Source organism: Melospiza melodia, chromosome Z, assembly GCF_035770615.1.
Source record: "Melospiza melodia melodia isolate bMelMel2 chromosome Z, bMelMel2.pri, whole genome shotgun sequence".
Lineage (NCBI taxonomy): Eukaryota > Metazoa > Chordata > Aves > Passeriformes > Passerellidae > Melospiza > Melospiza melodia.
Window position 1 is genome coordinate 58,685,244 of NC_086226.1, and position 252,962 is coordinate 58,938,205.

Here is a 252,962-nt window from a genome sequence, read left to right on the forward strand (position 1 = left end):
GCTGTTTTTTCTGTTAGTTGGAAATACTGAAACAATTTTATTGTAAGACATGTTTACCCATTGAAATATGACATTAAATATTTGGAAGAAAACTAAACTTGCAATTTCTTCTGCTCCACTTGTAGTGCCTGAGCCAACTCTTAGAAGTCAACACACTACAAAAGTTCACAGAAAAGACAGATCTGAGATAATACCCAAATCTGAACAGGACACTGAGCTTTTGTGAGGATCAGACAGTGATATGTATTAAAATCTACAAACACTAAATCAACCCTTACAATTTTAATTATTTTAATTATTTCTTTAATTTTAATTATTTCTTTCTTTCAGCCAGACACTGAAACTAGACAATTAGCAGCAGTGTAACAGAACTGTATATCCTAAAAACCAGACAATCTAAAGCTTTGCCATGTCTGTTTGGCTGCCTGCACCTTCTGCAGACCTTTTTATTTAACAGGTCTTTTCCAACCTAAATGATCCTGTTTCTATGGTTTTTTCCTCTTTCTCTCTGTCCCAAACTTCTATCCTCTGCATCAGGCATCTCAGTCTAGCTGGAGCCTCACCTAGAGAGGGTCTCTGTGCTAAGAAATACATCCCAGTCACGTTTTCTTTTTTGTCCACAAACTGTGGCATGATGTACAAAATGTACTGCATTGTGCATAATGTAATTAGAGGCCCATAACACGGTTCCATGATCCATTCATACTGATGGAAATGCTGCTTCTTCTGGGCATATAGGCATCACCTTTTTGGTTCATTCATGAATGAACCATCAATACATTAATGAAATGTATTTAATAATTCAATAGTTTTCTACATTGCAACAAGGTGTCTGTTTTTTAAGTTTTGATAGGTTTTTTGAACATTTTATTTTTATTTTGTTCATATCTTATTTTCCTAGGAGTGGTTTGCAAAGTTGATTTTTAAAACCCCCTGTATATAAAATCTGACTTTACAAATTTCCTATTGATTCCAAGAGGAGTCAAATTTCATTCTCAATTTCCAAATCCAAATGGAAGCCAGAATTTCAACTGTGTCTGACTTTTTGTACAAGATTTCCTAGGTTTTTTGCCACTCATAAAGTATGTTTACTTTTATGAAAATGCAAATTATGGCTTTATGTATATTTTGCTTTTAAAAAACATGAAATAATTATTAATTACTTATACAGTATATATATATGAATATGTTCCTTACCACCACAAGAAAATGATGCTCTAGTATCTCCTGAATTGTTAGGATGGCTAAATACTGGCAAGAAGAGCAGCACTGAAAAGGATATGTAAAAAAAGCATAGTGCACTTTGTTGCAACTCTTGGCATCAGGAAGTGCTAACTAGACCTCGTCTGAGCAGACAGCAGTCTATTAACAAAATGCAGACTTTCCCAAACACATTGGTTTCCCCTCCCCTAATTAAAAGGTTATCATCAAAACTGTAAGAACCAAACACCAACAGAGAGTATAAGTTACCATCTTTGTCTTAGGTCACACATCAGACCAAAATTCTGGCAGCATGTCTCGAGATCTAGGGACAGCAGTGCTGCTCAGACTCCATCACCTTTGCCATATTGCCACAAAGTGCGCACTGTGTGTAGCACCTGGCAGAAGAATAACTGAGAAACAGCAGAAAAAGCTGTTGGAGAGTTTGGGGGTTACTTTCAGCTAGATCAGTTCTAGACTCCAAATCACTTCAGCGATGGACAGTGAAGAGGGGGAGGAAATGAACAGCACAGGGCAGCACAAGTGTCTAATACCCACTCGGATCCACTTCACCCCGAAACAGAACCCATTAACTTGTGTCACCAAACAATACAGATGCTCTTGGCAAACATGGAGCTACTCACAGAGCTGCTATTGAACAGCTTCAGTACTAAAAAATTCTGGCAGTTCTGCAGTAGTGGATAACAGCACCAGTGGAGGGTTATTCACAGAAGCACTCACAGCACTCATTCCCAGTGAATTAAAAACAAGGACTACTTCTGCATATCATAGATGATATGAACCACCATACCTGTTGTATGCCCATGCTACTTGTTATCTGAACTGAAGTAATGGTTCACTTCTTTCTGGGCACAGTCAAATGAAAGAGGCATCTGCAGACAAGTCTATATGTGCAGGTATGCCCACATGCCTGCATGTGTTAAGGATGCATTCTTTTCTTAATCGGGTTGCTTTTCTTCTTTGCATTTGAGTTGGCCTACCTTAGATACAACAATACATATGGAAAGCAGGATGGCAAATCTGTGAAAGACATGATAATGAGGCAGGGCTGGATGGAGGGATTTACATTTGTTTACATGTTCACTTAAATGTATTGAAGTTTACAAATTACATTGCTAGTAATGTAAGGAAAGGCACTAAGTGAAATGTGAAGCCTGAGAAATTCTGTTTTAAGCTCCATGAACTGAAGCAGAGCAGTAGGGAGGCAAGCATCCTGAACTCTAAAAGGGTCTTCAAGATTTAAAAAATGTTTAGAATGGCAGAGAAATGGAGATAAACATGTGTTTAGCACCCTACTGTCATACACAGCAGCCTGTATATTTCTTTGTTGTAGCAAAAGTATATTTTTGTTGTAGCAAAAGTAACTTCCTCTAGGTACCCTCAGAAAATGTGTTTTGTTTGCTCAAGCAGGGCAAGCCCCTGACAAGCTTCAGTACAAATAAGGCTGAGGCGGCATGAAAACTGTTGGTATTCCATGGATCAGCAGTTCTCCAAAGATCTTTGGGCACATGCACTAAGACCAGATTCCAGTAACAGCAAATACATGTAGCAAGGACATACAGCAGAAAGGCTGGAGCAAAAACATGGTAAGTGCTTGCACAGACAAGCAGAAACCAAAGCCACTGGCCAAGCAAAAGGCAATTGATGGGTATCCAGGTCAGAGGAGATATTGGAATGGGGAAAAATAGTCAGCTATGAGGGTCTGTGGAGAAATCTTACATCAACAGCCCAATCTCAGAACTGCCCAGTGCTCACTTTGAATTGGGTTTCAATGAAACCCTGGTGCCAGGATGAAGAGGTAGATGAGAAATGCCACTGGCAGAGACAAACACAGCTCACAGCTCCAGAACAGAGAGAGGAAAAAGGGATGCTGAAGCCACCAGGCAGCCTGAGGTATGCAGTAACAGTAAGTAAAGCAGAAGGAAAAATCCTACCAAGTGCATAGAGAACAGCCTTACTACCCAGTGGCAACAGTAGTGCTGTTGTTGCCAGTTAGCTCAAGCTTAAGCAGCAGCACATCTGAGACTGACTGCACTCTGCCATTACAGTCAACTTTAGCATGGCATAGATGTTGATTGTCTGCTGTTATTATTCACTTTGACTAGGATACGGAAGAGTAAGGATCCATACTGTTATGAAATCATCATGTGCCACAGAAGCAACATGTTACACATCTATTCTAACAGTTGTTACTGACCACAATGAACTGCAATTATCCTTAAACTAAGACTTTATTTTGAAAACTAGCATCACTTTATCTGTCTAGGACTACCAAGACATTGTCATAGCAATGCTTTGTCCTACTAAAACTGCTCCTCTAACCAAGTGCAAGAAACTTTACCAGTAAAAACACAGCTTTGCACCCAACAGTGTGCAAATACTAAGCCTGCTTTTGAACAGCACCTTACCAACATATGCTTGATTGGAATATCTAAACCAGAAGAAATCTGTTGTTTAGCTAAAAGCATGAGGACTTCATGAAGCAAAAAAAATCTTTAACTGCAATTAAATTGAAAACTCAACAATTAAGGCAAAAGTAAGTCTGCTACATAAAATTTTGTACGAGAATACATATGTATTCTGTAATGGAATACACATACAGACCACCATGATGAGAGTCAAGTGACCGAACAGGAGGATATTGGGAGGTTTCAATATAGTGATGCAAAAATGGTAATGTTCCTGGACTGATATTCTTTCTTACCTTGCCAACACCATTTTAATTTTGTGTTTACCTTTTTTTGGCCAAAACAATAGTTGGGTTTTTTAAGGAAAAGCAAAATAATATTCTGCTAAAAAACCACTTCCTATATACACAAAAAAAGCATAATATCTATTTAATTGCTCTATACTACATCTTCCTAACCTTTCTATTATGCAGATGGAAATGTGCACACACAACCATTCCACACGAGCTTTCAGTCACACAAAACTAACACCTGCCCTCTGCTGTCCAAGATGCAAACAAAGCTGGAAGGAACTCTTCCTTTCTACAGAGCACATTAATTCTCTCTAGAGCAATAGCATCTCCAGGTAGCTACACAACCTCCCAGTGCATCACACTCACAAATGGAATAAGTAGAATGAAAAACTTTAAAAAGTTTCTGCAAGGTCACATGTGCTGGTTTTGGCTGGGGTAGAGTAAATTTTCACCACAATGCCTAGTATGGGGCTGTGTTTTGGAGTTGTGCTGAACACAGGATTGATAATGGAGAGATGTTTTTGTTACTGCTGAGCAGGGCTCACACAGAGCCAAAGTCTTTTCTGCTTTTCCTATGGCCATGCTGCTGAGGAGACTGGGGAGGGGCTGGGAGGAGACACAGCCAGGACAGGTGACCAAAGGGATATTCCAGACCATGTGGCATCATGCTCAGGATATAAAGTGGAACAGAAGGGAAAAGGGGGGGATGCTTGGAGTGATGGTGTCTGTCTTCCCAAGTAACCATTAAATTTAATGGGGCCCTGCTCTTCTGGAAATGGCTGAACGCCTGCCTGCCCACGGGAAGCATTGAATTAATTGCTTGTTTTGCTTTGCATTTGTGCACAGTTTTTGCCTTCCCTATTTAAGAGTCTTTATCACAATCCACAAGTTTCCTACCTTTTGCCTTACCAGTTCTCCCTGATCCCACTTCTGGGGGAGCAAGCAAGCAGTGCTTGGTAGCTGCTGGGGCTAAACCACAACACCATGTTACACCAGCAAGAAGAGAGTGTGGTATCTCACCAAAAAGTAAGACCACAGTTTAAAAGGGCAGAAATGTCCTGCCTGTCTCATCTGTTCAGAAGCACAGAGTAATGACCAGCAACCCAACTGTTCAGAAACACAGAGTAATGACCAGCAACACAATTTCTATTGCTGCTTCAGCTTTTTGTGCTCATGAAAGAAAGCAGTCTATAAAATTTCATCAGTTGATAAACCGTCTTCACTCACCTTTGGGGTGGCCCTTTGCAGCAGAAATTATCTCTCCATTACTTAAGGAAAAGAAGCGATATATACTGCCAGGAAAGGTGATGCACATGAAATATCAGCAGTGTGGGGAGGATCATATGGGTGGTCTTTCTGTAATTATGCCTAAAAAAACATCTTGTAGTCAGAAAACTGCAAATAGATCAAAAGGATGACTGAAAAACCCCTCAGGTAAATTCCTGCAGCATAGATAACCAATAATAAAGAGGCTGTTTCAGGTTTTCCTTTTTATCATTAAATTTTTACTTCAAGATTAAAAAAACCTGAAACTTCTCAGTACCGTAGATGCCCACAATCCTATTGATACATAAGCACTGGGTTAAACCAGCAAAATATTCATCTGGCATCACTAGAGATGTAACTGAACTTCACCAAATGAAAATACTTTTTAACAGCTGTTAAGTGTTTTTTGGGAAAGACATTGATTTTCTAAACTATCATTAATTTGATCATTTTGAATAGAACTTTGGCCAAAGAATATTAAAATTAGTTCCTACCATAAAAAACATCTACCATAAAAGCCTCCTTTACGTATACACCATGACTAAGAGATTAATGACCCTTTAGCCTCTTTTCCATTCCTTGGTTACCTCTGCAGCTGCTCAGTATCCTCTATCTAGATACCATTGTTAGATTGACAGCCAATGAAACCACTGACCAAATTCAGCCAAAAACTACAAAGAAGGGGAGGTTTGGAAGATGGTTAATAACAATGCACTCATGGGATAAGCAGGAAGAGGAAAAGGTAAAATTATACTGATGTCTCCAGAGAGGAAGGTGTCATAGTATTATCCTGTATTTCTTAAAGTCTAATGTTTTTTAATAAACATGCTTTACATATTATCTGAGGTATTACCAGTATCACAAAACTTCACAGATAAATGTCAAGACACTGGCAGTATAAGCCACATGGTTAGGAGGAACTGTTTTGCTGTCATTTAACTGGAGGAAAAAGATTTTGTATATGCCACAGAGCAGTATTTACATTTGTGATTAAGAATCACAAACTCAATAATGGTTTTCTAATAAAAGTTTGAAATTTTACACATTTTCCTTTCTCTGAAATCCTAAGATTGTTCATAATGCCCTTAATCTACCTCACAAAGTATTTGAAGCTGCTTGTCACCCATATCTTCATGCAGTCTGGGATAAACCTATTACAAGTTCTTAAAAGAGGCACTTGAGAGTACCTTGGCACATCACTATACTTCAGCACACGTGCTTTTATTATGGTTATCTCATCTAGTAACTCTCAAGCTAACACTCAAAAATTTTAAATCTGAGTTTGCCAAGTTCCACATACAAAAGCAATTAGAACGAATTCAGTTAATCCTTCAGACATTCATCTCACCATGATCATGATTATTGTTCCTAGACAGAATACATATCACATGATTTCTCACTAGTTAGGCAAACCTCAACCACTGGTCCAGATGTTCAGCTGCACATTCAATTCAATAGAACTAAATATGATACTGTGCAATTTGCAGTTTACCAACTGGCTTGAAGTAAGCTTAACAGTTAACAATTCCTAGAACAAAAGGTAAAAAGGAGCTGCTGTTAGTGTCTCCTCTCTTCTTTTGTTTAACATGAGGAACATGTCTTCTGAGAGTGAACTCTTCATTAAACTAGTCAGTTACTTTCAAGGAAAATAGCTGGTGTTTATTAAAACTTCAGAGAGGCTGTCACAACTCTGGGCGGATTGCTGCTGTAATCAGTCACCCAGTTGCTTACTGTTTGTAGCAAAAGAAAACCACTGCACATTACACATTTGAGTCTGTTCCTAGCATGGGGAGATAAGGTCAGTATTAGGTATAGTTCTTCTGGGTAATTCTTAAGGCTGAAATCAATCATTAGTAGCTACCAGTGCTCGGAATACTCCTACATTATGCAGTCTGATGATGCAGACAGATTTGCTCCCACCTGCTGTGATTCATGCAGTTCAGTCAGATAATACAGTAGCATTATTCAACAAGCTGCAGCAAGGTGGTCTAATATTGGCCTTTCTGGAATTGCCTTCTAAAATACAGCCATATCATATTTTTAGCATTAAAAAAGTCACAGGAAAAATAATCTTACTGTTTCTTTGTTGATCTTCTTGCACTCAAAGCAAGGAGACAAGTATGTTTATAAATTTAGGTTTTTATATATATATATATATATATATATATATATATATACATACACACACACATGCACACATATGCTTTTCTCCATTTCTCTGTCCCTAGCTAGTATAAAGAAGTTACAGTCTATTTCTTAAAAGGCTGCTTCTCCTTTTAGTGTACATAGCTACACTGACTCCTACTATGCCTGTAGTTTTGCTTTAATTTTGAACATATTTGGTAAAGATTAAGTAGCAAATGCTGCAGGTATCTTATGTAATTCATTTTTTCCTCATCATTATGCAATACTGCATGAAGGGAAACCATGCACATATTTTGGCTTATTAATTAATGTTGCTTTCCCCAATTCTCTCCTGAAAATATACTTCCATTGCAGAATGCCTGTGTCAGTATTTAGAGCATATCACACACTTCAGAATACCTCTTGAAATTAGCAAGAATATTAAACCAACTTTAATTTAATTAAAGACAATGTTAGATTAAAAAATATGCCGCAGTTAGGGATGCCATTTTTTTTCCCTCTTAATTTGGAGTCACATCACTTCAAAATCAACATTTGATTCCATGAGACATTCAAGTGTACTTGACATAGAGATTGGTTCTGGTGTTTGTATGGTTAATCTGCTGAGTCGTGACTACTTGTAACTGTCAAATTCTCTCCAAGGATAAATAATTAAAGCTTCTGGAAGAATAAGCACACAGGAAGCAGTGGAGATTGGATATACGTAGGTGTTGAGGGCATTAATTTTTATCCAATCGCTGAATAAAAAGCACATTATTCATGCAACCTTGTTCATTCACTGCTACGTGACCTGCACCACAATAGAAGACTGCAGCATCCAGTGCTGAATTCAAGGCATTCAAGGCAATGAGGAAAGGACTCCAACAGTACCAGCACAGAAGAGCAAAATGCTACACTGTAGGTGTAGCATGCAGCCTTTGGTTAATGCTTTAGCTCTTATGACTAATGCTAGAGTGACACAAAAATACTTTTTCTCATAGAATATTTTTCTTTGAGTGCAGTAAAAGTAGCAAATACTAGCCTTAAGGTAGAAAGACCTTTTCACTTTCTTTTCAGCATGTATCTCCCACATGTTGATGACAACTACCAGATTAAAAATCCAAACTCATAGTAGCCAACAAACAAAAGAATTCATTAATTGGTGAAGCAAAACAAATGCAATGCCTTGTAGTATCTGTGGTACAAAACTTTTGACACCAAGTATCTCAATAAAGTGAGTACTGAAAGGTGTAAAATCTACAAAGCAATTTTAGCTGTGAAGCTCCAAAAAGCCTGTTATAAGTTCCTGAAGGTTTTTAAAGCACAAGAACAACTCCCTGTTCCAAAATAGATTCCTCCACCTTCGCATTGCTATTCCTGTACCATGTTAACTCACTACAAATTCTATCTTTGGCTTGATGCCTCATATGCCTGTTAACTAACTACTTTCACATGTAATTGTTTATTTCCTTGAATATTTGTATACCACATACAAAGGTGAAACTCAAACAAGATTCTAGTGAAAAAAAAACCAACCCATAAATGCTAAAAATTCGAGTATCTATAAACATTCATTAAGGTCCATGGTTACTGGAAAGCAAGGCACCTGCTAAAAGTGTTCATATCATCTCCCACAACTACCTACTCACTCTGGCATTTTTAAATACCAGATCAGTTACATCATTCTTGGTAGCAGATGCAACAGCTTCAAATCTTATATCCAAGCATAGGCACAAAAGATTTTAACTCTAATTTATAATGAAAAATAATGGTCTTTCAGAAAGGCTTGAAAGCTGCAGAATTCTCTAATGACAGATTTGGGGGTTTGAAATGTTATCAGAAGAACATTTTATTTTTACACAAAAACAGAACTCTCCACAAATTTCAACCATACAGGAATGAGGGAAATTAATTAGTTTCTTATCACAAACCAAAAAAGAAACTGAAAAATAACCAAAAGGGATTTAAAAACTAAAACCCCTATAATTTAAATATATAAATAATGTAATTTTTAAAAATATATATATTATATAGATAAAATTCTTCAGAAAGAAATCTGCAGAGAAAAATGGATGCATGTGAGAAAAAGAATTAAGGCCCTCCCAGTACGAAAAGAGAAAATTGTATCTAGGCAGTTATGAAGAAGAAGAAAATGAAAACAGAAATTTGTACATATATATTAATGGTTGTAATAGGACAAATTTAATTCAGAAATAATCAGTAAATTTGAAAATAGCTAAGTCCTCAAGAAAACACATAAAGCATTTTGTTGAAAAACATGAAGTGTTTTATCCTACTGCCAGACTTAGAGAGGTTGGATAAGCTCTCAGAGTTGAGAAAAGTCTTTTCAAAAGCACTGCTATCAGACACACTCAGGAAACAGCATGGAAGTTTGGATAGCAGGTCACTCCTCCTCTCCTCCACCTTCATTAAAGCTAAGGAGAGCACTGCAGAGCACATGAAGTAGGAAATTGAAAATGGCAAAGATTGTTTTTTGTGCTCTTCATTGGTCACCCTCTTCACTGAAACTCCAGTACAAAAATATATTGCTACAGGACAGGACAGGACAACATGAGATGTAATTAATCAAAAGAGCATAAAATTGTCCTGTGTCCCAATGATGTAGTACTAATGGTTACCATTGTTGTAAAACATTTGCCTTACATTTTGAAGGAAATTAATCAACATTGCAATAAATCATATTATATAATTAAACACTATTAATGCTAGGAACCAAGATTACTGAGCTCCTAGGTAACGTCACATTTGTATGATGTTAAGGACTGTGTGACATTACTCAGGAGAAAATAGCTTTCCTAATGTCAATAAAGAATGTAATATAATCTCCCTCTGCCGTTTCAAAATTGAAAAATGATTAACTGAATAGAAGAGTAACACAGGACTAATTCTCCATTTATCATGGCCAGGTCATAAAATGCTGGTCATATCCATGATAGGTTCATTTCAGGGCTTAGCTCAGGAAAGGTTAGTTACTTGGGAAAAGGGCATTGCTGATACTGCTGTGAGACAGATTTTTTACTGCATATTTTATGGAAAAGAGAATATTCTCTCAACGTTCATGGCATAGATTAAAAAAAAGAAATATAAATATTTCCATTTTTAAAAAATGGTTAAGATCATATGGCTTTTATAATTCACTATTGTCATTTGTAGTATTTGTGAAAATTCAGTTCCTAGATATCTAGAGGTAGACCAACATAAGCTTTTTCTCGGCAACAAATAAAGGTGATGAATGAAATCTATGAATGTTTGCTTGTAAAGTTCAGACATGCCAATGAGAATTCAATGTGTTTAAAACAGCCACAGAAAGCTATCTCAAGTATTATTATGGAATCTCAGCAGAAATGCAACGTGTCCATAAACAGTACAACTGTTTTTATCCCGCCCATATATAGCACATGTTTCTGACACGTTAATATGCAGATTGCAGGTGGGAGTTTCCAGGTTCAAAGCTAATTTTTCCACTGAGTGGCATGTTCCCAAAATTCATTTTCAACCCACCTAATTTTAGACACTTAGTAGAGGGGCTAAAGTTAGAAACCAAGTCATCCTAAACTCTCTCTACAGGCTATGGAAAGATAGTGATAAAGGGCTGGTAAGATTTTACTGCAGCTGAATTACATCTAGTGAATGCCTGTTCAGTATTCAGACTGAAGCTATCTGCTTAGCAGATCAAATGTTTGAATATTGTTCAGAACAAACAAATCCCATCTAATCATTAAATAAGCTGTACACTTTCTCCCCTTACTCAATCTCCTCAATAGCTACTTCTGTGCACAGCAACTTGCTGGCCTTTTGATCATCATTCTTTCTCTGTTTATTATCTTTCTAAACAGATAATTCCTCCTCCTTTCTCCTCTTGTTTCCTTAGGTAGCAAATAAGTAAAAACTACTCTAAAAGAGTAGCACAACAGTGTTGGGTTATTTTTATAACTATAGGTGAATGAGCAACTTGTCCACCTAATGGCTTAGATTACTTTATTACCCGTAAAATTACCCGTAGCTCCCAAATACTTTGATCAGTGTTCAATAATTTTCTATTCTCACAGCCAAAACCTCTGCTGGAAGTCTGGGAAGGTATCATTATTTATCAATTTTACTCCAAAAAGCAAAATCTAGGCCAAAGAACGTGTTGACAGTCACAGTTAAACAATTTTACAGGATGAAACAGTAAGTATTGGAAAATGGTAATAGGAAAAGTAAGGGCATTTATTGCCTTTTGCATTTCAACAACTTAAAAATATGAACATAGGAAACCATACAGTCAGTGTACATAATGTAACGATACATTTTCCAAGCCAAATATAGTTAACTAAATCAAGGCAGAAACATGGGCTGCAACTGCAAAAATAGAACACAGGAAATGTGGGGGAAAAAAACTCAACAAACTCAAACCGACTTGAATTTTAAATGTCTTTATATATAATTATCTTCTGATTACTAAGTTTCAATACATACTTATTAAAACATTTGTTTCAGAAAAATTTTTAAAAGCCCAAAAGGACATATATCCTGAGATTTAAAAAAATTACTCCTACAGTTTCAGTTCTACTTGCCATCATAGCCACTCAGAAACCTATTGGTAGAGCCTTCCTTGTTACCAATTTTGATATTCTAGGAAGCCCATACATAAGATACTCCAGGTACCTGCCTTGCATATTAAAGTATTTGTCATACATGCAACACACTGCTTTTATTTGGGGAAAAAAAATAATGAAACTTCTCCTTCTTTATTGCATCCTATGAGAATCTGAGAGGGACCTCCACAATCAGTTATTCAGCAGACCTTGCTTTTAACCTGTCCAGGGGCCCACCACATTTACCAGAACTAACTGTGGATGTATACAGATACCATAATCACTATTACAAATACTGCAGAAGAGGTACTATATTTTCTTACTTATATTGTGAGAAGAAAGCAAAGCTTTTGGACATGAAGTAATACATAAATGAATAAACTGATTTATAAAAATACATTTAATACAATTATAAAATGTAATATTTCAGTTGTCTTAGGAAACTTGAACTTTCACTATTCCCTAGGACAGGATATGCTTTGTAGAATTATCTAAGACAAAGATGAGAACCAAGTAAATGCATGCTTCTCTAATTTACAATGTTTTTAAGGAGTAAGTTAAGTTCAGTGAAGCCCATTAATTAATAATATGGAAATAGAGCAAGATTACAGGACTTTTTCTCACCTGCTTTTAAATTCAGTAAAGCAAAATGTCTAGATTCATTTAAAACCAAACTGAAATCCTATTGCCATTATCTTCCTTCTAATTCTATCATCCTCATTTTCTTATTTCAGCGACATATGCCATGCACAATAATAACAGTGTAAAAGACACAGCATGAAAACAGAAAGAAAAAAAGGAAACACCCACACACACAAAACCGAAAAAAAACCATACAAAAAAAAAAAAACCAAACAAAAAACACCATAGAAACTTTGCCCTCAAAGAAAATCCCATGCAGCTTAAACCTCTTGAAAGGATACCTGGAATGTACAATGAGGAAGTAAATGCACATTTTGACCTATAGGCTAAAAAACAAACATATTCTTATTCAGCCTTATGATGTGTACATACTCTTTAGCATACCATTGAGAGAAATTCACTGACATCTAAGAATGGAAGGAATTTATGCATATAACCTGTCTCAAATCATGAATCTTCTTTCCACACTAGGAAAAGTATGCTAGTATTTCATACAGGCACCAAAGCTGGGACTTAATACTCTACTCAATACTGTGTATAACAGGAGAACACAGAGTATCTGCAGGAACAGAATTAAAGCTGTGTTTTTCCTGATATTAAAAGGCAGAGGAAAATTTCATTCAAAAAGCCTTTTCTCTCCCTGGCAATTATTTGCACTGGGAAAGTACTAGACAGTTGCCTTTCCAACTAATAGGTCCTGAGAATATGGTTGCATGTGTGATTGCACTGGAGCACTCCTGATTGAATGACTAAAGAGAACTTGACCTCCTCCCCACTCATATTTTCAAGCTGCAGAAAGAGGCATCCTCCAATTATAAACAGGGCAGATTGAGATGCAACAATTGAATGGTAAGGAACAATCAGCCATAGATCTCACTCAGAGTGCCACAAATATGACATTCAACCATCTCAAAGAAACTGTGTTCATGCTTACCAGATGCTAACACATCCATTTCATTTAGTTTTGCCTTCTGCACAGTGAAAAATATTGTAATTTTGTAGTAATTACTGTCAAACTCACAGCTCTAATTATATTCTGCCATTTTAAAGTGCTTGCATATGCATTTAATGCTTCCAAAGATGTCACCCTAAATACTGACATTTTCTGTTCATTCACAGAAGATATACAGCACTAATAGCCAATGCAACAGCACTTCCATGTAAAACAAATCACCAAGGAAAGTAGGGTTCAGGCAAACATTTTTGCATTTTAAAATCTGAGGTACACTTACGTATTTATATTTGCATTGTTGCAAAATACCCAGCTTCTTCCTATGAATCTGCTTCATGCGGAAGGAAGAACTCTGACGGCACCAAAATGCATGTTGAGGAACTGCTGAGTTTATGTTAAGCTTCAGGCTCTTCCCTTCCATATTTTGGTCACCATAAAAGTGAGGCAAACACAAGGGCAAAAATAATTTGATCCTCTTACTGTCTAAATTCTCTTGTGCTTTGAATTGCCATAGTAGAGTAGGTTTAACATTTGGTTGCTGGATTGTACAATCCGTACTGCAATTTATATTCTCTTTAAAAACTTAATCTTGAACAACAGTTGGAGCAAAACACATCCTTATCCTGTAACAAGTTGAAACTGGAATATACAAAACATTCCCTACTGATAAAACCATATGTCTTCAACTAACATGTTGTATTTATAAAAGCTCAATGACACGATTGACTGTATTTTAAAAAAGCAACATATTTAAACATATTTAAAGCCTTACCACCTTACTTATCTCCTGGAAGCTTCACAAAACTCACATCTTGTAAGGTACTCGGAAGGAGGGCAAAGTACTATATTTTGGCAGTCACAAGAAATATGTGCTTCCGAAAATATGGGTGAACTATGGATTTTTAAACAACTCTTTTAGTCTTCAACTGATTTGTGAGGAGCCTTGCTACCACTTAATACCATTTGGGAAAACCTTTTCGCTCTTGCATCCCACCACATCTTCAGGAAGGAGCTGACTGCATTGGCAAACTAGTTCTATGACAATGTTAAAATTGCCACATTCCTACATTCAGTCCAGCGTCTCCATTTTAGTTGTAGCGTTTGAGAAAGTACAATATTGAACACCCTGAAGGTTAATTTTTTCCACTTTTCCAGATACTGGATTGAAGGCTTAAATAAGGGGATATAGCTTCAAGTTAATTAAAGGCTGTCATTTGTTGTTGCTAATTTGTAGTAATTGGCTTTGGTTATGTACTGATTAGATAAATGAGAGCACATGTTTAACTAACAGATGATACATTACAGGACTGTTTCCTTTAATTTATCGTCAATCATATGGAGCATTTTTTATAACAGGTTTATTTTAGCATTATGCCATTCCAAAATTCTTCTCTCAAGTCTTTTTTCTCCCCTTGTGGCTCCATATGCTGATTGAAAAAATGCTAAAAGGTACCATGGTAACGCTTGCTATGCTTTAAGACATATTGAAGAAAGTTTTCAGACTCCTCAAGCATAACTAAGACATTAAAAAATGCACAATAATGTCAGAAAAATACTCCAGAGATACTGTGCTAGTAACCAGAGATACTATTTTCAGATTTCATACACTTGTTAATTATATATATATTTTACATTAAGAAATTATAATACACAGAGAGTGGGAAAAGTGTCCCTTCTGAAAAGAAATTTGGTATTTCACAGATGAAACATATTTTGTAGTTTAAAATACAATTCAAGTGCTCTCAAAGTATGAATGGGCAATCCTGAAGTCTAAGCTTCACTATATAGTATCCAACTGACATCAATGATCAATGTCATCAAAAAACAAATGATACACATACAGATTAATTTTGAGGGACAACAGCACCTAGTGTTTTTGTCTTTATGAAAGTCCACCTCTGTCATCAAAAACCTGGATGACCAGCTACACTATTTAGATTCCTGTTGTACCCTTTAAAATCAAACTAACACTTATCTTCACTGGGGGCTCCCTTGCAGCAGCACAGGTTAGTAGCTGATATCAAGCAGCAGAAAACAGCATGATCAAGCCAGAGCACTAATCCCACAGGCAGCCTTTCATCTCACAAGAAAAAGCACACATCTAAATCCATACTGTGCTTGCACACTTCTGTGAGATGGAGCCCACGGAGAAAGAACTCCATCTCCTGCGTTCAGACAGGATAATGAGTCTGACTTCACACATTATTTAATCTTCTTTCAATTGCAAACCCACCCCACACATAATAGTAATATATAACAGTAATAACACAACATTTTTCCCATGGGGCTAATTTCAGATTTGTTTTATGCATATGTAAAAAATGGTAGACCTCACAACACAAGGTCTCTGAAATCCACTTCTTGCTAAATTAAATGAAATGTCTCCTATCTATCACAACCCAAACTCCAAACACAACACTATCTACCCAAAGCAGAGTAATTTTTGTAAGTACACTGTGTAACACTGGGCCAAAATAATAAAGTGACTTCATCTTAAGCAACAATTAGTTTACTCAGTGTCCTGAAACACACCCCCCCCTTATTCACATTTTTATTTCTTGCATCTTCCCAAAACAGATTTTTAAGTCCAAAACCAGAGTACATTCTCAAAGCTGTATACATTTTATGGCTTCTTTAAAGAGTACTGTTCCAGAATTATAGCCTTACCCTACTGCAGTTGAAAACCAAGAGCAGTTACAAAACCTAACCCAGTTCTTTCTGCGTACAGCTGCATGATTTGATAGTGAACTTATACTCTACTGGAAGGCTACATATACCAAAGACTTAGCAATAATTTTAATATATCGATTTACGAGGTAATTTATTTACCTTATGTGAGGTAGATAAATAAGATAATTTATGAAGAGCGCGAAAGTGGAAGCTCTGACCAGATTTTTATGAGTATGGCAACTGTTGCAAATCACAGTTCAGTAAAAATGTGCCTGCCATTTCCACACCCACTGTCATTTCCAAGAAGAAGAAATTTATGACACATTTTGGCCAGTCCTTGGTCTGCGCCATACCGGAATGGAGAGCCCAGGATGCATTCTGGCAGGCACATCCCACGGGCATAGATGTACACAGAGCTCCACAGTGCAGATTCAGTTGAAAATGTGAATCAGGCTTACACATCCCCACCCCTCCGCCTGTCAAACGCTTGCGCTGCAGTGGTTATGTTACTAAGTACCTCATTCCAGAAGGCACATAAAGAGACAAATTAACAGTGGTTTTTTGTGTCTTCACAAAGAATCAAGCTATTGTTTCCCATAGCCTTTAATGTTTCATCTAAAATTAAAATCAACATGCCCAACAGCAACTAAAGGCGTTCTTTTCTTTGTTTTTTTGGTTTTTTTGTTTGTTTGTTTTGGTTTGGTTTTTTTTTTAATACAGAATTCATGAAATGTGAACTACCAGCAGCATTTTGAGAATCAGTGCATCATATAACCCCTGTCCTGAGCCTGAAGCAAGAGTCATGAGGGTCCTAGCTCTGTGCGGTACAGATGGTAGAATGAGTGGGACCAGTGGGTCGAAAGTGGCATTGCTGTGCCAGAAATGCAGGTGATTCCAGCATCACAAAAGGGAGGTTGAGTTTGAAAATAGGCTGGGGGAGAAGGGAAACTGAAATGCCTCTAGTTCCCTCTGTAAGCTGGTAGAAAGTTCTTGCAGGGTTTGAATTTCTAGTAAAACACAAGAAAAAGAGATATTACAGACATGACAGTTCTAAGATACAGCTGAAAAAGGTTAGGGAAAAGCACCTGAAAAAGGCCAGGGAAAAGCAAGGAGCAGCAGCTCCCTATGGGAAGGAGTGCTGGGAGTGCAGTGTGGTGACACAGACAGCAGGTTTAGGGTCCTGGGCCAGGCACAAGCATGCCTGCGACGCCGAGGGAGCTGCAGCTCAGGCCAGACCACGCTTAAAGCAGCTCCTGCAGGCTGGGCTTGACCCATTCTCCCCATGGTGCTCCCTGGGATGGGGGCCTCTTCCCAGCACTGTCACCAGTGGGAAGGGGTCACCAGCAGCTGCACTGACTCAGCCACCACAGCCAAGTCCACCCTAAGGGAGGCACATACCCATGACTCACCACAATAAAGACGCCAGAAAACACCACTGTATACAGGAATGGTTTCCAAATCTGCACTCAGTCCCTACTTTGAACCTCTGATTACAAGATAATGCCTGAAAACAAAAGTTTTAAAAAATTATTTTCAAAAAAACAGTAGCCCTAAGGCCTAATATTTTGAGCCTGCATGCCTCTCTTAAAGTGATGACAGGTTCCTGGGAGGAACACCAAGGTGCAGGAGCTGCACTACCAGACTAAGCCAGCAGAAGCTTGCAGTTTGGGGTGCCCTAGCATGAGGGAAGGCACACAACATGCATCTAATATTCAACAATGAAATGAGATGTAAAAATAATTGAAAAATATTATGAAATAAAGCCTGTGCTGACATTCTATTGTTCCCTTACATCTTAGTCCAAATTCTGCTGATGGCTAAAGACTATTCACTGATTTCAAGCAAGTTCATATGAATAGTTAAGAGGTGGGAAGTGAAAATCCCATTTTTAGCACATCTGCAAGATGGCAAAACAGGATATCCATGACAACACCACTAATATTCCACTAAAAACACGAAAAGGCATTAAGTTTTAATATCTGTAAAGCAAGATGAATCAGTTTGCCTGTTTCTTCTGTGAATTGGCTGATTTTTTTCCTTTTTTTTAAAGGTAAGCCTGCAAATGCATGGATGTAATGACTAATATTCAAGTACAGCCGAGGAAAACTTCAGTCAAGGATAGTCTTAGGAAAACTAATAGTTTAGAGCAGAGGCAATCCATTCATTACATAAAGGGATATGTCTGTAAAAACAGGAAAATGTTTCAAACTAAGCATATTTCCAATATATGCCATGCTTAGAGGTGAAGTTATCTGAAAAAGGCTTGTTCCGTATCAAATTTTTAAGATGGCCCCATGTACACATGTCCTGAATGAATGCAGAAGTGAATTTGACAAATGTTTTTACTCTGAGAAGAAGGAAAGACAGGTTCAGACAAAATGTATTTCCAGGCAGGATCTTCTTCCCATCTATGTTATAACTGGTAAATTATTTTCTGTACAGCTACTGCATGATAATGTATAATGGAAGAGTTTAATTGATGGATGTTTTTCTTTACATGAATAATTAAAAGAATGATGGAAGGTGGAAGGAAGATGTGTTAAGAACTAAGAAACCAAAAATACCTAATATTTACTTAACTGTGAATTATAAAAGAGGTTTACCTGCCAGAACAAAATCAAAATTTTGTGTATCCCCTGCAATAGATTACTTTTTAGTATCTAAAATAAAGGAAGAGGGGAGTCATGAGGAATACTCAAATTGGACACATATAAGCAGGGAAAAATAAAATAAATACAGAATTAGTTTGCAAAATGCAGGATCCAAAATCACGGGAAAGAATTCAAACAGCTACTCAGTTCAAGGCAAATATTTTGAAATAGGTTGCAAATGATCACTGGAAAACAACAAATTAGACACACTGAGTGAAAATCTGGTATAATATATTCCCACAGGAACAGAAAGAATAAGATAACCACAAATTACTAGCAAAATCACTTCAGGAGCAGTGCATTTCATAGAGCACATGTATATCCCACAGAAAAGTGGTGAGTACTGCTGTGAACTTAAGGAAGCTGTTCATAATACATATAAATCATTTAGCTCCATTCATTTTGTCAGTGATAGAAAAACACAGTGCATATCCAAGAAGAATACTTAAAACCCAAAGAGACAAAGGAAAGATTCAGGCTGGGAAAAATACAAAAATATTATTGAATGTAAGCAGAACTAATAGTTCCCAAAGTTTCTGAAAACTAAGTTCTGTTTAACTCAAATTAAATAAAGGCTTGATTAAAAATGTCAGGAGAAACTGACACCAATTAAATGTGTTGCATTTGATCCCAGTTCTACCAATGGTCCAAAAAGACCACTGCCCTAGGCCTGACTCATCACTGAAGCTTAGGTGCCACACATAATGGAGAAGCAAAGGGAAAATCTGTCATGCGTGTAGGTGGCTCCTCAAAATGGGGAAACCCTGCTGTTTGACAGGAAGAAATGTTACATTTTTTATGGTAAGAGAGTGGGAACTCTGGTCCTTTATGTTCATTTTCAGGCATCTAGATCCTCCTGCCTTACAAACCTTTGTAAATGTTCCCACAGTGTGACCCAGGTAACAAGCACAAGAATTATTATTCTTTGAGATGAAAATGTAGATGTTCCCTGTCTATTATCTTCAAAAATTCTGTTATCATCCAGTCTTCTTCAAACAAGAGCACACCTATAACACTGCCTTAACCAAAACTCACAAGTACTGTCTTTGAAAGAAAAACTTGTCATTTACCATAAGATCAGTGAGCCCTCCAGTGGCTATTTTAAACCTTAAATTGTAACAATAACCACAAGAAAAAATATTTGTATGTATATGGTTTACTCAGATTACACTTGATTTCATTTGTATTTTGTCATCTTTTACCACTTCAACTAAACAACACTTAAGGCAACCTTTATAATACTTGCAAACAGCTGTATTTTCAGTTCACATACACTCTCTTTTACTCCTGTGTATCTACAAAATTTTTAAGTGATATATTTTAAACATTTGAGTAATGTCACAGAAGTCAATGAGGAATATTTATGTAAGGGAGGTGGGGAAATATCAATACAAAATCAAAATCCCAGCCTAAAATCCTGTAGGATATATACCCTATCTCTTGGAACTACAAACATCTGGGACAATGAATAAACATTCACAGGCTTTTTCAATGTAAAACCTAGCATGTGGCAGATTTAACATAAATAAAAAAATACCTCTTCTCAGAAAGGAACCTGTTTTTCAGCCATGGAACCCCTTGCAACAAGATACTGTGGAGAGAACACATTTGGCCCAAAGACGACCTAAACATTCATGAAGCAAGAATCCATATGGGCAAAGAAATCCCTCAAGAATCTAGACTAAACTAGGAATGCATCATCACAATACTCTTCCAACTCTTATACTGTGCCATTACAGAAGGTAACCGCTTGAGAAAGCTGCAAAGGTAAGTTTGGCTGAAAGTATCTTTTTTCAGGTCTAGCACTGACATATTCCAGTTTAAATAAAACCTTACTTAAAGTATTTAAACACTGTATGAAAAATATCCAGTAACTGAAGAACTCTCCACTACAGATTCTTTACCCCCTAGATCCACTCCAAGACACTGTCATGGTGCCCTCCATGCAACCTCCATGAAAAATCTGAGCAGGACTGCGCCTCATCCTCATTTGACAGAATCTTCTTCTGCTTGATTCTCCAGTTATTATACAGTATCATCCTGAATGTGTTTTATGAGCATTGGTTGCTATGGAAATCATCTGCTAAATTCTGCATTATTGATTTTGTTTAACAGGGGAATTGAATCATAGAACCATTAAGGCTGGAAAAGACCTTCAAGATCATTGAGTCTGACCTTTGACAGAAGCTGATGTTGTCAACTAAACCACAGAACTAAGCACCATATCCAGTTGTTTCTCAAACAGCTCCAGGGTTGGTGACTTCACGACCTCCCTGAATTATGATTTTTAAAATTTAAGATTTTAGCTGAGGATTAGAACCAATTCATACTGAAGTTATATACACCAATGACAAGTTAATGATTATTAGATGCTTAAGTTAAAGCTAATTGTTATATTATGAGCCTATTTACAGAAGGAAGCGGAGCAAGTAGACCATTACAGGAACATATTGAAACCAGTAGAACAATGCCCACCACCTGGACTCTGTGTTAATCCATCACAAAGCAAAGGGCCTTTGATTGTGCCAGAGGGTTACAGAGACCTGACAAAGACATTCCTGACTTCATCCCCAGTCCCACTGGGTGGGACTGAATCTGGGACCAAATCCGAGACCACCAACCCAATTCAAGAGAACTGCACATGCATGAAGGACTAATAACCTCATTCTAATACAAAGCGGGGATGGGAGGTGCTGGGGTTATGCATATGTGTTATTTTGGGAAATAAATAGTAGGCCTGGTCCCGCCTTTTGGTAACAAGCCCACCCCTCCCCCGCCCATGCCGCCTGCTGGCACAATAAACATACCACTTTCTAACTTTAACTAGTTAGAGAGTCTTTGTCCGTGATTTTTGGTGTTAAGAATTCACTCCTGGGCAGAGCATTCCAATGGCTCAATAGCCCTTTTCATGAAGAAATTCTTACTGATGTCCAACATGAACCTCCCTGGGCACACCTGGAGCCTATGTGCTCTTGTCCTGTCACTGGTTGCCTGGAAGGAGAGGCTGACCCTGAGCTAGCTACACCCTCCTGTCAGGCAGTTCCAGAGAAGGATAAGGCCTTCCCTGAACCTCCAGGTTAAACACCCGCAGTTCCCTCAGCTGCTCCTCACTTGTGCTTCAGTCCCTTTATCAGCTCCACTGTCCTTCCCTGAACATGCTCTAGCACCTCAATATCCTTCTTGCAGTGAGGGGCCCAGAAATGAACACACAATTCAAGGTGCAGCCTCACCAGTGCTGAGTACAGGGGACAATCACCACCCTGGTCCTGCTGGTCACACTATTGCTGATACAGGCCAGGATGCCATTGGCCTTCTTGACAGCCTGGGCACAGCTGGCTCATATTCAGTCACTGTCAACCAGTACCCGCAGGTCCTTTTCCAGCGAGCTGCTTTGCACTCTGATCCCAGCCAGTAGCACTGCCTGGAGTGTGACACAAGGACCCATCACTTCACCTCACTGAACCTCATGGAATTGGCCTCTGCCTATCAATCGAGCCTGTCCAGATCTCTCTGCAGAGCCTTCCTACCCTCCAGAAGATCAACTTACCTTCCCACCTTGGTGTCATCAAAAACTTACAGAGGGTGCATTCAATCTCCCCATCCAGATCATTGATAAAGATGTTAAATAGGAGATGCACCAATACTGAGACCTGGAAAACCCTACTAAGTGACAGGCCACCAGCTGGGTGTTACTCCATTCACCACCACTCTCTGGGTTCAGCCTTTGCTTTAACTCAGCAAACAGAGCCCTTGTCCAAGCTGTGGGCTGCCAGGTTCTCCTGGAGAATGTTCTGGGAGACAGTATCAAAGGCTTTGCTGAAGCCCGGTAGACAACATCCACAGCCTTTCCCTCATCCACTGGGCAGGTGACCTGGTCATAAAAGGAGATGAGGTTGGTCAAACAGTACTTACCTCTCCTAAACCTACACTGACTGGGTGGGCCCAATTCCCTAGCTGTCCTCTATGTGCTGTGTGATGGCACTCAAGATAATCTGTTTCATAACCTTCCCTGGCCTGTATTCCCTGGATCCTGCTTCCAACCCTTCCTGCAGATGGCATCACACTGACCAGCCTCCAGGTGTCTGGGGCCTCCCTGGTTAACCAGGACAGAAGGTGAACGATGGTGAGTGGCTGGGCAAGCTCCTCCTCCCTTCCCTCAGTGCTTGGAGAATCCCATCCAGCCCCATTCACTGTGAGTGTCCAAGGGGCACAGCAGGCCATTGACTGCTTCCTCCTGGACTGCAGGGGTCTGTTCTGCTCCCCATCCCTGTCTGCCAGGGCTAAGCAGGTTCTTATCACTACTTCCACAACAAGATCCATAAAAGCAGAGTGAGAGAATTAAATCTCAATGAAACGACACAGATCAACAATAGCCTCCAACCTCTGCAATGATCTGAATGGACCACAGATATTCTGTATTTCTATATTTATCCTGCAAGCTGGGCACTTCTATGACTTGGGAATAATTTATTCAATAATCTATTCAAGAAGACCTTCAAAATGCAATTCTTGAACCAGCATAGGAACTGCATGGAGCATGCATCAAAATTGGCTCTATTTTTCAAGGGAGTTTATCCTCTCTTAGAGGACAACCCTCAGCAATTCAACTGGATTATTTTCAACATTTACATTGTTTTATTCACAGTCAACAAGAGAAGGATAAGGCCTCCCCTGAACCTCCAGGCTAAACACCCCCAGCTCCCTCAGCTGCTCCTCACAGGACTTGTGCTTCAGTCCCTTCATCAGCTCCACTGTCCTTCCCTGAACATGCTCCAGCACCTCAATATCCTTCTTGCTCAGAGCTGAACACACAATTCAAGGTGTGGCCTCACCAGTGCTGAGTACCAAAGTCAAACCATATTATCATCAAACCATAGCATCATTCTTTAGTCTCTCCACAATTTTGTGCAGATCAAAACAAAAATAATCCATCTTCTGCGTCTACTAAGGGAATGTTAATTAGCACACAACTAAACACTTATGATAAAGTCCTTCAAATTAAGTAAGGCAGTAAATCCAAATTTAACTATCTAAATTGAGATAAATTCTGAAGATCAAACCTTCAGAGACAAATATCATTAAAACTACACATATAAGCAGCCTGAGAGTGCTTTGGGGACAACTAGTGTTGCTGAATACTAGGCAAACACTATATAAAGCCATCAAATAAAATAAAAAAAATAGAAAGTTACCTTACTGAGTATAAGAATTAAGTGAGACTTGTTTTCTATGGACTCATGGTTTGTGGCTCTGCAGTCTCAGAAGGCATGTACACCAAATGCAAAAAGGTATTTACCCCGGAAGCATTTATGCAAAGCTTTTTGTCCCGTCTCTACTAGATTCTCTGTCTAGTAAGGGGCAGTTTTAATTGTAACATCATGACCCACCAGAGTTCTTCCGCTCAATTTGCCTGCCTGTTGTCATGAAACCTGCAATAATTTATCAGCATTTGTCTTAAGTTTGAGCCAATAGGTTCAAAAGACAGTTGAGGATCAAAACTAATGAGAATTACAACTGTGTACACCTTGCTTCCATAAGAAACATTGAAAATATAAAACCATACATAACAGTTCATCTATATGTGCTATGAATGTGATTCACATTCAAATTACTCAAAAGTTATTAACTGTGTATATGATTATGACTCATGAAGAGAGTACAAAAGGTTCCTTCACTCTGATCTTGCTATTCTATTCAGAAAAATACTTTCAAGCATCTGACATTAGTGCTTTATAAGGACATGTTTGAAAACTGAAGCACAGTAAAAGTACATAAAACTTTTCTTTTTTAAAATATCTCACAGAACTAAACAGGAAAAGCTGCAGAGACTTTTAATTAGAGACGGCTATGCAATTTTTTCATCTCCCCCTTCTGACAAAAAGTACAGAAAATATTTCCATATACCATAACTTACATCCTGAACTTTCCATATGCAATAGTTAAGGTGTCCTTCATTGCAACACTACCCACCTATCTCTGTGGATGGCCTTAGTAACAAGCAAACAGGTCACACAGAGGATTTAAACCTGTTCCTCTCTAGATACACAAAATCACCCCCCACAAAAAAGTTCATAGTCCATCTTTAGCTCTGAAGAGCCTCTATGCTACAGTCATGCTGTTCACATACAGAGTGCAGAATAATAGTGCTCCATTTTATACGTACTTGTGCTACAGCTACAGGAGGGAGGGATGCTCAAGAATATTCTCTTTGTGTTCTGCCACTTTATCTTGTGTTTCAACAGCAATGTAATCACAGCTGCTGCCTAATCAGACAGGTCTCTGAGCAGGAGCTTACATTCCAGTCGCACAGCTCGCTCATGTTTCTCCTAACAAACCTATACTCCAAGGCTACGTGGGATACTTTTTAATCTGTGCTATGGCAAACTTCTTTCATAAATGCTTTAGTACACGCCTTCAACATGCTGAGGCAAAAGTATATGATAAAGCTTCTGAGCAGCTTTTTGCTTTAATAAATATGGGTATTTGTGGTCTCACTCACTTCTGACCTGGTTCAGAATCTTTGGAGTGAGGATTCAAGTCACCACTTGATAATCTTAATTCCAGAAACTAACTTCTTCAAATATGAAAACATATAACAATTAAAATTAAAAGGTCATTCTAAAGCACAGGAGAGAAAAAAATTACTTTTGTTGTACACTCTGTATTTGCAAAAGTTGCAGAGGGAAAGCATAACTGACACAAACATAGAACGTAGGCCTCAAAGAAAGAGACAGGATGAGTTTGACCTAAAACATTACTGCAGAAAGCATTTTTTTTTCCAGAAATGTTCTAAGACATTAAAATTATGTACTGGTAAGAAACGTTTCCTTAGGTGTAGACAAAGCTGCCTTGACAAAGTTCAAGCATTTTTGTTCTCTCCAAACTGTAGAGAACAGTTTATTTCCTTCTTTGCAATGTGACTGACACAGCCTTTGTGAGTAACAGTATCGTGAAGACAGTGATGAAGCGCCTGTTTCACGCAGTACCACACAGCGTGGCTGAGGCCGGACCTCTGGAGGTCATGGGGTCTGACATCCCTGCTCAAGCAGAGTCACTTACAGCCCATTGTTCAGAATCATGTCCAGATGGCTCTGGAAGGTCTCCAAAGCTGGAGACTCCAGCAGCTCTGTGCCAGTGTCCCATCCGGACCTCTGGAGGTCATGGGGTCTGACATCCCTGCTCAAGCAGAGTCACTTACAGCCCATTGTTCAGAATCATGTCCAGATGGCTCTGGAAGGTCTCCAAAGCTGGAGACTCCAGCAGCTCTGTGCCAGTGTCCCATCTGCCTCACAGTAAAAAAGGCTCCCTGACGTTCATAAGGAATATCCCATGTTTCAGTTTGTGCACACTACCTCTGGGCCTGCCAGTGGGCACCACCTGGTTCTGGTCTTCTTTGCTTCCTGCCTTCAGGTTTTCACACCCAGGTTTTCATCTTTGTAGCCCTTCACTGAACTCTCTCCAGCAGCTCCACCTTTCTCTTGCAGTCAGGAGCACAAAGCTGGGCACCAGCAGAGGCCTCACTTGTGCTCTATGGAGGGGCAGGATGACCACCCTCAACCTGCTGGCAACACTTGGCCTTACTGCAGCCCAGGGCACTGCCAGCTATCCTTACTGGAAGGACACAGTGCTGGGTCACATTCAGATCAGGGCTCATCAGAATTCCCTGGTTCCTTTTCTGAAAAACACATCTCCAGCTGGGGAGTTCCCACCGTGTACTGGTGCCTAATGCCTATGGTTGTTCCTCCACAGGTGCAGGACTTTGCTCTTCACCTTGTTCCACCTGTTCCCCTCAACTTCATGAAGGTCCTCTCAGCCTATTTCTGCAGTTCCTTGACTGGGCAGCATGACCCTGTGGTTTCTCAGTTACCCGTCCCAGCTAGGTGTCACCTGCAAACTTGTCAGGAGTACACTCTGCCCTACCATGCAGTCATTAATGAAGATGTTACAAACTGGGCTCAGGCCCAGTTTTGACCCCTGGGACACTTCCTGGTCTCCAAACAGACTTGTGTCATGTGTCACCATCCTCTGGGCCTGGCCATTCACCTGAGGTCACTGTCTGCACACCCAGTCCACACATTAACTGCTTCTCTTTCAAGGTAGAGCCTGGAGCCAAAAGTTGCTGAAGTTCTGCAAAAACTGGTCTCTCCCTCACTCTCTATCAGGTTGGTCAAGAGCATGATGTTCCCTTTCACTTCTGAACGAACTCAAAGGAGAAAGGCTTACACACAGCCTTATATAAAGACCAATTTTCTCTCACGTTCAGTATTCATGAGATAAGCAGAAAGCTTATAAAAGAAGACACAGAGAGGAAATGTCCTTCATCCACCATCATGGTGGTTTGATCTTTCTTCCTCATCATTACACAGTGATATTCCTAACAGAAATCATTGTGTACATTCTGCCTCAAGTATTTAAAAATAACAGTTGTGCTGCCTGAAATTACACTAAAAAACTGCTGTCTATTTTGAATAACCTAATCAAAACTTCAGAAAACTTGCAGGTGGTTTGTACTTTTACAATTATACTGAAATATAAATTCCTTTGTTATGTAGATTTCACACATTCAGCTATACCAGTTCAAAAACAGAGACTTCATTTTTCCTGTAAATGACCTGTGCCTAAAAAGCTCTAATATGCAGTCAAATTAAGAGAAAAATATTACTGCTAGATTATGAGAAGCACTTCTTTTAATGGTTGCACGGTGTGATACTGGCTTAAACTTTTTTTTGTTTAAGGCAAGCTGGAGTGCCAGTAGAAACAATGCTACTAAAAAAATCATACCTATTACCCACGCATGTGTATCAGCAGTCATGCATCACATGGATTTGCTTGGTTTTTTTCCTACATCAGAACTGTTTTCAGACAGATGCATTACATAACCACGGGCAGTACCCACGTTTCTGGCAGCACCAAGGAAGCAAAAACTTCTTTAAAGACTTAGCTCCTTTTTTCTGCAGAGGCCCAGCAAGGAGAGGAGAGGAGAGAGGAGTACACCACGGGCAGGGGGCATGGAGAGTGGGAGGAATTTAGACATTAATAAACTCTTTACTGCAAGGGCGTGAAGCTCTGAAGAGACTGCCCAGGCCAGCCGTGGGTGCCCCATCCCGGGGGTGTTCACAGCCAGGTATTCAACCTGAGCAACCTGACCTGGAGAAAGGTGTCCCTATGTATCCACGGTTTGTGCCTGGAACGACGTGATCCTTCAGGCCCCTTCCAACCACTCCATGGTTCCATGATTCTATGAAAGCGACCGCGGGATCGCTCTTTCTGGCTGATCTCTCCCACCGTGCTTATCTCATCCCACAGGGCAGAAGCAGCACGGCTTATCTGGGGAGCCACAGCACCTCCCAGCAAACCCTGGCAGCCTGCTATGTGCGCATTCCCAGGGAAGCATTCCATGGTTTGTTTCTCTGGTTAAGGATGCTTGTAACATCCTTAATGCTGAAATTGCTGTAACTGAAATGCTGCCCGCAGTTCTGGGCACACCTGCACCCCGCGTTTTATCTGGGTCACGCTGACCAAATAGGACTGACGGTGCAGCCATTCCCGACAGCTGCGCCCCAGGACACCACGGGCTTACAGCAGCTACCCGGCAGCGAGGGGACAGCACGATTTTAAAGTGAACACGACGCTCAGTTAAAAGGACGAAGCCATGACTTTTTCACTACTCTGAAATAAGCAGGCTCTCTGTACACCGGGACCGAGCCCAGCCGAGCCCGGCCAAGTCGGGAAGGGAAGGGCAAGGCAAGACTGAGCCGGGCCGGGCCGAGTGCAGCAGCGCAAAGCAATACCGCAGAGCGGCGGGTCGAGCTGCGCATGTGCGACGTGGGCGCAGCGGCCCCACCCCGGCCGCCCCGCCGTAGGCTGAAAGGGCCTGCGCCTGCCCCGGCCGTCGCTGGCCAATCATCAGCCGCGTCTGCCCCGGCCGCCGCTGGCCAATCATCAACCGCGCCCCTTCCCCCGCTAGCCCCGCCTCCCCGCTTCGGGCCCGCGCCGCCGTCTGCCCGACGGCTACCGCCTGTTACGTAACGCTCCCCCGCCCGCCGCAACCGCCGGGGATTGGTTGGGAGCGGTGAGCGCGCGAGTCACGCGGCGGCGGGCTCGGGTAGGGCGCGCCAGCGCGACACGCGATTGGCCGGCTCCGGCGAGAGCCAATGGGAGTCGAGCCGTTGGATTCAAACGGTGCGGGGCGCGGAAGGGGGCAGTTAGTGCGCGAGGCGTCCGTGAGGGAGTACTCTGAGGCCGCTGCTCGTCCCGCTGCTCCAGCCTGCGCTGCCGCCCGCCATGGCCCACAAGCAGATCTACTATTCCGATAAGTACTCTGATGAGGAGTACGAGTACCGGTAAGAAGCTGTAGGAGGGTGCCTAAGGGCCAGCTGGAGCGGTTAGGAGGAGCTGGTCCGTAGGCGGGCAGCTCGGGCAGGCGCCTCGGTTGAGGTGTGCGGGCTGCTCTCAGTGAATGAGGCGGCTCCGCCGGCAGAATAGAGCCAGAGAGGGCGCAAGGCCAGCGGGAAGGGGCTGTGCCGAACCCCTCCGTGGGGGCTTTCCGGGTGGCTTTGGACTGGTGGGACGAAGAGGACGAGTGACCGAATGCTGTTACCGGTTGGCGCAGGCCGCTCGGTGAGCGGCCCCCACAAGCCCTGGCCACAGGGTAAGGGCGGAGGGGCGATACCCGCTGCGCCAACTCCAGGGAAGAGGTTGTGGCAGAGCCTGGGATGGGGCAGCCTCGTCCCCTGCCGACGGGGAACTGTTGAAGTTTAACTCTTCTAGACTTGAAATCGGTATTACAAATACTTTAGAAGTCCAAAGTTCTTATTTTTCAAGTAGCTGATATATCAGCCTGTTGCCAGGAGCGCCTGTTTCTCTGAGTATATAGTCATTGGAGTCTGAAGGGGTCTAAATCTCATCTATAAGATAGTTTGGCTCCCAATTTGCAGTTGCTTTACAGATGTAACGTTTAATAGTCGTAAGTGATTTTAAACTGGGTTCTGGGACGGCTTTCATAATCAAATTCATGCCAAAATTCAATACTCTTGTTTTTTTTATAGGCCAAGTGAGTGTAACGTGGTAACTGTCAGTGCAGGTATCTTCCAATTTTCTAGTGTATAGTATTTTGTGTATGCGTTTAATAATTAAACCTCTACAGACATGTGATGCTGCCACGAGAACTTTCAAAACAAGTGCCAAAATCTCATCTGATGTCTGAAGAAGAGTGGAGACGACTTGGTGTTCAGCAGAGTCTTGGCTGGGTTCACTATATGATCCATGAGCCAGGTGAGCACATCTGAACAGAATTAGGCAAAGGAAAAAATCAAATATCAGACTGGAGATGTTCCTGCCTCTGCCCATAGAAACAGGCTTTTTGTGAGCTCTTAAATAACATGAGTATGCAGTGACTAAACCAAATTTAATAGAGCAGCATATCTTTAAGTCATAAAGCTGACTTTATGGCACCTATTTTTTTGTACAACAACTTAATAGATGCTCATGTAGACAAGGTCCTGTATTAATCCTCTGAAAATTCTAGAGGATAGTTTTAACTCTAGTTGCAGAGCCTCCTGAAAAATCAGTATTTCAGTTAATGGGGTGTGAAGGCCTAAGACCCTTACTAACTAGGATGTTGGTATTACGGGATCAGCCATTCCAGGCTTGTGCCATTGACTAGCTTGACTAATAAGTAACAGGTTGATTGATAAATTGCAGCAGCATGAAGTTCCAAGTTTCTGAAGAATCAGGTGATAAAATGAGCATAGCCTTCCAGTGTTTCCCTTATTTGGGTACCTTTGATATTTTAGACTTTTTTGGAGGCATTTAAAATTAAGAAGACTGATTATAAGGTGAGCAGGCTGTATTAGCCAAGGTGGATTTTGTTGGTGTTTGATATGTACCCAACAGACAGTATCAGCAGTTTGTCAAAGTTACAGTAACAGTGTTTATCAAAGTAGCCCAATGTGAGGAGACATTATAAAATACTCTGGATTTTCCTAGCATTTCCCTCCTGTAAGGCTCTTAAACTTAGGATATTGCCAGCATTGGGTATAAAAATAAAAATTTGACTGTTGTAAAAGTACTGCGTACTTGGTCTGTTAATATTACACGTGGGGCTATACTTAGACTTTCTAATTATTTATTTGAAACTAAGTCTCAACTATTGTTCAAGATTACAGAAATCGCTTTAATCAAGATTTGTACAAACTCACTTTGTTCAATTTTCTTTCTGCAGAACCACATATTCTGCTCTTCAGAAGACCGCTTCCAAAGGATGAGCAGAAATAAGCCATGGCCTTTTGAATCTTCTGGAACTATGTATATGAGTGTATATATGTTGGTAGTATTCAGTGAATACTTTAAATTTACAAAACATACATCCGAACCTGTGCATGAGCTGTATTATTCACAGCAACAAAGCTCAGTCAAATGCAATTCCAAGCAGGCTGCTATGATGTTCAAAGAGTGATGAGTTTATCTTTTAATGTTAATGTAAGTGCCTCTCTGACTTAAATTTTGTTTGTGCTGCATGTTCTAATTAGCTCATCACTTTGTTAGTGTTCTGTAACTTTTGCACTCAAATTTTCTGCTGTAGTCTAGTATGTTCAAATCCAGTAGTTCAACTGTTTAGTAGTCAGTAGGCTTAAGAAATAAACTTTTTAAATGCTTTATGAAACCTCAGTGTCTGGAGTTGTGATTTAATGTTTTTAAGACTGCCTGCTTCAAAAAACAAATCTCATTTGATGAACCTGGTATTACTACGTATAAACCTAGGGTTGAGTAGTACTCAGTATTTTGAAGAGCTTCTAAGGCTCCTTTGTTCAGCTTTGCCAATGCAAATTTTTTTTTACTCTGGGGTTGTAACCTGCTCTTCCTGTCTTGCATCCACATTACCACTGAGCCTTTGCGGGAGGTGGTTCTGTATACTGAGTAACTCTCAAGAGAAACGGGTTCATTTCACACGCTAATTGTGTTGTGGTTGTGCACAATTTGGAAGGCCAACAGAAGCTGTAAGGGTGTGGGAGGGCCAGCACACAGGGTGAAGTGTGTGCTCTGCCTCTGTAATGTGAGCTCTAGTGGAGCAGACGAAGTAATCTGGAAAGTTTGGTGAGGAAAAGAACCAGAGATGTCTGCCTCAAGCGCTGGTCTGGACCAGGCTGGTTAGAGCAGGTCTGTCCAAGTCTGAACCAAGCGCCTTCACTAATCATCTGCTTAAGTCGTGTTTTTCCCTAGAATGTCTCCACCGAGGCCTGGGTGCCTGTCGCGGGTGCGTGCGTGCCCGTGCTCCGTGCCGCCCTTTCTCCTGTGGCACAGCGGGGCCGTGCCTGCCGCAGGGCGCCTCGGCCGAGCCCCGGGCGCTGCCGGCGCCGCTCCCGCACGGGGCCCGCTGGGCGGCGCCGGCAGCGGCCGCGCGCACGGCAGCGGGGGCGGGGCCGTGGCGTCATCGCGGCGCGCCCTGCGCTGGGCCGGGCGGCGGGAGCGGGGCCGCGCCCCCCGCGCCATGTCGGCCGAGAGGCGGCCGCGCTCGGGCCGCGGCGGCGAGGTAAGGGCGGCGGCGGCACCTGCAGTCCCCTGCCCCTTCCCTGGCTTTTCCCAGCACGGAGTCGCTCTCCAGGAGCCGCCTGCGGGCGGGTCGTTTCGGGCCGCACCTCCGTGCCGCTGCCCGCCCCGGGGGCCGCTCGCCAACCTGGGCCGAGCGCTCCGGCTGCCCATATGCTTCTCCGGGCAGGGTGACTCCCACCGCTCCTTGGATCAGGCTTTGGTTCAGCACTGGGCAAAGGGTCCTTCTGGAAGGTCAAATCCGGGGGGCAGGGGTCGCTCAGGTTGGAGCACAACGAGTCGTTTCCCACCGTTTGGTATGGGCAGCTCCAGACATTAACTTCCAGCGAGCTCAAGTGTGGAAACCTTTTCTCACTGAGGGTCTGTTGCAAAGACAGGTGTGCACCCCAGACACTGTAAGGCTGGGTGACCAGGTTCTAGCCTGTAGTGGCAGTGCTACGCACATGGACCTATGACCTAGTCAGGTTCGGGAGTCTTAGTGATGAGGCTACAGTCGCCGTTGCTTCCTGCCATGTGTTTTGATGACATGGCAGTAAATACTCAGAGTTTCATTTCCTTGTCCTTCCATATATACATACCCAGTTTAAGTCGATGGTAATTCAGAACAAATGGAAAGCTTGTCTTAATAAATTTGTGTTGTGCTAGAATCAAGAAGGCTATAAAATTATCATTTCAGCCTTCAAATACAGATGTGCACAAAGTCATTATTGTTACATACATACATGTTATGGAGCTTGATTAACAGCAGTGTTAGCATATTTATGAATTTTAGTTTTTATTGTTCAAATATGAAGTAAGAATTCATATATTTGCATTTACTGCATTTTGTTCTAAGCAGGCTTCTGTCCTTTACATAACTGACTGTTTGTGACTGTTTCATGATGAATGAGGGTATTAAGTGACTTTACAGAGCAGCCAGATGTTTCTTTGAATTCCTTAGTTTTATTTTCACTTTGTTTTTCCATTTCCTTTTGATGAGCTTTGTTGTTTTGCATGTTTTGATAGAAGAGAGCAAACTAACACTTTCCAATGAGAGTTAAGCTCACAAAACTGAGTGTTTTTCACATAATAACATTAATCTCGAAATGCATGTAGCCAAAAAACGTTTTGTTTCTCAGGGCATCAAGTTGTCAGCAGAGGTCAAACCATTTGTTCCAAAGCATGCGGCGGTAACTGTGGCATGGTCAGAACCCTCAGAAGCATGTGTCTTTCCTAGGTACTTAACTACATGCTACCCATTTGTTCAGGAACCATCTTTGGATAAGTATGTATATTTTCTGAATCTTATTTATTGGGGGATTTTAACCATCTGGTTTTGGATGTTGAGTACTCTTAAAAAGTCACGGTTCCAATATATTGCTAGTCCAACTGTAGAAATGCTTCTGCATTATCTTCATGATTTAGTTTTTTACATTTATGTTCTCTGGGGGTATACCAGGTACCTGGTCTTTGTTCACAAGGGCCTGTATTGTTACAGAGTGTTAAGGAGAATGTGGTGTTCTGTAATGATTGGTCTGTTTTTCGTATGTTTTGGAAGGAGCTGAATTCAGTCCTTGAATGAAAGAATGGTTGTGTTGTGACCAGGCTGAGGTAGATGTAGTTCTACACAAGGAAAATTATTCTTCAAGAAGATTTCTCTTCCTGTAAAATATTTAGTATATGGGGCCTCTTCTAGATCTCCTGTCCACAACCTGTGCATCTCCAGAAAGGCAGTTTTACTAGAAATGCTACAGGTTTCTGAAAGTTTTGGGATTTTTCTATTAAAGTCCAGGAATGGTATTTGTGGTAGACTTATAAAAGTATTTTATAAGGAGCAAACTAGAAAAAAAACTACCTAGCAGAACAGGAAATAATTGAGTCTTGTAAGAATCTGACATGTTACATAGTTCTCTCATTGCTTCTTCGGGCCTTAAGCATTGGATCGATTATACAATTACTGCAAAGATAATGGTGTTTCTTTAAAAATTCACAGCATTAGTGAACATAATCATCGTAGGCCATTGTTTTGTCCTACAGGAAATCTTAGTATTTTCAAACTATTTTCATTCTACTAGAAATTTCACTCTGAGGTGAGTATGGCCTGTTATATGCATTAGAGAAAGCTCACAGCATTAGCATTGAATCAATTACTGTAAAAAAACCCACAACCCAGACAAGAGTAGACTTCTAATAGGTGTTCTGCCTTGTTGGGACTGAGACATGGTTATATTTCAGTCTCACTTGGTATATTTCTTCTTGGTCTATGAACTGATTGTAAGCATTGTTTTGACAACATTCTGTCAGAATTGCAGCAGGTAGTATGAAATGTGTTGCCCGAGGTCTTTTGTACCAATGGGAAGGTTTCTCTGTCATTATCTACAAAAAATTCTGAGGCTGGCAGCTTCATGAAGAGCAGCTTTAAAAACTGAGTGCAGCTTTCTGAAACTGAGAAATTTGTATTCTCTCTAATCAAATCTTGACTCTTGTGTATTTTCTGGACAAAGTATAGAAGGAAATTGAAGGGGAATTTTTGAGCATACAGTGAAAGAAAGAGGCATGCCCCAGACATGCTGTGTTTTCATAAATTGTGATGGTTACATGCAGATCAGTTAATTATTGTTTTATAGTTGTACATTGTATTTCATACATGTTTTATACTCCATAAAATGTTATACTTCCACTTTGTTATTGTCATTTTAGGACAGGTTTTAATGTTTGGGGTTTTTTTTTGCAGTCAAGTAGGTGATGCATGTCATGTCCTTACACTGTGTTTTTGGTTTGTTTCACAAGAAAAAGCCTACTGAAAATAAGCATGAAGAATATCAGTAACCTTAAACAGGCATGAGAACTGTAACTGCAAAGCAGACTAGCTTTGAAACTTGGAAATGGATAACGTGTGTGTTTTAAGATATTTGCTTAACTACATGTTTTCCCAAAACAAAATTAATTGTTTTTAAAGAAGTCTGTAGCAGTAAGTAAATGCTTAATTGAAATAGCATGGAGTAGTTTCCTTTTGAAATAGAGCTTTCTTGTTAAACAAATTCTTTAGACAAGGAATATGTTTGTCGAGGCAACAAGTAGGTGCTGAAGACTTGCCCTAGGATGACTTTCATTTCTTTCTCAATATCCATCACATAGTGTTCTGGGAGATGCTGCCTTCCGTGAATACTCCAGCTGCTCTCACTCACCTGATGTTGTTGCAAATGTGTATCCAGTAGCTGGCTCACAGTATCAGTCTCACAACTCAACACACTATAATGGTTCAGGAGTAGTCAGTGAATCTGCTGAACAAGCATATCCAGTCAGACAAGAAAGTAAGAGTCTTTCAAAGGTGAGCAAAATCATGTTTTCTTAAAAATTAATATTAAATTCTTACTTTAAATCAATCTTTATAAATGTTTGGTTCATATTTTTAATGTGAGTCATCACTCTTGTGATCATCAATGACTTTAGAAAAGGATAGTAGTGCAGTGTGCCCAGCTTCAGAATACTGAAAAGTTTGCAGAATTGTACACTTCAGATTAATACAATTTTTCAAGCAGCATTTTTGGAACATGAGGGGAAAGAAGGGTCCAAAGTTGGTGGGGAGGAGGTGGGGAATACCCTTCCTTTGTGAGCTGTGCATTCGTTTTTTACTCTTTGGCCTTGTGGGGAGGGGAGAAGGGCTCTTTTTTTTTAAGCCCTGTGGCAGCTTCCATTAACTTGACTTAAGACAAACCTGGTATCTGTAGTCATCTGTTTGACTGACAAGTCAAAGACCGCATCTCTTTGGTCATCTGAAATAATTTCCAAGACTTGCTGCAGGTTGAAGACAATCCACAAGAAAGGGGGAACTTGTGCTGCTGGGGAGAGGGAAGAGAGTGTCGTGTTAGAAATGTAGTCTTTTTCAGTCAGAAATATATTGAGGTTCTGTAAGCAATGTAAAGAGTCATTTTTGTCTCTGTCTGTTTGGGATAAATTTCCTGAAACTTGTGAAATATTTGCAAACAAAAAATAGACAATCCTCTCAAAATATAAAAGGAAAAAAACCTCAGTGTATTATAATCTCATTTCTCTTGGGGATTAGACATTGTGTTTCTTAGATTTGTACAACTGCTTTTGTTTCCAGCAGTTTCATATTATATGTTCTGCAGTCACATCCTTTTGCTGCACCTTACTCCCTAGGTAGAGACTTAAGTAACTTCACTGCATGAAGCCTTTCTTGAGGAGTTGTAAGGTCTAGGTCCTAAGCATCTTTTATTACACATAAGGTACATAGTCTAGACACCTAAAATTATTCATTTTCTTGCTGAGAGGAGAATTATGGGCTGAAAGTGTCTGAGGAGAGGATAATCTCAGCATTAGCACAAGTGATGTAATATGAAAAAACTTAGTTAAGCTGCTGGGAGGAGTTCTGTGATCTTTGTAGGGGCCTTGTACTGTTTATTATAGTCTTTTTGTCATTTTTCCCTGTCATATATTTTGTGAACTTCAGAGAAGTGATTTATATTTGCAGCCTTGAATTAATTTGATCATGTGTCCTAACACTTTAATAATTTGCCTTTGGAGATCAAGAAATACCTTGTCCTCCCACCCAAGTAAACACTTTTGCTGCCAAATGTAGTCTGAATTTAGTCCAGCATCCTGTGATTAGAGTTAAGCCATTTATCTAGGCTGGTATAGTACAGTTTGCATAGATGCAAACCTGGTGCTTGTTCCTTGCTTGCTGGTTTCTAAGCCCAGCTCTGCCAAACTGTATTTTGTGGAAGAATTGTAAGATTTTGATGACTCTGTAGAATGGGTGAGTCTGTGTCCTTTACAGGGATCACGTAGGTGTGTCTTCTTTAACTACTTTACTCCAAGTTTTTTGGATGTTCTGACATCAGTCTTGAACAGTTTGCCTATGATACGTAGTTTAGTCAAAAAATGACATGCTGTCAAGATTTTAGCCCTGTTCTAGAAGAAACTTTGGTTTAGAGACTCAGACTGGATGATTTAATACCAAACAATTTTAAACCATTGAAAATGCTCTGATTAATGAGATCACAAAAATGCAGTTGTCTAGAAGCATATGTATATATCCGTTTTACTTGGGCTATTAATGTATGCTAAAAATGGCACAGGGAACAAGGTAGATGAAATTAAATGCCATATGTCTAAATGGCTGTTCCTATTTTTATTGTTTACTTGTGGTAATGATATGCTAACTATTTGTTTTCTATTAACTTGATGGTCACACTCCAGATGCAGAGGTGGTTAACTGTAACTCACAGCAATCTTGCTATCTCTATGAAGTTTCAGTGAAACTTACTGAATGTGTCACAAATACTTGCAGCAGAGAAGATCAAAAGAAGGTGAGAAAAAGCTGGACAAGAAAAGACGTGATGGAGGTGAAGCTTCTGTCAGAATTGGGAACAGGACTTCATTCCAGAGTTCTACATGCAGCAGAGATTCCGTCAAACCAGGTACAAACATGTTGTTCGGTTATAAGTACGTGGAATAGATATGGAATGGGTGTCTGTGCAATAAGCTGCAGTTTGTGACTATGTTTCTAAATCTAGAATATTTAAGGAAAAAGATACCCTTTTCTGTGTGACTCTCTTAAGAAGGAATGGTGACCTGTCCTTTCCTGATTGAACAAATTCATGCAAACTGATATAAAAAAATTGTAAAAGAACATCTGAATTTATACTTGTTTATTCAGTCAGCGCTCTGTTTGCATGTTGATTATAATTGCTAGGTTTTTTATTTAATATGAGCTGTGCATAGCAACAGTCCTGGTTGCTATGCACAGCTCATATTGGTCCTGGTGACGATTGCTGTAGTTATGTTAACTAGTGTATAAAACATACTTAGAGGTGATCACAAGCAAGCTTAATTACTCAGGCTTTACATGCTTTATTTAGACAGGTTCAGTAAAGCTACAAACAAGAAGTCAACTGAAACTCCAAAAGCAGAATCTCATCCTGTACCCACATTTGAAGCTAGCATTCTGGATTTCCACGAGTCACAGAGTTTGGGAAGCAGTGAGATACTGAATGTACACCATAAAAATACACCAGTAAGTTTGGTGGAAAGTAATACTATGTCCCTAGTCAACTTCACATGTCTCTTCTACTGGACACCAAGGATAGCCCATGCTAACCCATGTTGCAGAACTTGTAAAAATAAAACTTGTCAAAAGTACAAGCGTTATTAATTCAAGTGTTTTGCATTCAGTATGGCAGTTTAAGATCTATTTAAATACCTTGTGAGCAAGGGAGTTCACAGCTAGAGGTTTTAGGGCGCTACTTCTATGTGGTGGTGTCAGTGCTTGCGCTTACTCTTTCTTAATGTTCTTTCCTTGTCTGTGCTGCCCATAGATAGAGGAAAGCCAGGTACCACCAGAAATAAATGTAATATGTACTGGTATGGTCTCGATTGCTCGTACAGACCACGTATGTTGCTGTACTTAGCAAGCTTACTGTTTTCTCTTTCACCTGGAAATAATAATAAGCAGTCACTTATCCAACAGTGTTCGCACATTTAAAAAAAAAGTCTGCGTTGTTGTACTTAATTGCTTTCTGCTAAAGGTTAAAAATAAGCAACTGAATTCCAGAAGGAGAATAAATATTGTTGAATCTTATTCTTTATTTCTTTGGCTCCATGTTTGTTAGTAAATAAAGTACTGAAGTATTCAGCAGTGTATCACATATATTGAATCAAAGTTTTCAGTAGTGATTAATGATTAATAGTTCTGAAGGATCCAAACAGAATATTTCTGATGCTTTTGAGTAGAAAACTGTCTGCAATGAAAAAAGACCTGTCTGCTAACCCTTGAGTGTCATTTTTCATTATTTGTTTTAGTTTGATGATAGATTTTGGTTTTAGCATACATGAATATAAAAATATCTTTTTGTTTATTGTTAGATCATTATTCTGATGCTTTTGTAAAATACAAGAAGGAATAAACTTGCTTCTATACCTGTGAAGAGACACCTGCTCAAATTTTGTAATACCTTAGGGCTGAAATGATGGTTCCACAAGGTCAAGTGGCAAAAAGGCCAAAAAGGTCCTTATGCTCTTATCTGTAGGTGCGTTGAGAATTTTTAGTTTATGGTGGTTTATTGTGTTTAGCTGTGTTTAGGTCAGTGATTTTAATCCTTTTATGCTACCTTACTGTCTGTTTTGCAGGAAGATACTTCTGCAAAAAGCAAAGTTTCACCAAAAGCTTCAGATGAAGCAGGAGCCAATTTAATTCCATCTTCTCTTGATGGTAGGGGTAAGTTCTTTAAACAAAAATTATTTGCCTGCATTTCTAACTGCTTGTATCTCAGCAGTTTGGAATACTAAAGTGTGCTGAGGAGCTGTTGATGTGTAAACTATAAAAAAAAATTTAGGAGCAAGCTCATAATAAAAGAAGAAAACCCAGAAATAACATTTTATCACATTCTTTCAAATGAGATGACCACTTATCACTCATTCTTGCTCATATTTCATCAGCTGAGAATTGAAGAATGATTTAGTTTGAAAGAAATCATAAGTAACACTGCCAGGTCCACCACTGAACCATGTCCTTAAGTGCCAAGTCTCCACATGTTTTAAATACCTCCTGGAACAATGAATCAATTACTACACTGGGGTGCCCATCCAGTGCCTGATAATGCATTTGGTAAAGAAATTTTTCCAAATGTCCAATCTGAAACCACCTTGATACAACTTCAGGCCATTTCCTCTTATCCTGTCTCTTCTTACTTGGGAGAAGAGGCCAACCCCCACCTGGCTAAACGCTCCTTTCAGATGGTTGTGGAGAGTGATAAGGTCTCCTCTGAGCCTTTTCTCCCAGCTAAACACCCCCAGCTCCCTCAGCTGCTCCTCACAGGTCTTGTGCTCCAGACCCTTCACCAGCTCCATTGCATTTCTCTGGACTTGCTGCAGCTCCTCCATGTCCGGAGCCCAGAACTGGACACATTCGAGGTGTGGCCTCACCAGTGCCCACTACCAATGCCCTGCTCCTGCTGGCCACACTATTGCTGGTACAGGCCAGGATGCCACTGGCCTTCTCGGCTCCTGGGTGCACTCTGGCTCATGTTCAGTTGCTGTTCACCAGCATTCCCAGGTTCTTTTCCTCTGGGCAGCTTTCCTGCTGCTCTTCCCTAAGTTATAGAACCGGATGAGATTGTTGTGACAATTTGAAGGACAGAACCTATCATTTCAGCTTGATGAACCTTATGCAGTTGGCCTCTGTCCATCAATACCATCTGTCCGGATCCCTCTGCAGAGCCTTCCTACCTTCCTAACAGATAACACTCCTCTTTGGTTTGGTGTCATCTGTGAACTTGTTGACTTGATCCTGGTCATCAATACATTACACAGGACTGGCCCCAACACTGAGCACAGGGGAAAGTGAAGAACACTGGCTCCAATGTTGAGTCCCATTTTGTTGTATGTTTCTGAAATATCTGTATATACAGATATTGTATATACAGATATCTGTTGTATTTGTTGTATATTTCTGAAATATCTGTATATACAGATATTTCTGTAGTTGACTCATGTTGTGTCAGGTGAGAAAAGGAACGTTTGGTTATTGGAAGTCTGTTTAGTCATTTGCAGGTTTTTTTCCAAGAATAAATGGTACAAGCTATCACATGGCTAGTTTCATGTGAAAAGAGTTCTGCTTATCAGGATTGTCTTGGAGGCATCACATACATTAAGACTGAATTTTCTGAGTGCCTCTCACTGGATTTCTGTGCGTACACAGACACGCACCAGTTTGAACAGTTTGGTCCTTATTGGCCCGTAACTTTAGTAAGGATTCAGAGAGGACAGATTTATCTGCTGAAATGCCTTGAAGAGCCTTCTAAAGATAAAGTCATCTGATAATGGGAGTTTTTGGTTAAATACTATAGTCAATTCCTATCCCTGAGAAAAAAATAGCAGTGGGTGGGTTGACCATGGCAGGCAGTTAGACTTCCACACAATTGTTCACTGACTCTCCCTCTTCAGCAGCCCAGGAGAAGAAAATAAGATAAAAACATTTGTGAACCACTAAAAGGACAGGCATTTTGCTTGCCAGGCAAAACAGACTCAGTTTGATGAAGATTGACAATTTATTGACAATTAAAATAGAGTCAGATGGTGAGAAGCAAAAACAAAAAATAAAGCCACTTTCCTCCAACCCTCTCTTCTTCCTGATATCTCCTCCCTGCTCTGAGTGACGCAGAGAAACAAGGGCCACTCTGCCACTTCTTTCCTAGTAGGGTTGCAGGGGCACAGCTGCCTCACCATGCTCTGCACCAGGGACTGTAGGGGAATCTCTGTTCCGGTGCCTGAGCACCTCCTGCCCCTCCTTCTGCACTGACCTTGCTGTTTGCTGGGCTGCTGCATTCACAGTTTTTCTTACCATTCTGCCTTCCAACTCCTGCACACGTTTTTCACTCTTTATAACATAGGCACCATCAGCACGGCTGATGGGCCCAGCTGAGGCTGGCCATGGGTCTGTGTTGGAGCTGTCTGGGGCTGGCCATGTCCATCTCATCAAGCAGCTACTGCAAACACCCTGCTACCAAAATTTAGCCATTTAAACCCATTATGCTAATTGACATTTTATTGTCAAGGGAAGTTTTTCTCATTCTTAAGAAAAATCTAGATTGTTCTATCTTTGCTTCATGTTAGGAATATTTACAAAATTAATTATATTTTTCAAAATGTCTTTCAAAACACTGATACATCGTAGTGGTAGGGAGTGACATTCTTGTACACTGAGGCACACTAGTAAGTATTTCAGCTGCTTTGTATGCCTGTAATACCAGGAAGTTTTCAAAAGTGAAAAGTACCAGTGTGGTCTTGTGCATGTAAGCTACATGACGGCTAGGAGGAATATTAAAGGAGTTTTGTATATAAACATAGCCAAATTTTCAGTATTTTGAGGATGAGCATGGGAGTGTGGAGTTAGTATGATACAGTATAGATTTACAAATACCACTTAATTTTGTTTGTGTGTATAGTGTTGGACAGTATATGGAGTAGTTAAAGTTCAGGAAAGCTTGCTGGAGAAATAAAATGTGTGTTTTATTCAAGTCCTTTCTCAGAAAGAATATGGCTCTGCTTTATTTGCTAAGCCTGGACTAATTAATTGCCGATTCTTTTTCTTTTGAGTGTTTAAGGCCGAATTTTACAACATCTTTGTGTTTACATTTTTCCCAACTGTCATTTCCTGAAGCCCCTGCAGATGGCTCTGCTCAGCCACACGTGTCTTGGGCCTCGGTACTTTTGCAGCCCCCAAAGAAAATTGTTTCATCACCAGCGTCTGAAAGTCTTTCCAGAGGCAAAGGGAAGCAGGAGAGTGAACCAAAGGTACTTGAGAATTCTCTGCTCTCAACTAATGCCTGTCAGTGTGTTGTGGCTCTTTATTGCAAAGTTCTCCCTGGGGTCTCTGCAGTGTCCACTTTTAAAAGGAGATGATATGAAGTCAGCTTGTTCTTATTAGAATTTTTCTTGTCATGGAAAAGAATCACAGGACATCAAAAAGATAGTGCTAGCCTAGGAATAAGAACTTTCAGCTTTGAGGCTGTTTTTTTTTTTCAGATTCCTGATCCTCAGAATAAGACATGAAACACAGAACTCTTGCCTTATTTGGCTTAATATTTCCTAATTAAATCCCAGTAATCCCAATACATTCTGCTAACAATGCAGTATGCTGCAACTGAAGAATTCTTGTTGTAGCTGTGAATTTTTAAGAGATACTGAATTTTCCTTGTCCCCTTAATGTCCCAGCCTGGATTGATTAAAATATCCTTAGGTAGTGTAAGGCTAGTCATTGCATATATTTTGGTAGGTGATACTGAAAAATATTTTAAAGGCTGTGCCTCATGGTCTTTTGCAGCAGTCAGAAACAAAAAATATTGCAAGTGAAACTGAGCCTGAAGAAGGATCAGAAAAGAAGAAAAAAAAGAAGAAAAAGAAGAAAAAACTGAAGTCACCCACTGATGTAGAAAGACCTCAAAGTGAATCTAACACAGTACAGGAACCGCCAAAGATTGAGGTAAACTGAATAAGGTTTTGTTGCTGTTCTTTTAAGTGTTATGAATGTACTAGAAGACAGTTTTAACACAGCTTTGTACAAACTTAAGTTCTAATCCTAATTGTAGAGGATGTTAGTACAGTTTTTTTTTTTTTTTTTTTCAATTGAGATGTTTGTCTGAGGTTACTGGTAGGAAACTGTTGTAGTTTTTAAATTACCACATGTTTGGTGAGCACAATTTCCTAAATTAGAAATATTCTGTAGCAACTGTTGCTTGGGCTGTGGGGAACATATGCTGGGTGCTACAGTGTACCACGGTTTTAATGATTGTGGTACAGTATTACAGTTCTAGTTGTCTCTGAGCTGGAAGCAATTTCTGTGTAACACAGTTGACAGTGTTTACATTTCTGATTTTTAATTTCAGTTTCCTCCAAATTCATGTAACTGTAATAAGCATGTGTAACTGTAATAATTGGTGTTTTGATACTTTTGTATATCAGTGTTTCAAAGGCATGAGTCTCTCCCACGTTAGAGGAGTGTTGCTGGTATGTGGTTGAACAGTACTCCATTGCAGGCCTAATATTGTACAGCATGTGCATGTGTTGATTTACATGTTTGATCTGGTGTACCTAAAACTCAGAGTAATTTCAATACTCTGAAATGACAGCAGAAAGAGGCTTTTCTGGCTGGCTTCTATTCTGTACCTTTCAATGTGGAGCATGAAGCAGAACTGTGTCTATGTGATTTCATTATGTGGTTCCTTGTCCAGGAATGGCACAAGAAATGAGTATTAACAGACCTCTTTGTAAGAGGATTATGGGTAAAACCAAAGATCTGCTAGTTCTTTTCTTCAGGAGAATATCCCCATTTTGCTATATGCTGCCATAAATGCTATATGCTATGAATGGGCATTCTAAACTGAAAGAGAATGGCAGAAGTCATGGAAAATAGCAGAATGGTACTGAAGCTGTTGGAAGTCAAAATTTGAAAAAATTGCATATAACCATGGAACAAGACATACACATTGTACTAAAATCTGTGATGTGGATGCAGTATCTGTTGTGGCAGTGGGGGAAAGCTTTCTGACCCTCCTGGTTTGCTGGGAATGCTTGTGTCCTCATCAGTTTGAAAAATGGATGAGATGCTTGTATGATGCTCTTGAAATAATAAACCATGACGAGATGACACACATGGAGCTGCTGGGCACCCAGGAGGTTTAAGAAGGTGCTGTTTATGTGCCATAGCTCAACAGAGCCATATATTGGATTGCTCTCTGCTTTTATATAGGTCAGTCATTTTTAGACATGGCTAATAGACGTAAATGGATACATCTGGAGAAAACCAATCTGTCATTTCATACACATTGGTAGGTCCTGACCTCAGTATCTTCCTTGAGTTAATATTGAAGCTGCTATTGATGATCAGGTCAGTGCTAGTAGTACTGGTCAGACATGTAAATGATGCTGGGAATTACTAGGAAAGAAGAACAGAAAATGGGTTATGACAATACAGAATTTCAGGGCATATCTGATCTAAATATAGTGTGGATTTTGTTTTCATTTGTTCCCCGCATTACTTAAAAAGTACACGTATTTGAACTAAAAAAGATAGACAAAAGTCTCCAAAAATAATCAAAGGTATGAAGCAATTTCTGTGGGAGGCAAGACTGAACAAAATTAGGACTCCTCAGTATGCACAAGACATGGCAATATAGCAGGGGCAAGAAAATAAAAAGGAAGTTGCTTGACCTTTCTCCTAGTGTTTGATGTTCTTACAGATGGTAAGAACAAATTCAGGGAGGTGTAGCCTCTCATTGAGTGCTACGTTTTAATTATTCAGTTTGCTACAGGATGTTGCAAATGTCAGAAATCTGTTTGCATTTCAGAAGCAATTGGACAGACTTATTTAAATCTTCTAAGCTGAAAAGAATGTATTCGTGAAATATTTTATCACTTCCTTGCAGTTGCTTTTTGGCTTACATGCAAGCTTCTTGAAAATTATTTCATTGGTTGAAGTGTGTCACTCCTTGTGCTAGAGCTTCCTAGCTTGGGGTGTTTAAATAAAGCCTTTCAGGCTGGAAAAAGTCTTGGTGTGTTCAGTGGTGCTGTGTCTCAGCTAAAAAGGCCTCTCAGAAAGTGGGAGGAGAAGCAAAAACCTAGCTGATGGATTGGGATCATTGTGATGGAGGGAATGGGTATAGGGTGGCGAGTATAGGCCAAGCTTCAGCCTGTCTACACTTGATAATCCAGGTTCTGCACAATGGGTCCTCTGCTAATAAAACTTCCTCTTGTGTGTAAGCCATAATCATTTGAGTAATTTCTGTGTTTATTTCACTACTCTGGTACATGCTGCCTGTTCTGTTCTTCACCACTCACATGTTTAAGACAGAGTTGCACAGCTGGAGACTGAGTGGAAGAAGAGGGAAGTTGTTTGCAAGGCTTTGAAATTAGTTGAAAACCACTCCTTTCCGAGCTGTTTACCTCTAATGATTACTATCAGCTGACAACAATAACAAGCTGCTTTTGGAAGCATTTCTGTTACAAGCTGTTTCAGCCCTGAATTAACTGCTGCATAGAAGATTTAACCATTGTTGTACTTGTCATAGTTGGTGGCACTACCCTTGGCTTCTGAATTTTTGTACAGTGAAATTATGATAAATATTTGATAAGCAGGGAGAAAATTGTTGGAGTGCAGGAAAAGGTTTTGAAATACGGACTTGATTGTTCTTATGAAATCATAATCTGATTTATTTGTTTAGGATGTTGAGGAGTTTCCTCATCTGGCAGCTGCTTCTGATAGGAGAAACAGGGTAGGACCTCAGAAACCATCCTTTACATCTGCAGTCAGAAAGCAGTCTGAAGTAAGTAATCTTGCAACATTATGTGAATCAAATGTCAATTATGAATCCAAGTTGCTTGGATTTTCTGAGGTTTTTTTTTACATGAGTGAAATAAATCTCAAGAATTAATTTGGAACTGCATTCAGTATGCAGTGAACCCTAAGCATAAATGACAAGGATTGAAAATGTGATTGTTCTTTCAAAGCAAGTACCGTAAATAATAATAATACTGTAAATAAAATTTTAGGTTTCAGTTGCTTTGAAATTAGTTTTGCTTCTAAAAATTTTGGTCCTTGGCTTTATTTCCCTGTGAATTTTAGTGGTTTAAAAAACACCAAAACACAAGAAAACAAAACCATTGTTTGCTTTGTTTGAGGCAGTAAATAGCTTTGACAAGGAGGAGTGAGTAGCAAAAGGCACAACAGTTGCTTAAAACAGATTTATTACACGAAAGGGTGCTGTACACACATGCAACTCAGATGAAAGCAGCCCTTGGCTTTGTAGACATAAGTAGGATATAACCCCTCAAAGCTTACATAAACTCTAGAGACGTAATCATTAGGCTATTCATATGCCTGTAACAAGTACTTGAAATTGAGGCTGCCGTGCTAGTTTTTTCTTCAAAATCTGAAAAACCCCACGAATGTGATTAGGTGGTATGGCAGCCAATAAATGGTCATTCTTCTAGAAGGCCACATATGGTCTTTCCAGAGCCTTCTCTTTTCCAGGCTGAACAACCTCACCTCCAGCTTTTATCGTAAGAGAGGTGTTCCAGCCCTCTGATCATTTCTGTGGCCCTCCTCTGGCCCTGCTGTAACATGTCCATGTATTTCTTGTGCTGGGTCTCCCAAAACTGGACACAGTACTCCAGGTGGGGGCACAACAGAGGGAGAGAATTACTCCTCTCAGTTCATGGGCCATGCTTCTTTATACACAGCCCAGGACACGTTTGGCTCTGTGGGCTGGGAGTGCCCATGGCTGGGTCATGTCCAGCCTCTCACCCACCAGCACCCCCAAGCCCTTCTCACAGGGCTGCTCTGCATCTGCTCATCCCCAGCCTGTGCCAGTACTGGGGGTTGCCCTGACCCAGTACAGCACCTTGCACTTGGCCTTGCTGAACTTCATGAGTTTCACACAGGCACACTCCTCAAGCCTGTCAAGAATACCATCCATCATTCTGGATGGCATCTCTTCCTTGAAAGAATTCCCTAAAGCCAGCTGAGCTTGGTGTCATTCACAGACATGCTGAAGGTGCACTTGGTTTGAATTTAATATCATCTTCACCCTTTTCCATGTGTCTCGCTTTTATATATCTTTTCTTCCTCCCTGTCACCTTTTGTCCTAAAGATCCATCTCTCCGAAGAGCCTTGTGATAGTCAGTCTCCCTCTCTGGATGAAACTCCCAAGGTGGATGGACTGTCAGGGAAACAAGCTTCATCTTCTGTATTAGAAAGAAAGAAAACTCAGGTAAGTGAATTCATGTTGAAGAGAAGTTCACAACTCAAAGGAGACAAAGGAAATGAGCCTATTTAAATGTAAGACTCATGACCCACGCTCATCTGGGATTCTGTATTCATACTTTGAGATAAGTGACATGGTCACTCTTCTAATCTCTAACTAGAAGTAATCACTGGTAGTAATTGCCAACCTCCAGGGTTTGATACAGTGTTTAAGGAAAAATAAAAACTTTTCATTATTATCTGTGGGTTTCAGATATCAGGAATTTTTCTTTCACCTGTTTTACTTGATCATAGCATAAATCCAGTCCAAACTGATTGTCATAAGGAATTGGGAATCTTCTTAAAGTGGTTCTGACACTTTAAGGCAAGAAAATCCCCTTATCTTGGGGAAAGGTGGAGAAACATGGAGAAACAAGTGAGGTCAGGAAGTAGTTTTGTGTTGGTGAGTAGTTCTGGCACAGCTCTCTTGCAAGGTGAGATCTCAATTAAAGACTGTGGAGGTCTTTAAACATGTTCTGTAAACGTAACAGAAATTGCAATGAATTGATTCCCCCAGATAAGACTTCTAAAAGTCCCGAATCTGGTGGTCATTTCCTTTGCATGTTTTGCTGTGGTAGTTTGTTCATAGTCTTCACCACACTATTCATTTTTATTATTTTTATTTTCTGCTGTATTAAATATGTAGCATGGCTTTTGCCTTCTGTTCAAAGCAGAGAGAAAGATGAGTGCTTATGAGGAGCTGGTGCAAAGATGATGACCTTTCTTTTTAGTGAGATATTGGAGATAATGATTTGTGTGTTGCAGTGACATACTCTGAAAGAATCACAGTAGTTTTTCTGTACTTTTAAGAAAACTTTAAATTCTGTTATGCCTTTTATCTCTTTCAAAGATAGATGACAGTCTGACCAAAGTGAGACCCTGACATAAAGGCCTTCCTTAATTGAAGACGTTATTCTTTCATGCTTTGTTGCAGTAGCATTTCTAAAAGTTACCAGAACTTCTTAAAGTTTCTGATTTTTTAATATTTTTTGACATTAAAGTTGATGTTTATTTGAAGGTCACTGAGTGGCATTAAAGATCAGAAGTATTGTGGATAAGGATGTTAAAAGAGTGTATTATACCATAAAAAATGAAGTTCTCTACAGTCTGAAGTGGAGGGCTGTCTAACTGTTGCTGAACTTCTTCAGGAAACATCCAGGAGCAGTGGTAAGAAGAGTCAAATTCCAGTGCAGTTGGATTTGGGTGGCATGCTTGCAGTCTTGGAGCAGAAGCAGCAAACAGAGAAGGCTAAACAGTCTCCTAAACCTGTGGTATTTTCAGGTATTGGTTACTATGAAATTTCCTTTGTTTCACCTTAGACTGTTTTTAAGTATTCAGACATTAAATGTAGCCTGATTTCTGATCTGTGATGATCTCTGTGCAGGCAAGAGCACAGTTCACCAGATAAAAGAGAAAATGAAGGTTCTTTAAAAAGAAATTTAAAAAGCATGGCAGTCTGAATTGTTTGATGGAAGACTTATGGAAAGAAATATCTTAAGGACACTGATTTGTGAAAGAGTGCGTTGTATAAATAAGAGGTGTGATTGAAATGTTGCTTTGACAGAAATACCAATGTTTGTGGAGGTTTTTGCTCTCCCTTATGTAAGTGTGTTATTGTTCTGATCTGAACAGGCAGGAAGGGGCTACACAGTAACAAAGGTTTTCTTAAATCTCCTCTCATGCTAGAAATCATGCAGCTGAGGCTTGATTGAAAAAGCCCCTTTGCAAGCACAGAGGTTATATGAGTCAGGCAGACCAAGCCAAAGGATGACTTCTGATATACCTCTTAATTGTGAAATAATTGATGTTTACAAAATGCTAGGTTTTCTAATGGAAAAGATCTTTCAGTCCTTTATGATGTATAACCAGGAAGCAGAAAAAGGCAGCTCATTGCCTTTTTATTGTTACAGGTCAAAATTTAATCTTAATTATGCTGGTGTAGTATATTTTGCAGAAGGAACCACAATATTTGGTAGCATTCAGTGACAGTAAAATTTCTCTTATTTCAGCAAAGATTTTCTTTAGTAATTATTTCATAAAGAGATCTAATCACAAGAGATTTCATCTCACAGTTCTTCATGTGATAGCTGAGATTTTAAATCCGAAGCTCAAGATGGTAAGCATTGGTGAGATTTTCCTTCACTAAGCTGAGGGAAGTTATAAGATGCTTTTTCAAAGTATTTTTTTCAGTTGATCTCATTTTTTTTTTTTTTTCATTTGGGTCAATCAGACTTAATGCTGCAGAGGTACTCATAACCAGTTTTGTTTCTGTAAAACTATACAGTGCATGGATTGATGTAGATGGTGGGCCACAAAGGTATGGGCCAAAATACCTGTTTTCTAATACTAAGTTTCCTGTGCCTGAATCTCCTGCAGAAGAGAAATTGTTATGTCATGTTTGTATCCTGGAAGCATAAGGCAGATGTTACTTTATATTGTTTTAATGTTTTAAGAATGGAGAGGAGTGTGACCACAGACAGTTGTTTTTATTCCAGTTACTACTTCACATTATAGGCAATACTCGTAGTGTCATCAAATTTAGGAACATGAAAATGGTGAACTTGAAATAGTGATGTACACATTAAGGGAATATGTATCTGCAGGGTATATACTTATTTATTACTACAAATCCAGCTTCAATTTTTGTAGCCACCTATGCTGCACATTTTTGGCAGTGTTCTCAGTTTGCCTTTGACACACAGAGATGAAAAAGAAACATCAGTGTAGCAGTTTTATGATGTAAACTGTTTACGGTAAGAGTACTGCATGTGATGTGGGAGGATCTGCATATAAATACTGTGGAAGCAGTAAATGAAGATGGCTTAAGAGAGCTGCCAGAATATTTTCTGTACTTGGAGGAGAGAGGTTGCCTTTGCCTGAGTCACAGAGGGAAGTGTCAAGCTGGTTCCACTGATACTTACTTAGTCATCCTCTCCATTGACTTGCTAATGTGAACTGCTTTATATTGCAGATAACTGAAGTTTGACAAAGTCCTCTACAGGATGCAGCAGTTCCTACTGATAGGGAGGAAGAGTAGTTTATTTGGTGTGAGGTCATGGTGTGGAAGATCCGGGTTTAGTAATTTGTCCAGTCATTTAAAGCTCCTATGCTCTAAACCCTCTGAAAAAATGCAAGTAATGTGGACATCTTCAGCGAGCTTTGCAGGTTAAGCAAAAGAGACTTAGCTGTAACTTTGCATTACTCATGACCCATTTGCAAGTGAATTTCATCTAGCTTCCTTAAGGTGTAACGAAAGGTAGGCGTAAATGCTTATGTTTATTTACAGCAAGTAAATCTAAAATCTGTAATACTGCAACTCAGTATTTATCTTAACTCAGTACGGAATCTGTGGTGGAGGAAGTGCCACCACCATGAAACACAGAAATTCCTGAAGGTTTACCAGGCTGGCATGACATGGTGTTGAAGGTGGCTTGGACTACAGTGTTTGATCTAATTCTGCTTTTGAGGTTGTGATTCCAGAGGCTGTGATTCCAGAGGTATAACAGAAGTAGGGGGACACAGCAGTCTTTTGTAAATATTCTTAATAGCAACACAACACAATTTTAATATGTGCATACCAGTCTTAAACTTGAAATTCGATTCTAGTTCAGGTATTCATTTTAGTTGTCTGATGCAAATTTCTTCTTTATTCTCAGTTGGTGGTGCCGTACCATTGCTATCTAAAGACCCTGCCACCGCCACGAGAAGTCACCGTTTAAACCAAGGAAAGATGCCTCATAATCCCTTGGATTCCAGTGCTCCTTTGGTAAAGAAAGGGAAACAGAGAGAAGTACCTAAAGCAAAGAGACCAACACCCCTTAAAAAGGTCCTCTTTTTTTTTTTTTTTTTTTTTTTTTTACCTTAAATAGTAAAACTATAGGATAATATATTACTCTGGGAGTCTGTTAAGCCCTCTCATATGGAGATCTGCATCTCAGTGTCCACTTGCCTGAATTCAGTTTAATTTTTGCTTGGTTTCAAAGAGGGTTGGGTAGAAGAGGGTAATTTTGCTAAATGGTGTATACAAATACCCAAAAAATACACTTTCTCCATTGAATCAATTGATAAAGTGCCACTGCAAAAGTGTCCACACTTGGTTTGGTAAAGATGACCTTATTTGCAGGACTAAGGAAAATGGATCAAAAAGAGGTCGTATTTAATGTTTCTATGCTCCTCCAAGCCAGAACTCCAGCTGATTCTGCAGCAACAGGTGTTGGGCCCAGCTGGTGATGTCTGTTGTGTCTTCCCTCTTTGCCCATTCATTTTGCTTCCTGTCACATCTTCTTTACAGAGGACTTTTTTAACTGAAGTTCTGTCCTTGTAGTTTGTCCCTAGTAAATATTTTCTCCACCCACATACTGGTAGTCAAGGTAAAAGTCCTTTCCTATGTAAATTCAAGAATTGTCTTTCTTTCTTTTTATGTGCAAATAGAAAGTAAGGGTTGTAAACTTCAGATGCTAGTGCTGAACCTCTTTATAAATGTTTTTTGTATAAATATGTGGTAAGAATAATGTTTGTTATCTGCATGACATCAAATTAGTTTGGTTTTTATACATATTTTTAGATTATTCTGAAAGAAAGAGAACAGAGAAAACTGCAGCACCTGTTAGAACAGAAAGCAGCACCAAAAGATGAAGATAACATTTGTCAGACAGAAGGAAATGTTACTGAAAATGCAACACTTCTACAGGATAATCAAGCAGGTATCTTTTGAGGGAACCTGTAATACAGTATGTAGCAGGAAATTTGAGCACATTTAGTACTTCAGAAAACAAGTACTACAAACTGCCAAATGAAGGCTCCAGCCTCAGAGTTCTCTGGGATTCACCTCAGGCTTATCTTGACTGTAACGTGGGCTAAAGCTGGAAGTCAGTAATAGGGATCTAATTACTGTTCCACACTTCTCTGCCTGGTGGTTTTATGATATCTTGTAAGGAAAGTTCCCACCTACCTCTGGCAATTAATGAGAAACAAGAAAATGAGAAAAAACCCTATGAGATCAAAAAAAAAAGTTACACCTGTTTCCCTACTACCACAGACTGTTCTAGTACTAAAGTAGTGACTTCCATACATGCTTGACAGATTAATTTCTTCACAAGGCTTTTTGGGCTGTCTTTTCAATGAAAATATCTTGATTTACATGATAGCTCTTCCAGAAACTCAAGTTGCTGAAGGGTTTCCGGAGCACACGGGGATCAAGGAATCTAAAGAAGGTTCTGTGACTACAAAGCAGCTAACTGTCACTCTTCCAAAAATCCACAGCAGGAATTTTAGAGAGTAAGTATTGATTGTGTTTATTAGTGGCTCATTTTGCACAGTACCACCAATATGGCATTTTTCAAACAAGGTAATCCAGTTGCATTCTCTGCAAAACTAACTGGAGTTTAGGCTGAAGGCTCTAAATTTTTTTCTTTCAGTCTTTCTGTAAGCTGACACATAAAGAAATTACAAACTTAGTGTGTTTTGTGATTCTCACTTGAAAATGTTTATTCCTTGAAGGAAAAAAACCCCAAGTTCGCTAGAAGCTAAGGAAAGAAAACAAGCTGCTGTTAAAATATAAGTACTTTATATTAAATAATGGGGTAACAGCTCAAATAAAGTGTGCTACTTTATTTCTTAAATAGTATTTTTAGTTGTAGTTTGGTTTTCTACTGCCATACCAGATGGCAAAAATGTAAAGAAACTAGATGACATTTTATGTCAAGGCTGGGCAAAGAAATAAAGGTAATATTAATGAGGTATTGTATGCAGTTTCAGCTAAATATTTAAGATGATGTGTATACACATTTCTTTATAAAAAAGAAATAGTGATTACAATATGTGAAGAGGTCAGAGATCCAGTCTTGAGAGCTTGAAACAGTTTCTTGAGGAAAGCAGTGTCTTAATTTTTAGTTCCCCTCCCATAAAGCAAATCCACCACTGGCAGTTTTTTTGCATTTCATGTCATAGTAATGGTTAATAGTGATACAAATATTCCTGCTGTGTTAATTCTTAATTTAACTTCTAATTGAAATAACAAATAACAATTATCTTAATTTGTGCTAATGTAACTGTTTTACTGAGAGCACAGTTTGGGTTGAATATGTGAAGGACAACTCAGTTTACAGGATGGAGAGCATTCAGCAAACCTGATCTTTAGATGAGGTTTTTTAGTGTTTCAGTAGATCTGTCTTCAAGACTTAGGGAAACAAATAGGAAACAGTAAGTAAAAATTCTTGAAACCTAAATAAAATTCAGAAATAATTGTATCTAGAAGATACAGGATAGACGTTGTGATCTTGTCTCTTTATCTTATGCAAATTTGCCCCTGGCAAATCTTTCTGTTGACAATGCAGCTGATCTTTAGTTTTTCTTTTTGATACCCTTCTTCACTGGAAAATTCTTTGTGTAAAAGTGGGGTGGGGTGAAATAATTTTTAATCCTGATCTTCCCCAGAGTGTATTAGGAGAGTGAATTACGTTGTTTTGTGTCCTTATTCCTTATGAACACCGCAAAGCCATAGTCAGATAAGTGAAAAAGGATGACAGACATGAATGTAGGGAGCAGGAATGTGATCCAGTTTCCATGGTTGGTACACATAGCCTTGAATTTACAGAAATAAGCCAGAATTTTGTACTTTGGTTGCTGTACTTTAATTTATGTATGTCAAAATAAATGCCCTCAGAAAAATATTTCACTAGAAAAATATATGTGCATACCTATTTCTTGGAATAATATATATCTATATATAGATACAGATGGATAGGTTTATTGTACATGTATATATGTATTTTTTAATATAGTTTGATTAGGAAGCCAGGTAACACAAGGAACAAAATTTCTTCCTCTCAAGTTTTCAGACACCAAAAAGAAGTAAATTTTTGGGTTTGTGTATATATCAAGTGTGTTTGGAGCAGAAACAGAAAAAAATACAGAGACATAGAATAGAATTTTAAATGTATATTTAATGTATTACAGATTTAAGTGTTACATATTAGTAATTCTAGTGAATGTAACCATTTTATTGCTCCTTTCTTCCAGTTACTGCAGCCAGGTACTTAGTAAAGAAGTTGACAGTTGTGTGACAGATCTCTTGAAAGAACTGGTTCGTTTCCAAGATCGCTTGTATCAGAAAGACCCAGTGAAGGCCAAGATAAAACGCAGGCTTGTTATGGGTCTTAGAGAAGTCCTGAAACATCTGAAGCTGAAAAAACTGAAGTGTGTAATCATCTCTCCTAACTGTGAAAAGATTCAGTCAAAGGGTAAGTAAGTTCTTAACCAAAAAAATCTGTTTAATAAAAGAAATGCAAAAAATAAGGTTCAGTATATTGACAGCAATATTGTTATTATTGGAGGAATTTATTTGAATATCCTTTGAAAGCCAGCCATATAAAGTAGCCCTCCTTGCTCAGATTGTTTACTGCTGTGCAGCTGAACTGTGAGCTGAGTCAAGACTATCTGGGGTGGGAGAAGTTACCTGAGATTCGGGACTTTAGTTACTGATTTGCTGTGCTGCTACACAAAAAATTGCACTGCACAGCTGAGACAGTCCAAAGGCTGCTGATGGCCAGCTGTGCCATCACAAGGAGTCCACTGTATCAATCTCCTTTTGAACGTGGACTGACAGTAAATCACTAGTGATAGTTTCCTAAAAGTTACCATTATTGGCATTAAGTTATTGTAATTTTTGTAATTGATGTCATTTAAAGAATTCTTTAGCAGCTGGGTCTTTTTTGATACTAGATTGGAGTGTACTACATATATAGTAAAATGTGGAATAGAAGCAGTCTAAAATTAATGCTAACTAGGAATTAAGAAAAAAAAGTCAAGTTGTCCTTTAAAAATGGATATTCAACTTTACTGTTGTGATCTCTGTTTTTTCCTATAAGGTGTAGTTTCAGAATGCACCCATAATCTTGGGCTGTTTTTTGCCATGTGTTAGCAGTATGGTTCTTTAGCTCCAGTCAGCCTGATTGTGTTGTCTGCTGCAGGTGGGCTGGACGAGACCCTGCACAACATTATTGACTGTGCCTGTGAGCAGAACATCCCCTTTGTTTTTGCCCTGAATCGCAAGGCCCTGGGCCGCTGTGTGAACAAAGCAGTGCCGGTGAGCGTGGTGGGAATTTTCAGTTATGATGGGGCTCAGGTAAGCTGACATAAGTCACTTCATGTGTTTGTTCAAAAAGCTTCACTTTTTACTTGGAAGGAGAGATGAAAATACTGTGATTTTTAAGGGGTTTGTTGTTTGTTTTGCTTTTGCAGACTTAGACTCTTCATCGCAGGTCATATACATAGCTTATATGAAAAAACTGATTTTAGAAGTACAGGCAGTCAGCTCTGTTAAAAAATAAAAAAGTACTCTTGCTGTCTTTTCCTGACATCCTCTTCCTCTTTATCTCCCTTGATGATTTTTTTCAAGAGAACTGTTGTTTTTATAAATCCTGATAAATGCTGTGTCTTTCATGTCTTCATACGTAGTAAGCTGCTCAACTTTTATACATGAACCTACACATTCTGAAAGAGGAATACTCACTAGATTTCCAAGGAGATGTTAAAACTTGCTGCATTATTTAAGTTCTTGTATTTTATATTGCCATAGGACCATTTTCACAGAATGGTACAGCTGACAACAGAGGCTAGGAAGGCCTACAAAGATATGATAGCAGCTCTAGAGGAAGAAGCTAAAGCAGGACTAAGAGAAACCCGACCTAGCATCTTAACTCCTGAATCTGAAAAAAATGGCTTGTTAGAAACTAGTAAAACATCTTCCAAGGACTCAGATGAGGATGTACCAAATTACAGTAAGTATTTACTGACTTGCATTTAGTTCCATTTTCATTCATAGTGTTCATCAGTTCTGTGGTTTTCACTGAAGCAAATTACATCTACTGTAGTCATTAGTAAGGAGGGAAGGTGGGGGTGAATTCTTGGATTTTTTGTAAATCTGAAGTTTTTACTGAGAAAGTATTAAAGAAAGTTCCTCCCTGAAATCCACAAATGGCAGGCAGTACACATTGCTTTGCTCAAGGAAGCTTAGTAGAGCTCCTACTTACATTTCTATTTGTTTAAAAAATCCTTTTAAGATTAATTGTGGATGTCCATACTCTATGACTATGGTAGACTAACTTTTGTATTGAAGCCTATCTGTGATGCATCTTCCTGTCCACAAGCATTCCTTTGTAGAAATATTTTCCTCCAGCTCTGCTCGTAAGTCAACAGACAATGCAATGTATTGCAGATAGAAAGTTTTTAAAACTTACTGGTTTTTTTAAAGTTGGAACCACCTTCAGGGTTGGCCTTACTTGAGTAGAGTGTTGGACACAAGGAGATCAGTGGACCTCATCACTCTTAAGTTATTCTTTTGTGTTATCTGATGTTGTATAAGGTAAATGTCAGCTGATCTCAGCGCTTATTTTGAAGGGGAAGTAAAAAATCAGGGTTGACTTTTCATTTTAAGTTTTTCCTCAAGTATTATATGGTAACATGTTGGTTGTTGTTTTTCTTTATTTTTTTTCCAATATTCCCTAGTTAAAGTCTGGAAGAGAAAACTTGAAGAAGAGTATAACCCATACGCACTAGAATTGGAAAAGAGTGCAGCTGCTGACATGGGGATACTGAATTTGGAAGACCATCAGTAAATCCAGATCCAGCTCTATTGGGCTTTTATTTTTCTCTGTTAGATCCCTAGGAAGAAGGTAGCAAAAATAACAATCTAAAGAAATATCTGAAGTTAGCTAAGCAAACTGTTCTGAATCCCTTAAAGCAAAATGTACACTGGAGCACATGAGGCACTGGTTAATGTTTTTATGTTGTGTGTGTTTCTCTGATTATTTTAGCAGGTGACAACACCAAATTGTTTTAAGCCCAAACCACTTGAACTGACTTAGCATACTTTAATGATTATATGGACTAGCATTGATATCTTGGGGGTAGAATATACCAAAAGAATCTGATAGAAAAATAAGTTTCTTTTGGAAGAGATTCCTTGAGCCAGGGGAGTTGCCCTTAATTTTTAACTCCAGCATAAAAAAACTTCAGCTGTTGTTTGATTGTGGGTTTGTTCTTAGTTTTTCTTCTAAATAAGTCTGCTCAGAAGGGCAGGCTGCTATCAATGTCACTTTATTCTAGTCAGCAACAAATTAATTTGAGGCAGGTAGCTTGATGTAAACTAATTAAGGAAGGACATGATGACAGAGTTCCTTGTTGGCTCTTCTGTGTTGTTCTTTGGGGATCATACATCAGGTGTTGAAGGAGATAGCACACACTACAAGGGTCTGAAATTCCTTAAGTGAATGTGCTCTGTTTAGACTTTTTATAAATTTGATGTTTCTCTTGCTAGTGAGAGTACTTTATTATACATCCTGCTTTGAAGTTAAAGGATATTGCAGGGCAGCAAATGTGCTAGCCTGCTTATCTGTACTTTCTCCTTGCTAAGACTCCTCATTCCTTCAGTTTGGGGTTGTATTGGTATATACATCTATGAGTTTTTAAGCAATCCCAGTTTGTATCTAAATAGAAGAAAATTTATATCTTATAAGAAATGAAGTTTGTATCCTAGAGAAAATAAAATTTTAAAAACAAAATGTGCTTATAGTAGTGGTGGAGCACCTTAGTGGGAATGGCCTATATACACACTGGTTTTTGAGGACTGGCCTAAAGAAGGTAATTGAAGGGATGCACATATAACTTGTGTCAGCTTTTCTGAAAGGTGATACAGATGCCGTATGCTGCTCAGCATCTCTGAGGTGTTTCTGCAAGCGCTTCACCATACTGAACATTTGTAGTGCAATACTTTGGAAAGTATCTGCCTTATGATGATAGAAGTGATATAAAAAACTTCAAACAATTTTGAAATGCAAAGAGTTTTGTAGACTGTAAATTGTATAAAATCTGTTACAATATATTGATTCTATAAAGAATGAGCGTGACTTAAGTAAGCTCGTCTTATGGGAATTAAGTGATACCTGAAATGTTCTACCTTAAACTTTTGGGAAAGAATGTTGACAAGGGGAGCTGGCCTTATCTTGAAATGCACTAGTTATGATGATGATCTTTTTTGTATTAGTTCCTCCTAATCTTACATGGAAATTGGGGATTAAAGGCCCCAGTGACAAAACATGCTTTTGGCCAGCATATACCCTTGATGCAAAGGTAAGTTGTGATTTATTCATTTGTACCTGTGCCACTTGGATACACATTTAAAATTCTGGAACTGATAAACCCAGTCATTGCATGGAATGAGGATCAGTTGGTAAAGAAGTTTGGGTTTTGACCATGCTTTCTATTTTGTCTTACTCTAGAAGAGCATAAAACTTCAGAAACATTACATGTTCACAATCTTAGGGACTTATCTCTAGTTCTTATAGGGTATAAAAAATTTACTGTAAGGTGTCACAGCCATGGTTACTAATGCTGGTACACAGATTTTTCTTTTTTTTTTTTTTCTCTTTTAGCCTCCCTAAAATTGAACTAAACAAAAAATTTCGCAACTTTTTACTACTTGCAGTAATTTCCTGCAGAAACAAAGCAAAGCTTAGCTACATCATACATAACCCTGACCCCTGTCTTACTTTGTATTCCCACTCACTCCAGAGAACTAAACTGTGGAGCAGAGAACTATGGGTTCAACAAATGGAGGAGAAACAATTCAGGAAAAGTCTATTTATAGTTGTCTTGAGAGCAAAAAACTTATGAGAACAAATGAGAAAAAAATTAACTCTGGTGGTATTGGAAGTCTGCATCAGCATTAATGAAATGCCTATGTGAAAAACAGGGAAAATGCTTAAGAAAAGTAGGGAAAAATGAGTTTTCACCCTGCATGTGTGACAAGGCGGTCTGATACTGAAAAAAAAAAAGGATCATTCAAGTCTTAGCATGAAGAGACCGCTTTCTTTAATGTCAGAAACACTCTGATTTAAATCTTGCAAGTTAGGAGAGAACTTAAGGATGTGTATGAAGCTTTCTGATACCACTCGAAGCAGCTCTCTGCCTGAGCTTACTGATTATTAGGGAGCATCTTACTTGCTTCCAGATTGCTGATTGAGCAGATAATAGAGAAAATTTAATATATACATCGGACTTTTGTTTCTTAGGTGCAGAAGGACAAAATTCTGAGCAGTAATGCAGTAGAACACTTCTACTGTGGATAGTGTGTAGGTCCTCACATTTTCAGTCTGATCATCACACTTGATCATCATAAGGAATGGTCTTTGAATTCATTCAGCATAGAATTTTTAAGCTACATTATCTCAAATATAGAAGAAGATTTTGCAAAAAATAATGAGTCTTCTTGCATACTATGTAATCTATCTGCATTTTAAGCATGAGTCAGAACTTCTTTATTTGATATAGAAACTTTATTACTATGGTTTAAGCCCAGCGAGCACCACCCAGCCTCTCACAGTGGGAGAAAATCGGAAGGGTAAAAGCCAGAAAACCATGGGTTGACATGATGACAGTTGAATAGAAAAAGCAAAAACCATGCACACAGGCAAAGCAAAACAATTCATTCAGTGCTTCCCATGGGCAGGCAGGTGTTCATCCATTCCAGGAGAGCAGGGCCCATCACACATAATGGTTACTTGGGAATACAAATTACATCATTCCAAACGTGCCCCCCTGCCTTTATGTACTGAGCATGATGCCACATGGTCTGGAATATCCCCTTGGTCACTTTGGGTCACCTGTCCTGGCTGTGTCTCCTCCCAACCTCCCATGCACCCCCAATTTCTTTGCCATTGTGGCAGTGCAAAAGCAGACAAGGCCTTGGCTCTGTGTGAGCCCTGCTCAGCAATAGCAAAAACATTTCTCCATTATCAACCCTGTGTTCAGCACAAATCCAGAACATCAAGTCTCACACCAACCACTGTGAAGAAAATTAACTAAAACCCAGCACAATTACCAAAGGAAATATCTTTTAACAAATGAGCTTGCTGACTCTAGAAAGGAATGCTCTTCAAAACCCTGGCACCATAAGGGTAAACATAGTAAAAAAAAAGTAAGTGTACAAGTTGAAATGCCTTTAAATAAATGTGATCCACATCCTAATTTCTAAATCTTATGCCAAGATCCTCAAGCCCAGAATTATCTGGTTGGCTTAATGAACTCAAAACAGAAAACATCGTATCACATTCTTTGAACAGCACAAATCTTGCTGAGACTACTTTTGTTCTTTATTAAGCTAAAATAGCTGACAAAAGAAAACCAGAAATGGGATGGGTGGCTTCTCTTGTATCATGTAACTTAGCTTTGGTGCAGTAAGAATATCCCCTTCCACTTCATGCTTGAGGTGGTTCTCCTGAATATCGGTTTTAATGTCAGCACTAACACTTGAAAAGACATCTCCAAATGCTATAATAATAAGAGTAACAAGTACTCTTAACTTGCATATGTTTCTCCTTCTAGCCTGTTAATTCCTTTGTCCATTAAAGGCTGTTTCTCTTGTTGCAGGTCTCCTGAAGGAAAATTTGAGAATGATGTGTTAATACCACTCTAAAAATGAAAATGGGGCTTAAGGTTGCCTATACTAACTGTTCCACAGGCAGCAAGCACATAATATCTAAGGTTTTTAAAAGTCATCTTCTAGCTGTTGGAAAAAAATAATAAGAGATGGGTATGGACTTCTTTTAAAAATAAAAAAGGTCAGCTTTTATGGACAGTACCATTTATAAAGTCCAGTAGTCTCTGCAATCCAATTAGTCTACAGATGTGATGAAACTTATCTACTCCATTTACTATACACAGAGTTACTGTGTTGGGCAGGAACAGAGCTACTGACCGATGAGCACTTGGGTAGTGGACTGAAGGAATAAGCTGACACAACTGCAATAAATGTCATACACAGACCTTACTGCTGAGTGGGTCAGGAATGATGATGTGTACTGGAACACTGATCATTTTGTTATATCAGTACATGCAGTTGCAGAAGTGCAAGAGGCAGTCTATAAAAGTCTTACCCACGTTTTCCTCCAGTTTTGCATCATCTTGTCATGTTCACTGATGGCACTTCTCCAGGTATCAAATTCTTTGGTCCATGCATCCTGATCAGTACTATCTGAGAATGGAAATGGGATGATTCCATAACCATATAAAGGCAGAAGTCAGTACCTGATCAGATCCAGGACTGCCTGTCCTGCAGGAACAGGGCTAGAAGGAATCCCCATCCTTCATTTTGCTCTACATCCTTTCATGTTATTTGGCAGTAAGTTTTGTTTAAATGGTTATGTCTCTTACACTGTGCCTCCAGAGCAAAGGGGTTTAGTGCCATTATCTGTGATTCGAGATCTAAAAGCTAGCATGTACAAATTAATTGTTCAAACCCGTCTAACAAGCACAGGAATGCTCCAGGCAGATCATAAGCCTGGGCAGAAGAGTGACATGTTGGAGAGGACCAGTTAACATGATGGACATGTCCAGTTAGTATTTCCCATTAGTCAGTAATCACAGGACCGCAGAATCAATCAGGAAAAGACCTCTGAGATCATCAAATCTAACCTATGATCCAACCTTGTAAAATCATTGTCAATGATCAAATCCTTGTCAACCAGACCATGGCACCCAGTGCCACATCCAGTCTTCCCTTAAACACCTCCAGGGACAATGACTCCACCACTTCCCTGAGCAGCCTACTCCTATGTTTAATTATCCTCTCTGTGAAGAAATTCCACCTAATGTCCAACCTAAACCTCCTCTGGGACAGCTGAGCCTGTATCCTCTTGACCTGGGAGAAGAGACTGGCTTCCCACCTGGCTACACCTTCCTTCCAGGTGGTTCTGAGTGATGAGGTCTCCTCTGAGCCTCCTTTTCTTCAAGGCTAAACAGCCCCAGCACCCTCAGCCACAGGACTTGTGCTCCAGACCCTTCACCAACCTTGTTGCCGTTCTCTGGACATATTCCAAGCATCTCAACCTCACTCTCCATCATCTTCCCAAACTGAGGGGCCCAGAACCCAAGGTGAGGCCTCACCAGTGCTGAGTACCAGGCCTCACTGCCCTGCTCCTGCTGGCCACTCTGCTGCTGATACAGGCCAGGAGCCCTTGGCCTTCTTGGCCACCTGGACACAGCTGGCTCGCGTCCAGCTGCTGTCACCAGCACTCCCAGGTCCCTTTCTGCCTGGCCACTGCCCAGCCACTCTGATCCTAGCCTGCAGCACACAAGGGGTTATTGTGTCCAAAGTGTGGCCACAACACTTGGACTTGGTCCAAGGCCCAGAACTTGGGCTTGTTGAGCCTCATATTGCTGGATTTGGCCCATCAATCCAGCCTGTCCATACCCCTCTGCAGAGCCCTCCTATTGTATTGATTAACACTCCCCCCTAACTTGGTATCTTCCTAAGTTTGTTAATGAAAGATTCACACCCTCATCCATGTCTTCAGTAAAAATATTGAACAGAACTGGCCCCAGCACAGACCCCTGAGGGACACCCCTGGTGGCTGCCCCCAGCTGGATGCAGCACCATTCACCATTCTCTGGGCCCAGCCATGCAGCCAGTTCCTAACCCAGCAAGGAGTGCTCCTGTCCAAGCCCTGGGCTGCCAGCTTTCCCAGGAGTGTGCTCTGGGACACAGTGTCAAAGGCCTTGCTGAAGTTCAAATAGACAACACCCACAGCCTTTCCTGCATTCACTAAGCGGGTTACCTGGTCATAAAAGGAGACCAGGCTGGTCAGTCAGGCAGGACCTGCCCCTCCTAAACCCACTCTGACTGGGTCTGATCCTTCGACCTCCTGTAGACATCATGTCATTTCACTCAAGAGATCCTTATACTTCCTTGCACTGGTAATTTTAAAAGGGCTATGTGGCTGCATCTTGGTCTATTTGCCAGCTTTTTTTGCAGAATGTAAGACTGATGGTGACATATTTTCTATTTATCTCTTGGGACAGTAGCAACAGTCGTATGTTTTTAGAGCACAGTGAGAGCCCATCTGTCTGTTTTACATTTACAGGGGTTTGGTTGAGATGCTCTTAATTCTGCTTCTGAGACAGACTTCAAAGTAACTGGAGTGATTGCATGGCTTTTCTCTGTCATTGAAAAAAGAAGCATTGAGCCTTCCTCGACAGACTCACATTTGGTATTAACCAGCTTCTTAATTTTTCCTTCATCTTGCAAATAAAATTCCTGTTGTTTTTTTAAAGACTATTCAGACCTTCTCTACACCTGTGTAAGGTCTCAAGCACTAATTGCAGCAGGCAGTCTTGATGCCACAAAACCCTGCAGCTGCCGAAGTTACCTAACTGCCCTCCTGCCTAGTTAGTGTCCAAATGGAGCAGACGGAATGACCTTGCTCAATCCAAACCGTAAGTGGTTTACAAATCATGCAATTTTTAAAATCCAGCATAGTGGGGGCTTATCTTTACCATATGACTTCCTTAAGTCCTTATAAATTAAAGAATTTCTCTACATTACCCTGTAGAATTCTATCAGAGTACTTATTGGTAGCTCTCCATTACTCATCTGATTTGCAGGTTTTTTGAATTAGTTTATCAGGTTTTGGTTCAATTTCTAGATCATAACTGCTATTTTACATTAGTCCTTTGAGTGGGGGGTGTAGAGGAAGAAGTTTTTATGCTGCTAAATCCTTTCCATAAATGAAGTGCACACTAATAGAGAAGGCAAAAGTTACCATCTTCAGGTATGCACATTTTCTGGGTGAGTATTACAGAGCTTTACTCATATCAGGGTCGGGCCAAACATGGCATGCTCTCGAAACAAGCCTACCTTTATCTTCCACTGTGACCAGCACTTCTGACGTTGTGTTCCCAACTTTTGAGATGAATGAACATCTGTACTCTGTGTTTTCTGACACTGAATCTTTCACCCAGCTGAGAACATGCACTCTGCCATCAAGCAGCATGTGAGATTGCTCCGTGATGCATGCCTTCATTGTTTGTCCATTCTTCCTCCAGACAAAGTAGGAGTTATCTGGACCTGTGAAAATGTCAGGTTATTCTGTAAGAAAATAGAAGATGAGTCTTTGTAAAAGAAAACAAATCCCATCACCTCGAGATTAGGCTTAAAAACATAAATGGTTGATAGAAACATTTCTTAGGTTTCTTCAGCTGAAATTCTGGGTACCAAAAACCTTGAGAGGAGATTGAGAGGAGCTAGCATGGGAAATTTAGGTTCAAGCCAAAGTTGAGGAATTCTGTCTGGATCTCACAACAAGGAACTTAGCACACACAATAAGAGCCAGTGATGAACACCAGCACCATCTGCCTGTGCCAACTCCTGTAGCACCAGGACACACTGCTACTGCTGCCCAACCCAGGTCCTGGTTCAAAGCTGAAACCACCTGAGACATGCCTCGCAGGATCTGAAAAAAAGGCCAGGAGGGGAAAAGTTCAAGAACTCAGTGCGTCAAAGATACTGGAACTAGTAATGAAAGAGGAAGAATTGGAAAAAGCACAGAACCAGTAGGCACAGCAGGCACTTAAGCAGGACAGAACTTGAAGGAACCTTGGATCAACAACAAAGAGCAATCTAATTTTTTAGCTTTGTTACTATTATTTGTCTTAACCTGCAAGGGCAACATCTGAATACATCAGAGATTGACAGTAGCCTGGAGGACAGAACAGCTGTTCCCAGAAAACTAGCTAGCAAGGTAGCTTGAAGTGCACTTGGCAGCATCAGAAGCTTTGCATTTTAAAATACAGACATCTGGGCCAAGCTAAGAACTTGGTAATTCTTATGTTTAAAACATGATTATTTCTCCCTCTGGGCCTAGGATCCAGACTAGCCTTAGCAAGAGAAGATGTGAAGAGAAATTTGGGGTAAAAAGAAAATTAACTTTGGCTGCAAATATCTTGAACAGAGCCTACCACAGCTTTTACTGTGAGCACTTCATATTGCAAGTTGATGTGGCATTTTTTCCCTAGAAAAATACAATTCTGTCATTAAGTTTTAGATAATCATGCAGAAAAAAAACCCAAATAGTTTTTACATTTGTGTACATATTACGTATTTGTAGATAGTAGACATTGTGTAAAAAGGAGATCATGGCAAATTCTTAATTCCTAAGTTTTATTTCCAAATCTCCCACAAATATGGACACATAAATTAGCAGCAAGGGTAAGTGTGAATGTAGAGGACATGATCTAGTTAAAGCATTGTGGAGTTTCTCTGAGGCAAGTGGCACAGTCTGAAGGGCTGTCAGCAGCTCTAACAAAGCAGAAAGGGCAAGCACACACTGGACTGAAAACAGCTGGTCTAGCACATACCCGTTTTTTCCAAATGTGTTTTATGGATGTTTGCACTCATTCTACAGTTAACAGCAGATAGGTTACATATCACTACGTTCATGGCAAGTCTGGAACCAGGGACAAATTATTCAGTAACCTAAATCTGAAGTTGGAATGTGGACAAATGGGAGGAATGGTAAGTGCAAGCACAGGAAAAAAATCAAAATCTCTAAGGGCCATTTTAGAGACATGCAAGGAAGTAGCATGTTTAGTGCAGGACACTTGCCTAAACTTATTTCAAATGTACTTTTCACACTAGAGAACCTGCTCTATTTTCTCGTGCTGAAGATCCCAATTGTGCTGGGAAATCGCCAACATTTCAGCTTACATCCACATTTCACCAAGAGATTAAAATGCAGCAATTTCCTTATACATGAAATTTTGCAAGCTGTGTTGATTCAGATTAGCCCCTTATGAAGTGCAGCTAGGCAATTTTACCCTTCCATTGTTTTTCTGTGCAGTCAGAAGCACTGGAAATCCCCAGAGATACACACTCATCCCACTTACACTGGTTGACAGCAAAATTTAGATGCAAGCAGTACTCAGGGTTTTCCTGATCCTGTTTCAGTGCAGCTTGTTTCCAACTTTCAGGCAATTACCTTCTCTACTTTCATTTTCAGGATGGATCAATACAAAAAAAATACACTGTGACACAGTTTCATCTGCAAAAATTTTGAATCACATTTGTTAAATGCAAATTTTCTACAACTCTATGGTGAGAAATTCAGACTCCGATGTAATGGTTAGGGAAATAATTTTTGAAGCTAAAGGAAAATAATAAAAACATATACTCTGCTTTTTCTTAACTGTCATTATAATACAAATTTTTTACATGTCTAGTGCAACCTTTAAAATACAAGTTTCTGACCTGATCTACTTACTTTGCCATCCATGTTAGGAATGCTTGAAAGATTTTAAGAAAGTCATTTTATTAAAACATAATATTCAAGCAGAGAATTAAACAGCACACCAAGGCAGGTACATAAGTAACTATGTCTAAGCAGCCATGAAATACATTTCAAACAGTTAACTTCAAAAACATTGTTTCAATAAATTACACTAGTTACACATGATTAAATAAAATCAACCTCACCACCTTGATGATTTTAGAAGGGGAATTTAACAGTTATCAAACAAAAATACAAGAAACTTTGCGTCATTATCTGAATTACCCTTTTCTTTGCAAAAGGCCTTCAAAATTTCCAGTGTCTGTGGAAGCATTTGCTTATTTCCCACACAGATTTCATTTTCTCTGTTTTCAGTAGTTTGAATGAAATGATAATGCCCAGGTAGTAACGGCCAGAGTAGTAATGGCCCTTGTAGTTTCTGCCAGCACAATGTGTTCTCTGATATATGTCAAGTCAGGCTGGGTTACAAAAACCACGTATTTAATATAAAGATGAGTATTTCTCAGTATTTTCCATGAGACAAAAAATTCAACCACCATTGTTAGCACAGAAACTCAAACCACTGAAACTGCTTGTTATCTTCTACCCACAGTCTGAATGCATTCACTGGGTTATTGGTGTAAATGTGACCTAAGGTTAAAAGAATTAAGTAAATAAAACCAGACTGAAAGAACCGAAGTATACAGCTACAGATTCAGAGCAGCATGGGGGTGCGCCCTGCTAAGCTGGACCAAATTAAGCATTTGCCATATACACATCACATCCTAATAGACATATGGTTTTCAAGACAGCTTGGAAACACTAATTTAAAAGAAGTAGATTATGGATTAAGCAGAGCTCAGCGACATAAGGCAGGGGGAGCAAGAGTGAGCACTGGCCATGCGCTGCCATGTGCAGAGAGTGTGGAGACATTTCAAAAGCAGCCCAGTGAAGCTGCCTTATAAAACCTGAGCTGTGCTACCACTGGTGGTGGTTCAGCACAAGGCCTCCCTCATTTCTAAAGGGTAGCATTTGAAGCTAGAAGGATAGCATTTGAACAAGACTTCCCTACATTCATGAAAACACTTCCAAGACAGGAGAGTTAATACACAAGCAGGAACCATCAGAAAACCTTCACTCCAGCTAATAATTTCTGCAAGTTGACAGCAAATTGAAATCCAGTGAAGATAATTGACAGGTATCCCAGACAGAAATTCTACCAGGGTAACAAAAAGTCTTTTACACAAATTCCTATAATCTAGACAAAGAACTGCTACCAGAGGCTATCACAGGGATGGGTAATTCAGGTTTACAAAAAACCTCCTTTGTATAACCCAATACACATCAAAACCTCTTTCAAAGCTCACCACGTGCATCAGATTAAGAACGGCATCTGGATTTAATGCTTGTTATCAAGCTTGTGGCTTTGCAGAATTCTACTGAAGCAAACATCCCAGATTTCTGAAAACCAAGATCATACAGGAAGCTCTCATCTGGAGCAGGGATTAAGTTTTAAAAAGGCACTATAATATGGATGCAGGAAGGTTTTCTTTTACATAAACATCAAAGTTAGGCCAAGAAGAGGTTAGTCAATCATTAATATGAAACATTACCACCAGCACTAGTCAGTATGCGAATGAAAGATTTAGGGCTGGTCATAATTTCTTGAGTTGTACGAGAATGAGTCATTGCTGCTGATAAGACACTGAATAATAAATCAGTATGAAGTGAAGCCATCAGAGGGAAGCTGATTGGAAAAGTGGGCAGAAAAAAATCTTTAAATTGAGACAAGCATTTTAGCAGTTTTCTGAAAATAGAGTGCAAGTTACATAGCCTGCACCCCCTATAAACAGGGGTGCATTTTTTTGTACTTTCATTGGTTGGTGTTTGATTGTTACATCAGGGCAATTCATTCTAGAAGACAAGCTTGACAGCAATGGAAAAAAAGCCAATAAGAAGCCAAGAAAACAGACCTCTCTGAAATGCCAAAGAATATTACTTCCAATATCAAGTATTTCATAGTGAAGAATGCATAAGGTCCTTCAGACACCTAGTGCTTCATTACATTACCCATCCCTTTGTGTAACAATAACACCACAAGCTGATGCAGCCTAATTATGGCAGATGAAAAGCAGGAAGTGCTTCCCATGGAACGTGAACCACATAAGAGCTGGAAGCAGCAGTCATTAGAGGTGGGGCAGAGCACCTACACTAGTGACTCTAGAGTAGGTGCAAGCAGGACACAGCATCCGTCTTCTCAGAGTGGAATTTAAGAGCAGGTGGGGAACACAGCTGACTGCCCCATTAGAGAAAAATGCAATTTGTAACTGTTCATGCATTTATCTGCATGCTCACTGAGGAGTGTCCATATAAAGGTTTTGCAATTGGAACCTGGATAATAGTGAAAAAAAAATCTGATGAAGCACTAGTAAGCTAGAACCAGGGACTGTCACCAAAAACAAACAAACAAACAAACAAACAAACAAAGGTTCTGCTTTCACAGTATCACAGAATTAACTAGGTTGGGAAAGCCCTTAGAGATCTTCAAGTCCCACCTATGACCTAACACCCCCCTTATCAACTAGAGCACAGCACTAAGTGCCACATCCAGTCTTTCCTTAAACACTTCCAAGGATGATGATGTATCTACCACCTCCCTGGGCAGCCTATTCCAATGCCAAATCACTCTTTCTGTGAATAACTTTTTCCTGATGTCCAGCCTAAACTTCCCCTGGCACTTTGTGTTTGCTTAATTATTTTTTGCCACCCTATCAGTTAACAAGGCCACTACATTAAGTTTTAAAATAAAGTGAAGAAAATTGGAGAAAATATTTTAGGGAGTAACATGTCCTCCAAAAATCACTTCTGTTCTCCAGAGAACACAAACTACTGCATTTGCTTTGTCTGACAGGTAAATCTAGCAGGAAGATAACTGAAGAGATGGAAATGAGATTTTCATCTCCACTGTGGGGACAATGCACACAAAATGCTGAGACAGTTCTAGTAGCAGTTTCTGTTGAAATAGTTTAAAAAAGATGACAGCTTTGTTCTAAATTAGTACTCAGTTTACCACATCAATGGATTATTAATTACAAGTCTATAGGCTGTAGCTCTCATGGGGGAAAAAAACAAGTGTATGTGGTAGTCATGCTGCAATCCTGGCTGGCAGGGGGTAAAAAGATATTCTGAGGAAAACAGCACAAAACTGTGGTTCTGGTCCAGATTCAAATCCATCACATCTCACTAGGCAGGGCTGGGAAATGCAGGTGCTCAGTCATGGCCAGGGTGTAGCAGTCATTACTAGGGTACTGCTTCAAGCTGAGACATTACTGAATCAAGAGTTCCGCACTGGCAGGGAGAAAAAGCTGAAATATTTATGCTGAACTGCAAAAAAAGAAAGGCTAAACTGGGAGGTCAGGTAAACTTCTGCAAACAAATGGTACACAGAAGAAAATACACACCTAAGTGAATCCCTCTCCCTCCTGAGAGAAGACATCCTAAAAGGCATTTGGGTCTCAAAGCCCCCAGCGTGAAGCAAGTTTCTCCTTTTATTCATACCTAAAAGGAGAAGCTTGTACCCTCATACAAAAGCTGGTGCAGATTCTGCTCCCTCGCAGTCTCCCAGAATTGTGTACATTAAATTCAAATGGAGAATACTGCCATTCTGTGACCCAGGCAGTTCATCTCTGCTGACAGCCCATGCAGCACCCAATTCCCAAGCAAGATGAAAAGCTGAACTACACAACTGAACAAAGGTGCTGCTTCAGAGGTACTCCTGCACAGAGGCGCCAGCTCTTTGCCTTGGCCTCAACAGAATTCTTAACAAGCTGCTCTCTCAAAAGGGTGGCTTATTCAAGATGTGTGAGGGTAAAAACTGGTGAAAACCTGGGTTTTTTTACCAGTGGAAAGCTCTGAAAACCATGCAAGGGCTTTGTTTCCCCAAGCCCTGTGCTGACACAAGATGCAGCAGCAAGCGTGCGTGGTGAGCGTACAGAACACCAACTGGTGTGCGCGGGACACGCTGCAGCAGGCGGGCAGCCACAAGTGTTGCACACACATTGCAACAGCAGGGACCACTGCTGGCTGCAGCTGCTAGTCCTAAGGGCACTCAATCTCCCAAGGTACTTCAGGGTCTTTCTTTATGTTTTGATCATTTATAAACTATGAAAAGCCACACAACATGTTTCCCAACTGCACCTTATTACCCATTCTGCAGGAAAAACCTGTATGAGTGCAATCAGCTGCACGCTGTGAAATGTAGGAAAACAATAAATTAATTAAATCTTTTGAGGAAAAAATCACAAGATGCTTTTGGTTCCACTTCGTTTTTTTCTTGCTCTCCCCTTTTTTAATTTGATGCCTGATACTTTTTAATTTGCCTTATGCTTAAATTATTTTCACACTAAATTTATTCTAGTCTTTACTGGAAAACTAACATAAAGTTAAAACAAAACAACCAACCAAACAACAACAAAAAAATAATCCCAAAAGCACCAACAATAAAAAAAAAAAAAAAAAAAAAAACCAAACAAAAAAAAATCAAAAAGGCCTTCTTGTTGCACACCTTTCCAGATATTTCTTACTGCACCCACAGTCTTTCTACATTAAACTGCACAACAAAGAAAAGTTTTTACAAAAATGTTTCAAAATCTGATGCTGGTGCCAGAATTCAAGAATTCATCCATGTCACTAATAAAAATTAATTTTCAATTTTATTACAGAAATCACTACAAAGCTCACATCAGAGCTCAGGTAACTGCAGCACTTACAAGGGTGTTTAATGCTGTTGGTTTTGCATGCAGACTTAACTAGGAGGGTTTCAGCAGGCCCCATGTCTGAAAAAATAAATGCCAGCATTGTAGTAAGAAAATTACACTCCTAAGATAACACAATCTAAAGTACCAAAGGTATGTTTAATGTCTGTGAGTTTTATGCAAAATGGATCTGCAATATTTATCCAATTTTATAAAACTTCCAAGTTCTTTTCTGTCATATATTAAAGGAACAATCTTAATTTTTCAATTGGTTTTCCAAATGCATCCTAAATAATAATAAACATGTGGCATGTCAGAGATCTGCACACAGGAAATGTTTGATAGTGCCATGGTGTTGTTAAGCAATGTATAATCAGTGCAAAAATAACAGAAAAAAAGAGGTACAAAACCACAAATTTACAAATTAAAGGCTAAGAAATTACTAGCCAAATACAGTGAAATTAAACCAAATAGCACATGATAAAAGATCTGTTGAGGCGACAATTAATAAGGTGGGATATGAAATTGTTTAACAAGGTGCAAACTTACCCACAGGAAGATAAACCAGCCATTTATTAAGCATACAGATTAAAGTCATGGTATTGCTTCATGAAAGCATCACTGCTCAAATCTCAAAATATACTATAAAATTTTGAAAATCTTCTAAAGTGTTGAAATATTTGTTCAGTGGATCGGTTTGTCCTAGAAGATTCAGAGCTTTTCCTTTTAAGGCTACCAATTAAATCATTCTCACATTTCAAAAAGTAACATTATATCTCTCCAAAGCTGTAATCAAGAGCCACTTACCAACTTCAACTGGTTATAAAACACAAGTGTATGAAAAAGTGCTATTTGATATTGGTGTTCTTGTAAGAAGAGAGAAGTAACAACCCAAGTAAAGTCAATAGTAAGACAGTGATATGCTGTAATGTAAATGCTGTCATTTGTCACTCTGGACAGACACTTTTCCCAGCACAAAGAACATTCCTAGGCAGGCTCATTCTGCTCTGGCTGCTGCACACCTCCACGCCGCTCCTGACTGAGTCTACACCACACCAGACCACCCCAGGGCACCACGGCTGATGCAATCGTGCAAATGATGCAAAAAATCCTCCCCCAAGAATGAATTACTCATTTCCATGGGTAAGCCAGTCTCTGACAGGTGACCTCCTCCTCCTGAGGAAAAAAAAACTTCCCCACCCTTCTGCAGGTCTTTCCTCTTCAGGCTCCACCGAAGAGGAATCTCTAGTGATCTACTTGCAATTACGATTCTTGCAAGTTATGGATCTTTTCTTCTACAGATGTGGGAAGCTTTCTTGTACTCCCAAAATAGCATAACCACAGGGAACAGGCATTGTACATGTTATCAGATACTCATCTCAGTATCTCCATGAAACAGTAACTCCTTGAAAGTGTATTTTCAAGTTCACAGAACTTTTATGTCGAAACTACTGTTTTAATTTGCCAAGAATGAAAACAATCCAAAATGTAAAATCTCCAGCTACAGATGAATCAAGGGAGGGTATCATCTTGACACCATGTACACAGAGAGGCTTGATATGCAGGTGAAGCACAGGGTTCTTCAGCGTTTGATTATAAAAGCATTTAAACTACTGCACAGCACACTCACCATATTTTAGTTTAGTCTGTGAAATTATGGACATGGAGATACTATTCTAAAGCTGGGGGAGGAGGTGCCAGTAAAGCATCTTCCAGCAAAACCAAAACTCTGGAAAAAACCCGTTCCTACTATACCTAATTCCAGCAGAGCACACCAGAGAAATTATACAGCAAGTGCGTGCACCACCAACTCACTGTCTCTCCCTGAACCAGACGGTGCAGTATTTTGTTCAATTTATCTGAAACTCGCCTGAACTGCCTCTAAAAGTTTTTAGAATTCTGTAATGGGAGAGAAAACTTATATTAGAGAAAGCACACAAACCTAATGTTCGCACATTCACATACAGCAGACAGGTTTCTGGAGAAATGTGAGAATCTCTGGGGGAGCAGAGACAAACTGGGAGCAAATTTGCCAAGGGAGATTTATTCCTCCCTTTTCCAGAAGAGCAGGAGTATTCCATGCTTGAAAAAACTTATTTTTCAGAAAAAAATAGCAGTTTGACACTAATGCTGTTCGTGCTGTATCCATTTAACTTTACCTTATGGAAATGAGCCAGTTACAAGGTTGTAAAGACTTATCCCCAGGCAAGTTTTCAGGTTAAAACATGTGGGATGAGTAAGAGATGAACAAAATAACTCACCAACTCCTGCTGAGTTTCCAGACAGCTTGAAACAGATATTTACAATTAAAAAAGGGAAAAGATTCAGCAATTCTGATAAAATAACAATTAAGTTAGAAACTTAATTAAAAATAGGCTTTGAGGTTTTACTGGATGATGTGGCAATCTAGGTATTTGCATCAAACAATTACTGATGCCATATCCTTTCTTGCAGACAACCAGGCACAACGTTTAACTCTCTGCCAGTCTTACTTAACCCTTTTGCTCCTTGCAAACACATTTTACCTCATATTCATAGCTGAGAGAAATCATGTTCCACTAAAGCTATGTTAGTATAAAGAAATATCAACTGACATTGAACAAATTTGAACAAATCCAAAGAGAGACTTTCCTTGCAAAAGCAATTGTTCAGCCACCCCCACCCAAGATGAATTCATACATCCTCACATGCAGGACCCAGAAACATGCAAATATTTGCACCAGTTCTGTGTGCTGGTCTGCATTTAGTGGTTTGTTTGTTTTTCAAATCAAGAGACTGAAATCGTTAATTCTGGGTAAGAGAAGAGTGTGAGGTGTCAGCCAATTGCCTTGCTTCCCAAAGGGAGCAAAAACTCTATCCATAATACAAAGTCCAGTCCTTCCCTGCTTTGACAGGCATTAGAAGCGCTTCCATAGCTGGGTCACCTTGGCCCTACCCTGTGCTATTACTGTATCCCTTGGATTTCAGGGGGTTGTTAAGAGTTTCTTCCACTATTCACCCCCTACACCTCCTGAGGAATGGAGCCCACATGCTGACTTTAGGACACTGTACCTTCCTTCCTAAATGGATTACTAGGGCAAAAACAATTACTGACAACTTTTAAGAGCAGCATCAGCATCACATTAAGATGGGCACGGCTGTATGAAAAAAAGTAATTCTAAAATGAAGTCTAGGTCTGTAGCACAATTATCAAATTGTTTAAATCTCCTGTGCTATTGTAACTTTTTTTTTTCATAGTGAACTACCAAGTTTCCGAATTACCTATTGCAAAAGTGAACAAATTACTGCTGAAAAGTGCTTTCCAATCTGAATGATTCCAGTCTATGAAAGAGCCTTCATCTCACTGTTGCTCCTTTTAGCCGTGGAAATACAAATAGTGCCTTTGTTAAGATCTGTGCTAATAAAGACTTGAGCATTTTGATCTGCTTCCATATAACACTAACAGAGATGCCAATATGGAACAACACTACTTTTTATATTCAATCTATACACTTTCTTCTTTTAAAGAATAAGGTTACATACGAAGACCTGTTTTGATCCATTAAATCATACTTAGTTTAAACCAGCAATTACAAATTGTAATTTGTAACAATCCAAACAAAAACTGGGGGAAAAAGCTGAATTGCAGTGAAAAAAACAATCTTTGTCCTCCTGTACACCTCAGATAATGTATCTGCTATAAAATGGAAGTTATTACTGTATGTACTTCACCACTGGAAATAAGATGGAAAAAGGAATGACTGACCTAGTCCACAAAATATGCTAAGTTCAAATTCAGTAAAAGTGCATTTCTTAAACTGCATACACTCTGACAATGAAAATATCTGGCTGCTAAACATCCATATGTAATCCTGATTCACTGACTTCCTTCAGCATGCAAGTGAGCCAAATAAAATCAACTGCTGATCAACACACTAAAGTGATTGCTGAAATCAGAGCCTCTGTGATACAGCACGGTACTCGCAGTGACTTATTCTTGGTAAGAGCACATTAGCACCCTGATGCATGCTGGCATCCTGATACTGCCTCTCTTTGTTCCTGTTTTCCCCCCACCCCCAAACATCACAAAAGTTAAGATTCATACATGGGGACACAGCTAAACCTTTAATGCAGAAAGTGCTGGCTTATACAGGGGTCCTCCAACTTACCTGTGGCTTGGCAGAAGAGGTGGAAGGGTCCCCGGACACTAACATGCTGTGCCTGGTCACTTAGGAAAGGTGGCAACAACATGACCTTTACGGGGTCTTTGCTAGACCGAACATCAGGCTGGGTACTGGTGGGTGAAGGAGGTGAATCAGTTCCCACACAGGACAAAAAGGAGGTACCAGTAGGAGGGAAAGGTATAGGAGATGAGGCTGTGTGACAGAAGAGGACAGAAAAGAAAGTAAAAGGGTACTAAGGAAAGAAGTTGAAAGAAATACATCACACAATGAAGAAATAATGCACAAAAACAAATGAGTTTTAGAAAGGTAAGAGGAAGTGTCCCTAGGCCTCAGGAGAAGAGTACTTTCCTCCTTCTCCCACGCTGTTTTCCTCCTGTCCTTCCCACCTCCCTACCCTGGGTTATAACCCATTTAGTTGAAGCTGAGAGGCTGCTTCAAATTAATTACAAAGTTTTTACATTCCCCTCAAGGAAATCACAAGGAACATTAGTGCTTGCCAAATGGAAAGCACTGTGTCACTGTGTCACATTTCAGAAAAGCCAAGATGTAATACAATTTATTTTAATATTTATTCTGTTATATGTACATAATTAAAAATAGAAAAATAAAACCAAACTGAATCTTATAAAATATAAACTGTTTACACTAAGATGGTCTAAATTATGTTTGCATGAAGGTTCAACACAGAAAAGCAGCCCAGGCATACTGCTATTTACTGTTAAAATGTATTCTACTTCTAGCAATATTTACAGAACGAAGCAGTGAGAGGAACAATTCTTTAAGACTGTACTGCACACATAAAATGCTTTTACAGACAAACAGTGCAGCTGTGAACCAGGCTGAGAACAAATGCACACTTTCACGTTAGCAGGAATGATTCACATAAACAGTTCAAAGGACTGATTGTTTAAGCAGCTCCAGTTTCAGTCTCCAGTTGCATAGGAGAGTGAAGGTATCATCCAGAAAGGGTGACGCTGCAAGAATTTGTCACAAAAAGAAGCTGAGTTATTTCTGAATCTGAAAAGAAGAAAAAAAACCAGCAACGTTTTCTCATCAGGCTGTGTCCTAACAGTCCATTCCAGCGAGTCATGAGCTGAATTGTTGGGAGTTAATTCTTCTTGATTCCTGTTTTGCTTCCACAATGCAAGAAACCTCTTTCCTTGTCACTGCTAATTGACAGTTGCTTGCCTGTACTGTTCTATAAACTAAAGAAAAAAAAAATCCAGTTTTGTATAGAAAATAAAATGTGACTATGTCCAGCTGGCTAGCTGGTGGGGGGAGGAAAAAAAACCTAAAAAAAAAGAGAAAAAAAAAAAAAAGAAAAGCATTTGTTTCCTCCTTCCCCATTCCCCACTTACTCCATGTTTTGTACTGATATTGTTGTACCTACATTTCTAGAAAGCAGCAAAGAAAAGAGCCTTTAAACAAGATTATCCCTGAGTCTTACACAAATCAAGGCAATGCTATCCCCATTATACCTTAAAATCTAAGATACTTGTAGAGCAGTTAAAAAAATTAACTTTAACCAACTAAAGATAGCTAGTGTGCCAAAACAAAGCATAAAACTAAAAACAATCACTAGAAGCAAAGAAAAAAAATGTCCCAATCTGGACAAAAGTCTATAATTTACCAATCTGATAAACTAAACTCAATTTCCAATTTGGAATTAAATGAAACTAGATCTTTTTTTAATGGCAACTAAAAATATGTGAAGACTGAATTACTTTTTAAAGCCAACTGAATTATAAAGTTACTTTTACTCTATCGAAGTATATGGCCAAAGAACAAGCAAGTAGCTTCACTAGAGCAAAGTGCTCAGTGGGGGTGAAAACTGGGAATAAACAAGTGGTGATCTGAAACTGGCCATTTGAAAAAAAACAGAAAAAAAGACAGTACAACACAAGATGCTATGGTCTCCAGACAAGTACACCACTTCTCTAATCTGCTGAGATCTGAACGAAAATTGGTTTGCTGCACAGCTTAAGCATGTGACCGCTGCCATGGCTCAGCTGTCACACCCAGGCTCTCCGTGCTCAAATAGCCAGCCGCAGGAGCACAGCTCACTTCCGCCGCCGAGAGGGCCCCGGGCTCCCTCAGTCCCCCTCCACGTCCGAGTCGGCGTACTTGAGCTCGCACTTGACGTCGAAGGGCTTGTCCTTGGCCCCGTCGCGGGAGGCCTGCGAGTCCCCAGCCTGCAGCTGGCTGTTCCCGCAGTCGGGCTCCGTCTCGTAGCCGGTGTCGTGCGCAGGCTTTGGCTGCTCCCCGCTCTGGTGGCTGACGCTGCCCTGCTCCACCAGCGTCTCTTTCACACTTTGCTCGCAATCAGAAAAATCTGACTTTGTTTTCTTCTTACCAAGCAGCATCACAGAGCGAAATTTCAAGCACTGCCCTGGCAAGTAGCCTTTGTAACAGTTGTAGGAGAGCAGGCACAAAAAGAGAATGAAAAAGAAGAGGAAGAGAAACATCAACAGGAAGTTATCATTTGACTTGAGGAACATTGTCTTTTCCGGGACTGCATCAGGAATTGAATTGAAGAGCTCGGTGTTGGAGGCTACACTTGTTAGGACAGGGCCAATGGGCTTTGTTAATATCCTTACTGTGGTTACTGGTACCATGTGAGTGGTTGAGATGTGAGCAGTGGACCCCTCAGTTGACACAGCTGACACTTTTGGCACATCACTATTACCTTCTGTTGGTGCAGCTGTTGCAGTGGGGCCCACCGTGGTATGCTGCATTTTTTTCAGTTCCAAAACATGCTTAGCCAGCACTTGGGAAAATTTTTTATTTTTCACTTTTTCTTCTGACAAACATTGGTAAACACCACTGTCTCCTTCTGATAAATTGAAGATGAGCAGTGCCTTCTCCAGCAGACGGTACTTGGGACTCTCCACTCTCAGCACATCATCTTTGAACTTCCAAACTACCTGTGCCAGATTGGACTTTTGAGAACACTTGAGTTCTGCTGTGCTCCCATGCTTGAATGTATGCTGTAGGGGATTCTCTCTTACTTTATCTGGAACATCAAAATAAATGTGCAGAGTATCAGCAATGATTCCAGTTTGCTCTAATCTGTACAGCTTCACCAGACTGTGTTACAGTCTTACTGGAAGCGTGAAGATTATGGCATTCACCTCACAAGACCAGGTGGACAGCATGCAAGAATCTCAGTAGAATACCAAGCTGCACGTGGAACATCAAGACAAACTAAGAGACAGGACACCTCAACTCTAAGATGGCCTCACTTCTAGATAAAGGTGAGACCTCACTGATCCACAATTGAGTGTGCACCTGAGAAGTCACTATTTGGGAAAGATACTATACTTGGTCTCACCTTATATCTAATCAGTGCATTTTAAGTAAAGTAGCAACTATAAAGTATCCAAGAGGAAACTGAACTAGGAACTCTCTTCTGAAAAAAAGGGTATTTGCATTTTTGGCACACCTGCAACTTATGGCATCCCATAAGTTAATTAAAAGAATAAAAAGCAAAGCTCTCATGGCGGTCCACACTTTGCTTGGATTATAAATAAAAATTGAGTACATCAGACTCTTAAGAGCTTTTTTTACTTGCAGCTATAATCTGTAACTCTACTCCACTTTATGATCTCCTTCATCTGGTGGCCGCAGCACACAGGACAAAGAAAGGACCTGTGGCTACTTGCTTTAAAGCACTATGAAAGGTACTTCACGCTGCTTTATATCAGGTTCTAAGTTCCCCCTCCCCTTTCACCATAAAAACAGCTTTTTTTTTCAGAACAATTTAATCTGATCTAGCAGCAATAACCAAGCACTTGTCAAAGCTCACAGTAGAATGTCAAATGCTGCATCAAAGAGACAGAGGCCTCTGCATTAGAAGTACTTCTGGTATTGCTTTCATTCACAAGTCACTGTTGAGGTGCCCCCATTCATTTCAGGGGGTTGTGCACTGCACACTGAAATGCATACAAACACAGACAGTTTTTAAGACAACATGCGGGTTGTACAGATGCTCAAATATTCAAAGCAGAATCCCATACCTATTACAATGTAAATGAATGTCCAGGTAATCACAAAAACAAAACTGTCTCACCACTCCACCTAGACATATGAAGGAGCTCTTTGAAGACTGACTCACCAGAACAAGAAGATGCATCTCCACCTATGTTTTGAATCCAGTTCCTGTAAAAGGAAGTTCAACCATTACAGCTTCAAATCTTGTTTCCTAAAGTCTGCCCATCCCCTTGTACTAATAAGGATCATCTAAACAGCAACAGCAGACATAAATGGATAGGAAAAAGTCTGTATTTGAAAACATTCAATTTCTAAAATTCCAATTAGAAATTGGAAATTAGAAAATTCCAAGACTGATTACATATTGATTGTAACTGTAAGGTCATCAAAGGATACTCTTACCTTTCCATTTCACCTTCTTTAAAAATATCAATGCAGGAAGCTTCAAGTGGTTTCCAAGCACAGTAAGGATCCCTTGCTAAAATACAGTCAACACAAGTGGTGTACTTGTCACAAAATGCCAATGGAGACTGCACCACACCAGAATTTGAACCAGCAAAGAGGTATCTTCTGCCCTAAAGAAAACAAAGCACAACAAAAAAACATCACAGCCAATCACTTGTTCAAACCCAAACAACCCAATTAATGGACCATTTTAAGTGTTATTAAAGAGCAGCATACATTCAGCCTTTTTTGTAAAAAGTGGTGCCTCAGTAGAGTAAGCATTTGATTAGCTTTTAATTCTACAAAGTTGTCTTGGAAATATTGCAGCAATGCTGAAAGTGCAAAAAGACAACAAAAAACTGGAACGGGTATGCGGAAAGTAACCATGTCTAACTAGGACTTTATCCATTTTCCCAGAAATATGAATGCAATAATCCTTCTGTGAGGTAAGGCAAGGCTGCCACGCTGGCACATGCAAGACAGAGCAGGCAGTAGGGCTGATGTGATAACCCAAAGCAGCCCTACTGCCTTCAGCACTTTAGCCAGCCAGTCTCTGCAGCCACATCAGCATCATCCTTGTGAGAGTCAAACACTTCTTAAGAAAGAGCACTGGTGGTACTCAAAGGAAACAGCACTGGCAAGACACTGAGAAGACGGGGGAAATAATCGCAATGGCTATTGGAACCACTGCTCCCGGGGATCCCAAAGCAGTCTGACTCTGAGCAGGAAGAGACCACGCTCATCCTTATTATAAAAGGTAGGCAGCTGCTGTATCTCACTCGTCTGCTCTAGAGCTCAGGGAAAATGATAGCTAAAGGTACACTGTGACTTTACATACTGTCAGGCAAAGCTCAAAAATGGGATGTGCTGCAGTGCTCAGAGAAGGAAGTCTATAGTGTTGGAGACTTACAACTTCCTACGAAAAGCTTCCCATTCTGCTCAGAGATTCCCACAGTGCACCAAGCACTGCTCACTCTCTAGTGCTCTGCTGGATTACACTGCAACAGTGCAACACTGCACATGGGTTATAGTGTCTTGGCATGTTTCCCAGCTCATACATCCAAGATTCCAGGGAACATGCAGCAAGCTGAGCAAACCATTTTTAAAAAATATCCAGACACACCTTTCAGTTACGCAGGAGTTAAGGGGATCTACTGTAGGCTCATCTGACTGCCCACCCTCCACACACTATGGGAAGAACCTACAGACTACTGAAAAATGCTCTGGAATCAGAGTCCTTTCTGAGTATAAAGCCCACTATCAGGGTAATTATTACCCTTCTGTGATTAGTCCACTACTGTCGGATGCCATGACATGTAACACAATACCAGCTCTGCAATGGGCATCAGTAGCCACTGACTGTGGAGGCAGAAACTTGTGTTTTAAGGCTGGAAAGCAGCAGGAATCCCTGCTTGGGAATCCCTACAGTTACCATGACTGGCAGCTGACCCAAACTCCCATTCCCCATGACTGAAAAGGACCTCTGGTTTTATGAGAATGTACTGGGCAGCTGAGTATGTCAATGAGTATGTGGCACCTGGACCCAGAGTGAATAAATTTCAATGCTATTATTCCTATAGCAGCCTTCCAAGTCTGTGCTGAAATTGCTACATGATGTGTATTTGTATCAGGCTTAATGCCCATCTCTTTCTCAGCACTGCCCTGAAATAGGCAAATCATAATTAAGCCAGTGTAGGAATGATTCCACAATTAAAAGAACGGGTATTAGCATATATATTGGAAGAGCTATCAATCACTATCTTCTGTGACAGGGCAAATTCCAAAACTCCCTGACAAAGCAAGTAGCTTGAACTATTTTTGCAGATAAAGCAAGTATTGTGTGTGTGTGTGTGGGTGTGTGTGTGTGTGTGTGTGTGTGTATGTACACACACACACACAAATAATACATATCTGCAAAGATGTATAGGTGAGTTGTCAGTGTGATATATCATACAAAAATAATACAATTATACTTAAAGAAAACTAAGCACAGGCATTTTAATTCTGCTTTCCATTTGTTTAGCAAAAGCATACTCTGTCCTTTCTTTTTATTATAAGCATGAAAGGATAAATAAGCATGCAGAACGAGCTTGTAAAAATTATGACGTAAAGCTGAGCTGATCGCGTTGACATTCAAAATTTTATTAAATAACACAAAAATAAAAGTTGTTTCAAAGTATTCCTAAGTCCCTAAGCTGCAGAGCATTTATGTATGGACCACTAGGTAGCTACTGAATACTGGTATTGCTACTAGATACTTCAAAAGAGGCATTCAATCTTTATGAAACCCAGAAAACCTCACTGATGCTGATGCTACAAGTCACTTTAGGCATAGACAGATATATTCATGGATGTGAAGGTCTGAGCAAGTAGGGGCAGAAACCTAACTCATTAACAAACTACACACAGTGACCATTCTCCTACTATCCAAAAGCACTCTAGGAATAAACCAAACAACTGATAAACAGTGCAGGACATCTGCCAGGTTTGGAGCGCACAGCAGCTCTTGTGCCATGCAGCTGGAGCTGCAGCTGGCACCCCAGGGGGCAAACAGGACCTTACCAGAGGTCCTCACCCACAGCTGCAGCAACGTGACTGCTCTCACGACACAATCAGCCAGCATGCAGGAGCCTGCAAGATTTGGGACAGCAGAAGTCAATTAACTACACAATTATGAGTCCCTATGCTTGAAGATTGTTCTCTATTCTTAGGTCTATTTCCTCAGAACCACACGCCACTCCTCTGCTAACCTCAATCCCTGGGATTTTTCTACACAAATCTGCAGCGGCCACAAGGGGTCGGGATTTTTGCATCCCTGCAGAACGGAAATTAGTTTCTTAAAACACCTTACAGTTTCCTGCTTCTGCACATGGAAACAAGTGAAGACCCGCATACCTGTGCTCCTCAAAGCCATTCTCTATGTCTAAGTAACTCCAGAAGCTTACCACCTACCAAACATATTGAAATGCAGCAGGCAATATGTGAGTGCTGCAGCATGATGAGTTACACATGCAGCCTTTGGCTGCTCTATGCACAGCATGGTCTCTTGTCACAAGGTCACAAAGTGGTGCAAAAGAAGTTTTATGAAAGAACAAAAAGAGATAAATGCTATGACGCTTATACCACTCACTGTTTTGGACGAAAGCAAGAGAGTTTGGACTGGTTCAAAATTTGGAAAAAGCTGTGTTTCTTCAATAATATGCATTCCATTTTCATAGCTGATAGCTTTGTGCAGGGCTCCTCGATCTGAAACAAAAGAGCAATGTGTTTAAGTAAGATCTCTGAAATTAAAAAAAGCATGAAAAAGTCCTTCACAACTGCTGTAAGTTGTCTCAATAATCTGCTTGTTGTTTAGCAGAACAACTCTGAGTCAAAGGCAACCATTAAACTTGCCATCAGGACTTCTGAGCAGGAAATAACATTTTGGGGCACAGAATGACCAGCTGGTGATTATATTGTGTAGTTTTGCTGAATTCACTGAAGCTCTGCAGTTCTTTTCCTGCAATACTTTTTAAAAGCATCCAAGATTGTCCCGTTACTGTGACACCTTACCTTTTTTTTTTTACACCATCTGCTGTAAAAGCCCTGTAAATATGGAAATCTCAAGAGTTTTTCTAAGAAAACTTAAGAATCCATGCACCACCAAAACCAGGTGTTCTGCAGAACTCACCTGTACCGATGAACATAACATCATAGATGGTGCCATTGAGTGCTCTGACTCTGTCAACTACAATCTGTGTATACTTCACATCTCGCTTTACTAGGCGAGGTCTGTCTCCCATTGGGGTCACTGAGTCATCCATTAGAGGATGATCTTTAACAAACTGCAATGTTTTGTCTGGTAAATTCAGAGAACTCATGTAGTTTGATGCTCTGGCTTCATTGTTTATACACTAGAACAGGGAGAGGGTGAAAAAGAAAAAAGAGAACCAACTTGCATCATTTACTTGCACAAAATAAAGACAATTAACTGCAGCTGCACACATTTTCTTCTCCACATTATTTTGGCCAGTAACCACACCTGTACACTATACTCATTGCACCAAGGAAGGTCCTCAGACCTCACAGCATTTTGATGTACTAATCCCTGGGCTTTGGACTAAATTTTTGTTTGGATCAAAATATATTTTAGGACAATATTCCTTCTGTGCTCTCATGCACCTTTAGTACTTTTAACCATCACCTCTTTCAGCATTAGCAACAGTATGCCTGTAAGGAACATAAAGAAGTAAAAAAAGTCTGACCCACTTTTTTAGGAAAATTTGAGTGTGCAGAGGAGTGCACCAGATAAACAGGCTGATTTTACTGAGACAATGCAATTTCTACACTTCCTTTCATCTGAACAAAAAGTGTATGATGTTGCTAGTGTAAACTGCAACACACTATTTCACAATGAGAAAAATTATTAACAAAATAATGAAATACAAAACTAGCAAACAACTCCAAATTAAAAAAACCCAAAACCCAAAGACTTTGATTCCCAGATAAAAAATTCAGAACATATCACTTGAGTATTTTCCCATTAAGTTTTTACAAGAAGTAACCAGGTGAGGTCAAACATTAGTAGGTTACTAGTATTCCCTAGTCTGTTTCCTGCTGAGCATTGAAAAAGTCATGAGATCCAAGACTACAGAAACTTACCGCACCAGGTCGAGGATTCGGAATTTCCCCATTGTATCGCACCCACTTTGTATGGGACTGTTCCACTGTAGCACTCTGCATGTATTTTCCTTTTGAGAAAACCTCTTCTACAGTAGACAGATTGTATGCACACACTGCTGACAACCCCACATTATTCCTATTAATTCAGGAAGAAATTAGGAAAAAAACAAAACCCAAAAAAACCACAGGAGTAATTATCATTTTCTTGTAGTAACCAATTGAGATGAAAGGTACTTATCCAGGAAAAGGCTATACCACACTTACAGTTGTGGGGTGAAGACTCCATATATCACTGGTTCCTTCAAAGTCGGAGATTTGAGAATAAAAACATCATTGATAACATTGAAAATTAAATTCTTATCAGGGATGGTGCAAATCATTCTGGCCTTGAGAAACGAAGTCCATTTCTTTTGCAAGGTCCTTAATCCTCCTTGGTCCCTCTTATGGTATTAAAAAAATAAAAAGGTGTTTGTGAGGAGAGCTAGCAGCATTTTTGCACTTAAGAACCACTGCTATATAGCATGCAATTACTAAGCCCTGGTGTTTTACAATGCTTCATCTACAACAATATCAATAATTGTAAACACATTCACACACAAAACAGTATCTAAGCCACAGGAAAATTGGTTCAACAAAAATATTGAAAACTTATTTCTATCACACATAGAGGGAAGATGAAATATGAGAGAATATGAGAGAATATGAGAGTTAACGGAGAACGATACTTCAGCATCACTCAGAAAAATTGAGATGGACAATGCATCATTAGGAAAAAAGTAAAACAAGCATGGAAGTACTAAACTGTCCTTTAAGAGAAATACATAATACTGCATTTGTTTGGTGACATCAAAACTTATTTAAATTCTAATGCTGCAATATGCCTTAAGACTTGCCTGACACTGATCATTTCATTAGAAGAAATCCAACAATGGTTTAATCCTGCTAGAAGTTACCACCTGTATTAAGGATTTGCAGGTACCAAGGCTTAAGTTGAGATATATTGACTAGAAATGTATTTCAAAATATTTGATAATTGAGCTGTAGAACTGATATCTCCCTTGTAAAAAGTCATATTGAAACAGTATCAATATTTCCATTCATTATCCAATTGTTTAAGCAATGTATTAAAGGCAATCTGCAAAATTTATTAAGTATACATGCTTACAATGAAGTATAAATGCTTATAGACTTGCGATCTGTCACTGATTTCTATTTCAAACAGCAATATGAAATATATAACAATATAATAAATGAAGCTCTCATATTCCACAATACTCCTCTTCTAAAGTGTGCACACTGTCAGTGGGCAGAATGCCATAATAGCAAGCCCCATCTAAACCTGCCTCCAAGCTCCTTGTTTAATGTAAATCTCAAGGGCATTAACTTGTTATTGATGTTTTGACTTCCCTGTTTAAATACAAAACAGTAAAGTCAAAATAAAACTTTCAACTTCATGAAAATGAAACAGCCAAATAAATTTCCTGTTGGAAAAAAAGGAAATTGATACATTCCACTGAAAAAGTTTTTGTTAAATAAACATTTTCTACTGAAAAAACTTCCATCAGCAAGACTTTTAACCAGTTCTCCTGAGGATGTATTTCAATCAGCTTAACACACTGAGGTTTATGCACAGCAAGTGTGACAGAATCAGGCTGCTGGTGACCATCTCCCTTCAGGCTCTGGCAGCTGTAGCAGCTTCATAGAAGTCCCATCTGCTACACCACAGTCAAGAAATGTTTTGCTGTGGACACGGCTACAGTTGTGTTTGGATACAGCTACTTCAAAGTCACTTGACACACATCCTATCTGCTCAGCTCCAACCAAAGTCACCTCTTCACAGAAGGATGTACTTGTTTAAAAAAATTAACAATTAAAACTAAAGCAACATTTCTTCTGCTGCTGGGTTTTGTCATCGTTGCTTTGTTTTCCCCCAGAGAAGACCAGAACCCACAGATGTACTGAAATTTCACAACTGTGCAAAATCAAATCAAGTATTTATTTACAAAGCAACTATTAGGCCTTCTCAGTTCCAATGAACTGACTGGAACAGCTTATTTATTAAGGTTTGCTAAACTCAAACACCACCATTTACCTGGCAGTAAGTCCAGAATAATGAATGCTTTTTAACATGCACATGCAAAATTCTATGAGATATAGTAAAAGTAAACAGAACTATCTCCCACCTTGCATACTCTAGCTATTCTTGGAATCATCAACTTTCCAACAAATTCATACTCCACAGACACCTCAGTGAAAAAGAAGTATATCTTGTCATCTTCTCCATCTGTGCTGTTTGGATCTGCTCTTATCACGTCAGCAAAAACAAAGTTGGGCTCTACAGATACAAACAGAAGAATTTTCTATTATATATATGACTACTAACTTGATTCCCTCAAAGACCCTCAGAAGTTGTCTTTCACCCAAACTCCACACTGCATTTACCTCCTCTTCACTCACTGACCTACTTACACAGTTTGCTGTACATCATATGAACAGGATTTCTAAAAAAAAACCCAAACCACAAAAACCAACCAGAAATGGAAAAAAGCCCAGAACACCATGAAACCTATGTGAAAGCACTAAGATACTGAGAGATCTCCATGATCTGACAGCTCATTACTTCAGCATTCTTCAGTCCACAGTCAAATGTGGTTTCAGATTCTAATGGGCCTGGAGAGGTAACCCTCCCCTGCCTGTCTCTCCTCTATTTTAGCTATTAGCTGAAGCACTGAAATGACAGTGCCATTACAACATGTATTACAAAACTCAGAATCCTGTACTTTTTGGACAATGGTCATTATTTTGGTCTCTTTTGGCACAAAGCCTCAAACCTCTGAAAATTCTCAAAATTCAGTGACTTTTCAAATTAAGGAACTTGAAGTGTCAAAAACCATGATCGGCTCAATTTAAGAACCAATTCAAGACCGAAAACATTCAATTCCATACCATATCATAATTAAGCTGCATTATTGTAAGGACAAACAAGCAGATGAGAAATAAACCATTAATGTCAAGTTGAAACATGCATATTCTGAAGCTGTTTTCATCATCAGTGCTGATAAAAATCCTTAAATTTCAAAATAAAATCTCTTGGTGGCATGCAGGAGGGCACACACTCAGTGTATGCCAGTATAACCAAAACTGTCTCTTTGAGACAACTGCTCCTTACTCAGGTAGGACACTCAAACTCTGTACATGTGATATTGGAAAAGAAGAAGTAACTTGTTTGGACTACTTCTTATGCTCACTTACCATTAAGCCAAGGTATTGCATACTCTGTTCTCAGCGGGCTCTGATGAGAGTGACGTGAAATAATAGGTTCACTTCCCAAGAAATTGTATGAAGTCCCAGAATAAAGCTCCTCATCTTCAACACAAAATCAAATATATTAGAACTTATGGACTGGATACCAAAAAGGGTACACAAATATTTTCTATCTAAGTTTTAACTTCCCACAAGAAAAGGTAAACACGGATTTCCTCTGAATTGCCCTAGACATGTATTTTATGTTTACATTTCTGTCAATCATTCTCAAGCTAACACTTCCACACTTGAGTTTATTATTATTATTGCTCTGACACAAGAACTGACAAAAGTCAACGTTGGTTTTGTGGCATTTTAACGTTTAACATGAAAACCTACAATTTATCTTAAAACAAGCTAATTTACTTAAATGCACCAGAATTCTGGAATTGTCTTCCTCTCTTTCTATGCTACCATTATTCAGACTTGATTTGTACAGATTAAGGCACAATGCAGGGAGTATATTTTTTTATTCTCATTTCCTGTTTCATATGATGTGAACCTCTCTCTTACGATCTTGGTATATGCAGGTAAAAGCCACAAATTCTGGCTTCCCCAGATTAAGATCTGGTGGCGTGTTTCCATGCAGTAAGTATACTTGCATTAACATCTCACTTCCCATTCTGCAGCATGTCTTCAGGACAGCTTACAATACTGCTTTTTTATTTACTAAAATTAAAGTAATTGATACTACAAGGGCAGTCTAAGTACATTTAGATTATCTAGATTAAATATGTTTGACATCTAGAAATACAGTTTGAAAATTGGTATTTTAGAAATTGCTTCCAAAACAACCTAGTTTGAAGTTCTCCTTTTAAAAAACATGCTTAGGTTCACTACATAAGTATTTTAACATCTATACACATACACAATACAAAAAAATATGAATGCAAGCCACAATTTTGATAATGACAGACTGGAGGGTGACAGTGGAAAAGACAGAACATTTTTAAACATAAGAATGAGGAATGCGAAGTCTGAACTTACCAACCATAACAGATGTGTAGCTTTGAGCAGGATCAAATGGACATCTGCCCTTACCATCTTCATTTTTACCTCCAAGTTCAAATGAAATTAAATTCTGTTGAAAACCACAAAACAGCTAGTAGAACTTTTTTCTTTCAGCCACTCAACTTGTGCAAAGCTAGCTAAAAACTAAACACTAAATAATGGGCTATGTCATCAACTTCCAGCATCAAAGGCATTCTGAGTAAAATTACAGAAGGCCTATGTGTTTTCATAAAAACTTATTGAGCCCCAAATACAGAGAAAAAATGTGATCCTATAATTTGTGAGGGTGGAAGCAGAAAAGAGCAAAAGATGGAAAGTTAAATCCAGACAGACTTCAAGAACGAGCACTCAAAAAAGCTAGACAGCAGGAAAGGCAGAGAAGTTAACTGATACATAGAAAGAACAAGCAATTACTCAATTAGACTGAAAAAAAAATGAAGACTCAGAAATCAAAAAGGCTTTCTGAGGTGGATTAAGCAATTTTTAAGATGATGGGAAATTTCTGAGATAGGGCAAAATCCAATTAGGCTTTAAAAAGCAACAGAGTACTTTTGCTGCTACTTTATAAATCCCTTACAAACCAAAGAATGAGGACCAGAAAGCTGAAAGGTAGCCACAGTACTTGGGAAGTAATCAGTATGAAATGAAATGTATGAATGTAATGAATGTACTATGCAATGAAATCACTGGAAGCTAAAGGCACAAAGAATTACAAGATTTCTCAATTTTTGAATTGCTAAGAGCTGCAGTAAGGAAATGATACAAGACCCAGTGGCGAGAAAAGGGAGTTTTAATTTTGTGCCAAGACTTCACTTTGAGGGATTCAGCACTACACATCTTTGGCACAGCCAGGAGCAGAGACAAGCAGAGACAGGAATCTGAGAAATTTCAGGGAGATTCAGTAATGAGTGGCAGTTGCAACCACTGTAATTTCAGTTTTAGTAACTAGCCTCATGTTAACACACAATACATGAAGAAGTATGAAAGCTAAGGAAAAGCAGATCTGCAGTTAGACAAGATAAATCAGTAATTCATTCAGTGCTATGAAAAAGGAACAGTATACTCTGCCCCTGCAATGTGACAGTGCAACAAGTACTCCTAACTTACAGCCAACAGTGAAGATGCAACTGTTTTGGGAAAAGAGAATAACTCATTGTCAACCTGAGCTGCTTTTAAGTTACAGCTGTTGCTGGTCAAAACATACGGACATTTCTTACCAGGTAATCACACGTTGGCTGAAATGCATTAGTTCCACACACGTAGAGGAAAGTATCATTCAGCTGTTGCAAGACACGCACGTAATTACGACATTCTGTCTGTAATAGAGGATGAGGAAAGGACTAGTCTGATAAACCATAGCTGCCACATTCCAACATACACAAACAACACTGTCCATTGCTGCTGGTTATGCCACATCACACTGGCAAGCCCAGGTGACACATGGGTGACACTAGGACACCATCTCCCTAGACTCTTCAGGAGCTCTAATCAATCCTTCAAGCAGCTGGTTTCCCACAGCCAGTAGTATGCAGATGCCTCAGAGTCCTCTAGCAGGACAGCATGCTCAGCAGGGTCCATCCCAAGCTGTTTTATTGGAAGGACAAGCTCCAAACACACCTCCAGTTCATGGGAACAACTAGTTAAACACGCAGGGAGTTTTAGACTTTGTCACCCCTTGCATATCTAGATGACACAATGACAGCCAAGGTTGCTTGTTAAGCGCAAAGCCTCGAATACCCTTAAATTAGCCACAAAGCTTTGTCGCACATAGCGATATCTTTTTCTTTTTTTCCAGTCCTTGAAACTGTCCAAGGATGCTCCACAATATCTTTACCTCTGAAACAGAACACGGAGTTTGACCAAAATCCTTAATAAAGGATACAATAAAAATTCAGAATAATAATGAAGTAAAACAACTCTAAACGACCACTTAAAGAGAGAGAAAAAAAACCAGTGTCAATAACACCCCCTAATTATTCCTGGTATACTGCCATATCCCTCCACTAACTGCTGCTCCATGAACTTCTTAAGCAAGTTTAAGTACTGAACCTACTATTCCTTCTTATGAGACAGATTAGGTATTTCTGTGACTGTCTAGGAGACAAAAGTAGGGGGAAGAGTGTAAAATCAATTTTCTGCCAGATAAGGCCCTTGAACAGCTGTATGAATGCTTTCTGCCAGATAAGGTCCTTGAACAGCTGTATGAATGTTTTCTGCTGGCATTGTACAGTACAGTGCTGATGGGAGGGGGAGAGAACTGCCCACTTAAGTTTAAGAAATAGCAGTAGTGGCTTAATATCTTGACCCTTTTGAAACTACTACACCGTGCAAAACACCACAGCTACCCCATAAATGGGACCAGAAGAAGGTTAGAAGTGAGGAAAAAGCATGGCTAGCTGCTAAAGTATGAGCTGCAAAACTGGGAGCAGGAGAAAATAAAATGTATTCAGAGCTCTATCAAAGTATATATTTATGGTGTCTATTATACCCACCAATAATTTTTGAGAGGACTTCTGGAGATTCACACACATGTCTGCTAAACATATGCTCATGCATGAGACAAACTTATATCCCATATTCATCATGGCTGAGTATCAGTATTATTAATACCAACCACAACTGATCCATAAAATAAAAGTATTCTCTGATCCTATTCTGCAGAGGTAGACAAGGAGGAAACACACCTTAAATATCTGTCATACCTCATGTTCAAATAATGTACTGAGGGTCATCAGTGGTCAGTCAAGGAAAAGAAGCAGCTAGTCAAAGGGAGACAGCCCACTCCCATCCCAATGAACCACACGAACACAGGATAACTATCAGCCCTGGATGCAGCACTTGGGGGCTTTTAAGAGCGTCAACTAAACAGGCTGCATGTTCAAGGATCACACCCCTCCAAGTGCAGAACAGATCTGCTTTTTGTATTCAGAGACCTTGCAGACTTCTACTTTCAAACCTGTGTTAAAGGCCTGACCATCAGTCTTTCCCAGCAAATCTTTGCTTTACTGCATCATTAAATGAAGTGGTGTTACACAAACAGAATGGTACGTTCACACACAGTCAACTACCACAAGCAAACAGGCAAGACGAGCAGTTCAGCCTGTGCCCTGGCAGTCATAAGGAATCAGTGGTTCCCAGAAGCACCAGGGGATCCTGCCAAGCTGACAGGAGGTCTGGCTGCTCGGGTGCCCTCTGAGCTGTCTGAGTCACACCACAAGTGGAACACCTGCCAAGCAACACAAAATACACATAGGCAAAGCTAGCAAATAAATAAACTGGCCTAATAAAAAACCCCTATGCCCTAAAGCAAAGCACAGAAAATTAATCATTCACTCAGTAAAATCAAATGCTGTGAGGGAATTATTGCAATAACAAAACACAACAGTTGCTACCAATTACTTCAGTGACAGTAATACTGTTTTATCATCTTAATGAAAAAACATTTACATTAAGCACACATTAGGGTGTGTTCAGATTTTCAAACATTCAAATAATATCCAACAAGAAAAGTAATGAACTAAAAAAAAGACTAAGCATGCTGCAATTTCTAACACTCAAGTTAATTTAAAAAATTTAGGTGATTGTTTTGAAATTTTAATTTCAAACAGCTGCAGACTTTCTTCTTTCAATGTCATTCCTCTTGAAGTGAAATGTGCAAGATCTTTCTCCAAGTTCAATAAAAGTACGTACCTGTTCTGATTTGCCCTTAACTGCACATTTAGTCCTTTTATCTTCTGTGACCTTCCAGTGCAACTAAGTCAAAAAAACATGCAACAAAAAAGCACATTGTACTTTAAGTCAATGCAAGGTCTGAAAATCTTGCAGTAACACACAAGAAAAGGCAACCCCATCTAGAGGAAATGCAAGACATTTTGCAAGTAGCATTCAAAGGTTCAAAACCATTTTTTCCCAAGGAGGTGACATTTTCAAATGCATGTGCCTTAATCAGAACTAAACTACCATCTTTCAGGTTCATAATGATGATTCCCCACAAACAGCTAATGAACTTTTCAATAACATATGCATTAGGGAAATGCAACTGTAACTGCCTTAAGTATTTTTTTAATTTGAAGTACTTCTCTATTTCATTAACACTGGAATAAAAAACACTTGAGGAAAAGGAATCAAAGAAAATTTACTGGACTAATTTGCATTATACTGAGTACAACTTCACAATTATGTTGTATATGCTGGTGAAAGTGCCCGCCACCTATGAACATGTTTTTCGGATTAAAAATCATATAAGCAACTTCTAAAGCACCCTAGGTGATAGTCCATGCTGTACCTCTACATGTGAGCCTGTGTTGCTGATGGGATGAAAAGCAGGAGCCTGGGAAGGACCTGGAAGCAATATAACAGTAGCAGACTTCTGCCTGGCCTAATTTACTTTGAGAAACCAGCCCAAACATATTCAAAATACTTCTCTGAGTGAGCTGATCAACCTGTCTGCACCACCACTTGCTGGGCAGACACACCTAAACACCAAACAGAAGATGAGACTGAAAGGACAGGGCCTTCTTTGCAGCACGCTCTGCAGCCTCCTCTGAGCAAGCCCCAGATTTGCCTCTGTTTCAGGTTACTTTTTGACTCAGATTAACTGAAAATGGCCCATTCCTGATACTAAGAAAACATGTAAGAACTACCACTGCGGGTGATACCCACAGTTCCTCTCGTCCATCCTTCTCCGAAGAAGAAAATAACCAAGGAGACCTCCAATTACTTGTTGATATCCAGCTTCTATTTTCTTACTCTTTTTTAGTCTGTAAAATCTTTCAGAAATAATACTGGAGTCAACCATATAGAGCAACTTCTCTTTTAGGTACCTATTTGTCTAAAATGCAATGCTACAGATATCAGGAAATTAAGTCAAATTTGGAGTACCATTTTTACCTGGAGAGTAATGTATTAAAAGGCATACCTCGTGCTGCTTCTCAGCAATATTCACCGCGTTTAAGGCAAAGATCACTTCCCGGGCTCCTACATACAGAACGTTTTTGTCTTCACTTAACAGCAAGGTTGAATAGTTTGACACTTTTGAGTCATTAAAATGTATTAGCTGGACCTCTGTTGAAATGGAAAAAAAATAGCACCTCATGAAGAAACAATCACCTAGGGTCAAGCTCCTGAATAATTTTTTCTAAGTTGTCTAAACAGCTGTTGGAAAACTTGAAAACAACAAAGGTTAATTCAGACAACCCATGTAAAAGACAAGGGACCCCTCAGAGGCTTGAAAGAGCAGAAACAGCAGCTTCCACCAACATAAAATCACTCGTCCAGACTTTCTCATTCAATTTCAAATGCTCAAGTATTTCCTTTTGTGGTGATCCCTGTGACTCACTTCTTCATTTTTTTTCCTACTTGCTTTTTCTAAACTTGTATTTTCCACATCCACTGTCAGATTGTTCCTCACCTTTTCTTTCCATATACCAATCTACTGTGGAAAATCAGGCCAGTCACCACATTCCTTTGCAACCATCCTGAACAAATCCTACAAAATATCCGGCACCTTAAGACAACTCTTCAGCATACTGACGTAACAGAAAGAAGATACAGAGGCAAATAACAAACTATTTGCAGCTGACTGTAAAGTGAAAACAGAGATTAAATACACAACATACACACAAAATAACAGCATGAGGGAAAAATCAAGATGAATAGAAATAAGACAAGAAAAAGAGGGAAATATGAGAGAAAAGGCAGTGGAATGAGGAAGTGTGTAGAATGGACCAAAATGACTTGAAGAAAGATGACACAAACTGACTAATACAAAAGGGTTTTTTTTCTGACTTTACAACTGTAATGTAAGAATGACTGAAAGCTTTGTACATGAAGACACAAGAATAATTAAGCATGGCTTTTAATGATACAGATGAAAACAATGTACTATTACTTCCAACTGTAAAACTCCAGAAACATTAATTTTAAAATAGATTCTTAAGCACGCAATTTTGAAATCTTTTACTTGGCAGGAAAATTTTCCCAAAATGGATGAACTGGTTAATGCAACTCCACTGAACTAAGTTCCCTCTCCTATTCAAAGTAGGTTTCCAACATTTAAATGCAACAATCTTCAGCAGACAGAGAAATAAACAGCAGGAATTAAAATAAACTCCTTTATTTTGACTAATTTGAATGTGAGTTGGCAGTATCTTACTATGCCATTAAATAGCAACTTGCCAAAAATACAAGATAGAAGCATCAAGGAGTCTAAGTAGGAACTGCAAGCCTTGTGTAGGCCATCCTTTCTGAAAGGCTGTGTCAGCAACTCACTAATTGCTATACTAACCATCAAGCAAAACAGTCATCCCATGATCTGCTTATTCCTACTACATTCTTAATCTCCATCTATCTTTTCCTACAGAATGTCTGCTCAGAATTTAACATCCTTATTTAAGACTGCTTCAATATACAGCCAATGTATTTGAGTTTGTTCAGTTATTGTACACTTGGTAATCAGTTGCTGCTTACTTACATTAAAGAAGGACCAAAAACAAAATCTCTTAAAGCATCCATGCCAATGGGTAATGGGGGATTAGAAGAAGAAAAAAGGGGAAAATGCATATATTCACAAATAACTACTCTAAGACTTTGCTCTCAAGTTCTTTTCAGACCTAGGCTAAATTATCAAACCAAAAGCTAGGGATCCCCTGATTTCTATTACTTCTCTTTGCACTTATATTTGCAGACTTCTTATTATTGTATTGGGAGATTATGAATACATGCTGCAATTTCAAATGCAAGAAAAAGCATTGTTCTGTGAAAGACTTTCATATCGAGACACCGTAAAATGCTGTTGAAAGAGGGCCCAATGCTGATTTTTTCCTTTGTCGATTTATTTAATACTCAAGACAGCTTGAGGTCAAAACAGATTATTAGCCAGAGAGGTGCATTTTGCTAATGTATTCAGACTCCAGATAAAAATAATTTATTTAAACTAAAATACACCTACTGGGGTTTTCCCTTGAAACAAGTTTCAATTGCAATATCCTTCAGCTGAGAAAGCCAAATTTGGAATTCCTCCTCTGTTTCAAAAACTGTTTTCAAAGCTGCTTGAAGGAACCAAATCAGTTAACCCAGTGCCTGAATGACTTTTGAATATTCTGGTCCTACGAATTTCATAAGGTGAGCAAAGTAGCAACACCTGAGCAATTCACAGCAAGTTAGCTGAAAGAACCTAAAGCCTCAGGGAGCGTCAAATCCCACAGAAACCCTGAGGATGTGGCAATGTCCAACGTTACCATACTTAAATTTCTGCTCTTACCTTTGTGTTCCCAAGTGATCCTTGGCACTGGGCCAAATGCTATTGCCACTTCTAGCAACAAACCCCAAACAGCATAAAAAGCACACAGAGCCATCTTCAGTGTCCCTGCTCTTCGGGGTTCACTGGGTAACTGCAGCAGGTAGTGTTTCTTTGGCAGATGAAATGGAGACCCCAGGGAGTATTAGAGACCAGGCATTTCAGCTCTTGAGAGCAACACAACAAGGGAGGCTGGAACAACTGTACAAGTACGTGCTTTTCAGCAGATCACTTCAAGAGAACGCACATTTTCCAGGATGCTGCATACACAGACTGCCCACACGCTCCACAGGCTGCAGAGCTGCTGAGAAGTGTGACTGAGCGCATTCTTCTGTTTCACCAGAGAAATAAATGATGCTGTGGAGAGAGGAGGGAAGCAAGAAATAGAAGAGAAAGCAAACTAAATACTGCCGAAAATAGCACTGATGTTGCAGTATTTCTACAGCTGTCTGCATATCTTACTTTGGACACAAAATATATTAATTGGTGAAAATCATATTCTTAAAAACAAGACACACATTACATGACAAATGGGCAATAATTGAAAGCAATCATTTCAACCTAGAATTCCAAGTGTAAATACTTTGAATTGTCAATTACACTTAATGCACAAAACTTGATTCTAGTCTATTCTTTCAAAGTGTGTCAAAGAAAATCCCACCTCTCTTAACAAACAATAAACAAAGATAACAAAAACCATTAGTATCACAGAGTAAAGAACATGAGAAGTGCAGCATTAATAGTAAGAATGGTTACACAATCTGCAGTACCTCCCATACTTGGGATCTTACAGAAGTCTTTTTTTTTAGTGAAGTTTCCTATAATGCCACTAACTGTGGTGTGCAAGGGGTAAAAACACAGCTACAGAAACGAAGAGGCAATGCACTCCACACAAAAATTAAGAGAGAAAACACTTCAACAGTGAAACTGCTAGTACCATGAAAGTACTATGGAAGTCACTGCACCTTCAAGTCAACTATTACTCTCAGACCATGAAAGGCCTGTCCTAATAAACAAAACTGTCCAATGCTTTCTACACCATCTTCTAGAAGACTCCACTCCTTCTGTCTTCCTACAACCATTCCTAGGTGAAGACTCCAGAAGCAGTGAGTGCATTCATAAATTACTTGATCATAAACAGGTTTTGAGGCCTGTACACTTGGGTGGTGATGAAAAAAAAATATGTTGTCCTTTGCAGCACAGCACAAGATGCTAGATTTTCAACATGCCACCACTGCCTGAGACACTGAGGTGACTCTAGTAAAAGACACTACAATACAAGATGACTGTAATACCTAGAGGTTATCCAGCAGGAGGGCAAGTGAAGGTGTATTGATTTTGCATGGCCTGGCTTTGGTAGCAGGTGGGCTTCACAAGTGGCTCATGGAAGAATCTGCTAGAAGCTTCCACCACATCCAGTAGAGCCAACCTGTGGCAGCTCCAAAGAAAGAAGGGCTGTTGGCCAAGGCTGAGCCAGTTATAAATGGCAGTAAGGCCTCTGTGATAACACATTTAAGAAGAAATCAAAACACAGTTGATGGAACAGTTTTAGTCGTGAGCAGAAAAAAGCAGAGTGAGAACACGTGAGAGGAACAGCCCTGCAGACCCCAAGGTCACTGAAGAAGAGGCAGGAGGTGCTCCAGGCACAGAGCTGGCATTCCCCTGCCACCTGTAGTGCAGCCCATGGTGAAGTGAAGCAGCTGTGCCCCTGCAGCCCATGGAAGTCCATAGGGATGCTGAGATCCACCCACAGCCCATGGAGGAGCCCCAGGCTGGAGCAGGTGGATGCTAAAGGAAGCTGTGACCCTGTGAGAGAACCGTGGAGAGAGGGGCCCTGCTCCCCTGCTATAGCAGCCTCTCCTTGAGGGACTGCACCCCATGGAAGAGCGCCCCAGGCTGCAGCAGTTTTGGGAGGACTGTGTGTCCATGGGAGGGACTCGCATGGCAGCAGGTCACAGAGAGCTGCTGCCCTCGAGAGGGACTCACATCAGAGAAGGTCAAGGAGAACTGTCTCCTGTGGGAGGGACCCCATGGCGCAACTGGGGAATGACTCCTCCCCCTGAGCAGCAGGATAAACCATGGCTGATGAATTTACCATAATCCCCATTCCCTGTCCTCTGGTACCACTGGGGTAAGGAGGTAGAGCTTGGGAAGGAGGGAGGGGTGGAAGTTGTTTTTAAGGGCATTTTTTAGGTCTCATTCTACTCCTGTTCTAATAGTGTCAGTAATGTTATCAATTCATATCTCTAATAAGAGCCCGCTTCGCCCATGATGACACTAGAGGAGAAATCTCTACCAGTCCTTATCTCTACCCATGAACCCTTAAATTTTCTCTCCCCTGCCCAGCTGCTCAGCAGAGTGAGTGAGCAGCAGAGTGGGAGCCTGGCATCCAGCCACCATCAGCCCACTTAGTAACACTGAAAAGGAAGGGACCGGTACCGGAAAGACCCAGAGGTAAAAAGACTAGGGGAAACCTGAGCAAGAACATCTCTAAGCACAAGCAAGATTCCCCTGGGAGGACGTGGTTTTAAGCAAGAAAAGGCAAGGAATCTCTTGTAAGTGCAGCCAGTGGATCTTAAGTAAAGTGGCCAAGTAGAAGACCAGCAACTACATTTTAAGTGTTTACACCTGCTTTAATAAATGATCACAGGCAAGATTAAAAGATTTAGAAATCTCATTTACTTTTATAAATATCTTCTCTACTAAGAAAAACATCCACACAAGACTGTAACTTGCTCAAGCTGAACCTGTAACTTCCTATTTTTTTTATGGTTTTTTTTGCTCTTGGTAAGCACTTTGGATCAAATCCAACTGTTTGTAGCAGGTCATATTAATTGTTTTGGGTTTTAATAATGTTTTCAGTTACTAGGCTTTTTTGTGTGTCCTTCATCCCTCATGTTTATCATCATATACAAGCAATTCCAGGTTTTACTCTCCAATACATTTAGAAGTGCCCACTCATCTGAGTTACAAGGCATGACATATTCTGAGGCAAGCAAACAGCTTTACAGGTGAGTGTTTAAAAAGGGAACAATAGTTCAATTATTGAGTTCCACGCAGTTTAGCTATTCTATTTTAAGAGAAATGTAAGGAGGAAAACAGCAGTTTGAACACAGATAATCCTTTGCTTAATGCTATCTTTTGTCAGTGAAAAGACTGCATGTAAAAATCAATTCCCCATTAACTCTTGATTTTATTTTGTAATTTTTAAATTTATTTTTAATTTATTTTTAAAGATACAGCCAGGACATCTTAATGCTATCAGTTATGTACAATACCATACAGCAGAGACAACTCCAGAGAAGACTTCTGAAGTCCTGTAAATTTTTTTGACTTTCAAACAGAATTAGCAAATATAAGCCCTAGTAAAGGAAAATCCTGAGTTTTCTATAGTCACATAACATTCCTAGTCCAGCTCGCCTACCTCAGTAAATGCAAAATGACAGTGAAGCTTGAAACATATTACATTATCTTTCCAAGGAAACAAAGGGTCTGGCTGGATCCTTTAATGCCTGCTTTGCTGTGTGGACTGAGAATTGCTTCGGCTATACAAAATGGAAATCTGTGATTTCATTCCTATTGTATGAGATTGCAAGAAAGGTCCTTTTTCACATTAATAAATTTGACTTGTCAGACATTACTTGATCTAGGGCAAAATTTTGCATGTTACAAAATGACTACGGTGAGCACTACACACCCAATTGTGCAAAACCCACTTTGTTCTTATTTCTATAACTTAAATAGAGATGAAAATGCACTCAGAACCTTGTCCTTTAATTTAGCCTTCAATTTAGTTACTCTCCCCTGCCCCTCCCTTCCCTGAGCTGAAAATTATCTGGAGTAAGTCCTTCACTGACATCCAGTGAGAGGCCATTCATAATCTAATATGAACCTCTTTTTACATAACGCAAGTCATACAAGAAAGAAAAGTAAAACAAAAATAAAATTAAAAGGCCTAGACAATGGCCTCATTTCCAGATTAACTCGGTTCCATCAGCGCTCACTAGCTTTGATTAGATCTGAGTGCTTTGAATTTCTGAAAAGTTAGGTCTCCTAATACTTTGAGCATTAGTCCCAAAAAAATAAGCCACAATTTGCTTGGAAACAAGTACACTGAAGAAGTAAAGGAGAAAGAAACCTGAAATATTTGGCTACATGAATAAATTCTGATTAAAATGACCACAGGTCTACTTCTCTGTAGAACTGTTAACACTTTTCTGAGGTAAATGATCAATAATCCATAATTTAGGGACTCTGATGTTAATTTTGCATCAGCGATGTAATTTGTAATGATGAAATGGAGCAAAATGAGTTTTCTGTGATGCTTGTACTTATGGTGACTAAAAACAGGGCAACTGCAGAAGCAATCAACGCGGCTTCTGTCAGTTTGGCAGATCACAGCTGGAAGCTCAAAGCTGTGAACGTTCCCCTTGACATGTAAAATTGTAATGCATGGAAAGAGAAATAGGTAGAAACAACCTTCTGCTCTCTTGAAGTATAGAAATTCAAAGCTGTTAGAAAAATTTCAGACTGCATAACTGCTAATAAGGAATACTAGCACAAGCTTTGAAACCAGAGAGTTGCAATGGCATATAATGACTGTTACGAAGATCAGAAACAATCTGTCTCTCACATCACCTGTGTCACTGGGCATCAAAGAAGCAGCACTTAAGTCCACCTTCTGGAAAAATGCAAAATGCTGGTCATGCAGTGCGAGAAGCTGGAAAACCAGTCATGGGAAGGAGACTGTCATCCTTCTCATCCTCCAGGACACAGAGGCAAAGTACACACAAAGCAGTACTTGTGAACACAAAATTTCATCTTTCAGAGATGTCAATTCCACAACCCTCACCAGTACCCAGGTTTTTTTGTAAGTAATGCAACCCAGAGGCAAGTGTCTCCTTCCCCAGTCAGCATGGTACAGCTGGATCCAAGTGTGTATCTTACACGAGCAAATACCACACAAGCTAGCCAGATTCTGGAATTTCAAAGCTAGGAAATGGCCAATTTTGCAACGCTTGTTTCAAAATATTTTTTCTTCCGATAAACACTTAGTTGCATTGTGCAACTTCTCAGTTTGGCTCAGTATTACATAAAGTGCTAAGTGGATCTAGTTTTATTTTGTATATGAAGGTTAAAACCAGAAGAATTTATTAACACACCAGAAACAGTCAGCATCATAGCTGGGACTTTTGTGATTCCCAAGAAATGATCATTACCATCACAGAGGATCCAAACTCTCCCTTGAAGAAAGCCAAAGGTGCACTGGCCATTCTGGCCTAATTTCATCACTCTCTTCATGATTCCCCAACCATACTAAGTGTCTCTATGATTTTCATCCCTTTTTGTATTGCACTTTATTATTCTCCACAGGGTTCTCTCTCCCTGCAATCCCTCATCCAACTCTGTACTTAGTCTCCCATGCCATCACCCACTTGTCTTCCCCAACACAAGCAACGCACAGCTCCATGACCACAGGTGATGTCAGCCCCCCTCAGTGAGGCTGCCAGACAAAAGACTACCTTCCTTAAAGGAAGGCCCTTTAAAGCACATACTTCCCTACCTCTCTATAAAATCACTGTCATATCACTCATTGTCAAGGGACAGCAGAATGAGGATCTCAGAGTAAAGAACAACTAATTGCAAGACGCCCTTCCTTCCCACTGCCAGGAGTGAAACAACCATGCCAGGAGTGCATGCCAGGTTTGCCAGGCAGCCTATCCCACTACTTTTGGATAATTTAAAAAAAAGAAGAAAACAAACAAAAAAACCGAAAACATTTGCAAAAGTTGCAAGGAGTAACTTGTAAGTTACTATGATGAGGGATATGAAGCTCAATATGTGAAGATAGGCAAATTTATTGAGTGAATTGCTTCTACCAGCAGAAAAGGGTGAGTTGAAGTATTCAGCTGTCAGACAGCATAAATTCCAAGTTCTCCCCACATAACGTTCTTTTGAAGCTTTAACAGAATACAAGCCTGCTTTAACATTTATTGATGCCTATTTTAGAACAGACTCTAAGGCTCTGTGCTTGAAAAACAAACCAGAGAAATCCAACGAGATTTTGCTTAAACCTGTTTTTTTTCTTTTTCAATTTTGTTTCCAAAACTGAAAAGTTAGCAATATTTGTATTTTGAGTAATTTTGATTACACAGTGAGTCTTGGGACTCTAGCTGGTCAGAGTGACCCCAAGATACACCAGAAAGTCTTTTTTCCCAGCCTGGCAGTCAAAGAAGGAGTCAGAGCTCCTCATTTCTCAGTCTCAAGGTTGTTTATTGTATCTTATTTATAAATTTTTTTTCTCCTGTCCTGCTGAGGTCCACTCAGCAAGACAGTCAGAGGCACTCTGCCTGCCCCCTCAGAGGTGGTGTTCTCTTTTTATAGTAAGAACTACATGTACAATATTTACAATTACTTTGCAATACCTACCATCTATGTCAGACAGCGAGCTTCTACTCTAAAAGTGCCAAAATCACAGCAGAAGATGGGAGGCCAAGAAGAAGAAGAACTGTTGGACACACCCAGATTCTTCCATCTTGCCCTCTGAATCCCCATGCTAAAAACCCCAAAAACTCTATTTTTCCACCCAGTGATAAATTCACTATCATTCTACTTAAACTTTTGTGGCTTGTAATTCTTCATGAAAGAATTGGTAATTGTTTTTCCAAGGGCTAAATCAAAGGCACAGGGGTCTTGGGCTCTGTGCCAAGGTCTCTGAGCCCCCTGGGCAGGGGCTTGAGTCCTCCAGGGCAGCCAGAGGAATTTCCTGGGTTCCAACAAGTAAGAAGTGCACAAATTACTTTTGACATCTGAGTTTTATTTACATAGTTTGTGAATTTCAGACCACAGTTTGTGAAGAAAGGGTGCTTTAGTTCTCACCCTTTTACAAACCTCAAGCACAGTGCCATTTTCATACAGTCTCATGAAAAACATCATTATTTACAATCTTTTTATTATAAAATATATATATGGATTCATCTTCTCCTGAGGTAAGGTACAGCCTCAAACTAGCAGACCAGTAGCCCTTTATGATTAACATACATGTAGAGCATGCAATTATTTGCCTTTTGAACTGTAACCAAAATACTTTGTAGTTGCTAGATGATTACAAATTAGATGAATATTCCTAAAACAATTGGTGTGGTCTTTATCTCTACCACAAAGCCTGCTGGAGGATGTGCACTAGTAGTAAAATATAAATGTTGAGGAAACAAATTCCCAGTTTTAGGCCAGAAATCAGTATTTTCTGTTTCTGCATGATAAATATGTCATCAAGCAGTCCTCAGGACACTAAGGCTTGTGCTTAAAGAAGATAATTTATCTCCAGTGGGACACTGCTAGAGATCCATTACATTTTTTAAACTCACATTCCTGTTCTTTTACTACTACGTTCTTTTTCTGTGGGCAAAGATTACACGAAGATAAAGTATTACATGAAAAAAAAAATGACAAGACAGATTAAAATCCTTTTTTTTAAGGTTATTGTGGGTAGATCTCTAGGAATAGGATTCAACTTCAAAGAGCAACAAGAAAGAGCTAACTTGGATGCTGAGTTATCCCAAACACAGAATTCCAAGAGCTGCCCTGGGCATGTTCTAAGACCCTTTTCTGCCTGACTGGGTACTCCCAAATACTAAACCTGGGTTGTGACAGTGACAGTGTTGTAGTTAAAACCAAGCAAGAAATAAAGTTCCAGAAGTTCATCTTCTCCTACTACTTAAACATACTGTCACAATCAAAAAAAATTGCTCAGTTTCTCTCTCATTTTTTCTTGGGCTCATAGGACTGAATGAGTCATTTGAAGTTATTTGAAGATGCCTCTTGGCAACTAATGGCACATGTGAAAGTACCTGCATGTTTAAATTAACAGGTATGTGTGCCTTAAAAAACAACTATGCTAGGTGTCCAACAAGACTTTCAGAGTCAAACACCTCCAAAAGCAAGCCCAGTACCCCTTTATACATACAAATCACACAGGATGGTGCAACCATGAAAATGACCTTTTAGTGGTAACTAAAGAACAGGTAAATACAGAGTATGTTCCTGAGTGAAAGAAGTCCTTTCCTGAGAAATTTCCTAAGTATTTTGGTCTTGAAGCAAAAGAATGTAATAAATCAAACTTATAATCCAATCCTGATTTATATTTCTCAGTATGCACTAAGTCCCCAGTATTCTTAAAACACATTTATCTGCTTTGCTAACAAGGACACCTGCAAAAGAGTCGCCATGAATCCAACACAGCCGCCCTTGCTGTGGGGATGTATCTCTGGTTTCAATGTACATACCTGCCACCCTTCGGAGCCTCCTGCACACCCCAGAGCTGGAAAGCCGTCAGAAAAACGTCCTTTCTGAAAAGAGGTAAGAAACAGGCTTTGACATCAGTACCACATAATCCTGAAGGGCAAGTTCTGATATGGGAGTCATAATAAATCCTCCCTCAAAGTTTGGCTTTTTTTTCCAGATTTCCAGGGTAGAGCATTCCTGACAAAAAACAGAACTGCTACATGTGCATCCAATGAGCCAAGATCCTGATGTTGCACTTAACATGAAAAAAATATTAAGCAGACCTGACAAAAAGCAGACACATCAGCCCTTTTAAAACTCAATTTGTTTGTCCTATCCCAAGCTGGCTGATATCTACCCAGCACAAAATTATTCAGTACTTGCACTGCAGTAGCAATTACTGATATTGGTAAGAGTCTGGGACCCCTCACATGATGGTACAGGATGTACTAGAGAGAGGTTAGCCACCAGCCAGCCCCACAAACACCTACCTTTACTAAATTCATATAAAGCAGTTCCAACACTTTCCTCCATTATTAAAGAACTGCATTATGCACCAGCTTAGGAAAGTGGCACTGGATATTGACAATGAAACCCAGCACGCTCATATTTATTTTGCTGTAATCACAGGTCACAGTGATAACTACAATGGGCCACTCTGAAGCAATCACAACGGAACACAACAAAGCATTTATCCCAAGACTCTTCTACTTTACATGCTTCCAATATGCAGGCTCATAATACTGTTACATCAGATTGTACTTAGCATATGTATTTCCTAATGTTCATCAAAGCACTTTTAGAAGGCTGAGCCATGTGAAGGCATAGTGTTTTTTAAATGCAGGTCACCTGACAGTCTGAAGCAGATTTCACTATAGTCAATAGTAAAGGGGTTCCTAAAGATGCAAGTGCTAAGATGGTACACCTGACATAAAATCTCCACTGCACTTCTGAAGGCTTAATTCTTGTCCCAGAAGATAATAACGACTCAGAAAACGGAAGCCTCAAAAGAAACAGGCTAGAGACAATTACAAGAAGCAGCTCGATATGGCAGGTCTGTCTGTAAGGGTGAGCCTACACAAGGTCTTTTCCAGAGACCTTCAACAGCGCATGTTTTGTGGCTACCAGTATGGCAAAAGGCATCAAACAGCTACATTTTTGCTTACAAAACAGTATTTTCAGTATCTTTTGGACTATATAAAGAGGGCAAGGTAGTTTAATTCTCCCCACAATCATTTCTGAACAAGATACACCATGAAAATCCATTACACCCATCCATGTTATTACCAATGGGCTACTTTTCACAAACAGTAGCAGAATGTAACTGACTTACTTTTGATGTGAAAAAACCCCACCCACCTTTCACTCTGTTGAAAACAAACTAGAGCAGGCAAGCTGTAAACCATCTGATCAGTTATGAAGCTCTCCACAAATCAACTTACATCAGATCACCTCTATGGCTTTAGCTACTCAGTATTGAAGTGAATATGTAAAATTTACAAAAAATTCCTGCTTGCCACAAGAGGCTATCAATCAACACAGCCACTATCGCTACGGGAGTTTTCAGATCTAAGTATGGCTCCCTACAGCTTATGCTCCCAGAGCAAACTATAATCATCTATTTTAGCTTCACGTACCTTAAGCGGAAAAAAAAATTCTCTTTTGCCTCTCTTGAGAAAGACCTTCCAGCAGCCTATACAAGCACTTTCACCGTAACAAAGCAGTTGCATCTAAATGAATAGCTACAGTAAGTGTGAAACTCCTTTGAAAAGCCTAGCAGGAAATCAGCTGACCTGTATACTTTCCGGGCTTACTTAAAACAGCCTGACATGGAGGTTTTCAAGTCTCGGCATATAGCTCCCGGTTTCTAACTATGATCTGAGGTCACTGGGGACAGGAGGCAGGTGGCTGGAGGTCAGGCCACCTCTCAAACAGCCTCCAGATCACCACGGAGATGGAAGGAGGCAGATGAGTTGCTAGGACTTCCAAGCTGTGCCACCTCAGCTCAGGAACTCTGCTCCAAACACAGTCCATCCCTCCTCAGTGTGGTCCTTGGGAAGGGGCCAGTAACCACCAGTGTTTCCAGCAGAGAAGCCCACAGGCACGGGGCTGGGTGTGAGGGTGGCTGGGCTGAGGTGAAGGGTGGTTTGCAAGAAGGGGCTCATTCTCACATTCTCCTTTGGTCACAGCGCCATTGCCTGCCTGCCAAGACACCACCTGTAGCCATGCTGCACACAACAAACTACTCCCAGCTTGCCAGAAGCTATGACATAATTAAGCCCTTTAATCCAACTAGGACTTGAGCATGAAATTAAACCTCTATGTGAGCACTGCAGGCTGGCAGACATGCTTCAGGTGCTCTTGCTTGACCCAAACCTCACAGGTGATACTTCACAGCAGGTACTGCAGAAGATCCTTAAAACTTACGCCCGGTCAGGTTTTAAGAGTACTTAAGTCTAAACTTATGGGAAAAACACCCCTCTAAACTGTTTCTTCTGGCAATGATTACTTAAGCTGGGGGAGAAAAATTACACCACAAATAGCTCATTATTTTGACAACTGTGACTAAGTCTTCAAAGATTAAAGAAAACACCTACTGGATTACAAATGAAAGACAGCCTGGAATACATTATGTAGAATAAAGAGATAGTCACCTTAACAAAATTTTTCATAAAAGATCCGCAATCCTTCATATATGTGTGTTTGCATACACTTTATTTATTTGAAGAGCTCCTAATCTGTCAAATTCCAAACCACATTAATGTATTACAAGGCACTTCTGGCTGTCGTATCCTACTTGTTTTAAAAAAAAAAAATTAAAAATCTGAAGAACAACTATGATGTACTACTTTTCCCCTGCACATCAATTATGATCCAGATCAGGAGCATTTCTTTCATTTTCTATTCAAGCACATGCCTGCTGTAACCAGGTCCTTGTGATTCTAAATTAAGAGAAGAAAAAAAGAAAACTCGCTTATGAACAAATTTTCTTTACTTGGAAGTCTCTTTGGGAGGCCATAGGGGCAAATTTTAAGTTTGGTAACATTTCTTGTGCTACAGCACTATACACTGACCTTACTGAAATATCATTTCCAGATAAATACCCTGATAATCTAAAGCTGTATTTGCTACCTCTATTTCAAGTCAGCCACAACCTATACATACTGGCTTTCTTAGAAAAACTAATTTTAAAAGCTTATGTGGAAGCCACAATAAAGCAAATATACAGCTATGAGTAAGACTGCCCAGACAGCTGCTCACAGACTGTGTCTGCGACTAAGAACTTTCCTGTTAATGCCATGTGTGGTTTTACAGCTTTGAATTACATGAAAAGGTAGGCTAGACTACAAACTTCAAGAACAGTGCACATTACCATCACTACATTTAAATAATTGATCTGAAACACTAAAATAACTGCTGCTGACACAGCCCCCATCCCATTCTGGATGGGGCTGGTGATTATATCTGCACCACCTGTGCAAGACACTGGGGGTGAAAAACCAAGTAACAAATGTGCTACAATATTTAGAGAGAAAAGGTCAAATTTTTTCCCCCTTTCCTGCCTGCAAAGTTTACTTTTCATAAAAAGTATCTTAATTTCACAGACCCATTTACTTGCCTATCAACGCTGGTCTACTTTTACTAAACATTATAGGAAAAATAAGTACATGAGCTTTAACCAGAAGCAGAGACCCATGCTAAACCTTGTTCTGAAACAATGAAGTGAAAAAACTCCTGTTAGATCTTGAAAAGACATCTCCATCTCACCCAAACTCTGCTGGGATCCTCAGTTTTAATTCCTGTCACCTCAGAACTCCTCAGATCTCACAAGCATCTTCAAAAAAGCCAAGAAAAATATAGAGACTAAACTGGTGGCAGAGAGCTACAAATGCCTTCTGTATCCCAATGACAAAATAAGAATATCAAGGCTGGGCCAGCTACTGCCATGATGAGAGTTTCTCCATTTTTAAGGATATTGAGAGAATCTGTTGTTAAGCAACTTAACTTCCATAAAACTGAATAGGAGCTTTCATGATAGTATCTATGCATCCCAACCCTTGTTCAGAAAAGGATATGAGTGGGTTTCACAATTTCAGCTTTCTTCCAGTTACAATACCATACAAGTATCAATACAAGAATATTTTAATAAAAAAACATGGTAGCAGTTTAATAAAAAACACAGTAATGGTTCTGAACCAAATTCCAATAAAGGTAGAGAATACCAACACAACCGTGTGAGTCCAACAGCCACAGCACAGGAGAGAAGAAACAAGGAGGCACAAACGCATAAAGAAAGGAACAAGTACCAGCACTTTTGCTTGAGATTATTCTTTTTAAGGCACCACTTCAGGGATATGTAAAATCTTTATGTATTCACACAGCCTTTGCTTAGGAAGGAAAAAAATTCAGAAGGAACACTACAATATTCTGGTCAATACAAAAACAGTCTTTGGAGAGCAGAGATCACTGTGACCACCTCCACAATCAACAATTTTTCTGCTTTGAAAAGATCAATATACAGGAGACAATTACTACTCCTCTTGTCATAAAATCCCATGTAATCCATGTCTCCTCCTTCTATGAGAGAAGGAGCAATCCTGGAAATTATTTGCTGGTTAAAAAACCTAAACAGAAGTCTAAGTTCTGCCTGCATTTTCCATTATTGCTCTTTCATCAGATATTCTCTAAGGTACCTAAAGGAAAATCAAGAGCTAAGAAAATCCCAAAGACCCACAAAAACACATGTCTTACCCAAAAGACTATCAGTTGCCAATTATGGAGAAACATCTTCTAATATTAATAAGAGAAGTTACTTATTTCTATATTCATTCTGACAACATGCCAACCCAGGAAAGCTAAAACTAAGATCAACATGCTGCATATTATACCACTTGCTTTCTTAAGTGCTTAGATCAAATAAGCAATTAAGTTTTGTCACTTTCAGAGAACTTTTGTTCCTGTTAAACTATGTAATACTACAGTATTTCCTGGTTTTACTTTTCTGGATTGTTTACACAAACTGCATTAGCCATGTTGACAGGTGATAGTCTGAATATGTTTAAGAGTTATCCGAGCATAGATTAAGAAACACCTACATTTGACAGTGTTTCATATTTAGTGTTTTTCAATGCTGTCTTGGTATTTTTCTCTCTTGACTTGAGAAATACCTGGCCCCCTCCCAAAAAAAAACAACAAACCACCCAAAAAACATTCCCCCCCTCCAAAAACAAAAAAAACAACAAGAAAAGTACATGAAGAATCTTTCACGTTCTTTAGAAATTACTATTTTACTATCTTGATAGTGCAGAAAAACCCAGTTCAGTATCAAGATTCTAGTTTTTCAGGCTTTCAAGCCAGTTTTTAACAAAATATGCCAGATACTGACAGGTTCCAGATTCTGAAGTTTCTTGACTCTCAGAAGAGGCAAATACAACAAATACCTTTTCCACACAGCAGCAGTTTTCACTACCAAAACACCTCTGGGCTAGTTTGCCCACTGAAAACAATCAACTTGTTTGGCTACACATATTCCTACACACTGTCAACACCCTGCACTGCTCAGGGACAGTATGCAAAACCAACTTTAAACTTTAAAAGTACATTCAAAACACTGCCTTCCTTTTTCTTTTTTTTTAATTCCCAAAAGTTATTTGGCATTCTTGCATGTGCAACAGAAGGAAAAAGAGGAGAAATTTTCACCTCAACACATAAAATAACAAACCAGTACTTCTTCAACTGCACAGCAAAAGATTCTGCACCCTAAAGAGAAGCCTTGGAAGAGGTTACCTGCTGTCCGTCCTGAGAAAGAGCTTCTGTGCTGGAAGAAAAAGGCAACTTCAGTTCAAGGAACCAGAGTCAGCTTCCTGGTTTTGTAAGACCTAGCACAGCCTCCCTGAGGGAGTTGCACAAGGTTGCTGAAGTAGGGAATTTGAACCAAGTTATTCAAAACAGTGGAGAAGTAATGAAAACAGAACTTAACTGTCCTTGGCTATATAAAAATCAGAAATTGAACCTTGCAGCGGTATCTACTATTAAAAAGAATCCCAATTAAAATTCACAGGTGGAATGCGCCCATTTTTTGTAAAGCCAAAACAAAATTGTTTGTGTCCAAAAAAACCCCTAAAAACCTACAAAAGGGGATTTCCTCAAGTATTCCAAATTTTGCAAGGACACCTCTGACTTATGAACAGGTAGCATTTTTTCTAGTTCTGAGTATCTTTATATTACTATAATGCACCTCACCTGCTTTATCACACATGCCACTTTGAAACTGTCTTCCTCTCACGCTCAATTGTACAAATCATAATGAGAATCACTAGAACTGGTTAGGGCAACACTTCACAGCATGACAAAAACATGTCCATTCAATACAGCAAGGCAACCAGAATGGACCACAAGAAACTCATACATTCTTGAATCCACCTGTACCACATTCCCAGTTACATTTGGGATGAAGAACTACAACAACAAAATGCCAAACAGGTCTGTGATAATAATTCTGAGTTCTCAGTTTTGGATGCAGTGAGGGCACGGGAGCATCATTGCCAAGTGCTTTACCTGTCCCTCCACAGAGCTGCTTCTACTGCCAACCACACAAATCCAGCTTTGTATTTGACATGAATCATGCTGCCTGAACAGTAAAATCCATGCAATTTTTCCTCCATCTGGCATTACACACACTGAAGGTGGTGCAGTAAAGCCCTCTTTTATTTTTTTTCGCAATTAATTGTATTTCTGTGGCAGTTACCTGAAGAGTCACTATCAAATGCTGTCAATTCTCTTTCCAATGCTCCAAGCTGAAGCCAGTGCCTCTATGCATATGCTGTTTGTTTGGGAAGCTGCTTTTTCACCGCAAGTTTCACCACTTGGGTTTCTCTAAGGCCTACACAGAACTTGAATTCCTTTTTTCATGTCACCCATTCATGCGATAAAGTCATATAGGCCATCTTCTCAAAGCAAATGCAGTTTTGGATTATAAATTTATTTCCACTGAAAATCTGATACAAAAATAAATAATTAACAACAACAATATACTATAAAACTGGTAATCTCCCTCAGGTCTGATTACCCTTGCATTAATGAAAATAAACAGAAACATCTTATTTTTGCTTTCCATACCCATTCTTTGATACTCGACTTTCAGACAACAAATGTGAAGCTCTATTTTCAGATACCACTGCAACAGCATAAAGAAGAAATGCCGTTTTTCAAGTTTCATTGCACTGACACAAGTAGAGTCTGACATTCTCAGCCCTCACACCTGGTCTACCACCAGGTAACAATTTTTTCCTCTTTCTCCTGCAGTATTCAACTTGCAGGATGAGATAATTCACTCTTTTAAAACAGCACATTTAGGTCCTAGATACCAGTTGATAAATTACATGAATGTCTGAGACACTTATCATAAATTTAGCAATGTGCCAGGGTGAATGGCTTAAAACAATCATCACCTGGGTCCCCAAAATAGGGCTGGGAAAAACAAGCAAGATAACTGCTCTTCTTCCTTAGAGCTGCAAGGCATCCAAGCCTACCTACTTAAGCCATCCCCACCTCTGGCTGCTTCTGCGTCCTCTGCTCTCCATCCATAACTCCCCATCCAGACCTACACCAGTGTGAAACTGATCACGGAGGCCAAATTATCAACTTCCACGAGCTAAAAATCTGCTTTGGGGAGGGGCTGGATCATGGGAGTTTAAATCCAAGCATAGCGTCCCTTTCAGCAGCCATGCTAGCTTGTGGCAGACTGAAATACAAGTGCGACACTATGGGAGACATAAGTCTGTGTCTTCCTTGGGCAAGGAGGAAAAAATGGGAGTGCCAAGTGCTCACTCCAAGTCCTCCTTGCCTCATCTCAGGACCAAAATAAGAAAAAATGAGGAAGAGATGAGAGATCTTGGTCCATGAAAGAAAACCCTGAACGTCTGAGGGCTGTGTGTGACTAGGCCTGTGACAGACACAATGCAGCTCTCCCCTCTAATGCTGTATAGCACCCACCAGGTACGGAGCTCCCTGCAGAACTGCCTGCTAAAAAAGATGTTGAAAAGAACAGAAGTTCACCCAAGGGTAACACCACTTCCCCAAGAGTAAACACTGCTCTTTCGCTGCAACATCATTATGAAAACAACTTACTTTATTCTGCCAGTGATAAGCAGCTACAATTCCTTCTCACCACTTTAAACCCTTGCCACAAGTGTGTTACCATTATATTTGCTAGCATATTCAAGAAATTCCACTGTCCCTAAGGACTGGCAAAGATCACATCCCATCGCACAACCACATGTCCCAGCCAACCTCACTCAAAACATGACACATCAGGTCTAGGGTCAAAATTCAGAATTCACCACACACTCCAAAGGTCATTTAAAATAGCTGAGATCATCTCCAACAGCAAAATGCAACTCATGTTTTCTTACCAAGCAAGAAATACAGTAAAATAGCCTTGAAATTTAAGAAATTATCATCTCACTCTAACAGATATAGCTAACACAAACAGCTTCAGTGGCAAGCATTTTAAAGGGTTTGGGATTTTGCTATGTTTAAGATTTGGCTAGGTCAGAAATGAACTATCCTTTTTTACTGTGTTAAAAACTCTACATCAACCAACTCCATTTTTATGCTGAAAAGTAACAGAACCATACTTCTGAAATACACTGCTAGTGCTTTCCACCGACAGCACAGACATGGATTTTACAAATCATCCTTAGATTATTTTACCATTGCTCACGAATAACCTTTGCTGTTTTTTAAACTATGTACAGCCAGAGAGTCTACACTCTTCTGTAAGATATACAGAGAAATTATAGATACCAGCAAATACAAAAATGTTTGCACAGAACAGAACTTGTTAAGCATAAGCAGAACTCAGTCAGCAACAACTCAGCAATGACTGACTCAGGAGTTTGAAAAAAAAAAAAGACAAAACTCTGACACAAATGCAGTGATTAATCATTTGCTGTTGCATCTATTCTGTGGGGTTATACAGCATTGATCATAACTGTTCCTGCCTCAATACAACCCTTGTGCTGATATTAATAATGCAAAGGTCATTTTGACCTTTACCTAGTAACGGGGGTATCAGTTTGTGCCCGTATTACTGCTTTTTGTATATCCAAAAATGCAGGTGCAGATCTTTCAGTGCAAGTGCTTCAGGTTTCACATCAAATTATGTGGGAGCATGTCAGGAACAGGATTAATAGAAGATTTGCTCGCAGAACATTCTCATGAGCATTACTGGGATTTTAACTCCTGCAAAGCCTAAAATGAGCTTTTTCTTATGCCAAATGAAATGCCGCAGAGAGAGTCATTGTAACACTCGATGATTAACTTCAAAAACCTTGTTTGCACTATCACAGATGTTTTAAGAGGAAAGATAGGAGATATGCACACCACAGAGGTTCTGCCTCAAACTTTGTTGATAAAACAGATAATTACTACAAGTTTCTAGCCGTTGAAAGCTAAATTTGAGGGTTTTTAATATTACAGAAAAGCAGAACTGAAAAATTACACAAAGGCATTAGAGGCAAGATGAGATTTATGTGCTTCCTACAAGGTTTAGGGCTCAACAAAGAAACAAAGCTTTCCCTGGCAATGCTGACCTCCAAATGCCACAGCAACCACCATTCATGTCTTATCTCAAACCAGAGATTCCCACCCCAGAACACTTACAGCTTTCACATTTCAAATGTCAGAGTTGAAAAATTAGGTTAAGCTGAGCCAAATGCAAAAGTTAATCCCAAACAAGAGAGATATGTCAGAGAATTCAGTGGCAATTAATGTCACTTGTGAAGCAGATTCTGCAGAGGTGTTCAAGCCATTAGCTGCCTCCCTGTACCCCTTCAGAAGTTTCTGTGGCCGTCAGACACTGGTGACATGTTACCAGAAAGCATGCAAAGAAGAACATCCTTAAGACTGCTATATCCCCTTTCCTTGGTGCACAACCCAGAACAAGTGGAGACAGGACTCGGGAGGACACCTTCACTGTCTATATTCCAAATGTCATTCTATGCCACAAAACACCCTTCTCTTTTAAAGTGTGCTCAATAAAGCAAAAAACTAACAAAAGCCCCCATATACCCTATAAAATAAATAGGCCCTTTCTACAAAGGAAAACAAACATCATCCTTCTATATTAATTCAAATCAATTAAACTTTTAAGGTTAAAGTTCTTTGTGGATGTATTAATTTTCTAAATTTAAATTTCGATTGCAATTGAGCTTATTTGCTAAAAATCTCATCATTTGTTTTGGTTTTAATTTTTGTTTGATAAAGGCAGACTTAATACAGTAAACAAATGAATGACGCTTACTAAAGCATTATTTTCCTTCTCACTCTCCCTACACTTCCCCCAATTTTCTCTAATTGAAATATTAAACTATTGCAAGAATTTATAATAAAAAAAAAACCCAAAACAATGTCCCATTATTAAAATGTGAACCCAGAATTTGTGGAGCAACTTCTGATACACAGTTTTCTTTCTGGCAAATTATTACCTATACTTCTTTGAATCCAGAAATTTTAGGTTTTTTTTTTTTTTAGAAACTGAAAACCACTAATCTTCAAGTTTCCTATAGGATGTGTAGACTTGCACTGAGAATTTAAATCTACTAACAATCAGCTTGCTTTTCTTAAGTAGCTTTTGCAGATCTATTAGAAGTCATCCAAGGTAACCATGAGTGTACACACTACAAACTGAAATCAGTACTCCAGATTAACATCCTTGTATTAGCTGCTTTGCTACCGCTCCTCTACAATTTAAGACAGAATGACAAATCTCATTATTTTTGTTGGTAAGAATCCTGTCTCCTGCTGGACTGTTTGCTAGCAAGCTTCATTTAAGCTTCCTTATTCTTACAGGCTGCAGACATATTTCTGCTTGGCAAAACAGTCTTTAACAACAGATTTGTTGTTCAGTGACACATGAGAAACTGCACTAGAGTTTGCATGCGATGGTCTAAGTTGCTCACCAGCAATGTCAGCCAACTGCACACCTTAAGGCACAACACAAGCTGCTCCTTATTGATTACAAAACCTCCCTGATTGCTCTCTGAGAAAGCCTAAAACTAGTAGTCACTCTGCAGAAAAAAATACAAGTACCACAGTATCTATGCTCAAACAGTTTCTCTATCTTTCTAACACAATGGGCATTAAGCACTTTATCATTAGCTCTTTTGAGCCATGGCACTTCAGAAGTATCTGAGTAAGTTAAAGTTTTTGAAATCTAACATGCTCTGAAAGGCTGGTGGCATATCCAGTGCCTTAGTGACAGAAAATGGTGATGCAATTTCACAACAGTTGACCTCTCCCTCAAGAATGCAAGCAAAACACTTGCCATGCTGCGCTGCCTTAGATGATGTAAATGGCATTACTCCTCAGCAGGTGTTAGCATTTGAAAGTACTGCTCAAAATGAACACTCACCAAAACAATGACAAACTTATGACAAGCTAAAGAATTAGGTCTATTTCATATGTTTCAGCAGTGATATAAAAGTTTCATCTTGCTGACATTTACCTACGTTCTCCAAATTACTCATGATACACAGGGAACCAAAGATGCATCTCCCACTACTTCTCAGACTATGAAAACTGGTTGCTTCATTCTACCTACTATAGGATTTTTTGCAAGATTTCCTACAGGAGTCCTTCCTGTTTAACACGAGAGGCTTCACAGGACACTTCCTGAGAATACATGTCCTGAAAACAATCTGGTCAGGTCCTGACCAAGATGAGCTGCTGAATAGCAATTGCTCAGACCAGTCCATGGGCGATGAGACTTTTTTCATCCAAGGCTCGGAACTTGTCAACAGCATCTATCTCCCCTCGAGTGCTCTGGTACATTTTCCATGCATTATGCTCAAGCTTCTCTTGATACATGATAGTGTAGTTGCCAGTTCTATGTCTGAGAAAGAGTGTAAGAGCCTAGGATCAATTCCTTCACCTCCAAAGGACAAGGTAACTGCAAAAACAGAAGGTGACCATGCCTGGGAAAACAGCTACTAAGCAGAGCACTCCACCAGCTGCTGTCACACACAGAGGCTGCTGGTGAAAGCCTTGCTCAGGAAGCCTACTGAAATGTCACAGTGGACACAATGAAAGCCTCTTCTTGGCAGGGCACTTGAACAACAGCTTAAAAAAGCAAAATTTTACTAATCAGTAAGACTTGAAGACTTCAGCAACTCCCAAAGAAAGAAGTTGAGAAGCCTGCCTAGTGAGGATTTTCCTGTGGCTTGTGAAAGTTACAACTTCAGCAATTCAGTGAAAGTTTGCACTACTTTCAGCTTACACATCTTAATGCTTATGTCACTACCCAAATAGTTCTCTCCTACTAAGCCACTTCATAAGGCTTCAGGGAAAAAACAGATAATAAACAAATAATGTTTAATAAACATTATTTATCTGTCCTTTTAACAGTCTGAGGAGCTGGTAGCATAGCTTGCTTGTGAGCACCTCCCATCACTTTCCATTCTCCTCTGTGAAGAGCTCCCAGCCAACTCACCACACTCCTTCACAGCTACCTTGACACCTACAAGAGCTACCTCATTCTAGCAGCCACTGCTTTGCCACCACAGGACTCTTCCAACTGCACAGAAGGGTCCACACTGGCCACAGGAGTAGCACAACCACACTTTCAGTATTTATACACAAGGTTAGAAACCATCCATTAGCTGAGACAATCTCATGGATATGAATGCAGACAGATATGAAAAAGTGCCTACTCTCTCAGGAGCACTCTAACTGGGCTTCTTGCAGCCATACCCTGTGCCCTAAATAAACCCCTCTCCATGAGCTGGTGCTAAGCGAGAGGTGCGAGTGCAAGCAAAGACCCCATGCCAGACCCTCTACTCTCTTCCATGCTGCCAGAAGAGGCACGGGTTAGGTGGACTTCTCTCTCACATTGCTATGCAGGGTCCTATTTCATAGTTTTGACTCCAGGATGACTGATAAACTTTCAGACCAACAAGCATCAAGAAGCACTCTCTGAGACTTCAAAGCACATAGCCTGTTCTTGGGATGTCAACAGCAGAGATGCATGATTTCAAGAAATAAATGTGCCATCATTTGGATTGCCTCACTGAGACTTAACCTAGAGCTGAATGGTATTTTTCAGGTGAAATGTTCATCCAATAAAAGTCTGTAGTCCTCCAATCCTTGTCTTCTCATCTTGAAATTGAGACAAATAAGATTACAAGACCTTAAAGTGATCTGTTAAAGCAGATAAAGCAAACACCTCAGTGTGTTACTGCAGCACACTGGAAGACTTAACAAAAACTGTTTCTTAAAGGAAGAGGTCTTCATAGCAGCAAAGCTATGGTGGATCATGGAGCTGTTTCTGCTGCTTGCTTGCCAAATTGAAACAGGAAACAGCAAATAAAATGCTTAAAGAATATAAAATATTATCAAATCCCATTTCAATGTCAATTGCTCGTAGTCCTAAAGATTAAACTCTATTGGATTAGAAAGGATGACATGTCACCTTCAGAAGCCTGTCTGTGACAATTATATCCCTAAGACTGCAGAAGGCTGATCAGCAGCAGAAGAAGGATAAGGCACGTCTACAGACCTGAAAGTCAACTTACTAGTCCATTTTGCAAATAATATTAGAGGCAGGCCAGGGCTTACACAGCATTCACTATTAAATCTACACAGTGGATGCTGCCCATCAAGAGGACTTGAGGAAGCTAGTGTAACAATGACTCAGCTTTTTGTACCTGAAAGAGAAACAACCACCTATTAGCAGGATTTGCATTAAGCACTAAAGAGAACAACACAAGAACAGAACAGGCACAGCTTGTTTGGGCAAGTAACATGCCACATAGTACAGTGGAGATAAAAAGTAAAAATAAAAATAAAATTCAAAAATCAGCTGTTCAGAAGAAAGCTATCTCAGGAGAATAAGACAAAGAATAAGTTTTAAACCAGGACACTCTACAGTCCCATCATCATAAAGATCTCACTCAAGAGAAGCAGCACCAGCAGCACAAGAGGTCAGGGAAGGGAGCAAAATGACATGGAAGAGGCAACTGCAGTTACTCAATTAAGCACAACCTGAAGCCATGACTTAAGGCTGTATCCTTGGAGTACTGCCCTTCCTCCCACCCTCCTCCTGGGCCACTTTCTGCAGCACTTCAGAGTAGTGTGAAGCTACCTGTGAGCTATAGCACTGATAACCAGGTAAAAAGTTGCAGGAGTGAATATGGGAACCAGATTAATTTTCCTTTGCTGCATATTAGGAAAAATGTGGAAACAAAGCAGATTCCAACTATTTGCACTCCAGCCTTAGCAGACATTTTATCGTCTTAAAATATGGATCACCATGACATCTCCAGTTTCAAGGAAGCTGAAAATCTTCTCCACCAGCACAGAAAAACACTACCAAACTAGAAAAAAATGTTTTCAGATGTTGTGTATTATTTGGTTCAAACCAAGGCTGACCAGACACAAGAGGCATCTGATCTGCAAAATGTCTGCAGACATTTTTTCTTTTGCTTCTGCTTATAAAGGGTCTGTGGTTGACAGAAGCTAAACAAAGCAAGAGCAAAAGCAGAGAATTTCCATGGGTCAAAAGATTGAACCTAGACTGCCAAGTGGCAATCATTTCTGCCTTTATGAGGAAAAGGCCATAGTTAGAACAAGCTGAGTGAATTTAGTTAAATCATAACCACATTAAGCCATTCATCTCTGTGCAGAACATCCCAGGCTTTGCAGCTAACATTTCACTACGTGAATGGATAGAAACATTTGCTCACATAAGCTGGTTAAATGTGATTCAGCCCAGATGTCTGAATGGCTTAGCAGTCTTTGTTTGCAAAACATCAATAAAGAATGACAGACACAAACACAGGACTGAGTTTCTGTCCAGAGGACGTGCAAGGACTGGCATTTAATAAGACCACTTTTCATAGCATATATTGCTAACACTCAGTGATATACCAGAACTATGGTTATAAAAGTTCAGTTCTTGCTCAAATGAAAGGTGAAAATGGGTGCAATCTAGAATCTAAAACACCTGTCCATTAGGGTCTCCAGAACCTTATGAAGCAGTGCTGCATCTGTCAGCAACAAAGAGAGAGAGAGGAAAGAAGAAGAAAAATGCTGCCAATCTTGGCGAATACCTGATACAACATGGGGTGGGGTGAACTGCTCCACTTACGGCCATGACTGTTTTCATAAACATGTACCAGGATAAGCCCAAAAGCTCTGTCTTACGGACAGTGGCAGGCATGACATAGCTAGGGTCAGAACTGCATTTACAGTGGATGTGCTCAGATACTTCTATCACAATAGTGGCACTGTCCAGCTCTCTCAGTACCACATACAGTTCTGGGAAACACACAGATAAAAGACAGCATTTTAAAAGAAAGTATCATAGGCATACAAAGCTTAGCTAGAGAATCCAGGGTGCAAATAACACAGGAAAAACTTCAAACAAGGCCAGTAACATGCCAGTAATTCATCCTCCCAAATTCAAGGTCATTTTCTACTCTCATGGTGGAATGTATTGATTCTAATTAAGCACAAAATTTCCTCCAGCAATATGATGTCTGGCTCAGCCAGTTTCCACAATGCATGTGTACATTACAAATTTACCCTTTAAAATGCAATCTGGCTAAAAACTATGGTCTTGATCTATTTTTCAAATATGTGTAAACATTCACAACAAACTTCCACACAACTACTACGTTGAGTTATTTGGTTCAGTATGATGAAACAAATCAGTACACAAATACCCTGATAAATAAAGGCATTCCTCTGACTCAATCATAAACAACAAATTAATCCCAACACTACTGTCCTGGATTATCTGCTAGAGGCATTTTAACAGAGCTGAAACCAACAAAGAAGCTTGTTTAGAGCCCTTGTTTTATACTCCCCAGAATATACTGTATACCAACAGACAAGCCTTAACACGCAAGTTCAGATCTACCAGATGCACCAGTCCTCCTCCATTACTTAAAACAAGCTAATATCCAATTTGTAATAAAGAGGCATTTCACAGGCAAAAGAATGGATATGCTGCAATCAATACCAATAGAGTTAGCATTATAGCAGGACACTGTCTTCCCAGATATCAGGTTTATTGCCTTCAAATTTAATTTTAAAGACAACAAATTAAAGGAAACATTCAACTCTGAAAGGACCTAACAGCCCTTCAAATTCTCCTCCTTAAAGCTATCTTTGAAGCTCTACAGACATTCTGCTTGTAGAAGGGTACTCAGATATTGTGACTTGAGAGTATTTGCCTTGACTCAAACTTTACAAGCTCTTTTTTAACACTGGGGCTAGAATGAATGGGAGAAAACTGAGCATCAAGTACCTAACTGCAGCTTAGGTGCAAGCAAAACAAAAATTTGCTCACTGCACACACAAAACTTTAATCAATAAAAGAACACTGAAATCCTGAGCAACCATGCTCTTGGTACACTTCTGCCAGGAGTTTTTTATATTCTAAAAGAAGAAAATTACCTTTCAGGTATCACTCTCCTTCAAAAGCCATTTATAACTCCATTCTGTTACATTTAGTTATAAATGCAGTTTTTCCACTGTGCTCTCCAGAAAGGAAGCAAAAAAAGAGTAAAACAAAGGATTTTGTGGCAAAGAACAGAATTCTGGGGTCAAGGAGCAAAAAATGAACTCTCAGAGAAACATGCATGGAACGTTTACTGATTAAACATTCAGTCTTTTGTTCTAATTCATATCGATCATTTCACAGAACAAAGGCACCACCCTCCTGCATCTATATTTTGAAGGCACATGGACCAGTTGTTTTACACAGAGTTGTACAAATATTCTACCTGCCACACACTTAGGATGGCAATGTACAAGCAGTTGCTCTAGCCAATTTTGTTCCAAAAGCAGCAACTGCTTTCCTTGTCCAAAAAGAATTTAATGAAGCCATCTGCTTGCAGTTCAGTCTATTCTAAAAACATCCCGCATTCTTTATGCTCTCTTTTACAGTTCAAAGTCTGGCTAGCATCCCAAGGCTACAACCTTTGCAAAAAGCATACAAAAATGCCTGAAAATATTTTGTTCATATTTACATTAAAATACTTCAGTATCTGCATATATCATATGCAGATAGCACGTCACTGACAACATTTTTGGCAATACTTGTATTTTGAAGAAAGGCAATAGACTAGTAAATTGGAATGCAGATTAAATCTTGGAATGCTTGTTTTTAAATATTTGAATGGATTATTTGGTAATGTAAACAACCTCCAATGAGGAAGCTAACTGATCGACAATTTAAAAATACCTCAGTGTTACAGCCTCATATAAGCACAGCCAAGAAATTAAGAACTTAAGTTCCTTTAAACTCTATCCAATGCATCTGTAAAATAGCTATCAGGAAATGCAGATTTAAAACAACTGCTGTAGGCGCCACAGGAAAGTGCCATGTTTAATTGCCACACACCTGTGACAGCTGCTTTCAGCTGCCAGGATGTTGCCATCCATGTGGGATGTACAGGACAAGAGTACTGGAAGCAGCATAACCAGGCAAGAATGAACCTGAGGTCAATTTTCTATGTGAAGATACTTCCTACTTCTACTTCTTTTGACCTTCTACTGCTTTTACACATAGTAAAGATAGAGAACAAATAAAAACTTTTAACACTATAAACTTAGAGGCACATTCCTCCAATTTGTCATCTGTTAGCATCTCTCTGGCAGGAACTTAAAACATGATATTCCAAGGAGATACACGGCAGCAAAAGATTAACTTCTGCGGCATCTGGCAATACAAATAAGAGTAAGCGTGGTTTTCCAATTGAAAAATACTCCCTTTACCCACAAGCTCAAAACCTGTTTCATTGTGCATCCAAGAGAACTCTGAAATCATCAGTGCTGTAAATCCATTGGGAAACAGAAAATACATTCATCATGGTACCAAACACACTGGGAGCTTCAATTTTGCCTGGCTCTTCTACATCACTTTAAAACGCAGTTAGTGGTTATGCTAAATTACCAACCTAACACCATGAGCCAGAAACCAAAAAACAAACCAAACAAAGAAACAAAAAAAAACCTCCCAACAAAAAAAAACAACCAAAAACCTGTAAATCACACAATAATCACATCTTACTTTGTTTGCAGGGAAGTAGCCTGAATATACATGTTTTGGGGTTCATTGCTTCCACAGTGAGACTTTCTAGAAGACTGGCAACAAGAAGGGGAGATATCTTTCAAATATTTTTATGACCTTTTCCAAAAAGCATGGTTTCTCTGTGGGACTCACACTTAATGTACTAAGACACACTGCATATCCAAAATTTCAGTAATCATCTGGTGCCTAGGAAAGTTATGACAATAGCACAGGACAGGCAAAAATCAGATCAAAGCTGCTATTTAAAAAAAAAAAAAACTTTAAAAAAAACCCAAAACCAGCAAAATTCCACACCAAAACATGTGTGAACATTTGTTCTGTTCTCACAGCACTGAGTGTCAAAATTTCATGCTCACAGTTCAGAACATATTGTCAATTAGCTCCTTCTTCAGAGAGCCAAGCCTGTTGTAGCATGAAGAGAGGGGGAAAAAAATCTCAATTTACATTTTTTCTCCAGATTTCTCTGTAATAAAACCAGAATTCCACCTTCCAAACTTGGCCTTTTCAAACAGCATAGAGCAAGGAAACCAAGGCTGTCATTTTGGGGTTTTACACATGAAAAAGTAGAACTGCAATACACTGTAATGATTAAGCAGTGTATTTTTTCAAAAATTCTTCAAAAGCAATCACACGTCTAGGGTCACAGCCATAGGCAACTCATCTAAAATAACATGTGGCTGACAAGAGATAGCTTCCAAACTCGGCCAAAGCTACTAAAGGGCCTCCATAAGGCCAAAATTAAACTTCTCATAGAAGCTCATAAACTTCTCCTGCTGCAAACGGTGTCATTTTCTCGTTCTACGTGCGTTAAGTAAACTAAAGTGTAAGATTCATGAAAATCACATCAGAAAGCACTACGATGGTGCCACAACTGTTGAAAACACAAACACTGTTCTAAAAAGCAAAACCAGTTCATAATTCAAAGGAAATTTATGTAAGTATGGTGTTTGCTACACTCACTGATTTAAAACACACAAGTATACTTCTCCTCTGCTCTGGCCTGAGAATTTGTGCCATGGCAGCAAAATCTTCACTAAATGAATTCCATCAGCATTACCCTCTGTGCCATACTAAAGGCACATCTACAGAGGAATGGCAAGATGGGCCTTATTGTGAACAGACCTCCAGAACGCTGTGCCTTCCATCCCTACATACCCCTGGTCTCAGGCCACAAGACAGGCACCCAACAACACACCTCACCACTGTGCAAAGGGCAAGCAAAAGATCTTCCATCAAAGGTGGTACGGGAGTCTGCACTTGGCCGCCAGTGGCTACTCTGGAAACTACTGCTCAAACAGCACCATCATCCAGCTCTTTCTCACGTTCAATTAAAATACCCAGCACCATCCCCCACTGCATACTGAACCAACCTAGGCCATACAGAGAGAAGACTGGCACTCTCTACAAACATGGCAAAAAGAGAAAAGGCACTCCCTCGAACACCACTTTCTCAACCAGGGATGCTAGCTGAAAGAACTAATGCGGGGCTCCACACTGCTGCTTGTTTCAGCACTTCTCAGGCCTGTCATGGTCAGGAGAATATACTTCTGGGATATAAAAAATATACTTCTAGGATGTACAAAAAAAAAAGTTAAGCAAAAATATATTTTCCAGGTTACTGATGGAGTCACATCTGCACATCAACATGCCTTTTTTCCCCCTTGTTGTCTGGCATCCGATCAGCGTTACTTACCAAGGATTAAAGAGAATGTAAATTACCAAGTGCTTTTTGCTCCATCAGAAAAGCCCCCAAATGTTTGAAGAGTATCAGGCACAAGATGGAAGGTAATTTGAATAAATATTAGCAGTGTTTTAATGGAGATGTAGAGATTTGCCAGCAACCAACACAATCTTCTCTCCACCTCCGCCAACCAGGAACAGAATGTCATCACCCAAGGGACAAGAAAACAGGATCAGACACACAAGCAGAAAAATCCAGGCTTTATACAACCACCAGACAGAGACTGCTTAAAATTACACTTTAACAGCAGTATATATGTAACATATGCATTAGAGTGAGAGATGCAGAAAGCTACACATGCAGAGTTTTCTTCTCCTTGTTCTTACAGACAAATGAAAACACTTGAAGTTTCAAAAAACTTACTCAGCAGGAAAACTAGGCTATTTGCTTTTATGTGGAGAAATGGAGGTGTGACACCACTTTTCAGCCAGATCAGTTTCTAAATACAGCTCAATATAGAGCCAGACAAGTTTTAGTACTAAAGCAAGAGAACAAGCAAAAGCTCATTTAATTGCAGTCTTTTCAGGAAGAATATGCTTGCTCTCTTCTGCAGTGCAGAACTACAGCTTTGGAAAGTGCTATGGTTTTCACTGAAATTCTGCCAACCAGAGAAAACACACTGGAAGCTATCAGACCAGTTGCTGCCATGGAACAAAGCATCTTGAATGTGTTCTTCACAAGTTCGGGTTTCCACGGTTCCACTTGTCTCTTCAATTTCTAATTGCAGGAGTGTAACTTCTTAATCTCTTTTATGTAATTCTCCTTCTGGCAGCTCCACTTGATGAACTGTAATGCATGCCTCTTCAGCTCACAGCACACACAGGGTTAACACTCTTGCTAATCGAGTGAGAAAACACTGCAGAATACCAACCTATTTTATTTGAAGTCTGTGTTAACTTGTGTTTGAGCTACAGTGAAGGTGAGAAGCATACAGAGAGGCAGGACCTCTGAGGCTCTGAAAACTCTGTGCTGATACCAGAGGACTGAATAAGCATAAGTGCAAGTGCACAAGATGCTTCTGTCACACACACACATACACAGGAGAGCACTTCAAAAACACCAACATGAGCATCAGTGAAACACACAGCCCCAGACAGGATTCTGCTCTACAACAGCACCAACAATGTGTCAAAGCTTGTCATGCAGGTGCACTAAAGGGTGGAAGATGTCGAGTTCAGAGTACCAGGACTCAGTGCAGATCCCACTACCTTTGCTCTCTTCCCATCCTAGACCTCATTTCAGTCCCTTAAGCAAACAGACAATGTGGGCTTCAGCTGCCTCCAAAGCCTCTCTCTACAGCAGTGTCTGGGGGATGCCAATACTCCATTCTCACTGCCAGCCAAAATGTGAGCTGCTCCCAGAACATAAATAAATAAGTCACTGAATTGCAGTGATCCCACAGTCCTGTTCTGTTCCCATGCTGATGAAAACTAGCAGACTGTTGCAGGGACGTAATGATTTTGCATTATGAGAATATAATGATGCATCACAAATGGTCAGCAGCAGGACCCAAAAATGAACACTGAGGAAGAACAGAAAGGGACAGGTTGCCTATGCTGAAGCCTGTTTATTTACTTTTGTCTTCCAACTTCACTGACCGCAGAACACCAAAAGCCATTTTGAGCACTGTGAGATAGATCAGATAAATGCCTGATGACAAGTTCAGCAAAGTATAATTTGTACCACAAGCTGATTTCACTACTTGGATAGGACAAAAAAAGTTTGAACAAGCACTGTCAGCATGTTTAAAATGTACTTGCTATATGTTGAAGACTGAAAATGTACCATAAAGACCATTTAGAAAATCAAGGCAGTGGGTATGGCAAATATAAACCAACTGCATTTACAGTTTTAACACAAACTCTCAGAGGCCTCAGCCTGATGCAACTTCAGACAAGAAAGGCAGCGAGAACAAAAAAATCAATCTGAAAGACACAGTTCTGTGTAGAAACCATATGAAGTAAACTAATTTGAAATACACTGATGTTTAACCAAATTCTGCCCTCTCACCCTATCAAAGTTAGAGTAGCACTCTCATCAGAAGATTCTAAAGCACCTCTAGAGAAGCAGGTAGTGGAGTGAGTAATTAATGACTACCCCCCACCAGATCAATGAACAGCGACAGACTGATCATGACACACAGTATAGTCACAACAGCTGCAGCAGACAGAAAACGCTTTGTACAAAAGCTGCAATCAGGACAGTTTAGAGCTGCCAAAGAAAAAGTTAACATACAACTAAGACTTTCACACACAGGCACTTCATTAACCTTTGCTTTTCATGCTATGCACCCCTGAGTAACAAGTATGTGAAACTTTGTTTTAGAAGGCTTGTCTACCTTACTGTAAATGTAAAGGGATCCCAAAGACAGCACAGCAGTTACTAAAATGTTTAGGTGAGTACTGCCATCTTGAAAAACACAACCAGGTCTGTGATTAAAGCCCTAAGCATGATGGCATCCACTTGCTTCCCTGTCAGAAGAACTGGATACTGAGCCTGTCACTCTCAGAAGCAGAGCTTCAAAACAGATAAATCATAATTCACAGCTACTGGCACAAGTCTAACTTTTCTGCCAATCAATGTGTTTTAGATGCTGCAACTCATCCACCAGTCTGAAAGGTTTCCAAGGCAGACAACTAAATACTCCTGTAGGTTAGTGTATCACTGAGCAATGGGCCTCCTAGCATAGTTTAAACAAACAAACTGTACTAACAGACTGTCCATTAATTAAAGCTGACGCTTCCTTGCCCATCAGGCAACAGCATTCAGGAGCCATCACATAACGAAACCATTGTTAGTCAGTCTCTTACATATTCAACTGGAGAACAAAAGGTGACTGTTGTACAGTCAACAAGGACTTGAACTACTGCAGGTAGCTCCACTTCTCATCTCTCAACAAACACAACAGTGAAAAAAAAAATTATGAACTGAAAGAAGAGGTAAACTCTTAGTAAAAATAAAACAAGTTTCCCCGAAGTTTCCTCTTACAGTTTTTCACTAAACAGCACCTTTTCATAACAGCCAGCAGATTTTAAGTACACCAAACAACTTAACTACTGCTATTAGCTAGAAAAGATAGCACAAAACCCCTCTCCAGGAAGGACAGTTTATCCCTTCCTTCCATTCTCCTTGGTCACCACCTTTAGCACTCCTTTGAAACTTTTCAAATCTATGAAAAAAATACAACATTTTGACACTTGAGTATGAGACAAACATCTAAAAAAAAATCAGATATTCACTTCTTCCAAAATATTTGTGATATGACAATTATTCCTCAGTAAAACTACAGAAACATAAGAAATTGCAAAACACTGTAAGGAAATGGTAATGAGAAAATTCCTTTCATAAAGGAAGGTGAGAAGGATTTTGAGCTTCTGGTGGTGTTCCATTAATATGTATAACACATTTAAAAACAGAAATAAATTGTCTCAATGTTGTTTCTAAATTGTGATTTTTGATCACACTAACTACAAGCAGCAATCACAGTTGACACAATGTGAGGACCAACTGAAAACAGCAGAATAAATACCTTCATCCCAATTTTCATGAGAAGAGAAAAATTATGAAAGAGCATATAAAGCTTCAGAAACAGCTAAAGAAAGAAATTCCACAATAAAATGAAACAGCAGGCTGAGACAAGTAAAGGGCCTCTAATGGTAGTGATTTATTCTATCACAGCCTGTTAGTGTCAGGTTATGTAACGAACCCACATGATTTAGAAATTCGCATAGAGAGATAATGTTTTTCAATTAGCAAAATGGATCTGAGTTGGCTGATGTCAAGTGCCTGTAAGTGATAACCTCATGAAAATGACAGATGAACACCTTAAACAAAGTCTCAAAATCCACTAAGTTTTATGACTTTAAGTTTAAGACATACCTTAATGCCATCTACAAAATCAACCAAAAGAAACTAGATACTAGATATAAGCTGTAATTCTCCCAGTTACCAACACTTCTCATGTTTTTAAATACCTCTGCTTCTGCACTAGGATGAAACAATGCATGAAGTCAAGGCACAAAAGTCAGTAACACAGTGCTGTGAATTAGACCAGGTGAAGCCTGTAAGAAATGAAACAAACTCATAATAAATAATACATGACAAGCAGAAGGGAATATATGGATAGGAAAACAACCACGGAGCTAGCAGAGCCAAAGCTGCCACGGAAAACTGGTTTGCCCTTCTGCGTAACAAAGGCTGCTAAACCTGTCCACAAGTCAGCTGAAGTTAAAATCTGAAAAATTAAAATCTTTCTCCTAGAAAAGCATTTCGCAATGCACAGCCTCCTGCAGTTCCCAACATACAGCAGTGGTAGAATCCACTGCTACTTTTCTTTTATGGAAGTGTGCTTTATTACTGCTCTGAAATACCTGCTTTCAGTTTCCAAACACTGTGGTCTTACATAATTTACTCTAAAGAGTCAGCTAAATTTTTCTTCCTCATTATTTGTATTTATCCATTTATGCCCATTACATTTTCTTTGACAAGTCACACAGGCAGTGTTTCTTGAATTTATCTCACTGCAAACATTTTCTCGTACTTATCAACCCTGCACGACTCAATATCCTGTACTCCCTCACAGGCAAAACAGATAATGGAAGAAGACTAAACCAAGCTTTAGTGAGTTCCACTAAACTGATATGCATTACAAGCAGCACATATTAAAAACATATATGGAATCTGCTCACAATCACTAAGACATTACAATAAATCTCCAAACGTACAAATTAATCCTTCCAAGTGTCTTTTAAAACTCTTTTTTGAGACATTCAGACAATGTCTGTCCAAAACCCCCTGTTTTCAAAGCAACCAGGTTGAGAGCCAAAAGTCAGGACGGAGACCAGCAGCCTCTGGGGGTTGTCAGCACTGGAGTCCTCAGATGTCAATTTAGGTAGCTTGAGACTTACTGAAAAGAGAAGCCCACAGCAAGCTTTTACTTTCCAGAATCTACAAAACACAGATACTCTTTACAACATAAAGGGCATAGGTAAAGCCATTTCTTGGGGCTTGTTTTGGGGGGTTTTTTGTTACTTTCTTTCTTCTTATACCAGTTACTTTTCAGTACACCAAGGTCTTTCATTAAGTTGCACAACTTCAGTCAGCTCAGCACAGTTCCTAAAGTTAATAAACATAAAGTTCTGCACTCTTTTCCACTGCAGCTACATCACTTCATGGGGGTAGAGGAGGTATGTCAGGTAGAAATCCTTCTAACCAAGAAATGAGCAGACATAAGTTACTAGAGCACAACAGATCTGTCTCGTGATACAACTTTGGCCATGCCATGAACACATGTACTTCTCTTCAAACCCAGTCCAATTCTTAAATTGCTAGAAGACACAAAAATCCCCTCCATCCTCTTATACCCATCAACTAAGACCTACACAAAAATTTGCAAGAGGAAAGGAAACATACGGGATTATAAAAACAAATATTTTGACTTACTTCCTTCTTCCCCCTTCATTCACTACAAGCCAACAAACCACTTGCCTACACCTTTTAGCAGAAATCACTCAGCTTAATCTGAATTCATCTTCTTCAGGCAATGAGAATCCCAATATCTTCCTCTCAAATGAGCTTAAACTTAGATGAAAGAAAGGAATTTCAGGGTGGGTATAAAGAAGCAGCAAGGGGAGGGCCACCCAGCTACAACGCCAGGGAAGACAAGAGTTCCCTCACACTATAATGCTCAGCACTGCACATGTCCCACAACACAGCTCTGCTTCCCCATGTCCTGCAGCCAGTCTGGCCACCACTGCATCTGGCTCCGGTCCTCTCAGACGTGAGTGCCCTGCTCAACCACACAGAGGAAAACAATGGGGAAAAGCAAGGCCAGATAAAGGATCCCCTGTTTTCCACCACCTGACTTTCTGGTGTAGGGACCCTTTTTTTTTTTTTCCAGAATTTGACTTATATGGGAAGCAACTGATGTCATCTTAGTTCTAGGGCACCAGAAGAGCAGTGACCATGGGAATTGTAAGGTAGTGGCTACCTCATCTGCTCTAAAAAGCTTCTCAACAGGCAAAAATACTTTAAAAATTGATACCTACAGAATTGAGAAGATTACAGAGAAGAGCTCAGCAACACCAAAACAGGAAAAGAAGAAAAAAAACCCCAAACAATCCAATACTGCGTTTTAGTGAGCCCTGGAAATTGTAGAAACCTGGTGATCCAGATTGTATCAGTTAGCACTCAGACAAAACAGATGAGTTTGGACAAAGAATAGTCCCAGATTACACATTAGAAAACCTTACTAACAGCATCACTACCCAGAAGAGACACAGGCCAACCCTCACAATAGGCCCTGTTGTCATCATTAAACACAAATACCCTAGAAAGGTATCTTACCTGTTAAACCTGCCATTTTTGCTGAATTCAATTTCTACAGATACAAAGAGGTGATTCACAGTTCTTTACCAACATTAAATGGGACATGGAGCCGGTGTAACAGGCCCAGTTCCACCTCCCGGGGCCAGCAAAGCAAGCCGTGTGCCAGAGGGCTTTGGTTTGCTCTCTCTCTGGTGCTGCATCAGAAGCCAGTGTGGAGCCGTATGCTCACAAACCACCATTTCAACTGTCTGCAATGTAAACCAAACCATGCTGCACAGCACTATTCCCCAAAAACCACAGGGAAGGTAAGAGATGGAGGATGCACATTCCAGAGTCCCAGAGCCTGCGCTCTCTGGCAGGCACAGGGGGCAGGGAGAGACCAGACAGGGACACAGCTGGGCAAGAAGCTGACAGAGGCAGTGATCACCATGGAATACAGCAAGTGTAAAACCCTGGTGAGAGGCATAAATTACTAGAGACAGGCCGTTTTTGTAGCACTGCTGAAAGGAGCTGTGACATTGCAACTTTCTTAACCACTAACTAAGGGCAAAGCAAAACAAAGTGCTTCCCACTCATCCTTCAGAACGGGTTCCTCCTGGCCCATTCAGCTCCAGCAGCCCTTCCCAAAGTCTGTTGCTGGACAGGAATGGCTCTCCTGTCACACTAGCTGAAAGCAAGGAAGGGCATGGCAGCTGCTCCTCCTTGTCCCCTACCCTTGCTCCATGCCTTCAAGAAGGGCATAAAGGCCTCAGAGGACAGCCCTGCTGACACCAGGGCTGATCTTGCTAGGCCAGACTCCACATACTTACAACAAAGGAGTAACAAAAAAGTTAACATCAAGATATTCAAAATAAGAGCTGCTGTCAAACACAAGAAAGGCAAACTCCACATCTAATTTAGAAAGAAAATTAATTCTGCACTCCTAACAATCTTCAGATGCCATAAACTTGAAGAGCCTAGTACCCCAGCAGTAAGTAGCACCCCTTAATGGATGCCCAGTGGTGTTTCTGTTTGGTGAAGAGTTTGGCTCAGAGCCTTCCTGGATCCCTACCACATCTCACATTCCCAATCAGCCTTTGGCTGCCCCAGAAGACTCTGGTCACACCAAACCAGCAGCTGCTGGCCAACACTGCTGCTACAGCCAGAGGGCCCCCATACAACAGACACTGAAATACCTTGCAGAAAAAGGAAGGAAGTCTACAGCTATCATCTACCATTAAGACTCTAAGACACAATATCCGACAGGTTTATTATTTTTAAAAAAGCCTTTGTTCAATGTTAAATCACACAACTGATTTATCAGACCTTTAAAAGGCATTTTATCCATGCTGAAAAACATCAGCTGATCAGTTTGTTTCACATTATGGATTAACCTTCTTTTCCTAAGGCAAAGACAACTTTCATCAGTTCACATGTTATACCCTGAAACTCTTACCCAAGTTTTTCACCAAGAACTTTTCAAATGATCTGTATTTTAACTAGACGTTAAAAAAAATCCCCAACACTAAACTCCACCAAACTTCCACCTATTTCTCGCTTTGAAGAAACTCTGCTGACACGCAGTTTTCCAACCCATGAGCACCATACCAGCCTCGTAAAAGGAGGAAATACCTTTTCCATGCCTAAACCCTATTCCATAGTCAGATGTGTTATTTGAAATAAATGCAGTTGAAACAACAAGGAAAATTAGAAAAGTTTAAAGTTCTAGATAAACACACAGAGCATAACTAAGTACTTTTTTTTTTTTCTCCAGGCACTCCTCAGCAAATAGACTGAAGATTCATCATGTCTATAGCAACCATTCTTTCAGGAAGATGATTAAAAAGAGGCTGCACACCATAATGTCCCAATGATGTAAGTTTTGATACAGAAATATTTTTGCATACTTAGAAATTTAAACATCAAATCAAGGAGCAAATTAAGAGCTGTCATTAAACAGCTGTGTTTTCCAACACACTTTTCTTAGAATTTTTCCACCATTCAAAAGCAAATACTACCATAAAAGATTGAGCACATGCTATGTTTATGTACTGTGTGATTCGCTGCAAAGTGAATCAAACTACAGAAAGTCAGTTTCTAAATTAAACAAAAACTACTGGTTTCAGCCTTCTCACCTATTAAGCAGTCTGCTGTTAAGACAACTGGACCAGCAAACTTCATGGCAACTGTCACATATGAGTGAGTTCAAGTGAACCAGTTTTGTAGGAAAACACTGTCTACAGCCTGAGAAGCCATTATTAAAAAAAGACTCCACATTAAAATCAGCAACTTGCTCAACATAATTAAAAATATAATTTGGAAGCAGTGTATTATATCTTATGGAAACTACTTAAGCAGAATGCAAACTGTGAAAAAGCACCAACCACTGACAATAACAAAAATGCAGAAAACATCCCCCCATTCATTAGCATCCAAGTAATTAATCACAGTGAGCTGGTCAGTGCTGGAAAGTGTTCCCAAAAGCCTGCAAAGCCAGATTACACCAGCCTTCCATACTTTAAAGAAAGCCCTCCCTCTACATTGAAGGTCCAGGCTTAAACTAAGCCCACAAAACAAGATGTCACCTATTGGGAGTGAACCTCATGGTGAAAATCTGTGCCTGCACAAAAAAGATCAACTACTAACCCGAATTAAAATCAAAGAGAAAAAAAATGCAGCGGCTCTAAGAAACTGTCAGCTGGTAACATTAGAATGCCAAATGGTCTTATTAAACTGACCCGTAGGAGAAATCAAGGCGCAGAGAGCACTGAGACATGAGGAAAAGACATCAGCAGCAGTAGAAGAGGACATTATGCAAAAGGTCACCAACACTCCATCTTCTGCAATTCCATCCTAAAACTTGGGGGGGAGAGACAGCCTGACAACCCATCATCACAGAGATCATAATCTCTTGCTTCTGGAAGAGGCGTGGAATTAAAATAATTCTCTCCTTTGGGGGCTGCCAATGAACACGACATACAACTCCACACTAAATAATAAATGAAAGCCAACACTTATGAAATATTTTTGTCAGCTGAAAGAAACTGTCACTTCAGTCAAGTCAGATGCATCCTTAATTTGCTGATGCCCCTTTTCATGCTCCACCTCACCAAAGCTTTCAAAGGTTTCACCAATACTCCTCTTACTGGCAAAACCAGCTGAGGCAGCTCCTGGCCCCGCAGCAGTGCTGCTTTGTCACTGGTGGGGACACACCATCAGCAAGCAGCACGCATGTGCTGCAGCATCAGGCCTCTAAACAGCAGCACGACCACTTCGGAGGAACCTGCATGGGAGCAAGGAGAGAGAGTGGGAACTAGCAGAAGTAGCTCCAACTGGCTTTTCTGGCATATGCAATGGTAGTGGTGCACCAGCACTGAGAGGCACAAGTTTCCATGGATGCCATGACCATGGGAAACACATAAAGCACTATTAATGCTGCTATATTTGAGTTGATCTTAATGAGCAAGTGGCGACATTAGATATTTGCATATGTATTCATAATAAAGAGTTTTACTGTGCAATTTTCAGGCTACATTAAAACAATAAATATAATCATGGAGGAGAAAGAGGCAACTTTGGTTTTGCCCATAGCAAAGATGAACCCACAGGCAAGCCTACATTGGGAACAACCACACTGTCCTGCCCATAAGAGGTTGCATTCGTGCTTCACGTATCTCAAATCACAGACTCCTCTTTCAGGCAGGAGGAGGGCAGCATGGACACTGCCACATGCCCAACAACATGGACAGGCAACCACACCAGTCCATACTCTATGCCCTGGCAGCACCACCATACCTCCACAGCTAATCAAACCCAGGTGAGCTCCTCACAAGGTTTTTCCTGTAAAGGTGCAGCACTGGAAAGCCTCAAGAGCCACTGCATACACAGGCCACAGGGAGCTCAAAACTCAGGGTCCTTTGCAACATGAGAGCCCACCCATCCCAAGGTGCAGGCATTCCTATACAACCAAACACTCTACCGTTCTCAGCAAGGCCTTTCTGCCTGTAGTACACTACAGGTATCAATTACCAACCCAGGGATAATGTGTAAAAACCTGCACCCACCTTTCTTGTGGGCTTCCATGCATGTGTAACCGGTATGCACAAATAACTATCCCAAGGCAAGGGGTCCAGTTCTTGCTATAGTTAAGGTAAAACTTCTGAGTTGAGAAACTACCACCACGAGCTGAGAAACTACTGCAATACCTGAGAAATCTTTGCAAACAAAACAAGCCTCTTCAATGCAGACTGTCTGGTTAGACACTGCTAATGAAGATGAAGGACAAACAAAGGTCACAAAGCTAAGAATTTTCAATACCTGCTTTGGAGGCAAACCTCAGCAAAACACACAGGTTTAACAAAGAAACCCAACCAAACATATTCTTTATTTGCAAAGTACTGCGAGATCTTCTGAGGTTCTATTCCTTTACCTCCATTTTTAATTAGGACTCTCTCAGTAACATGTGCATGGGATTATAGATTTCCTTCCCTCCCCCCAATCAAGTTTCAAGTTTGTGGACCACATCCAAGGAGCCAGTTTCTATGCATTCCTGAGGGAGAAAAGGCTATAGAAAAGTCTTTTATTTCTGCATGTATTTCCCAGAAGGCCCAACTAGTGCAAAAGGAAATGTATCAGACTTCTTCAATGGGGGGAGGGCAGGAGGGGATTAACATGTTTCATGGGCAGAGTGTGTGCAAGCCAGGAGGGTTGAGCACTTCAGCCTGAGCAATTAGATGCAACTCTTTTGTAAACCTTACCGTACGATATCTGAAATACCCTTTTCAACAGAAAAACCCACTCAAGTAAATGTCAAAGTAAATTGTGCTGAAAACCAGACTACGTCACAAAAGGCTACTGTAAAGGGACACGCTCGAGACTGAATACTTATACCTCATGAGAATCACCACTGAAGCACATCAGCATCGTGAAGTTAAGGGCATAAATTCAGGAGCACACGTTTTCATTGCAAGTCAGCATCATCTGCATGAACAGTTTCATGTAACTGGTAGCAACCATTTCCTCCTCCTAAAATGATTTCGTACATACTTCTCTACAAAGTTTTTCAAGAACTTACCAAGTTTGGGTCCAGCTTCAGAAAGATGCATCAAGATTAAAAAAAAAAAAAAGAAAAAAAAAGGCTACTGGGAACTGAGCAACTCCTCCCTATACTAAAATATTACAGGAAAGCTAAATAAAAGGTTATTTCTCCAGGATTGTGACTCCGCCTGCTGAGTCTATTTTACTGGCAAAGCATATCTATAGGCAATGTACAAAGCACCTTTTGCCCCATCTCACACCTCCAAGGGACTCCAACCACCATGTACACTGTCTACTGCAGCATTCCCCACGCCTCTGCTGTTCGCCTCAGGGCTGTTTTTTCTATAAAACACCCCCCCTTCCACTTATTCACAAAAGTGGATTTAAAAAAGGATTTAAAGCAGACATAGCCTAAATTTGCTGAAGGTGGATACTGCTTTCATTTTTACAGAGTGTACAGGCAACAGGCCATGCCACGCAAGTTAATAGACAAACACACAATTAACTGAACAAGAAGTTCAATTCAAGTTTTACTGCATTTGCCGGTCCAAACATTCCTACTCCACCTGTATTTAAAAACTGTTTGCAGTTTAATATAGCATGCAATTATATTATAGCTGTCTACTCAAAGTGAAAACAGATTCATTCCCAGAGTTACTCAGCATTATTAGTTACAGTGTAAACAGCCTAAGATATTTAACTAGTACATTCAATAACATAATCACTCATCCTCCTCTTCAACCCTCACATGGAAAAGTAAAAGCAGCCAAATTATTTACTTACTTAAAACCCAACGATCAGGTTGATTGTTCCAGGACTATGCTCTTAGATGGTGAACTATCCAGTACTGTATTTACAACATTTACTAAATCCATGGGGAAAAAACCCAACAAGATTCCATACTGATTTTGTCTCAGTGCTTGAGATGGCCCTCAAGCAGCCATCTTCTTTTCTATTATCTCATTATTATCTCAAAGTAACTTCTTTTCTGTTATCTCATTTTACAGTATTTGAAGGGTTCCACTTTTGCAGAACAATATTCTGGAATTTTAACACTACAAATGATAGACTTTCTGTCCGCAAACATCAATGCTTCCAACAGTAACCAATTTGCCTATGAAACACCTACTACAGTCTAAGCAATATGTAAGCAATTTAAGATTTTATCATGTTGATAGGAGAAGGGGATATTGGAATAGCATGATCATTCATTTAATAAGGTATGAAAAGATCTAGCACTCAGAAACTGATGATCAACAACAAAATGTGCAGGCTCTCACAGAGGACAGTAATTAATGCCTGGAAATAAGATGACATGGAGGATTTGCAATTATTACAATCAAAATAAGGAGAAATCGATCTTCTACATGGGGAAGATGAGAGTAGTGGGCAAGTCTCATTACAAAATTTCACTCAGCCATTCCAGAGGGTTTTGTTGCTCAGGGACTAAGGTAACACGTTTAATTTGCTTTTCTTCAGGGAAGCAGTTGCTCACTGTTTCCATCAGGTTATGTTTTCACTTTTAGCTGAAGCTCACCATCCTACCTCTTCCGACCTCCCCCCCCCATCTCAAGCAAGAGCGGGCATTGAAAGAGTAGGCAGGACACCAGCTGCTGTAATTCTGGGGCGCTACAAGCAAACCAATTTTGCGGCTCTATCAAGAATTTTACTATCTTTTACGTTTTTTACATAGTTCTGTAACATAGCCATGCCACAAAGTTGCAGAAGCAATGAAGGCTAGAGCACAGCTGCAGCAGTGGCATGCAAAGCTCCCTAGCACAGCCCCTTCTCAGGGCAAAACCGTATGTAACACATGCAGCTGCCTTACCATTCCATGCAGAGCTCAGAAAGACTTCATATGTGTACCTCTGAGAGAGACAACAAAGACCAAGGCAGCAATCAGGCTGTTTTAAATACATTTCTCTATTCTTTCACCCAAAACAAAACAACCCAAAAAACACACACCACACCAAAAAACAGTAATTCATCATTACAGCACAGATTTTTTTCCATTATGAATCTGCCCAACCCACTGTCAAGTTGGAAGCGAAACCCTACCATCAGTCCACATGTGCTTTGGAAACAATGTCTAGTGATTACAGAGCAAAGCTCTACTCAGTGACCTATAGGAAAATTATTGTGAAAAAACCTTCCTCGTTTCTCTTTGGCTGTATACATAGCTTTGAAAAATCCCACCTAGGTTTTTAAAAATTTTCTGCAACAAAGCCCCACTTCTCTAAGTCTGTTCCTCTTTGCCATGAATCACTGCAATACAAGTTTTCCATATTAACTCCTTCAACCTTACATGGCATAATTACAAATGTTCTCGCTGCATATTTTTACATATTTAACTGAGAGATTCCATGCCATGCAAAATAAATGTCTCAGTACAATTTTATTTCACTTTAAACTTACACAGTGATACACCATTTACTTCACTATTTCTAGATAAACTCTAGCATAGTGCAGCTCACAAACAGCAATTATAACACAAGATAAAATGCAATGTAATAATGCAAATGGAACTCCCCAAACTGCACAGGATAATTAAAAGCTTTCATAGGATATCCCATGTGAAGAAAAATTTCATTGTAGAACTGTAACTTGACAGACTATAAAATCGCATAAATGGGAAAGTTTCAGCCTCCAGACACTGCGCATTCCACATATATGCTAGCCATCAGAAAACTCTCTGAAAACCAGACAGTGGATCTGAAGCTCTCTGGGAGAGTCTGGAGCAAAAGAAAAGCAGCATTATGTCATGTTTTGCCATGGTTTGGAGGAACTTTCTCATCCCTCAGTATCACACATCTTGTCCAAACTATTATTTGACCAGACCAGTTGTGCTTACACTGTTTCTACCCTGAAGAAGGCATTATGGGTTACCAAAGGGTTTAGCAGAACACCTTACCCTGCATATCATATGCCAAAGTGAAGTCAACAGCAAGTGCCAGCACAACTGAGGATCTTTCCTCCTACACCAGTCTTTTCCTTCACAAGACTACAAATTCTTAAGCAGAGGAGGATCACTAATCTAGTGCCTGGTGTTGAAGTGCTACTCTTGACACAGAGATAAACACAGTCCCTTTCCCTGAGGCCCTGTATGTCTGGAGCCTCTGAAGGCACGGATGGTCCCCTCAGGAAGTAATGAATCCCGATCAATCAGAAAGATGGACAAAACATATCCAGTTGACACTGAGCTCAAGCAGCCTCTTCTCCATTCTTGACTACTTTCTGAAATATTTCATCTGTTTCTTTCACCCACAAATCCAAATCCAGAAGGCAGACACTATAACAAGATCAGTAAACACTCCTAAGTTTGTGACTAGTAGCTCTCTAATCAAAGAAACACGTATAACTTGTTTTTTCTTCCCGAAGTTTCCTCATCCATCCTCAGAATAACAATAACTTCAAGCAAATAGGGCCCTTCAGGATCCTGACGTGCACCAGTTTTCCAGACAAGAAAATTTGTATTTACATGATTAATAATGTAATTACTATAATTACTTATAATAATATATTAGTATATATTATATGTTAGGTACTACAATACATATTAATACAGTGATATAATTACTTATATTTATTAGAAAAAGGTTGAAAAGTACAGGCTTCTTTGATTGACTGACGCCTTTAAAGTTTAAAGCAACATTTAATATAAAAGGAAAAAACAGACATGAAAACTGGGCTATGCACTCATTTTACTTAGGTCTTTCAAGCAAATGTAAGTGCCTTACTTTACTGAGCTTTTTGAAATCCTCCCAGTTGTAAAATTCTAACAGCAAATTTATATTGCCTACCTAAACTAATTTCAAGATCACAATGCTATCACCTAAAGTCACTTAAAACTTTTCAGAACAAACTACTTTTTAAAACTGACTTCTTTGTTTAGTTACCATTCATACAGTGACTTTTCCAGAGGCCAAATAAAGCACGGCAACTCAGTCACTGCAACTCTTCCCAAACAACTTGACTGTTTGCATCTCTGGTAGCTCATGCAATGGGGTGACTTTGTCAGCACTATTTCTGCAAACCATTTTAACTGCAAAAGCCAGTATGCACCACTGGCTTCTGCTCTGGCATGCTGTTCGGCCTACCCCCAGTCTGGTCCCTGGTCATGCTGCTGAAGCGCCTGCACTAATCTCAAACATCTGTGATTTTTTTCAAAAGAGATCATTAGTTTCACAGCAGTTTTTGTGGACCTTATTTTAGACTGGTGAAGGCTAATAGCAACAACCAGAACAGTCACAGCTACTTTGTTCACACAGAAAACAATGTGAGACTGCCAGCATCATTCTGAATTGCCAAAATTGCTAAGTTTTATTGCACTGTGTTAAATAGCTACAAAGCAAAGTCACAAAACTGAAGATTGATCATTTCCCTCTCCCATTCAGCCTCCCTCACAGCAGATGCCAACTACTCAGCTACAGTTCATTAATAAGAAAAACACGTAGTCAGCTGATACAAACATGGTAACCGGAAACCTCTCATTGTTTTAACCATTTCATTCTTGACAGAGTAATGAGAAAGAAAACCTGAACACTATCCACTTCTAATCTGCAACTACACTTCTTCAGCTGAAGTCTACAGCGCAATTCCTTGACTAAAAAGCAGTAATGCACAGCATATAAATAAAAACAGCATTATGAAAATTATCTGGCAAATTCATGGTTTTGTAGGCTAAAAAGGAAAAGAAACAATGGTAAAATGTGATTTGTGTAAAATGAAAGAAGCAGTGGAGACGGACACAACTTTCACAGGGAGAAACACTCTCAGTTCCACTTGCTACCGCTGGCTGTGGTTTATGCCCTCACACCTTGTGCTGCCCAGAGGCTCCCTCTGAGGTTCCCTAACAGCCAGTTCCCATGCTCTTATTCCTGGAGACGGCTGCCCATGGCCTGCAGTGGAGGCCATGGCCAACAGGCAGGCTGGAGCCTCAGTGAGGCTCCCACAGCAGCAGGCACCGCTGCCAGGTGAGCAGAGGACCTCCCGAGGTGCTCCAGAGCACTAGCACCTCTGCTCCTGTCTGCCAGCACCTGCAGAGCTCAGGGGAAAACTAACTACCACATAAGCGACAGGAACAAAAGCAAAGACAAAATAATAGTCTGTACTCAAGTGCATCAATAAACAAAGCTGTAGAGACTTATGCAAGACAGCAGTCATGTGGCACTAGCTTAAAATAAAAAATAAAAAGAGAAAGGAATAGGAAAAAGCAGACACAGCTACACACCCAGACAGAAAATGGAGAGCAAAACACCAATGATAGCTACTGCAGACCAGAAGTATCAGCTTACCGCTCCCCAATGAAAGTTACACCATGTGCCAGGTTTCAGCCATTCACGAGAAAAGCAGGTCTGTATCGCACACATCTCCCACTGATAGATGGGACCACCCTCTCAAATCCCTCCGACTGCAAAGAAAAACCACCTGCACCCACAAAAACAATCCTCATCTCCCAGCAGCCAAACCAAAACAAAAAAAAAGCCAGCTGTGGCAAACTCTTCCTGAAGTACCTACCACCACCAGACCAAACTCTACTCCCCTGCCTGCAGCCATTCAGCGCTCCCTGCACACTGATCTATGCACACCATCCACTCAGCTACATTCTTCAGGAGAGTTTCCCCCCACAACAAAGATGGACTTCCTCAAGAGAGGTATCCAATTTTTTCTGTTTGCCATCATCTCATTTGCTGCAAAATCCTTCCCCATTCTGCACACTACATCATCATCTCTAGTCTGCTATCTGCTGATCTCCCTGGAAATAAACATAAATATACACACCTTTTTTGTCATAGTAGGAGAGAAAAAGAAATTTTATGATATCGAACGTCAGAGAGCACTGCACATGTAACTGACAATAAACAACTCAATGACAAACATTAATTTCCCTGAATCTGCTTTTCTGTCATTGTTCCAGTTTTGGTCTTCTTTTTCTGACCAAATTATCTAAAAACTCATTGGGAATTCAAAGGTTCAGTGAGACCTTGACTAAACGTCATATTAAAACATATTAAAGAATAATTAACATATTGAAAAAATACTGAAGAAAATATACACGATAAGTGAGTACCAGGTAAGTTTCTTCTTAAATTCTTAGCTTCTCAAAGTGCACACAGATTCACCTCCACATTTTTTTTTATTAGACAAAGCATCAATGTAATTAAAATGTAACAGTATCCTTTCAGTATAATAAGACTCTTGCTATTAAAAAAAAGAGATCTTTTACAAGCATAAAAGATTATTCTGATGCCTTCTAAAAGGCAGATTTTATTCTCGGTTTGCCCTTTTGTTTTGCACATATTTCCAAACAACACCCTACTGATATTGCATTTATGCAGAGTGCATTCTATTCACTTATTCAAGTGAGCTTCAGTGATGGATAATCAAGGTACAGTTAAATTTTTAAAATCACAAAACCAGAAAAAGCAAATGCTAGTTATGCAATACATACCACAAGTTTCAATAAAAGCAAAAGCACTGGCACGATTCAAAAGCAATAACCAGAAAATGCAATAGTACATTCTAGAGCACAAGCACAACTGAGGTCTGTGCCTGTCATCCCAACCCCCATTTATTCATCTAACTTCATGTCTTTGGGCAAAAAATAGTGATATGCAGCTGCCATCCACTTTTCTAAACACAGATTATTCTGTATACATTTCTAAAAATCACACCAAAGCCTGACGTCTTCAAAATAAATCTCAAGATTCAAGTTACAGTTTTGCACACTTACAGTGCAGACAAAGCAGCCAATTGTTCAGCTACAATTTACTCAAAACAGGTATCAGTGTTTTTCACGATTTCTTCACATTTAAGCTGTATGGCAAAAGAAAACACACTCTATGTATAAACAATGTACCAACAACAACAACAAAGAAAACAGCTTCCCAGTAGGTCCTAGTGGACAACACTGAGGCCCTTACTGAGGCATTGCTGTTCTTGGGGACTACAACTGTATGTCTCCAAATGAACCAAGGCTATTTACAGAAATGATGAAAACTAGTCACAGAAAGATACCCTGATGTAGATGTACATATAAGAACACTTACAATTAATCTCTACATAGGCAAATGACTCAAGAGTTAGTTTAGGAAACTTCAATCTGCTAAGCAATTCAAACAGCTTCATTGTTAGTTATGATATCATGAAATTGATCAGTCAACAGTGACTACACCATGTAAACCTCCCCCATTTGAAGCCTAGATTATGCCATTTTACAAGCTAAATTCTTTTCCACTGCCACTAAATTATTCCCTATTGTGACACCTCATTTACTAGAAGAATCTCTAAATGAACTTTTAATTTACTCTGCCTAACAAAATATCTAAAAAATTAATTTCTTACCTGCAACTCAAGCTTCATGGCTGTTCCGAGAGCTCTATTACAAGGACAGTAGCAAATGGTTGCCTTGAGCAGTTGGCAATGCCCTGAATTTTGTCATCAAGTAATGAGTCTGCCACAAAAATAATGACCACATGGCAGCAGCCTGCTGGATATAAACCCCTTTGCTGCTTAAAAAACTAGCTTTCAGATCAGTATTGAAACAAAAACAAAACAAACCCCGAAATACTATCTGAAATGAGTAGAAAGAAAAAAGAGCATCAGTGCTGGTCTCACTAACAGGATGCAAATTAGCACTAGGTTGTTTTACATTTGAGCAAGTGTAAAGATAAAGAATATGAAACAGGGAACACTTAGCTCTTCACACAGCTTTTCCATTTACATGGTGAAGCATTTAGCACTTGTGAGCTGACTTTCTCAAGAGACACTAATACTAAAAAGCAGCAAAATAAATGTTTTGGGAATAGCCTCCCCACTCTCCAGCCCTGCTTATCCTTTGTTCCCATAAGGCTTCAGTTCTTGGTTAACATCTCTCTGTCTGAAAATAATTGCCTGCCTCCTAAAGGCATCTCGGACAGTGTCACTCCTTAATCAGCAGGAGGACAGCTGAGTGATGTGAGGCATTTCCATCTTCTCCCTGGAGCAATCGCACCATCCCTACACGGCACTACTGCAACATCAAGAACTAAAATGACTTTAGATGCGGTAGTGCCCCATAATGAGAGCCATATGCCAATAAGGCTCCCCTCTAAAAACCCAATTCTATTACCAGCTGCCTATTAGGACTTAGCTTATTGATACAACTATGCCAAGGATCAATCAGTGCAGCCTGAATACAAACCTTAGGGAAAATTCATCTGTAGAAATGAATTTCCAGCATATTTAGTATACGTAGATGCAAAAACACAAGCAATAATCAACTGCATTATCTTTAAATTTTTATCATAGTGTGAATATGGTAATCAGCATCAGTAGGTTTGCAAGTTCTAATGCTCTGGCACAGGAAGGATATCAGTAAAATTCCACTAGATTTACAAAATGCAATGAATTTACTTCTCTGCACAAATACCTTAGAAAATAAAACTAGTTACCTTTTTCTCAGCAAATTGGAGGCCAGGAGAAGAAAAACGTGATCATGGGCTTTGCTGATATACTTTCAGTGGGTATACCAAGAAGGTAATGTGTGAATCAGAATAATATGTATTTCACCTTTCATCAGATCAGTAATACACACTATAGTTTCACTCCACAATGAAACATCAGCATCTAGAAATTGCATGGAAGCATTTTTTCAGAGCAAGTCATCTTCTCTTTCCACATGACACATTCACTTGAAAATCTAGACATTACCTTTTCTGTAAGAAAATTTAAATCCCACACATCTTTCTTTTTATACAGCTCTCCATCCTTCCCAACTCCACACCCTTCCTAACTCTTGATGTCTGTGCCATACAGCTCAAACACGTGGCTGATGCTTATATCCCCTGCCCCATACCTTTTTAATTTTGCTGTATATTCCATAAACTAACAGCTACTGTGACCTTTCCCTCCTCCAAGCATTTGGGATTCACTTCCACAGAAAGACTTACCTGGAAAGCATTTGCAGATACAACAGCCAAAGGCAAAGTTGAGTGACTCAAAGGAGCGGGACTACTCAAATTATCTTCAAAATTCTGCTTCTCCTCCTTCCATAAGGCTCACTTTCTTCTTTCAAACTACTTCATGTGGCAATGACCATGCTTCCCACTGGCATTTAGGTACCACAAACTCTTAACACATCTGCCTGTTTGGGGCCCTGGAATGCCACCAGAATATGACAGCACTGGTAGCACCATAAAGCCACCAATACGACATGAGCCTTAAGTCTTTAGATTTTTGCTGAAAATGGAACTCATTAATTGTGAAAGCAACAAACATCATCCTTTCACAACCTCCAAGTCCCTCTTTTCCACATAAAGGGAACTACCTAATTTGGCTTTATGAGGCACAGTGTGACTGCTGGAAGAGAGCTTCTGAAGCCTTTATAACTACTTCCCCAACCTCTCATATATTTCTTCTTATATTTCTTCTCTGCTTCCTGAATGTTATTTAAAGCTCACATTTTCATCAACTACAAAAGATTAAACTACCCTTGCTTTAAGTCACATCACAGTAATACAGGAATACTTTCAACCTTTTCACACAAACTCTGAAAAACAAATACAATCAGGAATTAAAATTAAATCACAGTTCTGAAAATGGAGAAAACCTCTCAAACTGTACTTTGGGAGATACAAAAGTAAGAAGTGCTTTATATCCTGAAAATGATCAAGGCATCCTGAGAAACTTGAAGAAACATGGCAGCAATGTAAGCAGATAAAGAAACCTTGAGTTCAAGAAAGTTTTGCCAGATTGTCATGGCCAGTAAGCAGGCTGGAGCCTCAGTGAGGCTCCCACAGCAACAGTCATCGCCGCTGCCACTTAATGCTGTGAATTAAGGCATTCAATTCCAGAGTAAAACTCCTGTATTTCACCAAACAGAGAGGCTGGACAGGAAATGGGAAGTGCTAATAAAAAGCTCAGGTTTTTAAGTGTTTCCTGTTCTCACTAGAAACACTTTCTTGATTAATCAATGTATGCCTCTGTGATGCATGTCTACATGACCGCCCATTACAAAACGAACAGCAAACCTCACTAACGCTTTCAACTCTGCAGATGGCCACAAGAAGCATTAAGCTTCATTACTGATCCTCCTTGCTATCACAGTTTCTCCCCCTTCAGCAGTTTCAGAGATAGGCTGTTTCACATGCCTCTCAGAGACCTCAGGCTTTAAAACCAGATCACACTGTCCTCCTGCCAAAGAGCTGAGCAGTGAGTTACAGCCAAAGTCCAGACACGTGCCACAACCACCACAGCAAACGCTCAGCTGCTTTGGTGAACTCCGGATTTCCACCTGCCACAAAGTTCAACCCCAAAACAAGCACAAGTACTTTACTCCTTGGCAACTTGCTGGCTAACAGCTGGGCCACGACAGAGCCTCTGATGACTTTTTCATCTTGCTGTGCATGAACAGTTAACAGCTTTCACCTTCCCACTCCCTGCCTCTGCCACAAACACAGGCACTCAAAGTACTAATACAAATACAAGGTTTTGAACAATCGCTACACAGACTGATCTGTGTACAGATTTGTGATACAAATCACAGCAGAGCCCCAGAAAACACCATCATCACACTGCTAGTGCTGTCCTGGATACTGCACACCTTCCCTCTTATTCCAAACACTCAACCCTTTGGCACAAATACCACTACTGGTTCGGCATGAGTCTGGAAAATCTGTGCCAATGTGCAAAGAGAACAAACAGCTATGTGTGTAATTTGATGTACATGATAGTATTAGGAATTTAAGGCAACTGAAAAACAAGCTTTATATACAATACATCTTTGTCCTAGGTACTAGAAACACCTACATATGTAACCTGATTTATATAACAACATACACTTATCAGTCACTAAAAACACACTACACCAACTCTATCTTTGCAGTTTTAATTCAAAATTCACATTAAAACAATTACTGAGAAGCCTGATTAAAATTTAGACTAAAGTGATTTTAATTTTAATGAAGCCTGACTTCACATGGAATACATTTGTCTTCAAAAGCAAGGTATCAACTATGTTTTTATGAACTCCTTTAGAGTAAAGGAAATGAAACATAAGAATTTAAACTAAGCTGAATTTTAGCTACAATTTTTCTCTTTCAGCGAAAGCAATAATCATCCGTTTTTATTACAGTTTTGTCCTTCACATTCCTCTACTCAGGATGATTCAGGAAACACTAAAGTTGCTTGTTCCAGTACACGCAGTACCCACCTGACATTGTTCTGGCTCACGACAGTACAAACAGTTCCATCAATGCATTTGAAAAAAAATGACTTGCCAAAACAAACAGTGGCTCAAAACTGTACTTTCCCTCTTTGAATGCTAAAATTGATATGCATCATTATTTTCAGTATCTCAGCAAATAAAATTTCATTTTCTCTTGCTTCCCACAAGAATCTTAATATATGCCACCTTCAGACAGTATGGCCTATAAAAATGCTTTTGGCTTTACTGTCAATATTTGATTAATTTTAACCCTAACCAAAGGGTTCGTCTATCTGAACACAGGGCACGCTCAGGGGTGGCAATGTATAAAGAAAAAAAATAATAGCACGTTGCCTAAGTAACCAAATACAGAATCTCAGCTACATGTACAATTTTTGACTCTATAAAGTCTTACATCTCAGGGCTTTAACATCTTGAACTCATGCAACCACAAAGGATTTCAACACCTCAGGAAAGGTCTCAAAAGAGCCTGCTGAAGTCATTTGATCACATCTGAAGAAGTTTTGAAGTCACGGCAGCAATCCTGCAAGGACATCTAACCAAACATTTTTATGGTGTTACTGGCTGTAATGTAAGTACTACATTAAAAATCCACATTGCTCTTCCTAGTGAGATCATTGAAACGTTTTTCAGAAGCCAAACATTTTTCATTTTCTCTGCAAAACCCGAACAAAGGCTACAGTATTATCTTCTAGATGCATATCTATTCCAGCTGAGCTTTATCCAGGTAGACATTTCAGGATCAGGGCAAAATGTTCAAAGACTACCCAAACATCATGGTCGGAACATTCAAGCTCAGAGCTGCCACAGCACCTCTCCAATCAGAAGCACATGTTCAGATCATCAGAGCCTGTTCTGCATTTTATGTACCCATCTACAAACTCCAACACACACTTTCAGTATCCTTTAGACCATTTAATTCCCACCTCTAGACATCTCTATCTCCCTTTTAGGCAGTTTCAATTAATGTTATTTATCTGGATCTTGCTTGGTTTTATTCTCTATTATCCTCTACACAGGACATAAATCCTCACAAAGTTTGCAAACAAGTTTTCAGGACACTAAAACAGTGATTAGAATCTTAGCTGTAACTGGGAGAGAAGCTAGCTAACAAATAATGCTTTCTACTCTCAAGCATTATTCCAATCCATTCCTAGCACTAAAACTGCTATGGGAATGTCCTTCTGCCACATTGCAGAAGCTGAAAAAAACAGCACAACTTTCTTCTCCGGTGGTAATCACCAGAACAAAACCCCAGAGAGAGGGGTTGTGACTGGTGTTTTACTGACAGCACTCTTCTCTCAGAAGACATGATCATGGTCTTCCTGGATGTTACTATATTCACTTGCATAACATCTTGCATTCAGGCACTAAGGCAACTTGACCCAAAAGCTACTTTGGCTTTAAAATGCATCTGTTTAATTCTGCTTAAAACCAAAAATTGTCAAAACAATGCTTCATCCTCTGCCTACTTTAAAAAAAACCAAACACCCATACTGACCTTTCTAATTCGAGAAAATGGATGGAAATGCTGTAACCATGCTGCCATGTCCATTTGATATGTGGTCCGGATGTCACAAAGACCTGTTTTCTGCTTTTACTTAGATCCCTAGCAGACAACACATATCTCTTATTTCAAAGTGAGCAGAAATACTTATTCATATCAGAAGTCACTGTAAACCATTACAAACACATGGGAATTAATAAAAAATTACACGGATTAGTAACAGGATCATTATCCTTTGCAGCCTAAATGAAAAAAGGGAGTTTGCAATACTTTATAATTTCTTCTCCAAGTATTTTTTCCCCCTATCTCTTCTATAATGGAGACTATCCTTCTGGGATACCTTCCAGCATCATGAACTTTCCAGTCCTGTTTGCACAGTCACTATGAACTTTCCACAGTAACCAACTGGGTCATTCAGTACCAAAAACTCCCTCAAGGAACATCAGGGATCTGCATAAGTGGAGCATGAAGGGTGCTTTGCTTCATGGTCAAGGCAGAAGCAGTACTTGAGGCTCGTAGTAACCACAGTCTGCTCAGCCTTAGCAATTCAGATGGAACAATACATCTGCAGCACTAAAATTTCCTGTTTTGGCAACCCTAGGCAACTCTGTCCATTTAAACTATCAATCACCAACCACTAAGCTTAGTAGCATCAGTACACCTCTTCCTTCTGAAAGAAATGATGGCAAAATGCTGGAGTGATTCTGCATGCAGTCACGACAAAATATCTGGCATTTTCCCTCACCAAGATAGCAACGGCCTCACCTAGAGTCACCACTGACCAGTCCAAAGCAAAAAGACAGCCTAGTTGTTCAAAGTAAAGGCACAGAAGAAACAGAGGTTTTTTTCATCCTTCTGCAAAGGTCCCACTGCATTAGTTCTGGTATTACAGCTCAACTTCTTCTAGCATAAACGTGAAACGCAAAAGTAATTCACTATTTCTTCACAAGCATGATCCAAGAGAAGTGGTGGGTGGCAAAGTTCTAGTGCTTTTTGGTAACAAAAATTCCCAGGAAGTGCAACATGGTGCACCTGAGAATTACAAGTAAGAACAGCTAACCTGGGCAGAGAACACTCCTTTTGCAATCCTGATACCTGGCCACCACTGCATGAAGAAAAATACTGTCAAGAACACAGAGATGGGGAAAGGAGGCAGAGATTTGAAGATGCAGGAAGCACAAATATGCCTTCCACGTAGCTTGCAAGCCAAGAGAAAGCCTAAGTTTCTGCAGGAACAGTTTGCTCTCCCCTCCACTGTAAGGTTTTTGCACATCAGCTACTATACTGCTCAAGAAACTACAGTTTAGGCTATCTCATGTTCCTCCGCTTTGAAAATAAGTCTTATTCAACAGAGAATTAGCAGCTTGTTTCCTCAAATGTTGGAATCTGAAATGCAGGGAATTCTCAGAACTTTGGGCTTCTAAGACAAAGCTTAGAACTAAACATAGGATTTGATCTGAGACTTTGGAAAAGTCTTCTAAATTTAGGTGTTGGAAGTGAGAATGTGGATTTATAGTTTAAAGTAGAAACACATTAAACTAAGTAGAGGAAAGTTTAGAGTTTTAGGGTATAGTATTGTAGGTTTGTGTGTTATGATTAGTTAAGAAAGCTTACTCTGTAGCATGAGTCTTTATGATAAAATATTTAAAGATTGACTTAAAGTATAAATAGCTTTATTAGTATTGTTTTATTAGTTAATAAATTTTGAAAAGATTTTTTAACTAGAAGTCTTGTTACTTTCTAAGCCATGTGGTGAGGATGTGAACTAAACTCACCTTTCCTGCTTATGTAAAAGATAAAAAAATAGATCACACCATCAAAAACAATTTAGAAGTTTTGTCTCTAACTTATTTAAAATTCTTGCACAAATTCTCACAAACACTTTTATCAGTAACAAACCCCTTGCATAATAAACTTTGAGTAGAATTTTGGTACAAAATACACTAATGTGAACAAACAGCAACTAAGATGGTGGAGTGATGTTGGTGCAGCTACAATCAAAGTCAGATATTCATCTCCAGAACATCACTTATGCCCCCAAATGCCATCTCAGAGTCTGTCAAATGGGAAAATGACAGCTCTGTTCCTTATAAATATCTCCACACTCCCAAGGACTGTAAATACGGGATATTGTTAAAATGAAAGATCAAGTTAAAGCTATACATTTGTAACTTTAAAAACATCTCCCCCTCCCTTCTGTATCTTTAATCAAAGGTTTTAAACGTGTACAGGATGGCTGTTGCCATGGAAATATGCAGGCCAACATCTCTCTGTGGAAACCTCAAAGCTCCCTTCCCTGCCAGACGCCTTGTAATGACAGGGCCACATTAGCACCTTTGACTCTCAGAGGCCATTTACTGCATAGAAATTAGCACAGCTGACTCCATTTACCGTCCACACACAAACAGTAACTACTCCTGCTCAAGTGACTTTCTGCTGCACTCGCCCATTCCCCCGGGACACACTCCCAAATCCACTTCAGCATCATCCCTCCCTCACACTACAGCTAATTCATCTTCAAAGTATACTGCCTTCTCAGCAAACACTAATCAGAAACCAGATGTTGCACAGGCCATCAGATGCTCCACCTGATCAAGAGCATCATTTCATAATCTGCTGAGAAATTCCTTTTTCCAAAACAATTGACAGACAATAACTCTCCATCCTATTCCAGAAGACGGAAAGCAGAGCTATGACAAAAAACAGAGGCAGACATGCAGCAACAGGAACTGAACTCTCATAAAAGCCAACAATTAAATTAGAGAACACAAGACAGCGTCTGAATAATCCTCTGATGGTTGTCAGCGCTAAAGAGGGAAAAAGAAGTTCTTAAAAAAACTCAGTGGAATTCCTGGATATCAGCATGTACGATTTGATGCACAATTTATGCACATAGGCAGCCCATTTCAAGGCAACTGCAAAACAGATGCCTTTTTAAAATATTATTTTAAATTAATTCCAAAGAGGCATATTCAACCATCTAAAAATGCATTCTTATCAACATCTTAATACACACATGAGCCAATATACACATTTATACAGTCACATGTTTGTATGAAGTAGATTTGTGCCACATACCCTCTGACGTTGGAGTAATAAATCCCTTAGACACATAAAAGGTAAGATTTAACATACATTTAGAATAAATTTATCTACATATCTTAAGAAAGAAACTATTTCAGTAGTATTGACTCTCATTAAAAATAGCTAGTCAAGTACATTAAACAGTTAATATACTGCGAATGTATACCTATGGGTTGGTTCTTTTATTTTTTAATTCTTCAGAGAGAGGAAATTGTAGAAATAAAAGCTCTTAAGCCTATGGAAAGTTCTCACATATTCATCACACAATCCTTCACAACTGATTCCAGTACCAAAGAAAAGAAACTACTATGTCTCACTTACCTAGAAGATAATCAAGATGACCTTTCAAGGCAGTTTATCAGTATCACTGATGCTGAGTAAAACCTAAGTAAGATATAACTAAGCAGTAAATTTATTTCCATAGGGCCAAACATCTAAACATTTAGATTTTCAACAATCCCAACAATTTAATGAAGAAAAAGGCAGTCACTCTCTCATCTAAATAAGACTAGATTTTAACAGGAAAGAAAACATTAATGACTACCACTGTGCAAAATACAGACACTTTTTAATGGCTTTGCAGAGTTTTTTGTAGCTTTGCTTTCTTGGCGGAGACACTAATTCCATCAAAGGCACTTATTTTCTTTACACCTCCAGTTCTGATCAATCAATAATCTTCTGACAAATAGACCCTTTGGGTGGGGTACATCTAGCCATACACAGATGGGGATCTGTGTGCGCATACATATTCACCTACAGCAAATCCTTAGTAATTATATTCAATTGCTGAGTGGAAAAAGGAATGCCTGAATTTCTTGCCTCTGGCCATTTTAGGGCACTTTTAGTGAAAAGAAACAACAGCTATATGGGAGAAAAAAAAGCTTTAAGCATAGCACTGGTTCAGCAGACTCCTAAAGTCTGCAGACAACTAAGGCTTGCTACTGGGGTTTTTGTTTTAGGGGGGGTTGTGTGCGTGTTTTTGGCCGGTCTGGATAGTTTTGTTGTTGTTGTCATGGGGGGGTTTTGTTTGGTTTGGATTTTTGTCGCTGTTATTTTGAGAGGTCAAGAGAGCGTATTTGTGCAGGTCCCTGTACTAGAGGGCAACCTCAGCAGGCATATGCCCAGCCTCAGCTACATTCCACCCACACAAACCTGCTAGCAAGACGAGGGCATGATTATTAACTTCTGTGCGCAGACCACTCTTCTCTTCTAAAATGCTTTGCAGAGAGTTCTTACAATACTCAAACTGAGTACAGATTTAGACACAGCAATACCTCATGGCCCACAGTGCAATGTCTGGCATGAATTACAGTCTACTGAGAACATCCAAGATGGGGCTCAGAAAGAAGGGCAATAAATATTTTATAAGATTAGGTCGAGAGAATATTGATTGTCCCAAAGCCTGTCATTGTATCAGCTGGTTCCAATGATCCCCCCGTTCTACAAACTGTCTTCCTTACATCCTCAGACAAAGAAAAAGAGTCTCATCTGATTTTACTGAACAGTTAAGTGTTCTGCTTGCAACAACTGGGATTTTATTTCTTAAATGTGACTTAATAAATATCTTCTGAATAAATTCAAGCATTACTAGATGAGGTGAAAGCACAGAGAAGAGAATATGTAAAATACTGCATTGACAAGCATTCTTACAAGTTACTGTAATTCTAGCAAACAAACCAGTATTGTCCATGCCCATATGACAGTCCCAAACACCACACAATATTGCCAGTTTAGTCTTTCCTACTGTCACAAGAAATGATCTGCAAACCAGAAAGGTAAACTAATGAATGCATTTTATGGAGCTAAATTATGGAATTAAATGTGTCCTCACACAAACTTTGACCAGTCCGTATCATGCTCAGCAAAACCAACAACAGCTCCTTCTGAAGTGTTCCAGAATTATGAGTTTAATTACAACAAACCTAACCAATGTCAAGCACAACTTCAATGACCTGATTTAAGACGTCAATTCAATGTGCATTTTGTTTTTTAAAAAGTCTATATTGCTCCATTCTCCCCAGAATATCTAAAATCTACACAGAGAGAGAATTCACATATAAATCCAAGAGCTTCCACATTTCTAGGCCTCTTCCCCACATCCTGCATTATTTTTCCACTAACACACAATTGTAACTCATTATCTCTTTCAGTGGAAATGAGAACAAAGACATTCTATAAAAACAAAAAGCCTTCACATTTCTATTCATCTCTTTGTATATTCAATGGCAAAGTTCATACAGTATCATTTGTTTATTAAAAAAAAGCACAACTGAGCATATACTTATAAATCAACGATTTGGGGCAAGAAGAATGCCTTCTTTATATTGAGAGAAGGAAAAAAACCTCAGAAATACTGTTAAAGGCTGGCTGTGAAAACCACTCTTCAACAAAGCAAGAACTATAATCACGTTTCATGCATTCTTCCCCCTACTCCTTGGCTCTGCCATTTGCAATGTATGCAAATCTGCATGGACCTGGAGGTTTTACTCGGGCACAGGGAACTCCAGCCTCCCCATTGTCTCGCCTTGCTGCAGTTGTGTCAGACCTGCTTTAGGTTCCAGGCAACCTTTGGTCTCTCTGTTGTACACCAGCAAAGAGCTAACCAAGTCTGTAAAAGTTTGTCCTCGCCTCCCTGCTTTCCCAGTAGAACTAGCCATCTCCATAAACCCTCCCCTGCTTTGCATATTCGTTTCTGTCTCCCAGCTAAGTAATCAGATGCACAAACGACATCACAATTTCCCAGTCTGCTAACTCCATATATTCCCAAGTCACTTCCATACCAGTGCTTTATCAATACATATCTGCTCAGCCTGCACAACCCTGCAGTGGAACACACAACCATACAAGAAACAGGAAAACTGCCTGTCCTTCCAATGAGGCCAACAGGTACTAATTTTGCAGCAGTGTTCAATCCTCTTTAGCCTGCTTCATATATAGGCTAATACTAATTTTTTAAGAGGATCAATGCAGAAAATGCCTAGTGGATTATGAGTTCACTGCTGTACATGAACAGAGACAAAAAGAAATAGGTGGAAGAGCAGAGAAAAATAAAAATGTGTCCACTATTTCTTGTACCAACAAACTTGGTTCTAAACTTCAAACATGATCTTCAAATAACTATGTGTAGTCTTTATAAAGGTTCCTAAGTTCCTTATCTGCTTACATCTACAGATTTTTATTATTATTTTCATCTGTTTACAGTTCTTTATTATTTTGGCACCTGTTTTGTCCCCTCACCCAGGCCACAAGAACTGGCTCCCCCAGTACAGAACAACATACTCTTGAAGTAAAGGCTGCTATTTAGTGCTTTAAAAGACTGATGTGTCAAAAGTCTCAGAGTTACAGTACTGAAAAAAACACTCATGACCCTTCATTCAATACAAGTCTTCTTTCCCTCCTCCATCCTATAATCAAAAAAGAGAAAGCACTACACCTAGTAAAAGTAAGCTCTGGTACATTTATTAATTTTGTTTTCAGAAAGACAGACATACCCAGAAGCTCACTGCACCACAACTTGGTGTTACAGGGAGCAGGAGGAAACACAGCAGCTCTTGGACACCCTTGGCTAGAAGAGGAGCTCAACATACTTGTTACTGCAGGCAGGCAGTATCCTCTCTCGTGGTGAATGAAAGCAGGCTAAAGTAGCACATCCAGAAGCTAAACAGGCCTTCGCGTTCCTGGAACTTTACAGGCAGATAAAAGAACATAAAAGCTGTTTGGCCAGAATACAATTAAATGTAAGACCTCATTAATCCCATTCTGGACAGCAAGATCTGTAACTTTCCAATCCAGGATGACAGCATACATTAGTCTGAAATAGGAGGTTCTACTTTTTCTCTTTGTAGCTGAAGAGCTATGGGAACAGAAAAAGCAATTCTTGGTTCCTTTCATCAGTCCGTCCAAGAACAAGGACAAAACCTTCATATCAGAAGGAAAACAATTAAAACAGCTTCCACATCTAGCCTGCACAGCTATATCAATATACAGACAAGTTAACTGCAAATGGAAGCTTTGGCAGTGCCTTTTGGCATTCCCAAGTTCCTTCTGGTACTCAACCAGTCGTATGCTCCACTGAAAAGCAGCTCTTTAGGCACTTCAACTTCCCAAGCTCAAGACATAAGTAAAGTTTAAGTGGGACTTTCTTCATTCTTTTCAATACACTTCTTTTACCTATCTACCTAAACACTCAGGCACAGGACTACCATGCAAAGCCAGATGAAGAAGGCCTTATAAAACATTGCTTTATCATCAGAGAAATTACTAGTTAGAAAAAAGGAGGCAGAAGACTTCAGAGAAAAAGCAAACAAACAAATAGCCAAAAGCACTTCCAGCTCCTTGTATATTATGCAAGTTTCCAAATGAGCATACCTTTCTTCGGTTAATTAACATGGCATACAGCAACTGAGTATAGGGCACAACAGAGCACACTCCCCCACCAAACTGTTTAATATTACCATAATGGAAGTTTCCTATCTGCTTTACTTGTTTTTGTTGTCAGCTTTAAATCTCAAACCTTATTCTCACATGCTACCCAGAATTTAAAACACTGTGAAAAATTGTCTCAGTCACGTCTGCAAGTATTTGACTTTTAGTTTAGTAAGACTCATCATCAATCACCACCCACTCATGAATAATGCTCTTATAGTCATATACCTTCAGAAGCTACTTTTCAACTCATTCAAATCACAAAATATGAATTCAACGAGATCCAACACTTGGAAGCACTGGAGGCTTACAAGACATGTTAGTCAACTTTGGCAATTATTTCATTACCTCTGCATGGCAAAACCTGGGTTAAATAACTTCAGCTCTGAACATTCAGGAGAAATACTTTATATTCTTGTTATCTACAAAATCCCTGTTGCAACAACTAGCTTGAGATTCCCTTTTTCCTGGAGAAAACCAAAACTCAAACAAAACAATCAATCAGTGGAGTTCCAAGATAACATAACCAGGATAGAAATGCTCCAAGATTTTATTTCTGTTGCTTTAGACTCCCACTTAGAAAAGCCATCCCTAACAATCAGATTATGGCACAACCACCTAGCTACTTATCCAACACCTTTTGCAAACCAGGTGACATATGCAAGTATTACATCTAATGCTAGCAGCCCAGACCAATAATTGATTTTGACATGACTGAAAGAGACCTCCCACTTGCTTCCCTGCAAGAAAACAGCTACGAAAATGTATTTTAAAACGAAAATATTCCCTTGGCACACACCCCCTAAGACAGGTGGGAGAGAGGACAAGAGTGAGCTGCAGAGCAAGCACAGTGCAGCTTTCAACTCCATCCACCCCAGTGGCCTTCAGCAGATGACAGATCCTCTCGAGTTCTCTAGCTCCTCCCCAGCGAAAGGCTGCACGGAGCAGGGAACTCTGAGGCTCAGCTGCTCAGGAGGCAGGCCACCATGGGATGTGCCAAGGCATCTAGAACATCTCTTCTTTTTGCAGGACCTCTTAATGGTATGAATCCACGCATTTTGGAAGAAAAGGTTATCAAGTGTTCAATGTAATAGCTGTTTATGCAGGGACTGGGATGGTGGGGGGAGGAAAGAAGACTGAATCATAGTACCAGCAAAGAGATGGCAACACATCATATTAAATTAAGTCTTTGGGCACACCTGTACTTAAGAGTATCCAGAAAACCTATGAATCAGTGTTAGAGTTTTGAAAGAGAACCGTTCACATCAAACACTTAATCTGTTGTGGAAGTAGCTACAATGGCTTTTGTTCTTAAAAAAAAAAAAAAACAAAAAACAGGAGAGAAATTTAAAAACCAGCTATAGACCTATTTTGGTAGGTATGAATGCAAGCAGCTTTTGTCAGCAGACTCTGCAGCAATCCTGGACCATTGAAAAAGCTATATAAAGTAATTGCTTCAGAGAAGGGGGGAGAGATGGTGAAATACTTCCTCTACAAGCCAAGAGATGATAGTAAAGACAGACTTCATCTGTCAATCCAGCTCCCCATTTACAAAGCCTCCCTTTTTTTTTTTTCCCTCTAAGCATATAAACGCAGTAACACAGTCTCATGCCACCCGTTTGCTTCCAGTGGAAAAAGTCACCTATAATTCATCTCTGCTACCAGAAAGAATGAGTGGCCATCCATCCGTAGCCTGCTCGTCCCAGGCAGCACACGGTACAAACGCTCTTCCCTGCACAGCAGTGTTTCACCCAACACGAGCCACTCGGTCCTCTCTTACAATGCCCCTTTCTAACTCAGTTTGTAAACGATACTCCCACTCCGGCTCGGCCTCCACATTCGCCATCCATGCAGCCAGCACAGCTTCCTTTAGGCGCACTTGCGTAACTGCCTGAGCTCGCACTCTTTCTAATAAAAGAAGTCATTAAACAGTTCTCTAACAAAACCTCCATACAGGTATCCAAAAGGGAGTATGAGATCAGTAGCTATTTCTGAGCCTGATGGGCACAAAGCACTCAACAGACATGTGCTAATTACTGCGAGAATTTCAATTTTCTTTAAAAAAGAGGCGTTATTACTACACTGATTTCCAGAGCTACTAGAAATACCTGGGTGCTATAAACTTAAAGGTGATTTTTCACATTTTTCAGCCGAAGTAACTCCCCGTAAGAGGTACGTGACAATAACGCCATGAAGGCAGGAACACGTTTCAGCATTAAACCAAAAAGCAGACTTGAAAAATCCCTTCCATCTACAGATCCATCAGGTTCCCTCCTACACCGGGGCAGGATCAAGCTCCTGTTCCCCTCCCTGCTAAAGGCAGTCACGTAATAGAAAGGAGCTGCAACAATGAAGTTACCACGGCTGCATTAATCCACTCAATCCCTCTCCCTTAAACGCCCATGATGCGTAGTTTTGTATACGCGGAAAATACCATGCAACAACCCACACCTCCGGGAAGCAGTGAGGACATCCCCTCAGAATTAGCTGAGGGGCAAATGGGGATAGAAAACTCTCTCTTCACCAGTACCTTGCAAACTCAGCACCTCTGTGGAAACCTGATTTAAACTCTCCTGACAGCTAAAAATTAAAGCAGCACATAACAGCTCTTCAGAACACATGCAGCCGGTTACCCCACGGCAAGCACCCAGTGCCGCGTATTGCTCTTCGCTCAACGAGGGACGGCGGCCTCCCCGAAACGCCCGGACACACTCCTGGCAACCTGAGCTGCTGGCCCTTGGAAACCGACCACTTCTCAGCCAGGCGAAAACGCCTCGCATCCGTCCTCACCACCCTCGGGCGCGCCCCCGGACCCCGTCTCCGCGGCAGGTGCGGCAAGCGCGGGCGGCGGGGGCCCGACCGCCACCCCGGGCACGCACCTGGCGGGGCCGCAGCCGGCGGTCGCTGCCGCCGGAGTCAGCGGGGCTCGGGGGCGGTGGGAGGAAAAGCGGACTTATAAACCTGGCAGCCCTCGCTCATTTGCTGCAGCTGGAGGCTCCTCCTCTCCTTCTCGGTCCGGCCGCGTCGCAGGCGGGGGCTGCCAGCGCCCGAGCCCCCCGCCCGAGCCCAGCGGCGGCCCGGGCCCTGTCAGGCGGCAGGACGAACTGCGTTCCTTAGGAGCAGCCGCGCCACTCCCTCCCCCCCCCCACGCCCGGGTCCCCCAGCCCCGCACCCACCTCGGCGCGAGAAGGCGCGGCGGGCACGGACGGTCGCTGCCCCAGTGCCGACCGCTCCCTCGCCGCCGCCTCCTGCTCTCTCCGCCCGCCCCCTGCCGCCGTCTCCTCCTCCCCGGCCGGCGCACAGCCCGCCCCGCCGGGCGCTCCTACCTGCGGGGGGCTGCAGCGCTCCCCTCGCACGGCGCCTGCCTGCCTCGGCGCCTTCCCCGCGGCTGGGGCTGGGCCGGCGCAGCCCTCTCCTCCCCTCGCCGGCGGGGGCAGGGCGGCGGCGGCGGGAGGGGCAGGAGGAGGAGGAGGAGTTGGTGCCCGTGTGTAACAAGTTTGGGTTGCCCCGCAGTATGGCGGCCGAGCGGTGCTGGGGGCGGGCCCGGCCCTCGGTCCCGGGGCTCGGGTAGGGGCCTGAGCCGCCCTCTCCTTGGTGCTGCTCGTGCCTTTCCCCCGCGCCCGGCGCGGCCCCGTTAACGGCAGCGGCCCCGCGGCGCGGCCGGAGCGGCAACGGCTCCGGGTGACATTAGCCCGGCCAGGGCTCCTCCCGCGCCACCTGGGGCTGCGCGGCTTAGCAAGGCACCGAGGCGCCTCTGCCGAAAGCAGGTGCGGTGTCCCGCAGTTCAGCCGGGCCGAGCGAGAGCCGCCGCAGCTCCTCGCACCTAGTGCCACTTGTCGCATTCCACTGCTCCTCCTCCGCCTTTTCGTCGCGGGCAGGATGGATCCGCTCGCCGCAGACCACAGGGAAAATCGTCCCTGGGATCCGGCCTCTCGGTACCATGGGAATGAAATAACTCTTATCGAAAGCAAACGTTACTGGAATTATTGCACCTTAAAAGCATAGGTTCGCTTAAGTGACTGCTTGCCGGTGTATAAAAGGAGGACAGAAAATAGGTCAGTAAATGCACAGATCTCACCTGCGATCCTTCTGCTGAGTCACTGATGAGTTATTGATTACCATCATGTTCGTGCGCGCCTGGTGTGACTGTTCAGATGAATGACATGGACCAACACATGAGTGTTTGGTTTTAGATTGGGGTTTGGTTTGGGTTTTTTATTGCTGTGGAACTGGTGATACCAGTGTCATGAGATTGCCATAGCTTGGTTAGCAGTCGTCATTGAAGCAAGACTGAACAAAATATTTAGTTTGTCAGATATTAGCACTTGCTTTACTGGCTGACCTTTAAATTCCAGCATTACACAATATTATATTTTTACAATAACATGCTAGTCAATCTCTAATAATTCACATTAGCTAGGTGAGGTAAGAAATAACGTCAAGAACAAATCATTGAGGAAATCGAGCATCTTAAAGCATGCAGACATGATAATAACTTCAGTTTAAAGAAGTTACATGCAAAGCAGCCTTGATATTTCAGTGTACAAAATGGTAGCATCTGAAGGAAGGTACTAGGATAGCCAGAAAACAGTCTGTTGTGTGGTAAACAATGAGTTTTCCTGCGCTACATTTTCAGAATGGTGATGTAACTTAGTCCAGCTTAACACTGGATAACCAGTGTTCATCACGCCATTGACATCAGATAGGGCCATAATGCCATCAAAGCATTGGATATGAAGCCTGGAGAAGAAAGTAGTCATGCCCAGCTCTGGGGACAACAGCAAGGGGAAGCAGGAGAGGCTGAGAAGCCACAGTCTGCAAGAAAGGGGGAGAACCACTTCTGATGAGTCTTACAGGAGCATAAATGACAGGGTCAAATGAACCCATGCCAGAAAATCCTTGCTGAAAATAGAGTAGCATGATAAAAAAGTCTTTGCCATTTTGTATTTGGGAAATTGCTGTAGTTTATACCATCAGAAGATGAACCTGATCTCCACTGGGACTGACTGCTGGTATTGATATGCTAGCAAAACCCTATAGTGTAGGCAAGACTTTAAGCATGTCCTGAGGGATACAACTATGAAATGATATTCCAAGGGAAGAAACAAAGATACTTTTTTAATCTCTCATTTTACAAAATCTAGGCTTGGGCAGTTCTTAGCTCTGAGTAGGAAAATCACAGGGATTTTGTCAGGTTTCCCCTTGAAGCCTGCAGTGTGCACAAATTTCCAAAAACTGGGAGTGGGACAAGAACTGGAGCAAAGGCTAGCACCAAGACAAAATTTCCATTATTTCTGACTCTGTTGAGGTTGTATGTCATTACCTTTTAAGAATTATATTGTTAGTTTTTATAAAGTAGCTTTCAATCTCCATTCTCAGCAAAACCTGGAGAGTCTTACAGACTTGAAGATTGGACGTGAAACAAGGAATTCACACTTGTACCTTGTCAAATGGCAGATTCTCAATCACATTTAGAACCTTCTTTCAAGTATTTATTACCTAATGGGATTTGATGAGAAAAAGAAAGCACTAGTAATAACAGTGTTGGGAACTTACAGCTGGTACCATGAATTGCACCACTGAAAATTCCTCTAGTTACAATTATAAGTAATTTTTTTCACAGGACTAAAAACCAAATGACCTCTGACACAAATTTGAGAGGTTTTCCAGAGGCCTGTAATATTAATCTGGGTTGTATGTGAGCTAGTGGTGTAGGACTAAAGATTCTGGTCCTCATGGTAATTACAACTGATTTTGTTTTCCTAAAAGAGATAATAATCTTCCAAATACTGCATGCTGTGGCAATGAGATCATATAATGAACAATTATTAATACATGTCCACATCAATTCCATAATGGATATTCCAAGGACATGGAGGAAACATGCTTTTAAAAACCTCTACTATAAGCATAATAAAGCCTAATCTTCAAAAGGACACATAATGCTTTCTGCAAAGTAATAGTATATAAAGACTGCCTCAGTCCTAACACACTTACTTAGACAATGTGTTGAGGTTGAATATACACATGGGTATTTTAAGTCTAGGCAAGCTGTACCAAATCTGTGCCAGGAAAAATAAATAAGTAATTAAGAAAGAAAAAGGGGTTAAAGAAAGCTGTAACAACTGATGGTGCTCTTAAACCTGCAGTCCTTAATTAAACTCACAAACAAATAAGCTACAGGGTAGAAGATACAGGAGCAGAGTAGGGTCTGAGAGGAGACCAAAAGCGTCTCAGCAGCCAGGTCTGAGACTGAGGGCAGATCTGTCCAAGAGTGAGTGAGTGAACAGGTGGTAGGTTATTAGTAAGTCAGTGAAAAGGGCATTGAACATGCCCAGAGGTTTGCAAACTGATACATAATGCAAGGAATAGCAGGGTGCATAAGAGAATGAATGGATGAGGGAATAAAAGAATAAATAGTTGCGTTGAATGAATGCAACTGTGAACAATTCTGAATTAAGTCAAAGTTTCAAGCTATACTTTTATACTGCTGTGATGGTATGACTTTTCAGATCACTTGTCATTGATGTAAGCCAGCATTAGAGGAAAACAGCACACATTGCTGAAAGAAAATCCCTTTTCGCTACCAATTGTGGGAAAATAAAATAGTAAAGATAAGGATTTAAAATACATTTTACAGTCATGACAATAAAAACAGTTTTGGAAACGTTAGTACAGAAAAATAGGCACACAAAAGGCATTTAAAAGCATTGTCCAATAAATTAATGTTGATTAACATTATTAAGCTACTAGAATTAACATAGACCTAAAATTATTTGCAGAGCAAGAAGACGCCATTAACTATGCTAGTTAGGAACCTGATACACAACAGCTCAAAGTGATTTGTGCAAGATTATACACTAAGTCAGTGACAGAACCACAGATGGATAAAGCCTTGACCTTTTACTTTTGTATCCTCCCCATCAGGCAGAGAAAATGCATTTGACTTCACTTTTGCAATTACAGAGTCAGTGAAACTAAATTATAATAGTCAGGGGGTTTTATCTCCTAACCTTGGGGTTTTTTGGGTTTCTTTGGACTGAACACTTCCTATATCATTATGGATAAACATGGCAATTATACACTCAGAGACTTTAAAAGTGTCCCTGTATTTACCATGTTTGTATGCCTAAAACAGGAGAAGAGGGAGCTAAGTAAATGTTACTCATTACCATCTGCATTTAGATGAAGCAGAGTAGGGGAAGTGCATGTCTAGATGACGTGGCAGAGGAAGGTCTTTTTCTCTGCCTTTGGTACATCTGTGTGGCTAAGAACACTGTAAAGGTCACAGAGAATATTTTTTGTTTCCTTTTTGTTTCCTAATCTGGAATAACAGATTTAGGGGAGCTACACTGTAGGTTGATGTCTAACCATAAAGTTATCTGTAGTCTAGTCTATTAAATCTCACAGCACAGCCTGTTAGAAAATTTGCTAAAGGGATAAGGGACATGGTGAATTTAGGGAAGGTTGGCAAAAGTGGTAGGAATTCCCATCATTGGGGTGCTGGGTCAGCATTTGTATTTTAAAATGAAATATTACTAGCAAATTACATTAATAACATACTTTGTTCCTAGGCAAAACAGCAATAAATATTTTCTGTTTTCACTTATCAGTGTCCAAACACAGAGCCTGTAATTCTTACACAAACAGCTAAGTTATGTGCATGGTTACAAAATTAAAAAACCAACCACTCCACTGGATTTTCCATAGGAAGATGACATGGAAAGACTTAGAATCAACAGTCAATGAATAATAAATGAATGATAAAAGATGCTTTATCCACTCTACATGGTAGAAGAAATACATGGGCTAGTGAAGAAGGCACATGTTTATTAATGAGAAAAATAATAAAAAAGGTGTCAGCAGTGCTTACCTCAGGGGACAAGGTCAATGAGGCAACATCAATAATGCAGTACAATAAAAATAATGAGGAAACTAAAATTCAATCTATATTTTTATGTTTTTTGAAAATGCAATTACATTTCCAAAAAGATCAAATTAATGAAAGTTGTTTAATGGAGTCATTACCAATCTCACGAATTATTTCTAAATACATGTTTTTAATATGTATTATACCAATATCAAACTATTGGTGTGGGGTAACATGTGCTAGTCAAATGAATAAATATGAAACCAGAGAGGTAACAAAGGTCTTCTGTTGTTAATACAGGAAAAGCAAATGTAGGGTTTGACAGTACTGGATTGAGACATTTGTAAACTTTATACTAAGCTTGCATTCTTCCTAAATGAACCCTACGTTTTTATTGCCTGCATTATTACAATATTTTATGATGTTTTCTTACTTTTCTTACTTCTTTTTATAGACTAATAACTTAATATGATGCTTTACAAAAACAAATTAAGAAGTGAAATTATAAGAGATTTTTCTGGTGACAAACTTGATTGTAAAAGATAGTAACCACAGACCTGTGTCTTTTATGTATGCATGTCTCAGATCATTGTGTGGTCTGAGAAGGGGGGAATGCATCACCACAGTAGTGAGTGAAGAGTCTGCCTTTTTGTCAATCAGAATAGCATTTTAATTCAGTTGCTTTCCATACACACACTTTACTTGGAGAGGGCCACAAGACTAGTGGGATTTTTTGACTTGTACCAATGTCTGTAACTATCTTTGACTGTAACTTCTACTGTGTTACCCAGCTAAAACCTGTAGACTCCCAGCTTTGAACCTTGATAGAAAAACAATATTAATGTTAAAGCATGTATCTCATAGTTACTTCTGTTCTTGTACAGGGCATCTCTCTCAGGTAATGACAAGCCAATTGATTCCTGTCAACACTCAGACAACCATGAATCTGCAAAATGAGAAGTCAGCAGTGGAAATATACTGTGAATAAAAGGTGAAAGCAGACTGCTTTCCTCTCCTTGTGTGACTTTTTTTTTTTTTTTTTTTTTTTTTTTTGCTGGCATCTCTTGTCCTTCTCACTCCCAAAGAATGCAAAAACCTGATGTAACTTGCTTCTTGAACTAAGTTGCCCTAATAACCACCTCTTTGGCTGAAGCTAAACCAGGTCATGATTTCCCGCTGTAATGTCTGTCACAGGGACATTTTTTTCCTGCCCTAGAGTAAGGTTTTCCTTTCCACCGGTTGCTCCTATTAGGTTTCTGTTACTTTATATAGAGAACAAAGCAAAGGATCCAATTGCGTCGCTATTATAAATTAAATAAAAGGACATACAGTACAGGAGAGGATGGGTTTTTCTAAGCTGATATGAGCGATTTGCTACTATTAAAACCCTCTTGGGAACACAGACCTCTGTTCCAGGGAGTAACAAAAAGACAAATAAAAGATAGGTTGGAAGGGACCAAGGCTAGTCTTTGACAAGAGACTCACAAAGATAATTTTACAAGGTCATTTTAAGCATCTCCAGCTTGCCGTCCTCCCTGAAAGGGAAAGAAAAATACAAAGACTGATGATTAATGCCTTCAAAGTGTATCAAAAGGTTTAGCTATTAGGAAAAGATGTCTTTTTTCTGTCTAAAACATTCCCCTCCTTAAAAGTTCTTTATTCGTGTTTCTGCTGAACTGCCAGACCATACAGGAAAACTTTTAAAAAATCATTTGGGAAGAAGAGGAAGCAAAAGTTTCATAGCAGAGCAAGTTGAGATTATTTTTATATAATCCTGAAAATTCTCCATCACCTAACAAAAACTACTTACAACAAAAGAGATTCAGTTCCTGTAACTAAACACTGATTTTGTAACTAAATTTATCAAGTTGATCAAAATTTTTATCCATTAGCCAAAAGTTTTTATCCTGAAGGTCTTCTCATTTTGAAAATTAATGTTTGTTAATTAACACTAAAAAATACGTATAATGAAACATTTTGATTGAAACAGTGGTGAAATAATTTGATTGACCATTTCTCTGGGAACAATTTACTGATTTTCTGGTGTAAATCTGCAATGCTTTAACATCAAGGGAAATTCTAAGGTGAGAAAGGAGGAGTCCAAAATTCTTGGTAGTCTTCAGGGTAATGAAGCATGGTAGGAAATATTGACAGTAGAGGTCTGTTGTTCCCTCAGGTTTACATCTCAGAGATGTCAGAGATGTGGGCTACTGCTGCTCCAGAAGGGCCCTGGTAATTTACCTGTGCTGGGCCTGGCAAAACTGTAAAGTAAAACCTATTAGCTCAGATTTTGGTTCTGCATTCTTTTATGTGACACTAAAGTGATTTGTTACCCAAACAGCTGTCTCTCTTCCCTCTGCCACAGCATGGTCACTGGCATAAAGGGGAGGCAGGAGGGAGCACGGGAGGGGCTGTACTGCGCATTTGGGCTCATGTCCTGGACAAAAGTGGAACCTCTTCCTTATACCTCATTGCTGAGGAACCCTGACTCTTGCTACATTCAACCAGGTATGGCTGATATAGCTAGAGCTACTAACCTTAGGAGTAAACTAGAAGAACTGGGAGGACATAATGTTTACCCTTTGTTTTTCTTTGATTAAGGCTTAACATTTCTATTTTAGATTAAGAGAGGCAAGAAGAAGGCTAAGAAAAATGTCAACAAAGGAATTATGAAGGACCTTAGCTGATAGCCATTGTTCTTTGTTTTGGCTTTGGGAATGAAAATAGAGAAAGGAGAGTCAAGTAGAAAGCAAGCATTTTTAGTAAGAGGAATCCAAGAAAAAGAAAAAAAAGAGGTAGAGAAAACAAGATCAGGAGAAAAATATCAGGAAAATGTAATGACTTAGCTGGGCCTGTTATTTATATGTTTCTCACATTTAAAATATGTTTTTCCACTGAGATAAGGAGAAAGATAAGAAATATTCTGTAATTAGGAGCAATAAAGAAAGTTCACTCCCAGACATCCTAGGGTTTTGAAGTTGCTTTCAAGGCCTGTTGTTTCTGGTTATTATATGTCTTCACTGCTAGAGTAGGTCTGAAGTTTCCAGCTTCTGGGATTCGTTGAGTGATATGCCTAGGGGCAGACATTTTTAAGCAATGCTTTTGAGAGTCACTGGAAGTCTGCTTGCATTGTGTATTCAGTCTAAATCTATTGCGTACACTCCTTTATTGGAAAAAAAAATACCCTACAACAAAAAATGACCCTACAACAAAGGATAAGGAAAAAGTATCTACTTCTTTCTGTGCCCACTTTTTCTTTGACCTTGCAGCTGCACAAATAGCTCAATCAAAGACTGTCTGAATAGATTTCAGGGATCAGAATCATATCAGCACCTTCTGCTCACTGTCACACTTCATACAGATGCTCCTGCCTTCTTTCTGCATGAAGTCCCATCATTTTAAGGCAAAGACAAACACAGTGCCAGACTCCCTGGCTGGTGCTCCCTTACCTGGTCCAGAGCCCAACCTCATTTGTTTGTCTGCAAGTTAGTCACTTGGAAATAATTTCATACATAACAGCCAAGGAAGTCTGGTAATATGAAATTAATAGATAGTATGTAATGATGAAAAAGCCAATGGCATCAAAAGAGTCGCTCATGAGTCTCTGCATGAAGCAAAGAAAGAAGCCAAACTGAAACCCAGACATGTTAAGCTGCCTGCTATTTTTGCAAAAATAACAGATACTTTCACCAACGCTAAGTGATACATCTTCCAAAATTTAAATACAGATTCAAAATGCAGGCTGGGATTGCCCATTTGTGCAGGAAATTACCAGTGGTAGGAGCTGGGGACAACAATGCCAGTGGTACAGTAGGCCAAGTTGAGAAGTCAAATTATCTCCAATCTCAGTGCAGTGGACTGGTGGCACAACGTGCACTTGCACCATGTATTGTTAAAGTTTCATGCAATGTACTTATTTAACACATTTAAAAATGGGATAAGCAAATGCTGTTCTGAGGGATTTTAAACCTATTAGTACCATGTCCTAGTTGTGAGGCATTATTGTCTTGTGTCTTTGTTGAATCTTGCCAATTACTTTGTTCTCAATTAAATGGAAAAGGCAAATAGAATTTACACAAGCTCCCTTTCTAGGCCTTTTAATGGCACTTGCTCATCTTTTCAGAAGTTAAAGACCATCCTCTTCATGGTCTTCAAACATTGCTCTGGACAAAAATTTCTGTGGGATGGTCTCAACTGTTCCCAGCTCCCTGATCATCAACTGAATTTGATCAGAGGGTGGTGCAAGACAACTTGCGTCTGCCGTGCTGCATTTTGTGGGCACAAGGGAGACTCGGCTGCTCCTTGGTGTCGTTACCTCTCTCCCCTTTTCCCAAGTGTCAGCAGTGTGCTGTCAGCTCAGCTTGGCACCAGAGCAACTTGTGCAAAATCCTGACCTGATATGGAGGAACAAAGTTTCAGGGCAAATTGCTTCATCTTTAGCAAAAAGTACAGACGTGAGGACAACATGTTCCTCCCAGGTAACACCTTCCTTCTCAGCAGGATTTGTGAAAATCCTTGCAAACACAGCCCTCTTCACGGAGCTTTCCCATAGTAGGAAATGACACAAGAAAATGCCATTATTTAGAATGTTCACAGTTTTTTCCTTAATTTTGCCAATTCCACCTGTATCATATTCTGGGTTTTACTGGTAATTCTTGGCCAGTCACTTTATCATAAACAGGTGTAGCTAGCACTCAAGCAGAAACTGTTCTTCCAGTGGCTAGCTGTACATATACTTAGGGAAAAATGCTAATGGTGACTTAAAAACACGCCTTTAAGTCCTGATAAATCAGAGTAGGATTTTTGTCCACATAGTTAACACTCCTTTTTGATGTTTCAGACCAAGGAAATTAAATCACACAAGATTTTTTTCCTGTGTTCTGGCTGACTGACTTACAGCAACGAGCATGTGAAGACTTCAGGGTGATTTTGGAGTGCTGATTAATGATAATTTGAAACTGACTGAGCGCAGGTATATGCCTTGAGTTAAAAAAAAAGTGAACACATTGCTGTCAGTGGTGTGTGGAGTAGCAGGTTTTATGGGGGTGCAAAAGAGCCTGTCTACAGCTCCTGTCACTTGACAGCCCTTGTGCAATGTGTGGGCCTCTACACTTACACCTTCCTTCCTCCTGTCCTCAGGCATCCAAGTGACCTTTATGGTGACACATTTCTCAAATGACCAAATGCAGATACCCAGTCAATAGGCATGTTTGTTGTGCTTGTTTCATAATGTGAATGGAGGTAAGGACATGCTCTCAGACTCACAAAACACCAAAATGTATCCACCAACCAGAACTAATTCACAGTATGAATCAATTAACAATAAGGAAAAGCTCAAAAAGGGGAAAACTGATGATTTTCACCCTTTATTGTGTATTGCTCCTCCCTGTTCTAAGAACAGCTCAGAAAGAGTCGCAGGAACTGTGATTTGCATTGCTAGGTCGTGTTTATACATGTTGCTAAATCACTCTCCATGCTCATTTAGTTACACCCAATACCAACACCAGTGATAAATGCAGGATTTTATGAGGCAGTTTACAAAGCTCAGATCCTTATATACCAGGGATTCTGCCACAGATAACAGAACAGCACATATCGGGGGGAGCTGTGCACTTCCCTCTTTCTGTTGTTAGGTTTTAAGGATTAAAGATGATTGATCATTCAGTCCTACCCCATGTATCACAGAGGTCAGTGAATTCAGCCAGGGTTTTCTGCAGCTAGTGCAAATAATAAACATCATGGTTTTTTTCCTGGAACACAGTGCAGTAATCTTATTTGAAGGCCGCGTAAAGATGGCAGGATGCAACTCCTCCACGTTCAAAATTAAATACGGTGTTTTATGCTGTGGGAAGCTTGTCCAGCTGGTATTCAAAGTGTATGTAATTGCTTCTCACAGTTCTGCTTTGAAGGAGAGACTGTCAAGTTTTCGTGATTATCTGCCCAGCACAATTCACAGACATGAAAGTCACATATAAATGTTTACAGAGAGATATACATACCCACCATGCAAGATTGTTATTCATCCTACTCTCTTACTTTCAAAGAGCCAGGAAGGAGAAGAAATGCTGTACTGGTATATACTCATGAAGAACAAAGGATTGCATAGAGTAAAATAATGCAGCACAAATCTCAAGGGAATTAATGATGGTTTGGTTGTTGGTTTTCCCCCTACCCCACCATGGAGCCTGTAAGTCTGAAAACCAAACACATGTGGGAATCAAACAGATTTCCTGTATGCGTGGTAATTCTTCAAGAGCAAGTCTGTATCAGCAATACTGCCTAACCAATGGGTTTTCAGAACACAGTAGTGTGTGATCTGTTTAAACCAAGAGGTGATCAGCTAATGACCAACTGGACACTTTTTAGGCACTTGGGAAAATTGTAGCAACCCTCAAGCCTTTTACATCTCTCAAGCCTTTTACATCCCTCCACTGTGGCTGCAAGCCAGCGTGCTCCCTTGCTGAAGGCAGCAATAAGCTTAGGCAGCTTAGCCTAGCCAAAGTAATGAAATTACATGTCACAGTTCAGTTCACTGTGGTCAGTGCCCTCAGCCTCCATTTGGAGAATAATTTTCCTGATAGCAACTGTTCTCAAAGCTTGGTAATACCAGCTCTTGCCTCCTGTTAGTCTTTGCAGAAATAAAATCTCTTCTTTTCATTTTTGATTAAATAAAGTATCTCGCAAAGCCAAAAGGACAAAGCTGTAATGGTATTAGGAAGAAAAAACAATAAATTTGTCTCTAACCTCAGAGACAAAAACACCAATCAGACTTGATAGTGCAGAATCAAAAGGAAGGAGCACTGATTGATAACTCTCTAGGCATAAAGCTGAACCCAGATGCAAACACATCTTCCCTAATGGAAATATTACCACATTTGCTAGCAATTTTATTGCTGGCCATGGCTGTCTCCTGGCATACAAAAAAATAGTGAATTCCTCCTGGAGCAGAAATGTCCCTGAACATTCATATGTTTAAGGCTACCAAGTGTTCAGAGATGATCCAAGCCTGAGGCAGCCCTGCTTCTGGGTCTCCCTGCTGAAATCAGCTTTCATTCCTAATGTCTCCTCTGTGCACGAATAGATCTGTCTCAGGCATGGTGTTTGTTTGCAGGTTTCATTTTTTTTTTTAAGCTGGGGCATTTCCTCAAGCAGCTTGCAACAAAGCTGCTGTAGTGGTCTCCCCACCAGAAGCAAGCAGTGGGCAGGCAAGGGGAACAGGAACACCTTCAAGTAGACCTGCCACCAAATGCTCCATACCATAAAACAGCAGCCCGAGTAATTACACTTTTGTCAGCACTTCTCTTGATTTCAGGGATTAGTACAAGGAAGACAGGCCATGCTAGAAAGATCAAGGGCTGTGATGACTAAGGAGTTAATTAGGGAGGTCAGAAGCTCTCAGTACCTTCCTGGCTCTCGCCAGACCTACTACTGCTGTAGTGATGTGAGTAGGGCCATCTAGAGAAGGCCAGAAGGTGAAGCTGGTTGTGAAATCAGTGCCATGTTGATGTGGCTTTCAGGGCTCAGGGAAGCTGTTCCTTGAGGAGTGTCTCCTAGGAAAGTCAAAGTGTTGCTGTGACAGCCCTCCTGCTTTACCCTGCCGACTCAGCCATCCTGTTTATGCATTCCTCCTGGATGCCTTTATCCTGCTCTGCAAGGCTTTGGGTGGCTTCTTATCAAATTAATTTCCCATCTTTCAGAAGTTGTTATTCATTAGTAATGCAGAAAAGTTTCCCATGCACTAGAGCCTTGTAAATGGAATTGGCGCTGAGAGCAGTAAGTGCCTTGTGATGTTTCCTTGCCAGGAAGGAGATGTGTCGCCCCACTGCCAGTCTTCAGAAACATTTTAATTTCTCAAGTGAAATGTAATAGTAGGAAGATGCAGTCTGAGCTCAGAAATCAATATCTGTTGCTAACAAAGCTGCTCCTTTGGGAACTTATTGGTACGAACCAGCATGATAAATTGGGAGAAATTATGTCCGATCGGCTTTTGTAGAAAGCAGTTGCATTATGATATTATTTACCATTTGTGCAGCACCATAAAATGGTAAGAATTACTTGTTCCCACACAAAGTATTTTGGTGTAATTTAATTTTCCTCAGCATGCATACAGTTACTGCTTAAACCAGAATTAATATTACAGAAATATCTTGTTTATTTCTAGCCTGTTATGGTGGAGTCTAAAGTATTTGCACTCAATGGTTTATTCATAAACATTCTTGATCCTTTTTGCTCAAATGGGATAAAGTCCTTACTTAAAATAAGTATTCTGCAGTACTCCATCTTTGTTTACTTTATACAATGTCAGGCTTCCATCCTTGATGTAGACTGGAAACATACTGCTATTCCCAGCCTGACTCCTCAGTCCCTGCTGGGTTAACTACGCAAATTGATAGTAAGTGGTAAGCAGCCAAAAAGCACTTTAACCCTTTCAGAGGAAGTCCATAACTGCGTTTATTATGAATGAAGATGGTTATTCATTAATAAATATAATTTTAATTAATTGCATCCTTAGTGAGTCCGGAGTCAGTTACAGAAGGAGAAAACAGTTTTTTCACGGAGCTTAGATTATGAAACAAGGAGGCACTGCAGCATGCAGAACATACTGCTCTTGGTTTTGCCATGTTCCTGACGGAAGGATGTGGCAAAAAGTAGTTTTTTCTATCATTTTAAGAATATAACATTTTGGTTTGGGGAGTTTTCTCTTTGGGACAACAGTTAGACATAAAAACTTTGAATTTCTTCCGAGATGTGCTGTAAGCTTGGTAAAGTGCCCTTTCATTTGTGAATCATGTTTCCTTGGGAACCAAAATGAGAAGGAAAGATCTCCAAGGCAGATGTGCACTACGTTGTGCAGTTGTTGGCTGACTGCCCTGCAGAGGTGTACGTAGTCTCTGGAGAAAGATAGGGAGATTTCTTTTCCCCTTTTCAAAAATTTAATTTGTGTAAGAGGTCAAGCTGCAGGGATAAATGAGGTCCATGGCACCTCCAGTTTGTGGACTGCCCAGAAGGCTGCTCGGAACCACTTTTGGGTCATCTGAATGTTGGCACTTCTGCTCCACATTACCCACCCCCCACCCCCCCAAATCTTTTGTTATATTTGTTGTTTTCTGAATTTTGGTGCTTCTCGTGCTTCTTGGCCACTTTCCAAAAAGGCAGCGCGGAAACTATCGCATGTGACAGGGATTGCCACCTGCCCGGGCCTTGTCAGACCTCCTGCGGATCGCTGCTGGAATAATCAGGTAGGAGTGGAAGTCTGAATTTTAATGAAGCTTTTGCACTAGACAACAGTGCTACCAGGGATCCGATGGAAAAAGAATCTTCCGCTGTGGCTAGCGTTTGTGTAAGCATCAGGGCTTCACCTTCAGCTATGAAAAAGAATAGGAGAGGCTGATAACAGCGACATTGTCCTCCCTTCAGGAGGGCATTGGCGTGTCCCCGGAGCTTGTTTACCTGCATGAGAACAGGCAATTTGCCCTGGCACTTTAGGTTGATGGTTATGCACATTCTGCACCGAATACTTTCCTTTGAGATTAGCAATTCCCAGCTACGGCCTGAATTGCCAGAGCCCGTAGCAGAGCAGGGCCCGCTGTGCCCGTCCATGCCCGCAGGCCCCGGGCGGGCCGGGGGCGGCTCCCGTCTGCCCCCGCCGCTGGGTGCTCGGTGCCCGGCCCGCCGGGAGCCGCCGCCGGGCCGGGAGGGCGGCCGGGGGACAGCGGCGGGGACAGGCCGCTTCTCTGTTTAAGCCGTGCTTGCCTCTAATTTATTTTTGCAGAGTAGCTCGCAGCCTGCCGCTGCTGTGCAGCCAGATAGACCGCACCGACGAAACGCTGGCTGAAGTGTGGACCTCGCTCCTACTCGTTTTGGAAGAATTAACTGAAAACCACCCCATAGTATATAAACGCCATGTTGGGGAGGAGGGGTGGTGAAGGACGGTATTACAAGAAGTATCGGCTCAATATCAGTTGTGTTTTGACTAAAATTAAAAAAAGAAAATAAGACCTGACAGATAATCAGATGTGAATCCACAAGAATTACCGGAGATAGTTTTGCTTAACGGGTTATGGTGTTAACGGTGTTAACGGGTCATGATGAAGCCCAGAGCCCCAAGTTCATCACACCTGGCTAACAAACGAGTTATTCTATTGGGAAGAGCTGTAATAAGAATGAGACTGTCAACGTGTGAGAAAAAAAAATATACATGCATCTATATATACATATACATCTTACATCCTTAACACTTCAGTCTCCTTAAAAGAATTCAGAAGCAGATTTTTTCTCAAGGTAAGCCTGTCGCAGGTGTAGGTCCCATACAAGCTGGAAGCCTTTTGATCTCAGAGGTTTCTTTTGTTTCTCAGCTGGCCTTTTGAGTGTTATGGAGCATAGCCATGAGAACATATCAAAAGCAAAGAAGGGTTTGAACTGCAGACACAAGCATCCAAAAAACTAACTGTGTACAAAACCTGGGAAAATCCAGAGAGATTTCCTAAAACGAATTGCACAAACCAAACACCCTGCAGCTGAGGAAGTTTCTGTTGTACCAATGCCTTATGAATCCACAAATATCACGGCAAAGATGGTGTATTAACTGCTGCTAATGAGTGCAAACATGAGTATAAACACTGGGGAATACAGTTGGTGTTTAAAAACAAACAAAAAACAGAGTGAAAGAGAAAAACTCTCCCCTCCCTTTGCAGGACCTGTCTGGACAGGCTGCCAAATCGCTGCCTGCAGCAGGTCCCCATGGGAGCCTGATCCCAGCCACTTTTCCCCATCCCTCTCCAAGGTGGGAGCTCAGACACCCTGCCTGTCGTCACTGGTTCCCTCTCTGCCACCACCTGAGACGAAAGTGAGTGCCAGAGGGAAGATTGGGGGATCCTTGTTCTTTCCCTGGTGTCTGCTGCCTGGGTGATTTAGTACCTCCACTTTTTTTTGGTCCTTGCTGGATGTTAGACCTGCTGTTCTCATAGGATATTATTAATTTCTTTCATTTCTACTTGCAAATGTTTTTTTCCTCCTTCATGTTATTACAATTATCCACTGGGTTAGATGAAAAACTGTTTTCTCCTTGTACACTGAGGAAACATCCCTTTCCCAACAGTTTAATTGCTACCCCTACAACTGACTGAGGTTTGCTATTGTGGATTTGAGTTGTCCTTTCTCCCCAAATTCATCCTGTAGATGCTTGCATTGTCTCTTAAGGGCATTGTGACTTGCCTTTTTTTTTTTTTTTCTTTTTTCCTCATCATTGTCCCCATGATAGGGCAATAAGTTTAAGGGACGCTATTTTTTTTCCCCTCTACTTCTGCCATAATGACTCATACAGCTCCTAAGTCTATAGATGGTGCATTTTTCATCCCCTAAGTAGGACATTCCTGACAACTCTTCTCCTTCAGATAGCAGACCACTGTGCTAAGCAGCAATCTGTCATCTGCTGCTTTGGGCAGCCATCCTGAAGAAGTGCTCTTGCACACGCTGGGAGCAAGGACAGTGATGTGCAACTGTTGGGATGTATCCTACATGGGGTTTGTCACTTGTGTTTCTGAGCACCCTGGGATGTGCTGGCCTTGCTGGGGAGATGCAGCTGCTCAGGTTTGGAGAATGCTGGGCTGCCCTCAGACTTGGATGCACCTGTCAGGGAGATTCAATTGATAAGGACAGGGATAAGCCCATGAGTCAAGTGGTGCTGGGAAGTCTGCAACAGGCACTGGAAAGGAGCCTTGCCCCTGAGCACTGCACTAATGGCTTAAACCACTGCCTGAGAAAAAATCAGATGTGACCTCACCTGAAAACATGTAAGGTACCAAGAACTCATTTCTGGTCACCCTTTAGACTCTATTGCCTCTAGTAGGCCTCTGGTCCAAAATCTGTGCTCTGTTTCTTTCTGAAAACCCTACAGCTGCCCAATTACATGATGGGCCACCTATGGACATGCCTGTTTTCATGCACTTCTAGGTCTTTGCAGGCCAAAATTCTCTCTATCACTTTCTTACCATAAAGTTGTTGCACAGTTTTGGTAGATTAAAACCATCAATCTAATGAGATCTAATTAGAAAAGGAAATAATTTTAATATGTGTTGAATGAAATCCCTCTCCCCTATGTTATACATTTCTAGATCTACTGAACCCAGTTTTCAAGTTTCTCTGGTTTATTTATTTACCTTTTTACTATTTGACAATTTAGCTGAGAACAAAATGTACTTCAGACTGCCTACCCTTATTAAAAATCAGTAGATTTTTCACCCACGCTTTTCTTCCCCTGCTTATCTGCAGAGCAGATGCATACTATTTGCTTAAATCAAGGCTTGCAATTCCCCAGAACATCAAAAGAGCAGCCCCTATCACTTCGGTCGCTTTCATTATTGCAGCTTGTCTCCACGATCTCCACTGCATTCTTACTGCAAAAGGAGGTCTCTTTATCACTTCCCTTCCTTTCCTTCTGCTCTTAGTGGAATCTGCCTTAGCAATCAGAATAATAATGATTTATCTCCAAGGGAATGTGAAAGCAAGCCAAGTTCCCTTGGTATAGGGAAATCAGTTTGGTATTGTTTACTCATCCCCTGTGGATTCACCAGATGGCATAAGACAGCATAATTTGGATTCTGTGCTCAAAAGAGAGAGAAGGCTGGAGCTGCAGGAATTGGTAATGTGAAATTAACAGGAACAGTTCTGATCTTTTTTTTTTTGAGAATGTGGCATCTCTTTCATCTTTGTCATAGAAGATGCAAGGAACCAAAATTTATTGTAACACACCTGGACCCTTAAGATGTTAAGTAAACCATTTTAGCATGGTCATTTATGAGTTATTTTGGCTGCTCTTCTAATAAGGCTTCCTCTGGAGAGGATGCTTTTCCTGGGCTGGGTTGAAGGTCCTGAGCAGGTCAGCACAGAAGAGGCAGTGGGAAGTGAGGCATTGCAGCTGTTTCCTTCTAGGCCAGCACTGCTTCAATTCAGTAAATAGAGGATTTAGGTTTCTGTTCTTTAAATATCCCAAGCATAAATTATTCACTCAAAATACATTTGTAAAAGAAGAAGCACTAGGAATACAGAAGTGGAAAGCCTTAGCAGAACCTGAACCTACTACAGCTTTACTGACCACAGCACAAAGCACTCAGTGTAGCTGATGTCCCAGCCCTGAGGGATGGAGGCGATGATCTAATCATTCTTGTCCATCTTGTTGCTGCAGTTTTATTATTTGAATTCTTTTCAGGCCAGATACTAAACAGACATAAGCTTTTCTGTACTGAATCCTGCTGCACTGATTTATAGCTGCGAGTGTCTGGCCTTTGAGAACTGTTTTAACCCCTGGAATATTGATTTCTCCTTTTATTTTCCCTGGTGCTGCAAGTAAGCCCCTTGGTCAGGACCCTGGTTGTGCCATATGCAGAAGTGTGATGGTGCCATGATTTGTAAAAATGAGTGACCAAAAGGGTGAAAAGTTCAGCAATCTTAGCTGCAGCACTGCATAATCACTGTAAAAGGGGCCACGGCCTCCAAAAATCACTTGACAGGAGTGTTTGCCGGGTGGGACCCATTCTGCTGCAGATGAAGGACCAGAGCCAGAGGTGAGGAGCACGCACAGGGAACCCAGAGGAGTGGGTCAGAGGACGCAGAGCAGGGTCGGGGCATTGATGGGAAGGACTTGAGGACTTTTTTGGTAGCTGCCCACTCAGGAGAGCAGCTTTTTGGAGCTGCCCACTCCCTCACAGGTCTATTGCCTCGGACCCTTCATTCCCACTACCATTGAGCACTGCATCCATGCTCTCTTTCTCCCCTACTCCCTGCTGCTGTCCTCCTTTCAGGGCAGGTCTTCAGCTCATCCCCAGCTGTCAAGGCTCCAATGTCCCCTGGGAAGTGTCTGTGGAAGACAGTAGTTGAAAAGATTGCTCATGGCAGAGGACCGTCTACGAAGGTAGAAGGAATTGCAAAGATCGGGAGCATAAAAAGAATTTGCAAAGCACCAGTGGTGCTGGTCTGCCAGCCAGGTCACTTCCCAGAAGGCTTCCAGAAGAATGGCAGATGCTGCCCCCCCAAAGGTGAATTTTGGTTCTTTAATTCTTCCTGGTTCTCGGAGGGACAGTGCCAAGCTGCATCTTCACTCCTGAGATACCCAGGAAGAGCCATTGAAGGGAAAGAAGTAGGCAAGGGGCAGACCACTCACTGCGCCTTCATGCCAGCAGCTACAAGAAGGTGTTGAAAATTTTTGGAGACCCAAATCATGTATGGGCTTACCATGTAACAGAGCCATCAGTATCAAAGAGTCTGGACCAGGAGCCCCAGTCAGACCCCAGTCCTTCTTGTGACCTCAAAGATGGCTGGCCCAGCCAAAGGGGGCGTCTGTCAGGATAAAATATGCTCTCAGTTTTAGCTAGGCCTGATGCAGATCTGCCTTTCTTGAAGAAGCTAATTAAAGTGATAGAGTATCTATCATCTTTACCCACACACAGACTCTGTCACAAGTGGTTTGCTTCCTAAAAGGAATATACACCTGCCTATGATCCAGCATTCTGGAGGAGACTGTTACAGGAGCAAGTTTACCTTGGGCTGTGCCTCCTATGGTTATCTGTGTTAATAACAGTGGAATTCAGAGCTAGGAGTCTACCTGCTGCCTGTACCCTTCTGTGTCCTCATTTTGTAACTGATGAATAAAAAAGTGAGCTTTTGCTTGATTTCAGTGCTGAATTTTTGTTCCTAACTTATAAAGGAGGAAAAAACCCTGGAAGATCTTATGCATTCCAACCAGTTTTTGACATTTCATTAGGCATATGGTGACATACATATTTATATGTGAGCACAGTACATATTTGGGTATTTAGCTGCCAGGGAAAGGGTGTGATTTTGTTCACATGCAATGGTTGTCCCGCATGTTAATATCCAGATTTAAGTAATGGAATATCATGATGACTTTGAAAGACATACATGGTATCTGCAGCTTGGTTAACCATCACAGAAAACCTGCTCTTCTCCCTCTGGGGAGAGTGTGCCAATGGTGCAGGTCTCACAACCTTCAGACATCTTTTACACTGTGGTTTTCCCAGCTCCTTCTGACCTGGTGATCTTGCAGGAGGGAGGTTTGCTGTGCTAAAGCTGATGCAGTGGCACATCTGCAGCTGCTTTAGTTGTTTCCACAGTCTGGATCTGGTTCCTGCTGCAGATGGGCAAAAAGAAGGTGGTGGGGCAGCAGGTCCTTCCCCAGTGCTGTGCTGACTCGCAGTCCATGGCAGTGGGGCTTTCTGTGGCCAGCAGGCTGGTGTGGCGTTCCTGCTTTTGCAGGGCACAGGGTGGTGAGGCTGCCGGGCAGCACTGCAGCTGCAGCAGGCTGGGGCTTGGTGGTCTGAGTCAGCGCCTCCCAGCCAGCCTGGCACTGGGAGCCTGGGAGGGCAGCCTGCCTCCAGCATGGGATGCAGGCACCTGCATGCAGGCAGTCTTCTATCCTCTACTGCTTTCCAGGTCTTGGTGCTTTCACCAGCGTTTCCTGCCCCCTCACTGGGGCCTCCAGTGTCTGGATGCACTCAGCTACATCTTTTTTATGGCCTTTCATCTGCAGCAGAGAGCAATGCCCTGCTCATTCTGGCTCACTTGTGCTCTTGACGTTTAAGTGCGTGAGTAATGAGGCAAGTGAGCCACTGTATCGGGGTGAGCTCTGACTGAACCGTGGCAGTGCAGGTCTGACCCCTAACTGCAGGGAAACCAGGCCTTACCACCTGGAGCTCTTCCAAGCACGGTGGGTTCCAGTTGGTAAAGGGCTCTCTGGTTTAGCAGTAACTCAGGGAAGGCTGTGAAATAATCACTCTTTGGCACTTTCCTTTTTGAAATTCCCAATTCTCACAGAAGCCTGTTGTCTATAATGAAATGCAGCTGGGAATCTGGAAATACCTCCTCTAATCTCCTCCCCTGTTCTAATGTGCCCCCTAGCAGAAGAAGGTCCAGAGAGGCAGGTAGCACAGAGCGTTGTGCCAGTTATACACTCCCAAAAAATTCCCCACTGCTTCTTGCATGGCAGCCTTCCAAGCTACTAGTACCACGAGACTAATGCAAAGTGATCCTCCTTCCCATCTGTTTTGAAGTTAGGGGTGGATTGGTTGTTTTTATGGGTTGATTTTTTGGGGGGAGTGGTGGGGGGAATAGGTTTATTCTGAACTGTTTTGTTTTTCATATTTGTCTGTATATTAACCTGCAACAAATCTCACTTTAATTTATCCAGATTGGATATGGATAAAAAAAGAACCCCAACCACTTCTTCCCGCCCTCTGTTACTCTTGATACCTGTAGTAGTGTCCTGTTGGCATCAGCCGCAGCTTGCTGAATGTACTGTTTACTCCCAGGAACTGCAGAATGTTTGACAAGAAGAGAGAAAGGTATTCGCCAGCTATTTGTTCAGTTATATTGTTACCACCAAACCAGTGCATGAAAAATCATGTTACATAGTACAAAATATTATGCAATTAGTATTTCTTTTACTCCCCAATAAATTGTCTTTCTACCAAAGCACTTATCAGTAGACTGGCTTGGTGTTAGCTGATGTCCTCTCAAGAGAGCTGTTATCCTCAAAATGTGCCAAGACCTATTGGTTTCTGTTGCAGGTACATTATTATACCACCATTTCCATGCAGCCAAAATGAAATAAGCAAATGCATTGGGAAAGACAGCTTGATGTGACTACTATCTTATAGTTACATTTTATTCTGTAAGTATGTCCACAGGTTTCAAACATTTTAGACTAGAGAATGAATGCAAACACAGCTAGAAGTGGATCGCACTCAGAATTGCATTATTATAGGACCTCTTTCCTATAATTAAACCTTTTCTATAACATTACCTATAAGAAAAAAATACTATATGCTTATTCCATTTATGTCGAGAATGCAAAGATTTATGGCAGCTGTGACAACCTTAAATTATGTCTTCCAAAAGTATAACTGATTTGTATACCCAGAACTGTGGAAAATCTCACTAACATAGTCAATAATCTGATCAGCAAAAGGTTCATACCCAAGCCTAAAAGCAGGAGGAGGAAATCTGCTCATCAACTTGTGTTGATGGTTTCAAGATTGCCTTAATTATTTTCAGTTCAATCCTAAAAAAGGCTGAGAATTTTCAGCTTGCATTAAAATCTGAGAAGTCAGTGCTCAAGGCTGTGCAAGAGCAGGCCTGAGAAAAGAACAATTACAAGTGCTGAATGCCAAATCCCTCGCTGCAATAGCTGATCTGGGATTGAACCTGCTTGCACCACACATCGGTTTGGCTACAAACACAGTAAAGCAAAAGAGCTTGTCAAGACAAATGTGCAGCAATATGCCATGTGAGAGAGGCCAAAGTACATGTTAAAACACATCTTTCTGGTTGCCAGGAGCACAGCATAATTGAGAGTGCTGTAAAAAGTCTTGCTAAACAGGTCTCTCTGATTTTACACTTAAACACGGTGAGTCCCATGACTGGGCTGTTTGCTACTTTGTAAAATGCAGGGTCTGTTAGTGAAATCTGATTTCTCCTCTCCTTCTTGTCTCCAGACCATGTCTTTTACATGTTCAAAAGCAAACATACATTGCTCATTCTGTACTACTTGTAATTCCTGAATGCTCTGCTTGTATGAAATCAGCTCCTCCAATTCCAGTCCTGTGTTTAGCTGCCATCCTGGCTGTTTTATGAGACATGTCAGCAGACAGGGCTACCTGGCTCTCTGAGACATCCCTTTGGTCTGCACAGCAGCAGTTGCATGCACCTGGAGAGCAGTGTTCATCCTCAGAGCCAAGAGCAGGTTGCAGCTCCTCCCATCGACATGTCCATGTCAGCCACGGGTCTAGTTTCTCACAGGGAGTGGTTTTCCCCCACACTTTGCCCAAAGTTTTGGTTCTTGCAAGGAATTGACTTGACTGGGATAAAAAAGTGATTTTCTTTACTAAAAGTCCTTTGACATTAATATCTAATCCAGAACAAGAATGAAAAGGGGGGCATAACACAGGCCTACCTGTAAGAGAACCAGGCAGCTCCATATCCTGGTCTTGTGATTAACATCTCCTGTACCACACATAGAAACATCCTCTGGAGTGAGGTCTGCAGCTCAAGTCTCCCAGATTTTATCACTAAACTCAGGTGTTGCATTTCTTTCTATACTGTAACTAGTCTCAATATTGCACCGAGAGGCACTAAGTTGAACTGTTTTTCAGAATAGAATTGAGGATGGTGGATTCTGGCAGCCCTGACCCAGATGTAGCCTCTGGAGTGACATTTCACACGTATTCAGTGCTCAGTGCTTGCTTCTGTGCCTGTATGAAGAGGGTGTTTTGCACTGGCAGTCTGAGGCACCAAGGACTCTGTTTCAGAGCTGCAGGACATAACATAAAACTATTGATCTTTTTTCAAGGGTCGAGTATTTAAAAATCATTGAAGCACTTCAGTTCTGCATGTCCTTGCTGCATCTAGCCCACAGCCTTGTCTTTGCAAACTTACAGTTTTCACAGAATGATTTCATTTGCTAGGTAAATTATTAAGTAAAACAATTAATTATTTGTACAGTCACAGTCATTCGGTAAACAACTCTGGGTTGAAATGCGCTTGGGAAAACTCTTATGTTTCTGTAGGTGCTTGTTTTCTAGTTTTCATAAGATTAGGTAACCACAAAACACATAGAGTAGGTGCATTATGGGCAGTTCAGCTCTGCTGGGGTGCAGGGCTGTGCATCCATGCCACAGGGAAAAGAATATAGCCCATTCAGATGTTTTCAACCAAAACATGTGTTTATAAATTCTGATGTGTTATTCTTAATAGTCGACTAAGTTTTCTTACAGTTACATCACTGAAGCATGAACTGATACAAAGAACATCATTTTCACTTTACATCAAATGGAGAATTTGCCCTCAAAGCAACATATTCCTTGCCTAAAGTGTTTGTAGTTCTGTGTCCTGCTTAAATGTCTTTGCCATTTAGAGGAAACGTTTATTTTCCATTACCTAATTTCAGGTGTTTTCTAGCAAAGCCTGGCCTCTATGTAGAATTGAAAGGTTGCCTTAACTCATGGTTTTGGAATGAGGAGGCCGATTTCTGATTTCTGCTCAACTCACTAACAGTTTCACACCTGAAGGTTTAGTTTCGTTCACTGCTACCATTCTTAGGGACTGCAGAAATATGCAGCAAGCAGAGCTGGAGTACTCCATCTGCTTTGTGAGAAGAGGCATAGCGATGCTGATGGACATCCCATCATCAGGAGTGCCATCAACAAGCACCCTTTCCTAATCAGCTCTTGTGCCCTAAGGACAATGTGCAATCTTCAAATTGCTATGTGGAAATGAATGCATTTTACCACCATCAGCGCCTCCTACTGCGTGTTAGAAATCTTCTGTCGTACTCTTGACAGAGCCAGCCTGCTACAGCATTGAAAATGTGTGTCAGCAGGCCTGAAGTTAGTGTAACTAACAGTAAAAGCTTATCTCTCTTTCACAAGGAAGCTGAATTAAATGGATAGTCAGGCACTATTGGAAAATACCTAGATCTCTGTGGGGTTCTTTGATGGCTGCTTGAATCCTCCCTGTTGGACTGAGTTCAGAAACACAGATCTCACAGACCTCTGCAGAGAGAGAAAGGACAGAAATAGACCGCATGTAAAAATAAAGTAGTAATTTCCACTGTCTGTTGGTTACCCATTCGTGTGGTCATGACCTATTTCACAGGCACAAATTTCTGTAAATAACCTACTTCTGTAGGCAGGTTACTGACCGAAAGGTCTGACTGGAAGTCAAATGACTATCTACCTCCATCAGTGGCCAAATGAGTGACCAATAGTCTCTTGGCCTTTCTGTAGGGTATTTCATCCCTTTGTAACACAGGAATAATAATAATGATAAAGATGATGATAATAATACTTGTTTCCTTTGTAGAATCCCTTTTAGATCCAGTGATGAAAAACAGTATCCAAAGTTAGAGATAGTTGTTTCTTATGGTTTGAAAACAATAATAATTCTTTATATCTTTGAAGAATCAGAATATTTGTAGCTTTAGGGAATTACTTTCAAGTAGAAATCCCCTTATTTATGACACTGTTTTTCAAAATGTATCCATGTCTTAGTGACAGAAGCCAGGATGTATTTGAGGGCATAGCTAGTTTAATCCAGTGTCTAATCCAAGTGCACTTTTTAAAAAAAATGTTGGTTTGAGGTATTAGTAATTTAGGAGAAGCAGAGACCTCAGACATGCAAGAAAGAAGGAGGAAGTATTGAATACACCTTCAGACTGTTTATAAAGACCATAAACATATCCCCTATATGCCATGTGATTTTGACCTTCTCCTTTCTGGCAGTGTCCTGGTGTTGTGCTTTGCTGTTCTCAGATCCGAGGTTCCTGCAGCAAGGTGAGATTAGATGAGTTCCTTGGGACTGCTCCTCTTGTTGGTGGAGGACCATGGCAATGATGCCGCTCAAACAAACCCAGCTGGGATCAACCGCTCTCCTCTGCAGCTGGGTCCTTATGCCCCTCCTAATCCAGGGCTTAGTGCAATGCTTCCTGAATCTATAAGTGGACTACTGGGGGAGATGGCAAGGAAATTGGGCAAATCCCAGCCAAGGGGGAAAGTCAGTGAGGGCATTGGTTTGCTCCCTTGTGGTAACAGCAAAGGCACAGCTTATTTCCATGCAGCTGCATAGAGGGATGCATGCATCTCTCCTTGGATAAAAAGGAAGCCCTGGAGCAAATAGGGGGTGCAGGAAACAGTACAGGAAACCATGAAATAAGTCAGCTTGGAGCTTAAGGGCTCCTCTTCTACAGGATTTCAAGGTGTCAGTTCAGCATGGCCCCAGCCCTGCCTTCATGCTGCCTCAGGCACCTGGCTGTGATGGGGAGGGCCACCAAGAAAGGCAAGGGATTTGAAGTGGCTTCTCCATGGAAGAGACATTTTAGTCTTTGATGGATGTATGAAAGGTATGAGGATACGGTGATGATTACCTTCTGCTCCATTAATGAGTGACTAGGGAGGATATTAAATGGCAGATATTAAGCTTAAACATTTAAATGTCTGCAGGATTGGATAACTTCCAGGAATTGGCCAAAGAGCTTTCTGAACCATTAGTGTCGACACAATGAAAAATAAAAAATGGAACACTGAAGACATTGAAAAGGTTTGGAAAAAAGCCAATCTTTTAAATGAGTAAATGGAATGAGTGGGGCAGTAAATGCTCCTGAACCTACATCCATCACTGGAGGGAATGGAGTGGCTGGTACAGGATGCAATTGACAAAGTGGTCCTAGCCTCCATCACAGGTTGATTATAAACCAATAGTAATTGCTACTATACAAAATGGTGGCAGCCCCCCCACTGAATGAATTAACTGGGGAACTGTGGAGTGCAAAGGCAACCATACATGGGAAACTGTTGTCCATTTGCAGCTGAACCTGAAAGAATCTGCTGTACACATGGCACCCTTCAACACAGCGTTTCTCTGAAAGAAAACCCTGAAATTGACACAAGTCAAGTGTGGGATTGAGTTTTTTGCTTGGTGTAACACTAAGCAGTGATATGAACAGGTTAGCTAAATATGTTGAGCTAGGCTGTTTATCTGTCACTGAAATGTATATTTCAAAGCCACCAACTGGCAGATCTTGAAACAAAGGAGGCTGTGGAGTGTTGTGGTTCCTAAAAGAAAAGGAGAGATCTATGAATATGCCTAACTGAACATAGGCCCCCTGTGCCATGCTTTGCTGGGGATATCAAATATGTTCCTCAGAGACAGAAGGTAATATACTTAAATGTTCAAGTCTGTCTGGTCTCACTCATAAAGAAGGAAACTAGTGCAGTCGAGTTCTGCCTCCCACTGCTCCATATGTAAGTGCGTGTCATGCATTTTTAGAAATAGATAGCTGCTACTATGTGTTAAATACTACTCTATAGATGGCATGAAACAGCAAAAACTGTTTTAAATTGGGTTAAGACAGTAATTTGTTTATTCCTATGATACTATTCCTGCTGTAGATTCAAGACCTACAGCAAATCAAAAATCAAAGCTGAACAGCCCTTCCTGTTATGCCATGGACAAAGTACAACTGAGTCTGCTAGTGGCTTACTTTTTATTTGCCTTTTGCTATTGCATAAAAAGATGAACACTCCTTTCAAGGGATAGCCCTGAGTTTGGGATCCAGGTGGTCTGGTTACATGTCTTCCTTATGAGCTTTCTTTGTTTGAACTGGTCCAAACAGCTACAAAATAGTTAAGTCAGACTCTTGCAAATTATTTAGTGTATGTCCTTGGGCTGTCTGCAATTCTCATTTAACAAAATTATCTGAATTCATTATAAGAAGATGAGTTCTAATGTTGTGTGAAGGCTGTTACGTCTGAGAGACTGTGAGCAGTGCACCTTGTTAAGTAACACAAGGGACTTGACTTCCAGGCTCAGGTTGCCTAAAATAAACTCAACATCTCATACATTCCCACCTAACGCTCCCCCCACCTCTGTCCCTAGACAAAGTCAGTCTGTGTTCATGCGGTGCCCATTTGTGCACTACAGCTGCAGACCTCACGTTAGATGGGTGACGAGGAATTGGCTCTTGCTCCTTGTTTGCCAGCAGTGGACTCTGCAGTACTTGCAGAGCAGGGCCCTGGTGGCCCAGGTGTCAGTGTCACAGGGATGTGGAGTAGGGCATGGCCACCCGGTCTTCTCCCCCAACATCTTTCTTGTGGCCAGCATTGACTGGGACTGTGGCTGAAGGAATGAATTCAGATTAACTCCTTCTTGCAGCTTGGCAACACAATGGGCATTCTGAGGTCACAAATATTCTTGAAAAGCACCCAAGTAATTGTGAGGGGGTGTAAAAGCACTAGAAGTGGGGTGTAAAAGCAATACAGTTTTTGGTGTGGCAGCAACCGTGATCTGAAGAATCAATGCAGGTTTCTCACAGCTTTCTGAAGGTTTCTTTGTGAAACAATGTTGTGACATTTGGAAGCATATTAGTGCCATTAGTGCATATTAGTGGTATTATTTTTTGGTCATAAGTCATATGCCAGAGATCTTCCATAGGGCCAGCATGCAGCCAGCAGGGCTGTGTGTGGACTCTGGGGTACACTGTACATTAAAATATATGACAGGACCCAGACCATGTTCTGTCATGAGGAACATGCTGTCAAAGGGTGGCCTCAAATTTGCAAAAAGAGAGCCCAAAATATTTTGTTTCTGCTTTGCTGCTTGAGAGCCCTGAATGAGAAAGCAGAAGTCTTTACATTATTCACTTCAAGTGTGATTTCCACCCCACTCCCCCCGCCCCCTCTTTTTTTTCTTTTGGTCCAGCCGCAAACTTTATTCTCAATTTCCTGAATACTGATGCAAGGTCTGTGCTTCGCAAATGGTGCATTTACAGTGTGTCAGCCAGCTGTACAGGCAGGAGTAGGGACGTGCAGCTGATGGGCTTACCACGGAAATTAGGGGGAAGGGAATTAGAGCGTTTCTCTGGGGAGTGGAGAGGCTCCAGTGAGAGCGTAATGACCCCTGGAAGAGGCTGGTGCCAGGAGAATTGGTGCGAGCATAGGCGGAAGGAAGAGTAGGCGACCCGAGGGACTGTGTGTCTTGCTGGGGGGAGGGTGAACAAGTGTGAAACTTGTTTTTGCTGCCTTCAAGTGTTGCAGATGTTCCTTTGCTGGGATTAGATGCTGGGAAAAGAGCAATGTGTAAAACCTTCAGTTTTATTAGTTATTAATATTATCATCACAATCATCTAACTGTTGTGTAAAATTGCAAATATTTATTCAGCTTTTACTCTAGTATATTTCAACCAGACTTGTGGGTTTGCAAATTAGTGAAATCATAGGATCCATCAGACATTTTACAAGCACAAATGCGATGATAACATCTAATTGCAGGGATCTGAGACTGTCTGACTGCAGATGGGATGCTATTAACCTCTTTCTGTCTGTACAGATGTGTCAGAAAATTGTCAGGACACTGTTAAAGACATTCCAAATCTGTGTGGTGTAGCAAACCATTAGGTCCTGACTCGGCAAGGATTTAGTCTGTGCTCTGTGCTTTAGTCTGTGCTCTGGCCGATGCATTTGCAAACAGTCCTGTTGCAAGAGCGCTTTCAAGTCACTTCTGTGTATAATCTAACCCCGGCACAGAAATCGCTGAAGGAGCAGCATCCTGAGAAGTAAAAATTATCTTAATATACCTCATCACAATACATGGAAGGTGCTGGAATACTAGCTATATTTGATTCTAAATTGCGACGGTAGGATACTGTGTCAGTCAGACTGACATTGTTGGATGGCTGATTCGCTTCCATAGCAGTTGTTTGTTCTTTAATTTCCAGTAATGATTACTTTTGTGCTTCCAAAGTCCTGGCTGCTTTCAATGGTAATACCTCCCGTAGGTGCCTGCCAGAGGAATCCTCAGCATAAGCTTTGCTCTCTGAAAGTCAGGGGCATTATAGGGGAAATGGGGAACCTTTTTCCTTATTTCCCATTGGTCCTGCAAAGCATTGTTTAGGCTCAGGTTTGCAAAATATATCCTATTTTGACCACCTTTTATGCAGAGGGTAAATTAATAAAAGAGAAAGCGATGTAATTAATTCAGAAAAGTGATGTCAGTGGAGACCTTTTAGGTGTGTTTGGTGTAGCAGTGACCAGTAAGCGCACGTTCAGTCTGGTTTCCCCGTGAGACACGGATGACCTGCCCATCCGTGGCTGTAAGGGAAAACCCGGCGCTGATGGAAGCCTTTCCGCAGCTCTGTGCAGTCGCTTGGGGAGCTGCGCCGGGCAGATCTGCAGGAGCGAAACCCGTGGGTGACACCTTGTGAGCAAAGCCGGGGAAGCCTCGGCTGCCAAGCTCCTTCCTCACTCGGAGCTGCGGGTGCCAACCTTGAGGGAGCAGGGCTGCCTCGTTTTGTTATTTGTATTTATCCAACCTTGCGGGAGCAGGGCTGCCTCGTTTTGTTATTTGTATTTATCCTGCCTCGGCCAGGAGGGCTGGGAGGGCAGCACTGGTGGAAATGAAGGTGTGGAAAGGAAGGCTGCCGTGACACCAGTGGGAGCAGCGGCACTCTGCCTGGCTGTGGCACCCACTGGGGAAAAACCAAGAGCCCGTCTGTGGTTACAGTCATCCTTTTCTGATGAGTTGCCTGGCAGTTTAGGGTTGGAACAGTTTTTTCAGAGTGGTCTTGCCTAGCTGGTAATGATATTCGTCATCCTTCCTACACAAGGCTGAAAACTGCCAGTGGCAATGACTGTTATGTGCTCTGTTTTACCAAATACCAAGGCCCACACACACACAAAAAAATAAGTTTGGCTTAAAGATTATTTATTTATTTATTTATTTATTTATTTATTTATTTTTAAATTTTGCTGTCGGTCTATATATTTCTTTCACTTCCAGCTTTTTTTCCCTTAAGCTATGAGGGTCAAAAAGCCTTAATTCAAAATACAAAAAGCTTCTCTCCACTAGTATGAATCCCGGAACTGGAAGATTTAAAATTGCAGAAAACATGCAGGATTTCAGCCAGTCTGCTAATCCTGTTTTGCACATGTGGAACTAGGCCAGGCACAAAGAGCTTTACTGTTTTGTCCAGGGTTACATATAATTTCATACAGAGTTAGATGTGCTGATGTCCAGATTACTAAACAAGCCTTCCTCTTCTGAAAAACAGAGATGACAAAATTCTTACAGCATATTCCTCATTTCAAATCGCAATATGAGGTTACTTGGCCACCACTCTCTTTAATCCTTACTAGCAAACACCAAGGTATATGTATGATTTCTGGGCTTTTCTTCAGTAATTGTCTTATTTTTTTACAGTTGCTTCTATGTTCTGAACAACAACTGCTTGTCACACAGTGGTGTGCAATGGAAAAGATCTCTGCAACAAATTCGGTCTTATTATTGTTTTATAAATGTCATTGTCAATGTCCCCAGACTTTCTTAAGCAGCTGGGAGTGGGCCACTTCTCCAGATGCATGTATCTTAAACACTGACTAGAAACAGAGTTAAATTTGAATAAGTGGTAAGTGAGGTTCACATCTTCCTCCTGTTGTATCCACACAGACCGGAGCTAAGGGAAACTATATTTCTAAAAACGTGATGCTAGTCTTAGATTTTGAAATACACATTCAGGATCCCTCCCAGAAAGATGGGAGACACCTCGTGGCGTGCTGAGGTTTTGAAGACATACCTATTTTAACCACTAGAGGTCCGTTTCACACAAGTCCTTTTCAGAATAGAGAGAGTATTCCATATTAGTACCAAAATTTTAAACCCTTGCATGCTAGAACAAATATTTCAACAGATATTTAAACTATTTTAAGTGACTGGTAGGAGATATCACTTGAAAATATAGCATATATTTTTTGTTTTCTGGTATTTCTTGCAATAACAGGTCAATCTTTTTTTCTTCTTTTAAACACTCATCAATTCAGCAGATTACTAAAGAGTACTAAACAAGAAGATACACTACTGTGTATCTGCTGGTAATTTGATTACTTATTTCTCACTCCTAAATATGGTGGATGAAGTCACTGCAAGATAAGTGGCGAAAGCCCACTCTGGCATCCTTATTTTTTTCTCAGAATGTTTGGGGCACAAGTCAAATTAGTTTGCTAATGGCCCCTCTTTTCTATATTAGACAAATTACAGAGACAGAGCCACATACTGGGAAATGAAACACTGTGCCCTACAATGAATTATCAAATGAAGAGCTGTGAGGAGAGGAGCCACTATGCAGTAAGTTTGTCTGTGACTTTGAAGAAGCCTTTCCAGTCAAAGATGTTGTGCATGGCTTTGGGTACACAACTACAGAAAGAGTCTGAAGGGTAGGGCTTGGTGGGTGCAAGTTGAAGGGCCAAGATCTTATTCCTCCAGTATGTTGGTATTTGTCCCTCAGCTTCCACTAGGCCTGTACCCCAAACTGAATTGTCGCCAGTGTGAGTGTCTAGAGAAATCTCAGACTTTCAATGCTGCTTTTCTAAAGCTCAGCCCAGTTTGACTGCTATAACTAAGCCTTGAGAGTCCAGAGTGAACATTCTGCATCTGTAAAACTGAACTGAGCACCAAATGCAGTGCACTGTTCTGCCTGGGCAAACCCAGGACCAGGGGCTCCTGCCTTCTCTTGCTTTTGCCCCTGTTTTTTCAGCTGGCAGAAAAATCTTTGCTCAGTGTTGTCCTACATCCCAGTTTCCATTCCCTGTCAGGGCTGTCAGAAGATCTCCCTGGGCATATCTTTGGTTGGAAATACAGGCCATGCTTGACACCGTCTCTCTTCAGGCATTACCAGCAGGGAGCTCCACTCCTCACCAAACCCCAGTATGTGTTGCACTTGAGAAAGTCCTGCTCAGACACTCTGCCTCTCCTGCTTATGGCAAGTCCCTGGGACCGGGAAAGCTGCATTCTGGTTCCATGAGGAGCAGCCCTGCATCTTTCACTTAAGGCTTTTTGATGACGAACAACATCAGATGTCAGAGTCTAGGCATAAGTCACTGCTGACAGAGCTTATGCTGTTGGTGTAGATACTGAATTTTTAACTGTCAGTAAGAGCGTCTGCCTGATGTCCAGGGTTATATACAAACTGACCAGAAGCAGAGAAGTTCTAGGTGTTCACACTTTCTGAAAACAGTGTCATACCCATGCCCCAGACAGTAACTGATCACAACACATGCCTCAAGAGTAGGCTACCTGCTACCCCACTTTTTATGTACACCATCTGTGCCCTTGCCTACCACACTTTTGCCACACCAGATGAACAACTAATGTCTAGATGGAAACCCATGATTTAGGTTTGAACTAAAATCTCATACTCAGTAACTGAGGTATCAGGCTATATGGGGAAATGGCAAGGAATTAAACAGAGCAACATAAGAAAATAAAAACCAACAGAGCAACTGTGACAGCTTAGCCAGGTGGCACACACATAATTTAATTAAATTAGTTACAGCTATCTCAGTGAATTTCAAGATGGACAATTAACTAGTAAAACGTGATAGCAAGGAATAAAAGTCCTGCAGTTCCTTCATACTTAATAGCTTTCCACTGGCCTTTTGTCCTATACAGTGTGAAACTGCATCTGAATGTTATGTTGTATTTCTGTACATTCATCAAGTGTCACCACTTGCTTTTTGTAACCTTATCCATCAAAGAGTGCAATTGGATTTCACTTTATGGGCTCACTTCATGGCTCACTTCTCACTATGATATTTGGAGCATTTGATTAACAAGATCTCGAAGAGGAAGTCTGAACTTTTAGATACCATTACATAGTAGTTTAATTAATGTGCTTCTTTATATCTAAAGAAAATACCTCTGCTCATTTTTGTGGGTGAAAAGGAAAGAGAAGAATTGTCCATTTTCTAATTTTAAACTTTTCTAATTTTTACTGTCACAAAGATTGTTGGTTACAAACAATCTTTGATGTTGCTTGTGAGCAAGGAAAATTAGCAGTGAAGAGATGTCTCAGCAAGTAATTGAGGTCAGTAAAAATTTTTTATATTCTTACCTTTCATTTGTTTTAAAGAAAAGGGTGAAGGGAAGGTAACCCTGTCCTCCTCAGATCTCATCTCTTACCTGTTTAGATATAAGCCAGTTTCATAGATTTTCTTTCTAAAGGCAAGAAAAGGCATATGGAAAAATTCAGAGTTGCACATTTAAGGGTCTAGGCTGACCATCCGAATTTTCATTCTCCAGTTGCCCATTCTGTTAGACTTACAACAGAAGACATCAAAGGATTAACAAAGGGTCAGAGTATTTGCTCAGATTGGCACATCTCTGCTGAGATATGAGAGGCTCTTGACATAGGGCAACACATCTGTAAGTTACAGAATCACAGAATCACAGAATTGATCAGGCTGGAAAAGATGTCCAAGACCATCGAATCTAACCTTTGACTGACCACCACCCTGTCAACTAGACCACAGCACTGGGTGCTATATCTAGTAATTTCTTGAACATCTCCACAGTGATTCTGCCATCTCCCTGGGCAGCCAATTTCAGTGTTTAACAACTGTTTCTACTCTGAGTTTAGCTCAGCTATTAGCATGGCACTAATAACACCAAGATTGTGGGTTCAATCCCAATATGGGCCATTCACTTAAAGAGTTGGAACTGATGATCCTTGAGGGTGCCTTCCAACTCAGAATATTCTGTGAAGAAATTTCTCCTGGTGTCCAACCTGAACTTTCCTTGATGCATCTTGAGGCTGTTTCTTCTTATGGTTGCCTCGTAAAGAGGCTGATCCCCACCTTGCTGCCCTCTCCTGTACGCAGTTGTAGAGAGTGATAATGTCTCCCATGAGCCTCTTTTTCTGCAGACCAAAGTCACCCTAAAGGTTGGGCAGAGAAGGGATGAAGAGCAGCCCTGTGAGAAGGGCTTGGGGATGCTGGTGGGTGAGAGGCTGGACATGACCCAGCCATGGGCACTCCCAGCCCAGAGAGCCAAACGTGTCCTGGGCTGCATCCAGAGCAGCGTGGGCAGCAGGGGAGGGAGGGGATTCTGCCCCTCTGCTCTGCTCTGCTCTGGGGAGAGCCCACCTGGAACCTGCATCCAGCTCTGGGCTCCCAGCACAGGGAGGACATGGAGCTGTTGGAAAGAGTCCAAGGGAGGGCCACTAAGTTGATCAGAGGACAGGAGCACCTCCCCTATGAAGACAGGATGAGGAAGTTGGGACTGTTCATCATGGAGAAGAGAAGGTTGTACGGAGAGCCCACAGGAACCTTCCAGTATATGAAAGAGAGTACTGGAGAAGGGATCCTTTGCCAGGATAGGACAGAGAGTAATGGGTTCAGACTGAAAGAGGGGAAAATTAGGGTTAGATATATAGAAGAAGATATTGATTGTGAGGGTGGTGGCACTATTTACTGTGGGGCACTGGAATAGGTTGCCTGATTCAAGGCTAGGTTGGATGGAGCTTTCAAACTGATCTGATGGAAGGTGTCTCTGCCCATGACAGCAGCAATGGAACTAGATGGTCTCAAATTCCGTTCCTAAGCAAACCATTCCGTGATTCTGTGACCTGCCTTCTTTGTGAATTACATTTCTTCATGCTGCAGAATTACCTGTGAAATGAATATTTCTGACACCACCTGGGCTTAGGGTGATTTTTTTTTTGCGCTTTTTTCCATTTAACAAACAGACAACTCTTTAGTGATCTTAAGCACTTGATTTTTAACATTTCTGGGCATCTCTACAAAATATCAGTACACAACAAAAAAAAATTGCTGATTAAGTTATGTAAAGCTGTTAAAAAATTCACTTTGGCATTGTGTGGAGCCATTTACTGGGAAAACTAACATCATAATTCAAATTTCTCTTTAATGTCATCTGGTTGGACTGGAGAGATAGCAAAACAAGGCTGTTTTTCAGCAGTTTTATTCTGCTGGAGGAGAGGGTCCCATATGCAGGCATTAGCAGACATGGCAGAAAAAAAAAAAAGGAACTAAGGTAAGTAGGGATTAAAAACAGCTATATTATAAAAACCTCCCATTTTTTATTTGTAACTGAGCCTTACTTGAGATTCATTTTGGCATCATCTGTGAATTGGCATCTGTGAATTGGCAGCATCTGGAAGACAGCTCTGAGTGAATGCAGAGATAGAATCCGGGATTTTTTATTTGCCCCCCTTTCTTCTGGCTTGAATTAGTAACAAATATAATTTTTTGTGTCACTTATGTAATTTTCCAACCTTCCATCTAAAGCTACCCTATTAAGTAAGATTTCCAGGCATTCCTGGACAAGATGTGTGCTCAGGAATAGTAAATCTGACGCTGGAGACTTCCTGGCACACAGGCTTCAATTGAACATGCATGCACAATCTGTCCTGTTTGGCCAGAAAACATAGGATGTACTGAGCAGGGTGTTACGCAGCCGTGGTGCATATGGGCTGTGAATGTGTCTAGGATTACCAGTCACACAGCAGCCAGTCAGAGCTGCTGTGAATGCACAATAAGCTTTCAGTTGCTGGACTTACAGACACACAGAAATCCCAGGAGAGAATCCTGAAAAATCCTGCTCTGATAAAATTCTGATGTGATGGAAAGAAAGCATTGCCAAGAAAACCTGGCTTTCAGCAGTTCTTAACGAAAAACAAAAAGAAAAAAAGAAAAAAAAAAAGATTGTCATGCCTCCCAGTATTTCTGAGACTCATGAGCTGGGGTGTTGCAGAAGGTTTCCTGATGTGTGATCAGCTATCCCCCACAAACTGATTTACTGCTTTGGACTGCCCTTCTCAGCTCCAGTTGGATGTGAATCATGCAGATTTCAGCACAGGGCTGGGGAGGAAGCTGCTGCAGACGCTTGCAGCTCACCATAGTCTGAGTGTTTGGCTTATTTTTTCCTTTTTAATGCAGACTAGAGTTGGTCCCTCAGGAGTGTAACAGTGGAGATAAGCATGAAAAGAAAAACATCTCCTGTCTGTAACTCCATTAGTCACTCCTGGTGGAGATGGTCTTGTTTAAAATAAAAAATCCAAATATGCAGTGCTACTGCAAGAATGACATTGAGGAGCTGGAGTGTACCCAGGAAAGGGCAATGGAGCTGGTGAAAGGTCTGGAGAAGAAGTCCTGTGAGGAGCAGATGAGGGAGATGGGGGTGCTCAGCCTGGAGAAAAGGAGGCTCAGTGGAGAACTTATCACTGTACAACTGCCTAAAATGAGAGTGTAGCCAGGTGTGGGTCTGTCTCTTCTTCCCGGTAACAAGTGATAGGACAAGAAGAAACAGACTCAAGTTGTGACAAAGGAGGTTTAGATTGGATATTAGGAGAAATTTGTTCGCCAGAAGGGTTGTCAAGCACTGGAATTGGTTACCCAAGGAAGTGGTCAGGTCACCATCCCTGGAAGTATTTAAAAGATGTGCAGATGTGGCCCTTAGGGACATGGTTCAGTAGTGAACATGACAATCATGGGCAAAGGGTTCAACTTGACAATCTTAAAGGTCTTCTCCAAACTAAATGATTCTATGGTGATCTATATGTGACTATTCATCACATGGCTGGATGAATGCTGTATGTAAACAGTAAATAGATCATTACTGTAGAGGAAAAAAGGCTTGAAATTGCTAACTATTTCCATTTAAGTATTGTATTGAAAGCAAACCTGCTGGGGAAAATACTCAAAATTAGTGCAAGAAGTGCTTTTGCCCTTTTTTAGTGCAAAGCCTGAAAAGATGACAGAAATAAAGGCTCTGGGCTCATCTGCACAACATTCTGTAATAATCAGGCCTATGCAAACAATTAAGTGCTCTCCATTCTATAGCCTTGCACTTACATTTGTGAGAATATTCAAAAATTTTTAACTATATAGTGGAACTCTTAATTGAGAAGACTGCTGCTTCTAGTACCACAGCTTTTTTATTAAGCAAGGCTTGTGATATGCATGGTTGTTTGCTTTTTTTTGTTTTGTTTTGTTTTTTTTTGTTGGTTTTTTTTTTTTTTTGGTTGGTTGTCTTGGTTTTGGTTTTGTTTTGTTTGGGTGGGGTTTGTTTTGTTTTGTTTTTTTAAGAAGAAGCTATGAAAAGCCTTACTTCACTGCTTTCCCAGTAAATTAAACATCCTTGTTGCCTACAGATTGTCGATGTCTGTTCTTGGCTGGTGTCACTTCTGTGGCAAAAGTTTCACAGAATAAAGTTTATGTACAGAGGAAGCTACCTGGTTTATGAGGCGTGGGGATCAGCAGTATCTGTTTCAGGTTCAGTAGAAAGAAATTATATGAGGATTAGGTAGGTGACCTGTTGATCTGCTAGAAATTCAAAATCATCTTGAATTTAACCAGACAATTTGTAGAGCCTCTTAAAACTTGTGTTCAGTAGAAAAGTTTTTGATTTTGTTTTTGTTTTGTGAGATGCCACACCTGGAGAAAGCAGCTTGCTGGGTGATTATAATAGGTCTGGAAGAGAGGAGAAATGGATGGAGGACTGGAATGGGAAAGGGAGATGGAAATGGATTTGGAAAGACTCTGAGGAGGGAGTACTCCATCTGACTGAAAGGACTGGTCTGCCTTGGTAAAGAGAGTCTTTCTGCTGCAAAGTCTGGATGTGCAGCACAAGCCAGGGGAGCACTAGGCAGTGTAGGAGCCCCATGGCTGGGGTGTCTATTACCATGGCTTGCAAGCTTTCTCTGATGTGGAAGGTTTGAGTCTCCTCTCACTTAGGCCAAGAGGTAATGTCTGTGAGTGCTGCACTTCAGCTGGAGACACGCTGCTATTTCCTCTGCAAAATGACAAAGTGTATGTTTATTATCAGCTAGACAGCTGCAATGCTTTTGCACTTTTATCTGTTAAATTCTGCCGGGTTCCTTGCCTTCCTTGGGATTGAATTTATTATCTCCCCCTTATTCTGTCTCTCACCTTTTATACTGGGGGGCTGGTTTAGAACCATACAATCATCAAGGTCGGAAGGGGCCCCTAAGATCATCCAGTACAACAACCAACCCAGCACTACTACTGTAGCTCTAAACCACTAAACCACATTACCCAGAATCAGATCCAGGTGCCTCCTAAGAATCTCCCAGGATGGTGACTCCACCACCTCCCTGGGCAACTTATTCCAATGCCTAGGCACCCTAACAGTGACTTTTTTTCCTAATATCTTATCTGATTCTCCTGTCTCAGCTGAAGGCCATTTCCTCTGGTCCTTTCACTGCAGGGACAGTACAAGTGACCAACTCCCACCTCACTACAGCCTCCTTTCAGGGAGTTGCAGAGAAGGACACAGTTCCCCCTGTGACTAAACAAACCCACCTACCTCAGCCATTCCTCATAAGACACGTTTGATAGTCCCTCCATGCACCTTGTTGACTTTAACTGGACAAGCTCCAGCACCTCAATGTCCTGGAGGTGTCAGAGGAGCCCAAACTGGACTCGAGGTGCAGCCTCAGCCACGCCAAGTACAGGAGGATGATCATGTCCATTGTCCTGCTGGCCACACTGCTCTGGTTCAGGCCAAGATGCCACTGCCCTCTTGGCCACCTGGGCACACGGTGGCTCACACTGAGCTGGCTCTCAACAAGCACCCCCAGGTTTGCCCAGCAGCTCCTAAGCCAATTTTCCCCCAGCCTACAGCGCAGCAGGGGTTTGCTGAGACTAAAGGGCAGCACTTTGCCTTATTGAGCCTCAGGGAGTGGTCCTTGGCCCACTGACTGAGTCTGACCAGGTCTCTGTAGAGCCTTCCTCTAGCATGCCCTCAAGCATGTCTGTGGATCAGGTAACACACTTTAGGGGATTTCTTTATGTAGGATGCGTCAAAGTCTATTTTGTTGGTTGGTTGGTTGGCTGTTGTTTGGGCTTACTTATTTTCATTGTTGTTATTTTGGGTTTGGAGTTATTTGTTTGGGTTTTTTTGGTTTTTGGGGTTTTTTTCGGTTTTGTTGTGGGTTTTTGTTTTGTTTTTGTTTTTGTTGTGGGTTTTTGTTTTGTTTTTGGTTTTTGTTGTGGTTTTTTGGGGGTTTTTTTGTTTGGTTTTTTGTTTGTTTGTTTTTGGTATTTTGGGGGTCTTTTGTTTGTTTGTTTGCTTGTTTTTTCTCTTCCTGTGTCTCCGTTGTAAGCGTTCCGGGCCCGGGAGCAGGAGGGGAGCCGTGTCTCGGAGCCGCGGGAGCCAGCAGCGATCCGGCCACGAGAGGTCAGCGCAGGCTTTGCACAGCTCTCCTTTCCACACCTCCTCTTCTGTGCCAGAGGCCTGGTGTCGATACTGTGGCTTGAAATAAGCTGGATCAAGTACCTGGTAATGAATGCTTCACGGCCTTCAGCACCATCTGTGCTAGGAGACCCGGGAATAATGGGGCAAACTGAAAAGTGTGATGTCAATAAGCCTTAATTCCAGGGTGCAGCATCATTAAGCTGAAACTGGAAACTTGCATGTCAAAAGATTAATGTGTTAATAAGGTTCCATATATCACTTTATTATCTAAACATTTATATATATTTTACTATTACATATACATATACACTGTTCTCCACTCCGAGTTACTTTGGCTTACTAATTCAGATCCATGTCAAGTAACTTTCACTTTTAATGTAGTGAGAAAGTCATCAAAGTCACAGCTGATATCAGCATCTTTCAAAGCTGTGAATCAGTTCTGGATTTTCCACCTATTTCATCAGAAATAGGCCCTTGAATATTTCTAAGAGACATACCACTTAATGTATCTTACCATTCAAGCTATTCTCCTGCATTCATCCCCATTTATATGCTTAGAGAGAAAAAAAAAAACAGGAAAAAGAAAGAGGCAGATGTATGAAGGGTTTTTATCTTTTGAGAATACATGGTATGTATACTATGCTAATTCCAGCAATGGAGACAATTGCACTTGCCTGAGTACAGGCCAGGAGATAGTTTTCTGGAAACTTCTCACATCTTTTTTAGAGAAAGCAAACTAAGAATTTATGCACTTCTTAAGCCAATTCAGACTGACAGGTCACTGGTTTGGTTTCCAAGTCTTTGCGACAGCTCTGTAGACAGCAGAGAAATGTTCTTAGAGAGGCTGGATGTATCTGGCAGACTATGCCTATGCTGTCACTAGTCTAAAATGGAAACTCACTAAGTGATTACTGCCAGGTCGAATGCTGTCACCTGTAGTGTCACCAGGGCATAGTGTCACCAGGGCTAGAAACAACTGGAAGTAGAAACACGGCAGCTCATTAAAGTGGCTCAGTTTGAGAGGCATTTTGGAAACTGTATTGTTCAAAGAGACTGAAACTGAGCAGAGTATAGCATATACAGTCACAGATAAGACGTGCTTCATCCAGGACTCCCAGTGAAGTATTGGAAAGGACATCCCCGGGTTTCAACACACTTGGATGGGGACGATGCGGCTGCAGGCTAGTGAACAGCAAGGGTGGCAAGTTAGAGAGGTCAGCGTGTGCAGCCCGCTGGAGTCGGTCCGGATAGGTGGCAGTAGCACAGGTTACCCCAAGGTGGCTCTCCACTACCTCTGTGAAGCCGCTTGGGGCTGCTCTGAAGCGGTGACTCGCTGGAGACAAGTGCTAACCGTGAGCTTCAGCCCAAGTCACGCTGAAGGGACGTGAAAAGTGATTTGCCTTCTAACATTTAGTCTGTGCTCATTCGCAGCGGGAAAATGTGGGGTTTTTTCCTTGCTTGGTTTGTTGACAAACAGGTTCAAATCTGCGTTCAGCAATCACACTCGTTTCCCTCTGAATTAATTTTGAACACTGTCCAAATTTTTAATAAAGGTCGACTGAAAAAAAAAAAAATCTGTTTTCTCACACCACTCCCCCTCCCCAGGATCATAGGCCAGTACAGCCTGCAGAAGGATTACCAGTGACCTCAGAGCATGTCTGCACCGGGGCAATCCTGCAAGGGTGAAATAAATCTACACAGCCTCCCTGGACAGGAAGCCTGCTCTGCTGCTTGACTGTTCTCAGGGAGAAAGGATTTTTCTTACCCCATCTGAGCCTCTTGATTTACACTCGGCTCATTGTCTCCTGCCTCTCCACTAGGCATTGCTGTGGAGACCCTCGCGTTATCTTCCAAATGATCGCTCCCACAGGTTTTGGGGGCTGCAGTTTGCCTTCCCCAGGCTGAGCAGGCCCTGGTCCCTGAGCCTGCAGAGCCCTGGACCCCTCGTGCCCCCCCTGCCCTCACTGCAGTGTCTCGGCTGTTTCCCGGCTGGGGGTGCCCGAACCGGACAGACGGCATTGCTGCTGTCCCGTGAGCGCCGGGCACAGGGGGATTGTCACCTGCCTCACGGGCTGGCCCTGCTCCGGTGCACGCACACGCACGGGGGGATCTGCTGCAGCCGGGCCACTGCCCAACATCACCAGATGACTGCCCAGTGCAGCCCCGGGCCCTTCTCTGGAGAGCTGCCCTCAGCCCTGGTTACAGGACTATCCCTTCGCGGCGTCCACATTTGCAGAAACCATATTAATAAAACCTTTCGTTTATTTTATTTTTTTAAATTTTTTTTTTCTCCCGCACTGTACAGATTTCCCGTTCCAAGTCTTGGACGCAAATCGCTCTACTAGCTCCGGTACCGCCGGTATCGGATACCGTCAGCTCGGGCCCGGCATCGCCGGCTCGGGCTCGGCGCGTGCCTGCGCGCCCCCCGCCCGCCCCACGTGGCCTCCCGGCACGAGCCGCTCTTTCCCGCCCCCCCGCCCCGAGCTTCCTCTCCGGCGCGCGCCGATTAGCATAATAAAGCCGCCCCTTTCTCCCCCGCCGGCCAATGGGAGGCCGGCAGGCGCCCGCGAGGGCTATAAGTAGCGCACGCCGGCCGGCTCTCGCTTCAGAGCGCTCACGGCGTGCGCAGAGTGAGAGCTGAGGGAGCCGCGGGACTCTGCGTGCGGACTAACTGCTATGACTCTGGAGGAGATCCACGGACAGCAGCCCATGCCTGCGGGCCACGACTGGTACGTGCGGGTGGGCAATGGGGATCCGAGGAAAACGGGTAGCGGATGGTTTCGGGACGGCGGTGGTTGTGTTGGAGGCACCGGGCTGACCCTGTGTCCTTTCCCGGCCCGCAGGATGCAGGGCGCCGGCACGGCCCTCCACGAGCTGCTGGTGTCAGCGCAGCGCCGAGGCTGCCTCACCGCCGGCGTCTACGAGTCGGCCAAGCTGATGAATGTGTAAGTACGGTGGCGGGGCCGGGGGTAGTGTGTAAGTCAGCCCGGCGGGGCTGCGGGGCGGCCGGCGCCGACCGCGAGACTCATCAGGCTGCTCCCCTCTTGCAGCGACCCCGACAACGTCGCGTTCTGTGTGCTGGCCGCGGATCAGGAGGACGAGGGGGACATCGCCTTGCAGATCCACTTCACTCTGATCCAAGCTTTTTGCTGCGAGAACGACATCGACATCGTGCGGGTGAACGACGTGGCCAAGCTGGCGGCCATCGTGGGGCCCAGCGAGGACTCGGGGGAGCCGCGCGATCTGCACTGCATCCTCATCACGGTGGGTGTCCCGGGCGGCCGGCGGGCCTTGCTCCGCTGCGGGTGGGCGAGTCCTCTGCCGGGCACCGACAGAGCGCTTGGCACGCAGCGAGTCAGCTGAGTAGTAGTTGTAGGAGGAGGAGGAGGCAGAACTTCTCGTAACTGGATTTCCTCCGCTGTCCGCAAGGGCAGCATCTCTGCTTCCTGTCTTGTCTGTGTCAGGACAGAAACTGTCTGGAAGTGCTTCCAGTCCTAAGCTAATGCTTCTGTAAATATTATGATGACCTCAGCTGGCGCGCAGCACTCATGGTGTGCAACTTTTTTCTTTTTTGCAGAACCCGAATGAAGAAGGCTGGAAGGACCCAGCTCTGGAGAAGCTGAACTCGTTTTGCGAAGAGAGCAGGAATGTCAATGACTGGGTGCCAACTATCACCCTACCTGAGTGACGGTCGCCTGGTGCACTGGGGAGGCTGAAACCTTTGTTGCATTCTCAACGTGCTGTGCGTTCACCAAAATGTGCAACAAGCTGCTGATTCCATGGATTAGCCTGGTCAAGAGACTGGATTAAAGTCCCTCAGACTGGCATGCAGTGGGCTCTTACAGAGGAGAAAGAGGAAAACAGCTCACCTCACCAGTGAGCCTCAGCAAGCTGCAACTGTGGAGATGCTGACATACCATGGAACTGAAAGAAGTATTGCAAGTTTGGCTGTGTGCAGCTGTTTCAGAAGGGAGAGGGAAAGTTGAGGGAAGTGGGCCAAAACTTTTCCAGAAGGACTGATTAGAGTACTGTAACTAGGAACTGTTGGTGCTGTCTGCGAAACACAGAAGAAAGTATCAATATTTATGGAGTATTGGGGATTGGTTATTAAAACAAATGCAGATATTCCAAAGCAGACAGACTTCAACAGGCCTCTTGGGTCACTCTGCAGATCTGTTTTAATACTGCAATAACTTTTATTGAAATATTTGCTGCTATTGAAGCTTTCATAATAAATTTTTGACAATTAATCTCTGGGAGTGTCTTGCTTGCTGGGTGTGGGGAAGCATGTCACTGAAATATCACTGATGTTTTGCTTGTGTGCTGTAGTCAAAGATCTAACTCCAGTAATGGAGTTATTGCTCAAATACTTCCCTGGGCTGGCTGAATGAAGTGCTGTGCTGTCCAAGTTGATAATTCAACCTTTTACCCTCTTGCAACAGCTGCTTATCGCAACAGCTTGCAAGACGAGGGAGTCGCATGCCTAATGAGCTCACTTATTGTAATAGGAGGTCTTTGTAGTCTGCTGGAGGAACACAATGCATGTTAGAAACATGGATTTTTGAAATACAGACCTCCAGTAAATTGCATCATTGATTCTTAAATATGACTTAGATGCATTCAGAGCTGACGTGTTACCACTTGACAGAAGCGGCTTAAACATGATGGGGGGGCTGCAAAACTCCTTAGATGTCAAACACATCTAACATTTGCTTTGATTAGAATGACATCATTAAATCTAAAACTAGCAAATGGTGAATAAACATCACATCTGCCACAAGCTGCTCTCTGATTGCCATATGCTGTAACAATAGAAGCTGTCAGTCCAGGAGCCAATTTTGCAAAACCTAATTGCATGACAACACCAAATTAAGTCCAAAACAATTTAAGGATGGTGTGGCCTTTTTTAGAGATTCTGTCATGAAAAGTTAATATGGGTGGGTTGATTTGGCCCTATGTTAAAAGGGAAAACATCACCCCATTTTTGTGCACAAACTATGCATGTGCTCCAGGACCTGACATTAAAATGGCACAGTAATAATCCCCTCTCCACAGAGCAAGAAAGCCAAACTACTTACTTCCTTTATAGGCACTAAAACCACTCAGTTATCACAATTGCATTTCCTCTGGGCTGGCTTGCAGTGATTGACAGTAGCACTTGCTGAAAAGTGGCCATTTCCACTTGAGCAAGGAAGCTGCTTGCTCTCAGTTTCATTGTTCCTGATAAGGGAAGTTCAAATTCAGCTGCAGCATTCCTGGAATATGCTTCCTTGTACAGGAGGTATCTAGCAGAGTTTGGCCTTTGTTACTGTGTCATGAGAGGCTGTGGGCTGGCAGCATAACCAGAGCTTAGACTGAAGTTAGCACTATGGGGGCCTCAGACCTCTGCAAGTATTCGTTTTTGCACTTAAGATACAGGATTTTCTGCACAGCCTGTTTTTTTGCTTAACCCACGCTCAGCAACTGGTATCTGTCTAGGACTTTGAGAAAAGTCACATGGAGAAGCAAGAGAATAAACAACTCTGGCAGCTGTGATAACAGAAACTGCCTTTAAGGCAGTGGCCTTGATGCACAGAACATATCAAGTGTGGGTGCTTTATTAGACATTTTTATATTTTTCTCTTAGCAAATGCGGATTTCTTCATTTTACAGCCAAGAAACATATTTCTGCTCTTTGCTTGGGGCCTAATCAGTACTCAGAGCCAAGAACAGATTAAAGTGGACTGTCCTGAATTCAACTTTCATGTGAAGTGTAAGCAGTACTTTACAGCCTTGAGTGGTTTAAACGAGCCTGAGAAGACTAAAGGAAGTTCTCACGCATGTATACAATTCCATAAATCATTAAATGATAGCAGAGAGTAGGTGTAACTGGTCTGTTGACTGAGACAGGAGGCATTGATAGTGGTACCAGGTACCAGCTTTTATGGAAGGAGTGTACTGTGCAGCAAACAATGAAATTAGTGGGGCAACACCAAAATACTCTTGTGAGGATGTTTCCTCTAGTCTCATAAAAGATGGGACGGCGACCTTCTCCTTCAGCTTTGTGAAACTATAATCTGTGCCCCATGAGAGGTACACGTTTCTTATTTTACTGACCTCTACAATTCTCCTGAAATCCCTTATTGTTCACTGCAAATAATGTAATGCATTACTGTAATGTAAATTGTACAAAATCAAGTTAGCCTGCAAGAGTTATTAATACAGTGCTGCAACCAAAGGCAGCTCTGATGTGCAAGTTATGTGCTGCTGCAAGTATCTGTAATGATCAACACTACTTAATGTAGCAAAAATTCAGCAGCTGGTATCTCCATCTTTACATGCTCAGATATATAACTGCACAAAGAGCACTATACATTTGTTAAAGATGGAGAGTAGGCTTGGGTACTATGGGCTGTAGTGGGGACAGCTGGTCGGGGGGTGGTTAGCTCATCAGATGTGCAGGATGTTTTGTCAAGTACCTGGGAGATCTGGAGGTTGCAACACTGGTCTCTTGTGTCTGTGAGCAATATGCCCCGAGTACTTTGCCTTCCCAGAAAACAGAAGTACGCAGGAGAGAGGCACTGTGGGTTTCCAGAACCACTGGGAGCTCTGCCAAGGTGCCCCCCTCCCAGCTGTGTTGCATAGTCTGCACAGGCTGGCTTGTGCTCTGCCATGGTGGCCCTGCCAAGGGGCTCTGGGGAGGAGACTGATGTTATTAGATGTTAATAATAAAGGTGGTTCTTCAGGACACAATCAGCTGAGGGACGTGGCAGAGGTGCAGGGTGTGGAGTGGAGTTACAGATTCATGGTGCTTCTGGCTTTACTTTCCTCCAGGATCTTCACTTGTGTTCTACTAGGTGATAAACTGTGTATTTCAATATTGTCATCATAGCTTTGATGCTGTGCTAACCACATTTCTAGGTCCAGTTTTTAATGAACTGATGCATAAAGTTTAATTTCAATTTTTCTGAGCAATAGCTTCACATTTTTTCTGTGTATCTATTTCTAATTGTAACGAGAGACAGGAATTTCCCTTCATATGTGGTTTCCTTCTCTTAATGGTGTTTTCTTCCTGTTACACTTCTGTGCATCTCTTTACCTTTCTCTCATTGTGGTTATAGATAGTTATCTCTTCAGATGCCTGACAGTTTTACTTTGTGCTATATTAACTGCATTATCATCTTATCAGGATATATGTATGAATACTGGCATGCAGTTGTAAACAATGCTTCCTCTTTTCCTGTGGAGTAGAAAATGCAAAAAGGAAGATAATAAAGGGAATATTATGAAGAGGAAGGCAAACTACTTAATGAAATAAAGTTTGCATGAAGTCTGTGCATATGCTGAATGATATAAACAGTGTTCACAGCTGTGGATGCTCAGGGAAGCAGCTTAGATTTCTGCACACTGGTGAAGTTTTAGTTATATGTGGAGGCTGTTTGAAATAATGTGTGTTCTGTAAGGAGAAGGTCTTTGCAAAATTGCTAGTGTCCGGAAATGCCATAGCACTGCTGTCTGGCACACAAGGGAGACCTGGCTCCTCTCAACAAATGTATTAACGCCAGCTCTCAGATCCCCTGACATCAGGAGGAGAGAGCAGCGTGTGCCCGTGGTGAAACAAAGCAAGTGTGCAGGCAGTACCTTACAAGTGGAAGCAAATGCCGTCACATGTGTGTGCAAGAGAGATGTGTGGAGAAGGCTGTGTGACCATTGTATTCCTTGTAGGGCACACATTGTGGACAGCTGTGCTCATGACTATGGTCCACAAGCCTTCATTCCCTGCACAGCGGCAGTGGCAGAGCCCGGGGCTGGCAGAGGGATGGAGCTGTACAGGCAGGACATACACCTCACCAGAGCTATTCTTTCCACAGGTTTTATGAAGACTGCTTTTCATTCCTGCTTATTCCTTATCCATTTCATCATGGCAGCTGTGATTTACTCACTTAGTAAAGTCCAAAATTGCAACAATAGGATATTGAAAAAGCTGCGTTACTACTTCTTGTAAAATTATTTCATACTGACTGAGTGAATACTTGTATTATTCTGCATTGTTCTGCAATAAGATAGCATTATACACAACCTTCTGACTATTGGAATGTATGTGAAATATTGATTTGAATGTATCAGTATCTTTAAAAGTATGATCAGATCCCATACATCATAGGTACAGTGGTTATAGTATCTCCTCCAGTCTTCCATTGCACTGGCATATGATCATTTTGCCATGCTTATTTTCTTTTCATGCCTGAAAATAATACAAAGTTATTTCCTTCTGTTATTTCTTTCTCTGTGTCAGCTCTCTGTAGAGCTCACTTTACTTTGAAATCATGACTTTGCAATATTAGTATCAACACACACTGCTAATTCAAAATTAATTTGTTCAACTGGTTTTTTGTGTTGGTTTTTTGGGGTTTGGTTTGGTTGGTTGGTCGGTTGCTTTTCTCCCTGGGATTGGAGAGATAGCTATAGAAAATAACATGAAGTTTAGTTTCTGTTTTTATATTGCCTCTGAGCTACTACTGGCAAGAAAAAAAGATACCTTTTTTGAATATTATTTTGACAAAAGCTGTTTTAACCCTTGTAGGAATTCCCGTGTATTATAATCCATTGCAGAACTGACAAAATTTAACAAAGAACATATAATATGGATTGTAATATCACAAGGGGTTTCTGTCCCATTCGGCCTTGAATTAAAGTATTCTCAGAGTGGGGAATTTGAGTTTTGCTTCCTATTCCCATTTTGGGGGTATCTAATCTGAAGAACATAGCTTTCACATCCTATTGAAGCCAGCATGAAGCAATGGTGCTTAGTGACTTCTGTTTAAATGCATACATAGCTAAGGCCCAAAGTTTCAAATTTGTATTTCAGAAACAAGACATGTACTAAGTGCATTTAGATGTCAATATGCTCAACTGTAAGCCTAGAGCCAAAACTCTCCAGTTTACAGCTAAACTTATTTAGCTGTATACCCATAAACTTGCCTTGACTGAGGCTTTGCTCCTCTGCTTAGCAATGTGTACTGTAAGGGCACAACTGCATTAAATGTTTTAGCTTGGATCAGTCAAGGCTGGAATGAATCTGTGGATCTTCTCCTGCTAGCCTGCTTTGGTTCACACAGCAGAACAGAGTGGGACCATGCAATCAGGATTTCTTGAGGAAGAAACCAAGCCAGGAGACGTACTCTAAGGGACCACCTAATGCTTTCCAGCCGCCATTGCGCATTCAGTTCACGGGACCACACTTGAGGTACATACAGCACAATTATTTGCTGATTAAAAGTAAATAGGCAAGTCTTGGCAGTCAAAGAAGAGAAGTACGTTGGCCTACTTTTCACAAAAGAAGTGATTTTAGTGTAGTACACATACCGATTTGTTTTAAACAATTGCATGCTCTGAATTAACAGGGTTAAAAATCTGCTTTGGCAGCAGCTTGCTGAATTTAATTGTTTCTGAGGCAAGAACGATGAATGGGACTATTTCTAGAAGCGGTTGCCAAAGGTAGTTTTTGTAATAGGCCAGCACTGCCCAACTGGCAGCGTCAGGACAGCTTTGCCTGGCCTGGTGCCTTTGTGCCTGAGGAGCAGGTGGCTTTGTGAGCCACGCGTGGAGCTCCCGCCCGCTGCTGTGCCGCCCCACAGGACAGGCCGCACTGCACCGACCCTGTGCTGGCCAGAGCTGGGTGTCCCCTGTGTGGAGCCCCACAGGACAGGCCGCACTGCACCGACCCTGTGCTGGCCAGAGCTGGGCTGTCCCCTGTGTGGAGCCCCACAGGACAGGCCGCACTGCACCGACCCTGTGCTGGCCAGAGCTGGGTGTCCCCTGTGTGGAGCCCCACAGGACAGGCAGCACTGCACCGACCCTGTGCTGGCCAGAGCTGGGCTGTCCCCTGTGGAGCCCCACAGGACAGGCAGCACTGCACCGACCCTGTGCTGGCCAGAGCTGGGCTGTCCCCTGTGGAGCCCCACAGGACAGGCCGCACTGCACCGACCCTGTGCTGGCCAGAGCTGCGCTGTCCCCGTGTGGAACCCCACAGGACAGGCAGCACTGCACCGACCCTGTGCTGGCCAGAGCTGGGCTGTCCCCGTGTAGAGCCCCACAGGACAGGCCGCACTGCACCGACCCTGTGCTGGCCAGAGCTGGGCTGTCCCGTGTGGAACCTGGCCACTCCAGCTCCCGCTCGTGCAGCTGGAATTTCTGCACAGGTGCAATGGAACAAAATAGCTGCTGATGAACCAGATGACATAAGGATGAATATCCCAAGAGAAAACCTTGCATTAAGATCCAAATCCCCGAATTAAGTTGTAGCAATGTCACAAACAATTTTTAAAATATAGTAAGTGCAAGGTAATGCATCTCATTGCATAGTAGGAGATTTTCACTACCAAGTGAGAGGCTATGGGGTCTTACACCAGTGCCACAATTGGTCTTGTCCTTGGTCTTGTATAATATTTCTGTGCTTTATGTTTGCCTATGTTTAAAGCAACCTGCTTACTCTAAGCTATTTTTCCAGATAAAGGAGTTAATGCAACAAAAAATTGCATAATGTCAGTGGGTGCCTCTGTGCTGCTGAAGGCATGTTTATGGTATGTGAGGAGTGAAGCTGTGTGTGGTTAAAAATGGAATGATGGTAAAGCACTTCCCTTTTTCTGAAGTACCAGTTGCATTTTTTGCTAATGCTGTCTCATGTTCTGCTGTGTTTCTGTAGTACTATAAAAATAAATGTTTTATAGTTTTTCAAACAATTTGAGGATGAAGAAAGCAATAACAAGCACTGCATGGTTTGTACTAAATTACCATATTTGCTGGAGCTACCCCTGCTGCAGAGAGGAATGATAGAAAGGCTGTACACAGCCTATCTTGTCTGGGATTGGAATCACTCACTCCCACTGATACCAAGCTCAGCCTTGCATAGGTCACTGCCTCACAAAGTCAGACCATATTCTACAAGTGTAAAACCAGGTGCTTTTGATTGTGTTATGGGGCCACAGGTAATAGAAGCATGCTTTCTGCCTATTAAATGGGATGACAGAAATTGTTCCAGGTCTCTCCAACCATCTGGCTATCAAGTCTAACAGCAAAGGTAGATTGCATGGCTCTCTGGAAAGAGACGTTTTCCATTTCTGAATCTGGTTTCTTGATTTAAGGAACTTTTTAAAAGTGATGCTTGTTTGCTTTTATAACATAAATCAGCTTTCAGGCATATAGCTATTCTCCATGGCCTGTAACACATGTGAAAATACTGCTTAATTGGGAAATATGTTGTGTTTTTATCCCCATGCTAAGGTACATCTTGAATTTTATAATAATTTTCTTCTCTTCAAGATATGTATAATATGTAAAATAATTCCCAGTTTAGAGCTAAGCCCTGAAAAGCACTGGGGGAGCTGGGTGGCTAAATTTAAAAAAAATAGATAAATAACACTAGCGCTGAATTCTGGTAGTTGTACTTGTAAAATAATTTGGACATATTTCCAGAAGAGAAACAGTGCATTTGACTAAACATAGTATACATATCCTTGTAGGGTGTATGCAAATCCCTTCTCACCCCTAAGCATTGGCTCATACACATGTAGGAAGAAGATGCAGAATGATTCAAATCTGATACTATATAAATCGGTTGGTGTTTTGTCTCTGTGTGCTCTGCTCCAACTCTTTCAGAAGAAAATTTACCATTAGAATGGAGTTCCCTGGTTTTCCTCTCTCAGCCATCCTGCCTGTTCCAGTGGAAGAAACAAACCAACAAATTTGATACTGTGCTATGAAGGTCTGCCCTGTGTTGCACAGTTCCCATGGGGCAGGTCACTTAGTGGGAAAACAACAGCAATTCTCAGAAAACTATGCAAAGGGTTTGTGTCTTGTGTTGTGTTTTCAACAGTTGTCAGTTCACTTGGTGTCTAGGGCTCATGGTTTGGCATCTGACATGCAGGAGCCAACAAGGTAGCACTGAATTTATTCCAGCAAGAAAGGAAGGAGCTGTGCAAGAGTAGCTTACCAAGCAGGTGAAAGTAACACAGCATGGAGCTTTTCAGTGGTATAATAAAGTTTTGGTGTTCCTAATTATTCTATATCTCTAACCACCAAGAAATACATGTAGCTCTGTATCTGGTTTGCCAGAAGAGCTTAGTGGTGTTCTACCTAGCCTGAATGCAGAAGAAGAAAAATTCCCTTTTAAGGAAGGGCAGCTATAGATAGATGGCTAAGTGGGAGGCATCAGGTATGGAAATGGTCACTGAGTTTGGTGGCAAAAAGACAAGTCTTCTGCCTATGATTGCAGGACCAAATACTTTATATGAGGCTCCACAATGAATACTTGAACCAGCTGGACCAGAACTCTTGAAAATAACCAAGTCCTACAAGATCCATAAAAGATGCTGTCCAGATAGATAGCAACAGCTCGGTGTCCTGTCTGGTGCCAAACCTGCTGCATGCGCTCCTAACTTATTACATACTCCAGAAAATCATCTTTGAAGGAAGTATTTTTGAATGATTCAGCTTCAGAAACAGAATCTAGCGCCGTGCACAATCAGACTTTAAGGCAGGCATCCAGGAGAAAGCAGGCACAGAGCTTGTGGACGTTCTAACAGCCCTACTGCATCATGCAAGTTACATGTGAGCATCCACATGGACCTGCAGAATAACATGATGCTTTGTTTACGTGGTAAATATTTGAATGGCCTTTCTGTACCTTCACCTGAATTACTAATAACTTACTGTAGTGTGTCATTGAAGCAAATTGCAGCGTAATTATGATAATAAACCCATGCAGGCCAGATCCAGGAGGACCCTGTGGAGAAGATGCTGGAGCATGCTCTGCTGCCAAAAGTGCTGACATTACTGTGCAAGCCTTGGCTGGCTGAGGATATTTTGCAAGAACTGGTTCCCCACCTCTCAAACCTGCATTTCTCCCCCTTAGGCCCACATCCTGTATTGCTGCTTCTGCAGAGCCCACAGCTGCAGACACATCCGTGCAGATTCCCTGTCCAGAAGCAAGTTACTCCAGTCTCTCTAGGGGCCTGCCTGTAAGATTTGGGTACACTTGAGGTTTCTGCAGTGCCTCTTTGGCAGGGGCTGAAGCTAAAGCAGGCTGGGGTAGGAAATATGTTACTGCTGTCACTTTCTGAGAAGCCAAAGGTGTAGTGGCCTCGGAGGTGTTTTGGACCCAGGAATCCCAATGTGGCCAAACCACCCAGTCCACCCACCCTCCTGCCCCATGGGAAGGGAATGGGCTTCTTCTCTGCCCAGCCTCCTAGATCTCCCCATTGCCCAGATGATTTATCTACGCTGAGACAATTGCTTGTCTGCTAAAAGTGTAGCATGGACAAGTTCCCCATTACTCCCTGAAGCCATGAAGAATATCAGAAGACTAGTGGGAAACTTCAGAAGCAGCAGTTCCTTCCACAAGTTGGAGATAAAATTTCCATTAGTGATAAATGCAGAAGAAAGCAGACACCTGATTCAGCTTCTGCAGTAACATTCTAATCTTCCACAGGCATATGGTTTACTGAAATGAAAACTGAATATAAGCCACAATTGAGCTTACCAAACATACTTACATAAAGCCTTTCACAGCAGCAGCGTATCAGCTGGTAGGGGCTGTTTCTAGAAACTAAGGTTTCTTTGTTTCTTAGCAGCAGATGATTTCCTCTCCTGGGGCAATTATGTAGCCTAATTGCCTGTAATAATCATCCCTGCTAGAAGTGCCTTAATGCCAGCCCTTTTCCTTTTTTGCACTTCTTACTGACTTTCTGCTTCCAAGTAGCAGAGATTGACTTTACACAGTTAGAAAGCACAGGCAATATTTAAGAATATATGTTTTTTTTCTTATCTAATGCCCCTCATTGATGCAGTTATTGGTGCCTAAACCATTATTAAAAAAATCATTAAAACAAAGGAGAAAAATTATAATGTTAATTTTGAGACCTATTTCTGAAAGATAAATTGTCCTTCCAGTTGCTTACAGTTGTTTGGGGTGTATTTTTATTTCAACACTTCGTTGTACTTATTCTTTTTGTAAGATGTCAATTAGATGTTATGTACCAATGATGGACTCTGATATGCTGCATTACAACAAGTTTTAAAAGTAAACCAGAAAAATCCACTAAAAAAATCATAGGGTATGCTGGACATTGGCAGGATGGATTAGGGAATATATCTTTGTCACTACTGACTTTCCTGGTTTCATTTAAATGTTACCAGGGCTTTCCTTCTTACAGATAATGTTGTAGCAACTCCTGATCATTCATAAGTACCTTTTCCAGCATTTACATTCATTCTGAACAGCGAGCAATATAGCTTGATTTTTGGACAAAGTTCAGCAAAATACATAACCGTAGAGGCTCAAAATTAGGGTCTATCCTGCTGTCTAATATTTTTTTTTCTCTTGCTGACAAAGAGCAGATGTCCAGAGAAGGGCATCAGGAAAGGGCAAGCCCACAGGGATCCTTCCCAAATGTGAAGCTCCTAAGAAACTTTCAGCCCAGGGAACTTATGTGTCTAGCACAGTAGTAAAAACATATGTTTTCAACATAAATTATTTTAAAATTCAGGTGCTGGAGATAGATACGTAGTAAGTGTGTTGTCAAAATCATAGTAAAAATGTTCTGGAAATACAGAAAAATAGAATTCCCAGGTGAAGGGTAGAAACATATCTGACAAGGAGATTTCTCTGCTCTCTGCAATCTCTTCTATAGATCCTTTCTTCCCCATTAGAGTGAAAGTGGAAGATGCATTTTCTGTTCGTTTAAGGGCAGAGGTATCATTGGAAGAGTCCAATAGTCGTGTCGATGAGTATGACTTTTCCAAAAGAGGATTGCAGCCTTCACTATTAATTTAGTCTAGAAGCAAGGCCTTTTATTCTGTTTAAGTTATACTTTAGAGTTCAGTCAGGGCTATACTGCCTACTAAGGAAGAAATTATTGCTGTTCAATGTATGCTTTTGATAGTTGTGTTTTGATAATTATTTAGTGCCTCCTGTTGCCACTCATGAAAGAAAAAGTGCAGCCATAACCACCTTATTAATGCCGAAGTTGAGTAATAAGGTTAAGTGGTAATTAATTAATTAATTAATGCAGCAACACTTAAACTGCAGGAAGAGAGACAAACTTTATTTGGAGAAATGAAAGAAAAAAAAATATAACCAGAAATCTCTTAGAAACAGGGCAAGTGAAGTCCTATGTGTGTGTCAGAAAAAGGTTGCTTTTGGTTTGATTGGGCAGGGACTGCTCTCTGTGGGATACTGGATGCTTGGATGCATCCAAGATGAGGATATGGGTGTGTTCAAAGAAGAGGCTTAAATATCTTGCAACTTAGAAGTTAAAAAGAAGTACAAATGTCAATTCTTGAGATCCAAGTTCTAGTCCAGGTGTTTTCCAGTGTCACCTAATTTCACCAGCTAGAGGGTTGTATTACCTTATACAAGCTGAAGAGAGCCCTGGGGTGCAGGCTTTACACTACCTAAAAGCCACTTTGGCCAGGTGATCAAGCAGCTCTCAGCCTCTTTGCCTACTGATCCATCTCAACATAAAGAGCTGTATCCACACAGGCACTCGTTTCTCTGGTAGTGGTGGGACAGAGGTCAGAGGAAGATTTAAAGGCAAAGGCTGCGACTTATTTCCTGAATTCTGAGCTCAACCTGTGACCTGAGCAAAAAAGCACAAGACAGATGTTGTCTGAAACCAAAATTTTGCCTGCAGCAAAATGCCATCTCTGTTAGTTTTCAAGAACACTTTCATCTTTAGGTGTTTGGCTAAGACAGTACTATTTCATAGATCCTTGGTGTTGTAGCAAGCAGGGAACCCTGAACATTCAGGAATTCCAAGCTACAGAACAGCTGACAAAATTCTGTCAAAGAAAGCTGAGTAACCAGAAGGGATTTTTCCTCCAACCCAAATCATACGACAGAAGTAATGTTGGTTTGGGTCCCATCACTTTAGTCCTTGCTTGTGGCTTGAAGAGAGACGTGAATGAAACTGCACAAGAATTAACTCTAAGTTGGCCCTTTTGTGGGGAGTATCATTCTGTTGCTGTCACAAATTCCCCCAAACAGAAAAACTCTTGCCCTTTCTCTGGGAACATTTAACTGCTTGACCGGGCATAAACAGAACAGGTCAGGACATTTGAAACTGCTGAATTTTGCATCCCCCGCAAGAGAACCAGAAAACCCAGCATGGATTAGGAGAACCTCTCCTCTGCACACAGTGTTATTGCATCAGGAACATGCAATAACACTGGAGAAATACTAAATTTTTTAGAAGCTTAAGGAACCACGAGGCCTATTTGAATGTATTTATATAGTAGGATATTGTTAGAAAGTCGGAGAGGAAGAGAAGCCTCTGAAAGCAGTTTTTCAAATTGCCACCCTTATATAATTCACAGAGGTGCTGCTGCTGCTTGAAAGGAGGGATATTGTGCTTACCTTTAACAGGAAAGTATAAGCATTGGACCAAACTGCTGTGGTGGAGCTCTGTCCAATTCAATGTGGTGAGATGAGAACTAAATTTGTCACTTTGTGACTGTCTCCCTTGGGAGGCTGCTCGAATGCTTTGGAGTCCTTTGGGATTTATCCCACCCTTGACTTTCACTGGTATTTGCATGGTAATGAGAACCATGACCTCAAGACTTTATAAGCATCATGCCAGTGCAGCTCATGCTGCTGAAGGATCTGAAACACACCTATGCCAAAGGATACCCTTTGGAAGCTGGGGGCATGGTGTAGCCAAGATACATCCCTCATTGCTGGGTAGGATGAAAACCCCTCACTTGTGGTTTAACTGTCTTCAGCTTTGCTTGGCTTCTGTTCCTCTGGGAAAGTGTTTCTATGTTTACTTTTGGTATGTACTTTTAATTAGGGGCACAACCTAGGTCTTCATGTTGAAATATTGGATTCCTTTATGGAGGCATTGTGTGCAGATCCCTTCAAAAAACAAAGCACTACAAGAAAGCCCACCTTCAAAGGCACCAACTGATTTTTCTACAGTGTGTGAAAGAGGAAGTAGGGAAGTGAGTTTCAGATTCTACAGCCAAACCTGAACACATCTTTTTGTAGGAAAGGGAATACTGCTCTTCCAAGACTTATGGTCTACCTTTTCTACCTCAATGATGATTGTAATACAGTTTTAGTTTTTTGAGTGTACGTGGGGGACTGAAACTCAGCATGGCATCAGTGCTGGGTACTCTGCATTCCTGCACAGTTACCTCAGCTGCTGTTCTCTCCCTCTCTCTCTCTGTGTCCCCAGCCAGGATGATTAGCCAACAAGTCTATCTATCTTGTAAGCATGTGGGCTGTCGCTCCAGCTATGCACACTCACCCACACTCACAGTCATGCAGGCTGAAAAAGACAAAGGCATGTTTTCCTGGCATGGCAGTAATGCAGTCAAAATTAAAAATGAAACAGGAGAGAAACATAAAACTGAAATGTAGCCATTGAACATCTGATTGTGATTCACAGTTTTCTTCAAAGAGCCTGCAAGGCCTTTGACAGATGTAGCCCCCTTCAAGAAAATACAATAATGATGTTTGGGAAGCCATTTATTTATAAATTTAGGGACTGTTTACCCTTTATAAAAGAAAAGTGTAGGGCAGACGTGCTCCATGTGCTGCATGCAATAAGACATCCAAGAGCTGAAGATGAGCAGAGGCTGTGAGTTGGCAAGTAAGTTGGGAACCCCAAATGTTCAGGAATGCCACCTAGAGGAGCCAAGAGCTGATAAAATTACGTCAAATAAACATGATGGGTTTTTTCCCCTCCTGCTCAAATCATACAAAAGAGGCAATGCTATTTTGGTAATCTTATAATTTTACATGTACAGGAGCACTCATCTAGAAGTAGTCCAGTCTAGAATTGCAATGGGTGCCAGGGATGATCAGTGGAGACCAGCAGCCAGGGTAAACCTCTTGGCTGTAAGGTGGTGCTCCTTTGTTTAAAGGAGCATGGTCAAAAGTTTAGCAGAGCTGGTTGTTGTTGTTGTTATTTTTATTATGATTATATCCCTGCCCAGAATCTTACCTTTTGTTGCTTACTAGTTGTTTATAGAGGGATATTTTACCCACAATGGAAGGGCTTTTTCCCCCAAAGGTTTTGGAGGACTTAGCAAGGGCACAATGTCCTGGCAAGTCTTGGTAAAACATAAATAATTTTAATTCCACCCTTGTGCTTTCCTAAGGATATTGCTGTACTTTTTTTCCCCCTGTGAACTATTGGATATAAATTTCTCCAGTGTCTCGGAAGAGAAGTATTGGATAACACTTGTATATAACTTGCCCTAAGAACATGGATGCTGTGAAGAGAAATGTGTTCAGGCTGACTTGACTTTTTGAGAATCCTAAACAAAATCCTGGGTCACTGCAATTTTTCTGCAGAAAAAGACTTCTGCGAGCCAAAACCACCAGCCATATTGTCTTTAGGGTAAGCTGAAGGCAAAGACAAAATGACCTGTCTTAAAAAATCAACTGCTCAGTGGATGATGCCTGCAGGTCAAGGTCTGGAGCTCATGATAATTTTTTCATCTCTGTTTTGGAAGCCTTCAAGCAGCAAAACTGGAGACAGCATTTCAGAGCAAAAGCATACTTGCAGATTTTGATATCCTTCTTTAACTATACTCTGTGTAAAGGAATTAAACTTTTGACCTAAAGAAGAGAGTAGTGGTCCACAGCTATTTTTACTATGGGCCAGGTTCATTATCTCATCTTAAGAAAGGAGAAATGAGGAAAGTAACTTCTTTGTGTTCTGTCTTTTGACACAGTGAGATGCATGTCATCTTAAGTTTTTAAATTAGTTTGTGAGGGGGAAATATCTCTACTGGTTATGTTTAGAAATTAGTTTTGTATGTATTATTTGACCTTAGAAAGAAAGACAAATTGAGATCCAGAACACTTTTCTCAAATATCACAGGCCTACAGTTTCTATAATTTTTCTTTAAAGTTTCATTGTAGAAATGTATTAAAAGTATGAGGGCACTGCTAAAGTGAAACTAATTGCTAAAAAAAAAAAAAAAAAAAAAAAAAGATAAATGATAAATCTAACTCTGCAATACTGCAATACTGAAGGAAATCAACCAGCAGAAAACAACTTATGCTCTAGGGATGCTGTTCCTCAAAGGAAAGAAGAGCAATGGACAACTAATATGCATTTTACTAAGAAGGAGTTTTTGAAAAGGATGGTTTTAATTCTGTGTTTAGCAAAAATCCTCAGGGAGCATGAAGCCAATTTCTAAAACTGACAACAAATATTTTGTAGGATTTTTTTTACTTGTAAGAATACATAAATAATAAAAAAAAAGTAGGTACATGACAGTTGAAAGAATTTTGTGAACCTACCGGTAATGGGTCAGTGAATGTTCACCTGGAACATGTCCGTGCTCTCCCACTTCCTGCTTCCCTCCCATCCTGCTTGGAAAAAGGCTCCATCGAGCATTATTGTAAGAAAAGTAGCATTATTGTGCAAAAAAACTCCCCTGTCCTTTTCCTTCGGAGGAGGGGCTGGTCTGCAATTAATATGTGTTGAAGGGACGTATGGGGCCAATGGGAAAAGTGTGGTGGATCTCATTTCCACCATCCAAAGCTTTGGACATTTGTCCCAGTCTTGGCATGCAGGGATGAGAACAGCCTGAGTCTGAGGGTCAGCTCTGCCATGCAGGGTCACACCAACAAGCTGGAGCTCATGGCAGCCCCAGCTGATGGCAATGAATGTAAAACCTGTCCCTGAGGATGGTGTGACATGCAACATTGTGAGCTGGGGGCTGATAGTCCAGAGCAGTTTCTGTGCAGAACGGGTGGTGAGGGTGCTGCTGGCAGGCACATTGAGCGGTCCATCCAGCAATAAAATTGCATCCTGGCCTGCTTGGGGGGATGTGGTTTTTTCCTCTCTTCTCAGCACTGGTGGGGCTGCAGCTGGAGTCCTGCGTCCTGCACATGAAAGATACCGATAACTTGGAGCAAGTCCAGGCAGTGAGGGGACTGGAGTGCTTGATCAATTGCTGCTGTCAACTCCCTAATGGGTAGCTGTAGAGAAGATGGGAACCAAGCCCTGCTGGGCCCTGCATAGGAGGAGGAGAGGCAAACTGCCACAAATTTCAGCAATGGGAAATTGGAGCAACCTGTAAAGAAAAACAGTTTTTTTCCTGGTAGGTGTTTGGCACTGGGCAGGCTTCCCATCCCAGGAGATATTCAGAGCTTGACAAAAAATGGTCCTGGTCTCACTTCAGAGTTTACAAGCCCTGCTTTGAGAAGGATGGTGGACTGGATGCCTTCCAGTAGACTTTTCAAATCTAAATTTTACCCCATCTTTTTACCCATAAACTACCCATTAGCTTTCTCATTCTGCAGGTGTTCTCAGGACATACTTCTTTCTGGACCTTGATACTCAAGGGAAATTCAGCTGCTTGGTCACTACTCAAAATGGACAGAGGAAGAAAGCCTTGTTAGATCACATTCTCCTTTGCCAGCCTCCTGGAGCTGCCACAAGTTAATTCACCCTTTCATCTTAGCTCCAAAATGGCTTGCAAAGACATATTTAAGGCCAGAGAAACACAGATCAGGTCTCAGTGTCACTGAGGATCAGGTAACAGAGCCTGCTAAGAGAAGGAGCTGGTCAAGCATTTGAAAATTTATTTCAGGTGTGTAGCCACATAGGATACACTTCTCTTGGCTTATGCTGCTCCCACCCACTGGGTGACTGGAGAGTGTTTCTGGTGAAGAGCAGTGACTGCTCTGCAGATGTTCAGAGAACATCCCACACTGTGCTTGTCTCCCGCTGCAGACAGTGTGTGGGTCTGCATGTACAAAAACCATTAAAAGTCTTTTGTGCCCTAAGCATTCCCGCCTGGATAAAGCTGTCTTGGCCCCACATGAAACCCATATGCACTCTGCTCTGTTTTGTTCAGTGCTTGCTCCTCCCTTCCTTGACATTGTCCCCTGATGCTGGCTCCTGCCAATGCTTGTCTGGCTCCAGGACCTACTTCCCTTGGCAGAGCCCCTGCAGATGCAGACATGGAGCTTTTGCAAAGCCCATACCCCATTCTTCTTTCTCTGTCTCCTCTTGCATGCCTTACTCTTAAATCATTTCACATTTCCATGGATGCTGTCAGTCCCAGACAGTGCAATGATATTACATGTTATAGTCTGGGGTTCCCAAAATGTGCTCAAAAAGCTGCTCTGTGTGCTGTCTTCTGCAGGAAAACACACGTTGCCTTTCTTGAGTCATACTGGTCCATTACACCAGTTTTTATTTGGCTCATTACAATTCTAGACACAGTTGCACTGATCTGCACTTATTTATAGGTAGCAAATTAGCTGAGATTGTTGACTTTTTCAGCACAAAGCATGCCCAGGAGTGCTGGATCACTCTATGGCTGTGTTCCTCCTCTTTAAAAACTGGAAATCATGCAATAACAGAACAAAGCCCACATGTCTAAGGTGAGTTTTTGCTATAGTAAATTGTTGATGTAAATAATCTGAGTCACTTAATGGCCAGTGCTTTGTCATGTGAGCCATTTATCATATTATTGTGAATTACCAAGGTCTAGCCAGAAGATAAGTTCAATTCATAAGCAGAACACACTTGCAATATCTTTTACTGAGGGTAAAATGCAAGCCCAGTGAAGAAGATATCTGTAGGGGAGAAAAAACCCACAGCAAAATCATGGATTTAATGTTTTTCCTATGGGGCAGGTCACTGAATTTTGCTCACTGCTACTGTGTATCTATGGATTCATTTGCCTTTTCCCTTGCAATAAGCAATAGAATTTCAGGGTATGCCCTCCTGTAATCCATCTTTCCCACATTTCCAAATATGACCCCATTTCCTTGTTATCAACAATCTTTCAGGTTTCTGGACTAGCATGTAATTCTGGAAACTCGGCATCTTCGATCTTCAGTTCTACAGCACTGTTTGGGGTCTTTTTATCTGTCCCTGCTCATAGACCTATGACAGACACACAGAGAAGTACAATGTGACAGTGCTTGCCTGCTACCAGCATGTGAGAAATTCCCTACTGGCAGGAGGATCAAGAAAACAGGAGATCTCTTTGCAGTTCTGGCCTGTGCTGTCTGTGTCCTACTTACACAGCTTGAACCTATGCAGGAACATCAGTAATGTTGTGCTACTGAAAATGGGAGGCTTATAACTTAATAAAATCTCATCTTAAAAGTGAGATTCACTCTGGTCAGGTTGCCTGTAGAAACCTCTTTGTGATATGCATTCCGCTCAAACACTTAAAAAGTTTGCTAATTGCCATTAGAGTGGTGCACAGACATAAAGCTGATCCTCTGAAAGCTGTACGTATGAAGTTAAGGGGAGGGGCAAATGAAAGGCTTCTGGCATAATGTTGAACGGGCTTTTTTGTCTCCCTGCTATGTCACTGCTGGCCTATCTTTGGGTCAGAGGTGAAAAAAATGTGAGATGTGGAAAGAGATACTCTGAAGCAGGCTCCCTCCATTTTCCTGCTGGGATTTTCTGTGGGGCAAGAGGTGTATGTTTCCATATTCAGGCTGGCTTCTCTGAGCATGCAGGCTGCTGGGGAGTGCAGACCTGCCCAAGGGGAGCTGCCCCACAGGCAGCCCACCACGGCCCACCACGGCCCCTTCTCCTTGCAGCAGCAGCAGCCTCTTGCACAGGCAGGCATGCATCTCAGCAGCAGCCAGCTCAGTGAGAGCACAGTGGCTCAGGAGTAAAAAGGCTGGTTCCAGGCAGTCACATGAACAAAACAATGCATAAACAAGGCCTGCAATTACTTAGTTGACTCCCTTCCCCGAAGATGAGCATAAATACATATTAGAGCAAAACCGGACTGGTAGCTCAGTTATTTTTTCCATCCTTTGGCCAAAGAGTCTGTGGCAGCTCCATTTGGATCATGTGTCCTCAGCATTCCTGTGATCACTCATCAGGGCAACATCTTGAAACAAGTGGTAAGCTGAAGCAAGCTTTATGGAGAGCTGCCAGTTTTTCTTCCTTGATGTTGTTATTTCAGCTCTGGCTACTTTTCCTGAGGAACTTTCCCTTCAAATGAGTGTCTGAGATGTGATGGCTAAATGTATCAACTGTAAGGCACATATACATGTGCAGTATTTGAATCAGAGATGTGGAATAATTGTTTCACAACCATTTTGAGCTTATATTAGAATTGTCAGGACATAACTTTTCTCATCTCATTGATAAATTTGCTTTCGTGAAGGTAACTATATGTCCCATCTGTTTTATCTTGCTTAGTGATTTCCTTGGCCTTGTCTGTAAGCAACACATTCCATAGTTTAAATTTCAAAAATTTACATTTCAAAAAGCATCCACCAGAAACCAGAGTGTAACCTTGAATTTCCAGAAGAGATACACTTGCCTAGATTTCCCTGAGATCATCTTATTTAGCAAAATGAAAGTTGTTTTTATTATCCTTTTGTCTCCCTTTTGAAATTTATCCAGAGCACTGTGTCACTCTGTGAGCACTGCAGTCAGGCTCGTGGCTGTGAAACATTGCTTATTGGGACAGTGGGACTAACAGATTTTGGAAGCATTGTGCAGGCAGATGGCAATTCTGGGAGTGGGCTGGCCCGGTGACCCAGGCACGCGGGTGTACCAGCTGGGCCGAAGGCTGTGGGTGACAGGAGCCGAGCCATAGCCAGCTGCGAGAGTCCCTGTAAGGAGAGCTGGCTGCCCCACACCACTGGCCCTGCCACCAAGCCTTGCCCAGGGCCCCTGGTTGCTGCCAGCCACCTCAAGGCTCTCAGGCTTGGCACTGCACACTCCCTTAAAGAGGCCCAGGTTTGTTTGTTTTTAAGAATGTTCATTCATCAGGTTTTGGAAAAAGACGGCAAAAGGTGAAAACACAAAACAAGGCAAGCAAAGGCTCACTGTGATTGGAGTACTGTGCTGTTTGCAGAAGGTCCCAGGTCCCTGTGCAGCTGCTGGTGTCATGGCACGCCCAGTGTCCTCTGCTCTGTCCCTGAGCCATGGCTGCACCAACATGAGGTTGTCAGGACACCACAGCTGTGTAGGAAGCAGTGCCAGGCAAGCTTCTGAGCCTTTCATGTATTTCGCTTTTCTACTGTCAGCCCCTCATGCTGTCACTATCTCCAGGTAACTCAGAAAGCCTCTCAGCATCCTCCATGAGTGCTCAGTGCTATCCTTTCCAGCATGTGCAAGGGCACAGCTTCTCCACTGTGCAAAGGGTGTCATGATGCTACAAAAGTATCTCAAGGATGAGGCCCACGGGATGTCCACCAGGGACTTTACCCACAGGCACACTATGGCTGTTCTTTAGAGTATGTCTGCCAGGGCACAGACTATCCTGTTTCATTCTAAGTGTGTTTTCTGCTAAATTCAAGTTCGTGCTCATATTCCAAACATTAATTAGTACCTTTATTTGCACAGACACACCTGACCTCTTTCCAGCTCTTCATAGGCTGGGGCACACTGCTGGAGGAGGGGGCAGCGCTGTCCTTCCCACCAGCCAGCCCTGCTGCTGCCTGCTCCTGCAGGACTGCTGCCTGCCTGGTGCTCTTGTGGAGAAGGCAGAACCATCACCTCTGCACTGCTGGCACACCAGCAGGCCCAGGGCACACAGACAGAACCTCCAGAAACACTCCTGCCTTGAGGAGGTCTGGTGAGGTGTGAGGAGGAGCCTGGCAGTGCGTGCTGCCCGTCTCTGGGTTTTCACCTCCTGAGTCAATGGAAGCTTGCCCACCAGCTAGTTTTGGAGGCTGTGGACCCATCTAGATTCACTAGTGGTGGCTTACTGAGGTGGATTACTGAGGATTGTGTGACAATTGTCTTAAAGCATAATTTGCTTAGAAGCCAACTAGGAAAAGCTCCTGATGACTCGTAGCAGGCATTGAGTCATACCTGTAAGTCATCTCCTTTTCCAGACATCCCGACCATGCTGAAAGCCTGCTGAAGGGAACCTTCATAATCTGTTTAAATGGCCTGCAAAACCAAATACCAGGGACAAAACCCTGGCTAACCAATGGAGCTAGGAGTGTGTTAGTAGTCCAGGCTTCCTTTGCTGCATTTTGTCTGTGGGCAGAGCAGGGAGTAGGTACAACTCCAGCAGTGTGCAAATCAGTCCCTATAGATGGTCCATTTACAGAAAGTCAGCTCAGCCATGAGGAGGGAAAGGTGGTCTTTGGAAGTCAGGTTTTGGTAGAAGTAAATACAAGAGAGGCAGGGGGCAGGGGGAAAGAAAAGGGTGGATACAATGGTCCTTATTTTCATCACAGTATGAAGAATAAGCACAGTGGGTGAGACAGTTCATAAGTCAATATGATACCTACAAAGCTTTTCAGATTTTATTTTGCAGACGCTTAACTGTTTGTACCCTGGACTTGAGACTTTGATGGGAACAGCAAGCATCCCAATTTTACATATTCTGTGGGAACATAAAAAGAAGATGAATCACATATTTTATGGGAACATAATGGCATTTAAGTAGACATTCAGTAAGCTTTCTTGGAGCAGTTATATTTATCACTTATCTTCTCTTTGCTGGAGACCAGTAGTACTCTAATAGAAGGTTATGTCTGAACATTTGATTTTTTAATTTGGTTATAAAACTGTAAGAGAAATTCAAGACTGATTCAAAGTGAAATTTTATTTTACTTTCCTTGCAGAAATTACAATCCAAGAAATGTCTCTTCTAGGTCATGCAAAAAAGCAATTTCTGACACAGGATATATGTGTCATCCCCACTTGGGGAATTTCTAATGAGACCACACAAATGAATGTCTAGAAATTATTTAGAAAAGGGCATGGACTTATATTTCTCATGTCCCCAGTGAATACTCTATTCAGTGTTATTATTATTCACTGTTCTTCATCAGGTGTCTCAGTCTTGTAAAACTCAATTTCTCTTGCACGCAGCTCTTCCATGTGTGTTCTGCTTGCTAGACATTCAAAGCCTTACTTGCTAAGGTACAGTGTGTTTCATGGTCACAACATAGGGCTGGTTAAAAATCATCAGTCTCCACATGCTGTGTGCTTTTGGTTATCCATTTCATCCAGTGATTATTGAAAGGCTTTATGAAGACAGTATAATGAAAGATTACATTATTACAGCCACTTGCAAATGCACAGGTCGGTCTGCAAAGCTGAGAAACGTGTGAGGTGCAGGTACCCAAAAATTCTGTAAGTACCCAAATTTTGCAGGTACCCAAATTTTCAGTAAATGAGCTCAATCAGCACAACAAATAGTCTGTCAGCAGCTACATGTGATCAGCCTCGAGAGCTCTATCTTTCCCTGGAATGCAGCAAAAGCTTGCATATTTTTACGTGTCTCTTCAGCTTAGTGAGCATGAGGAGTACCACTGGTTTCACCATGTTTTCATGTGGCAAATAAGGACTTTAAACAGCAGTCCTAGTACAGTACAAGTCTGTCTCAGGCAGCATCACAAGCCCCAGTGGCTCTCACTGCTCAAAGTGAGAGAGGTTAAATGTCCACTCACTTATTTGACAGGTCAAAGCCTTTCTTTGTAAACTGTTTGAGGTGAGAGGTATGTCTCATTCTGCAGTTCATAAAGAGCTGATCTCTTTTGGAACAATGTTAGCTAGCAGTGTTGTCTGGTTTTGATTGGGATAATGCTGTCACCTCTTTCTATCAAGAGAGCTCCTGTAACTTACAATTTGGTATTCGGTCTAAATGGTTATCTTTACAATCTCCGAATGTGAGTTTTGCTGATATGCACTTCAAAAATGCACAGATTCTGAGAATGTCCAAAATGCCTTCTCAGCCAAGTAGTTTACTGGCATGGTCTTGAAAAACAAGGTGCAAAGAAGAGGGAATTAATTCCCTTCCTTGAATGGGTGGTGTGGGAACTGTTGGGAGTTGCTGCCCAGTTTCTGCCACAAACTGGTATCAGCATCCCAGTTCATGATTTCCAGCCAAAACAAGGGCTGGATCATTAAATATTTTGCATTCTGGCCTTGCTGCAAGGTTTGTTTGCTCACTACATGCTACCACATCTTGACACCCTCCAGCTCACCTGATATGTAAAGGGAGGGTGTTTTATCTCAGCCACTCTGGGCTCCTCCTTTAACTGCCAGCTGGAGCGAAACACATTTCCTCAGTGCATGTCAGGTCTTAGTTCAATACCTGTCACAAACTGCCTAACATTTTCTGTTCCCTTTAGAGATAGATGAGTATGTTAGGGCAATTATCTGTTGCCTAAGACTGGACCATAGCTTCATTTTGGCAGTTAACTATGATATTTTAAATTTTACCTAGTTCCAGCACAAAAGGATCCCTGCAGGTCAGCCAGATTATGCACATTAATTAATTTCTTCATAAATGGCTTTGATTAAAATCTCAGAGTCTTCTTTCCTCTTTCATCTTAGCCACCAGAACAAGGCAACACTTTCAGTGAGTATACAGCCTTTATCACAACATATATGGGAGTTAGGCCAGTTATTCTGAGACACTCACAGAGCAGCACACATTCCATTTGATAAAGTTCACTACCATAAAAGGGCATTTCTGAAAATCTATTTCATTGAGAAGAACATCCAAATAGGTGGAAGTCGTGCTCCACTATAAACACTCTTTTGTGAATCTGTTTAAATACAGTAATGTGGTAGCTCTAATTTTATTCTGTAGTGACAATGCCTGTACTGACAATGCCAAGTCTAACATGGAGTTGTTTCATTTGTACCTGTCTGACAATTGTCTGATTATTCAGACTGGATATAATTTATTAGCTTTATTTTTCTTTCCTTCTTAGCACTGTAATCATTGCTTTTGCAATTTTATATTCTGAAGTGAATGGTGGTAAAGGCTTACTAAAATAGTTATGAGTTCTAAAGAAAGCATCTCACAACTATCTTAGTATCTAGTATCACTGGAAATTCACAGCATGTTTCAGCAGGAGTCTCTCAGTCCTGAAGAAGCCATGGTACTGCAATGACCATGCTGACCTTAAGTTTGTTTGTCTGTGTTTTGGGGCAACTGTTGATGTTCCTAATTATCATGGCTAGCCAAAAATCTTGTAGAAAATGTACAAGCTGAAAATTTTCTGTATATATGTGAGGGAAGCCATGTTTTATGTAGAAACAATGTCTGTTTCCCAGATTGCATCTTCAGGATTTCTGGTTATCTTACACAGTGTTGCAGGTGGAGGGTTGAACTCTGTTGACTTGGTGCCTTTGCCATGTGTTATTTTGGGTGAATTATGCTAAAAGCAGCCTGGTCAACTGACTCCGAATAGTGAGACAAAGATTTGACAGATAATCTGCTAGGATGATTTAAAGACATACGAGTGGGAGTCGTATCACTTTACACCATAGAAGTCCAGTCCACTTTTGTGCAGTTAGGTTCTTCTAATGTATTCCTTCTTGCAGTGTGTTTATGAAGTTTCCTCTCTTGGGTAAGGGGATGCCCACCAAAGATAGTCCTCAAGGCTAGGAGAAAGAGACCTGCCCACAAGTGTTGATACAGGTTAGTTACATCCATCTCTATTTAATGATTGTTTCTTTATGCCAGCTTTAATACAATTACTTTAATACAACTGCATTAATATAGGCCACTATCCTATCCTATCCTATCCTATCCTATCCTATCCTATCCTATCCTATCCTATCCTATCCTATCCTATCCTATCCTATCCTATCCTATCCTATCCTATCCTATCCTATCCTATCCATCTTTCTAGCAGTTTTAGCTTCTATACCGTGTGTAGTAAATAATTCTGATTAAGGTCTTTTGCCTAATCATTAATAATTTGTATTATATAAATACATCTGATTTGCCATCTTTAAATCCTGCTGGACAAAGTTTCTTAAGCTGTGACAAAGTCTAGGGGTGAGGCTGGGTCTAACTGCACCCAGGCTCATCTCTGAGCAGGAGTTTGGAGTGCAAGGGAGTCCTTGTGGCTCAGCAGCATGGCTTCTCTAATAAACTTTGTGTGAAGCTCCCACTCCACCTGTGACACCTTGAAAATGTTATGCAAGCTTTGAGCAAAGCCTGTAAAAGAACTTGGAACAGAAAGTGAAGGGCCTTTGAAAAGGGACCTTCCAACTGCCATGGGAGGTAGTGATTTTCCTTAAATTCCATTACTGCACAAGAAAAAAAGCAACTGCTGGAGCAAGGAGAATGTCAAGGCACTGGAACCTGGTGCATGATTTTTTGGTGTAGACTGAGTGGCAAGATTTGCAGGGTAGGCAACAAGACACACCGCTGTCTCATTCAAGCCAGCCTCCATCTCATATTGAGCTGTTTCCAAGGGCAACTCTTCTTTTAACCTGTATGTATAAGCCCTTTAATCAGCCCGAGAGAAAAATAACAATGCATTTTTCTGTCACCTACTGTGACCCTTCTGTCACCTATTCTCGGTTTCTAACTACTACCTCAAATATCTGCCTTTACAAACAACCTAGGGCAGAGATTGGAACAAAGTCTTTGCCACATATCCAGCTACACAGATGCCTTACCCATCTTGTCTGCATATGAATTCCATGGGTACATGCCCAAACTGAGAACTATAAAGTTCTCCTCAAGGCTTGGGACAAAGGCTCGTTTCTCCCTTATTCAAGTGTTCCTGTGGTCTCCATGGCTGTCACCGGACTATTTGTGGAGGCAATACTGCATTTGTTATGTGTACAACTTCCTCTTTGGTAAGTCTGGTAAATAGCAATATGCTGACTTTTGCTGTATTTTGTATCTTTTTAAAGGCCTTTTTGATTTTTGCTGATGAATAGATGATTATTATGACTTACATCTTGTACACTTAAGGCATGTTTTTAAGGGACAGAATAGTAAGCCAGTTCACCTGCTCTCTGGGCCAAGAAAGACTCACTTAGCCATGCTCATCTGAAGAGGTGCAAGAATATTTTCCACTAACACAAAAGTCTTCTTAGAGGTTGTGAAAACCTTGGTGGGCAGCAAAGTCATATTGATTGATATTTCATTGCAAGGAAGACCACAAATCTGGTGGCATTTATAGAAAGAAAAGTCTCACTGACTGTTCCCACCAGTCTACCATCTCTGAGTGCTGGATTTCTCCCTGATATGTTGCTTATGGGGTGTAAATCTGGGACTTCATGAGGAAATGACTGTGGCTGTGGTGTCTAACTCACTTCCAAGGACTGTCAGCTTGCAAGGAAGCATTAGTGTTCCTGTGCATGCTGTTGCCATGGCAAGCCTCAACAATCACACCTCCACCAGTAGAAGTGGTGATAGCATGGGCATGCTCAGATGGCCCACCACACACGCTACACCAGTGATGTTAGCATGTTAGAGTGCAGCATTAATGCAGTTGTTAATAGGAAAGGGAGACAAAGCTGTCATGGCTGTTTTGAGAGGGGGAGATAACTGCATGCTACAGTAGCATGATAGGAAGCATAAACAGAGAGATGCTGTGGACTGAAGAGAGTGAGAGAAGGAAGGCAAAAATGAAAATGAGAGTTCAGTAGTAATTCCTCACAGGATATTGTTGTCTCTTCTCATAGGAATGGAGAAGAAGAAAGTAACTAGCAGGCTACTCACTAAAGGGCCCCTGAGATTTTTTTAAGACATCTCTGTGTTAGTTTACAGGACAGGCAGCCAGCATAAAAAGTGGATGTGGTTTCAGTGAGGAGAGCTAATCCAAGTGAGAAAAGAACAACGTTTATTCAAATGCCATAAGTGCATGACTACGCAAGTTCACAGGATGAATTTCCCAATGTCTCGAGAGCAGTACTGAAAAGAAGCACCACTGCTTTGGTGTGACCCCAGAGAGAGCCCTTCCTCCTGCCACAGCATTAAAAAGTACTGATTCAAGCATTGCACTGCTGACCTGCAGGGAAGTGTGAAACTAGTGCTGGCAAGAACCCCGAGAGCCTCGTGTTCCTTGTGAGGCTGCCCGGGGTGTCACGGGCAGCAGGAGTACAGCTGAGAAGTGCTTTGCACACTGGCAGCCCAGTGGCGCCGGGCCTCTCCTGCCAGGCACTGCCCACCTTTCCCACTTCTCTGCCCTCCTTGTCCTACAGGCCATAGACTCATGCAAGAGGTGTAGTGATATTTTTCACTTGTCCTTGACCTCTGGGAGCAAAGAGCTAGCCACAAACTGGTCAGACTCTTGAGAGACATAGTTTAAAAGTTAAAAGCCCAGACTCGGCACTGACTGCTATGCTTCCACTCTTGCTTTTACTGATTTAAATCAGAAGCAACTTTACAGAGGAGAAGGATGCTACACCTTCTAGGAAATCAGAGGCTGCTCATTTGGTTACTGGTCTCTTTAGGCTATATCCAGTTTCTCATCCTTTTGGCCAATGTACTTTTACTAGAGATTGGAAGCTGGGGAAGAAATTAAGACATAAAAGAAGGAAAGGGATTATGATATCAGATCTATGTGACAGAATTAGTAATGAGGAGATAAAGAACCAGTGCCCATTTTGCTGAAGGGCTATTTCTGTGCAGCAGTTGAGCCTTCACCTCTTGCTCTACTGATTCATGCATGGTCCAGCCCCTTTAGAGTGATCACAGAGTCAGCCCTTCATGAAAGTTGTGCTCTTAATTTATTTTTCCCCATCAGCAAAGCATAAAGGGCAAGGCTTGCATATTTTTTTTTCTTTCCCACTAGTTTCCTGCTCTCCCAGCATTGCATTCTGTGCTGTTGCTGGCAGCACACCATGTTATTGCTACAGCAGACCAAATGCAAACTCGCCAGCATTGTTGTTTATTATTTAATCATATTGAGTACATTCAGCATTTGTGAAGAGCTCTGAGAAATCATATTCATATTTATTAGTTTCCACTAATTTGGAAAATACTTGAAGCTGACTTTAGTTGTTGGCGTGAGAGAATTATACCATTTCCTTCTACTCTTGTACTCGGGTGAAATCTTAGTCTCTCCCTGGGTAAATGACAAAACTTTATCCAGGCAAAATGCTGTGCCCAAGAGATGAGAGTGGTGTGCTGGTAGGAGGGGCATGGTGGGGGGGAAAGTGTGGGAAGGGGATGGAGGATGGGAATAAGTTAAGGCATTATCCTGATAGCTAGAAAACAGTAACGGTTCTTTCCATGAGCAGCTTCTTATTCCCGGATACAAAGTGCTGATAAATAAACCCCCAATGGCAGCAATGCTTGCAGAGAGAAAACAACTTCCTGCCTCCCACAGTAACTGATGATTAGGACAGCATCTAGTTAAGATATTCAGCTTGGCTTTTGCTCATCTAACACTGCACAGTCCTGTTTATGTACAAATTGTCCTGCCTTGTTGCTTTCTCTTTAGAGCAAAAGAGGTTTCGGGCAGCTGAGGGAAATGACAGAAGTAATACTGTGAAAATTGCACAATTTACATCATTGTTTGTCCCTTTCCTCGAGAACCCTGTGAAAACAACGGCTGCTTATGATCATGAGAGGAAGAAAACAAACCTTGGTTGCCTTTTCTGGGAGCACACAAGGAAGCTGGCACTTGATTAGCAACATGCTGCAAAATAACCCTCTGCAATTACAGAAGGTACTGGCCACAGACCATGTGCTGCTCAGGGTGCTGGGGCAGCAGGACCATCATCATTCACATCCCAATAACTGTTTCCAGTGCTGACTTTTCAGGCACAGAATACACTGCAAGAGCTGGAATCCAAAATACAAAGGACTCTCCTTGTTTTCCTCATTGCAGCCTTCTCAGTGTGGCACCCCGGCATTGGGCAGTAGGTGCTGAACTTTCTGTGTAAGCTGCATGATTACCATGTGTTTGGAAGCAGTTTGTAAATGTAAATTTGGAGGTCAGTCTCTCAGTAGCTACACTAACACCCTTTGAAATTCTGCAGCATTAACTGTGAAAGCTGCCACTCTTCCCACTGTCCTTGTGCCCACTCAAGGGTTATCAAATGGAGAGAAGAGGCATCCATAGCTCTCACCCCTGCTTGGGGACAGCAGCCAGGGAGGAGAGCAAAATTGTTTTCAAGGAGCTTTGGTCAGGCAAAAATCTCATCCACTTGAGTACACTCATACAGACCTTGAATTAACCAAATATACTCAGAAAAGATAGAGATGTGAACGGTAAACTGACACACAGTTTAAACAGTGTTGTCTAAAAAATCACAACAGGTGATCAGTCATTTCTCAGAGCCTTACCAGTATGAATTTTTCACCTTCATGAGATGGGTTCTGCAAGGAATCTTCATTAGCTCTGCCCTGACCTTCACTAGAGTGCAGGTGCATGAGCTGATTTTATGGACATACAGATGCACATATTTACAGACGTAGATTATTGAAAGATCACCTGCAGGTATGTGCACATTTTGTAAAAAGGCACAAGTATGCATGCAGTGATTTCTTTAAAACGGTGTGTGGGATCCTTTTTCGCAAATGTACTGTTACATGCAAATTGCACTAGCATTATGGGTAAATCTGTTCTCAGAGTGGAATAGAAGAAAAACACACAGTACTTCTTGTTGAGATCCACAGATTGTCCTGCAGACCAAGCACAAGTGGAATTACAGACCTATTGTCTAGAATTATACAACCAACACTGAATGGTTTGGCTTGGAAGGCACCTTAAAAATCATCTAGTTCCAATCTCCCTGCCACGGACAGGGATACTCATCACTAGACCAGGTTCTTCAGAGCCTAATTCAACCTGGACTTAAACACTTCCAGGGATGGGGCATCCACAATTCTTCTGGGCAACTGCTCTTGTTCTTCACTACCGTCTGAGTAAAGAACTAACAGCTAATCTAAACCTGCTCTTCTTTAGTTTAAAACTATTGGCTCTTGACCTGTCACTGTCTGACCTTATAAAAAGTCCCTCCTTTTCCTTTTTATAAGCATCCTTTAGGCACTGGAAGGCCATAGTTAGGTCTCTTTGAAGCCCTCTCTTTCTTCAGACTGAACAGGCCCATTTCCCTCAGCTTGTCTTAGTAGGAGAGCTGTTGCACCCCTCTGATCATCTTTGTGGTGTCCTTTGGATTCACCCCAACAAGTCCAATTCATTCTTGTGCTGAGATGGATGCAGGTTCCAGGTGGGCTCTCCCCAGAGCAGAGCAGAGCAGAGGGGCAGAATCCCCTCCCTCCCCTGCTGCCCACGCTGCTCTGGATGCAGCCCAGGGCATGTTTGGCTCTGTGGGCTGGGAGTGCCCATGGCTGGGTCATGTCCAGCTTTCATCCTTGATAAACCCCAAATTCTGCTCAGCAGGGCTGCTATCTATGGGCTGTTCTCCCAGTCTGTGTTCATACTCAAGATTGTCCTCACCCAGGTGCAGCACCTTTTACCTGGACTAGCTGAACTTTGGGAGGTTCTTGTGCACCCACTTCTCATTTTTGTCCAGGTAATTTCTCTGGAAAATTGCTTTATTTCTGCAAACTGTGATTCTCAGGAAATTATATTCTTGAAGATGAGTAGTCTACTCATACTGGAAGTGGGTCGAAGCCACTTAAGAATTTTGCTCCAAAAAAGTGATAGGAGCACAGTTTGACATTTGGAGACTAGAGCCAGAATAAATGTATCTCTTTGGTCTTATGTAATTAGCTGAAACACAAGAACACGGCAAACACTCTCTCAAACGCGGTTTTACATAATAAGATTGTTTTTCTGGCTTTAGAGTCTACTTACCACAGGTGGAAATTAATTGCACCTTATTTCACCCCGAGTAGCCTCATGAAAAAGCATTGCAGGGCAGACAGTTATGTTGACCTTATTGCCTTGTTAGAGGACACTTTGGGTCAAGGTAACCTTTATTGACAGAACACATTTTAAAGTCCTTGGCAGTGACCGATCTCCTTCAGTCCACTGACCTAGGACTGCATTTTAAAAAAGTGAACACCATGTCCCATAAACAAGAGCACATGTGAAAGGCATGCCTTTGTTTGCAGTCACTGCTTCCAGAGCTAAAAGTGTAAACCATTCTTGTGCACAAAGTCTGCAAACAGGGATTTGTCTAGAAACTCTTAAAGACACATAGGACTGTGGCTACTTTTGTTAGAAATTCTTTGTATATCTTAGCTTCTGTGAATCAAACCTTGTAAATGCTTGATTTAAGCTTTTCAGATTGTAAGAACAACAGAATGAGCTAAACAGATTTCTGGGTTTTTAAGGCGGGCTGTGTGCATCTTTGAACAAACACATCCACAAGCAGTTCTCGACCTTCCTCCATGTTTTTAAAGAGACTCCAAAGTTGTGAGATGTGGCTCATCTCCTCTGTCTTCATCATTTTTGCCCTTTGCTCTCCAGAGAGGTGGTGCACAGTGTATACAAGCAGTCACAGCATTGCCCCCTGGCAGCTAGCACTTCTGTCAGAGCTCACAGGCTAAAATACACCAGCAAAAGAGCAGCAAAAATGCTATGGCCTGTGCCTCCTCCTCAGAAAGAAGCTCTCTATTGACACTGCTAGTGTGTGTGTTGACTTTGCCTTGCCTCTTGTGTTTGCTGGCATTTGGGAATCTGCTGCTGGGTCAGAGAGCAAAGCTGCTGTCATTGGAGGCATGAACTCACCCACAGTGACGGACAGAGAGCCCTGTGCTGGGAACACTCTGTCAGAGACAGATGGCCATTTTTCACTATTCCCCATATCCCATGAGTTTCCAGTGGCAATCAAAGTGTTTGCTCTTCAGACCCTACATTCTCACTATTCAGAGAATTAATGTTGACATGAAATTATAAGATAGGGGGATGTAGGTACAAGGCTGTTTAAGCAGCCTACAGCTCCTGGTAGTGATGGTTTGAATCCCTGAGTTATTATGATCAGCAATAAATATCCCAGTTTCATAACAGAAAGATAGAAAGACCTTCAGGGGCCTGTGTAAAACATGCTTGAAACCACGCAAATGGATTGCTGCACATATGCAGTTAAAAAGTCTTCTGTGAAAAGGTTGCAATAAGTACTGGTTCTCCACTTGTTAAATTAGCCAGCTTTCTGTAGCAGGTTTAACACCCTTTGATAGCTAGATCTTTCCTTGCACAAACTTTGTCTTTATGCAGAAAATGGTAGTCCACGTGTCTAGAGCATCTAGAGCTGGTTGCAGAGCAAGACTTCTTACAGGTTGTCCTATTTTTCTCTCAATTTTCTGACAAGCTTTGAAAATGATAAGCAGTACATTTGAAAACTAGGATGGGCAAATAACACTGATCTTGGCACAGGACAAAGCCTCTGCAGATGCACATATGAAAGCTTCGCTTTCCCACTTTGCATCTGTTTCTGGAACTAAATCTGCCTGTTTGTTCAATTGTTTACTGTTTTTTTAAATTACTGATACTTGAGGATGGGTTGTATAATCATCTGCTTCTGCGTAAATAACTAGAAGAGATTTTTTGTCTTTCCTTTGAGAAGGTACCATGGCTGTCAACAAATCCATGCAGAACAGGTGACAGCACTCAGAAGGTTATATTTGAGCATTAGGTCCTTCCCCTGTCTGCTTTTGTAGGCATACAGTAGTTGTGTTTGCAACTGAAAAGCTAGAGCTAACCATCTCTCTACCTGTACAAATGAATCTGGCTCAGAAATGTGCTTCATGGCTGGGTCTGAGCTCAGACTCAGGACAGTGTTGGTGACTTACCCTGTCAGTGAGCCTCATTCAGCTGTGGTCTCTTCAATGGCAGAACCAGTGTAAGCAGATGCCAGTCCCTGCCCTCTGTTTTTGCCACTAAACACCTTATGCCACACTTAGAAGCCCCTTACAGCAGCTGCAGCTACACAGGAGTGAACACAGTGATGCAGGAGTGGATCAGTCTTCATTGGATCCATAAGAAATCAAGATAAAGACCACAGCACAGCAGTGGTAAAGATGAAATGAATCAAATTAATTTTCATAATCTTTTCTGATGCATCCTTTTTCCGTGAAAAGAGAGTTGCACCATGGATAATCTGAAGGCCATATAGTGTGAAATGAAAAAAAACTCAGGTGAGTATTCTTTGGTACAAAGAAGGAAAAGATTATTGTAGAAGACCTAAACAGCACTGCTTTGAATATTGCGGGCTTCTTCTGCATGCTGCATTGCAGGTGTCCCCTTTAATAACCTTACTGCTGTCAAAGAGCATTCTGTGAAGTGTGAGTGGTCCAAAGAGGGCCTGCACAAAGTAAGCTGCTAGCAGGATGCTGGCTCCTTCTCCTTGTTTCTACCTCTGTAACTAAAAATACTCTCCACAGTTCCCTAAAATTATTTTTCCATGGAAGAGATTGCAGCTGCTCTTTAATCAACAATTACATGCATAAATTGGAAGGGAGCACAGGCCATAAAGACCAGAGGACATCAGTTTGTTAAAGGCCTGGTCTGTGTGTCCTGCACTCACCTGGGACCATGCCAGGTTGCTCAGTCACAAGCTTAGCTCAGGCTGTGGGAGTTTCTCCTCTGTAGAGGGAAGAACTTAGAACTGCACAAAAGCATTGTAAACAAGTTTGAGAGAGACCCAAACATAACCCAACAGATGCTTATAAAATAACTTTTGTTGTGATGCTCAGCAGCCTCTTTTGGATGACCTTCCCCAGAGTGTCAGGCGACTGTCAAATTCAAACAGGTTTCTTCATACACTTGTTCCTGGGCCACATCTGGGAGAGGGGAGAGTGTTGCCTCACCTGGTAGTTGTCAGGCCCCTAGTCAGGAGCCCTGATTGCCAGAATCATAACTTCATAATTCACAAGCTCTGGGGATTGTAGTATGGTAACACTGAGGGGAAAAAAAGGTGAGTTGGTTTGGGCTCATCATTGGTTACAGATGACACACCAACCCCTCCTTTTGTTTTCAATACCTGTTGTTTGTTATTGAGACCAAGACTTGTCTTTCTCATTCTGTTATGAACGGTTCTCAAGGCCTCCCTGTTTGTCACTCTGCTTTCCCACAACTATCCAAGGACAAGATATTTACTTGTTATCAAAAAATAAGGCCTGAGAATTCTGCTGTTTACCGAAACGTGCCTCAGAATTTTGTTGTTTACAGGAATAGGCCGAGAATTTGCTGCTTACAGCTGCCCCTTACTTTTCAATCAGCTGTATATGATTATGGCATGTCTGAACAAAACTCTATAAGTCATGTCTGAGCAAAATTCTCCAACATTTTTTTCCCCACAGACTTAGTAAGGAAAAAGAATGCACTGCCTCTGTGATGCTTTCTAGGGCTTCTTTCTAGCAGGACTTTTGTCCTTGCTCCCCAGTTGGAGAGAGCACTGTGTGAGCTTGGTGGCAGGGGCTGTCAGGGAGCTGCAGAGGTGGGTTTGCTGGGGCTTGGCACATGCCACAGCACCTGGCAGCCTGCAAGGCTGGGCTTCCACCAGTGTCCCACCCACTCCTCTCAGGTATGACATGCTTATGAGTATGAGCACATGAAGGAAAAGAAAAACCTTGGCTAGCAAAAGGTAGGGAATTTCCTCTGAAGCCAGTAAAGACAATGAGCACTTTTAAAAATCCAGCGAGGGGTTAGGTGAATCAGCTGGTGCCTGACTGTGTCTAATGACCTGCAGCACAACACGAACTCGTGCACAGCCGCCAGGTTTCTGCTGTCATTAGGCTGAGAAGGAAGCAATGCCTTCGTAGTCTGGCACGACCACGAAGAGGACAAGAGAGCGTGCTTTCCATGCCATCCTGACGTCTGCTCCTCATCCTGATGTCTGTTCGGCAGAGTTCGGGAATGTCGGAGCAAAGGCAGCAGCAAGCAGGAAGAGGCAGAAGCGAAGAAAGGGAAGTCCTTCAAATGTTGTGATGTGGTGGCGAGGGCGCCGGCCCCCACGCACCTGTTGCGGCGCGGCGGGGCGCGCAGGGATGCGCTGCAGTGCGGGGGAGCCGCCGCCAGCTGCCAGCCCCGACTCTGCCCGGCAACCCGGCCACGCTCCATCTGCCGCTCCGTAATGAGGCGAGCCGGCCTCTGGCACAAGCCAGCCCTCGCTCCCCTATTCACCCGCATCCCCCTTTCAGCGTCCTATTGTTCTTCCCTAATGGCCTTACAATAGCCCTGCCTGTTGCCTTTACAGCCGCAGTGAGGCCAACCGGGGAAAGTCTTAATCTCTGCTTCAAATTAAAGGGACTCCTCTGAATTAATAATGTTGCCAGGAATGCACTGCCTGATACGAGGGGATGTATAGCACTCTTCAGCCCTCAGCAGCTGTGATTAGCTGGGGCTTGAAGTGTCCTGTCACAATATTTCATCCTGCTCCCCCGCTGCCCCCTCCCCGCCGGCAGGGTTGCCACATGGCCTATCTTGTGCTGCCTTTTCAAGCCCCGTGCCAATCATGCAGCAAAGATGCCCCAGATAGGGTGACAGATGGAGCCGGGGTAGTTCGAGGCTAGACTGGAGCCTGGAGCACTCGCTTATGGCTCAATTCACCACAGATTTACCATACGGAGCAGCAAGGCAGGAGAAGGATCTCCCAGCTGGGCTCCCTGCGCCGGGCAGGGCAGCCCACCTGTATCCCAGCCCCACGCAGGCACAGGCACATCCCGACGGAATCTGCTCGGTGGCCTGACAGTGAGCCTCAGGGGTGCTGTGAATGAAGAAAGAGCCTGTCCTGTGAGAGTGAGGCTCTCCTCTGCTATGAGGGGTAGGTTTGCAGATATGAAAGGAAAAACATATGTCTGTTAGACGGTTGTCGGCATCCCCACGCCTACGCAGTCCTAAGATTCTTCTAGCCTTGAAGATAAAGGCAGTTCCAGCCTGGCAACCTCTTCCCAGCCAGAGAATTTTTATTCCAGTAACAGGAGAGAGAGCTACAAATGAAAGAAGATAATAGCTCTATTTATTTTTTGTTTGATATCATTCCAATGTGAAGACAGAAAGATTACAGCCAAATTTATTTCAAATAGATTAATCAAGGCATATTGTTGCAAGGCAGCACAGTGTAAAATGGAAATCTAAACTAGGCAATTCCAAAGTCTGTGCTAGAGAATTCCTAGAAAAGAGAAACCCTTCAATGTCCCCACTGACGTGCATGGCATTGCAGCTAGCACTAGCTCTGCACAAGGTCCAGTTTTGCCCTTGGTGCAAGACTGAGCTCCTCTATAGCCTGCCAGCCACTGCTGAGGACGCTGCCAGGGCATTGCCACCCTGTCTTCAACAAATGTCCCCTTGATGGTCACATGCATGATAAATTTTTCTCCCTGAGCAGCATAAGAGAGACAAATCCTTTTGGCTGCTCCAATCTTTGTGTTTGTCCAGCTGCCCAGTGTTAGAAGCTGCAACTCCCACATGGACAAATAAGGTGTCTTCTGCCTTTGCTGGATACCTGGACTGCTTTGGCAAAGGCTGCTGTTGCTTCTGTGAGATCTTGTTATGCAAATTACCTAGTGCAAATTACATCTCCTGATACTTCTACATGCTATTCCTGCTCTATAAATCTCACAGAAATTTGCACTAAAAATACAGAGGCTTAATGGACTGGTTTGCATATAGAAAAAGTGAGTCATGGGCCAGCAGAATCAGCAATGAATGAATGGTTGGATCTTGCAGGCCATTCTTCAGGCTCATGCTTGCGAAACCCTTATAAGCATTAAAGTTTCATGTGTTCTCTTTCTGCTTGATGCCTACTATTTTTATTTTGAGACATCTGTTTTTGACTGCATGTTGCTTCCTGCCCTTATTGGTACTACAAGAGGATAAGTCAGGATGGCACTTACATTTGCCCAAGTGATATCAAAACACATCTCTTTGTGCTTTCTCTGAGTACTTTAGGAAAATCCTGACTGCATGCCAATGATTAATGCTGACATTCCCCACTCAAAGCACATTTGCATTTGTTGAAGATCCCTGTTCACCAGGGCAAGGCTATTAGGATCCCCAAGGTGTCTGTATGTGGGTAGGTCTCCACGATGTGGTGCCTCCTTTGTTAGTTAAGCCCATTGCTTTCTACAGATTTGCTAATCTTGGAAGAACTGTCAGGATACTATGTCAGACCACCGTGGCCTCCGTCCAGCATGCAAATGCACGGATATGTTTTTGCCCTCTGGCCAGGAGTGCTGTATCAAGCAGCCTGTGACGCTCACAGTGTGCTCAGCAGGTGCTAAGTGTGAGTCAGGTGTACCATATGCCATATGGTCTGCTTGCAACAGTGTATCTTTCAAGTTCTTTAAATTGTAGGCCAGGTAAGATAAAGTGAGTAAAAATGCGTGTAGAGAGCAGGCTGGGGAATATGCACCAGTAACACAGAAGTTATTCCTTATCATGTGAAATGACTGAGAGTGGTGAAGTAAACTCAGGCCTGTCCACTTGACTCCAAAAAGGTTATGGTCGCAAAAGGTTTGGGAGTGAGGCTTGTTTGTTCCTTTGCTTGGAGAGGAAACTATGCAAGAGATCTGTGCAAAAGCAACACATGAGACAGTTCTTTTTTAAACGCTTAGCTTTTGGGAGCCACTGCATGTAGAAATCAATCAAATTCCCATTTAATGATTAGCCAGAAGGCTGGTGAGAGGAATATATGCATACTTTAAAGCAATCTACATGGGAAAAGGAAATGAAACAGTTTTAAGTGTTTGAGGTTTTTATACATCCTCTCCACAACACATACGTTTGCAAAATGAATTTCCTTAAGAGATTCTGTGTTTTGTCAGGAGCTAATGTGAAGTACAGAGATATGATTTTTGTAAAGTTGCATGCACTGTGGTACATGGGAAGAGGCAAACATATCTACAGGACCAATGGGGATTTGTAACTACTATGTTTGTGAGCTCACTTGTGGCAACTGCACTGGCAAATGGCTGCATGTGCAATTTATCATTTGTGTGCATATTTGCTGTCATTGCAGGCAGAAATTTGGCATGCAACTGTGCTTGTGTTTGTGTAGACACGACTATGACTGTGCCTTTCTATGGTACTAAAACACACTCTTTTCTTCATCTTAATCTGAAGTGACTGTCCCATGCACATTAAGGTAGCGAGATCACTGGTCCAGCCACGTACACCTTAGGACACTTTATACACATACATGTATAAAGTCCCTGCTTTACTTAGAAATGTAGGCCTTCCTCACCACACAGGGAAAAAGGTAAAATCGTCATGTATTGGTTTTTTCTGCCCCTCCAGATTGTTTACGCTGCCCTCTCTCCAGGACAAAACTCTCGAACGACTGGTGTGTAAAAGAGGAGAATGGGCGAACCACGTGCCAGGCTACTGGAGGCCTGTCCTTTTCATACCCTGTAATTTTGCAGGGGATTGTTTCAGCAGCGAAGGTATAATGCAGCCATCCGGGGAGTCCTGCCCTTTGAAGTCGGGTGTTTTGTTCTGAAATCAGCCAAAGTTCAAGCTCATACGTGTGCGGACCAGCGGTGGGGGAGGCAGGGGTGGCTTTCCTGACAATGCTGCATTTCAGAGCACGTGCTGCCAACTGTTGCCAAAGGCACATATATGTAGATATTACTGCTCCTCGGCCCCGGCGCTGCCTTCCTCATTGTTCAGCGCAGGCAGGCGGCAGGCCCCAGCTGACAGCTGTGCATTGCGTGTATCGCTAACAGCTGCCTTTTCCTGGGGGGAAATTAAAAGATTAGGGGGATGTGGGCACGTGCTGGCTTCTGGAGATGGAGACAATGCTTGATTTAGGGTGGAACTTGTCTGCAACGGCCGACAAAGGAGGGAGGCTGGAGGGAGGCGAAGGGTCAGAGGGGCTCTTGCATTGCGGGAGACAAAAGGAGGGAGGAAGGAGAGGAGGAGGAGGAGGAGGAGAAGTGAAAAGCGGCTGCGGCGGGGCTCTGAAAAGGCTGCCTTGGTCCAGCAACAGCTGCTCGCACACAAGAAATTTGAGACGGTCCTTTCACAAACACAACGGCTGGCAGAAGAATAGGGAGGCCACACTTCACCAAAAATGAATCGTTTGCAATTGAAAAGGGGGACTGAGAGCTCCTAGTGTTTTTAAAGGTCTGCATCTAGAGGACTAAGAAATTATTAGTCAAAGTACACCACAGAACAGCAGAAAAGTGTGCCACAGACCAGAAGGGGAAGTAAATCCCTGCCCTGCCATTAAAAGTTTATGCAACAGCTATGCTCCACAATAAGCATTATGGAAGAAAGCATCCACGTATGTATTCAACTACGTATATATCAACTGTGGCATTTTGCCAGGCTGCTGGCCTTGAGCTGGAACCTAGTTTGTTGGTACGGTTGGAGCAGTTTGTTTGAAATCACTATGACGTGCACCTGCTTGAGAAATGACAGGACCACTCGCATCAGGAGACAGCAGAGCTGCACTGAGCGTGGTGCTGATTTGCCTCCCTGTCCAATCACTGACCCGGATACTACCTGCAAAAATTCCTGCCAGGAGGGGCTTCTCATAACTTTATTAATACTTCTGTGTTGGCTAAGAAAACAAAAACAAGCCCTTGCACAGGGAGTGGAAATATGTTCACACAAGAAAGGCCTGTCAGAGCGTCATCCTTATTGCTTCCCAAGGTCAGGGTATGCCCTCTCTGTGCTAGATATTAGCTTTAATTAATGACAAATAAATATTAGTGTAGTCCTTTGCCAGATGGTTTCAGCTAGTCAGTAAAGTTGGCAGGTGCTCTTTTTACTTTACCATTGCCCTCCTTCCCCATGTGGCTTTTTGGCAAGTGTGGTGCTTGAATATCACTATGAAATCTGTGAGTATGTGTTTACTAAATTTATGGGGATGGTGGTGCAGATTTTTAAGGTCAGCCTATGCAGCAGCACTCAAGTTTTCTGCAATAGAGTCAGCAGCCTTTGCACAATTCAGTGGCAAGTTGTTATGTGGTTGACTTTGTGATGGCTCATGTTATGGTCAAAGAAGGAACTAACTGAAAGAGATAATGCTGTACATTAGAGATGGTAATTTGAAGAATATGGGCCAGGCAGCAAAAGAAACAAAAGAGTATGGAATTTGTGAGTGCTTTATACTTTAAAGATTACTTTGCAATTGACGAAAGCAAAAGAAAAAAAGCTGGCTGATGATAGCCCTGTAGTCATTAACACACCTCCAGGTAGCTAAGGTAATTTACTTGAAATCTGTGGTGCTTTGAATACAGAAGAGTGACTGAAATAGAGAGTGGCATGCCAGTTTGTGGTGTATTGTTCATGGTCTGGTTGCTGACAGAGACGGCTCCTTGGTTCTGTTCTGTTCCATTGCACAGAGAAAAGTGTGGTTCACTGGACAGCCCACTCTTCCCCAAAACTAATTTTCTGTCTTTTTTTTTTGGGTGGGGGGTGTGGGGGGGGTAAGTCTGGGAAAGATATAGAGTGGTTTAAACTGGTTGGATCACACTGATCTAAAAGGCCCCTTTTAACAGCAGATGTTGGATTGTCGCTGGTGTGATATAGTGTGACACCTTCAGGGCAGACATTTTTGTAGTCAACGCGTAGAACAGGATTACAGTCCTGCCTGGAAGGTGTAGAAAGTACTGGCATAAGTGTAAGAATTCTGTATATCATGTTGACACATCCAACATATCAGGAAAAAAAAAATTTGTTTCATGAGGTTACCTTTTCGTTATCAAATAGAAGCAATTGTTTTATTTACAGCACATATTCAAGCCCTCCAGTCGCACTTTAGACTTTTCTCAGTTTTCTGTAAAAAGATTCAATATAGGTTAACCCAGGAAAAACACATACATTTTTTTCATTCGGATTATGCCTTTTTTTTTTCTCCCCTGAGCAATTTTCCACTTTTTCAAAGTTTAAAAAGTGGGATTGATGCTAAAATATCAGAGAAACCATATTCTACCTAATTATTATATTCTTCTCCCCAGAAAAGGACAGACATTTAGATGATAAAACAACACAGGACCATGTCCGAAAAAATGGAATATAAAGTACAGGAAAATGTGCAAAGGATGGAAAAATAATGCACAGAGAAACTCTGTAAGAAGTTCATTTTGATCTTGTTTGAACTAGAAATGCAAGAATGTCTTTGATAATTATATAGCACAGGCTTCTCTTTAGCCAAAAAATTACAGCTGGTGAGACAGCAGTGATGGCAGTGGAAACAACCCAATGTAAAACAGGTGTAAGATGATAGTCTGGGCCATAGTCACTGTGTAGTAAAACTTGAATCACTCTTGGGCATAGAGCACAGGTGTCAAGCTAATCCTTGGCAGCTTGCCAGAAGTACAGCTATGTCAAATTTTTGTCATAGGGGATATAATCTATCATTTCAAACAAGCAAAGAAAATAGTTCAAGAATTAAGAGGTTAATCTTCATGAAGTTAAACTTGGGAAATACTAGTTGTGGTAATGTCCTGCCCAGCTATCAAGGGCTGGGGCTGTGCTTTGCCGTCATTGGTGCTTGCACACTGTTCCTGTGCTGTCCTGCTCAAAGAACACACAGGCAACTTCTCAAAAGTTAAAGCAGGGGCCAGTCTTCTGCAAAACATTAAGAGGAGAAAAAAACCCTGCTTAAATAACACAAGCTGCAGAAAGGACAGGGTGAAAATTATCTGATTTAGTGGTAAGTGTAAAAAATGCAGTTGGCCAAATGCCTTGCTCTTACCTAGCAAGGAACTCCTGTCTGGGACCCTGTGTAGCAGTCACATCTCCTTGTTTGGTTACAACAATAATCACTCACACCCCACACCACCCCACAAGGAAAACCCCCCAAAAACCCAACCCGAAAACAACCTAAAAGAAGAATTCACAGAGAAAAATATGGAGAAAAAAAAACATCGCCGGCATTTATGAGGACTCTCTTTTGCCATTTAGAGGGAAAAAAAAGGGATAATACAACTGTTTCTGTACAAAAGTAAGTGGTAATGCCAGTTCACTAGGCAGCATCTTTTAACTGGTTGCTTACTGGATTTTATGACAGTGTGTTGTGCACAAAGCACAACTTGAACAACTGCTCACATTGTACTGTTCACCTTGTGCAATGTGAAGGGGCATGAAATGCAAGCCCAAAGCTGCAGCCTTTGGAACAATTAGTTTTTGAAAAAGGACTGAGGATTCTCACTGTGCTTACTGCTGTCTCTATACAGCAGATCAAGTTAAACCCTCAGTACCAGCAGTCCATGTTCAGCCAGAAAAGAAGGTGAGAAGTGAAAAATGGTAACAATTTCATTAATACTTTAAAATTACTATTAGGTGTTCTTTTTAGAAGAACTGTGTCAGGATGAGAGTGTTCAGGTTGGGGACTGGAACTGATGTACACATTGCACACAGCTACATTTTGTGTCTTGTCTCCAGAAGTGCTTTCAGCTACTTAACTCTCTTTGAAGTACGAGTCTCAAGTCCCCAGGTCACTTCTTTGCTTTGTTCCCAGGGCTTCCCATTAATCTATGATGATCTGCAACAGAACCTCTGCTCTGATGTGTTCAAACATACTGTATGTCTGTACTTTTACTTTCCCCTTTCTAATGATACTCACACACCACACATACTAGCCTCAGATTTAAGGAGCCTGAGGTACAAACTGCAATCACCATGCAATATTTCCTCCATATGCTACTACATGAAAAATGTAGAGAAGCCTTTGTTTAACGTGAAGTTAATTTTCCTATGGACTAGGATTACTCCTTAGTAGATGACATTACTGCATTACTGCCTCAAAAGCAGTCCTGGTAATTAGGAGCAGACAGTTCTTTACAATGTGCTGCAGAGACAGCAGCAATTTATCAGAGACATTTGCAAATTGTGGCACTGTGTGCTCTTTGCACAAAAGGCACAGCTGCCTGCAGATAACATCAGTTCAGCAGCGATGGGCTCCCATTTGTTTTTCTCTCTGTCTCTTGCTGTCTCGTTTGGGGTGAATATCAGCTGGCTCAATCTGCTCAATCTCCAGCCTGGCCTTCTGGGAGGCACAATTCACTGAGCTGAGGAGCAGCGCACTTGTTTTTCTTGCTGATTTGGGCAAGCATTGCCTGAAGGGAATTCACCTACATCTTAGCTACAGGCTCTGGAGAGCTGTGAAAAACAGTTGCGCACCCGTGCACAGAACCTTTCAGGGATGCCTCAGTGTCTCACATTACTCATGCTTGCAGGTATTTGCAGCCGTGGATTGAGCATTTGTTACAGCTAGGGCCATAGACACTATGAACCTTCAGTGGTGGCTGCCAAGGCAGTGAGAATTGCTTAATGTGTGGTCTTCCCTGGCTTTTTTGCTCTCAATATATGTCACATAAAGTGACAGACTGCATCGTTATGTGGACTTTGCCTGGTGCTGTGTGGGTAGTTACAATGGCCACATCTGTGAAGCTCCTTGCATGCTACCTTTGTTCTTTTCAGCTTGAGGAGAACACGAAAAGTCAGAAAGGAGGAAAGCAAGTTGAAACGTGTGTGGTTTTGGCAGTGCAAATTATTCTGTTTTCCAGCTGGATTTGTGCATGTTTGGGATAGCATGTTGTGCAGCAGCGGCTGTCCTCAGGACCAACAGAGTAGTGAACATTCAAAACAGAAAATACCAACTTTACAGCAAATCTAGCCTGATGCTACATTTCCCAGCACAGACGACAAAAGCGAGTGCAGATTCCTTCCCATTCTTCTATTCTTCTGTGGAAAGGTGAGTGGGGACTCTGGGACCAGGCAAGCACATTCCACTCATGCTGAGTCTACTGGATGCTGAGAATATGTGTTATCTGACATCAAATATCACTGCACATGTTCACACTGGTAGCTTCTTTCTTTAAATGTCCAAAAGCCAGAATTTGGTCTGTGACCAAAACAAGCCAGCCTGGAGGGCACGATGCTGCTCACTGGGACTTGGTATCCCAGGGCAGTGGAAGGCACAGACTGAGGTCTGGCCCGGGACAGACCCGGTTCTGCTGCAGTGTAAACTGCACACTCACTCAAGTGCTTCTGGTTGTGTAGTACCCTGATGAACATCCACTGTCCGTAATACTTTTTCAGTGAGTCTGGAGGAACTCTGATGACTCAGTTTCAGCGGAAACTAACTAACTGTTGTAACTATGATAAGCATCTTTATGAGTATAGTACCTGCTTGAACTTGCTACAGGTACAACTACCCACCTCTACTCAATCCTGGATAAGGAAGAAAGATCCCTAAGAGAGAAAACCCAGTACTCATCCTGCAAAAACCAGATGCCATTTATAACATATGCAGAGCTACTGTGCGCGGAAGTGATAAATCATGTCTGGTGAGGCAAGCTTTGGGGTTTCCGTGAGTTTCCCCACAAGAAACCCCACAGTTGCTATATGACCATGGGGAGAGGGGGGGAAACCAACCCATATTCAATACTAAGGTCTAAAGACCTGAATTTTCTACTTCTGGATCATATAACACCACTTTATATGTTTTATGGCAATGTGACAATAGGATCTGTCATCCTGTATCTACTGCACAGCAGTATCATGTCCTCAGCTTACTCCATTTCAGCAAGGTGATGGGGTGGCTCAATGATCTGATTTAAAAGACTTTTTTTTGGTGACAGAATTCTAGTTGTGACTCAAATAACAAGTTAACCCCCAGATGTATTTGCCAGAACTTTGTGTTGGCTGTGTGGCTGTGCTGCTAAATTTTTGAATAAGAAAGGAAGAAAAGAGCAGGTGAGAAAAAAACCCAAGTTTACAGTTGTGATAAGGAAAAAAATGTGTAATCCCCAGCTCTCAAATGTGGACCAAATGTAGTGGGAAACACCAAACTGGTTTGCAACCTCTCCTGCTGGGAAAAGGAGATGGTGTGGCTGACATTCTCTGCATCCTCTGAAAGGCATTGAGATTCTTACTCTTGTGAGTCTGAAGAAGATGAGGCCTCAAGTGAACTGTGTGTGCTGTATCATGCAGCTCAGTTAGCTCCATGTACAGCTGCTGGAAAATCCTTACTCTATCCTGACTTAAATATGACTCCTTGGATGAGCCTGAACACTTGACATGGTCTCAAACGACTTTGTGTGGGAAGACAAAACCCCCTGCCTGGGTACTACCAGGCTAGGGACTTGCCCAGGATTTTCTGACTTCATTTTCCATGAGTGCATGACCTAATAAATAAATGTATTTATTAGGTCATGCACAAATGTGCATATCCTGATCTCTTCCCTCAATCCCTGCCCCAGGTCAATTTCAACACTTTCTGAAAGGAGATATTGACAATGTCTTTGTAAGCATAAAAATTTGTTTTCTTTCTGAAATTTTGCTCTTGTCTTTCCAGAATCCAGGGTTAAAAAAAAAAGTACAGAACTCTCTCAACTTATGCAATTCTTGGAATAAAATTTCTCTCCTCTCTGGTTTTGTCAGAAGAAAAAACTTTTGTGTCTATTGTGCCAAACCTACTGCAATGTTTTGTTTTTTTCCCTGCAGAAGCTTAAACACAGCTGTGAGAAACTGTTCATTACTGGATGAGCTGTGGGTTAAGTGAAGGAGAGGAAAAGTGAAGATGAGGAATGTGCAGAAGAAAAGGCACAAACTCTGTCTTGGACAATTTGGACTTGCCCTGGTCATCCTGCTGTTTGCAGCAGGCCTGGTGACCAAGTGTGTTGGCTGCATTTCAGTTTGTGTGCCAGCAGCAGTTTTGTCCCTTCCCTCTTCCCATGTGTCACCCTGGTGCACTGTGGCAGTGTGACTATCCATGCTAGCTTTTGTGTTCCCAGTGTGTGTGTGCGTGTGCAGGTGGAGAGTGTGTGCATGCAGTGAGGTGGTGCCTGCAACTGAGCAGAGGAAAGGCGGATGAAAGTGGTTATGGGCGCTCCTCTGACCCTCCAGAATCCTGCTGTGCTGCTGCACTGCCTCGATGGCTTGGATCCAGCAGAGCTGTCCTGAATGCCCTTTGCCTCCAGTGTGTGGTGGCTTGCACCTCTGCTCTGCAGGAATGCTTCAGCCTGCAGCCCCGGGGCTCTGCTGGCAGGCAAAGCTGGAGCGCAGGAGGAAGGAAGGGTAGCACAAGCTGTTGGGAGGAGAGGGGAAAGCATATTCCGAGGTGCTGTCATGATGGCTGTGTACACCCTGCAAAAGTGGAATCAAAAAAAGTGGAAAAACTGGTGACGGGGAAGGGAGCTTGCACACTCCCATATGCAAACATATGTTTGGTAAAGCTCAGGGAATGTCAAGAACAGAGATTGCAACATTATCTGAATACAGCCACATACATATAACAGTATGCCCTAAAACAACATGAGCAATGACTTATCATTAATTACCATTGCAGACCAGGAATGAATGACTCTACATATCTGGGAATTCCCTTTTTTCTCCAGAGTCGTCCCTACATTTCCTTCAGCAGCTCAGCGTGTCCTTCCTTCACTTGCCCCAAGTACTTTTCCATGAACTTGAAAGTCCTGCTCAGTAATTGCTCTGTCTGGTTGGGCAAGGCAGCTCTGCAGAGCCCCAGGCCTGTGAGTGGTGGAGGTTTGTGGGGTGGTGCTCTGCAGCAGGGGTTGCATTAGCCGTGTTTGTAGCACGCCGCACCCTGTCTAATCCAGCGGGGACAGGCAAAGCTTGGGGCCCCTGGACAGCAGCCTTTGACCCTGCAACACTTTCTGTGTTACTGGGGTAGTAAACAAAGTCACACTAACATCAATTTCTGCACATCAGAAATTGATGTCTCTGCTCCTGCTAGGCTGTGGGTTCAAGCCTGTTCATTGCTGGTAGTCAGCAAACTGATGTTTTTCTTCCCACTTTTTTTACACAGCTGAAAGATCTGCTACTTTTTAGCTCAGGTGCAGCCTTCTTTCAATTCTCACAATCCTCACCAGAACACAAATCCTCACCAGGCCACAACACAAATCCTCACCAGGCCGCGCTGAGGTTTCCAGATTAGCATTAATGCTTTCCGTAGGAGCGCCGTGTTCCGGGGTGGGTAGGGGAAGACCTGTTAGTGCACTGTTTTTCTTCGTCACTTTCAGAAGACACGACTGAAACTAGGTAAAGGTTCACGCTTGGACCAAGCCCTTGTGGCTGGAACTCCTCTCTGACTGTGTCAAGGCCTGTGAGTCACCCTTGAAGCAGTGCAATCCTTGTTGTCAGGGTGTCACAGGATCTTGCCTGCACTTAGATACACTGACAAATGGACCTGAATCCTGCCCCAGGTAGGGAAAAGAATTTTTAGCCACGCTTCTGGTTCACTGAAGGGAAGGACCGATTGCAGTGAAACTGGGATGCCATCGATTTTTTTTCTGGCCAAAGGCTGAGCTCTGACATTAGTGAATATCTGCCCCAGGTGGAGGGCATGGCAGCTTGAGCCTCCTTTTTTGCAAGTGCTGTGACTGAGGGCAGCAGGACCTAAAAGGAAATGGTCTGATCTGGCTTTGCATTTGTTTCTGCCCAGAGCTGTGAGTCAGAAACTAAAATCTTGGTCTGGTTGTAAAACAGAATGTGTTCTGTGTAAAGATACAGCTCCCAAACACATTGTATTTAGCCATAGAGAACTGCCTGACTACAAAACTGAAGAGAGATTTGGGAATAGGAACTACAAGAGGAAGTATTAGTGAGACATGGTGGGTTTACCCATGTCAGGACAGTGGCAAAGGCAGGGATATTGGTTGAAAAGCAAATGCATATAGCACTAGTGCAGCAACAGTGCACATACACAAACAAGGAGTCCTTTCCATGTATGATTCGAGCAATGTAGATGATGCCTTTTCCCTGGTCTTAACAAATTGAGAGCCGGCCATGGTTAGGGGATAAGGGTTTTTACCTCAGTATTTAATAAGGATCTTTATTGATGCACCATGTAGCCAAGGTGGTATGCACTGCAATGGACACACACATATATATATCATGTACACAATTTATAGACCTCACAAATTAGCATATCTAACAGGGATGCCTGCCTGGATGAATGGTGTGATATTCCCCTCTCCATGGAATTCCCCACTGGATGCACCATATCTCTCTCTGGTTTGCAGGTTATGTTCTAGAGAGGACCTTGGTTTCCCAAGATAATGTAGGGGTTTCCAGCTTCCTACTATGAGGCCTCTAGGATGTTTGGTCTCCTGGCCTCACAAAATACTAGGGCTATGCTAAGTTATCAGACTTAAAGAGTTGCAAAAATATGCATGCTAAGAATACTGAGGATACATAAAATTTATATAGAAGGTATATAATAGAAATGGTAAAAAAATAATCTTGGCATCATAGAGATCTTCCTTCTTTTGCTGACCTGTTTAATACTCCTGAGCCTTCCCTCTCTGCAGTGAACTCAAAACCAGTGTGTGGGTGATGACCAGTACTGTCCCCATGAAAGGGTTCACAGAAAAGATGGAGAAGGGGCAGAGATATCCTCAGCCTCCAGGAAAACAACTACAAAATTTGAGCTTTCTTAGTAGAAAAGTGGAGGTCATGGAAGGATAAAGGGAGCTGCATATAATAGAAGAGTGCCATGATGTTATGTGGTAGTTAAGAAAAATGATCACAGCATCTGTCTTCTTTGATAGAGTGGAGCACAGGGGATATGGAAATCAAGAGTAGCCAGAGAGGCCTATGATGTAGACGGAAAGAAAAGGGGCCTGAGTGACAGGCTTAGCACCAGAGCATTGGACAGGTCCTTGCATTTACCTCTTAAGGTTAGAGCAATGGCCAGACCCCTCAGGGAAGACATTTGGACAGGAGAGGTGAGGCAGGTCAGTGAAATATCACTGCAGCATGGTAGATGACAGCAGAACTTCCCTAGTCCCACACAGGCAGCATTTGACAATAATGTGGCATTTCCCCTCCTGGGTGGGGCTACCCCATTGCCTGGGGAGTGAGTGCCAGGAGGTCTCTTGACTTTCCCTCCTGGAGAATGCCTCTGATGATCTGTCTGTCCCCACAGCACCCCATGCTTACTTCCAGAGTGTGAAGAGGTTGAATATGCAGTAGAGGTGCAAGGCACTGGAGAGAGGGGCTGGGGCCCAGGAAGAAAGTTCCATGCCCTCCCAACCTCTGCCCTGTACTCTGTGTATGTTAGCATTTCTTTCTTTTCTTTCTTTCTTTCTTTCTTTCTTTCTTTCTTTCTTTCTTTCTTTCTTTCTTTCTTTCTTTCTTTCTTTCTTTCTTTCTTTCTTTCTTTCTTTCTTTCTTTCTTTCTTTCTTTCTTTCTTTCTTTCTTTCTTTCTTTCTCTCTTTCTCTCTTTCTCTCTTTCTCTCTTTCTCTCTTTCTCTCTTTCTCTCTTTCTCTCTTTCTCTCTTTCTCTCTTTCTCTCTTTCTCTCTTTCTCTCTTTCTCTCTTTCTCTCTTTCTCTCTTTCTCTCTTTCTCTCTTTCTCTCCTTCTCTCCTTCTCTCTTTCTCTCTTTCTTTCTCTCTTTCTTTCTTTCTTTCTTTCTTTCTTTGTTATTTTTCGTTTTGGTTTTCGGTCCTTGGTTTGTTGTTGTTGGTTTTTGTGGAGTGTGGGGGGTTTTTTGACTTTTTTTTGGTTTTGGTTTGGTTTGGGGTTTTTTGTTGGTTTTTTTTTTTTTTTTTTTTGTTATAATTCTATTAGGCAACTCGTTGTCATGTGTTGTAGTTTCCAGTTCATCCTTTGGAGAGAGAACTGCTTTGCACCAGTGAGGCTGTTTGATAACCTCAAGGTGTTCTCCGTGCCAGCCTCCAGCTCTGCAAACCCCTGTGAAAATAAAACAGTGAGAGGAAGGTTGTGTGTGGGATAAGGTAATAGAGTATTTTCAGAGTTGCTGAAACCAGCTTCCCCAGCAGCAGAAACTTTGTGAAGTTTTCTGTAGCTGATGGTTGTTCATGAGGTAATGCAATGGTATATTTATTTGTAAAAGCAGATAAGGACAAACATTTTAAATCTCTTATATATTAATTGTTTTGCTGAATGTCATGTGCTTCAAAGCAGAAGAGTGACTAAAGTGTCAGGTGCAGCCCTTATTAGTTGGCATATTAATTATAAATTATCCTCAAGAAGGAGAGTGTGTTTGGCAAGGAGTGGCCTCAGTTTGGTCACATGCTCATCTTATGAATTCACCAGCAGTGGTATGAGCTGAGGAGAACATTAATAAAGCAGGAAGCCTCTTCTGCTTTAAGCCCCAGAATGTACTTCAAGGACATTTTTAAATCAAAATGCCAGTATGAGTCATATTTTCATCAGCCAGGCATTCATCACCAGGGTTTACCCTGAAGTACTCTTAGTTATAGTTGGAAACACTACCAATTTAATAATAAATTACAGTCCTTGTGATCAAATTCTAAAAAGCACAGTAATTTTCTTCAGAATACTTGGATGAAATATTGTTTTCCATCAATAGGTTCCTACCTTTTTCAGAGTTAGTATGTCTTCATCCTTCTTGTTTCCATATAATGGAGCTGTAAAAATAGACAAATGCTGCTTGGTACGCCCGACTGCAGCCAATGTTTTACAAAGTCACTACAGACTTAGAATGACACAAAAACTTCTACTGTTATGCAAGAGATGTTTTGATGAAACCTTTAAGAGTGAACTGAATGTTCAGGGCTAAGAAATGTCCACCAAAGAACTGACTTTAGAACACAGTTTCTTATGTAATTACTTTAATAAGAGGGAACTATGGTTTCCAGCTGAAGACTAAGCTTTTAGCCACACTAGATAACACTGGGATGTTGTCCTCAGTAGTAAAGTGTGCTTGGTTCAGTGATACAAAATATTGCAGATGTGCTAAACATCATTTTGGGCTGCTTTGTTCAAGATTCAGACTCACCTTAAAATATACCCTAATAACTTAAGGGGCTTAACTAAAACTCAGAGCAAAGCCAATAAAAATTCCTAGGATGCCAGCTGAGTAAGAATTTGAAGAAGTTGATTAATA

General features: G+C 41.3%; 4 protein-coding genes and 1 long non-coding RNA gene across 23 annotated transcripts; 4 read left to right on the plus strand and 1 right to left on the minus strand.

The window, feature by feature from the left end:
* The first annotated feature begins 29,004 nt into the window (after nucleotides 1-29,004).
* Nucleotides 29,005-31,489, plus strand: CKS2 (CDC28 protein kinase regulatory subunit 2). The gene is made up of 3 exons (XM_063179848.1): nucleotides 29,005-29,168; nucleotides 29,972-30,099; nucleotides 31,049-31,489. Exons 1-3 carry the CDS (start codon nucleotides 29,110-29,112, stop codon nucleotides 31,099-31,101), a joined length of 240 nt encoding a protein of 79 aa, XP_063035918.1. The 5' UTR covers nucleotides 29,005-29,109; the 3' UTR covers nucleotides 31,102-31,489.
* An 803-nt stretch (nucleotides 31,490-32,292) lies between these two features.
* SECISBP2 (SECIS binding protein 2) lies at nucleotides 32,293-58,236 on the plus strand. Of its 9 annotated transcripts, none has more exons than XM_063180362.1 (18): nucleotides 32,302-32,356; nucleotides 33,492-33,637; nucleotides 35,491-35,683; nucleotides 37,667-37,796; nucleotides 38,238-38,392; nucleotides 39,505-39,592; nucleotides 42,536-42,669; nucleotides 43,199-43,357; nucleotides 46,095-46,196; nucleotides 47,523-47,642; nucleotides 48,823-48,955; nucleotides 51,331-51,500; nucleotides 52,239-52,377; nucleotides 52,822-52,951; nucleotides 54,695-54,915; nucleotides 55,645-55,799; nucleotides 56,253-56,454; nucleotides 57,182-58,236. In XM_063180362.1, exons 1-18 carry the CDS (start codon nucleotides 32,315-32,317, stop codon nucleotides 57,289-57,291), a joined length of 2,529 nt encoding a protein of 842 aa, XP_063036432.1. In that variant the 5' UTR covers nucleotides 32,302-32,314; the 3' UTR covers nucleotides 57,292-58,236. The 9 variants fall into 9 exon arrangements, with proteins under 9 accessions (XP_063036436.1, XP_063036440.1, XP_063036432.1 ...); XM_063180364.1 differs by having other exon boundaries at nucleotides 39,505-39,586; XM_063180363.1 differs by having other exon boundaries at nucleotides 37,670-37,796.
* A 2,550-nt stretch (nucleotides 58,237-60,786) lies between these two features.
* Nucleotides 60,787-159,492, minus strand: SEMA4D (semaphorin 4D). Of its 11 annotated transcripts, none has more exons than XM_063180359.1 (20): nucleotides 159,264-159,349; nucleotides 104,684-104,746; nucleotides 96,363-96,755; nucleotides 94,020-94,165; nucleotides 92,792-92,854; nucleotides 90,319-90,417; nucleotides 89,078-89,171; nucleotides 88,040-88,153; nucleotides 86,971-87,122; nucleotides 85,052-85,227; nucleotides 84,767-84,923; nucleotides 83,796-84,018; nucleotides 83,256-83,371; nucleotides 80,084-80,256; nucleotides 79,806-79,849; nucleotides 78,378-78,704; nucleotides 75,677-75,883; nucleotides 64,368-64,577; nucleotides 61,609-61,706; nucleotides 60,787-61,107 (listed from the first exon to the last, which is right to left on the minus strand). In XM_063180359.1, exons 3-20 carry the CDS (start codon nucleotides 96,454-96,456, stop codon nucleotides 61,078-61,080), a joined length of 2,523 nt encoding a protein of 840 aa, XP_063036429.1. In that variant the 5' UTR covers nucleotides 96,457-96,755; nucleotides 104,684-104,746; nucleotides 159,264-159,349; the 3' UTR covers nucleotides 60,787-61,077. The 11 variants fall into 11 exon arrangements, 10 of the variants coding, with proteins under 10 accessions (XP_063036429.1, XP_063036431.1, XP_063036430.1 ...); XM_063180360.1 differs by lacking the exons at nucleotides 60,787-61,107; nucleotides 61,609-61,706 and adding exons at nucleotides 66,769-66,790; nucleotides 73,790-73,814 and having other exon boundaries at nucleotides 64,386-64,577; XR_010031181.1 differs by lacking the exons at nucleotides 60,787-61,107; nucleotides 61,609-61,706 and adding exons at nucleotides 66,769-66,790; nucleotides 71,544-73,814 and having other exon boundaries at nucleotides 64,471-64,577.
* Nucleotides 159,493-166,336: 6,844 nt separating this feature from the next.
* Nucleotides 166,337-174,182, plus strand: LOC134432477 (uncharacterized). Its single transcript, XR_010031351.1, has 3 exons — nucleotides 166,337-166,465; nucleotides 173,110-173,196; nucleotides 173,730-174,182. It is a non-coding gene; the product is annotated as an uncharacterized LOC134432477 (long non-coding RNA).
* A 26,953-nt stretch (nucleotides 174,183-201,135) lies between these two features.
* On the plus strand, nucleotides 201,136-202,779 carry GADD45G (growth arrest and DNA damage inducible gamma). The gene is made up of 4 exons (XM_063180560.1): nucleotides 201,136-201,258; nucleotides 201,373-201,474; nucleotides 201,580-201,793; nucleotides 202,107-202,779. The coding sequence occupies exons 1-4, from the start codon at nucleotides 201,206-201,208 to the stop codon at nucleotides 202,215-202,217; spliced, it is 480 nt and encodes a 159-aa protein (XP_063036630.1). The 5' UTR covers nucleotides 201,136-201,205; the 3' UTR covers nucleotides 202,218-202,779.
* Nucleotides 202,780-252,962: the final 50,183 nt, after the last annotated feature.

What these genes read in the sequence shown, in the direction of transcription:
- CKS2 (XM_063179848.1), top strand. Translation starts at nt 29,110, where the DNA reads ATGGCCCACAAGCAGATCTACTATTCCGATAAGTACTCTGATGAGGAG. An exon ending in GATGAGGAGTACGAGTACCG is followed by an intron (nt 29,169 to 29,971) that starts GTAAGAAGCTGT and finishes AAACCTCTACAG; the next exon opens with ACATGTGATGCTGCCACGAG. An exon ending in CTATATGATCCATGAGCCAG is followed by an intron (nt 30,100 to 31,048) that starts GTGAGCACATCT and finishes TTCTTTCTGCAG; the next exon opens with AACCACATATTCTGCTCTTC.
- SECISBP2 (XM_063180362.1), top strand. Translation starts at nt 32,315, where the DNA reads ATGTCGGCCGAGAGGCGGCCGCGCTCGGGCCGCGGCGGCGAG. An exon ending in AAAGTAAGAGTCTTTCAAAG is followed by an intron (nt 35,684 to 37,666) that starts GTGAGCAAAATC and finishes AAATACTTGCAG; the next exon opens with CAGAGAAGATCAAAAGAAGG. An exon ending in ATCTTCTCTTGATGGTAGGG is followed by an intron (nt 39,593 to 42,535) that starts GTAAGTTCTTTA and finishes CATTTCCTGAAG; the next exon opens with CCCCTGCAGATGGCTCTGCT.
- SEMA4D (XM_063180353.1), bottom strand. Translation starts at nt 96,456, where the DNA reads ATGGCTCTGTGTGCTTTTTATGCTGTTTGGGGTTTGTTGCTAGAAGTG. An exon ending in TGCAATACCTTGGCTTAATG is followed by an intron (nt 87,123 to 88,039) that starts GTAAGTGAGCAT and finishes TTGTATCTGTAG; the next exon opens with AGCCCAACTTTGTTTTTGCT. An exon ending in GGAGTCTTCACCCCACAACT is followed by an intron (nt 84,924 to 85,051) that starts GTAAGTGTGGTA and finishes CTGAATTAATAG; the next exon opens with GAATAATGTGGGGTTGTCAG.
- GADD45G (XM_063180560.1), top strand. Translation starts at nt 201,206, where the DNA reads ATGACTCTGGAGGAGATCCACGGACAGCAGCCCATGCCTGCGGGCCAC. An exon ending in ATGCCTGCGGGCCACGACTG is followed by an intron (nt 201,259 to 201,372) that starts GTACGTGCGGGT and finishes CCCGGCCCGCAG; the next exon opens with GATGCAGGGCGCCGGCACGG. An exon ending in TGCACTGCATCCTCATCACG is followed by an intron (nt 201,794 to 202,106) that starts GTGGGTGTCCCG and finishes TCTTTTTTGCAG; the next exon opens with AACCCGAATGAAGAAGGCTG.